This window comes from Hypomesus transpacificus, chromosome 4 (genome assembly GCF_021917145.1).
Source record: "Hypomesus transpacificus isolate Combined female chromosome 4, fHypTra1, whole genome shotgun sequence".
Classification (NCBI taxonomy): domain Eukaryota; kingdom Metazoa; phylum Chordata; class Actinopteri; order Osmeriformes; family Osmeridae; genus Hypomesus; species Hypomesus transpacificus.
Genome location: NC_061063.1, coordinates 8,792,582 through 9,079,949, shown reverse-complemented (window position 1 = coordinate 9,079,949; position 287,368 = coordinate 8,792,582). Strand labels below are relative to the sequence as shown.

At 47.2% G+C, this 287,368-nt stretch overlaps 9 protein-coding genes, 3 long non-coding RNA genes and 5 other non-coding genes across 22 annotated transcripts; 6 read left to right on the top strand and 11 right to left on the bottom strand.

The window, feature by feature from the left end:
- The first annotated feature begins 5,023 nt into the window (after positions 1–5,023).
- ctps1a (CTP synthase 1a) lies at positions 5,024–10,844 on the top strand. Of its 3 annotated transcripts, XM_047019923.1 has the most exons (18): positions 5,024–5,357; positions 5,724–5,901; positions 5,998–6,168; positions 6,893–6,993; positions 7,128–7,244; positions 7,403–7,486; positions 7,577–7,657; positions 7,742–7,893; positions 8,086–8,218; positions 8,463–8,551; positions 8,661–8,755; positions 8,920–8,982; positions 9,124–9,167; positions 9,259–9,355; positions 9,442–9,497; positions 9,617–9,713; positions 9,838–9,982; positions 10,367–10,844. In XM_047019923.1, the coding sequence occupies exons 2-18, from the start codon at positions 5,736–5,738 to the stop codon at positions 10,464–10,466; spliced, it is 1,791 nt and encodes a 596-aa protein (XP_046875879.1). In that variant the 5' UTR covers positions 5,024–5,357; positions 5,724–5,735; the 3' UTR covers positions 10,467–10,844. The 3 variants fall into 3 exon arrangements, with proteins under 3 accessions (XP_046875879.1, XP_046875882.1, XP_046875881.1); XM_047019926.1 differs by lacking the exons at positions 5,024–5,357; positions 5,724–5,901; positions 5,998–6,168 and adding an exon at positions 6,409–6,434; XM_047019925.1 differs by lacking the exons at positions 5,024–5,357; positions 5,724–5,901; positions 5,998–6,168 and adding an exon at positions 6,502–6,510.
- Positions 10,845–12,059: 1,215 nt separating this feature from the next.
- Positions 12,060–13,982, bottom strand: LOC124467611. Its single transcript, XR_006956087.1, has 7 exons — positions 13,932–13,982; positions 13,490–13,549; positions 13,198–13,256; positions 12,976–13,012; positions 12,730–12,791; positions 12,360–12,410; positions 12,060–12,184 (listed from the first exon to the last, which is right to left on the bottom strand). It is a non-coding gene; the product is annotated as an uncharacterized LOC124467611 (long non-coding RNA).
- On the bottom strand, positions 12,251–12,324 carry LOC124467634. Its single transcript, XR_006956101.1, has one exon. It is a non-coding gene; the product is annotated as a small nucleolar RNA SNORD99 (small nucleolar RNA).
- Positions 12,864–12,943, bottom strand: LOC124467637. Its single transcript, XR_006956103.1, has one exon. It is a non-coding gene; the product is annotated as a small nucleolar RNA SNORD103/SNORD85 (small nucleolar RNA).
- LOC124467621 lies at positions 13,088–13,165 on the bottom strand. Its single transcript, XR_006956088.1, has one exon. It is a non-coding gene; the product is annotated as a small nucleolar RNA SNORD103/SNORD85 (small nucleolar RNA).
- LOC124467622 lies at positions 13,328–13,464 on the bottom strand. Its single transcript, XR_006956089.1, has one exon. It is a non-coding gene; the product is annotated as a small nucleolar RNA SNORA16B/SNORA16A family (small nucleolar RNA).
- On the bottom strand, positions 13,621–13,759 carry LOC124467623. Its single transcript, XR_006956090.1, has one exon. It is a non-coding gene; the product is annotated as a small nucleolar RNA SNORA16B/SNORA16A family (small nucleolar RNA).
- Positions 13,983–15,315: 1,333 nt separating the features above from the next.
- Positions 15,316–16,607, top strand: LOC124467609 (protein FAM167A-like). The gene is made up of 2 exons (XM_047019942.1): positions 15,316–15,814; positions 15,990–16,607. Exons 1-2 carry the CDS (start codon positions 15,590–15,592, stop codon positions 16,119–16,121), a joined length of 357 nt encoding a protein of 118 aa, XP_046875898.1. The 5' UTR covers positions 15,316–15,589; the 3' UTR covers positions 16,122–16,607.
- A 6,978-nt stretch (positions 16,608–23,585) lies between these two features.
- Positions 23,586–28,089, top strand: slc30a8 (solute carrier family 30 member 8). The gene is made up of 8 exons (XM_047019932.1): positions 23,586–24,028; positions 24,740–24,903; positions 25,087–25,233; positions 25,420–25,573; positions 25,856–26,162; positions 26,593–26,698; positions 27,131–27,265; positions 27,441–28,089. The coding sequence occupies exons 1-8, from the start codon at positions 23,949–23,951 to the stop codon at positions 27,584–27,586; spliced, it is 1,239 nt and encodes a 412-aa protein (XP_046875888.1). The 5' UTR covers positions 23,586–23,948; the 3' UTR covers positions 27,587–28,089.
- Positions 28,090–31,312: 3,223 nt separating this feature from the next.
- Positions 31,313–50,534, top strand: med30 (mediator complex subunit 30). 3 transcript variants are annotated; one of them, XR_006956086.1, is made up of 7 exons: positions 31,332–31,398; positions 32,228–32,241; positions 33,089–33,312; positions 34,541–34,699; positions 37,950–38,057; positions 46,757–46,912; positions 49,289–49,374. XR_006956086.1 is itself a non-coding variant. In XM_047019939.1 (6 exons), the coding sequence occupies exons 3-6, from the start codon at positions 33,139–33,141 to the stop codon at positions 49,382–49,384; spliced, it is 537 nt and encodes a 178-aa protein (XP_046875895.1). In that variant the 5' UTR covers positions 31,336–31,398; positions 32,228–32,241; positions 33,089–33,138; the 3' UTR covers positions 49,385–50,534. The 3 variants fall into 3 exon arrangements, 2 of the variants coding, with proteins under 2 accessions (XP_046875896.1, XP_046875895.1); XM_047019939.1 differs by lacking the exon at positions 46,757–46,912 and having other exon boundaries at positions 31,336–31,398; positions 49,289–50,534; XM_047019940.1 differs by lacking the exons at positions 32,228–32,241; positions 46,757–46,912 and having other exon boundaries at positions 31,313–31,398; positions 33,158–33,312; positions 49,289–50,534.
- A 3,958-nt stretch (positions 50,535–54,492) lies between these two features.
- ext1b (exostosin glycosyltransferase 1b) lies at positions 54,493–108,669 on the bottom strand. The gene is made up of 11 exons (XM_047019916.1): positions 106,843–108,669; positions 67,217–67,310; positions 66,328–66,435; positions 66,034–66,153; positions 63,025–63,157; positions 61,747–61,865; positions 59,747–59,842; positions 56,661–56,750; positions 55,494–55,654; positions 54,996–55,167; positions 54,493–54,736 (listed from the first exon to the last, which is right to left on the bottom strand). The coding sequence occupies exons 1-11, from the start codon at positions 107,784–107,786 to the stop codon at positions 54,551–54,553; spliced, it is 2,223 nt and encodes a 740-aa protein (XP_046875872.1). The 5' UTR covers positions 107,787–108,669; the 3' UTR covers positions 54,493–54,550.
- A 14,503-nt stretch (positions 108,670–123,172) lies between these two features.
- Positions 123,173–179,839, bottom strand: samd12 (sterile alpha motif domain containing 12). 2 transcript variants are annotated; one of them, XM_047019057.1, is made up of 5 exons: positions 179,650–179,839; positions 169,213–169,451; positions 163,536–163,665; positions 156,558–156,698; positions 123,173–125,934 (listed from the first exon to the last, which is right to left on the bottom strand). In XM_047019057.1, exons 1-5 carry the CDS (start codon positions 179,660–179,662, stop codon positions 125,912–125,914), a joined length of 546 nt encoding a protein of 181 aa, XP_046875013.1. In that variant the 5' UTR covers positions 179,663–179,839; the 3' UTR covers positions 123,173–125,911. The 2 variants fall into 2 exon arrangements, with proteins under 2 accessions (XP_046875013.1, XP_046875012.1); XM_047019056.1 differs by lacking the exon at positions 179,650–179,839 and adding an exon at positions 178,758–179,308.
- A 568-nt stretch (positions 179,840–180,407) lies between these two features.
- abrab (actin binding Rho activating protein b) lies at positions 180,408–183,383 on the bottom strand. Its single transcript, XM_047019460.1, has 2 exons — positions 182,170–183,383; positions 180,408–181,605 (listed from the first exon to the last, which is right to left on the bottom strand). The coding sequence occupies exons 1-2, from the start codon at positions 182,928–182,930 to the stop codon at positions 181,122–181,124; spliced, it is 1,245 nt and encodes a 414-aa protein (XP_046875416.1). The 5' UTR covers positions 182,931–183,383; the 3' UTR covers positions 180,408–181,121.
- Positions 183,384–186,285: 2,902 nt separating this feature from the next.
- LOC124467228 lies at positions 186,286–188,631 on the bottom strand. The gene is made up of 3 exons (XR_006956061.1): positions 188,487–188,631; positions 187,533–188,073; positions 186,286–187,394 (listed from the first exon to the last, which is right to left on the bottom strand). It is a non-coding gene; the product is annotated as an uncharacterized LOC124467228 (long non-coding RNA).
- A 9,501-nt stretch (positions 188,632–198,132) lies between these two features.
- Positions 198,133–201,816, top strand: LOC124467434. Its single transcript, XM_047019716.1, has 2 exons — positions 198,133–198,244; positions 198,834–201,816. Exon 2 carries the CDS (start codon positions 199,462–199,464, stop codon positions 201,814–201,816), a length of 2,355 nt encoding a protein of 784 aa, XP_046875672.1. The 5' UTR covers positions 198,133–198,244; positions 198,834–199,461.
- Positions 201,817–215,391: 13,575 nt separating this feature from the next.
- Positions 215,392–217,301, top strand: LOC124467459. Its single transcript, XR_006956080.1, has 2 exons — positions 215,392–215,587; positions 215,724–217,301. It is a non-coding gene; the product is annotated as an uncharacterized LOC124467459 (long non-coding RNA).
- Positions 216,296–257,717, bottom strand: angpt1 (angiopoietin 1). The gene is made up of 9 exons (XM_047019743.1): positions 256,629–257,717; positions 238,339–238,494; positions 237,681–237,802; positions 236,311–236,543; positions 231,334–231,461; positions 230,353–230,454; positions 227,760–227,926; positions 218,300–218,430; positions 216,296–218,055 (listed from the first exon to the last, which is right to left on the bottom strand). Exons 1-9 carry the CDS (start codon positions 257,007–257,009, stop codon positions 217,892–217,894), a joined length of 1,584 nt encoding a protein of 527 aa, XP_046875699.1. The 5' UTR covers positions 257,010–257,717; the 3' UTR covers positions 216,296–217,891.
- Between the last annotated feature and the right edge of the window lie 29,651 nt (positions 257,718–287,368).

Sequence of the window (287,368 nt, the reverse complement as noted above, 5' to 3'; positions counted from 1 at the left end):
CTCGGTACATTCTCCGCAAACTTTGCCATCTTCATCATCAGTCTTCTCTTCATCCTTTTTACTAAGTGAACCCAACAGACGGGAGTGGCACATTCATAAAATGTTTTGCAACCTTCATCATCGTCATTCTTATGGAACCGTTAGTCTGGCACCAATTAGTCAACTGAACATTAACTGGTCATCACGGGTCGGAACCACAAACACAAGTTATGAGTTGTAGTGTGTTTTCAGAAAGCTTCACACAATCGTAAAAATGTGTGGCGTCATTGTTCCAATTGCATACCTTAAACAGTAGGATATAATAGGTAAATTCCTGCTTGTTTACATTTGCTAGTTCCTTCTTGGTAATCCTCGAGGGTCAATCATACTGTGCGCTGCTCAGAGTGTAAGAGAGTGTAACATTGAACCCGCCCTACCCCCACCCACCCAACTGATTACTGTTAAGGCTATATCATCTGCTCAAACACATGCTACATCAGATCTCTTTTCTCTTTCAGTGGTCCACAGTGTGTACTGATTGTGCCTTGTGACATGTAACTTGGAGCTGTAGTGTGTGATGGATGTGTCTCGATTGAGTTGGTCTGTGAGGATTCATGCCACACGTCCCTCAGTTCAATCATGACTCATACTGTTACACCATGGCTATGCACAAACATCCCTCCTTTATCTTGCATCTCTCTATTTCACCCTGGCTCTTCCCTCTCTCTCTTTCCTCGGTGTCCTTCTCTCTGTCTTGCACACACGCGCACACACACCACTCTCTCACACACACACACACACTCAAAACTCCCCTCCCCCACCACTGTGCAAGGCAAAGCTAGAACACAGTACTCTCCGCCACCAATCCGTGCCCTCATTTTAAACATATCTCCTGCCTAATTCACTCAGTTACATAACAGATAATTATACAACTAATTCACTGGGCTCCTCAAAGACTAGCGTCACAAGGGCACTTGAAGCACATAACTGCCAAAGGGGGGCAATGAAGAGAGGGTGGGGGGGGGGGGGTTGGAAACAGTTAGAAAACGGGTACAGCTATTTAATGAAATAGAGTGATTTAGGCTTGATTAAAAAGTTCCTTCCCGCATTCATGAGGAGAAAAGCTCCTGAGCTACGGTCTAAACCGTCAGGAATGATTATACCACACGGAACAACTGTTCTCTCCATTGAGTGGCACTACACCTAAAGATACCCCGTAAAAACGAAAGTTTCAAACTACAGTCACGTGTGTTTTCCCTTGTGTCCGTATCTGGCCTGGGCGGGAAGATAGCCAGTCCGGCCTCAGTTCAGCTATGACCCTAGCCGGCTGCTTTCACACTGATGTCTGTGTGCTTCCTGTCCTCTTTCAACACAGCCTGACATTCCAGGGCCAACATGTGATTCTGCTCTCCCTACCCCCAGCCGCCTGCTGGACAGCCCAACCATGTGACCTGGAGCCCGCTGCATACAAACGCATCATTAAGCCATGCTGAGAGAAGTGGAAAAGGAGGGCGGATTTAAGCAGCCGAGGAAAGCAATGGGTGTTATAATCCACCCTGTGATAATATGGGGTGATTATTTAGTAACTGATTATTGAGACTGGTAGGAACACCCTTATGGCTGCAAATAGAGTTCACCGACCCAGATTGAATGAAGCAGTGGTTGGCGCGGCCATTTTTTTTTTTTACTTACCAAAATGATGGCTGAGAAAACATCTGTGACCGACTACGTAGCATTCATGTGGGCCAGCTAGCGTTCCGGGAGGTCAGTGAGCCAGCTGTTAGAGCACACACATCTGCCTCTCTCTTCTCTCTCTCTCTCTCTCTCTCTCTCTCTCTCTCTCTCTCTCTCTCTCTCTCTCTCTCTCTCTCTCTCTCTCTCTCTCTCTCTCTCCTCTCTCTCCTCTCTCTCTTTCTCTCTCTCTCTCTCTGTCTCTCTCTCTTTCTTTCAGACTAGGAAAGAAAGAACAGACTAGGATAAGGCTGAAAAGGAACAGTGAATGGATGAAGAATCTTTTGACAGAAACAATTGGTGGTTGTGCCACCATGTCAAACCCACAGCCACAGTGTAAGACACCACACACCACACGGTAACCTTCCTTGCGCCTCTCCAACAATGTTTGGCGGTGCAGCAACACCAATGAGGGATTTTTGTTCTTCGGCTGTCTGCTGCAGGGTCGTGCAGACGTGGAGGCGGGCTCCGATGGGTTTGATGTCCTCGACGCCTCCCCTCGCCAGCGACACGCCGCCCATGCCGGGCCAGGAGGCGCAGACAGACACCCTGGGCCCACCATGGTCACGGTCAGACGAAGCAGCAAGGACACACAAGCAGGTGTCAGGGCCTGTGATGCCACTCTGTGTCGCGACAGAAACATCATCCACAAAGGAGAATTCAAATGACAATAAAAGGCATTTTTTAGGTGCTTTCCCAGACACACAAAACACAATCGAGGGGAATGGGAACACTGTTGTCCCTCTCTCCAGCAGGTGACATTGATATGAATGAGGGTCTGGGAGGGAGGGGGTATTTGTTATTGTTCTATGTCCTTGCTATCGTTGTTCTCTCTCTCTTTCAGCGTGTGGCACCAGGAGGGGTTTGATTCATGGTTCCCAGTGTCCGAACTCCAGGAACAATCCCAGCTGTTCCACAGTCACAACGGAAGTGAGGGGGGGGGGGCAACGATAGCTAATGTAATTAGCCAATGGATGAGTGGGGAGATGGTGGGGCCTGCATTGAGCCACCGGAAAGGAGGGGGGGGGGCTCTGATGCTCCCAAACGACAGTGCCCCTATCTCAGCATGAACAAAAAGCCTCCTACTCGAATGTCATCCTCTCAGCATAATTAAATGAGATAAAAGTCAGAGCGGCGGAGTGGCGAGCGAAGCGCCCAAACACCCCCGTGACAACGGCTGCCCTCCCGTGGCTCTCTGTAGCTCTGGGATCTTGTGGCTGCTACATTGATGGAAGAAGAAGAAAAAACGTCTGATCAAATGTGATGGGCCGCCCCTTAGACGCATGACACTTGTATGTCATCGCGCTGATGTGAGTGTGCATGGAAAAGACAAGAGAGACATGGTCGGGGGGGTGCGGGGTGGGGGGTGCGGGGGGGTGGGGGGGGATCAGACAGGGGCGGAGAGAGAGAGGGAGAAATAGAGGGAGAGAGCAAGAAAGGTAGCGTGAGGGAGAGAGAGGGAATGAGAGGGCCCCATACCCCCTCAGAAACTCCACCCCAAGTCTTTTGTACACCCAAAGAAATGCATGTGAAGGTAATCCACAGCAGAGCAGAGCCTGCCCAGCCCGGGGATGGTTTAACCCCTCTGCTGTTACTTAACATGGGGGAGGTTCCACCTATCAGACCTGACTTCCTCTTCAGGCACACTGCACATGAATGAGAACCTGCCAATCAAAACCTGGCCCAATCCCTGCTCCAATCACACAGTGCATGAATAAAAAAAGGGAAATCTAAATATGGGCAGTCAGATTGACAATTACCTTTGACTGACTTGACATGCATTTACATGTTCCAGGGATGGTTGCTGAAGGGATGGGGCCATGGAAATGGACACATGTTAATCGAAAGATGCGCTGCTTCCTGGAAAAGAACACAAGACGTCATCATGGATAGATAGAAAGCAAAGCATGCAACAGGACCGTCCATGTGCACACTTCTGAGCGGGTCTGTTGGGCTGGTCCTGGCAACGACTGCTTCCTCTCCAGATCTATTAGGAGGAAATGGCTGGCTGGGGAGGACAGGGGCCAGCCCTGAGACACTAATTGAATCACAACCTTGGGTTAGATATGAATTAAAATTGTGTTATGTCTGCCTGAGGGCAGCTGTGTTTCTGTGTAATGGCTGAGGTTGAGCCCGAGACAAGGAGAGAACAGACAGACAGTACAGTAAGTGTGTCCGACCTGTTCCCTCTGAGTCATTGTCTGTCAGTGAGTGACTCCTGTCCCTCTGTCTGTCATCCTGCAAAGCCACATCGGCAACAACAACAACAAAAACCAGCAACTTCTCCCGTCAGAGTACATAACCCAGCCCACGTCAGATCAACATGCTCAACAAACAGAGTGATTATTTGTCAGAGGACACCATGTGAGACACTGGTGCTCGTATGAGTTGGTTCGTCAGCTGCGGAGGAAGGAGGACAAGCTGGCCTCTGTCCTGCTCGGTGGGTCATGGCACAGAGGGCTGGCTGGCCACTTCATTACACAAGAGAGGCTGACCTTTGTCTTGTGCTCTTTAAGGTCTGAAATGAACTCCCTCAAACAGATACTTTTATCCAGACTGCACCTGCTGATTGTGAAGGTTTGATGTGTGTTAGTGTTTGAGCTGGAGATTAAGACTTGTGGTCCCCCAACCCTATATCCCTCTGAGCTTAATCTGTTTGAGCTAGAGTGGGTGCTCATATGTATACTGTATACAGTATATTCAGTATACAGTACCAGTCAAAACATGGGACACATGGGAAAATGTGTCCAAGCTTTTGACTGGTACTGTATATAAATACATCCTTTCAAATATGACATCACACGTCCAATGGTTTTTCAAAGAGGTTATCAATATAAAAGCAAGATGCAAGCCCTGTTTGTGTTATTAAACAAATCCAAAACAATACAATAATTGTGTTGTCATCGAAAATGGAGAGACAATTAAAAAGTCCAGAGTGGAGAAATATAAAATGATGTGCAGCTTTTGGGGTATTAATTTCTCAGTTTAGCACCCATTGGCAGAATCTTTTTCACAGTCATCAGTAGCAATGTATGGCTCTTTCACTGTATATCAAGGTGATCTGAATTCATGATGGAGTTTGATCGCCACCTGCTGGATATTTACTGGTTGTACAGTCACTTCAAACCAGTCATGAAATCTCGGCGTGTGCTAGCATGCACACATTTTACGCATACTTTGTGCCCACAACAGCAATGGGGTTTAGCCGCGACTTGCAGCGTGAAGCACGACGCAATCACACACGATATTTCACAATAAAAGTGCATCTTGTGTTAACACACACTTTAATAAATTGAACATCCTACAACAAATATTGTACCATAATGTATCATTGTGGAATAACAGTCACTTTCAATTGTTATGGAAGGAAAATGGCTGAAACAACGGTAGCTGATAGTAGACGTTTTCATTTGTAAACCTTTATGTAGAAAAATGTATACGGCCTAATGCGGGTACTTTCACGACGACAGGCGAGGAATCGCTGGGAATGTGAGAAACACCATGCTCGTTGGTGATGATTGGCCAGCCAACACGTGTTGAGAATAGCTGGATGGTGAGGCACGACAAAGCGTCCGGTATTACATATCAAACTTTTTTTCAAACAAATTGCCTATTTGTAAGGCTGTTCTGAGAATCATTTTTATTTGGTGAGTAAGCGTGCTGTTTTTAACTACCCTGCTAGCTAACAAGCTAGTAAACATGCAATGCATAGAGCTCTGACTGAATAGGCTAGGGACCTAGCCAGCTAGCTAGCTGGCTCAGTTAAGGTTGCCTGGATAAATGTGTCCATGTAGTTTTAAATCATCAAACTAGCGTACATACTTTTTTCATCATAAGCAAGGTAGTTTCTGTAATGATTTGCCATTGTCATGTCGCTTTTCCCCTGTTAATTTAATTTAACTCTTTATCCAAGCAATTTTATGTATTTAAAAGTTAACCAAACCAACTACATAGCAACAAGAATATAACTTATATTTTTACCTTTTAAATAACCTGTCCTTCAACATTTATAGAACAACCTCAATATGAAATACATATTGGTTACTGGTGGAGTAATCTCTGGTATTGGCAAAGGAATCATTGCCAGCAGTGTTGGAACAATCCTTAAGTCCTGTGGCCTGCATGTCACAGCAATCAAAATCGACCCCTACATCAACATAGATGCTGGGACCTTTTCACCGTATGAACATGGTGGGTTTGTATCCTCAAAGCAGTCGTTTTTTCCCTTTATGTAATATTATTGTCACGGTTTGATATTAAACAATGTCACCTCATGATGCCTCACAGGGGAGGTTTTCGTGTTGGATGATGGTGGGGAGGTGGACTTGGACCTGGGGAACTATGAACGCTTCCTGGACATCCGGCTGACCAGGGACAACAATTTGACCACCGGCAAGATCTACCAGTCGGTTATCAACAAGGAGAGGAGGGGGGACTACCTGGGCAAGACTGTGCAGGGTGAGTGAGGGGGGACCACCTGGGCAAGACTGTGCAGGGTGAGAGAGGGGGGACTACCTGGGCAAGACTGTGCAGGGTGAGAGAGGGGGGACTACCTGGGCAAGACTGTGCAGGGTGAGAGAGGGGGTATTACCTGGGCAAGACTGTGCAGGGTGAGAGAGGGGGGACTACCTGGGCAAGACTGTGCAGGGTGAGAGAGGGGGTATTACCTGGGCAAGACTGTGCAGGGTGAGTGAGGGGGGACTACCTGGGCAAGACTGTGCAGGGTGAGAGAGGGGGTATTACCTGGGCAAGACTGTGCAGGGTGAGAGAGGGGGTATTACCTGGGCAAGACTGTGCAGGGTGAGAGAGGGGGGACTACCTGGGCAAGACTGTGCAGGGTGAGAGAGGGGGTATTACCTGGGCAAGACTGTGCAGGGTGAGAGAGGGGGGACTACCGAGGAAGAGGAGTTATGCCATTTTCTTTCAATGGATTTTTTATTAAATTATCAAGGGTTTGAGTTTATACTGCAGTCAGTCATATCAAAATAACAACAGCAGTATTGATGTACTGTCACAGGTGATGAAAGATAAGAAATACTTTAGGGACATTGAATGCAGACAGAGTTGAAATGGTCAGAATAAATGTATTGTATGCCATTCTGATACATACTGTTGAAGAGAGATGTAATAAAGCTTATTGAATTGAGACGATGAACCGACCACCTTTGTTTCGTCAACGCAGTGGTGCCACACATCACAGAGGCCATCCAAGAATGGGTGATGCGCCAGGCCAAGATACCTGTGGATGACGACGACGTGGAGCCCCAAGTGTGTGTCATCGAGGTAACATGAAACAAACGCCCCCTTTTTTTCTTACACTGCCACCGCCATGGAGATGTCAAGCTGGATGTCACTTAGCATTTAAGACAATGTCTGTCTTTGGGACTTAACTCACCCTTTTTGTTTTGCCTCTGCAGTTAGGGGGCACCGTAGGGGACATTGAGAGCATGCCTTTCATCGAAGCCTTTAGACAGTTCCAGTTCAAGGTCAAGAAAGAGAACTTCTGCAACATCCATGTTAGTCTCATACCACAGGTAAGACTGGACTAGTTGTACTATAATATATTCCCTTACAGACACACACACACTTCTTTCAGTCTCTCGAGTAGCCATCCAGCAAGTAGTATATACTTTTTTGACGTGCACACACAGTGCCAATGCACTTATTCTCTCTGTTGGGGGGGGTGTTGTAGCCCAGTGCTACAGGAGAACAGAAGACCAAGCCAACCCAGAACAGCGTCCGGGAGCTGAGAGGACTGGGCCTGTCCCCCGATCTGGTGAGGTTTCCAACAGAATCTTGCATCGCTCATCATGACCTAGAGTCTATGGTGAAGATTGCCCGGCTAATAGAACCGTGTTTCCAACAGATCATGTGTCGCTGTTCCACTCCGCTGGAAAACTTGGTCAAAGAGAAGATCTCCATGTTCTGCCACGTGGAACCAGAACAGGTACCGTAGCCTTTCCGTTCAGCTGCATACGTTTGGAGGTGGCGGATACACACAACACTGTTTGATTCATCTGTGGTCTCCCAGGTGATCTGTGTCCATGACGTGTCGTCCATCTACCGGGTGCCCCTCCTGCTGGAGGACCAGGGTGTGGTGGGCTACTTCGCCCGCAGGCTGGACATGCCCATTGAGACGAGGCCCAGGAAGATGCTCACCAAGTGGAAGGAGATGTCAGACAGGTGGGTGGACGCGGACCAGCCTCCAGGGCTATATGTGTTTGCTATTTTTTTGTTTGTTTGAATAAATCTCTGGTGTTAAATGCCACTTCTTCAATTTAATGTCTCATACTCTGTAATGCAGCCCTACCACCGTCTGGTGGATTGTTTGAGGGTGTAGCTGTAAATAAAAAGTGTGTGTCATCCTCGTTCTAGGTCAGACAGATTGCTGGAACACTGCTCTATAGCACTCGTGGGGAAGTACACCAAATTCTCAGACTCCTACGCCTCAGTTATCAAAGCATTGGAGCACTCAGCTCTAGCCATCAGCCACAAACTGGAGGTCAAGGTAATCATCTACCAACACTGTTCTGACTATAAACAGGAGTTTGTTTTGGGTGATCCTTTGCAGAGATTGAGAAATACTCTTGAGTGTGCATACATATTGAACTACTTAACAATACATAAATTACATAACTGCAAGCTACATGCCAGATGGTGTTGCCAGCCAAAACTAGCTGCCCTGCTTAGTTTTTTTCCATTATCTTTTTTTCCCTTCGATCCTCTGTGGTCTCTTTCTTTCTCACTGTTAGTATGTAGACTCTGCAGACTTGGAGCCAGAAAAGTTGCAGGAGGAGCCAGTGAAGTATCATGAGGCGTGGCAGAAGCTCTGCAGTGCACAGTGAGTTAAGGGCTTACAGGGGAGGGGGGGGGGGGGGTACACCAGCTCCATGGAAGAGCACCTCAGAATAGCGTTGTGACATTGGGTTGTCGTTGTCTTGCCTGCCTAGTGGTATCCTGGTTCCGGGGGGGTTTGGTGTCCGAGGGACCGAGGGAAAGATCCACGCCATCAACTGGGCCAGGAAACAGAAGAAACCCTTTCTAGGTACCAACTACTGGCTATATTGTGTCAGCAACCGACTTAAGACTTTTAATGCGATTATAGAGAACCAAAATAGAGGAGATGCAGTTTTTTTGCATGTTGACACATTATCTCAAGCCATGGTGCCAGCATCGTTGACCCCACAGCTGGTTCTTGTCTTTGGGTAGGTGTGTGTCTAGGTATGCAGCTGGCCGTGTGTGAGTTTGCCAGGGATGTTCTGGGTTGGAAAGGTATGGACAATTTTTTGTTTTTTTATATGCACACACACACTACACATAATTCATCCATCAGTGGTTCTTGATAGTCATAAAACGGGTATGGTGATGGTCACTATGGTAACGGTCACTCGATTGTTTTGTTTTTCCCCTCAGATGCCAACTCCACAGAATTTCACCCAGAATCTAAGCACCCAGTGGTAGGTCTTATCTCTCAAACACAGGACAGATTTGGCCTTCTAATGACAGGTCTTGTTGATCGTCAAACCGGTTCCTTATTGATCGTTCCAGGTGATTGAGATGCCAGAACACAATCCTGGCCAAATGGGCGGGACCATGAGGCTTGGAAAGAGACGGACCGTCTTCAAGAGCACCAACAGCATATTGCGTAAGAGCAACTGGCATTAGGTGACATTGTCATGACGGCGTAAATGATCGAGGTCTCTTAATGGTTGCGTGGCTTTTGCGTTGCAGGAAAGCTTTACGGAGATGTTGAGTATGTTGATGAAAGACACAGACATCGATTTGAGGTTGGTGAATAAGCCAAATCTGGTTTCACTATAATACGTTTTAGACCTCTTGGTTGAGCCTAGCAATTTCTTTTCCATTGGCCTTTGTGGGTTATTGATCATGTTGGCCCCTTGCGCAGGTCAACCCAGAGCTGAAGCAGCACTTTGCTGCAAAGGGCTTCCACTTCGTAGGGGAAGATGTGGAAGGAGAGAGGATGGAGATCATAGAGCTGGATGGTCAGTTCATTTATTTTCCGGAATAACACTATTTTCTTTTGAATAAATGACCATGTAAGACTGAAAGGTCACATGCAGACTGGGATTCCGGTAAGATGCTCGTCTTTTCCTCACGTTCTCTCAGACCATCCGTACTTTGTGGGGGTCCAGTACCACCCTGAGTTCACGTCCCGCCCCATCAAGCCCTCCCCACCGTACTTCGGTCTGCTGCTGGCTGCGTCCGGGAAGCTGCAGGGCTACCTCCAGAAGAACTGCCGCCTGTCTCCACGGTAACCACCTCTACGTTGTGCGCTGCGTACATTATTCCAGTTTCAGTACACGCGTTTCCACTGCCCAGGGATCTCCATTTACTCATTTAAATGCCTTTTGGTGGGGACATTCTGTGTGGGAAAACAGGTTGCCCTGTTTTAGTTCCATGGGAAAGATGCACATGAATGGATGAATAACTTCCAAAAAAGACAGCTGGTGTGTGGGTAGTGAATCAGATACGCAATCAAATGAATGCATGACATTAAACTCAAATGTAGTTATGAAATTAAAGATCCTGTTTCACCATGTTGACCGTTAAAGGCACAACAGAATCCTGTAGAAGAGCTTGGGTGTAATGATTGGGTGTAACGTTCTGTCTCCCCTCCCCTCCCCCCCCTCCATAGGGACACGTACAGTGACCACAGCGGCAGCAGCAGTCCAGACTCAGAGGGCAACTTCATCCCAGATACCTCAATCTCCCAGGAGATGAAAAAGGAGTGCTAAGCCTTATAGCTCAATGTATATTTTACTGGATGAGGTTACATATCTTTAGCCAATTTCAAAGTGTCAGGTGATGTATAAACATTTGAAGAGGACTGAATGAACCAGGCTCACCTGAACTACTCACAGGGATTTGTATTTTTGAATGCTCCTGACCTGGCAGGCTAAGCCATACTCCCAATGGTGCCAGTACTCTTTGTATTCATTTACATGATTGCCATGAAATTAGTGTACAAGTATTTCAAGTCGACTTTACATGTGCCAGTTATTGCCATTTAATGCTTCCTTATGTAAATATTTATCAATGAGTTAAAGGAACATGCAGTAAAATGTAAGTTAAGCTAATGCTTAATAAATCAGGACAATATATTTGGAAACCCACTCCATTGTGGTTTTGTTTCATTGTTAATATGTACATTGTCTCTGCGGGTGGGGAAAAAAATCGATTCACATATGAATCGCGATTGTCTTCTAGCAATTCACACCACAAGAATTTGTAAGCATAAATTGAATAATAATTTGATTAAAAATCAATTTAATTTAACAAATGTATCAAATCGTGACCCCCAAGACCAAAAGATTCCCACCCCTAATAGACAGTAAGCTGTAGATTTGCTGACAGTATTGAACTGTTGCTGGAATGTCAATTCAAGAAGTCTACTTATCGTCACCATTTCGTGAATGAGTGTTTACAAAACAAGTGAAAGTTTGCTGAAGGATTTCTAAGTATGATAAGGCAGAGAATTATTTTATAACTTGGCAGAAACAATACGTACATGGTCCTTTGGCATTGTGTCAGTGGCAATTACCCTGCAGGAATCCTCTGACTCAGTGGATAAGCATGTGTACCGTTCAGTCTGACAAACATGGTACCCCTGCTTCAAATCACTCAAACCAATTGATAATTTATTAAACTGATACCAATTCAGCAATATATGGACTGTGGCTCTTAGTCTGCCAGTTTAAAGTGTCATTAAAGGATTCATTGATTTTATAGGGCATTTCTCACTTCCTTAAGGTCTCCAAATAGGGTATGCAACTTTGTAAGCATATTGAATGGAAAGGTTATCGATTTGAATCATGAGGTACCAAGAGAATACCACCCCTGTCACAGTATCCCAGCTGGATGCGACTAAGCAGGTAGGTTTTGTGGCTCGTGTTGAAAGCTCTGTGGCACAAGTCAATTTGACGGATTCAGTGTAGACTAGCGCGTCCGATGCAACGCTATAGGCGGACGCTCGCATCCAGTTGGGACACTTCTGTTCTAAACTCACTTATCGTTCCAAAAAAGGTCTATAGAACGTCTGGATTAACAAATTTAGTCTCACCTGCATTTGTCAAGATATTATTTAAAAAGCACCATTTTTCCTTTACACTAGGTTACATTACAGCAAGTTGCAGTGAAGAGATGACAAGCATAGATGTTTAGGTTCATTTATTAAACATGTTCAATTGGCCATCAATCTAAACCAGGGGTGTCGAGCTCCGGTCCTCGAGGGCCGCTGTCCTGCATGTTTTAGATGTTTCCCTGATCCAGCTCACCTGATTCGAATGAATGGTCGTTATAACAACCCTTTTAATTGAATCAGGTGTGTTGGAGCAGGGAAACATCTAAAACATGCAGGACAGCGGCCCTCGAGGACCGGAGTTCGACACCCCCTGATCTAAACACAATGAACATGGTACGGTCAGCCAGCACAGGCCACAGGTAGGGACGTCACCTGGAAGGAAGGATGGTGGAACATGAAAATCTCACCCTTCAGCAACACAATGCAGCATCAGGGCATGACTGATCTCAGTCCCATATCCGCATGTTTCATCCAACAGTCACAATTATAATAGGGTATCATCACAGACCATCATAAACACTCGACACCACAAACATGATGATCATACCTGTTGATGGCCGCGGAGATTCCACCCCATGAAGGACCCTCGGGTAGGAGCCTAAAGAGCAAAACACGTTAGCAAGCAAAGCAGACACATCCACTACAAGGGACCCTACATTCTGGTTCTGCACAAGTGTGTTGGACAGTAGAGTGACTGCCAAAGGCATAGGGAAGCCATGACAGTCAAAGACTCCCCGTTGCTCTGGCATGCACTTGGAGAACAAGGGGCTACAGGAGAGCTCCGGTCCTTAGGATTGCATGCATGGGTTGAACCATGTGAGGGAGTTCTCCCCACCCAAATAAGAGTTGGTTGGGTCCATAGCCCGATGCTGCCATGAGGTAGGGAGGCTACAAAGGAACCTGCTGCTGTGACTCACCCAGTCCTTCATCTCAGCGAAATCCTAATCCATTGCTGGACAGGGTCATCTCCATGGCATCACTGATAGAATACAAGAGACATGTTAGAGCTCTGATTTAATATGCGTGTTTATATAGAGGTCTTCTGATACGAGTTGGCTCAGAAGAGTACATAAGAATTCTCATTATCGAGGCAATCCTCTCAGTGAGGGCAAGTGTGTCATCATAGCCAGCAAAAAAACTAGGTAAAAATAGTCTGGATTTACCTTAATCCATTGGGTCACCCCATGGTATCCACTGATCCTGCAATACAAATTTATGTAAGAGAATGCAATGCCTTTTCACAGGTTTAGTGAAATGCAAACATTCATTTTCTAGACATGGCTCAGTAGAGTACCAAGGGTTCTCATAATGGAGCTAGCTCTCAGTGAGGGCAAGTGTGTCATCACAGCCTGTCTGAAGTGTGCCACAATTTAAGATAATCATACCTTGATAATGTCCTCAGTTTCATAGAATTGAACTCAGGTCGGATCTGGGTTTCTTAGGTCTACAATAGGAAACAAAGGAATATAACAAATACACGCTGCATTTGACATTATGAACCAGGCACGGCAATATGAGTGTCCTTCCCCTTAATGTTGCTGAGACAGTTACAATAGAACTGAACAGCGACCGTCGGTGAAAGTTATCATTTTGGCATCCTGTTGACCGTTCTTTGCTACGAGATAACATGAACGGCTTCGATAGGTGCCTAGTTAATGAAATGTGTACGTTAAATACCTGTTGGTTGAAGCACCATATCCATTTGTCAATGATTAGACGTACAAACTCGCGTACCCCCTGTAAGAGAATGATTGTGTGATTAGCTAAGTAGCTACAGTAATAGGCCACCTAGCAGATTCATTTAAGAGTAGTGTTCTTTTCCAATATGTTGCTGAAAAGGTACATGTTAACTACACAGCGACCGTCGGCAAAAGATGATACTGTTGGCTCCTGTATTGACCGATCCAAGAAATCAAGTTCACTGAATCGTCTTCGATAAGGGCCGCAACGTGATGCATAGCCCACGTGGAGTTACGTGAAAGTATATACGGAATTATTAAAGAACTCAATCCACCTCCATTAACTCAGCATTAAAGCGATAACTCTCGCGTATAGAAGCACTCCTTTTAACTCAGACGTACATTAAAAAACATTTCACGCTTGCTAACGCTTTACTTACCGACCAACTTCGTGTCACATGGAGAAGAGAGAGACCGGAAAAGGAGGTCGATCTCTTTATAAAGAGTGGAAGAGCCTGTGGATTGGTCAAACATGTCATGCGGTCAATTTCGTATCGGAAGTAGTTAATTTTTGGAGGGAGGGGAGAAGTGTTTTGTTGAATGTTTGCACATTGTGTATGTATAGTTCTACATATGTCGTATCGTCGGTTATCTTTTGACATTAGCTGAAAAATCAAATCATAAGCTAGAGGCTTTCCACTGTATTTCTTGGAGTCGTAACTTATTGTTTTGTCAGTGGCAAATTAATATTAGGATTTGCGAAAAATACGAAAGTACACTAGTCATCAACATATTTCCTGTTTCTTGCTCTATCGGTTCATTTGATCTTACTATAGAGATACCCTAACTGCAAGTGCATGACAGTGGCAGTGTACACCAAGGCTTTCACTGCAAAATACCACTAGGAGGCAGCCAAGTGCATCACTCCAGTCAACGATCGAACGACTGTGTCATTGCATCTGCTGCTCAATAGGGAGCCCCTCTGGTGGGTTATAAGGACAGTTCTGAGTTGCCAGGAGCAGTTGGGTATGGTGATATCTTTGGAGGCTGTCATAATTTAGATTGAATGTGTTTTCCAGCGGGCAAGGGAATTACAACACTATCTTGACCATATCACTATTTGTGTCTGAACTCTTTCTTTCTCCTGGATTCTAATGTCCTTCTTCAGTTTTCTCCATTTGTCTCTTTCAGCTTTTCTTTTATCAAACTTAAAAATAGACATATGAAATCCTTCTTTACTGAGGAGAACTGTCCTTCCAGTGCTCTTCCAAATGTGTCTCCTTGAAACCCCTCCCCATACACTGGACTCAGTGTCATCTCTATTGAAAAGTCAAGAATGACTGTGCTAGTATGCCAAAACCCCATCCAGGATCTCCAAAGGGAGGTGACTTACTTTTGACACAAAGGACCTGTCTACATTTCCCTATTGGATGGCCTTTGTGGCTCTCAATTGGAGCACACCAAGCCCCTGTGTCTGTGCGTCTCTGAGCAACTTGCCTGTCTCTAGAGGGCATTAGAGTCCTGTTGAGAACTTTCATTGTCAGCCATTGAGGTTTGATACATTTCACACACACATTCATTCACACACACACAAACACACACACAAGTTGGTCTTTACTGCAGAACTGGGAGCTGCACAGCACCTCTCAAACCAAAAGTCTATGGGGGCGGGATTTGAAGGAGAGAGTGAATGGGGGGCTCTTTTCAGTTCTTTTGGAGGCAACAATAGTCTTTGTCCAAGATCTTCCACCATTCTTATTGGGGTTACCAAAGGGAGGGGTGCAGGCGGGCGGAGGGCTGGTTTTCCATAGCAACAGGAACAAAACTGCCTGGTCCCACACTACGCCTGGGATGAGCAGGGCTGTTGGAGAGGAGCACACAAACCTCTGCTGAAAGTCAGCAGAGTCTTATTCCTACATCAAACTGAGACAAGGAGGAGAGAGAGACTGGATGGGAGGACACAGAGAGAACAGAGGGCCATGTTGAGCTGAACAAGTGGAAGAAGCAAAAGAAAGGAGGAAAGAAAGGAAGGCAGCAGGTGTAAGAGGAAAGAAACGTCTTTCTACATAGGGGACAAGGACTAACACACGCACGCAGCATGAACAGGGACAGTCACAGTGAGGACAGTTTGTCATCGCTGGTTCTGGAGAACATAAAGAACAAACTGATAGACGCCTTCAGGACGACTGGGGACCCTGCCGACGTCTCGGGGTCTGGTCCTCGTGCTGGCCCCGTCAGGAGCATCGACAGGAGCCACCAAGCCAACGAGGAGCTGAGGAGAGCGAAGATAGATGGAGCTATAACCTGGCTGAGGTCTGAACTGGTAGGTGCATAGGTTCCTACAGACGATCCATTGTATGCCTTCCTGTTTGTTTGTAAATCCATTGTGCCTGTGACTATCATGTGTTTGAGTGTGTGCCCATGTGCTTGTCAACCCATCTGCTTTTGGGTGTGTTGGGTCCGAGACACTGATACCTTCTCCTGTCACAACCATGCAGCTGGAAATGCGCTCCCAGGACCGGCAGCTTGCCCAGACACTTCTGGGCCTCAACACGGAGATCCAGAGACTCAGGAGGGAAAGTATCTGTATGTCTGGGGCTCTGGACCCAAAGGCGGAGGAACACCACTGACCTCCCCCAGCCAAATTGCATCTGCTCTGAGGAACATTTCCAGAGTGGGGACTGAGTGGACCTAACTTACTGGAGCCCATGATGGGACTGGGACATTCTTTAGTGGATATCCATAGAGGTGTTTCATATCAACGTGGCATTGATGGATGGAATGATACCACAGTCAAAGGTCACACTCACTGCATGTGTGATAAATTGGTCACATAACTGGAGCCCTTCATTGGCTTGTGTATGGACTGATTGCCATAACCTTCCATCTCACAGAGTGCCTGTAAGATTTGCATACAAATGTTTATGGAGTTTTGAGAGTGTTCCATGTCCTTTAGCATGATTGTGCGATGCTTGATGGAGAATAAACCAACACTTGGATTTATGATATGGCTTTCCACATATGTATTGTATTCTAACTAGTCTTTAAGTACCACAAGAACCGAATGGTTTGAGGACATGCTTTTTACAGATGTGAATAAATGGGCGTTGTACATCACTTTGGTTTTATTTTCTTTATTGGGGATGACATACTGTTTGTACTTATAGTACCTGTCAGAAACGTAAGCTCCATAATGAAGACAGATATATAAACATATTTTTTCTCGTTCTGTGAAAATACCTTCTCAAATGCAGTGAAAAGACAACAGTGTCAACAAGGCCTGGTTGTGTCATTACGGGCCCATTTAACTTTCATGAACCTGATCCATCTGGGGGGGGCTCCCCACCAGGGAGGCCTATTCACTCATCGAACACACTGTAGTGTCAGTCAGGATCCACACCCAAGCATGGGGTTGTAAGGACTACAGGAACTATAGGAATTATGCACAGGATATTACAGTGAACCGTTTTCATTTGAATTGCCTCCTTTTGGTCTTATCCAACAAGTTAGACTACAAATGTTACATTTAGTAGGAACATTATTAGCCATTTCTCAGGAAAAATCAAACACACCATCACACACACATAATTGAGTCTTCCCTCAAAGGCAATTAGGGTTGCCCTTAGTCAAACTATGCCTATGATTAAAAACGGTGATATTCTATTCTTTAGCAGCCATTTTGAAACAGCTTTGTTAAAAAACACTGGGCCATAATATTCTGGACAAATCCCTCCCACAAGATTTACAATGAAAAGGGAATAACCTTAAATAATCTGAAAATAGCTTAAATTGAATTCAGATTGGTTACATTTTTACACTTTTTACGATCTTTTAGAAAATGTGATACATTATATGTATTTTAAGATTTGTCTGCCTGCCAATCTACCAACAGATTAAAACATTTACATTACATTCCAAGAGAGAGCTTTACAAAAGAGCATAGGTCACTGATCACAACAACGAGGTAGTCCCAAACATTGCAAGCAGCCAAATCATGACGCATACATTGTGAAAAAACTAAACAAGTGCCAAAGTGAAGACCCATAAGAGCATGCAGTTATATATAAGTTACAAATTAAAACAACATGAACCACAAAAAAAACAATGACCAACACTCACTTTATGGTTGTGTGAGAGTTTTGTCAATGCAACCATGATGTGACTGTACAGTAAATGACATCGGGAATAGACTGGGAAGCCTCCAATTCCCTTGACATTGACATTTGTTGTCACTGTTGATACAGTTCGATGGATTAAGGTACTGAGCTCCTTCTGCTGCAAAGCCTTCTGGGTAGAGAAGTAACAGGAGGCGGGGTCATACGCGTGGATAGACAGGACGAGAAGCTGACTTCACCCGAGCTTGTATAATAGCTACTGGCCCCTGCTTCACTCCCTGAGTCCCAGCAGACTTCCTCCTCTGGCTCCTCCTCTTCCCCCTCTGGTTCCTCCTCTTCCTCTGACAGCTCAAGCTTGAGCTCCTGGATGCCATTGTGGAGATCCATCAGCTGCCGGATCAGTGCCTGGTCCTGAGCACGCATCTCCATCTGAGGAGAGTGGAGAAACTGCACGTCAGCTGTGACACGGGACGATCCACACACGTACAGTACACTCACACACACACGTACAGTACACGCACACACATGTACAGTACAGTCACACACACATACAGGTTCATCTGTCAAATTAACATAGTTGATTAAGACAAAGAAAACTGCTGTTCTCCATGAAGAAACATCTCTACTTCAGAGCAGCTCTGGCATCATTTGGCTGATAAAGTTCATGTCCTCGATGTGACATAACCTGTGTTCAAACCTTTTCACATGCAGGGCTGTGTCTTTCACATGCTAATGTACATTTATCAAAGCGTCTTTCTTCTCTTTTTATATGAGAGGCAGTTTAATTGGCTGTATTGTGAGAATAGAATATTCGGAATTCCACCAGAGTTCTAGTTTGTCCCAGGAAAGAGGAATGTGTGAACAAAGAAACATCTCTGCCAATCTGCATTTCATTCCCCGTTAATTACGGCGTTGAACTAGGACTGGGCCAGCGCTGAGAGATGCTGGTTTTCCAAGCTTTTGTTAAAGCACGGATAAGAAGAAGAAACATGAACCTTCCTTTGAGTAAAGGTTGCACCCCTCCCCCCACCACCATCACCTTGGCTAAACTTAACTTGTGTGTGTGTGTGTGTGTTTGTGTGCGTGTGTGCCCTTTCTACAATCAGTACAAACCAAAGTCTCAACCATTTAATGGTGAAGTTATTGTTCCTTCTGAACGTTCTGCTTTCTCCTTCATCATGGCAACCAATGAATGCAGAGCCATCAGACTTGATTAAATCTAATGATCCAATGGTTCTACTTGGTAGATGTTTCCATTATTTGTACTACCTAGCAGCCCAGGCACAATGGGGAACTGAATGCTAGACTTAGAAGCTGGACCCGGGCGAGACAAAAGAGGGGACATAGACCCCTGTATCACATTATGTTCAAAGCCTGGCAATCATTGCTCTCTAGAGAGTGAATGTAATTGGATTGAGTTTTTAAATTTGTGTTTGTGTAGTGAGAAATGAAGTGAGAAGGTTAATTTTGGTGCCTTCAAGCTTCAAGATGCCAAACCCAAGGGTTGCCACTAGACCATGAGAGCATTTCCCATAACACCAAGAGCCAGTTTAGTGCCAGAACAACATTGTTAAAGTGGCCTACAGTGTCCAACCCTCTACCCTCACCACTGTGCCTCTTTGTGTGCCTTCCATCTGACGCCTGGGTTTGTTGTGTTCTATGTGCTTGGGACACTAGGTTGCCATGGCAATCTGTCTGGCCAAAGACAGCTAAATGCCAAGTGATATATTAATCATTGACAATGGGCTTTCTCTGCATTGGTGACAAAAGGGGTGAGGACTTGAAGAGAGGGTGACATCGTAACATTGCCCGCCCACCCCGAACATCTTAATCACAGCACAAGCGCTGACATTACACCCCAACACAATGACGTTTTGAATCACCAAAAAGATTTGATGTCTTGACCTTAAGGTCTGGTAGCCAATAAAATGTCTGGAGGAGAGCACACACTATGCTGTAAAGAACTTAAGTATTAACAGCACTAAGTATAGGAATTTTCACTTTTACAAATCATGTTATGTTATTATGTGATGTTATTATGTACGGATTATGTTACTGACAAGAGAATGATGTTTAATCATCAAATTTAACCGTCCCTAGCAAACCATACAATATGACATAACATTGCCTTTTAATAATAGACAAGGTTTATCTGTACAGTGAAAGTAAATAACCAAGAAAGCACAAGCTTGGTCAAAAAAAAAGAAAATTCTCAGTGAGGCTTACCAGTTCTCTACGAAGCCAGGCCAGTGCACTCTCTATGTCCAATCTGTAGGGGCTGCCCCCTCCAGTCGGACAGCCCACCTTCGGTACCCCCTCTTCTGGAGACGAGTCTCTGGTCCGGGGGTCCCTGCACACACCGGACCCGGCTGGCTCATCGAATGTGGCAACTCTACATGAGAAGTCTCTCAGTCTGGTCAGGACCATCTCCGTCATGGTATAGTTCACTGGTTTCTTCACACAACAGATCACTGTCCTGGTTGGAAGTCTGGCTAGGTTCTAATATCGGGTTCCTTATGCTTTTTAGATACACTTTCTGTGTATGTACTAAGTTTATTTCAGCTGTAGCTAGATACAGCGTTGTCTAAAGAATTCTATCTCTCTTCTGGCTTCACTTGTACTTTTCTGGTGCTTTTGCCGTGGACTCAAATCTTAAGAGGAACACCTCTTCACCTCCCCCTTTCATACACACACATGCACATCCCATTCTTTGGCACAGTGTGTGTGTGTGTCGTCAGACGGGTGTTTGCATGACGCAGCGAGGTTGACGTCAGCTCCTTGGCGTCAGCTTCACCAGTTGTTCACCACACACACAAACACACACACACATACACACACCACCCTTTTAGGGGGGAAAAGAGGGGTGTTGATTAAGCCAATCTAGCAGCGTCGATGTGACATCACTGCACTGTCTCCCCCTTGCCACCAGAAAGCACCTAGCAACGCCTCAAAGAAAGTTGTAAATCAAGACAAATGATATCAATTCCATTGGCATTCACGGATGTTTTTTTAATCAAACTTCCTCCACTTTCAGACCACCAAACTAAAGGAGAATCGTAACTCAGAATAGACTTGTCTTCAATAGAATAGTCTCGGCCAATTGTAACTTTTCTGAGCCCAAATTCAAGCAAACATTTAGTTTACAGCGCCCTCATGTGGCACATATTTGCTAAATGTTTTCTCGAAATCCAGATCTCTGAATGATGTCCAAAAGTACAAAGACAAATGGGTGTGAAATGAACGATGCGTGTGGTTGTCGTTTGACAATTCACTGTGCTTATTCAGGAATAAAGTTTAATTTACAATGTTAAGTAGCCTAATCACCAATCACTACCATGCGACTTTAAGCATGTAACTGTAACACATGTTCAAACTAAGTTCAGGCAATTGGGCCTACAGTCAATATCGCTCACATTTCTTTTACATGTCATTTGAAAGATAATTGACCATTCAGAAAGTTATCAGTAAGCAATAGCCTATTGACTGTAGGCCTATGGACTGTCTATTATGGAAGCAAATCGTGACCAAAATTCAAATGAAAATGCATTTCCAGAAATGCATTTTCATTTTAAGAATGTGGCTGCATTATTTGACTCATAAATCAAATTAGTATTCAATCATCCTATTTGCATTTTTATTTTCTTCTTTAAGACTGCTCATTCTTTCCCTTAATTAAAATGAAAACGAAAAAGACATTTGAAATTTAATTTTCAAAATATGCCCCAGCAAATAGATACCAAAATTCAATTTGAAATGTAAATTTGAAAATGAAAATGCATTTCCAGAAATGCATTTTCATTTTAAGAACGTGGCTGCAAAATCGTGACCACAATTCAAATTCAAATGCATTTCCAGAAATGCATTTTCATTTTCAAGAACGTGGCTGGAAAATCGTGACCACAATTCAAATGCAAATGCATTTTCAGAAATGCATTTTCATTTTAAGAACGTGGCTGCAAAATCGTGACCACAATTCAAATTCAAATGTATTTCCAGAAATGCATTTTCATTTTAAGAATGTGGCTGCATTATTTGACTCATAAATCAAATTAGTACTGATTAGTACTGAGCGGACATTGCATTTTAATTTTCATGTTCTGCCCGCAAAGAACTGCCCATAATTCGAAAACGAAAATGCATTCTGAGCGGCGCAGTAGAGTGACGTCAGTAGCCGCTCTTCTTCGGCTCCCTGCTGACCGAGCTACCCATCTTGTTCGGTAGGGGGCGGTGTGCACATACGCATTGCATTACATGGCAAATGTGCCGGGAAATTGATTGAATTGCCGGGTCTTTAGAGGACGCATCACAGATCATGGCGCTCCCTCAAATTGTGCAGACACTGATAGAATTAGCTGAGCTGGTAGAAACTAATAATATATCTGAGTCTGATGCCCGTGACCGAGTAGAACAAGTCACAGAGAGCTTGGCTGCATACTCTGCCGTCACAGACGTACACATTAATGAGGTTGCCATAGTACACCTCTCTTCAGTCCTGGAACGGCTGGATGCTGTGGAACCTCAAATGGGACGGGGACGACAAACCATCCACATCCCGTTCGAGTCCATCGAGAACTATTTATTAAATGGTCTACTTTTTCCTGTGAAAGCAAGCTGTTTCACCTTTGGCCTGGTTCAGACAAAATCTGAATTTCCGCAATCTGAATTTGAATTTCCGCAATCTGAATTTCAAGAATCTGAATTCCTGCAATCTGAATTTTAGAATGTTTTATTTTTGGATCAAAATAATTCAGTTGTATTAAATTTGGCATACAAATAATTCAGATATTATATATTCAACAGCAATATATTTCAGTTTTATGAAATTCGACACACAAATATTTCAGATCTTTCATATTCAAATTCAGATACTTTTATCAGCTTTCTAGCTCCGTAAATCCGTTGCTTTGCATCCTCCGACGGATGGTCTGGTGGCCGACAACAGCTCCGCTATGTCCTTTATTTTTAAACCATTTAATAAATAGTTTTCGATGGACTCGAACGGGATGTGGATGGTTGGTCGTCCCCGTCCCATTTGAGGCTCCACAGCATCCAGCCGTTCCAGGACTGAAGAGAGGTTTACTATGGCAACCTCATTAATGTGTACGTCTGTGACGGCAGAGTATGCAGCCAAGCTCTCTGTGACTTGTTCTACTCGGTCACGGGCATCAGACTCAGATATATTATTAGTTTCTACCAGCTCAGCTAATTCTATCAGTGTCTGCACAATTTGAGGGAGCGCCATGATCTGTGATGCGTCCTCTAAAGACCCGGCAATTCAATCAATTTCCCGGCACATTTGTCATGTAATGCAATGCGTATGTGCACACCGCCCCCCCTTGATTTATGAGTCAAATAATGCAGCCACATTCTTAAAATGAAAATGCATTTCTGGAAATACATTTGAATTTGAATTGTGGTCACGATTTTGCAGCCACGTTCTTAAAATGAAAATGCATTTCTGGAAATGCATTTGAATTTGAATTGTGGTCACGATTTTGAAGCCACGTTCTTGAAAATGAAAATGCAATTCTGGAAAAGCATTTGAATTTGAATTGTGGTCACGATTTTGCAGCCACGTTCTTAAAATGAAAATGCATTTCTGGAAAGGCATTTTCATTTTCAAATTTTACATTTCAAATTGAATTTTGGTATCTATTTGCTGGGGCATATTTTGAAAATTAAATTTCAAATGTCTTTTTCGTTTTCATTTTAATTAAGGGAAAGAATGAGCAGTCTTAAAGAAGAAAATGAAAATGCAAATAGGATGATTGAATACTAATTTGATTTATGAGTCAAATAATGCAGCCACATTCTTAAAATGAAAATGCATTTCTGGAAATGCATTTTCATTTGAATTTTGGTCACGATTTGCTTCCATAGTCTATAGCTACATCTCTACACAGTGGGTCTTTTCTTCAGTCAACCCCAACGGAAGGCTACAGGGTGCTGCAAGCGGCTATTTGCACACGGTGCTTCGTCACAAGGCTGAGATGCTTCAAGCAGTTTGGCAAAGTCTAGGCTACTCCATAACTTGTATGTTTGCCAATATCATGTGAGAGAAACGAAACAAGGATTAAGGATCTTGCAGGCGCACACCTTCTTGAGGACACTGCTCTACGTTGACATAGTGATGGGACTACACTAAAAAATAACACTTTGAGGCGCACACCTTGAAGAAACTGCTCTACGTTGATATGATGATCGGACGGAACAAATAAATAAACTTTAATATACTAATATCTACTAATATACTATATCTAGATAACAACTTTGTTGTTTTAGTTTTTTTTTAAGTTTTTCAGATACAATTTTAATTTAAGGTTTAGAATTCCTTTGAGAATCATGTTCAGAAAGAAGGACCCAGAAAAAAGTCACCTGGTTACGGAGAAAAAAGGCAATATGTATACCATCACCATGGGAAGGTAAAGTTATATAAACGTATTTTTTTGTTATAATTTAGGTGTTTTCATTTAAATTGTTAAGACAATTCATGTTAGTTCAGTTGATATGCAACGTATCTTCTTACAATCTTCATAAAATAAGTTATTTGGACTTTACACAGGTTAATCCTCACACCAGCCTACTGAGACCAAATCTGAATTAATATGGGTTTATTTGTAGTTTTAAAGTTTTGTAAATATTTTAAAGTATCGAAACTAATTAGTGTTGAACCGACAAAATGTTTTCTTTGCTCACGTTTCCTTGTCCAATTCTGAATGACACAACACTTTACACACGGATCTAAAGGGTCTGGTATTAGCAGTGCGCAAAAATCGACCTTTCAAGTAGCCTACTCCCCTCGCTTCAAGCTTGTGACCTCAACAGCGGTTGTCCATCACCGATTGCGCTCCGGGTTGAAGAACAAGCAAAGCATGTTATCCGATTGAATAATCCAATGCTATAGGCCTATTACAAATTTGACACACGCACGCACAGGCACACATACACACACAGAGAAGCAGAAGCTTCACAACCGTTGTACATTCATTTTACTAAGTTAATACACTTTTGCTATTTTAGGAAAAGCCTATTTTTTACAGTAAATCTAAAAGCTAATTCTTACATCCTGGATTTATTAAGGTATTACTCGACTCCCATTATCTTTATTAATGTGATTGTTCCCTTTAATTCAGTGTTTCAACAGATGAAGGATTGGAGAAAAATGGGGGGGACATTAAGCATTGCCATGACAACAGTCTGGCTCAGGAGAGCAGAGAGCAAGAGAAGAAGCAGGCCCGAAAGAGACTCTATGTGGTCTCAGTTATATGCCTGGTGTTCATGATAGGAGAGATCCTAGGTGAGAGAATGACACACACACACAATCATCGTATAGTCCATGCCCCCATCTCCACCACCTTGGCAGTGTGCCACTTGGTTTTGAGAGTGATCTCTCTCTCTCTCTCTCTCTCTCTCTCTCTCTCTCTCTCTCTCTCTCTCTCTCTCTCTCTCTCTCTCCCTCTCTCTGTCTCTCTCTCACCAGGGGGTTATTTTGCGGGCAGTTTGGCGGTGATGACCGATGCTGCCCACTTACTCGTGGACCTGATCAGCTTCATCATCAGCCTCTTCTCCCTATGGCTCTCCTCCAGACCTGCCACACACAGACTGAGCTTCGGTTGGCACCGCGCCGGTAACTCCTCTTCCTCCTCTTCCTCACCAGGATCCTCATCCGTGTTCATCTACCTCGGATGGTTTCCAGAAAATGTGATCGTTTCATTGTCTCACTAGTCTTCTCCAAACGTCTCTCCTTCCTCCACCCCTTTCTCCTTTTCCTCCCTCCCTTTTCCCCTGTCTTCTGCTCCCCTGGTGCCCTTAGAGATCTTGGGGGCTCTGCTGTCCGTCTTCACTATCTGGCTGGTGACAGGTGTGCTGGTCTACCTGGCCATAGAGCGCATCATCAACGACGATTACGTCATCGAGGGCACCATCATGCTCATCACTTCTGGCTGTGCTGTGCTCGCCAACATCATGTGAGTGAACCCAAAACCAACGTCCCCTGATCACGACCGCTTCTCCACTCCAGTTATGAGCAGTAAGAGAGGGGGCCCCTTCTTCACCCACCCAGCGTACCACACCTAAAATATAATATCACGTGTTGACCACATGTAAAATGGCATGCTTTTTGCCCGTATCATAAATTGCCAAATATGAATCACCAAGTCCGTTTCGTAACAGAGGATTGGTCCTCAGGGATTTCCCTGCCTGTGTAGAGTAGAAGTAATGTGGTCTGTTTGGTTTGTTTGGGGGGGCAGCATGGCTCTGACCTTACACCAGTCTGGTCACGGGCACAGTCACGGTGGGCTCAGCAGCTCCCACGGCCACGGCCACAGCCACAGTTCCAAAGAGGACAAGGGCAAGGGTCACAGCCACGGCAACAGTAACCATGCCCACGGTGACCATGGCGACAGCGACGTTGAGCACCAGGGGACCAAACTGGAGCCGGGGGTGAAGGCCAAGGCCCAGGCTAACGCCAGTGTGCGTTCTGCCTTCGTGCACGTGATGGGAGACCTGCTGCAGAGCATCAGCGTGCTCGTCAGTGCTGTCATCATCTTCTTTAAGGTCAGAGGTCAACCATGGAGAGCATGTAGGTTTGTGTGTTTTATGCGTGTATGTCTGGGCTTGTGTCACTGTGCAAATATTGGTTTGACTGTGATATTAACGGGTGTGACTTTGCTTTGAGCGTGTGCCTATGTGTGCATTCTTAATCATGCATCCAGCCTCTTCTCCCCTCTTCTTCCTGTCCTTCTTGACATCTGTCGAGCCAATAACGTTGATCTGCTGGCCAGAATAGATAGTACTTTTTTATCAGAAAGTCTAAATTAACTTCCCGTAGGCTTTCTTATGCAATGGGTTTCTGGCGTTACCAGTCGTGTGCAAATAGAAACAACTGTCTTTTATTGTGATGAATTTTATTTTAAAAAAATATTAAAAAAATATAATGATTGATATTTCAATGTAACGTTTCTCTCCCTCTCTGCCTGTACTCTAGCCGGAGTATAAGATAGCTGATCCCATCTGTACGTTCCTCTTCTCCTTGTTTGTTCTGGCCACCACAATCACCATCCTCAGAGACATCCTGGTAGTGTTGATGGAAGGTGAGGAGTCTCTCTGATGTGCTCTGTCTCTCTCTCTCTGTCTCTCTCTCTGTTTCTCTCTCTGTGTCTCTTTCTTTCTCTCATTCTCTCTGTCTCTCCATGCTTTTCTTAGTTTCTCTCTGTCTTTTCTGTGAGATGTTGATGTTAGTCATATTGAGACGCGATATCTTGATAAAGGCTGGGTTTCCCAGATTCGTTAAGAAGCTCTTAACGCTAAGGAACCTTAGGAACGTTATAACAACGTTCTCGAGCGCTGTTCGAATGTTCCTAAGAAGATCTTAGCCTTAAGAGCTTCTTAACAAATCTGACAAACCCGGCCAAAGTCTGTACATAGACATGACCTGTACTGCAACTCGACTGCTAACTGTCACTTCTCTATTTTGATCCCCCCATTCCTCTCTCTCCCACCTGTCCCACCACCCCTCCCCTCAGGTATCCCTGGGGGGGTGAAGTACAGTGAGGTCAAGGAACGTCTCCTGGCAATAAAGGGGGTCAAGACTGTCCACAACCTCCACATCTGGGCCTTGACCATGAACCAGGTGGTCTTGTCAGCTCATGTTGCCATAGGTACGGTCTTGTGTTTTGGCTTTGGTTGCTCTGTCAGTAGCGTGTGTAGCATGTTTTTCAGGCTTTCCCTCAGGTCCCAGAAGTGTCCCAAATGTGTCACACATTATCACAGACAGAAACCCAGTGCTGTCTCAAGTATCGTCTGATTGGTCAGTTCCCTTTACCTCCTCCACAGATGACTCAGTGGATTCCCAACCAGTCCTCAGGGAGATGACTCAAGCCTGTTTCTCCACCTACAACTTCCACTCAGTCACCATTCAGATGGAGCAGCAGGCCGACCAGAAGCCTGGGTGTACCTTGTGTGTGGAGCCCGCAATGTAGGCTTCTACCTGGGAAGCCATCTAAGCCAGAGCCCCATAGGAACAACCCGACACCAGGAGGAACCTGATGAAACCACAAAAACTGGTTTATCTTTTCCAGGATGGATATGTTGACTGAGTGGGGTGTCGTTCTATCGTCATATGACAGTACCTCAGTGCCTCTGTTCAAACTTTCCCAAAGAAGTAAGGATTAAAAGATTAGGGGATTGTGCCTTTAGTAAGTGTACAATCACAGACGAACAAGCTGTTTCCTATCACAAAGTTTATTTAAGGAATTGTTTTGAAAAACATATATTCTTTTACAAGAACATTTACTATAGCTTATGCTAAACATTCTAATACATAGATTTGATTTTCATTCTGAATGTCCCTGATGGCTATTTTGGCAGATTTTGAAATGCCAGATACATTTGATTTATTATAATCTGTACTTTGAAGTGTTGCAGCTCTAGCAGCACTGTGTCATTTAAAACATGTTAAATTAATAAAATGTACTGTACTCACATTATTGTGTAATTTATTTCCAATAAGGAGCCATGTCAGCCTATACAAAGGACAAAGAACAATCAAAGTAAGTGGTCAGGTTGGGTTGTTCTAGATAAGTGTCCGAAATGAGAAGTAATACATCCAACATCCAGAAGGTTTGGGTTACAGTACCAAGTAAATGTTATTGGATCACTGCCAAAGGAATTCTAGACATAATGCTTGGTCATAGTCAAACTTTGAGATTAGCCAAGATACCAAAGATGAAGCATATTCACTCTGACACTACGATCTATGTTGTTGAAATAGTATGTGTGTTCTTTGTAAAATTCTGTTTTAGGTCTGGCATTCATAAAAAGTCACTGTGGTTAAACAATATTGAACTCTTTCTGCCCTCTCACTATCATCATCATCTCCTCTCAAATATAAGGGTTGCCTGGCAACAGGCGCACAAAGAATCTATTGTTTTGTTGTCCACGTTGATCTCTTTCAATGAATTTTGACCTTGTGAAAGCACGGTACAGTTATAAGGAATCTCCTCAGCCAGAGCTGGGAGTCGTCAGTGCAGTGGGTCGGCCATCTTGTTTCCCAGGAGGCCTGTAGACATGTCTGTCATTCTGCTCCAGCAGACTCTTCCCCTGGTTGGGAGATGTTTATTAACACTACATGATCCTAACTAAGTTCATTTTATTGAAGGGGATGGAGAGGGATTACCTACCCTACTGGAGTCATTTTATCATGTTTTGCAGAGAGTAGTTGCTACAGTGTGGTCTTGCTTTTAGATGAATGAAACAGGCTAGAATAGCCCTCAGGTAGGGCCACTGGTTTGCTGCATAGTCACATTATCCCCATTTGCTGGACGTATTTGTATGCATCATGGCAACCTGACTTATTTTCATGTCCCATGTCAACCTAGCATTTGGAAAGTGTGCCCATATAAGCAACTATGGCTAATGGCTTGGCTATCAAACAGCATTCAACAGATGACTCAGCAAATCTAAGCTTGCCCTACGTCTCTGACAGACGAATTGTGTTTCTCTGTTCACCTCTCGCACAAACCTCTGTATGCAACCCTTCCTCTTTGCTGTTTGCACCCCGCTCTACTCTGCTCACATGCCCTGACATACACACACACAAGCACACACACAGCCCTTTTGCAACACACACACAAGTTCTCTCTTCCTCACTCGCTCACACACACAGATTCAAACACACACACACAAACACACACACACACACACAGTAAAGCCCCTTTATCCCAGTCACTGCATAGCTGTAATGCGCAAAGGAATGCACTCGAAAGGGTGGGGCTCTAGACCCTGTCGGCCATCAAAAACACACCGCATACTACCTCCCAGCCTCCCTCACTCTCCTTTCCTCTCACTCTCCACTCTTTAATCCTCTGACCACTTCTGTCTTGAGGTGAGGGCTGAGTGTAGCTCTATGGACTTTGGATTGCACCCTCTGAGCAGGCTATTGTGTACCCCCCCACACCACCCGCCCCCCATGAACCTAGCCCTGGAAGAACAAGATCAGTGTGCTTTTAATTAAACGCGGGATGACTGAGTATGGTAGATAAGCCGTCTGAGCCTGATATCGCCCAGCACTATAGTCATCACACGGCTCACCTTTCCTCTCTCTGGCCAGGGGAGTTCCCCTTCCCCCCCTCAGCCAGAGGCCTGCCAGCCTGCCTGTATGTGTGTCTGTTTGCCTGTCTATCTACCTGCCTGTCTGTCTGCTTGTCTGCCTGCCTGCCTGTCTTTCTTTAAGCTTGTCCCACATGTGTTTTTCTCTCTCTTGGGAGATGACTTGGGTCATTTTGAACCACTGATTAATTGACCATTTACATTTGACCATTTACACTTTCTGAGTACATTTCTCACGGTAAGTTTGGCTGATGGAGTTAAAGGAAACTGTGATTAATTCATTTCGGAGAGCTTCTGACACAGTATCTCTATACTTAATTATTTACTGACTAAGGAGGTTAGTGCTACTATTATCTCTGATGCCGATATACTTGGACGTAATCAGTCGTATGGGCTCTTTTGTAGGCCTGCATGTTAACAATCCAGATTGCAGACCAAGAAGGATCAAGCTCATCTCAAAGAGTCACATGTATTGCTAAGCTATACAGAAATCTGAAATCAAAAAATGTACCCTAAAGTTGTAATTACACAAGCCGAAAGGAGCTGGATGATCACAGAGCGAGAAAAACCCCACATCATTTCCAAATAGTAAGTCTCAGATGGCCTGGCAGATGGAGCATGGGAAGAGCAGCCTGCTAACACACATTCATCATGGCAAGCTAAACAGCAGACTATTTCTGCAATTAAGCAGGGGCAAGCAGTAAATGAAAACAACCTTGTTTTTAGTTTCAGTGGATAAAAAAGACAGGATCGTGGACAGAAAAGGGAGGAAGGAGGAAGATAAGAAAATATCTAGGTTACTATGACTATCGCCAGCTCCATACTAGATCCAATTAAATTGAAATCATAACTGTCTCCCATGTAACCCTAAATTTGAGTGAATAATGGGAATTAAGTAATAGGCTGTCTAATTTTGTTTCAGCTTCACTCAAGCCTGAAGGCAAAGCCTTTCATTTCTTCAATGAGACTCTTATTTTCTCTGTCACTCGCAGCAGCAATTTGGCATGGCACAGTAAGCGGGATGAGTGAAAGTATCTATTTCAGGCACCTCTTATATTTGATACTTCAATTTGAAAAATATGGCTCACAAAGGCTTCATAGCCCAGTCATATAGCCTACGATGCAAATGTTACACTTGCAAGTTGCAACGATTTATAAAAATATTTTATATTTGTTGCCAATGCTACACAATGTTTATGCTCACATGGGTCCTACTGGTGACTATTCTAGAAACGACCACACCGATAAAAAGAGTGAGAGTCCCATTTTGTAGTTCAATTATGCTAATGGTTGATACATTGTAAAACGCATTCTCTAAAATAATTTGGAACGGGATGGAATATAAACCACTAGGTGGCGCTTTAAACTATGAGAAATGAAGTACAGCAGCGAGTTCTGATCTACCGTAATATATACTTTAGCTCGGAGACTAGTTAACTTTTTACGCTAATTCTGTTATGTATTATAAAAAACACTGTAATAATATTATACTTCTAAATATATAGCAATAACATGTGATTCCTTGTTTAAAAAATATAAGTCAAAAGCTAAAAGATGATTTAAAATGAATTCAGCTGCGCTCATACTAAAATACTCGTCAAGAGGGAGTCTCGCGATGCAATCGAGCTCCTCGGAAGAGAAAAGAAGAAACAAATGTTAAACATCCACTATTGAGACAACACAGGTATTATCACGACTTTTAAAATGTTTTAGCTTTAGAGAAATTCTAGCTGCCTTTTGCGCTTTAACGTTGCTCATTAATTTGCAGAATGCTTACTAAAATTACCTTGACTTTTGCTGCAGCCTCGCACAGTTCTGTAGTATACTGTAGCTAACAAAAAAATAGCCAGGATTTATAACTAACTACAGACTAGTAACTAACGTTCGTTGCGTTAGCATGCCTGCATTCCTGGATTGTATGGAATTGAAGCAGTTATCAAGTTTATATGAGATCAAAAGCTTGAATTTGAATATGCATATTACCATGGCATATCATATCATTCACATGGCACATATAGTTCCGTTAGCTAGTACAGTACCAGTGTTGGCCATCCTTTCCATATGTCAGATGTATTTTTTTGTAGAGCAGTAGGGTACTGCAAATTGTGAATTGTAGCATTGTATTAACAGTTCCCGACTGATGTTAGGTCTGCAGCAAAACTAATGTAATAATTTAGATTTGACACGTTCTTGCATATATTCAAAATGCACATATTCTTTAATATAAGGCTAAAACGCAAATGTTACACACTATTTTCTTACAATTTCATTTTAATTCAATTTGAACACACAATTAACATACTTTCATTAATTTAATGTTCTAATTTGTATACTTTGTGATTGAAGATCCGTATTTTATTATAAGTTTATTGTTTGGACCTTCTGGCCACTGTAAATTCCGTGTTTGTGTTAAACAACAGGGCGAATAAAATCACATTTTGATTTTGATTATTGGTACTTCTCACTTGCTCTCTCTCATCTTCCTCCCTTCTCTTTGGAACCTTGATGACCAGGCATGTCGAGGTCTGTATATGTCAGGGGTGTCAAACTCATTTCGCATCGTGGGCCACATACGGCCTAGGGAGATGTCAAGTGGGCCGGACCATTAAAATTATACCATACTCTGCTATAAATAACCAAAATATCATGTCTTTCTTCTGTGTTATCTAGTTTAATTGATATAAAGACCATATCGTATAAAGTCCGTCCAACCGCTTTAACAAGTAATGATCTCTTCGGTGGTGTAGTTGGTTAAAGCGTTGTACGGTTACATATTGTTAATGCGAATCTGGGATCCCAAGTTCGCGCCCCAGTCCAGTGAATCTCGTACGATATTCTTTAACTTTTACTGTGAGAAAATGACATAATTCTAAAGGCCTACGGATGTATCACAACATTTTAATGTGTGAGCACTAATATCAGATCAAAATGAACACATGTAGCCTTAATTAAATATTGAATAACGTAGGGTAGTCTACCGTCGGAGACAACCACTACGCCTCATTCAGCCAGTTTAAACGGCTGCTAGATGACGCTGTTCATTTTCAAAGCGCCGATAGTTCGGCTCTTTGGGCCGGCACAATCCGGAAGAAACCACCAAAGCTTCACAAGGCATCGTTCGCCCATCCCTAGTAGAGACCAAGGTATTAATTGATACCGTCTGCTGTTTTCAGTCTGTCTCAGTGATGCGGCTTGTCTTCTACTCTGATGGAAAGAGTGCGCCCCTTAGCGGATAATCCATGAATTACAGCGATTTAAAAATATTAATTCCATGTCTTTTATGCATTTTTTCCACTTTCAAATTATCCTGCGGGCCTGATCGAACCTCCTTGGGGGCCGGTTCCGGCCCGCGGGCCGTATGTTTGACACCCCTGGTATATGTAGACTAACCTATCAATCACTTACGGGTACTCTTGCCGTCTCCATGACAACCCCTCCCATAGCGACCGGCCTTATGACCTCCGCGCCATTCGGTGGGCAGCAGGCCCAGGCCGCCAGGGATGTCAACACAGCGTCTCTGTGTCGCATCGGCCAGGAGACGGTCCAGGACATTGTCCTGCGCACCATGGAGATCTTCCAACTGCTGAGAAACATGCAGGTGAACACACACACACACACACAAGGAATTTGTCCTCACTATACAGTCACCATCACTTGTAACACTCTTTGTCACCTAGAAAGTTATTGTCTAACATGGGCTTACGTCTGCCGACCCAAATAGAAGTTCTTTCTCCACCCAGTGTCAGATAGCTGTAACAGAGTATGACATGTATTGTCCCTGTGTTTGGTGGCCAGAGCAGACTGAAATGCAAGTTCAACCAATTCTATTCTCTGTGCTCCATTTACTGGTGACTAAGAAAGAGGAAACCCTGTTTGATTGCAGGCAATATTTAAACGAAATAAAGACGGAACACAATCTGTAACATGTAATAGTGAAGACACATAAATACAGCTTTTATTCCAGCTTTTATCCTTGACTTAACAAATCTAGTTCTGTGGTAAAGTTGTTCTCTCTGGGAAGCAAGCAGTAGTGCAGCCCCACTGTTTGCTCTGAAACAGCATCTACTACATCAGCAGCCAGCCAGCCAAGCGTTTGAGCCTCATTGTGCCCCCATGTCGACACATCCCGAGGATCAGAATGCTCCCAGAAGAGGTTCAGGACAGCCTCCTGTTTTCATGTCTGGTGTCTGGTGCCTGAGAAAAAATCCTTCTGCAACCTATTATAAATCAAAACCAGAGGGAAGAAGAAAATATATCGAATACATTATTGCAGTACAAGTTGCCGCCTCCTCACAGAATGTACAAACAGTGTTGTTGCAACTTGGCTCTCAGATTGAAGGCTCTTTATTCAATTTAAAAAGGAAAAACTAGAAAAGAGATTTCACTTTCTCTGCAGGTATGCATACCCCAGAGGCAGTCGTTTAAAGTTGTAGGAGATGTTCATTATCAGACAGAACAAGCACAGGTCTTCCTGTCAAAACATTATTCCACAGAAACAGTTGTTGATGGTTTGTGATACAACAATATTTTGAGAGGTATGCCAGATCAGAGAGATAAGTTAAACCAAAAGGCACCCTGTGATTTAATGCAGTCTGGTGAATAGACGTTAAACAGTATGCCAGCAGTGGTGTTTGTAATAAGAGCGAGTTATTACTAATGACTCACACTGTTAGACATGAAGTGCTGACGTCAGCTAATCAACACCGCGGTAGACCATCCATATACGACCGCTTTAGTTTTGAAAGGTGAATTGATGTACATTATGTTCCTAGGTCATTGCCTGGAATGTCCCCACTAGTGCTCCTAACAGACCCATCTGTCCCCAGCTCCCTAACGGAGTGACGTACCACCCCAACACCCACCAGGACCGCCTGGGCAAACTGCAGGAGCACCTGCGCATGCTCTCCGTGCTCTTCCGCAAGCTGCGCCTCGTCTACGACAAATGCAACGAAAACTGTGCCGGTCTAGAAACAATCCCCCCCGAGGTGAGTGGTGGGTCATATGTGCTCGGTCCCAGCCCATGGATACCGTGGGAACGGTTTCTCTTTCTTTTTTGTCCTTGTCCCAGTCAGTGTTGATGAGAAGTTTTGTTTGACCTTGCGACCTTTGATGCAAATTGTTGTTCTAGTTGGGGGTATTGTGCTTTCAGTGGTTTTAATCCTCCTGTAGAAGTGAAACACCACTGGAGTCCAGTTTCGTTGAGAGAATGGCCGTCATTCTAGTGTGTGTGCGGAGGAGGGGTGTGTGTGTGGGGGGGGGAACTGACAGGAAGTAGGTCACAGGAAGCCCCAGAGGGATTCTTATCTCCCCTACAGCCTCCCTCAGGTCTAACTCATCTCCGCTCCACATCCTCCTGCCTGTTCTGCTGTCCGGCCCCCAGGGGCCCCTTAGCGGTGGTTATGGACACCCACCTCTACACCCTCCCAGTGCCACTTAGGCTGGCCCGGGGCTCATGCTGAGGCAGGGCCACATAAACACTGCGCCGGAGCTGTGGTAACTTGGGTTAGGTGATTTCATTTATCCTGACCACGGGCCTAGTCTCCTGTCGGTTTGGAAGAAATTGCTTTCGTCGTGCCTGAATCCTAAGTACACAGAACGGGTTATCTATATATATATCTATATCTATCTATCTATATATATAGATAGATAAAGATATATATAGATATATATAGATATATAGATATAAAAAAATGTGGTCCACTTGTATTTTTACTCATGTATTTTTGGCTCACATTTTGGCAGTCCTAATTGAGTTTAAGGACCACAGGTCGACTTGACATCCATGATGTGTCTCTCTGTAAGAGCCTATGCTGACCTCTAACGGGGTCTCCTACCTACTGCTGCAGGAGTGTGAACTGCAGCTTATGGGACCCTTCCTTTGTAGCTCTGGTCTTGTGTATAAACCACTCCACCCACGACACCACACTGTTGCACCCTGTTTTAGTGTTTACATATGAGGCCTGGACACACTTACTGCTGACTGACCAATACTCCACCACAGTATGTTGCTGCTTGAGGATGTTGATTTTGGCCCTTGCAGGCCACCATTTATCATCCTGTAGAATTCAGGTGCCTGATACTTCTGCTATTGGCTGCCTCAAACAGGAAGTGGAATCAATGACTCAGCCACTATGACCTCAGCCGGGCCTAATTAGCAGCGGGTTCGGTAATGAACAGCTGGTGGAGATGCAGACATCAGCGTTTCCCCCTCCCCTCCCTCTCTCCTTCGTCCCTCGAGCAATCAGCGAGGTCTTCGACGCTCTGGCAGTTCCTGCACTGCGGACGGCAGCCATGTCATTTCATTTACTCCTTCTCTCCCCCCGCCGGCTGTTATTCTCCCCCCTCCATCCACCTTTTTCCCATTCTCTTTGCCTGTTGTTAGTAAGGAGACCTGGAGAGGTTCGTTATCCCATTCTTCTCTGTCAGGAGGGAAACAACCATCCATCCTGGGGTGGAGGAGACATAGGTTATGACTCACACATGTACACACACACACACATACAATCTTTCTCTCTGTCTACCTCTCTCCCTCTCCGCCTCTCTTTCTACGTCTCCCTACCCTGCACATTACATTTTGCTCCATATGCTGCCAGAAACTTCTCTTACCTAAAAATTCAAGTCTCTGGTTCAACTCCCAAAATCATTGTTAGAATATATATATAAAATTATATATATACATATATATATATATTCACTCACACTTTTCCGTTTCCATTTTTTTCTTTTTTGGGCCATGTGACAAGTGCCGGGTTTGCCTAATATGATATCCAGCACATGTCTGCTGTCTTCTTTCCCCTGAGAGTCCGGCAGCTGGGGCTTGGCAGAGAATTCTGGGACTGTAAAAGAACTGCCAGATACCATCCTTGTCTCTCTCTCCCTCTCTCTCTTTCTCTCTCCCCCTCTCTCTTTATCTCCCCCCCTGCTTTCTCTCTCCTTTTCTGTGTATGTCTCTCCCTCACACTCCCCCCCCCCCCCACCTAACATGTGATTCCCTCCCTGCTTGAGGGTACTGGAGCTGGCCTTCACCAGGGGCCTCCAGCCACTAAGCCTCCAAGGCATCTCAGACACCAGACCAACCCTGTCCTTTACTCCCAGCCCTCGAGCGCTCAAGATTTTCTGCTCTCTAGTCTTCCAGCAATTCCTCCCCCAACACACACATCCTCCAACCCTAGTCCTCCAGTCATGCTGTGATCCCAGTCTGTTTTAATCATTGTCTATAGCCTCAGCCAGTTTCTAAAACCTCAAGTCGAAGCTGCCATGAAACAGGAATTAGCCGGAATTTGGAACAGCACTCGGCCACGTTTGTTCTGGACTCAACAGTGTTTTGTCACCTGGCAAAGCTTTTCATTGGCCGGTAATTGTTTTCAGTCCTATAGCTAATCTGTGTTTACAATCTTGATTTCGGAATGCAAGTTGTGTTTTCAGAGGGATGCTTTAGGTAGTTGTTTCTTTTCTTAAGCACAAAATGGCCGATGAATTCCTCCGTTTATCAACACAGTAAAGCAATTGAAACATTGGATGTTGAGGTAGTGATGTGTGTACGCGCGTGGATGCATGGATGAGTGTGTCTGTGTCTGTATTCATAGGTTAGTGTGTGTGTGTGGGAGACATGTGCACTTATACATGTACAATACAAGCATGTGTTTCATTTAAAGTGTCTGTGTGTGTGTGTTTATGAGTGTGTGATGCAGTGCTGCACAGGGAACACCGTGTCCCACCAGACACAGCAGGCCCATCCAGTTTCATAGGCGCTTTTACCAGTAGGGGGCAGTATTATTTAAAGCAGCGTCGTCAGACTCTCTCCAGGATATCAGGAGGCTACAGAAGCTCAGCGTCGTGTCAAACACACAAGGTCAAGCACCACAAATGTTTCCAAATGAATAGAGCTCTCCTATTTAGTCAGGCTGAAAGGTGGTTGGAATCTTTCGAGCAGATTCAAAAGGTTCTGTAATCAAGAGGGCCGCCCGGAGATGAGGAGCGACATAGAATAACCATTTTCACTTTTCACAGCTAACGGCTTCAGCAACGAGGCACACAAAGCCTTTTATTTTTCAGGAATGTGAAAGTATTACTGATGTGTAAGTTTAAAATGACAATATTTTTGGCAAGCCAGACCCTAGGACACTGGCCCAGGCTAACTTACTGATTCATTTGCTTCAAATGACAAGAACATGTGATGATTCATTGTAGTTGACTGTTCATATTGAAAAATCCATTCTTTTGGTGTTTCCACAGCAACTGATTCCCTACGTGGAGGAAGACAGCTCCAAACACGAGGAGCGCTCAGCCAGCCATGTCCGCCCGGCAACAGAGGAGAGGAGAGAGGTGTTGGAGGTCAATAAGGTGAGAGGCCTGCTGGGCATACCTACCACACAAACAAAAGTCTCTATATTACTCTCTCTCTTTCTCTGTATGTGTCTCTTTCTCTTTTTCCCGCTATTTCACACACAAACAGCCAGCAGTCTTAAAGAAGTCCTGAAGGTTAATAAGGTCTACTGGCCAAGGCCTACTCTGTCTATTTAACACACACACAGTCTTCACATCACTCTTTCCTTTATCCATCTTTCTCTCTACATATCTCTCTCTCTCTTCTCTCCTTCTCCCCATTTCCCTCTGTCTCTCACACACGCACACGCCAACAGCTTGCACTCTTAGTTCTTTCCATTCCCTCAAGCTTTACCTGAAGTATTTATAGTTTTTGGTAAAACCCAACATGCATTATTTGACAGTATTTTTTGCTTGGCTTTCTATAGTCATCAAATGTGGTTGGAAATGTGTGTGTGTGTGTGTGTGTGTACGCGTAGCTGTAATAGGTGCATGTCTGGCTGTCCAGAGTTATAATGGACTGAGAGGTCTCCCGTGTCAGCGATGAGGTTTGGTTAGTTCTAAGTGCGTTCCCTGGCTGCTCTGGAATGCTCTGTCTGCAGTTGAAAACGGCAGCTAAACTGCACTCAGTTACAAAGACAACAAACACCCAGGACTAACTGAATTCTCTGCCGTAGGTTTCAAGCCTTTCTCACTCTTCCCATTCGCTCCTCCTTCCCCCTCAGCATCCGTACTTCTGCACCCAGCTGCTCCGCTCTGCGTCCCTCTTGTCCTCTCCGGTTCTCCTCTCCTCCACAGCTCTCCTCCTCTCCTCCACAGCTCTCCTCCTCTCCTCCACAGCTCTCCTCCTCTCCTCCATAGCTCTCCTCCTCTCCTCCACAGCTCTCCTCCTCTCCTCCACAGCTCTCCTCCTCTCCTCCACAGCTCTCCTCCTCTCCTCCACAGCTCTCCTCCACAGCTCTCCTCTTCTCCTCCTCTCCTCCACAGCTCTCCTCCTCTCCTCCACAGCTCTCCTCCTCTCCTCCACAGCTCTCCTCCTCTCCTCCACAGCTCTCCTCCTCTCCTCCTCTCCTCCACAGCTCTCCTCCACTGCTCTCCTCCTCTCCTCCACTGCTCTCCTCCTCTCCTCCACAGCTCTCCTCCTCTCCTCCACAGCTCTCCTCCTCTCCTCCTCTCCCCCAGCTCATCAGCTCCCCAGCTGCTCAGACCCACATGGGGGCAGCTCTGAGAGAACATGCAGCTCTGAGAGAACATGCTTTGGGAGGTGAAGGCGGTGAGCTCGTCAGTAGGGGAGTAATGCAACAGCATGGGGGAAGCAGATGTTAGCAGCCTGGCTGCATCTGCCGCAGTGACCCGCGCCAGCTAGCAGCTAGCTTGTCAGATAGCAGCTAGCTAGCCAGATAGCAGCTAGCTAGCCAGATAGCAGCTAGCTAGCCAGATAGCAGCTTGCTAGCCAGATAGTAGCTAGCTAGCCAGATTGCAGCTAGCTAGCTAGCCAGATAGCAGCTTGCTAGCCAGATAGTAGCTAGCTAGCCAGCTAGCAGTCAACAGGAGAGCGGAGGGAGGGGGATGGAAGGGATGAAGCGAGATGAGTAGATGGATGTCCAAACAGATGGACATATGGGGCTTAAATAGGGGGAGGGGGGGAAAGGATAATTTTGTACATGGGGAAAAAGAAAGGGAGACATTGAATGGAAACAAATAAACTAAGATATGGACAGATGGATCGATTTGTAATCGGAAAAGAAGATGAGGGAAAAGAAGGGGAGAACAGATAGTTCGTAAAGGGGAGAAGATCCAAGTGTTTAAGGTAGACAGCCGTTCTGTCTTTTGACGCTAGAAAGAGAAAAGGAGTGGGTGGAAAGATTGACGAGCGTTTGGATTGATAGATGTACAGACTGTAAGATGTCAGCTCTTAACCATTCAGACCTAGATACTAGGCTTTCAAAGGAATAACACAGCAGGCTTGATGAAATGACATTTCTCTAGAGGAGAAATATGACTTTCACTTTAACAGAATGCCAAACGAGAATGAAGAGAGGAGATTGATGTAAGGGCAAATTAATAGAGAAGTTGAATGGAAAGATTTTGCTATTTGTGTGTGAAAGTGCACACTCACACTGTTGTTGATGTCTGTTTTTCAATTTTCATAAACCTACCATCCAAGGTTTTAGAGGTGCGCTCTGAATTGAAGCGCAGCAGATTTGACTATTTGAAAAGGAAGGTAACTGTTGAACTGTTACAGCTGACTGCCCCAAAAAACTGGGACCAGTTTTCACACCAACACTTTTCAATCCCTGTCCAACTAGACTAGATGGGACTACTGCCAACCAGGTAGAGAGGGAACGAGTGGGAGAGAGGGAGCGAGCTGGTAGACTGAATGTTAAGCCTGCTAGATAGATGTGGAGGAGCCAGATAAATGACTCCTCCATGGTAATGTCTTGCTGCTTCATGGGCCGTCCTGGCGGTGAGTGATAGCCTTGCTCTCGTTATCTGTCGATTGGGGTAATTGCTGTTTGTCGGAGCCTCGCTGACTGATGGTGATGCAATCTGCCGGAGCTGGAGAGGAGGAGGGGGAGGAGGGGGAGGAGGGGAGCAGCATCATTCTCCACAAGTGTCTGTGGTGTGCGTGTGTCTGTCTGTGTGTATGTGTCTACATGTGTGTGTCTATCTGTGTATCAGTCCACGTGTGTGTGTATCTGTCTGTGTGTGCGTGTGTAATACGGAGGATAGAGCACATGTGCCTGCATGTCAGCAGACAGGAGAAGCGTGTCAGTGATTGTGCACGTATGTTTGTGTGCCCAGCCGTGCACGCTTCTAACGCCTGATCAGAGGTGGCAAAGGAGTGTGGCCAAAAAAAAACGTGCACAAGCTCGTGCGCGGCCGCCAGGAGGGCACTTGAGCTTGACGAGCACGCGCCCGAGCAGCCAGGTATGCATGAGTGCCTGCGAGGGCTCCGTGTGTTTCCATAAATGTTTAAGAAGGCATTAGCCATAATTCATTGGCGCCTAATGGTTTGAGGTTGCTCAATCTCAGAGCTGCAGACCTTTTGTGCTGCAGACTGTGACACTGCATATCAATCTGGGACGAGTTCCTTCTCTACCTCAAACACCGAGCAAACTTGGCTGGGGCCCTAGTGGACGTGAATACCAATCTTAATGAAAGTTTCACATTGCCGGTCACATAGCAATTAGTGGAAAGGACACAATGCCTAGGACCATCAGTGGACATCACAGAAGAGCAATGTGGACTGGATTCTTATGACCGTTGAAAGCCTTCTGCTTGTCGGTCTCGTCCAGAGAGGACACTGGTTGGCTGGCTGGTTTGCTCGACTGACAGCCCGACTGGGCTACAGGCTGCTTGACTGGCTGGCTGCCTGACTGACTAACTGGTTGGCTGCCTGACTGGCTAACCGACTGACTGAGTCAGTGTGCGTTTTCCAGAATAGAAAGATGATGATTCACTTTTCTCTTCTTCCTTGATAAATCTTCCATCTGGGAAATATGAATAGCTGTTTGCTCAGAACTCCATTCACCCTCACATTCCGATCTATTCCCTTAGACGTTGCTGATGACCCGCGTCCCCCCAGTGTCTCACTGGACCCTTCTCCTCCTGTGTCCTCCATGTCCCTCCCTCCCACTCCGGCTCCTTTCCTTCCATCGCTCGCTTCCATCCCCCCGTCCCCTCTCTCCCTTCCTTCCTTCCTTCCGTCCCTCGCTCCCTTTCTCCCTCCATCGCTCTGTCCACCCCCCTATGAGAGGGGAGACCCCCATGCCCCTCCACTGGCTGCTGCCATCACCACTCGGCCCCGGTTTGATTTAATACCAGCGTAAGTGTGAATAAATTCCTGTCACAGCCCATTAAGGGGGCCTTGGAGAGATCTGGCCTGTTATTAATTCTCCACAGCGCCTCTCTCTTTCGCTCCCCCTCTCTCTATCCCTCGTTCTAGCGCGCACTCTCTTGCTTTTCTAATACCCTGTTAATTACCGCGTCTGTCCTCTTTATTCAAATGAGAAAGTGAGAAATTAAAAGCAAAACATGTTTGTAATTTCAAACAGGACGCCTCTTTCTCCCCCCTTCTTTTCCCTTTTCTCTCCGGCACCACGAATGGCTGGTTGTTTTGACTGGCTGGCTGTTTAACTGGCAGACTATTTGTCTGGCTGGCAGGGGTGTATAATGAATTCCAGTGGCATTGGTGGTTCTTGTTGTCTGAAGAGCGGGCTGTGTATCTGCCGGGGCCTGATGATAAACAAACATCACCCTGAACTGGAATGTGACTGAGAGAGAAGAGGTGGTAACCACTAGAAAGACCCTCCCTCCCTCCCTCCCGCATCAGTAGGCTGTCTGCAGCAGGCACCCAGTCTGCTGGTTATTAGCAGCCTCCCATGTAGACCATTAGACCCTTCTGTTGGCCAGGGGCTTTTAATTGGTGGACACAAGGTCAGAGGGGAAAAGCGCCTGTCTCGCAGATGAGGAGGCTGTTTTCTGGAATCCAGAGCGTCCCCCCCCCCCCCCCCCCCCCCCCAGTGGTTTGTAGTACTTAATACTTACTTTAGCAAATAAACCAAGGTGATTTTCATTCATTTGTTTTTGAAGCATCTAAGAGCTATATAACCAATTAGAGTATGATTATAATTTTTCTTCTCTTTTTTGCGTCAAGCCCCTCTCATCACGTTGGGTTTGTTTACTATATGGAGGTTTGGCTGCATTTTGTTCCACAGGCCTGGGTCTGTTGTCAGTGTACTGGAGGATGCTATCCCTGGATGTGTTCAAAGCATCCTCAGAGCGGCACCTGTGTGTGAACCCAGAGCACGGCGCTTCCCTGCCAGACGTCTGAAGGGGGAAATCAAGTCCTTCCAAGAGATGTTCCAACAAAACAAAAGTGACACTTTGCCACTCTCGCCAACCCTGCATCCACCGCACCCCCCCTCCCTCTAACCCCCTCGCTCTCTCTATCCCTCCCCCGCTCCCCCGCTCTCTAAATAACAGCTCGAGCCTGGCAGATACTTTCAAGTGGATTTACGCTCTCCCGCTTTCATCTGCCCAGATATCTGCCTGACGCCCCCTGTTCCCACTGTGGGGTGGATGGGGAGCGTTGGGATGGAGCGGGGTGGGGTGGGGCATGGCGGGGCGGGGCCAGATGCTGTAAGCCTCTGACAGCCCAGGGGGGAGATGAAAGCTCACTGCTCCCCTTCCTTATGGGCACCTGCCAGACAAACAACTGCACGGTAAACTATACCATGATCATATGCTGCCTAGTACATGCTGTATACCCTACACCCTAAACACTAAGCCTCTTTTCTCTAGATTTTCTTGCCTCAGTTATCCAGCTTAGCCCACAGCCAGTGGACCCACTGCTAGTCATTAAACTGTAAACTCTTTGTAAACATCAGTGGTCCAAATGTAGTCCAAAACAAACACATAATGTATGCCCTTGGCTGTAATCCAAGACACACCTTATCTGGGTTCCTTCCCTGACATCTATAGGCTTTATGTCCAACCTACAGTGTGCATGCAGTGAGCTACAGATTTCTCTCTCTCTCTGTTTGGCTTTCATGGTAATCCTCCTCCCCCCCCCCCCCCCCCACTAGTGGACTGCTGCTTTCCTCATGGTCTGCTCATTTAGTTGCTGTTTATGAATTCCCCTGCTGCCACCCTCCAAACCCCCCCCCCCCTCACATCTTATCAGTCAACTACCGCCACCCTCATCAACAGTCACTCCAGCTTAACGCCTAAACACCGTTTCTAAACTCGTGGTGAACTTGTTAACTCTGGAACCAAGCCACGTGCTTCAAAAAATAAAACGACTTTTATTTGACCCCCCGTGAGGTAATAAGCGAATCGCTCGATAGCGGTTCAATGCGGAGGGTCGACACGCTAAGCACACGTTGAGGCAGATGTTAAGTGTTCCCCGGTGAAGGCGGTCCAAAGAGCCCTTTAGTGCTTAAGTTTGGACAAAGTGGTCATCATTTCTCTGTGGTCTAAACAGTCACCAGGGGCAGCCGAGCGTATTGGACGCGGGCGAGGGCATTAAGAGAGGAGGCGTGGAGAAGCTGCTCAACCTGCCTGCACCCTCATCTATAATCACTGGGAACAAAATCACAAAGGAACGCCTAATCAATACTGCTACCTGGCAAAGAGTCAAGTGCTGGGGAAAGATGGACAGGGAGAGAGAGGGGAGAGGGAGAGGGAAAGGAGAATACACACACACAGCCACGCACACACACACACACACACACACACACAGCCACACCCCTGCACTGCTCCTCCTAAAGCCCTGAATCAATGGGAGCCTTTCTGCACCAGTCGGCTGACACTGCAAGCTCTCCAGCTGGGTGCGGCAGACATATTGAAAGGGGCCGGTCTATGCAGGGATGACAACATGGCTATTGTATTTCTGCCACCCAGGACTAGAAGGCTTTATCTCTCACCTAAACCTTGGGCTTGCTTCCCCCGGGGAAGACCCACGCTGAAGCCAGGACACACTGGCTGTTCAATCTTTCGTGTGTGTGTGTGGGCGTGGGTGGGGATGGGGGTGAGGCTATAAAGTCTATGAAGTTAATTAAGGCTATTAAAGTGATGTCAGAGAAAATGTGACTCCTTTGTGCGCATCCTCCCGAGTCCTGCTGTCAACTCCTGCTTAACAGCACAGTGACCTCTAGGCTGTGCTGCCCCATGCAGCCAAGACCGCTACGGCAGGCTAGTAGATACAACTGAGGCCACATACAGCTCACTGTTGCTCACTACGAGCTACACACAGCCCAGTACACTCTAGAACTTGTCTGGAAGTGTTGTCTGTGTGTGGGGGTGATAGACAAGGTCTGTCAGTTGTGGCACTTCTACTTTGATCTGGAGTGGACAGACGCATGTGGTGAAGAACTCACGGCTGACCAACGAACCCCTCAATCTCTCCTCTCCACCCCCTCGTCCACTCTTCTCCTCTCCCTCATTCTAACCCTCTCCTCTCCCTTCTTTCCAGTCTCTCCCTCACCTCTCTCTTCTGCCTCCTCCTCTCCTCTCTCTCTCTCTCTCCCCCCCCCCCTCTCTCTCTCTCTCCCTCCCCCCCCCCCCCCCTCTCTCTCTCTCTCTCTCTCTCTCTCTCTCTCTCTCTCTCTCTCTCTCTCTCTCTCTCTCTCTCTCTCATGCGCTCCTCTTTCATCCCCCATTTTCCCCTCTCCCCCGTCCTCTACCTAATCCCCTCGCCTCACTCACAGACACTTACACTTGTAATTCCCAGCCAGATCCCGGGGAGTGAAAGCAGCGATTTGAGTCGCCAGCGACAGGGAGGATTAGCCTCCGCCGAATCCTGAGTGAAGGCACATTTTAGCACGGCGCGCCATTCTCATTTTGCTTGCAACTTTTAACTTGGCCCCTACCCTTGCCCCAAACATCCCCATCCCACCGTGATCTGGTGAAATCCCGCTCGGAAAAAAAAGGAAGGCGGGACTAAACTAAGAAGCTGCTCGTCAACAAATATTTCCGCATGAAACACGTAAACGGATCAAACGGATCAATCTCTGCCTCTCTCTCGCCTCATCTACTGATGTCGTAATATCATTACAAGATCCGCTTTTCCACATTTGATGATTCAAACACAGGAGATTAGGATGGATAAACAGAAACGGAATCAATTAGCTCATAAATAATATCAACTCCTCCTCGCAGTGTGCGCAGGCTGTTGCTGCTTCTGGTGTTTGTGCGTTGAAGACTGTCAGCCTTCCAAAGATGATAGATGGTTACTGCGACACAGATCTCCTCACAGATGTGACCAGTACATCGGATGACAAGCTGCCGTCTGTGTGAAAAGATAAATAGCAGTTAGCAAAGAAAATCTCAGACAGAAAGAACCCTTCAACTGTCAATATCACAACTGTGTTGGCCGAGTGGTAGGATGATGTGGTCCACAGTGATGACTAGCTCTAGCTGACTAGAGCGTGAGCGTGGGGGGTCTTCAGTTCTCTCTGTCGCTCATCAGAGAGAGACACCAGGGCTTTAGCAGGTCCAACAGAACCAACATTTTAATAAAATGTTTCAGATAAATCATCTGATACAGCTTTCTGATTCTGGGTGCCCTCCCTATTATGGATTACTGTCCATTGATCAGAAGTCCCTAGAGAGAATACACACAAAGTAAAGGATTCCAAGGAGAGACAGAGAGATAGATAGAGAGATAGATGGCAGGGCATTAATAAGAAATAGTGGTAGAGAGAAGTAAAAGGAGAGCGAGAGAAGGAGAGAGAGAGGAAAGCCTCAGCTCTGACTTTCAGTCCTTGTTCCATCTCGACGTAAAAGTGACGACATTTTGGATATCAAAGCGTTCCGCCTTCCCCTTGTTGTTTTTTGAAAGGCTTTGCTAATGACAAAACCTCCTGTAAGTGTAACTGTGCCTTAGATATGCACGAGCCCTTTGTCTCATCTCCTTTAACACTCAGACCCGACTTGAGAGGAACTCTTTTAAGTTGATGCAACAGAGAGAGAGCGAGCGAGAGAGAGAAAGAGGGAGAGCAGATGATGGAAGCTGTCAGGATAAAAGCAAGGGGCATTAATGAGTAATGGGCCTCTCTTTCCCACCCTCCTCATCTCTCTTTTTCTCCGTCTTTCTTTCTTCACTCTCTCAATCTTTCTTTCTATATACCTCACTCTCCCTTTCTCACTCTTTCAAAATCTCTCTTGCCCCTCCCTCCCTCCCCCCCCCCCGCCCCCCTCCCTCCCTCCAGTATGACAGTATGCAGGAGAGTGGGAGGACGTATCTAACCGGATTTTGCGGTTCCCTCAACGACTCCAAAATGTGCCCAGGCTAGCCGGCTCCCTCGGTCCTCTCTCTCTCCCCAGGTGTGCCATGAAAGCACCTGAGAGAAGGCTCTATCCCTCAGGTTTGGCATCTCTCGTCACCTCACCTTCACACACACCCTGCCCCTCGCAGTACCCCCTCCCTCACACACACACACACACACTTTCATCTTGTTCCCTACTCATACGGCAGCTGGCTTTTAAGGGAAAGAGCAAGATAATAGTGTGTGGACCACTCCCTTCCCTCCCCCCCCCCACACACACACACCCACACACACATTCAGTACCCACAAACTTGTCAGCTCGCTTTGACATGCCGCATCGGGTAGATTCCCCCCCCCCCCCCCTCCCCCCCAATCTCCAGTAAGCGGTCCAAGGCAGGGTGCCCCCCCCCCCTTCCCTCCCACCAGCACCTGTGTTGTCTCTGCCGCCGGCAGGCGCCCCGTCGCCATGTTTACTTCCCTGACTTGTTGACTGGCCACCCTGTCTGGGTCGGCACAGCGCGGCAGCGGCGGCCGGGGCAGCGACGGGAGATGAAAACGGTATCAAAACATTATTGCCTGGCGCCGACGTTGACTGGCAGGCGAGGAAATGAGAGAGCGCAACGTCAGGATCCCTGAGGAGAGGGAGGCGGGGGGGGGGGTGGGGGGGGTAGGAGATTGTTTGTGTGTGTGTGTGTGTGTGTGTGTTAGAAAGACAGTGAGAGTTGGAGCGTGGCGCTCAGGCATGGCTGTCAGCGAGGAGAAGAAGGGGAAGCTCTCTCTCTCTCCCACTCTCTCTCTCCCACTCTCTCTCTCTCTCCCACTCTCTCTCTCTCTCTCTTTCTCTCTCTCTGGACGACCAGTCAGGGCCGTCAGAGCTTTCACTTCCTATCAGCAGGGTGATGGATGAGGGCCCCTGGTCTGAGCCATACTCCACTCCCTGGCTCTCCTCTCTCTCCTCTCTCTCCTCTCCATCTCTCCCCCCTTTCTCACGTGTCCATAATAGTAAACACCGCACCCCACGTATGGCTACTGTTGGCCTACCTAACGTGACAGAATAGTACTGCATTGACGGCTTTAAATAGCAGTTCTGGGTCATCTTTTCATTTAGACAGTCTGTCTTCTGTACAAATCGGTTTCTGTCAGAAGGTGCGCAATATATTGCACACAATCGCGCCAGATTGTAATAGGTTTCATTACGTATCTGTGATTGAATTGGAAACACTGTCAGACGGCTCACACAAACAAGATGAGTGATGCCGCTGTTTCAAGTTCGTACTTAGAATGATGAGTTGCACCCTGTAGATAGACAGAGAAACAGAGAGAGCAAGTCAGAGATAGCAAGGTAGAGAGAGCAGTGAAAGGCAGAGCGAGTGGTGCGGGGGGGGGGGGAGATTCCCAAGAGACACCTTGGAGCTGTTCGAAATGTTCTACTCCAGCATATCTTCAAGGACAATCAGCTAAATAGTTTATATTAAGAGGGCTGTGTGAAATCGATTGCTGAAGGTGTTATCTGCGCTGCCAAAACGACTGGTAATTAGTCATGGCTAAAGCAGTGTTACTGAGAGAGCGAGATGGATTTAATCTTAATAGATTTCACTGCACTGCAGATATACTGTAACTCCTGAGTGAACTCTGGCTCCTCTCACTCTACCTCTGGCTTTCCCTCTCTCTAGTTCTCTTTACCTGTCTCTCGGCCTAGCTCTGTCTTTCCCTCTCTCTAGTTCTCTTTATCTGTCTCTCGCCCTAGCTCTGGCTTTCCCTCTCTCCAGTTCTCTTTACCTGTCTCTCGCCCTAGCTCTGTCTGCTGTTCCCTCTCCAGCTTTCTCCACCTGCCTCTCTTTCTGTTTTAAACTGTTTCACTATCTCAATCCCCTCTCCCTCTCCATATTTCACTGTCTCCACCCCTCTCTCCCCCACTTCACTTTCTCTACCTCTCCCTCTCTCCGCTACAGTTTTCCACGGCTGCATTTCTCCACCTCACCACTAAGACACAGAGCTTACTCCCATGCCCCCGTCGGTAGAGCGGCGATGCCACTTCCTGTTGAGGGGGCCCATTCAGCAGCTGTGCCTACCCAGGCTGCTTGGGGAGAAGACGTTATTTGTTTGCGCGCAAACCACAGCAGCTAGACATTCAAGCAAATCTCAGCTGTTGACTTTGAGACGTGGAGGTTGTGTTCACAGGTAATCTGCCGGGAAACCGATCGTGATTGACGCCCAAGTGTGCTCTGTTGGTCTGGGGCCTGATCTTGGAGCCCCAGGTCTCGGTGTGTTGATTCAGAGATTCAAACCCCCTTGAGGCTAGCTAGCGATGCGTTTCAGACCAGGGGCCTGGTCTTCCCGAGGAATCTTATCGCCTGCACTGTTGATCCAATTCGACGTTTCCTTGTGTGCGCGTGTTTAAATGTGTGTGTGTGTGTCCATTGGTGAGTGTCGGCCTGATTGGTCCTAATGTGACGTCTTGTTCCTCTGTTGCAGAAGCTAAAACAGAAGAACCAACAGCTGAAACAGATAATGGATCAACTCCGGAACCTCATCTGGGAGGTCAACTCCATGCTGGCCGTGAGGAGCTGAACAGTGCACACACACACACACACACACACACACGCTAGACAGACTGATAGGCATGGTTAATAACTGAAGATATGACAGGGTCCCTCGGTGGCTGAGACTGCACTTTAGAAAGGCGGGCCTTCGCAATATCACTGCCCTCGGAGAGGATGGAGGAGAGAGAAGGGCAAAGAGGTTGCTGTCAGGTATGGAAGTATCCATGGGTTTAATGGACTGTCATACTATACAGTAGATGCATATTACAGTATGTGCAAAACCACACTCTAGTGTAAATCGCATCCAAAGTTTAGATACATACCATTTAGTAAAGGTACCACGTCCATGTGCTGGTGTATAAACACACGGAAATACTTTTATAGATATTATTTAATTATATCATTTTAATAGAGTATACTCCATACATTTTTGGAGGGCTTTAATTTGTTTACAAAACTGTAGTTAAAAAAAAAAAATTCCCAACGTTTAATTTCACATTTCATTGTATTTTGTCTCCTGCTGTTGTTTCCTCATTGTTGTGGCGAGAGTGACGGACTGAGCTGACTGGACCTTGCCACTCATCACAGCGTCTTGTCAACTCCGGTCACTCTGTCAAGCTGTAAATCCTACTGTGATTTTGGGCCAAGTCTTTTCATGGGCACAGCAGAGTGCAGGAAACACTTGAAGGGGGCTCGGGGTTTGTCCCCAGGCTTTCAAAATCCTTTTTTGGTCAATGAGTAGAAGAGATGGAAGAATGCAACATTAAAGGGGAGAGGCAGAGAGAGACAGAAAGGATAGCAGTGGAGAGACACTGGGCGTTCCAGTCCAAGATATGAATATGGATGTGGGTTTAAGATTGTAGCGCAATGAATTATTGAGAGCCTGGCTAGGGTCACATCCAAGTTTTGTTATGAGGCGATAGTCCTGGGGGACATGTCGGTGCGGAACGGAGCCGGAAAGCAGACAATCTCAGAGAGGACAAAGCAGTGGTCACCATATTGGCTCATCACTTCTTTTCAGTGGTAAAACGCTGTGATTGGGTTGTTGAATGTTTGTATTGTCCTCATAACGTACATGGAGTTGATTCTTATGCCCCAGAAGTGGAAGATCACTTGCCTTGATTTGTCTGGTGATATGGCAATCTGTTTCTGGAAAAATAAAAAGGTTGAAAATAAAACGTATGTTCTCCCTTCTTGGTGCCTGATGCACTCTCTTATGATAATATATTTATTAGAAACCTCTCACTTTTTATGTGAACTGAATGTACATTGTGATGTAGTGTATGTATGTTTGTGCATGCAGAATATGCATTAATGGCTGATGTTTATAAGTGTAGAATCTGAGAACAGGCAGAGATTGTTATCGTCAAATATGAATTTATTTTTTTATTATTATAAATCATCCTTACAAAATTGGCATTTTTCTATTTTATTTATTACTTCTATAAAAGTCATTTGTTAATTACAAGGAGAGAGGGAGGGAGAGAGAGAGGGAGAGGGAGGGAGGGAGAGAGGGAGGGAGAGAGGGAGAGAGGGAGGGAGAGGGAGGGAAGCATCAGAACAGCTGTTGAAGAGATTCGCCATCCGGCATGGCACATCAGCCAATCACTGATCAGCCTAGGGGGAGTGGCCATGCAGAGTGAGTGATGTCATCACTGTCCCGTTGAGCAGAGCGAGTGGCGCAGGTGAGAGTGGCGGCTGTAAAGCTCCAGTGAATGACGAGGTCACAGCGACCCCAATACAACACCACTCCAATGATTGACAGCTGTGAAGCTGCCATGACGACACAAAAAGAACCCAGATCAAAAAAAGGCACAATGAATTGCTTACTTTCTGGCAAGAACACCACTGGTTTGAGAATCCATGTATTAATCCTTTCTAAAACGTGTCGAGCATAGGTTTCTGATGCAACATGAGCAAACAGTAGCCTACCATCATTTGACCCAACAGAAATCATTAAATTATTTATTCTAACCCATACAGGTGTAGATTTACTAGGCATTTGCACCAGATTCAATTAAAATCTGCACTTGAGTTGTGGACCAAAAAGAGAGCCTTCACTTTAAAATGCAATACTAGTAACAGTAGTCACAATTTTTATTATAACTAGTTTATCCAGACAGCAGGCTCTAAATCCCTTTACAGGAAGCATATGCAACATTCACACCTGGTGCAAAGGCTACTAAATCTGTCCCATGGTGCATTGCAGCTCATGCTGTTCTCTTCGGGGAGATGCGATACAGAGAAATAAACTCATAGTAAAAGTACTCAGCAGAAATACTAAGAACTTCCATCAGTTAGATGGGACCCAGCTGCCTGTAGTTTGGCTCTCCCTGGCAGCGCAGGGTAATCTTTGGTGGGGTTTAACAATGCCGCTCTCACACAGAGAGACAAAACGTTCCGGCCAAATCCAATTCTACAATATTGGTTGCTATCATCCTTTTTCTTCATTGCTATTCAGAATTCAATTGCATCATAACTCAGTGTATTCTTATAACGGCAGTGAGTTGTTGTGGCAGTGGATTACAGAAAGAATGTAAAAGCAGGATGGATGGTTTAATGGAAATACAAACTGAAAAAAACTAACAAAAAAACACATTGGCATACAAAGTTGCATTCAAAATGAACAGGATTTTTGTTTATCTCTGACTTCCACCCGCTATTAGATGTTTGTTTTTCTGTCCTCTCACCTCACCCCATATAGCCTGTTACACTGTCTGGTTTTGTTTGTATGTGAAAATAAATAATGTTTAAATACAGTGAAATGTCTTTAGTTTTTTCCTGCACTCGTCTTAAGGGTTCCTAGACTTGTCTTCCTCTCTTGCAATGTCCAAACAATTCAAACAAACGTAGATATAAATGGCTCAAAATCAATTTTAAAGACAGTTTACTGAACTTCAGACGGGAAATCATTTTGCATTAACCTTAAGTTTAAACGGCTTCCTACCAAGTGACACACGGCTTTCTGTCACGCCGCACAAAATACAACAAATCTCTCTTGGCCAGAATCAAATCAGACAAAATAAACTTGTGTTGCGGATAAGCCACTGAGTAAATACAAACACAATATGCAAACATGTTGCAGAGAACGAAGGAGAAAAACGACGACAATATAACCAACATGAAACCAGCTTTGAAATGTACTTTGTAGTAATAATGTTGTAGTAAGTATTGTGATATGATTATGTATGAAATGATATTATGGTTGAAGGATAGCATGACAGAGATCAGTGAAACAACAAAGTCTATTGACAATTAAGTAATTGGCAGTGGATTGTACTTTGTATATAAACAGCAGTCATTAAAATGTTGACCTCTGCAGATTGCATCATGATATGACAGCATAAAAAAGAAAGAAGAGAAAACCTATTCAGGAAGAACCCAGAGAAGATTCATAGAGCAGACTCTTGTCTGGCACACCTTCACAATAAAGGCCACAAAAAAAAGCATCACACTCCTTCAAGTCTTATCACATTCAAGTACCTGTTTGAGTAGACTTACTGACTGGCTGGCAGAATGGGTTGAGGCAATGAAGTCTTAATGACCGCAATCAACAATCTCTCCAAGTCGTTGCCCTAGAAAAAAATATAATAGCTATGCTATATTTTCCAATTGAACCACTGTGTGCTTGTGATCGTTTGTGGCTGGTGGCAAATGTATGTTATTACGCTGAATCGTGAGTAGATGGGGAACAATGTAGCCTAGGCGATGGCAACAGGGTGGTTGTAGTCATTACTAAGACAATACTAGGTGGACGGAGGACTAGCGGTCTTCTCAAGGTTAGCATTAGCTAGTGATACGATAAGGTGAAGGGTCATCGTATCCAGCAGACAACCTTTAAAGGTAAATATGTTTTCATCTGGCCTGTTCCCTTCGGAAAGCCAGCACTTTAAAAAGGAAATAGCCCCATCTAATTGAACACAAATCAACAATGAACAATGTTATTGTGAAGTAGTGAGGGGACCGTCTCTATAGTAATGACTAGAAAATTATAGAAGGGTATTTTTTCCCCCCACATCTAATGGTACCAAATTGACTTAAGGGAGGGGAGAGTTAGGTGGCGAGGGGTGAATGTGCAAAAAGCAATTTAAAAAGGCAATTAAGTCCCTATTGTCACCTTCTGGAACGTGGCACTGACGCATTTCGGAAATAAAAATAAAGGAATATCTCGTGACAAGGTGCAGACGGGGTAAGACCTGTTTAGAGGCCTACATTTTGATTCCTGCCGTAGCGTTGCTCTGAGCAACACTGGGAGTAAACGGGTAAAGGAGTTTAGTTCAGAAGGCAGGGAGTTCCGCTGGAGTCAGAGGAGAAAAAGAAAAGAGAAGGAGAAAAGGAAAACTGCTTTTTTTTTTTACCATCATTGAAGCATATCATATTTTCCCAGTTGTGTCAGTGGTAGACGCTCAAGAGACGGATTCAAATATGATACTACTATTGGGGAAGGCCTTTTCTCAAGGCTAGAAGTTTTTTCCTTTTCTTTCTTCGAACGGCAGTTAGTTAACCTCTCTTTCAGAAAATAACAATCACACAGAGAAAGTTCACAACATCCAAATTACAGAGAAAATTTGAAATAGAAATGTTTTGATTGAAAGGCAATAAGCAGTTGAACACGCATGAGAAAAAGCGTCCAGAAAAAAAGAACAGGGTTTCCCAAGGGTCCATGGCTGAATGGACCCTGAATGGGTGTGTCAGGTGTCATGATGCAGTTCTAAGAGGTTCTGATTAGGTAGAAAGGGGTGGGAGGGTGGGTTAGGGTGTTGCATTGTCATAGTTACCAAACCGATGGGCGGGGTTTTGGGTTTGGGTCATATACCTTCCTGCACGTGTGCTGAGATCGCAGGACACTCACTTTGTTTTGTGGCATTCATACAAAAAATATTTTATCCAAGAGTCTCAATGTCAGTAGTGTATATTTGTCTGTTCCAGAGGACTGAATGTTTATGTCGTTCTATAGTTTGTGTGTGTATAAGTGTGTGTGTGTGTGGTTCTCCAGACACCGGCGCTTAATTATTTTCAAGTCCTGGTGCTGTGGTCATTGGCAATGTGCTAAGTGGAAGACAGAGAGGTCAAGTGCCCCCTAACTGGGTGGCTGACTGTCTTGCCGGGGACCTCCTCCTCCGGCTCTCCACTGAGTCTCTCCCCTCCCCCTCTGCCCCTCCCCCCGCCCCTCCTGCAGGGGGCGCAAGGCCTGTCAGAGGCGCTCGATGTCCCTGTATTTCTTGCGGAGGATGGAGACCTGGTCCTTGAACAGAAGCGGGTCCAGTCTCATCTGGGAGTGGACCAGCGGCATGCCGCCAAACCAGCTGGCGAACTTGTTCATGCACGTCTGCCGCTGAGCGAAGTGGTCTGGGTCAGCCCAACGCGATGCCCGCGACGTCTGAACGGGAGAGAACCAAGAGAGAGAGACAAGAGAGACGAGAGAGAAAGAGAGAAAGAGAGACGAGAAAGAGAGACGTCAGATTGGGTTGCGGAGACTAAAGTCTTTGGAAAACAAAATGTTTCAAAGACATCTCCTGACCATCAGTGATTTTCTAGCATTTGAAATATTCAGACCTGTAAGCCCAATAAATATTAAGCAATGCTATCAATCCTGTCATTATTCAGAAAGATAAGTCAGTATTTTCAAGGACTCTCACCTGTCCCATCATGGTCTCCTTGTACTGCTTCTTCTGGGTGACCTTGATGGGAGGGAGCTTGGTTACCGCGGAGACCAAGAAGTTGATGAGGATGTCCTCGCAGTTGGCCAGCTGGTCCACCATGCCCTTCAGGCTGTCCGGCAGGAAATTGGTGTACAGGAAGTGGTAATACCTGGAGCGGGGGAAGGGAAGGGGGGGATGAGATCTAATGTTGGTGCAATGACATTCAACCAGATTATCGATGGATGGATTGGTTAATGGAGCTTGCACGTGCCCTGGTCAATAGATTGATTTGACTTATTTAACACTGATTGACTTCAGTTACGCCAGCTCATTGGCTTGAAGTAATCAGTTTAACTTTGGACAAATGACACCGTATAGCCAATGGCGAGACAGTGGTCAAGCAACGCTGCACAACACAATGAAATGTTTCCCAACATCTGTAGTGGCAGTGGTTCTGGCAGTAGCAGCCTGGCTCCTGTGACCCATGGTTGTTACCTATGGTAGATGGCCGCCCCGGTGAGCACCATGGAGTAGTCGTTGGTCCACTTGGACGTGTACCCCCAGCGCTCCTTGTTGCTGTCCCAGAAATGGCTACGGGCAGGATATCCCACAATCCTCTCTGGGAAACTCTGCCACACCGTAAAGGCGAAGTCGACCTGAGGAGAGACACGGAGAGAATCAGTTAATACGCGCACACACACACACACACACACACACACCATAGCAACACACAGACACAATCTTATTAGACACACTGAAACCCGCACACCAGTCTTTTCAAAGCCGCACTGCAGTTGGCTGACCTCTCTGAGCTGATCAAAGCATTTAAACAAATAATTACAGAAAAAAAACACATCAAATAGACCCAGCTTTAACAGCCAGCCAGCTAGCCAGCCAAAGCAGTCTCCGCATTAGCAACGGAATTAAAAGCTTAATAGCACCCATAACAGCCTTGATAGGATCCTCCTCTACACCCGTCACTGTGTTTAACATCTGTGTTGACGATGGGACTGCACAATGTGTGCCCCGGGACAAATGACATTACAGAAAGAGACAACGGTTCCATTTAACTGACACAATATAGTCATTTCCATCAGCGCGCCACACGATGGAGGGATGCAATTAGAACGAGGGAGGGATGGAAAGTGTGAGGAGGCAGCGGTTGAGAGAAAGTGGGGGGGGGGGGGAGAGCTGAAGAGAGGCGAGAGTCAAGAAAAGTGGGATGTGAGGACAAAGAACAAAAGAAGGACAAATGCATGAGTGAGAGACAGAACGGGAGAGAGAAACCAAAAAGGAGATCGAGTAGCATGTGGGACAGAGAGGGAGAAGTTAGGAACCCTCTCTCTCTCTCGCTCGCTCAACGTCCTCTCAGCCAGCTAGCGTCTGTGCTGACGCAGTGCCACACAAAGCACTGAGGGGCTGGAGCCATGCCAACGGTGACATCATCATCCTCCTCATCAGCAGAGTAGAAGAGAACAGAAGAGAGGGGGCAGATGAGGCCAGGAGAGGAGGGCTGAGGCCACCGCAGCCTGCCCCAGCCACCAGGTCCCATCGGGGGAAGGAAAGAGAGAGCCATGTAGAGAGAGGGATATATATGGACAGAATGTGTGTGTGAGAGAAAGAGAGAGAGAGAGGGGATTAGTGTTGAGTGTAGCGACTGACCTCTGTGGTAGAGAGAACCGTGTCCTCGTCCAGACTGAACACGGCGTCCGTCACTATGGTCTCATAGGGCAGGAACCGGCTGCTCATGATCTGCAGGGGGCGACAGAGAGCACGCGGGGTAAAACATTACACAAGGTGTTCTGCTTGAACAGCGACACTCTAGCCACCCTACGCCTGAGCGGTCCAGCCAATGAGGTTGGAGGAGATGTAGAGGAGGAGGAACCCGAACCTACTGCTCGCAGGGGTCAAGTTAAATCAAAGAAGCAAACGGGACATCAACGAAATCGAGGGTGACAGCTTTTGTCCCCACAGACATGAACAGATTCCACTGCCTTTACTTCCACTCTCTTGGTGATTACATACAGCTGGTGTATCCAATCAGCAGAGGACATCTGACCTGAATTATGGTGGTTAAGGCGCACATGCACAAGGAGTACACACACACACACACACACACAGTCCTGTAACATTTGGCACACATTTCCCTTGGGTCTTCCCTGCTTAATGATTCATGTGACACGCTAAGGTCTGTATTATTTACTGGAGAGTGGAGGCAGAGGCTGAGTGGAGAGATATTTAGATGTGATGAATATGGGGGTCGGACTTTGAAAGCTCGAAGCAGAGATGGGTGTATACTGGACAACAACCAGCATCTAGAATACAAACAACTCCCACACACACACCGAGATGCAAGTAAATAGCCACAAGCACACTCCTGTACAAATCATAGAGCCTAGAAATCACACATGCATGCGAGTTAAAACCCTGTATGAAAGCCACCTACTCCCAGGAGAAACTTGTGGGACCTGAAGGTCATCTTGTTCTAAGAGCATCTGGTGTTTTCTCTTAAAGGCTGCCGCTTACAGAAAATGCCAGGAGGTCTGGAAGGGGAGCACGGATGCACGGAGGCTGAAGTGTCGGAGGAGCACAAGCTTCCTAACAACACCTCTCCACCATCCAAACCGACTGGCTCGGAAAAATCCTGAAGATGACTCAACGACACTGACAACTGTTTTTGTGTGTGTGTGCGTGCGTGTGTGTGTGTGGGGGGGGGGGTGACAGCCAAGAGCAGCAACACGACAAGAAATGAGTCGATAAACCGTCAACATTTCCAAACGTGTGACTCATCACAAAGCTATGAAGACTTTGTTCGGGGGTCGTTCGGTCAAGTGTCATCCTCTTCCTCCCCTCTCTGGAACACTCCAACAGTCACAGAGGGAAGTGAGTGTTCAGGCTTAGCTTGTCAGCCTGTCACGAGGGTGAGGGTTTGAGGCGTGTGATTGAAAGGTGTGTTGATAGGCTGGTGGAGAGGCTCTCGTCATTCCAACCGCAAACTTTAGACCAACCCTGGGGCCTGCGCTTGTCAACGCCACGGTAATACAGTACCGTGCCCAAAGAGAACAACGGCTCTCCTTCCCCCTGCTTAGTTTTTTGGGGTTTTCCAATGATGTGGTAGGAGGGGGAGGGAAGCAAGAAAGCTCAGAGGGAGGGATAGAGAAACAAAGAGCGGGGGGTGATAAGAGGCTCAATAAGAGATCTCAAAAGATAAATAACGAGAGGAGAGAGAGAGAGAGAGAGAGAGAGAGAGAGAGAGAGAGAGAGAGAGAGAGAGAGAGAGAGAGAGAGAGAGAGAGAGAGAGAGAGAGAGAGAGAGAGAGAGAAAAAGAAGGGAGGGAGGGAGGGAGAGAGGAAGATGAGAGGCTGGCGTTCCCATCCCAGATGGTTTGTAGCGTTAGAAGTGTGACACATTCGCCGGGGGGGAGTTGGAACGCACCAGGAATGTGAGCTTTTAGAGGAGGAATCTGCCTCCAGCCGAGAGAGACAGGGAGAGAGAGAGACAGGGAGAGAGAGGGAGGGAGAGAGAGAGAGAGAGAGAGAGAGAGAGAGAGAGAGAGAGAGAGAGAGAGAGAGAGAGAGAGAGGAGAGAGAGAGAGAGAGAGAGAGGGAGGGAGGGAGAGAGAGACAGAGAGAGAGAGAGACAGAGAGAGAGACAGAGAGAGAGAGAGAGAGAGAGAGAGAGAGAGACAGAGAGAGGTGCGACAGAACGAGAAGGGTGATAGAATGGTTATCAGATGGTGTCAGAGAGTTGGAGGAGAGAAGGAGAGAAAATGAGAAAGAGGGAGAGAGAGCGATCGACCAGAATAGTGTGTAAACCACAATACCACTGCTGGCTCGCTCCCAGGGCTTAGTAGGGGAGACTTAAACCAGCTTGTGGCCACCTTGCCAGTATGGAGAGAGAGCAAGAGAGAGTGACACAGAGAGAGTGCGAGAGAGAGTGCGAGAGAGTGAGAGAGCGAGAGAGAGTGCGAGAGAGAGCGCGAGAGAGCGAGAGAAAACAGCAGAGAGCCAGGCATGTAGAGAGGGAGAGACATGTAGAGAGAAAAGAGAGAATGTGAAGCTCCTCCTCCTGTCTTTCTGCTGGGCCGGAGGCCCGTCAGGCACACAGCTTAGCTCGCCACAGTAAACAAGTCGGCCACCACAAGCACAACAAACCACAGCCCGCCTGGCACCCAGCCCCGCCCACTGTCACTAACGCACAGCCAAACACAACGCACAATCTGAGATTGACAGCTCAGGAAAAAACACTTGGGGATATAGGGTAGGCTAACCAAAACCCTTACTGACAGGATGGGTGCCTTCACGGGTTTCCCCTCACAGACCACACACACGTTATGGTTGACCTCCATTGTTCAGGTCACAGAGAACCTTCACACTCAGAGGGGGTGCTCAAAAGGTTCTTATAATAACACTGTACAGACTGCTAGGGTTCGGTCTAGCCTGGTAACTAACCAAAACAGAGGGTGGTGTTATGACAAAGTCAGTCACAATAACAGTTCATTAGCTTCTGTCACTCATGTGACAGTAGACACACTGCGTCTCAGGCAAAGGAACAGCGAGAGCTGTCTGTCTGTCAGAGGAGATAACTGATAAGATATAGCTGTCGATCAAACACGGAGACAACAAAATGGCGGGAAAGCACTGCGCTTTGGAACGCGGTGAGTCGAGGATGGTAGCAATCTGTCGTTTGGGGCGTGAAGGAATCAAAATGGGATCCCTGAGCGTGTGCGTGTGTGAGTCTCGCTCACCTTGTTTTCTCCCTCGATGACGATGACAGGTACTGAGGTAGCAGGCCATCGGTGCTTGGCAGGGAGGGGCTTGTCACAGTTCCACAGCACGATGATCTGAGACAGTGTACAGAGGGAGAGAGAAAAGGTTCCAATGTTTGACTAATTCAACCAACCAATCAAATCATTTGATCGGGTGTTAAAGCGGAAGAGAGAAGTGACAGTGAAAAAACACATCGAGGAGACATTTGTTCTGCCTCATCAACACTGGCAGATCATATCATGCTGTGCAAGGGGTCCTGTGCCCTGAGACCTGCATGTAATCAAACCTTGGGTTCACCTTAACGATTCGACTTCCAGGTTGACACGGGTTAGCATGAATGTTTAATGAGGAACACACACACACAACACCTATGCACATCCCTAAGCACGTCTGAACCCCAACGTTTCCCCCACTGCCTTCTCTCTCAACTCTCTTACTCCTTTCATCCCTCCATCCCTCGCCCTTTCTGTTGTTGTCTAACATTTCTCCCTCCAGTTTCTATCACATACACACACATCCTTTCACTCCCTCTTGGTTTTCTCAAGCTGACTGGAGATAACAGTATGCGAGAGATGCATGCATGCTTGTAGATGGATAGTAGATCCCATGTAAGCATGGAACAAGGATATGGGACACACAACACGTGTGAAATCAATAGAATTCCAACATTATCTTACCCACACAAACACACACACACACCCTAGTCAGCCAGGAAGACTTGGTGTTCTCAGAGAGCCGTGTGAATCCATGCTTCCATGGATCTATTCTGGTGCTCTGATGACGGGGGAGCTGGAAAGGCAGATGGCTTCTCTGTTAGCCCACCAGTCTTCTCAGGGAGGTGTGTGCGTGGTGTGGATGTGAGAGAGGATGGATGCCTTTATGTCGAAAGATGTGAGCGGACAACACACTGTTCCTCCCAGAACAGAGAAAACACGCGCACACACACACACACGCGCGCACGCGCACACACGCACACAGCAGGAGGTCCACAATCTCCATTCCACCTCCTGCCTTTGCCAGAACCGTCTCAAAAGCTTTCTTGCTCCCAATTTTCTCTCCCCCGCCCCCTCCCTCTCATTCTCTCTGTTCCTGTTTCATTTATTTAGATCTGTCTCCTCCGTCCCCCGCTCCCCGGCCCCCTTAACATGCAGGCTTTGTGGCTTCATACAATGTGAAGGAGCTGTTGTGTACCTGGCTCTCCGGTTTACACCTGGAACCTGCCCTATCCACTTAGCCTGAAGCCAGAGGACAAACCTCTTTGATTGGTTCGATCGCTACCAGTGTCAAGATATGGCGGAAAACTTAAGCAAACCAATGGTTCAAACACATCCCACACACCAACTGTTTATACAGTGTATATATTTAATGTATTTAATAGATTTAGATATAATGATACATATTATTTAACCATGAATAGGTTTAGATATCTATGCAATACTTCAATTAAAAAATATATACAACGTTTATAATATATGTAATATATTAAGCGCAACAGGGAGCGAACGTCGGACATTAAGACACATTAAGAACATTTTTCAAAAACGTTGAGTGGAGTGTAACACAGCAACGTATAAACGCACACACAAAAACACACACTGAGCTGTCAGTTCATTTCATTACGCGTCTCTGTGTAAAAAGCTACCAATCAGAATACGTGTTGTTACCAGCTGCACCAAGGAACATCTCCCACAGACCTGGCGCCATGGAGACAGATGTAGCCCCTCCACTACAAACTGCTGCTCTAATTCAAGTTTACTAGTTTACTAGTTTACTGCGCGTGTGTGTTTGTGTGCGTGTTTGTTGCTCAGGGAATGACATTTCAAAGGTGCCCAACTCAACATTCTGTGGAATCCATCAGTCAGCATAATAAGTTATTTCTGGAAGAGTTTTCTCAAGAATTGAATGAACACACACACACTCCACACAAAGCAGCTGTGAACTCTCCCTTTACACAAACACACACAATTGAATTCCTTACCTGAGCGCAGTACTGTGACTTGGCGACAGCCAGCAGCAGCTTGAGAACAGGCTGGGACTGGGAGACCAGGGGGGTGACGGCATGGATGACGGCTGTGAACTTAGCGTACGGTTTAATTCCTGGAGGACAACCAGAATAACAGCAAGATGAACAAGTTACTCAGGTTGAAAATGCAGACATGTAGGGCACGGTTTAAGAACAGGAACTCAACCACACGATACGAGCAACATTACACGTATCGTGTCACCAAGATCAGACAGCTTTGAATCTCTCAAAACACTGATGGAAAATGTCTCTTTGTACAGTCAGGCTTGGTCTATTAACTAGACTTGACCTGATTCATTGTTTCAGTTGTTAATTAGCGTTCCAAAACAAATTAGCCAGCTTGATGACTGATCTAGCTATTAGTGCCCACTTCATATCTGCACAACAACACCAGTCAACCAGTTGTTTTTATCACCCAACAAAAACCCATCTTCACCCTGAGCGGGGAAACCGGCTCTCAAGGGAAACAATTGGATTTCACCTCAGTCGTTTGGAAGACAGATTTCTCCGGTATCTCTCCCTCTCTCCCTCCTAATTCATCCCTGCTCACAACACCTTGTTCCTTTAAGGCTCCCCATGGTTAACTGGCGCCTCTCCAACAAACAAATACAAAACCCCAGCAAGGTGATCCATGCTTGTCACCAGGGCGATTGTTTTTAATATCGGCAGCCCTCCTGAGGTGCTCAATCAGTGAAGGCTGCATTGACAGGGCTGCCTAACCCCCTTGATGAAGACTGAGGGAGGGAGGCTGCTCAGGTGTGTGTGTGTGTGTGAGCGCCCAATGAGGTCAAAGCCACATCCACTGCTTTAGCACGGTGAATCAAGTGAAGATGTGTGTGTGCGTTCAGTGTGTCAACTGCCTAATGCAAACATCCATCCCTGGTCCAGTCGATCTGTCACCAAGGTTACAGCTGGGTGTGTCGTGGACATGTGAACTCAGGGTCAAGAGGGTCGACTATTAGTATCAACACTCCAGGTAGGGGACACTGCACCGGCATGTCATTCACATGTGAAGGTCAAGCGTGACTCTAGGCCAGGAGTAGAAGACCAGGACACACCAGGAGTCCTTGAGGGCCAAGCAGGCCACCAGAGCATGTCTCAGGCAGGAGAACCTCCTCAGAGATGTGCCTCTACACATCGAGTGTAGCATCCATTAGAAACCAGTACTGAAGACAACTAGGCTGACACATCAGGTTTTAGTGTGGTGCAGTGTAGCGCAGTACCACCACTGACCTAGGGTGGCGTAGTAGAAGGGGAAGTCCCCCAGGTGGGGGGAGTACTGCGGTAGGGCGAAGAGCCCCCCAGGATGCCGGTTCCACATCAGGGTACTCCTGGATGAGGACTCCAGAACACGGTCCTGAATGATCTGGAAACAGAGGGATGGAGAGAGAGAGAGTCAGTGAGAAAGAGCGAGAAAGCCCAGTTGTTTGAGTCTTTTTTTTTTTTTTTAAGACTTTTATTTGGGAACTGAAGCAAAAAGAACTCGAGAACAGAAGTCTTTTCATCAAACCGAAGAACGAAAAAGTAAATTCTAATAGAAACCCAGTCAGAGATGAATGAGTCATCAGTCACTCCAGAATCGTTGTTGATCCAGAACTCCCCGACCCAGACACAAAATAAGTCTTGTCAATACAATAAAACGTTGACTGTGAATCACCGAGCTAGTTTGTGTTCCCCAGAAACGGCAGATGAAAGCAATTATAACAAGAAAACGTTACTTAGATGACATAGTGAAATGGGCTTCGTGTACAGCATGACTCATCATTTTTTATTACCAGACAAACTCCATGGTCCATAAAGCCACCTAAATAGACCTCTACTTCAATCGGGCCACCATTGAACCTAATAAAGCTCCCCAGAAAGATCAGATCTAACACACACGACCCGACCACTGAATCAGCAATCAGTCAGAACAGGCCAGTTCCTCCAAGCCTCAAACAGAGCGGTCACTCACGCTCGACACTTAAATGGCCCCAATTTCCCCTGTTGCTTCTAAGGAAAGGCGAATATGGGAGGAGGGATGGGGGTGGGGGGGGTGGAGGGAAGGCGGGTGGGGGGGAGGGACAATTGGCCCCCATAGGGAGAGACAGAGGCGGCTGAAAGAGATATTACAGCTGTGCCCTTGAGCAAGGCTAAATTGCTTCGGTAAAACCGACAGAAGTTTGCGGCCCTGCTTTATGGCCCCTATTGAGTCCTAACAGTGGCTAGGGGTGACTTGGCCGTTGGCTTGGTAACAACGTGGAAAGAGAGAGCGAGGGAGAGACGGAGAGAGCGAGGGAGAGACAGAGAGAGCGAGGGAGAGACAGTGAGAGAGAGACAGTGAGATTGAGAGAGATGGAGAGAGAGAGGGAGGGAGAGACAGAGAGAGCGAGGGAGAGACAGAAAGCGAGAGAGAGACAGTGAGAGAGAGACAGTGAGAGTGAGAGAGATGGAGAGAGAGAGGGAGGATGATGTAGAGGTGGAGGTGATCCAGTGGGCGGTGCGGTGGGCAGTGTGTGCTGGAGCTTCCTGAGATGGTAATAATATAGCTGCAGGGTCTTACTGTCATAATATTGACACAGCAGCATCAAAATTCATTTGTAGACGGAGGAATGAAATAAAGAAGAGTATGTGTGTGTGAGAGGGAAATGAAATGAGGGTAAGAGAGTGAGAGAGAGGGGTAGGGATGGAGTCTAGGCAGGGAGGAAGGGAGCACGAGAGAGAGGAGGAGAGAGAGCATATTGGGGTCCTTTTCTTAGGGCCCTCTGGCCAGTCAGAAAACCATTTGCCATCAGCTCCAACTAATTAACGTGGAATCCCTCCACCTCTCAATTTGGTTGCTTTTCACTTTTGAACAGGAAGATGACCGTCTTAAAACTACCGCCTGAAGGTCTTACGAGAGGCCATTACTCGTCCGTCCCCACCACACACACACACACACACACTCACTCACATGAACCCACCAAGCACGGTCCAACCTATCTCAGCTTGATAGACGACTCAATCTCCCCACCCCACAAGCTACAAACACCCAATTAGACGATGATAGATCCAGCCTCACTCTCTAGAACCACCATAATTGTCTTAATGGTTAGCGTTAATAGGTGTGCCAGAACTGCAAGAAGCTCCATTGGCCTTGTGATTGGTTGAAACGTCCTCACTTCCTGACAGGAAAGGGGCTGTGATTGGTTGAGCTTGCCTGCTGGTTTGTGAAAGAGATGCATCCACAAGTTTGATGAAAGAGGTTGTGTGTGTGTGTGTGTGTGCGCGCACATGCGGAGAGATTAAATCTGCTGAGATATCAGAGTAAGGTGTTTGTGAGAGAGTATGTGTGCTTGTATTTGGGTCCGTGTCTATGTGGTCTGTGTGGATCGGCCCAGATCTCTAGCAGAGCGGCTCGGCAGGATGAATAAACCATGCTGCTCGTTATCTCGCAGGGCTGCCACGGCAACGCCATTTACATATGTCACCCCCCCCCTCTACTCCTCTCCCCCCCCCCCCCCTCCTCCTTTGCCGGCAGGACGGGACAGTCACTCAGGCTTATACGTTTAGCCTTGGCAACGCGCAAACAACAACAAAAACAACAGCGTCTAAGTCGCCCAGGTTGGGGGTGTCACTCGCCCTCTGGCAGGGTGTCGGGGGGGGGGGGGGGTTAAGACTGTCTGACGGCGTGACATCACACCCCAGTTGTGGAGACGCGGGCTGTGGAGATAAGTGCCATGGCGATGGTAGGGCTTAAGATAAGCAGCTGATTGGTGTGAGGTCTGTGGGGCAGATGGACAAGACTGGAGAGATAGGTATCAGGGGCAGGCAAGGGGTCATGACGGCCAACTCTGATTGGATGATGGGAATAAATTCATAAATAAAACGTGCATGCAGCTCATTTGGCTGGAAGGCTGGAGCTTAGTGGAGCCCTGCTGGGATTGGCTGAGAGCATGTGTGTATCCATAGATGTGTGTTTGTGGTGCAATGCAGTGCTGTGGTGTGTGTGTGTAGCCTGGTTTGTGTGTTTGAGGGGTGTATATATGCCACAGTGAGTTGGTGCTACGGAGCGGAGGTGTGTGAGGCCTGCGTTAGCATGCGAGCCGCCCTAGCATGAAGCCAAGTCTGGGGAACAGCACCGCAGAGGCGCTGGCGTGACATTGGAACCCTCCGAGAACAGGGAGAGATTGATGATGAGAGCCGAGCGGGGCGATAGCGAGAGGGAGGCTGGAAGAAGGAGACAGACAGAGGTGAGATAGAAAGGTGTGTGTGTGTCGTTACCTCCAGAGTGGTCAGCACTATTTTCTCCACAGAGGAGAAGTAGGCCTCCCAGAGGAACTGGGTCTGCTGTCTGAGAGACAGGATCTGGTCCTGATGGATGGAGCGCACGGTGGAAGGGATCTGGGGAGAGAGAGACGCCACACGGTTACCGAAAGAGGGAGAGAAAAAGAGAGAGAGACCACCAGACAGACCACAGAGCTAGAAAACAGAGAGACCAGAGAGACGGAAAAGCCCAAACACAGAGGCCCGAGAGAGAGAGAGAGAGAGAGGGAGAGAGAGGAGCAGGACAGGTACCTGCAGCAGTAGTCTCTCGTCCCCGATGACCGCCGCAGTGTTCCAGCTGATGATCTCAGAGAAGGGCAGCTCCCAGCCGTTGCTGAGCATGACCGGAACACACGCCGCCTGCACACACACACACACGCGTTCATGACTCTTCTCTTCATGAAAAAGAACTGGACTCAAAACATTCACACTGTCAACAAGAGAATTGGGCCGGTAGACAGACCAGCCGGGGAGAGAGAGCGTGCAGAGGGATGGAGGAGGAGAGCGATAAAACGAGATGAGGTACAGCCAGGCTGAGACCTGGCCTCTGGCAGAGAGCTGGTGGCGGAGAGAGGGATGAGTGGAGGAGACGAACGGAGGGGATAAGGAGAGGCCAACAGCTGGTGTGTGCGAGGAGAGTTTGGACGTAATGACGGCCCTGTCACTCAGGGGTCATAAAGGTGTCAGCTACAGCAGCGCTGGCCCTCCGGCTGTACTCTGGCTCTCACTCACTCACACACACACAGGCTTGCACGCACACACAAACACACGGCATTTGTTCTTAAAGCGACCTCTAATCATCCCTCCTCCTTACACACACGCGCACACACACCCAGTCAGGCAGACAGTGTGGAGTGAGTCAGACAGTGAGAGCTGAAAGGGAGGGGGCGGGGCAAAAGTGGACCTTTTCCTTTGGAGGGGGGGGGGGGGGGGTGAGGAAGGTAGCAGACAATTGAGAAAGAGAGAGCTCTAAGAGGTTCCTGACAGTTTGTCTGTCCAGAAAGTGGACAGGAAAACACTACTTTTGTTTATGTGTGTGTGTGTGCGCATCTAAAGACTGTGTTCTCCGCAGTATTAAAAGGAGGTGAAAGGTACTTGTCAGAACTGCATAACATTGTGTGTGCGCACGCGTCTAACTCACTTGCAGAGCCTCCAGGAAGCGGAAGGACCCCAGGCGTCGCCCCCGAGGCACCAGGCAGAAGGTGGAGTTGTACAGCATCTCCCTGTAGTCGTACCTGGATAGCACACACACACACACAGGTCATGAGGTCAGACCACACATATATTATCTGCACTACAGACAGATTCAAGAGATGCATGTTAACACTGTAGGAAATACACCCAGTCACGCACACAGCTCCTCAAAGATATGACAGAGTACAGTTAGGAAATAACATCACCAGCTGTCTTTTCCGTCTCGTTCACTCTCCATCTCCTTGTCAACACTCCTTCCCTGTTGTGTCCCTCCTCTCCATCCATCTACCTCTCCCTCCATCTCTCTCTCTCTCTCTCTCTCTCTCTCTCTCCCTCATTCCCTTCTCTCTCATCTGTCCATTTCTCTCCTTTACTCCCTCTCAATCGCCCTTCCTTCCATTTTCCCCTCCCTCTCTCTCTCCAGTCAGGTGTGTCTTATTGCTCTCCAAACAGAATGACCAGCGTTGCCAAGGGTAATGAGCTGTGAGTGACACCTGCTTCCAGGAGGCAAGCTGCTGTGTGTGTGTGTGTGTGTGTCTAATCAGCCCCAGACAGAGGGTTTGTTGTGTACACACTCGGGTGCAGCCACACACACACACACACACACTCAGGGAGGCAGAGAAGGTACAGATGGGGTGAGACGATATTAAGATGCTTTCCATATCAAAGAGACCGCCATCAGCTCTTCATTTCCCCCTCTCTCTGTTTCCCACCCTTCCCTCTATCCCTCTCACACCCCCCCCTCATTCTCTCTTTCTCTCACCTCGTCTATACCTCGTCTCCCCCCCTCCTCTTCCTCCTCCCCCCCTCCTCTACCTCACTGTGCAGACTACTAGGCAGTAACCATGAGGGCGTTAGGGTGTGGAGGTTAAGAGAGAGGAGAGGCAGAAAATCATTCCTCGTTCTCAGCGATCTATAGGTGAAGGTGAGAAGACACTCGCTGACTAACACACCAACACAAGACACACAGAGAAAGGCAGACACACACACACACACAGAGACAGACACACAAACACCCACACAGACATGCACACTCACACTTCCAAACCCCACTAGATGTGTTTGGGCCAAGCCGGGCACTGTCCCCCTGCTTGATATTCAGCGGAGCAGCAGTGTGGATGGCTCTCTCTGCAGACAGCTGGGCCAGGAATATGGCGTCCAGCTCCCTCTACGTCTCCATCGACAGGTGACACAATGTCAATGTGTGGGCGTGCAGCTGTCACCTGTTCCTGTGACGCCAGCCCTACTGAGAGGTGTGTGTGTGTGTGTGCGCGTGTGTGTGTGCTTGAGAGAGGAGGAGGAGCGATGTGATTTAGGTTGTGGTATGGATGGATCTTTTGTCACTGAACTGTCTCTTCCACCATCACATGACTAGCTGGCGCTGTAGAGTGTGTTTGTCTTGTGAATGTCGGAGAGGGCTTCTCCAGCCTCCTGCAGAGATCTCCTCTCATTTTCACTGCAAGTGCCTGGAACTTGTTCTCACCAAACACATTTTCAAGGAACTAGAAGATTCCTTCAGCCCATCACTGAAATCTTCCCCTTTACACTAGGCAAATGAGTCATCTGACGAAAGCACCACCATAAATAGAAAATAAATGTAAAATAGAAGACAATATATATTATATATCTTTTATATAATTAAATGTTTTATATTAAAAAATGTTCAGCGCGCTTATGACGCCAACTATTATTACATTACCAAGATATTGGAATACACTTAGTCATTACGGGTCGCTGAATCCAATCGCAGCTGGATTTCATGCTCAGCATGAATGCTTAATAAGGAGTGAGCTTAGTCACTGATCCATATCTGGTGTGTTGTTCTGTTCTCCGTGGACGTGTGTTTGTGGAGAGACAGAAGGGTCCGGATGCAGACTCAGCAGGGTTAGGGCCTCATCCCTCTCCCCTAAGTCATACTGGTTTGCGGCTGCGGAATTTGATTTATATGCTGCTGCCAGTTCTCAACCAATATGAAATGTGCAGCGCTGCAAGCCCCGCCCCAAAGGTTTGTGCGTTGCAGAAAGCACCATCCCAGGAGCAGGCACGTCATGGGGCTTTTTGCTTCCACGAACTCAATGGAGATTGTGGTTCCAGGGGTGGAAACGCAGTGAGTTCCGGGGGCAGGTTCCTAGTTCCTGGGGTTACATTTCCTGCAGAGGAAAAGCGTCTGTACAGTCACACAGACAGACTGGGTGACCCCTGACCCCTAGGTGACCTCTGGCTTGTCCCCCTGACGCCCCCATCAGCGCCCCTGGGGGCACTTAGCAGGGTCACTGCTCAGCACCTGACTCCTCCTCCCCCCCCCCCCCCCCCATCTTTCCCTCCTTTATCTATCCTATTGGAAAACAGCAGGACTACCCTCCTGCTGACCTTGAACTGCTTAGAAACCCCACCACTGAGCCACAAGCTTACTGGCTTGGAGTATGTGAGTGTGTGTGTGAGTGTGTGTATGTGTGTGTGTGTGTGTGTGTGTGTGAGAAGGTGTGACAGAGAAAGATAAACCAAGGAAGAACAGCAGAGAAAAGAGGAGGGGGAGAGAGCATGTGAAAGGGGTAAGGAGCGTCATGCTTTGATTGGAAACTGAAAAATGACGATATGATCCTGTAATGTTATGAGGAGGAAATTCAGACCAGCACACTGAGGTGAAATAAACCCTGACAACAGACTGTGTGTGTGTGTGTGTGTTGGTTCCAGTGAGGGACTGTATGCGTTTTCTTACAGTTCTGATGCAACAAGGCGACCCCTTGTTGCACAGATCCGACAACTTTTAACATCGTTGCCATGGAAACTCAGTTAAATACCCCTGTTTGGAAAGACTTAATTACAAGCATTCTGCTCTTAATCTACGGAGGGAGAAAAAAAATCACAGCCATTGTTTGAAAATGATTGTTCCGTTAAATAAAGAAGCAAAGAAAGAAGGAATGAAAAGAAGTGTTCTTCTTTTCTGAAAGCCCCCCTCCCTCTCAGGGTGATTCCCAGAGGTGAGGGGCTCGGCTGGGCCAGCCGCCAGCCCTGCCGTCAGCCCTGGTGCAGGATGGGGATCTGACGACTGGTCCCACTAACCCCCACCCCCACACTCTCTGCTGGGATGAGACAACCACAAACAGCCTTGTAGTGTTCCAGAAACGGAGGAAGAGAGAGAGAGAGATCCAATTTAGAGCTTTATAAGCCTGTTGTCACATTAGCCGGTGCAATCATTCTTGCTTATTTCTCTCAGTGTGTGTGTGTGTGTGTGTGTGTGTGTGTGTACACTGGATACATTACTAACTCTTTGTGTCTAACTATGACTGTGAGTGTGTGTTTGGCTGGGCCTGGCAGTGTGTATGTGTGCATGTGTGTATCCTGGAGGGGGGGGAGATATGAGTGTGGAGACAGAGAGAGGAGCAGGCTGGATTAAAAGCAACAATGAGAAATGGATGAAAATAATACCCCGACTAAAGGATTAAGGCCAGTGATATGGGTCTCAGCCCTGGAAGCTGGACCCTGGGAGATGTGTATGTGTGTGTGTGTTTCAGAGCATACATAGATGGACAAGGAGAGTCTTAGCATATGCTGTGAGCTAGCATGACTGAACTGTGCGTGTGTGTGTGAGTGTGCGCATGCCGCATGACTGTTTGGGAGCAAACATGGATGAGAGTCTTAGCATATGTCCTGAGCTTTTGTGATTGGAGCATATCTGAAGTGCAAGTGTGCCCGCGGGGCAAACGCATGGTTCATGTTGCCTTTCTGACGAGATGACAATGCGTGTGTGTGTGTGGGTGTATGATGCATGTCAGAGTGTGTTTGTCTGAGTGTTTACATGAGAATAATTATACGTGCACACATGCGTGTAGCAGCAAACAAAAACGAGAGTAGGGGTTACTGGGCTGTGACTGAGTGAAGCGTGTGTGTGTGTGTGTGTTCGTGCATGTTTGTCGCCACAATTGTCACCCTTGCCACTCCCTTGTCATGTGCCCTGTGGCTGTGCACCCTGTAGTGTGTGTGTGTGTGTGTGTCCACCCATCTCTTCTGCCCTCCTCCTTGCTCATCCTGCCCACTCCACGCTCTCCACAACTAATTCATTACCCTAATTAGGGCTCATTAGCCAGCTTATGCTAGTTCCAATTAGTATCCTAGCATAAAATACCCCCCCCCCCCCCCCTCGCTTCGCTTCCCCAAACAAACACACTGGCTGGGCAGGATCCCATGGCAACCACCAATTCCGGTCACTCACAGGGGAATCCCATTACACACACACACACACACACACCAGGGTCCGAAGAGTACCCTGGTCCTGTGAAGTCTTTCAACTGGTCTGTCTGTCTCTTTTCTCTCTGTCTCTGTTGACTCAAAGCTCAAGACAACTTTCACTTTGGAGTTACTGCAAGGGCACCATTAGTAGTTCAAATACACAGTAACAGATAAAGAATGCAATAGTCTCTTTCTCTGTGATCTAGACATCGTCCTACACATCTTCCTGCCTGATAATCCTCAGCTATCCCAACTCAATGAGAGGCTTGTCTCAAGCCCACTGCCAGAAATTACAGATGGTTAGCGTTAGCTTGCTTTGATTGGGAATTCACAGCAACTCGACAGGACAGGGCTAGCCAAACAGTCTTGGTCATTCAATACAGCACCGTGGCCTACATTAAGCTGTGGCTAAGACGCTGCTGGCTGGTTGGAACAGACTTGCATTTCAGACCCTTTGTACCATTCAGTCAAACCCTGAAGAGGAGGGAGGGAGGGGGAGAGGAGAGAGGGAGGGAGGTGGGTGGGAGGAGGAGGAAAATGAGAGAGAGAGAGTGCAGGATGGGGGCGAGAGAGAGAGAGAGAGTGGGAGGTAAAGGGAAACAGAGCCAGAGAGAGGGGGGAGAGCGACAATAGCTGGAGGTGGTGAGATTGAGTGACAGGGGACGTATGTAGCTCTGCTTTAGTCAGCATACCTTCCCCAGGGCGCCTTCTCCCAGGCTGCCCCACCCCCACTACACACAAGCACACTCACACACACACGGCACGTACAAAACCTAAATATTTTACACATAGGCAGATAGCGAGCGTCCCGGGCGCGGAGACGCCTTATTCTCTGGGACAGGTTTATGCCGGCAATCTTTTCAATTTGTCCTCTCGTATTTCAGCCGCCACCGGCAGACGGGGGGGAGATTTCAGCACCGGTTAGTGTCTGTGTGCAGCTCTCTGGAGTAACCTAACTAGAAGCGGGGGAGAGGGGGGGTATACACATGCATTCACACGTGCGTGTGCTTTCAAACACACGGAAACACTTTGATCCATGTGCTTGTAATGAGTTAGTTAATAGGTGATAAGGCCTTAGTAAGTCTTATTAACACATGTTAATGTTAATAAGCATCTGTGAAGGGCCTTGTTACCTATTAACAAAGATTGACAATATATTTTGATAACTCTAACCCTAACCCTCACTAAAATGTATCACACTTAAAAGATTCATATTTGTTAGTAAAACTATATAAACTATTTGAAGGGCCTTATTAACTATTAACCAACACTTCTTTCAAGCACCTGGATCTAAAGTGCTACTCAAACACACACGCAGAGTCACACACACCCTGATTGGCTGTCTCCGCTGCGCCCTCAGATCAGTGGTCTAGACCAGACACACACTGGAGACCAGCTGTTCCTCGCTCTGCACTGCACTTCACTTCCAGATGGCCCTGGGGACCCAGGCATCCGTGTGTGTGTGTGTGTGTGTGTGGTTGTGTCTGTGTGTGTGTGTGTGTGCGTGTGCACGGCGTGTGTCTGTGTGTGACAGTCTCTGATTCAGACGTGTCGGCACATGCTCCTGCCGCAGTCTCTTTCTAAACTCTCCCACGTTTGTCATCAGCGCTCCAGGCTGAGTGGCCCAGACGAGTCCACATGTACCCAGGGAGCCATGCCCTTTCATCCACTCATCACACAAGCCTACATGGAACAACTTGGACTGCCGAGAACTGAATTGACTGAGGCCACACACCCAAACACACACACCCAAACACACACCCAAACACACAGCGACAATGTGTTCCAATTCATTCCATGAGCTTTATAGTTGACAGGGGCTCTTTATATCACAAGCCCCAGTTCAATTTAAGATCCACCCTGCAAGCGAGTGTTCACACTCCAGAGGCTTGCGGCCCCTGAGCCCTCGGGTCCAGTCCCATCTGCCTGTTAGCTGCGGCCTCTCTCTTCCTGAAGGTGGCTGGGGAAACTCATTAACTCCAATAACTGTCCACAGACCAGGGCTAATGTATTCTCCTCCCAAGGCTTCCAACATTCTAACGGCAGCTCCATATGTGCCCCAGCACCAGCACAGCGTGAGATTAAGTACAACAGAAAACACCAAACTCATACATAAAAAGGATATCATGGGTAAATGGTGCAGCTATAAGCAGAGGGAGTTGGGGGAGGGGGGGGTGGGTAACACAGAGAGAGATGTGTGATGGCTTCCTATGCTTACACATCCACACACAGCTCTGTTTGTGCTCACACTCTCACTATCTCTACCCTGCACAGAGTCCCTAAGTCTTTAAAGGTGAATGGACACACACACACACGTCCATGTTCATCCGCCTACACTGTCCCGAGCAGGCTAGTTAAGCATGGGTCTAACAGCTCAGCAGAGTCAGATCACCAGGCGTACATGTCGCTGGAGAGCGGGTGGAAAGGCAGTCCTTCGATGAACATATATGTGCGTGTGCGTGTATTTATCTGACTCCAGAGGAGGAAGAGCAGCTGTCAATCTCTGTCCAGTCAGGACCCTAGTCACTGCCGGCTTTCATCGGTCAGACACTTCATAAGAGAGATGAGTCATGTGTGTGTGTGCGTGTGTGTGTGTGAGAGTGGGGTTGAAAGAGAATCGGTGAGTGGTAAACAACACCGAGGGATGGTGAGAGGAAGAGAAAAAAAAAAAAGGAGTATGCATTTGTGAGGGGTAGGGCAGTTCATGTAATGGCAAATCTAATTATAATTCAATTTAGATTCCTCCATTCATTATTGAAATATATTCAGAATAATGCCATATTGATATTCCTCATGAATTCTCTGGCAGCATTCATTAAGGGCCTAAAACTTAGAGCTCTGCGTCCATCACCCATACTCCACATAAATCATGCATTTGTGTCAATGAATGGCAGATTCGCATACAAACCCACAGACACACAAGTTAAAACTTGATCCCGAGAAAGAGAGAGAGAGAGAGAAAAAGAGAGAGAGAGAGGAATGGAATGCAGAGATAGCAGGGGTTTGTGTCTCGTCTGGTGATGTCACGGGGGTCAACGCTTAGTGGCCTTTGGTTGGCTACATCTGATGTCATGGGACCCACCTCAGCCAGGGGCTCGTTGGCCAGCAGGTGTCATATGACCTAGTCTAGGGCTTAAAGCTGGGCAGGGTGGGGTCAGAGGTCAGAGTGCACGCTGGTGAACAATGGCCTGGGCCTCTTGAACAGGGGCCTGGCTTTAGCTTTGTGACTGTGGGAGAAAATGTGTTTCTGTTCATGTGTGTGAGCAACCCTGTGTGTGTGTGTGTGTTAGAATGGGTTCAGATGGGTAGAGGGGGGAGGGGGGGGGGGGGGGAACAGCTGCTCATCAGTGCTGCTCATCCAGATCAGCACAAAGCTTCCCACCATGCAGCTGTGGCCCCAAGGATGGGAGGAGAGAGAGAGAGAGAGAGAGACAGAGAGACAGAGAGAGAGAGAGAGAGAGAGAGAGAGAGAGAGAGAGAGAGAGAGAGAGAGAGAGAGAGAGACAGAGAGACAGAGAGAGACAGAGAGACAGAGAGATACTAAGGAGGGACCGAGGGAGGTGAGAGAGGAGGAGAGGGCTGCAGAATACAGAGGGAATGAAGAAGAGCAGATGAGGGGAGGAAGGAGGGAAACCCCCCCCCAGATGGATGTGTTGATAAACACGGAGCAGGAGCTCAACTAATAAGGGAGCGCGGTACGCACACGCAAGACACACAACGCCATGTTTGACATAGTAGGTTCGATGGGAAGTTGAACAGAACAAAGCTCTTCCTCTCCCTTACCATGGGTCAACTCGTGGTTAGAGGTTTCAAATGACACACATTCATACAAACACACCATCTCTCTTATTCGTCGGCAACTTTCATTCAAAGACCCTAAACTGACTTATCAAACTACCAAAGCCCCTCTCTATGAGGTGGTGAATGGGGCCTATCAAAGAACGCTGGCTGGCTATGAACGCCATTCCTCAACTTTTTCGGTCTGAATCCACAGAGAACGGAGGAAAGAGGGGGGATAGAGGTGGGGGACCAGAAGTCAACAATGCAGCCAAAATGGTCTCCTAGCAACGCTTTCGAATAGGAATTCGAAACACCCGAGTCGCTTTGCGAGAAAGCGTGAAAACCCCACTTCACGTCGGAGACCTTCATCAATTTATCGAACAACATTGCTAAAGATGTATTCCAATATGGCACACAGTGTGTCATATTCTTAAAGAACACTACAGGGCCTGACAACACGTCAGTTATGAATAGAGAAGGCTCAAGGGTTGGTATTCAGGAGGCATTCCAGAGAAGCTGTCTCTGAGTGCCTAAAGCAGGGTCTACACACTGCTGACAGGGCAGCATCTAAACCACCTGAGAAACCTTGGCCTGGCTCCGGTAATGGTACACACTTTCTTTCAGAATGTGTAACATCCCGTCTCTCTCCTTCTTTCTCTGTCATCTCTTATTCTCTCTCAATGTCATTGATCAACCTTTAGCTGTGTAAGATTTAAAAATGGTTGCCAAAGAGCTATGACTTCAGATGCCAAGAATGCCAACCTCTTCATTTTAATGGATGACACTTCAGGAAAGTAGAGAGAGAGAGAAAGAGAGAGCGACAGAGGGAGAGAGGGAGAGAGGGAGAGAGCGAGAGAGCGAAAGAGGGAGAGAGGGAGAGAGGTAGAAAGGGAGAGGGAGAGAGCGAGTGAGAGACAGAAGGAAGGGAGGCAGAGAGAGGGAGAGAGGAAAGACAGCAAAGCATTAATAGTGCCAATTACGGCGCAACTATCTCCGTTCGCAAGCGACACAAACACTCCAAGAGCTCAAAGAAGTGTATGACAAACAAGGACACCTTCGCACACTGCACTCTCGTTAAAGGCATACACACACACACTCGAATGCATAATCACTGTCTTTCTCTCCATGCCTAAATGAAGAAGAATAATCTAACACTTTGATCTGTCTCACTGAGGAACTGTCGACTTGTATCCAGGCGTGTAATTCCCTCCAATCAGAGAGAAGCCAGCTTTGCTCGACAGGTGACCCCCCTCTGACGACCCACACAATCTACCCCGAGAGGGAAAACATCATCGACCCTAAAACCAGACCCTGCTGAACACCCCGGCCTCGACTCCCACAGAGAACTTAACACGGGCCAACGTAGGGCCGCTGAGTGGCTCCTTTAACTTAGCTACTCCCTGTGGTGCTACACATCTCAAGCATATATAGTCTCTCAGAGAGGGAAGCCACCCTCTGAGGGCAAGCGTAGCATTAGCGCTGCAATAAGACCCTCACCTCCAGCTGAGACTTCAATTACTATGGAGCTAAAAGTTAGCAGGGACGCTAATCATAACTGTAGCATGCCAGGCAGTGCGGAGGTAGAAAACAACAGCTACGTGCCCCACAAGTACATTTAGCCGACGCTCTTATCCAGAGCGACTTACAGTAAGTACAGGGACATTGGCACGGTCAGGTATCGAACCGGCAACCTTTTGATTCCCTAACCGCTCAGCCATTTGACCCCCTGTAGCAGTGGAACAATTAGCACTCATGAAATGGACCAGGCCTTGTGTCTCAAGGACTGCCTCCATCTATTTTCAGAAGCATCTTTTCCTTGCTGTTCCCCCGATGTTCCGTCTCTTTACCTCTGTCTCCGTACCTCCTCGCTTTGAAAAGCTGTCAACAAAAAGAGACTCTTTGATTGGCCGGGAGACTGCGAGAACAGCTGACATGGAAGGGAGGGGCACAGGTGGCCAGCTGGCGGGAGACGTCCAATAACAGCAGGTCTCTGTGACAGCTGAACTTCCAAAAAGGGGCCAAATGGAGGATGGAATTTCACCCCGAAAATACAGACGTCAACGACATGTCAGGTTCTGCCAAAACTTGAACTTGAATTTTTTGTCCTTCTTTCCAAGTTTGTGCTAAATTTGCAGGATAATAAGCCAATAAACTGAAGGTTAACAGGTGGCCCTCGCAGAAGGAACTCTCCCCTACATATTCAATTTTTACTGCCGCTTGTATGAAGAGGAGAGTGCAGTCCCATGAGCCTTTAGAGCAATACCAACACACCCCTCCTCAACTGGAGAAGTTCAAAGGAACTCAATAAAACATTTACAGCACAGTCGTCTTCTCTTTCTCCCTTCCTCTCTCTCTGTACCTCTCCCTCTTGCTGGCTCTGCTCTGAATGACCTTGGGTTAAATGCATTTAATTAGAGCTCACAGGATCTGCCCGCCCCCTCCTCCTGCTGTGTGGCAGCTCAGAGACGGGCCCTCTGGACACCATCTCTCACATACCGGCTGGGGCTGGGGCTAGAGCTGGGGCTAGAGCTGGGGCTAGAGCTGGGGCTAGAGCTGGGCTGGAGATCCGGTTGGGCTGGTTCTACGGATGGGGCTGGAGATGAGGGTGGAGCTAGGGCCAAGGTCAAAGCCAGGGTCAGGGTAAGAGCCATGGCTGGCACATGGGGCAGTTGGGCTAGGGCTGGGGTGTTTTTCATCAAATTGACTGAGAGACATTAATTGACATTTAGTTCATTCACAGACACATCAGGGTTTTCCTATTGAACATGGGGTGTGCAGTTCTGCAAAACCTTTGGAAGATGTCGTCTTGATTTGAGAAGTGGGGTAGCGTGCAATTGTAAACACGGTAAATTGAGGTTAGCTTGATAACCACAGACTGGGGTCTTTCATGTTGTACCCCCCCCCCCCCCCTCCCTTCCTCCCTCCCCACCATGATCACGGAACAGAAAACATGTCACTAAGTATTCCAGCCTCCAGTTCCCTCAGAGGGTCTAGCTAACAGAGCACAGCCAGAGGTCTCCACAGGCAGAATGGAACACACTGTGTCACAGAGGCAAAGCGACAGCTCTGCGAGGTGACCACCACCACCACTCTCCCTCACCAACATGTGATCAACTACCACCACTCTCCCTCACCAACATAGGATCAACCACCACCACTCTCCCTCACCAACATATGTGGCTAGTGGAACGGCCTTTACAGGCGTCCCAAGACCTACACCTAAATGACCCAATGGTCGTTATTTGTATGTTTTTATCAAAAACAGCCACTCAAAAAAAAAAGGGCAATCTTCACATCTGGGGAAATAAAAGGTCAGAGATTTATATTTAGACGCTGGGATATTGCATTCCTATTCTCTCCTCCATGCAGAGTAAGTCAGACAAGAGCATTTGACAATGGCCTTTTTTTTTTTTACTGAGCAAATAGCAGAGGGAGTTAGCAGGTGTTAGCATGAGCGCTAATGCTAACAGCTTGACTGGCTGGCTTGTGTTTTATCTGGGTCTTTTCCTGAGGCGGTAAGGCAGATCTCATTAAATCTCTTTATGAATATTTGTGTTGGAGGAAAAAAACAAAACAGTCTCCCTGGGGATGATAAGAGACAGTGGGATGTGATGGGGAGAGGGGAGGGGCGACAGAATGAATTTCCTCTCTCACACACACAGTATGGTTCCTGATCAGTTAATAATCATACCATACTATATCATCACCACAGAGGAGGGAAGGGGGGGGGGGGGGGGGCAGGCACAGGACAGGAACTAGCAAACCAGACCCGGGAGAGAGACAGGCCTACAAGAGAAATACATTCCTAATTAACGCGTGTGAAAGCCCCTAGAGATCCCTCTCACCGCTCCACGATTCTCTTCCCCTCCAGTTTACCGTGTGCTCCCAGGTATTTCCTGCATCTCCCGAGTGCAGCGCTAAGCTGTGCAAGGACATGATTAATGCCCGAGACTTCCTAGCTGGGGCCCGCTATCCTCCGCAACACACCGACGGGGGCAAGCTTTTAACCTGCAAATGAGGTGCGCTGATTCCCCTTTAATAAGTCAGAGGAGGATCATCTGGCTCTGCGGCCGGCCAGGGGGACGCTTCAACTGATGTATCCATCAACGCCTTTTAACCAGCACTGCACCGTCAGTGTACCATCTGCCTGCCGTCTCTTCCAGCAGGGCTGGTTTCCCCTCCGTCAGCTAGGCCCTCGCTCCGATGGTTTGAAGCTGGGCTGAGGGGGAGGACGAGGATTGGAGGGCTTTTGCTCTGTTAGTTAATAGGCAGACATGCACATGAGGGGGAGGGTCTTGGTCGCTGTAGGCTCCCGCAGCTAGAGGCTTTAACGCCAGCCGTCCACTACCTAGCTGGAGTGGTTGTTTAGTGTGATGCGGGGGCATTCTGTATGAGAGGACAATGTGTGCTGATGCGAGCAGCACTTGTGTTGTTTCAGGTTGTTTGAGCAAGTGGGCTCTGGGCAAAAGTGAAGGTTCAGACCAGGTGAGCGTATGCTGTATCTGTGTGTGTGTTCTCTCACTCAATGGGCATGGTTAAAACCCAACCCTGTGGTCTCGACTCTGAACAATGAGCCCAGTCAGATTTTCCAGACAAACTTTCAACATCCTGGTAAGCTCTGTCTGATTCATGAACTCGAGTGTTTTGACAATAACAAAAAGCTCCTTCGTAACAATGACTATTTATGAGCCAATGGGATAGGATAGAAGGTTCTCCAAAAATAGTAAACAGTGTTAGCTCATCTTTAAAGGACATTTTTAAAAGTGTCATGTTATACTCAGCAGCTGTGGTTGAAACAAAATGGTGTTTTCTTCAGTGATCAGACACTCCAGGTTTAACTAGTGGAGCCATCATTCTCCTCAATTCGGTCACAACGACCTTTCTAGAATTGGTGCTCAAAATAGAACCTGTGCTTTAAAATTGGGTTCATTTTGAAACTGCTGGCCTTCACCATTCAGTCACATCTCTTTACTTCTACATCTCGTAACACAAAACTCTCCCTGCCCCCCCACCTACTAGCCTCCTCCCCCCCCCCCCACACACACACACACACACGTGATGGGAGGCTCCAGGCCCCCTCCTGCTCCCCTCCCCTCAGATATCCATCAGGCCAGTCTTACTCTGACAAACTCATTAATGAGTGCCCACCCCCGCCACCACCACCCACTGGCAGGCCTCCAGACCCTGTCAGTTGGAGGGGGGATTCCCTTGCCGCCAGGAAACCAGAAAGTTATGTGTACGTGTGTGTGTATCAAGGAGACGGTGTTGAGGTAACAAAAAAGTATGTCGCATAGACACACACAAGCACAGATTCAGATCAACATGCATTCACACAGCACACACAGGCATTCCGCTCTTCCCTCACCCCAGGAGCGCTGGCAGGGTAGGGGCCAGCAGATTAATCCCACGTCTGTCCAAAACATTCTTTAGGGACTTCAGTCGTGGTTTGAATCCCCCCTCCACCCTCCCCTCAAAGAGTGACAGCGATTCAAGCCGTGATTTGATGGCTTGAAAGCCGGAGCAAAGAGTCGTGCAATGATTACCGAGGAGAAAAACGTCATCTTCTGTCTGTGAGCTGAGTATAAATGAAGTGCTCTGTGGCCGGTGTGTCTAATCTCCGCTCCTGGGCCGTGATGTGGGTGTTGGTGTTGAACAGCCTACCTGCATGGCAGATACAGGCTGAGCTTGTGACACCTTAAAGCCTGGCTGCTTCGCCTCCCACCCGCCTCATCCTGGGACTTGTGAAGTCAACGGCGTTCAAAGCGGCCCAGGTCTCCCGCAAGCGACACCCATTGGAGGGGTGTATTTACAAGAGCCGTACTCAAGAGCGGTGACTTATCTAGGGGGCACACACACCTCTATCAGTAGAGCTCTCACTCGGCGAGCTGAGCAGAGAGAGAGAGAGAGAGAGAGAGAGAGAGGAGCAGACAGAGAGAGAGACCCCTGGAGGAGGTTGATATGTACCCAAGGAACATAGATGACTGGAGCTGCAGGCTGCACACTGCACCAACGGCTGCACAAAACCTGGCAGAGGGAGGCTTAGAGGAGGATGATTGGAGGATTCTCTCTCTCTCGCCTGCTCGCTCTCTCTGGCGCCTGGAGATAAGTGTGAAAGTCAGGAGAGTTGGCAGTGGTAGGTGTCGTGGACGTGGACCTCGATCGAAACCAAGCGTCGCAGCAACAAAAAAAAAGAAACACGGGCAACAACACTTGTGGAGAACTCTCCCCAATCAGTAGGGCAGCACTGCTACATTTCCCCAAAGTCTATGCTCTGCTGTTCCAGAAGCACCATATTTACCCTCCGGTAAAGCTCAACTCATTTGCTAGTGTCGGTGAGACCACCCACTCCTCTGCATGACTTGCGCCAGTCAACAAAGCCAGTGCCAGTGAAGCTTGTCTTATCTCCTCACATTTCAAACCCTGCCCAGTCACTTCCAATTAGCTTTATTGGGCCAACACCGCACCAGAGTGGCCTAGCGGAGCATGGGGACGGGGGGGGCTCAGGCGGGGCACGACTTACCGGACCTAACAAGCTCTCTCTCTCTCCCGCCGAGAAACCACCAGGATGTGCTGACTTGAGGACCGTGGCGAGAAATTTCAGATCGGTTTCCTCCGCAGAAAACCCACAGCAGCAAACAAGATACTCCTTAATACAGAGGCAGGGGTTGGGTAATAGTCCTGAGGCTTTATACCAATGGGGACTCCACAAACATTCAGCTTCACTCCACAAATGTAAGAAAAAAATCAAATACAAATTTAACTGTCTGTGTTTTTCATAAACTGAAGATTACCAGAAGACAGATAGAGAAAAACTCCCCACAATCTCAATAGTACAAACACGTTACCCCCCCCTCCCCCCCCCCCCACACACACACACAAAAAAAGAAAAGCATTCAAGGCCATGATGGGCGTAACAGCCGCCGGTCACTGCTGACGTAGAGTGGGCGTCTCTGCCTGTGATCACCACGGTGCTCTAACGCAGTGCGAGGAGAAGCCCACCCGCAAGGTGGGGTGGAGGGGCGGGGGGTGAAGCCGCACGAGGCCTCGGAGCGCACTGCTATTAGCAGGGACTGAGACGCAGCTACGCCACCTTCGCCACTTTGGCTGAGTGATGAGTTCAAAGAGCTCATGGTAATAGCCTGTCTCCAACATCTCCCTGACCATAAATCTCCCCAGAGAAAAATGGGGAAGCAATCAGGTGGGAAGAGGTGTGAGTGTTTTTGTGTGAGAGGGAGAGAGTGTGTGTGTGAGATTGTGTGAAAAAGGAACACACATGCACAGATATGAGCAAGGGGACGTGTCTGTGCACAAGCTTTCTTGAGTGTGTCAGTATGTGTGTGTGTGTGTTTGTGTGCATGCGAGAAAGACAGAATACGAGTGTGTGTGATTGTATAAAAGAGAAACAAACCTGCACCGAAATGAGCATGACAATGTGTGTGCACAAGCTTTCTTGAGTGTGTGTGTGTGTGTGGGCGCGCGTGCGTGTGCCTGCGTAGGAGGGGGTGGCGCTCCTGTAAATGCATTGTGCACGGCCTCCAGATGAAGCCATGCTTCCCTCCCAACACTTAATGTGATTAAAGAGTTGGACACAATCAAAAGCCCTTCCTCCCCTTTTCTAAGTCATCAAAGCATTACAGCATGCAGCCTGGGAGAGTTCTTTGCTGTCTACGTTTTGGCTCGAGGAAGAGGAGGCCTGGCTGGAGAGGAGGGTGTGTCAGAGCTCCACACTGCCAGTCAGACCTGGGCTGGGGCTGGGGGGGGGGGGGGGGCGGGGGTCTGGGCTGGCCAATCTCCGTGGGGGCGGTGCAATCGATCAGCCTTTGCACCTCGACTTCCCTGACCCTCCCTCCCCGTTTTCATCACTCCAACGATTACCAGGGATGGGAGGAGAGCGTGTGTGTGTGTGTATGTGTGTGTGCACGTCATCCAGTGGGAGAGAGAGAGGAAGATATGAAAAACGGGAGTTTTAGTGTTTAAGAACGTCAACAACGGTCAAAGATTTGCTTTGACAACAAAGTGGCCATGCCCAGTCCCCTCCCCCACGTGTCCGGGTCTGGCTGACCTGCCCCGGTCAGGGACACAGTCTGCAGGATGCTGGAGGCTGAAGGCTGGAGGCTGAGGCCTGGAGGCTGAGGGCTGGAGGCTGAAGGCTAAGGGCTGAGGGCTGGAGGATGGGGGCTGGAGGCTGAGGGCTGGAGGCTGAGGGCTGGAGGCTAAGGGCTGAGGGCTGGAGGATGGGGGCTGGAGGCTGAGGGCTGGAGGCTGAAAGCTAAGGGCTGAGGGCTGGAGGATGGGGGCTGGCGCCAGAGGAGTGGAAGGAGAGAGAGCTGGGGAGCCTTGAAAGCTTTGTTTGTCTGTAAACACACTAACTGTCCACAAAGAGCACGTACCAACACCAGGGGACAGGAACAATACACAAGACAAGTGCATACGAGAGAGAGAGACAGGAAATGGGGGTAGGGCAGGCGCGAAAAAGAGGCACTTTGAGGTGTTACCAACCGTAAATTCCGACGGTATGTACAGGCGGCTGTATGCCAAAGCCACTGGCATGTAGGAAGCATCTCCATAAAGAGCCAAAGATGGTTCCATTAAACCTGCCTGACTTCCTTTCAACAAGTGGAATTGGTGACGCATGCGAAGAACCCAATAAGTCCCATCATTTCCTGATTACTCGGGTCCAGGTGTGTTAGTATGGTCGCTCTGCTTTTCCCCTGCAGCAGATGGTAATAAGTCTGCCTCCACAGTTTGCTCACACAGAGAGCTCCTTGTTTCTAAAGCTGCCAGAGTTGGTCTGGAATTTCTCAGGAAATCTCAGGAGCATCACTACAATAGATCTCCGAAGCCTTCAAAAGCAATCCATTTAAACCAGCCTGAAGGAGCAAAAACAATGGAATGCTTTAATACTGCCTTGAATTATTGATTTCCTTGAGTTTGAAACAACCCTGGAAACTCTCCCCGGCTCGTCAACTGTCAAGCGGAAGGACCCAGAACACGCTCGCTCACACACACACCGGGATTCAGCTCGACTCTTATCTAGCTCCGAAGAAGATTCCTTTTCCTCTTGTGTCTCTTCTTTCATGAGAAGAGTTTATCCCTCTGAGTGTGTGTGTGTGTTTGGGAGGGATGGGGAGGTGAAAGTGTCTTTTTATTTGGACATGTGAAAGGACGCCTTGCTAGGCGTGACGGAGGGGGCCTGTGACAGCCGCCCTGCCAGGCCCTCTTGTTTACATGTGCGCTGGGGCGGCATTGACAGTCTGGGCATGCTTTGCGCCCTGCAGACGGACGGTTCTCACGCCCCCCCCCCCCCCCCCCCCCCCCCCTCCCAACCACCACACACCCACAGTCGCCCCCCCCCCCCCCTCCTCCGAGATCAGAAACCAGACACTGTCACACACCGTGAGGTCAACTGATAAGCCTGTCACTCTACAGCATCAGATAGACACACAGGCAGGCAGGCAGGCAGGCAGGCAGGCACACGGACAGATAACAGACAGACAGACACACAGCTACAGAGAATCTCGAAACATACACACACACAAAACGTACACCGACTATGAAAAGAGAGAGTTCTCTTACCTGAGTTGAGTGGATCAGGGACGGTGAGCGTTGGGGAAGAAAAACAGAAAGAGAAACGGTTAGGTTGAACTCAGGTTACTTCCTCACAAATCCCCTACGCTCCTCATAGTTGAATCTCTCTCCCTAACAACACATTGAATATGTGAGCAATAACCCGATATCCTGTCCAGGACTCCCTCCTCGAGCTGGTTCTCAGTTGTACCCTGCTAGCTGTTTGGCTCAGCACATGTCCCTCCCTCCCTCCCTTCCTCATGGTTCGAGCCGCAGAAACCTCCCAAAGGACGCTGGGAAACACCCCAATTAGGACAGCCAATCAGCAGGCGGGGCTCGTCGTCGTGACAGCCAGTCCTGACAGAGGTGACCCCTGTCTGGACCCCGGCAGGTGTTTTTCCTTCCTCCGTTCCCCGTGCGCCGCGCTCCTCCACACCTCCCAGGGGGCGTGCATCACCCCGCCCCTCCCACCCTCCCTCCCACCCCCCTGCCAAAGGTCAGTCGCTGGGGGAGCAGTCAGAACACGGAACAGACAGCTAGCAGAGCAGGCAGGGGAGCAGGGGGACGGCGGAGGAACCGGTGTAATAAATGAACACAGACGTGTCCAGGCTGGAGACAGCATCTGTGTTCTCCTCTTCTCCCCCCCCCCCCTCCTTCCCGACACACAGATCTCCCTTAATAATGTCTCGATGGGTGTCCCAACACGCGCACTCACACGCACACCTTCTGATGCATTTCATTTCCCTGTGCCTCTGCCCAGTGGCATACACAGCTCACCCACATAGAGGTGTAAGACTGATGGGACCAAGCATCTCTGGTCTAAGAAGCTGACAAAACCAGCCTGAAGCAGGCAGGCAGGCAGGCAGGCAGGCAGGCAGGGAGGCAGAGCAGAATTTCCTGCAGCAGAGACAGGAAGAGAGAGAGCACTCCAAGGCCTAGAGGGCTTTAGATGTGGGCAACAACCCTGATCACACTGCATGTCATAAGCACAGAGCAACTGTACTGTGGCTTGCACTGGCACTTGCAAAACTGTGTGGTGCGTATGTGTGTGTGTGTGTGCTTCTGTTTGTATGCATGCACTCTGTCAGAGTAGAACAGGAAAACGGAATAAGACAGGAGCAACTGACTGTCTGGCTGTCTTGCTTGGGTTTGGGCCCCGTCTCAACTGACCATCCAAGACTGGAGAGTTAGAGGAGTATTTGCGGTCACACTAGCCTCTCCCTACATCCCGCTACGCAAACCGAAATGCACGTGTGCGCACACACACACACACACACAATGGAAAAAGTGCAGAGCACAGAATATTTCCAGAGTGATGGAGTTGCTGTGAGCTGGAGTGCTTTTCCGGGTAAGGCTACCCATAAATCTCTGCGCCACTAGGAGCAGCTGTGCCAGGCAGTGAACGATGAACTGGAGACAACCACTGCCTATCCCCTCCTCCCCCCACCACACACACACACACACACACACACTCCTCCCTTACTCCTTGAAGGCTTTTTATAATGCCACTGAACCAGGTGCTGTGTGCGGGTAGAACATTCATGAGTCTCAAACGGGGCGCGCCATACTAATATGAGGTAATGGACAGACAAATGTATGGCTCAGAAGCCTGACAAGCTATAGGGTTCTGATCCTCGAACCAAAGTCCTTTCACAGGCCAGTGGGGAATTGTGTGTGGATGTGGTGGTGGTGGAGAAAGGTTGGCTAAGATCAAGACCAGACAGACAAGCAATCCAGTATCTGGCCCAGACATGCTAAACAGTGGAGTTAGGCTTGAGCAGACAAGACGTGTCTCTGTGTGTGTGTCTCTGTGTGTGTCTCTGTGTGTGTCTCTGTGTGTGTCTCTGTGTGTGTCTCTCTCTATTTTGACATTTGAAATGAATTGGAGGTGTGAGATCCGCCCTCGGAACCTTAAACCGGTCTCCATGACTACAGCAGCACCCCAGACCAGCCAAGACATTCTGTCTCTCAGACTCAATAGTGTGGCGTGCACAGTGTGCGTGTGTGTGGAGTGTGTGTGTGTGTAGAGTGTGCGTGTGTTAAGTTGCTTCCTTCCTCAACATCACTGCAACACAGGTGTCAAAGTGCAGAGTGAAGTCTCGAAGGGTTTGCGGAGCGGCACCTCACTGTGTGACTGTACGGTTTCGAAGAAAACCCACAGCTCTGTGGAGAAAGCTGGCAGAGGTGCTTTACGTGCTGAAATCCACCAGCTGGTTGCTGAAAGCTGCACCTCTCTTCCGCGTGATGTCACGTGTCATGGCCAAAAGAGGACTACATGTTCACAGGGAAGATCCCCCCATAGCCAGGTCGGTGTTTACGCTCATCGTTTGTCTCAGGCTCCACTGTATCGTTAGGCAGCACTGCATCCACCCTGAACAGGTTCCAGCTAACTGTTGATCAATAATAACCACCACTTTAAGTTGTCAGCAGCTCCGAAAAGCCAGCAATTCCCTTGTGTGGGTGGGCTGTATTCATACAGAGGAGTATCTAACTGACCTTTTGACAGAAGCCCCTCGAGTGAGACTCGAGCCTCATCATTTGCTGTCTGTGCTCGTGGATGTCACGGTCTGTCGATGGGTTTTGGCGGGCAAGACAAAGCAAACCACATGGATAACCCGGCACCTTACCTTCTCACTCTGCTCGCTGTGGAGGCGTGGGCAGAAGGCGAGAGGAAGTCGTACTTATTTCCTTCCACCGGCGCTCTCAGAGCTATTCTGAGACGCTCGATACAGATGAAGAAAAGAAAAAAAAAACGACCACAATGCCAAGAGAGACATGGCTTTCACTGTAACAGTCGCTGAAAGCTTTCGGTCCAAGCACTCTGTGGTGGCATATAAGGTGCCAGGGCTCTGTAGAGTGTTAGCGTGTGTGGTCGTGGTTCAGTGAAAGGGAGGTCTGGGGGGGGTCACAGCCCGTAGAGGGGGTCTTTGACAGACAGGTTGAAGGGCAGGGGAGACAGGAGCATGGCCTGTTGTCTGGCCCGTCTCAAGACCCTCTGGGAATAAAACCACCAGCACCGCACAAAGAGAGAAAACCTGGGGAATATCCTGAGGTCGAAATCCAAAACAACGCCCCTGTAGAAACTCTATCCAGGGTGACAGAAAAAGGGTTGGACAACTTATTACCATCAAAAAGAACGTTGTCAGTGTCTGTGACGGAATTGAGGCTGCATGCGAATCCGTTTCAAATTGCAAACTAGCTTGGTTCTTTTGAACGCGCAATCAAGCTTGACACTTAATTATTGTGTACTTTACATCTATTTAGCTGCTTGTTATAGCCTGGCTCTCTCCCTGGTGAAGGGGGAGGTGATCCTTATCGCGCCAGGCACTGACTTGGACCGTCACTGAGGGTTTGGACTCCCTGTGGGCACAGCACAAGACAGGAAGTCACACCGGTGCTTCCTATCGCTAGCCAATCAGACGCTTCCGTTGGGCCTGACTGTGTGTGCGCGCCGCTGGCATCCTGTGGGCCTGATTAGACGGCTCCAGGAGGAGGGCTGGAAAAACATCAAACAACCTCGGACAAACACACATCGTCGTGGGAACCAACAGTTTCCAGAGGGGATGCACAATCCTAAATATCGAGGCTCGTCCAAAAGCAACTCTGAATGTTTGCACACTCAAAAGTACACTTATTTAGTCTCTATTTCACACACGAGTATACCTCCATGACCGCCTATTTGTCAGTTTAATAGAGAGAGAAAGAGTGGTAAAGAGAGGAGGACAGGTGAATTGGAGTGTTCCCAGGGCAGATCCAGTGTCTGGGTGAGAGACCTTCACAGCTCAGTGTATCCACAGCAGATTCCCTGTATGCACGAGCATGTTATGCATGGTAGTGACGATGTTTGCACCAAAAGATGTGTGGTTTTGATTCACATCCTTTCTAGATGTCCCCAGATTTGTAAATGTGATGTAGGTGTGTGTGCGTGTGTGTGTGCACTTATAATTTTATCTCAGGGGCTTACGGGGCAATATTAATGAAGCATCTTTCTCTGTGGGTGTCTGTCAGAACATCCCCCTCCCTCCCCAGACACTCCCAACATGAATAATAACAGCCTCCCCAACAGGAGACAGAGAGGGAGACAGGGAGGGAGGGAGACAGGGAGGGAGACAGGGAGACAGGGAGGGAGACAGGGAGGGAGACAGGGAGGGAGACAGGGAGGGAGACAGGGAGAGAGGGAGGGAGACAGACAGGGAGACAGGGAGGGAGACAGACAGGGAGACAGGGAGGGAGGGAGACAGGGAGGGAGACAGGGAGGGAGGGAGAGAGGGAGACAGGGAGACAGACAGGGAGACAGACAGGGAGACAGACAGGGAGACAGACAGGGAGGGAGACAGGGAGGGAGACAGGGAGGGAGAGAGACAGGGAGGGAGGGAGGGAGGCTCCTATGGAAAAACACTGTCAACTTAAATGAGAGCAGTGCATTGGTACTTCCAGTTTATAAACATCTGGCCTGCCAGTCTCTGATATCTAGTAAAGATTAGACTTACACACACACTAGCCTGTGAGAGTGAGAGCTCCAAGTGGCTTGCTGTAAATATTGGCCAATATTCCAACCTCAACACAATACAGCAGCACACGCTAGATGACTCTCTCATGGCAGCAGAGAGGAGACAGAGGAGATGAGGGTTACGTGATACAGGTCTGCCCTGTATGGAGGATGTAGGCTGAGGTCATTGGATGTACACAAACACCATATCCTTTCCACCAGCTCTTCTTTCCCCTTCATCCATCTTCATTCCCCAAGCTGCCAGTGTGTGTGTGTGTGTGTGTGTGTGTTGAAGTGATCAATAATAGTCCTTCTGGCCTCAGCCGTCCACATCCAACATCAACAAAGCGACCTTTCCGCTTCCCCTCTCCCTCTCCCCCTCCCCCCCCCCTCTCCTCCTCTCTCTCTCTCGTTGTTTCTCTCCATCTCAGGTTGCTCCTGTCTCATCACTGTGGAAAAAGCTGTTCCTCATGCATGGTCGCATGGCCCTGTTTACTCCATTTCCCTAGCCTCCAAAATCTCTGCGCCAGCACTCGTCTAAGCCCTGTAGCACACACTCACACTTACAGAAACTGCGCACACACAGACTTTTAGACACTCGGGCTGAACACGGATGTTGTTATTCTAATGAAGAAACACCGAATGAAAACAGATAAGAGCAGATCAACTGAAACAACATAGATTGACCCGACTCAAAAACACCAGATTCTCCCCCTCCCCCTCCCCCTCCCCCTCTCCCCCTCCCCCCTCCTCCTCCTCCTCCTCCTCCTCCTCGGAACAGCATGTCCTGCCCTTATCTTCCTCTCTCAGGGCTGGACAACATTCTCCTGGCAGGCTTGGTTCTGGGTCAAGGCATGGTCTCTCTTAGACTGTGGATGAGACCTGAGAGCAAGGAGACCTGGCACCAGATCCTGGATGTGGATTCTAGAACCTGGCTAGTCCATCTAACAGTGTTCTAGGACCTGGCTAGTCCATCTAACAGTGTTCTAGGACCAGGCTAGACCTGTTCAGGTTATATTCTGTTGTTCTAATGTACTGCTGATTAAGTACATGTAAACTTCATCAGGCTCTATCCATCATGAATTCACTGTTCCACACACACAACTGAGAAAGACCTTAATCGCATACCTCAGCTCCCCCCCAACCCCCTCCCCCTGAGCACTTCAGGAGCTTTCCACCGCGTACGTAACCGCCAGCAACATGCTACAGATGCAATATGAGCTAAATCTTTTAAGTGTTGTGCTACCGACAGAGAAAACTCTAGAAGACTAATGTAGACTCGGACAGAGTTTGTTTTTATGTCTCTGGGAAAGGCTATACCGTCACTTTTCCATAACGGACTGAACTTCCATCAACTAAAACTAACAAACAGAAGGTATCCAGCAGGGCGGAGTCTAAACTCAGCCTTTCCAGTTCAACGCTAAACAATGACGTGATGGTTTCCCCTGACTGGTGCCAGTATGCTCGAGGTCCGCTTGTGCCCTCTCCTCGGTCAAATTGTAAAAATAACACGGGGGTCCATTGATCTAGAGCGGCGGCCATCTTGGCTCAAATTTAGCCTGTGGAGGAACGCCGGAATGTCTCTGGCTCCCCGCCAGCCTGTCCCTGACCCCCCCGACCTCTGACCCTGGCCTCAGCATGCAGGGGCCGCACCTCAGCTAATCTGAGTGGTGGCCACCTGCTGCCTCTGATCTCTGGGCCCTCCTTCCCCGAGAGCCACACGCAAACACACACACACGCAAACACACACACGCACACAAACATGGGAAGGGGCTCAAGGGCGTCTCCACTCATGGGACGAGACGCTGGTAATTCAGCTCATATGTCTTTCCACAGACAGACTACTTCCTGTGGCGTAGGAGCCTGGTCCAGCCCGGTCCAGCCTGGCTTAGTAATGGGAATAACAGTGGAGCTGCACCCGACAACCCCAAAGAAATGACACCGTCCGTCTCCACGTCCAGGAAAATCAGAGCAGGAGGACTTCTGTCCATGGAAGCCGAAAAGGGAACTTCGGGAAAATAAAGAGAAAATTATAGATCCCAGTCACCGCTGTGCTTATGTCATGAAAACAGAGAGAGAGAGAGAGAGACAGAGAGACAGAGAGAAGAGGAAGAAGGGGGAGGGAGGGAGGGAGCAAAAAAAAGGAGGAAGAAAGAGCAAGAAAAATAGAGGAAGTGTTTACAGCATGTGAGCGTGCTCACAGGATGATGTCATGTAGACAGTAACCAGGCTTTGCCAGGCTCTGCTTTCCTTATTCGCCAACATAAACCCAGACGAGCGAGGAGAACCATTGGCTGTAAGGCCTGTGTGGTCCCAAAGCCTCCACCAATAACAGCCACTCTCTTCTCCCTAAACAGAGAGCGCTGCCCCAGGGCACACACGGGTAGAAGCCACTGTGCTTCACCGTGGCTCCCTGCCACAGGAACGGAACAAACCAGACAGCAAGATGAATTTGTGATTAAGAGGTTTGAAAGGAAGGGCGGAACAGTGCAATGGAAAGGAGTCATGGACACTGAGTCAGATAAGGCAGGCAATCCTTCCCTAAGGTCAGAATGAGTCAAGACTGGGCTAGAGTAGGGCTTTCTTGCAGTCTTTTACTCGACTCTACTGGACTTTATTCTGTTTTGTCGGCTGTGATAAATGATTCTCTGGGTGTGGTATGTGAAGTGCAAGTATTTTGTAGAAAAGCATGATAAAAAAAACGACACTTCTGTCATCCCAGGTTGCAACACACACACACACGTATCTCCTTTTCACGCCCCCCCCCCCCCTATAGGCATGACCATGACATGGATAGGTCTTCAGATGCCGGGCACCAGGGTCTCTGAGGACGGATCATGTGCGGCTAGAGAGAGGGACCCTCCCAGCAGCAGACTATTTCAGAGCCAGTAACTCCACTGGTGTTGGAGGGCCGGTGACAGTGTCAGGATGGGAATAAATACCCCGACATGTGTGACACGCACACTCGCACACACACACACACGCACACACAAAGCCTCATCACTTAAATCCAGATAGATATTTGCAAACACACACACACAGAAAGAGATGCACGCACGCATGCACACACACACACACACACACGCGACAGTCATCCACCAGTCAGCCCCTTTCCCTCCAGTGGGCCCTCTTAAGGAAGAGAGACACAAACAGACCACATGCAGACATGAACAGAGCCTCCATGCTGTTCTGGTCTGGGAGTGGAGGAATGGCTAGGAGCAGTCGGAATCACTCAGACCATCAACAATGAAGCCCTCTCTTTCGCTCTCCTCCCTCACTCCCTCCGTCCCTCGCTCCCTCCCTCCCTCCCTCCCTCCCTCCCTCCCTCCCTCCCTCGCTCCTTCCCCACTGACACATGGTTCCTCTTCTCGTCAATCTTCACATCCCTCCATTTCTCTCCACCTCCACTCTAAACAGTCACAGTGGTTCTCACAAGTCTTTGCTGATGCCGTTACTGAAACTGATATCAATCCAGCTGCAGCCCCGAGGAGATAGACTGCTCGATTTAGCGTGACGTGGATCTGGGAGCTGAGAGCCGGCCGTCCAGAATGGCAGCGACACGTCTGGCATTAATGCACATTATCCGTTCCAAGCAGAACGCTGGCCAAACTCCATGCTTTGACTGATGGGTTTCATCTACCAAGACATCAATGTGTCATATACACATGTACACACACACACAGCAGGGTTGTTATCCGTTGTTATCAAACCAAACTGGGACAGGGTATCTATACACAGTTGGATATCTCCTCAATTCCTTCAATCCTCACAGAGTGTGTGTGTGTGTGTGTGTGTGTGTGCGTGCGTGTCTGCCTGTGTGAGAGCACATACGTGTGTGTGTGTTCCGCTTGCAGGCGCTCGTTTGATCTCTTCCTGCCTTAAAGGAAGTGGCAGTGTGAGTGCGTGTAGCGGGGAGAGAGATCTGGATGAGGGGAGCGGGCATCAGGGAATACCCCGGCGTGCAGCCCACACGCCACCTGATCACAGCGGAGCAGGGGAGAGAGACACCAGCGCTGGATGGGATGATAACGCTGAGAGGAGAACGGAGGGGGGGGAGATGGAGGAGATAAGGAGAGAGGAAGAGAAGTGAGTGATGAGAGGAGGGATCAAAGGGGGGGGGGGGGGGGGGGCAGAGAGAGCGGTTGCGCAAGATTTCTCTAGAGAACGTTCCAGAAACAGAGACTCCAGCGGCATGCACCTGCTCTGGGGCTGCATGTCCGGGGCGGCAGGGGCTCCTGTCACACAGCGGCCTCTCTCTGAACAGCAGCCTCTGAATCCAACGAGTGTCTCAAGCTCTCCCGGATGATGACTGGCTCACCACACAGTTGCTGTGATACAGGTTCTACTCGCTGTCATCTGACCAGTAGGTGGGAATGAACGTGTTAATGTGATGGACAGAACCAAGAGAAAGATATGGCCAATGTCATGGAGGGTTGACATATCTGATGCCAATCTCTCTCTATCTCTCTTTTTCCCTCCTTCTCTCCCTGGCTGAGTCACGCGGTTAGCTAACAGCGGTCTGCTAGCCGGGGTCTATTTCTGGATGCCACGAAGCGGAAGAGAAAAATAAGATTAAAAACACAGTGTGATTTTCCTCAGGCTTAAGGATCTAGGGAAGTTAAACGGTTTAAATTCAAAAAATGATACTCAGCAAAAAGGACAGTCTGAAACCAAGTAGCAGGCCTAAAGACACACACACACACACCCACACATACCCACCCACCTTACAGAATAAATGTAGCTAAAACACAGTGAGAATCCTTGATCTCCCACACAAAGGATCATGAAAGCCAACTCATTCCAGCATGCTCACTATGCCATTGTTCCTTTGACACAATCAATACCGGGACTCCCGTTTTCATCTGACAAATAGATTTTCAAATGGACGCTTTAAGTACTCCAACTCCATGATGGGCTGATATGTTTTGAGAATAAGCCAGCAGGTGATTTATAAAGTTGGAAACGGTGGGGGGGGGGGGGGGGGCCTGTGTGTGTGTGTGCTTTACTGTAACCAAGCTCCCTCTCTCTCTCCCCAACCTCAGAAATACCACACCTTCGTGTGATGAATGCCTTCCTTTTTAAAAGACATCAGAGAGCGGCAAAAGCTGGAAGACATCGCTTCCTCCATCCCTCCATCTCCCTTCACCCTGAGGCCTGGAGCCAGCAGCCAGCCCAGACTATGCATCACACCCTTCGTGATATCACCCCTCCCATGTTCCCTTTGTAGTCCCCCCCCCCCCCCCTCCTCTGGTTCCTCCAGGAGAACACGGGGCTTTCCACCCCCCCGGTGGTTGCCTAGCAGGGCTCAAGGCCGGGGCCTTGCAGCTGGGAGCCTCGCGCGTCTCCTCAATAACGAGGCGGAAGCTTTGATTTTTCCCCGCGCGTGTGCACGTGCACGCCAGAGGCTCCCGCTCGAAGCCACCAAGGTGTGTCAGCAAGTCATTACTCAAGCCGACTGATTCGGTTTGAACAAACTAACAAGGGGACGGAAAAAGAACTGTGGGGACCTGGAGCTTGGAGAAGTGGGTGACCCTGGGCCCCACACCAGGCTCTCTGAGCCGAGGCGGTCACCAAAGCCCCAGAATGTGACTGCAGCTCGGCCGGGCTCAGAGCTTTGATCCCTGAGGAGAAAGTCCCATTTATTTTTTTCTCCACCAAAGTGAGTGACAGGTTTGAAATGGCGGGCGAGCAGGCGAGCTGCACCGAAGGCGAGAAAAAGGTTTGAGAGGAGCGAGAGTGGAACGCGTGGGAGGGGGGGGGAACACTCACTCAATCTCTCTTTCTCCCTTCCCTGTCGTCAATTCTTAACTTGGCAGGCACATCGCAGAAGCCTTTCCCTCCACACAAAAGCACACAGAGGGGATAGAGGGGGACTGAGACCAGGCCAGACTCCAGTCTCTCGGAGCCCGTCACGTTCCTTCACCCACCCGGAGACAACGGGAACGGGACAATAGGCGCTGACGCGGCAGAACCAATCGATATGAGGGCGGCCGCCACACTGCGTTTCATGTGTTCCTCTGGGCGCTCTCTGGCCTCTTTCAGACTCCGCCCCGCTCCTCCAGTCCCCTCTGGTGAAGGACAGCCTTTGAAAAGGCTAAGCCAGCGAGCTCTCCTCCTCGTTTCCCTCCGAAACACTGGCGAGGTGGTTTTGTTCTGGCCGCTAGTCCGTCTGTCCATCCATCCGTCCGTCTCTCTCAGGGTGGAGAGACAGGCTCAGTAGGGCAGCAGGGGCTGCCACGAGGAAGTGGGCCCAGACAGGGATGGAATCCAAGGCCTCCGCCTTTAGACCAAGAGGAGTCTGGCCTCCAGTAGGGGGACACCAAACCATCATCTTGTTGACGTTTTGGGTGAAGTCTCGAACACAAGTGTTGTCAAAGAGTTAAACATGTCTGCTGGGAAGCCGTCACCACGAGACTGGTGAGCAGCTGTGCGTGTGTGTGCGTGTGTTGTGGCAGTGCTGGCTGGAGAACAGACACCAGTGTGGTCTGCCGAGGGTTCCGTTAGGGCATGTGTGGTCTGTTTAGATTCTGGTCAAGCCCTGATGTGGTCCATCCCTGACAGTCCCTCTGGGTTTACAAGCCCAACACATGCTCGCCTTCCCCCCTCTCTGCTGTGGTGTGTTTAGACGAGAGGACTAAAACACGTGGGGGTTGTTTGTGTTTGAGTCTGTGATCTAGAACATTCCGCCAGGGGAGGTTTGGGTCCAGCTGACCAGCGGTGGCCCTTGTTTAGGTAAAGCAGTGTGTTGCTAAGGTGAGGAAGGAGGCTGCAGCCTCTGCTCTCTGGTCTGTCTGCTCTCTATGTGGATGCCCTCGATTCTCAGTTCAGTCCATTCAGACAGAAAACACAGTCCTGTGTGTGTGTGTGTGTGTATGCAGGGTGAGCAGCAGACTGTGACGGCTACAATAACCCCGCAGTGAAAGCACCCATGTGCTAAATTACTGCCACAAACGCTCTCCTTCAGGCCTGGCCACTCTAAAGCAGCCGTCCAACTCTCTCTCTGTCGAGCGCATACAGAACCTCCTCTGCTGCATAATTGCACTTGGCTAGCCCCCGTCGCTACATCCAGATGAGAAGCGGATGGACGCATGTGTGTGGGTGTGTGTGTGTGAGGAAGAGAGAGAGTAGTGAGTGTTTTTGTCTAGGAAAGTGAGAGTGTAAATTGTGAGAGTCAGTGTGTGTGTGTGTAAAACTAAAAGTGTGAAGACGGTGTGTGTGAGTGTGTGTGTGCGAGAGAGAGAGTAAAAGGAGTTCCTGATTGAGCAGGTGTGGTTCTGACAGCACCATTAGAGGAGGAGGTGGTGAACACAGCTCGTCCCTGACTGTGTTCCTATAATGAAGATATGCTGGTTGTTGGGGTGTGTGTACACGGCCTGTCGGCCAACCCAATGCATGATTAAGTTCATTCTCTGGAAACTAGCAGGCGGAGAAATACTAGGTGCTGCAGAGAAAGGGAGCTCCCCTGGTGTGTGTGTGTGTGTGTGTCTGTGTGTGTGTGTGTCTGTGTGTGTGTGTGTCTGCCCTTTAAGCAACTGGACTTGTGGAAGTCTCCTTCTTTTGTGTCACATTCCACTGAATTCTCTCTCTCCCTCTTGCTCTCTCTCACACACACACACAAACACACTCATGAGCACACACACGCGCACACATTTAAACTGAAATGTTTTTCTTTTCCTCCAGTTGCTAATGTCTGTCTGCATCCCAGACTCAACAAGGACAAACACAAAACCTTAGGAGAGACACAAACACACACTCAGACATGAGAACAAGGGAGGGCTGGAGAAATACAAACACACACTCCAGAGGTCTGTTCCACCAGACTGGGGAAGGGGGGGCGGGGGGTTGATACTCTCAATCTCCAACACAAACCCACAGTTAAACAAGCAGGTACTTGTTTAGCCCCGTGGGGTTGTTCACGTACCCAACACCCACCCGAGGTGCCGCGGTCGTGAGGCTAGTGGTGACACCCAACCACGGCAGACCTGTGCGCTGGAACACTGTGTATTTGCATAGTGCCATGACAGGAGAGCCGGTCAAGACAACACGCTTCCTGTTCCACCGTGAGACGGCGCGAGGAGCTGTGAGCGCGAACACAGAACACGGCCTGCCGAGCGGACCACAGCCCCCAATCCGCTTCCATCTCCTCAGTCTCGAAGCGGTTCGGAGGCTAGTACAGAGGCCTCGCGGGGCTATTTTTCTTCTGCAACGGCGAGGGCAGGGTTGAGCGCAGCGACGGGCTGGCCACGTATGGGAGTGTGCCGTGTAGTCGGGTGCAGCGAGGGAGTGACAGCCTAACACAGGCGGCGGCGATAAGAAAATGCAAGGCCCTGTCAATCATGATCCGGCTGGCGACGGGAACAACCTGCCCTATGGGGGCGGGGACATGACTCACACAGTCACCGGCTGAGTGGAGCATTCTAAACACACTGGCAGGTTAGTCATCACTATGGAATAGAGGCTGTAGATTTCATTAAAATGTACTTCAGACTCACAACCTAGATATCCCAGGGCCACAGGAGCAATACACTCCATAACAGCGACTGCAGCATGAGCGCCGGAATCAAGTCTGTCAACACATAACCTTTCCACTCAGCCTATCCGGAATGTTCCGTCTCTGAACACGCACTGCTGCGTGTCGAGCGACATGACAGTGGCGGAGTGCCTTGCCCTGTCGCCTCACAGCAGGAAGGTCCTGGGTTTGATTCCCCCTTGGGGCACTGTTCGCTGCTCAGGTGGGTCCATCTCCAGGGTGTGTGGAGATTGCATGTCCTCCCCGTGCTTGCAAGGGTCTCCTTCTGCAAAGAACCTCAACAACAACACACAGAGGAAGGTGTCGCATGCTGGCTAGTGAAAGGAACAAGAGAGTTTTATGAGCGGTGACTTGAAGGACGATGGCCCTCAAGGATACTTGAAGAGACTTCAAGAGCGGAGGGGAGATTTTGGCACCTAGGAGACAAAGTGTAACACCAGGTCGCCCTGTACTGAGGTGGATAGGGACAATTAAGATGAGAAGATGCTAAATGAAATGGAAAATCTCTTAAAAATGACTTTAGATGCCATCATGCCCACTACGGGAGGCTGTGCTCTGACTGCTGAGGTTTACCACATTACCACACGAAAGCTAAACGTCAACCTTGTGCGTAGAGACTATGCAGGTCCTCGTGTCGTCTTCAGATGGAGGTGGTTCATTCTCCTGAACTCTCCAAACCTCCTTCTACAGAAGAGGAACCAGAGCCTCCGGAGACTTCCGCCCCCTGCCTGCTTGGCACGGCTCTTCTTCAGTTCATTCTCCGGATTAAACTCCATTGAATCAGGAGTTAATTCCCTGAATGCCTCAGACTGTTTTACTCATCAGATTTAATCCAACTAAAACAGTGCCTTCGAGGCAAGGTTTGTTATTCTCCCCCCCCAAATTGAATGAAATCAAGTTCCTTAAGTTTGATATAATGCTGGGTATCTGGAACAGCCGTGACGCTGAATAAAATGAGAACGCGAAGGCGACCTGTTAGGGGTCAGGGGGAGAGCATGCCGAACATGTGGACACGGTGAGAGGAAAAAAACAAAAGACAAAAAAATACAGGAATAAAAGTCCTGCAGATAAATTATTCATTTGTGTGGTTTCCGGGGTTCCGCATGAGTGCATGCCGTTAAAGAAGCCCCAGCCTCAGCCCCAGCCTCAGCCCCAGCCTCAGCCCCAGCCCCAGCCCCAGCCTCAGCCCCAGCCCCAGAAGCTCTCTGCCAGGCAGTGGAGGGATACAGCATCAGTGATCTTGTGTCCATCTCCAGAACAAGCACGAGGACCTGACAGCCAGCACAAGAAGACAGAGAACACATAGCCCACGAGCAGAGCACCGAGCACATGGCCCTGGATCAGCCCCACGTCTTTCACAAGGACGTCTTCCTCATAGTCCTGGGGACCCATTTGGCAAACAAGACATCCTCGTCAGGAACGCCTGGCTCCGAACCACCTCCTCTACACCAGCAAATACCTTCCACGAAGAGATCCAAACCCAAACCTCTTGACGAATAGGGCGCGTGTCCAAACATACAGCCCTGAGCCCAGACAGAGGAGCAAACCTCCCTCAGAGCGGGCCCGCCAGGAAGACCAACCGCCGCGCGCGCCGCCGTCTGAGCTCCCCCAAGTCCCATCTTGAGACTGCAGCACAAACACAGGCTGTGTGTCCAGACAGCAGCTCCTCCAGGCTGGCCGTGTTCAGACCCTCCTGAGCGCTCCTGTCTGCCTGTTCAGGGAGCGCTCCAGAGGCTGCTTAGGCACACCCGGGACAAATACCCAGCCGGGTTATTAGATACTCACGGAACCGTAGACCTTCAGACCCAACCCACCGACAAACACAGCCTTCCTTATGTGCACATTCACGCACACACCAAGGAAGGCAGGAAGAATGTGACCTCTAGCCTCAATAGCTCACTGACATTAACAGACAAACCAACCGTGCTATGACACCCAGTCGTTGGTTAAACAAGCATGGTGCCAATAACACAGTCCCATGCTACCAAACTACAATCAGGGACGCATACGAGCACTCTCCATCCATGTTAGGCAATAACACTTTCCAGAGAAGAGCGAGACCCAAAGACAACAAGAGCAAGTGAGAGAGACAAGGTGTTGTCAGTGTTGCAGGCGTCGTTAACGGCAGACAGAACTGTTGCCGTGTTAAACTCCGCCGCAACCATGAAACCTGGCAACCCCCGACATCAACCTGGCAACCCACAGATAAACCAAACACCCCTCTCTCCTCCTCACCACGGAGGACCCCTTAGCGAGTACCCCAACTTGCTCCCCCCCCCCCCCCTTTCCTTCTCGCTCCCCTTCAGATCCTCTCCACCACCCCCCCCCCCCCTCCCACCCCGGAGAGGGAAGAGAGCAGTTCGTCTAGCGAGGGAGCGGAGCGAGCGGCAAAGCAAACAAGAAGCAGGCGCTTTGAAAAAACAAAGAGCTGACGACGTGTCACAACTTTCTGGGGGGAAACAAACATTTTCAGCCCTCCTGAAAATACACCCTGCCGCGACGGAGCTAGTCAGAGCATGACACCAGCGCCAGTCTCACTTTAGCTCCCTCTCTTCCTCTCTCTCCCTTTCCTTCTCTCTCCTTTCACTTCTTAGCTTCCTGCCACGGGGCTTTGATGCTGCACAGGATGTGCTTTGGGAATGTTCGGCGTGCGCCGGGAGGTGAACACGCCGCTTGTACATACAGCCACCCAAAATGTTACTTCGTCACATGGCTTCGCAACCGCACAAACACTGGCGCACAAGGAACCTGCCTGGCGGAAAGCTGAGTCAGATGAATTCAACTGTAACTTTTCGTGTATTTGTTGTGTCAGACAATGGCTCCCTGATGAAATAAATGAGGTTCAGGAATGTTTTCATGGGTGCTCCAACACTATAGGATCTGGCTCCAAAGTGTCTCATTGCACTCCAAGACCACTTCTCCATATGGGGAATAAGCTGTTTGGCAGGGCTCTAAAGCCATTTCAAAAAGCCTGCTTTGAAACCGTTCTCTTTTGAAGGGGTGAGAAGGGGGACAGGGGGGGGGGGAGCAGGAGATGGTGAAAGAGAGAGGGTGTACGTTCTCAGTCCTACAGACAGTACCACCACCAGCTGCACTTTGTCCCACATTCTCCTTAGAAAGTCACACTCCCCTGGACGTCCCTCTCTTCTCTTATCTTAATAGAAGGACCTGGAAGGACTCACAAATAAACAGCACCGGGAAGGCAGGAACACACTGCCCTGATAATACCCCAAACACAACATTCTCCCATGTTGCACTCCTGCCACAGGCCTCTGCAGCCTGCCCTGGTAAAGCAAATGATCTTCCCCCCCACACACACACACTCATAACCATACACACCCCCCCGGCTCAGTTTTGGCTTGGCCAGTGATCCGTGAAGTGTCACCGAATCTTCCAAATGAGGGGTCGCAACGTCGGACTGGGCGTCCATTGTGTGCTGCTGACTGCCAGGGTTCAAACACAAGGAGACCAGAGGAGACCCCAGCCTGGGGCTGGGATTGGTCGAGATCCCAGCATTGAGGTTGGCTGAGAGGAGTGGGACTCGAAGGGGAGGGGGCGGGGCGTTTAGAAGTTCAGACCCTTCAGGGTACAAAGTGGGGGAGTAAGTGTGTGTGTGTGTGTGTGTAGGGGGCCATATGGGGAGCGGTGGTGTCAACAAGGCAGCGGCGGTTTATAGCACCAGTGTAAACTTTGACACAAAGGGCCCCCTTGAAGGGCCCAGGGCCACCGTTACCTCTCCTCTTCTGTTTCCCCTCGCCTTCTCTTACCTCTCTTCTTTTCTCATTCCCCTACTTCTTCCTCCTCCTCCTCCTCTTCCTCTCCCTTCCCATTTCTCCCTTCGTCTTTTCTCAAAAAGGAAGTCAAACTAAGCCATTAAGCATGAACGCCGGCCCCATTTCCTCACCCTCCTCCACTCCAACAAAACCCTCTTTCTGTCCACACCGGGCCCCCACACTCACCCCCAACACAAAAACGCATTCTCCAGTGACATAATGCTTTTTTAAACTACCACCCTCGCCCTCCCACTCCACCTCTTCCAGATGACTATTTGAATATGAATAGAGAAGGAAGGGGCCGTTTGTTTTCTGCTCTCGCAGCGGGGTGAGAAGTGAAGGAGGAGGTCAGTGTCTGGAGGATGGAGGCAGCCTCAGTCTGATTGAACTGAGTCGTTCCAGAGGTGTTGTTAAACACTTTGGGGGGGGGGGGGGTGTAAAAGCTAGCCCAGGCCCTATGACACACACACAACCTCCCCAGGCCTCCCCCGAGTGGCAATTCCCCTGGGAGAGAAGCTAGGCAGCTCAGGCAAACTCGCACACATTCGAACCATCGTGGTGCCGCACACTCGCAAGGAAGCCACTGTCCCCTCCTCCGTAGCTCCAGGACAGTGACAACACATCGCACTGAACTGCCCTGCAAAGCACAGCCATCGCTCACCGAGCGCCACACAGGAATAACGGACACACACACACACACACACACACTAGTTGGTGTTGTATGCCCCAGGAACCAGGGCGTGAGCTTCTTGTTGAGGCCCAGGGCCCCCAGGGAGGGACGCAGAGCCCAGGCCAGGGCACAAGTAGGCCAGGCTTTCAACCCACTGCTTCTCCCTGACGACATGGCTCTGTCAGGTGGCCCACAGCCTGGGGAGGGGGAGGAGGGCTGAGGAAGAGGACACCCTTCAACAATGACACAAACACAGTCATAAAGTCTCTCTCTCTTTTACCCCTTTCTCTCACACACACACACTGCATTCTTTTTTCGTATTCAATTCGGGTGTATTCAACAACAACAAAAAGTGCTTTAATGACATTGTGCTTTAATGACAACGTGTGTGGACTCCACAAGTTGAAAAACCTGATAACCCTTGTTATACCAACTTGATTTAACAAAGTTCCAAAGAGCTTCTTGTGATGTCACACAATGCTTGGCTTTCATCGTCTTCACCCCCCCCCCGACCCTCCTGTAGTCACACAGCCCTTCTCTTGCTCTACCTCACCGTGTTTGGCACAACCAGAGACACACACTCACCCACACACACAGGGGTGTGAGAACAAGATAAGAAGCTGGGGCAGGACCGTGTTGGAACAGTGGGACTTCCTTGTCTGAGGTTGTAACTGTGGAGATTACAGGATGTGGTTGTCTACACTGTCATTAACACCAGACAGCGCTTTCACCAGAGCCAATCGTCTGATGTTACAGTAAACTGCAGCCAATTCCAGTCGACAGAGTTACATATTAACGAATATTGGCTATTTGGCACCCGGTTTTGTAGTGTACAGCTAACTGTGTATTAACTTAACTGATGTTACTAGTTAGAGATGCCTGTGTTAAGGACAGATATGTCAAGGATTGTCCAGAGTCTTTTTATACAGCTTTAACTGGGCAATTCCCCCCACAGAGATGAAACAGAAAGAGAGGAGGACCAGACAGATGTCAGCGCTCCAGAATTCTTCTGCAGCAGTAATGGAACCTGCAGGTCTCCCTCGCTCCTGCTTGCGCACCTCTAATGAGGAACCAATCACACTGCTGTCTGGCTCATCACTTTTTACCCGGTAACCAGTCAGCAACTTGTCTCGCCCGATCCACTTCACAAGCAACCTATCAGCTGTCTAACTACCTCTTCATAACCTGGACAGAAACTAATTTGGTTTCTCTCTCTGTCTTCTTCTCCAGCTACCTCTCTCTTTCACTGGGCCAGCTCCTATCTCTTCTTTTTGTCCTCCCTCGTGGTGTAGGGGCCACATCGTCATGGTAATCCCCTGTGAATATGGGTCACTGGGTAGGGCCTCGCTTACCTCCCTCCGGCAGAGCGAGCCAGCCAGGTCAAGGCCCCCTGCACTCATCTTCCACCACACATACACACACGCACACAAACTCATACACACTCACACCCGGACGTAGCTAAACACACACAGACACAGCGCTGTGCGGCGGTAGACATAAACGCATCAGGAGAGGGCTGATAGTAACACCGGCTGGGTGGCGTATGGTGGCGTCTTTCTAAGAACATTTAAAAGACAAACAAAATGGTACAATCTTTTCTTAAATCATGACTCGGCAATTAAATCACAAAAAGCTACAGTCTGTAATAGGGAACAGGCCCAAAAGCCCAGAGAAGAGGAACTAAGAAGTACTGATCCCCTGATAAGATAACCCAACCTCAGTGCACCTCTCACACACACCAAAAATAATCAAACCAAGCTAATTAAGCCAAGCGGCATTCCAGCTGAATACCTTTGGTCATTAGCATATTTATACCATCATAGGCCACTGCTTTATTTAAGTGAGATGAGGTTCATGAATTATTCATGATTTATTAATCTGACAACAGAAAACAAACAACGGAAAAACCGGGGAACCGTGACACCACCCCTCACAGATGCCGTTTACACATCGGCGTTAACCTTCAATTCTCCCGCCTTTCCCAGACGACACCACCTCTCCTTATCTGCCCTGACAATAGTCAACACTGATGTGTGGAAGAGGTAGTTAGGAGTTCTTTCTGAAAGTGATCAGGTGCAGTGATCGGTGTTGGGGCCTCCAGGTTTGGGGCTCTAATCCCGGGTTGCTGTGTCAACAAAACGTCAGCTGCAGTCTAAAGTGGCTGGAGCTTTCCCTCTGTGAGCCCCAGTCATCGTAACGTCACACAGCTTCCCTGGGACTGCTCCCACAGGCTTCCACTGAGAGAACACACATTTGGATACGGACACTCCTTTCTCCCTGTCTAGGAGACGCACACACACCCCGACACATTAACCCACCCTCGCACTCACTCCTCCAACTCCCCAGAGTGACCTTGAGTGGCGTTCGCAGGTGAAGTGGCTAAAGCACAAAGTCAATACAGAGCGCCAGAGCTGGTTAAGTATTAAATGGGGGAAATCATGACGCCGGCGACTGCTGGGAAACTCGTGACGAGCCGGGACAAATCGGCAAGTCGTGGTGAAGGGGGAGGCCACGTGGACACACCACCACAACAGCCTTCGTGCACAAGCACAAAATCATGTTATACTGTCAGGTAAATGTATAAAACCAGCGTGTTTGTTTGCTAATGGGGCCAAGCCACATGGGTGTCCTGTATTCTCAGCAGACACTAATTGCTTTCCTCATGCTGACCCCCCCCCCCCCCCCCACCCCCAAGCAGCCCACCAAGCTGATTGGATAGCATTTCAATGAATGGGCCCCTTTATCGACGCTGGTCCCTGGATGGAAGTGGAACAAGTGACTCCAATTGGGAGTGATTGGGAGTCAGGAAATCAATTGAGTTAACGGTGCAGGCCCTTGCCATTGAGCATGTATGCGCGCGCGTGCTAAACAAGCGCTCAGATCTCACCCTGGCCGCATTCCAAGAGGAGGCTGAAAGGTCAGAGGTCAGGAGTTGAAAGGGTGGGAGGACGTAGAGAGCTGTTGACATGTCGACGTAGTGTCGCTGGCAGAGGGGAGAGGAAGACTACACGTTTGTATACGTCCCTGCACCCGTCCACCTTAGAATGTTCCATGTGCGTACGATGGGAGTCTGGCTCCCTGGGAACGCCCTCCTCCTGGAGCAGCTGGTCCAGGACACGTGAGCCATCCTCAGCTCTGACACCAGCAGACACAGCCTGACACGGAAGTCCAGCCAAGACTCAGGCTCAGGCCACGAGAGGAGAGCTGACCTGACTCCAAGAGTGTCTTGAATGTGTGTGTGTGTGTGTGACACAGTGAGAGAGAAAGATGAGATTGGAGGGAGAGATAGAGGATAGAAGGATGGTAAATGGACAAGCACCCACTTGTGGGGATGTTGAGGCAGCATATTTGCATTGAGTGTGTGTGTGTGTGTGTGTGTGTAGGATGTATGCGTCAGTGTGAAGGATGTATGTGTCAGTGTGTGTCATAGGCAGGGTAGCTAGCTGACTAGTGAGTCTGAAAGTGGCTTTCCTGACTCCCTTGTCTCTACTTTTCAAGATCAATAAAGAGAAAGAATTAAGACAGACTTGAGACTCAACCGATGTCCCATCAAAGCTTCCATCACTCGGCTCGTATCAACCAATGATTGACTTAGTAGTGTTTAATGAATCTGTCATTCAAACTTTCCTCCATGCAGGGTCTGGGTCCTTACATGCCCAAGTTGAACAAGGATTTACAAATGATTGAATTCAGGTAGACATTCCTGCCCCCGAAAAACCTGGTCACTCTTAACAAAACCTGGCAGCAGTCTGACAGTGAATAGCCTACTACCATGTCAAGCATACCACTGCTCTGAGTGGTTTGGACTGACATTTACACTGACACCCCTAAACTGAACTGAGGTCTCCTCAATCTGAGCGCACTACTTCCAAAGTAATTATGTTCACCAGTCATATATTTAGTTATAGCCATGGGATATTAGTTTCTGGTTGTTGTACAATTTAGCCAGGATATTGTAGTTACATGTGACTGATAATTAGGCTGTATCAGGATTCTGTATGCAAGATAGGTGTGTATTAGTTGTACACGGTAACAATATGTCTTCCAGTCCACTCTCTGGGTGAGCTAAGCCTAATTCCCATGAAGTATTGAGCAAATCAAACATGTCCGTGCGTATCCTCGGTTGGCTGCGATATCTGTGTGAAGTGGGCTGAATTCCTCCGGGAGGAGGTGGGGGGGGATGACCGCGCTGATTTACGCAAACCCAGAGAGGTAATTGACTGGCTGGAGAGCTCTCCGTTCACGCTTGAAAGAGAGCAGGGGTTAGGGGGTGGGACCGAGGATGGATCATAACCCGCTTTGGTCAACCAGAGTGACGGTCAATGGTTTTAAATGGTAATAGAATGGGTTCATATCTGCTCGCAAAGCACACACACACACACACACGATGCGCCATTGGCTAGGACGCATAGTCTGCATGAGAGAACACCATTATGGGCCAGCATCTTAAGATGTACTGTAAAAGCTCCAAGTAGACATCGTTAATAGGAGAGACACACAAAGGCAGCTTTGACACAAATCATTCATAACTCACTTGTCATATTCCGCGTTGTCTTTGTCACAGCGCGCGTCCTTGTGCTTCTGCCAGTCCTTTCCGTGTTTGCAGGTCGTGAGGAGCACCACGTCCTCTGCGTTGTGGACATGGTATAAGGCATTCCTCGTGTCTGACCCAATACCCGTCAGGTATCGCTTCCCTTTGAACACCAGCATATATTTCCTGAAAGGTGGAATGGAGTTGTACTTTAGGTATCCCCTCTCACCGCCGGTTTGCGGGTGCTCCTTGGAAAACAGCGGGATGGACACGTCGAAGCTGGGCCGAAAGTTCTCTGTACTTATGCTGGCCTTGGCCAACATAGCCTGTCCTATGTCGAAGCCAAGGTCTTCCGTGTAATCTGGCCATGTCCCCGAGTACAGGTTAAATATGAGGTGGTTTCTACCGTTGTTCCAGAGAGCCAGGCTCTGGACCTTGGTTTTGAGATTGTGCACGTACTGTGGCGAGAGCTGGTCCCTATCTAAAGTGTCCAAGCTCAGGATGAATAGACAAGCTTGTCCCGGGTCAGATGTATAGAACCTGGATCCCTCAATGGTCGATAAAATATTCTGGTAACTTTCTGAGATTTTCTCCCCCTTTTGCTGGGGGTAGACATAAACTTTGAAACCGTTCTTTTTACATATAGAGAAATCAAAGCATGAATCCATGCGGCATCGTTTGCCTTTGTAAACACTCGTGTTAACGTCCCTCTTCTGCCTGGGAGATATGTGAAGGTTGTATTCCTCTGTGTCCAGTTGATCCCAGGGCAAGAAACGTTGTAACGGGTCGGAGAAGTGTGGCCACGGCTGGTCCGTGCGATATCCATTGCGGCTTCGATCATGCCGGTTCCTGCCCGTGGCTGGAAGTTGGACCCCACCAAAGTAGAACAGTAGAACTAGACATGCACCGGCGGAGAGCAGGATTAAATATCGTTTTTTGGCCTGCATGTGTCCTACAAATAGGGTCGAGTTGTTTACAAATAAATTTCAAGTCGCCCAAAGTTAGGCTCTCACCACCTCCACCGCTCCGCCATCTTCCAGCCTGCAAGGATTTCGAACTCGCGTTTTCCACTGTGTTCGTATTCCGTTCCCCTATCCAGCGATTGATCCAGAGCATGTGGGCGATTTAACATGTATTTTATCGCTCCCCCTATTCTACTTGGACCATTTCAAAAATCGGTGTAGCTATTGCACTCCTCCGGTGTGATCTCTACCAACGATCAAATCTAAGATTTCCTAATATTGTTGCCTGTGTCCTTTGTAGGCTACTGTCTGGTTGTATTCAAATGTTAAAATTCGTTTGGGTAGGCAATCTAATAGAGGTCCGAAATCTCAACACCAACTCTCTCGTTCGTGGAGTAGAGGCGGGGGGTTCCTGGGTCTGTTTGCCACGGCGAACACTATAGGTACGCTATCCCGCGGTATAGATGTAAAGTCGTTAACACGTTGACCAGGGTAGAACGCCGTCAGTGTGGAAACGTTGGGATCCAGTCCATGGTTCCACTGGACAGGAGACAAGAGAGCCTGGGAAAACAGCAGTTCATCTGTATAACTGTAGCCGCACGAATCCCTGCATTTCTCTTATTTATAATCCCCAGACAGACCCTCACACACGCAAGAATACAATAATTTCATCGGTGAAGAGGGCCTGGCAATAGAATAAACTAGCGCAACGACCTCGCGCCGCAGTAAGATATGACTTCTCAGATACACAGAAAACGTTGAAAAGGAGGAATTCTTTGATCCTAGTGTCCAATTACCAAATGCTCAGTTGTTCCGATTGTTACTCTGTAACATTCCAATCCCGACACGATAGCAGCTGACGCGACATCCCATCAGCCTGTATCGGCTCTGCTCATTGGTCTTTTGCCGGGGCCGGAAAAGGCGGTGCTTATTTATGCACCCTTTCACAACCAGAGCACAGCATTGGAGCACAGCCACCGTCGAGCACAACGAATATTAATGGAAGGGAAGTTCAAGCGTAATAGCTGAATCATTGGTGTTACTGCGGTTCAAAAAACGTGAAAACTGTGATTTACAGTAAATTGATTAATGTACACAAGTTCATTTACAACGTCCTTACGTAAAAGAAACAACAAAATAACTCGCTTTTGTAAAAAAAAACTAACAAAAAAGAGCCTTTCTGAATGCATAAAATATCAGTTAGGCTACAGAGCATTAGGTGAGCACACGATGAGCTTGTCGATGTCGACTTGTGTTATACCAGCTTGTTGAACTGGTAATTATGGTGGTAAACCAAAATCAATAGCATTACTGTGTGCAAACAAAATCCCAATATTGAAAGACTTAAATATGACCCTGGGCTACAACCTAGCAGACTGGACTGACTGGGTGAAGTGTGGTCCTGTAATTATGATTGATTTTAAGGATTTAAGCCTGAATCTATCGAACTTTAGAGGAGAAAAGGGTTAAAAAGTCAATGAAGTCAACAAGTCTTCACTTCCTTCTCCAGTCCAAGGTACTTGAGGGACTTTATGACAGAGATGAATAACACCAAGACTTTGTCCTGGTGTCACCATGCCTCATAAACTTGCCTAATCCACACAGCTGCCATTTTGTGGCACAGCACTCAGACTAGGTGAATAGGCCATCCTCATTTTTTATCGGCCAATTAGCCAGGGGAAGAGGGGTGGGTGGGTAATTAGAGGTGGAGAAGGAGAGGGGAAGACTGGGAGAGGAGCCAGGAGTCTGGGGTTGGCCTGAACCTCACTGCATGCTGGTTAAACACAAGCCAGATCTTCAAACTCTGCCTTCCCTACCCCAAACTTTACCAACTGGCCTTTCCATATCCATATAAGCATGGACAAGAAGATGTGAGATCCTTTCATTTACACTAATGTGGACATTTAGTTGGATAAGGGGACAAGGACTCAAGGAAAGCCTTTGGAGACTGAACCATGGTTTTGCAATTGTTCATCCCAAATGATTACCCTGTATGATTAGTATAGGTCCTACCTAATTCAAACACTTTACCTCTTATACTTGCTCCCTAAACCCTCTTTCCTATGCTTTCCTTGGTCTCAGTTTATCAGAGTAGAGTTGGATTACCAGAAGCGTTGTTTTTCTTCCCTTGTTGATAAGCCTTAAGTAAGCCACTTCCTCCATGCAGCGGCAGGTTGTCATGATAAAGGCCACAGACTCGGGCGTTGGTAAACAAATACCCCCTGGCTGGAAGGTAATCCACAGGTTCAGGGTCTCCTAGGCAGACGGAAGACAAAACAGTCTTTGAGAGTCTTCTAGGCAAGGCAGATTGGGCACTGATAAAACTCCCCTCCTGATGATGTCATGAGCCGTACTCCAACAGTCACAGGCTGCCAAAAGATGTGTGTTACTGTGTGGGTGTGTGTACCCACATGTGTCTGTGTGTACCTGTGAGTGTGTGTTTGTTTGCGTGGTCCCAAATACATGCCATTTACTCCTGGAGCCATGTCATCCTAGCCTGGCTCTGCCCTCCTACGTACTTCCGCTCAATTTTGATTTTGCTTCTGTACTAGGTCTGGCCATGAGGTACGTCAGTCAGATGTCTGTTAATTTTCTACCGGCCAATCAGCGAACAGAGGGAGTGGCGCTAGTTTGTGTTTTAGTTCCGTAATAGCGGCGGAGAGAGATGCGAGCGAAACCATTCGGTCCTTGTAGCAATGCTGCCGAATATCCATAAGCTAAAGCAAGTTTTGCTGGGTTTTGTTGGTGGCCATGATGTTGTGGCCCTCCTCCCCACGGGGTTCGGGAACAGTTTGATTTTCCAGCTACGGCAGCTATCTCTGTTACAGTAGTGGTGAAGGAATTGGCTAAGGCGAACACTAGCGATTTGATTATGGCAGATCAGAGTGGCTCTGAGCAGATCCAATAGTTTTAAACTTCAACAGAGTACCCGCCACCAAGGAAGTCAATGCTTGTTAATGGAGCGAGACCAGACTCTCTGTAGAAATGAAATGTACGAGAGTCTGGTTAGGACCAGGCTAATGTCATCCAGCCCCCAGCACGCCTTCACAGGAGCCCAGACAACAGCCACACTTGCATGTTTATCCAGAGGACTGTAACAAGTCGGCTAATGTAACAGAAGTTAGACTGACACAGAGTTTCCCCTAACAAGAAACGTAGCTGTACTGAAGTACCCTCTTCTGCACTGTCTCTTTGGGAGCATGCTCATCTGTACAGAAGGTTCTAGAGTTATGATATGCTTCAAGTTGTTTGGAAAACATACACACGTCAAACTTGTTTTGTATCTCCATCCCCTTCAGAATCCTGCGAGAGGTGCATGCAAACGTTCGGAGACGTAGAACCTTGAAACCAATTGATTTTTATCCCACTGAGGCACAGGATTGTAATCATTAGCATTGCAGCTGAAGATACCTCACAGCAACCAGAAGCCTTTCAGAATGATCCTAGCCACATCTCAACATTTGCATCATGACGTGTAGTTCCTGTAATGTAAGCCTGGGTACATGGCTAGAGAGTGGGAGTGTTATCTTGGAAGTATCTTTCTTCGATTCACACATACACATACCTCCGGGCAAATGCATGCTAAGTTGCTGTTGCCTTGTGTTTCAAAGTGCTGAATGCCTGCTTTGTGTGGGATGTGTGTGTAGCTACCTTGCATTTTTTATTTTGTTTCAACTGACCTTTCGACAGCAAAGCTGAGAGCTTGCTTTAGGCAAAGCGAGGGGTTTAAATTTTCAGGGATGTGGGAGGGAGGCCTTCTTGTTTGCTGCGGCTCCTAGCGAAACCAGCCAAAAGCGGCCAAAACTCATAGAATTTCATTCCAGATACTTCTGGGAATACGCAAAGGAGTCAGTAGAAGAAGCGATGCAGGTCAGACGTGGCTTCAGATGGTCAGATGGGCTTTTGTTCTCATAAGAAATCCCAGCCGTCGCTGACTTTTCACCCCTTCATTATTATTCCAGCGCAACTATCAGAGGTGGATCCTGATTTGGGATTTTGGTGGAATCGCCATTGAGAATAATGAAAAACAACCAAAACGTAGTTGGTTTTTCCACTAAAATACCCTATCAGATCCCACTTACTGTATAATTTGATTAGCACAAAAAGCTTCACTGACATTAATGCTTAAAATGTGCTGATGCTGAAGTTGAGGGACACAGTACATGAAGATTTGTATGTATTCATTGGGGTTTTCTGTAGCACACTAATCCACTTTACAATTTACAATTATCCATTTGCACCAGACTCATCACAGTAATGCCACTGATACAGAGTTACATTATTATTGAAAACCCATCATATTAGTACTATGATCACAGAGTGTAACAAGTAGGACTCATGCCCTCACACTATACAACCCCCCCCCCCCCACACACACACACACACACACACACACACACACACACACACACACACACACTCAAACGATCTCTTTGAAAAGATGCAGTATTGCATCCCCTCAATGCAGGGTGAATGTTAATGCTTTAAAGCCACTGCTAGAGATAAGAGCAGGCTCTCCTTGCCCCTTTGACCCCCCCGGTGTCTGGCAGCATCCAAACCTCAGGTCCAATCAGATGGACTGGGTGCAGAGCTAGGGAGATGGCTGCAGTCTTAGCATGAGAGCTGCCAGGAAAGACAGGGAAACTCTACTTTGTATTTTCAGTATTCTCCCTTTGTCTCCTTCCCTCCCTCCCTCTGATTCTCTCTATGTTCATGTCTCTTTCTCCATTCTATCTAAACCTCTCTAACTCTGTGGATTTGTTTCTCTCAGTGGCCCTCTCTCTGTCTAGCTCTCTTTCTCTTTTTCATTCTTTCCTCTATTATTCTTTCCCCCCGTTCTCTTTCTTTCTTTTGGACAAAGAGGGGATGCCTCTTTTTATTTTACTCTCACTCACTCTCTCTCTTGGTCTTAGTACCTTGTTTTACCCATTTTAATTGCCCCTGTATTCCAGTTTCTAATTTTAGACAAATTTGCGGTTGGAGTCTGAAATAGTGTTACAGAGAAGAGGGGAAGAGAGAGAAAGAGAGAGAGAATGATCATGCTTTGATGATGTTGAACGTGATAGCATTAATTGGCCTCCCGCCAAACAGACGTTGCTCAGTCTTATTCCAACGACATCAAAATAAATGAGAAATCCACCCTCAACAGAGACAAGGGAAACAGAAGACTGCTTGTTCTCCAATGTCTTTTACACATTTTCACACGTACACTTATTTAGGCTCGGTTCCCCATTGCCCCCCCCCCCCTCCCCGAGATCAGAAAAGAGGTGAACTAGGGATGCAGGCGTGGGTCCAACACAAAATAACATAATATAAACGATGAGGTAAAAAGCGAGGACATGTCAAGCTTTTCAGCTGCCTTGACAGTAATGGGTTAATTATGGATGCAGCCTTCAGCTTGGTCTCATCTCCACACTAAGTACCATAGGCCGCTAAGGACTAAGAGCTTCTATGTGCATTAAGTTGCTTGCTGGTGTGTTGATTTCAGGGTCAGGTGGGGCTGGAACAGACATCAACATGTAGATGGCTAAAGTGAGTTAGATCTTACAAGATACCAACATGGTGAAAGTTTTGTCCAGTGGAACTGAACACAAGACCTAATCTAAATTAATCATCAAGTGAAATTACAGTTATGTGTCGTTATCAGATGATTCAATTCCAAAAACTGCAATGAGAAACAATGATTTGGAAGCTGAGATGTTGCCTTAATTTCATACCTATATTTTGTGTTTTTCCCCACATTTTTCATTTTGCCACAGTGTGTTCTATTGATTGATGTTCTAGAGCAGAACACTGAACCAGCCAAACACACACAGTACACAAACACATGTACACAAACAAGTGAATGAACAAACCTCTATAAACACACACTAACACCCACCCACACAGATGCACACAAGCACAAATATGTGCATATACCCCCCCCCTGCACACACACACACACACACACACACATACACCACACACATACACACTCCCCTCACACAAACAAACAGACACGCATACACACCCCACTCCATGTTCTCGCATCTGTCTTCTCTGCTTATTCATGATGTTCTGATTGTCCGGATGCAATTAGCCTGGTCAGGCAGGGGAACTGTGGTGGTGTTTACAGACTAGAAGACACAATGTTCTAGAGTGGTATAGATCTACACTGATGTCAGCCTGAAACAGAGTCTCCAGTCAATACCACAACGTCCTTGAGGCGAAGTCAAAAGGAAGCGAATGTTACTTTGTTTACTGTTTGTTTGCGTGTCTGTGTGTATGCTGTGTTTATCATAGTGTAGGATTAGGCTTTGTGCTGAGTCATTTGGGTCTAAGTGACTAATGATGAAAGATGCTCAACATCTGGACTCATTCATCTCCCATGGCCAAGTTTCTGGGACTTTTGTTCTTTATCTCATATGCTCTCTGTCTCTTTCCTCCATCCCCCACCTTCTCACCAGCCTTCGCCTGTAATCTGTTTGCGTGGCCCCGCCCTTCATCTCTCCTCTCCCAGCCTTTCCCTCTGTCACGCCTCATCAGCCCTCTCCTCTCATCTCAACTCATTTGCTCCCTAATTTGTTTACCTGAAGAATAGAAAAAATTTCGAAGGAAAGAATGTGATTTAGACGTGGGCTGGGGAGAAGAGAACGAGGGGACGTGGAATGAGCGTGCGGGGAGGAGAGTGGGAAACGAGGAGGGAGAGAGGTACCAAGTCGTTTTACTCTGGGCTTGTAAAGCAGGTTTGTTGAACGGATGTCTGTAGTTTGGCCGGTGGAAGGGAGTGTCTGTGCTCAGTAACTGAAGCGACGGTGACTCAGGGACACAGCCTAAGGCAAATACGTCAAACCGAAACGTTTACCATTCTGTATGATCAACCAAAGCCTCCCTCATCAAAGATTTAGCAAGAAAGGAAATCGCGGGTGTAAGATGAAGTTCCCACGGGAGCAGTCATTTCAGCCCGCTTGTTTGTTTCATTTTATTACATTTTTATTACCCAACAACTCAGACGAGGGCCGTAAGGAGCATATTGCTCCTATAACCAGGCAATATGTACACCACAGAAACAAATGCGTTTACAGTGTTAGCACAGAGCTTAGTAAATATGAGGGACTGGGATATCTGTTATGTACATCATGCATTGTGTTAAAGCTATTAGGCTTACATAACTGCCGTGGAACTGCCAAGTAGGCCATGGTGATTCAAACTCTCAGCCTCTTAAGGATGTTGTTTCTCAAAATAGTAAGTTCCATACAGGATACATTTCCCAGCCAATCCCGCCCATATTGCTGGTAGGAAATAACAGTTGTTTGAATGAATCTCTTTGAGGCAGAGTCTTTTGACTTCTGTGTCTGTGTCTCTCTCCCCCCACACAGACCCCACCTAACCCCTTCGGTATTCTGTGTCACCATAATTTCATGCATGGAGACCATTCACCATCCATCCATCATCCTTACTACAACCCATCATTCACACAGACACACTGAGGCCCCCGACGTTGAGGCTATAGACAGCCAACATCTCCCCCTCCAGCTGTTTGTCCAGGCCTACAGATGAGGGGCGCCCCACTCTAAATCACCTCTAGATCCGCCCTGAACCCTGTGAAATTGGGAATTTTTCTAAACCTGAACTTTTGGCTTTGCCTTGTGTCAACAGGCAAGAGAGAGAGAAACAGAGAATGGGAAGTACAGAGAGCTAGGGAGAGGGAGAAATAGGATATAAATAGATAGGGAGAGAGAAATAAGGGGTAGAGAGGCATAGCGAGGGAAGAGAGAAAGGAGATTTATAACTTGTAGTCAGTCCCCAACCCAGCAATGCACAGTACAGCCCTGGGTATAAACACAGGGCCAGAGAATGGGGGGAAGAAAGAGACAGAGAGAGAAAATGAGACAGAAAGAGAATAGTAAAATGAGAGAAAGAGATGAAGAGAGAAGAAGCTGATCTAGAGACAAAGAGTTTACCGTAATTGTACGTTAATATACCCTTTCACCATTTTAATGACACATGTAAAACAAAGGTTTGCCTATGGTGTGAATAGACTAACCCATGTCAGATGCAACTCTGCCTCATGCCTATGTACCTTTAACTGCTCTTGAAAATGAAATGACTTACCTCAGGACTAATCGTGCACAGTGGCAAACATCTGACCTTGGTAATAAAAGCTAGAGGTCAGTCATAGGTTACGGCTATTGAGAAATGCATGAGTGTCAGGACCAGTTCCCTAAAGGTTCTTTTTAGTTTGACTGTGTGTGTTCGGGTGTGTGTGTGTGTGCATGTTTGTTTGTTGGCTGGCCAGTTTATGAATTTGCCAATACAGGCAGTTATTTCTCCCTTCATCCTCTCCCTCCCTTCACCCCCCCCCCCCCCTTTGCTTTCCCCTCCTACTCAAGATTCAGGCTTGCCTGAACAGCTTGTAGAGTATTCCTATCAGGCATTCCATTGACAGCAGTTGGTCTGACACACTGGAGGACTCCGGTATATGACATGTGGAACACATTCTTTAGCTGCGCTCAGGGCTGGCCGCAAAGCCGAGCTACATACAGTAAAGCTTGCAGGTGGAGAAAAACCTCTGGGAGATGAGAGTTCCTGGGTCGGAAGACGTTAGGACAGTCTGTCATCTCTATATCTGTGTCCTGACTAGCTTGGTATACACTAGACAGGAGGACGGACTGGTGGGCTGTGTGGGTATTTGCCTGGAAACGTGTGTGTGTGTGGGGGAGAGGGAGAGGGAGAGGGAGGAGGAGTAGGCTCGAAGTTGGGTGGTTTCGGAGAAGTGAACAGGAAATGAACTTTAAACCATGAGACACTTGATGTGTGCCTTTGGAACAACAAACCAACCCACGTGAAACAGAAAGCAAACAGAATGAATCGGTAACCTCACACCGTATAATCACAGACTCCACCTCAGTGGAATACGTTTTACAGATGACAAGGTTGTGCTCATTTTACAGTTCTTTACATTGGTTGCATCGCACACGATTATCAAGTAAGGATTCTAGCTGAAGCCATCTGAAAACCATCAGCTCTTTTACCTTTTAGAAACCATCCTGAAACGCAGCCACCATGTATAAAATCTTAAAACCCAATTTTCTTTAGTACATTTTGATAATAAAAATATATGCACAGTGCTTGGAAACTGGTAACTCAACTCTGGGTTGGGACCTGTTGATTGGATGATTCCAGTTGAAACCCCTCCCCTTCTAACCCAGTCACCCAAACACCAGCCAAGACCAAAACATGCTGACAAGGTTAAGGCCTTACAAAAGGAAAACACACAAGCAAAATAAAGTATATCATAATAACAAGCGATAGCTGTGTTCCAGTCACACAATGTCCCTTGTCTAACAAGCTGATACACCACTTTTTGTTTATTTCTTAAAGTTCGGTTTGACATGGCCTTATTAAGGCTTTGTCACCTTAGGTAAGTACAGCATGACCCACATGCAAGAAATAGAGTTCTCTCCTCCGAGTGAGTAATTAATCACGTTGAGCCCTAACAAAGTGCTCCCATCCCAGGTAGTTAGCGAGGGGGGGGGGGGGGGGTGCGTGGGCCAATCATGACAGCCCCTCTCTCCCCTCTCCTCTGCTCCCTTATGCATCCTTCATTGCCCCCCGCCCCTTGTTACGATGGGCAGGACGCTGTCATTCTCAGCTCCTCAGCAGACTAAGGGATGAGAAAGAGGTTCGGGAGCAGGAGGGAGGGGGGAGGGGCAGGGGCTGTTATCGTAGATAACAAGAGCTTATATTTATCAGGACCTGACGGATCCAGCAGAGGATAGGACTGGGGGTTGTAGTGGGCTGTGGGGATCATTTCTGTGCGTTTCTCTGCATGTCTCGTAAGTGTGTGCACACATTCGTATTCAAATGCCTATTTTTGCCCGCGGGCCCGGTATATGACTGCCAAAGCGTTGCTTTACGTCAACGGGATTTCATATGTGTGTGGGTGTGTGAATGCCAGCGCTCATCTGTGTGAGTGTGTGTTGGTCTGTGTGCTGGAGGGTGTGTCCTTCTCATGTGGTCTAATCCTGTGGCCCAGTCATCCCATGCCCCATTCAAAGGTCTAATATGAAGGTAGTGGAGCTGTCACAGCACATCATGGTGATACTGGATATTAGAGGAACACAAAGCCTCTGTGTGAAGGTGCATACCTGGCCCGTGACACAGCACTCCCCTCTTCATGCATGGATGTGCTGTTCATTGCATGAACTAGTCTGTACTGGCGGTACCACCAAACGGATCCGTTTCGGTATCAGTGGGCTCAGGAGCCAGTCTGTATCGTGCCAGTTTTCCCAACTAACTGTTGGTTTTGCGTGCTGTGTTCTAAGTTTATGCGTTAGCCAAGGTTCACAGTCAATATAACACCGACAACGAGAGCTGAGGAGAAATAAGCAAGCATTTGGATAACAGATGGGGATATGAGAGGTCAATGAGGTGAGAGGAATGTTGGATGTGAAGATGTGTTGCTATTCTGATCTCTCCTCTGAGACGGCCATTTTGGGGGAAGGATGACAAACGAGGCCAAAAGGCAGACAGAGGGAAAGCCCAGGTTGTGCCTCACCTCCCTTGATCTCCCATTGGCTGACACAAACCCCTCACCTTCCTCTTCTGCTCTGCTATTGGCTTGTATTAACCCCTAAGATCCCCCCTCCGGCTCTGCGATTGATTCCTGTCATCCACCTCAGTAGCTCTGATTAACCCCAATCTTCAACTCAACGCTGCCCCATCGCCAGTCACGGACACTCCCCCTGCGCCGCTCTCCCATTGGCTACCACCACTGGGCTACCACCACTCTGCCCAGGCCAAAATGTAATGTCGTTTCCTTTTCTACCCCCCCCCCCCCCCCCCTTCTGGGGGGCTGGATCAGCTGAGCACCATCAGGGGCTGAGCCCTGTCCTGGTTGCCACCACAGCCTCAGCTGTCGCAGTGGGGAGCTGTGCCAAGCCTGATCCCTGCAGGGCACAGAGGGTCCAGAGGAGGCTCCCTCTGCCAGCTGCCCTGCCAGGCCCATCCCCCACCTCCACACACACACACACACACACACACACACACACACACACACACACACACACACACACACACACACACACGTGCACTCAGAGACACACACCACACACTCAGATATAGGAATACACATACAAACACACACATAAGGACACACACACACAGTGGGCACACACACAGTGGGCACACGCCCAAGCCTTCACATGCTGTCCCAGTCAACAGGAGTGTCAACAACACTGTGCTCTCTGCCTGGATAAGCCCCCATCTCCTGGGTCTGCTTTGGGACTCATGACCTTGATCAATACATCAATCCTCTTATTCAATCGGGCATCTTAACTAGGGAACAAGTCCCTGTTAATTCCACAAGGAAAGGGAGGAGGGAGGAGAGGAGGAGAGGGGGAGAGAGAGGAGGGAAGAGGAGGGGGGAAGAGGAGAGAGGAGGAGGGCAGTGGAGAGAGGGGGAGAGAGGGAAAAGGAGGGGGAAGAGGAGAGAGGGCAGTGGAGAGAAGGGGAGAGAGGAGAAGAGTGGAGTTTTTTCAAACTGGCCGGTTGAGTTTCAGAATCCCAGTGTGTGATTTCAGAGGAGGAGAGAGGGCAAGGGAGGAGAAGGGATAAGGAGAGAAGGGAAGGGAGCATGGGTATAGGAGGCAATGAACTGTGCCCTCTCTATTGTGTAACCACTGTGAGAAAGTGGTGCCATTTCTAGTTGGTGTCTCAATGGCACATGGCCACTGGGTGTAACACAGGGAGACCAGTAGCAAACAGACACACCTGATCCCTACGGTGTTAATCACTCCTACTCACTCTCTTTCTTACCAGCTTTCCAGATCAACGACAAGAGAGAGTCATGAGTCACATGCACAACTTCCTGGCAGTCAACTCCTCAATGTGACCGTTGATATGATAAAGAAAACAAATCACTCCAATGCACTCTGCTTCTGGTCTCACTGGAAAAGTTTTCCCAACAGCTGGTGGAATGAAGCCCTTTTGTTGAGCTGACCTGAATTCAGCGTTGCCAGATAAGGAAGTAGGGAGTCCTGGTGCCGTCCTCAGTCGACCTTGAGGTCAGGTTGGGTCAGAGTTCTGGAGCAGTGCTTCTGGTGTGTTCCAGTTGTTGAGGAACATAAGGGCTGGCTCTTCACGGGCGCAGTCATCTGTGGAAAACCCCTTATCCTGACACTCATACACACAGGTGGGAAACCAACCAAAGTTGTTTGGATGAGTACTGACGCACACAAAACACTTACAGTCAACACAGCCCTGTGTGACACACACACACACACACAAAAAAGGCACACTCTTCTGGTCCAAGGTTATATATTATAGAATTTCTCTCCATAGGCTCAATATGACATCATCTTTCCCTTTTATGCACTTTATCATCATAGCTTCCATGCTTGTGTTCCAGTTCCATTCATGGGTGAAACTGGGCAGCCATCTTGGATCTGGAGGGGGTTAATGGGGCCATGGCAGAGCCCGGGTTTGATCCGTGCAGAGTCTGTCTGCTCCTCATTAGTGAGCAGTGTGACAGACCTCCCCACCCCCCAGTCCTTCAGATTGGGCCAAGACTCCTCACCCAGGTTGAGGAGGGAGGAAGGGGGAGGGGGAAGGTGAAGAGGGGAGAGAAAGCGCCGGCGGATATCATTAGGGGCTGAGCGCTGGACTTTTAACGAGGCGTCTCACAGCACCCCTCCGTCCTCAGTGGCGCCTGCCGGCTGGAGGCCCCTGGGTACAGGATCCCCACTGTGCCCCGTTTGGGCTGTTCCATCGCTTAACAGAACTGTGCGTGTGTGTGTGTGGGGCGGGGGGGGGGGGGGGGGGGGGGGGGGGGGGGGTATACTGTGTCGGTAGGGCTTCTCACTGTTTCAGACTACCTGTGGTGATTCACTCTGAATCTCACACACACGTACACACAGTATTACTATACTTTCTCTCCCTCTAACACACACACACACACAAACAAACAAATACATACATATAGTATAGACAGTACTTAATCACACACACACATACAAAAATGACTGAACTTTCTCTCCGACACACACAGACACATACATACAGTACTCTCAATCACACACACACACACACACCAGCCTCAGGGAAGAAAGCTTAATCGCATGCTCTCTCTTTTCCTTGCCTCCCCCCCGTCAGAGGCATAATTGACTCTCCCTGACACATAAACACAGTGGTAATAACCCCCGCCTTGCCCTTGATGTCACACGCTGGCTGGACACAGCTGTGAGGGATGCTGGGAAAAGTCACCCGGCTCCAATGCTGAACCCCTGCTGCTCACTGGGCTCTCACGCAGTGTGGGGCAACAGGAAGTCCGCCTGAAAGCCCCTTCGTAGCTGCGGAAAGCCGAATGAGACCACAGTCTGCCTGGATTCATCAACACAGTGAGGATCTTTGAGGAAGGGGAGGGAGAGAAGGAGGGAGATTACAAAGAGGGAAAATACAACCGAGTGGGAGAGAGGTGGTGAAGGAAGAGGGAGTGAGCAGTAGGGGGTGGGAGAGAGAGGGAGGGAGGAAAGGAGGGAGGAAGGGAGGGAAAGAGGGAGGGAAAGAAGGAGAAAGGGAGAGGACCTTGCTGGAGTCAGTAATGGTGAATTAGCAGCCATGAGAGAGAGAGAGAGAGAGAGAGAGTGTGTGGAGTGGGAGGAAGAGAGAGGGAGGGTAAAGGGGAGAGACAGGGCATGATAATGAGAGCAGGACAGGAGACAGGGCAGTGGGAGAGGGGGAACAGTTAGGATGAAAGGACGATAAGGAGGGAAAGACAGAACAAAAGAAAAGAGTGCATCGAGGACAGATAGAATCGGGAAAGCTAAGAACACTTGCAACACACACCATGAAAAAACAGCCCCAGTTCAAAACAAACATTGTGTACTGACAAGTCAAACAAGATAAGAGATGTCAGAGAGCGATAGGGGAGACAGGGAAAAAGAGAAAGCAAAATGAGAGAGAGAATTCATGATTCCCTTGGTAAGTGAACTGGTCTCACCCTAACCAAAAGTACAAAGACGCTGGCTCAGTGCTGCATCACACACAAACACACACAATCACACGAGAAAGGGAAATCAAGAAACCATCCCCCTCCACGCACACACACACACACGTACACACACACGCACACACACAATGTCACCAGGGCATTTCCCTGATGCAACGTTGAGCTTGACACTCCAAAGAGGATCAGTGCAATGTCCCAACATGTTTAATTCATAGACCAGCCAGTGTGTTCGACACAGAACAAGTGAGAACGAGAAGGATGATGAACAGAAGAGATACTCAGAACAAGGGATGAGAGGTACAAGGACATCCAAAGACAAGAGACGGGCCAGGAAGAGAGACAGACAAAGAGACAATACTTGATATAGACAGAATATGAATGACCCATGAAATTGAGCGAGGGAGAGATGAGGGTACAGAGGGAGCGAAGAGAAGAGGGGTGTGGGAGGGAGGGAGCGAAAGAAAAAGGAATTGTGCGAAAGACAGAGAACAGGGGAGATTTCAAGTGCCGAGAACGTGTCTGCCAGGTCTCAGGGGATGCACTGAGTCCTAGTGATTTACTGTCATCTCTCTCTTTCTCTTCATCCCTCATTCCCCCTCCTCCTCCTCCTCCCTCGCTCCGCGACATGGCCCAGGGTAAGTGAGTTTTAGCATGGATGCCAGCGGTGCGCATACTGACACTCTCACCTCCCGCGTCTGTGTGAACGTGTGCTCGTGTCATGGTGTGTGTGTGTGCTTGTGTAAATGCCAGGGTGAGGCTGCTCCCAGTCATTTCCAATTCTGATTTACAATGTGTTCTGGGGGGCTAGAGAGGCTGGGGCGCGTGAACCCTCGAAAACTGTTTACCTGGCAGCACCACAGTACCTGCTGACTGCTGCTTTCATCAAGTCACCCAGCACCAGCACCAGCCCTAGGACCTAGCCTTAGTCCTAGATGTAGCCCCAGTCCAAGCCCAGCTTTAGCCCTACGCCGTCACTCTAGTTTTAGCCTCAATTCTAGTCCTATATCCAGCTCCAGTTCTAATCCAGTCCTCATCATTGTCCTAGTTCCAGTCCCATTGACTTGACTAGATCCAGTCCCAGTTTTAGTCCAAGCTTTAGTCCTAGATCCAGCTTCAGTTCCAGACTAGAAGGCCATCTCCGCAGGCTCCGCCTCTCTTCAGATGGCCACATCCCTGCAACAGAGTGTGAAGGACAACAACTGTGTGCAAACATGATGTGAAACAGTACTGAGCATTCTGTTTTGTTAACGCAACGTCCTGACAGAATTAAATGCAAGGCAGCCAGAGAGTGCTATACTGCTAATCAAAAGGATTACATTGTTCAACACAATATTTGTGTTTTTGAACTATAGAAATATAATCAGTGCCACAAAACAAGACGACACAACGATGGTTAATTTGTTTATTCATATTTAGGCATGGTAATATTCACATTTGTCACAGATGAACATGAGCCCTGTGTCTGCATGAGGGGTGTTCATGCCTGCTGGAGGATGTTCTCCAGAACAGGGGGACAACATGCTGCACATGTGGCAGAAAAGTATACAAGTGGAGCACACCCAGGTGAGGTCTGTGTGTGTGCAGTGGTGTTTGTCCTTATGTGCCTGTTTAGGTATATTTGTGTGCAATGTCTATGTTGGCTGAAGGAAATCTCTCAATTCTGTTTCTATTTCAAAACAATGTATTGAGTGTGAGTGCGTGCGTGACTGTGTGTGTTCCGTATCTATGTGTGTGAGTGAGCTGTTATCTGTTTTGTGCAACAACATGGCACAGATTGGTATGTTTTTGTCTCGTGTCAGTGTGTCCTGGTAGAGACGGGATGACTGCGGATGAGTTCCAACTAGCTAGGAAGAATCAGGTGACTGTGGCAGGAGCCAGTCGGGGCAAGCCCTGGGCCACCTCGGCAGGACCAGGCCAGCGGGGGCGTCTGGAGAGTCACATGGTAACTTTACCACACATTTCGATGCAGTTATTTCAGTCCAGCAGCGTTAAGTTTTCTGTTGAATTTGATTCTGTTCAATCTACTGATGCGGTTTTGAACGGTGTTGACAACAGCCACATTCTGTCTTATTTCTGCCCAGCTAAAGCCATTTGAGACCATCCTTTTAAAATCCACAGCAAATTTGCCACTTCACTGAACAATTCTCGTTTCATCTATCCTTAATTGAACACCACTCTCCATCTCAACGTCGTGTCCCCCCCCCCCCCACACACGGTGACAGTAAACAGACGTGGGGACGGACAACCCGGAGACACTGCCCTTCTTCTCAGCCATGAAATAAGTCCTGGTGTTTCACTGTGGACGGGCCCTCCCCATGCGACTGGCAGACGCTGCCTTCCTTCCTCTGGGGGGGGGGGGGGGGGAGGCTGTGCTACGTCGCGGCCTTTGAGGACCCCGCAATCACTCAATCAATACTGTTCAATGTGCTCTACTGGGCCAAGCCTACGCAGAGGGCCAGCTCCCCTACCCCATGTGGGTGACTCCGACACAGCACACTGGAGCACTCGTGTCCAATTAAATTCCTTTACACTTGATGGGCCTCGAGGGCTGGAGTCAGCAGCTTTCAGCTCCTTCTTGGCGGCCATTTTATGTTTTTCCTGATTGCCCTCTCAATATATTTTGATGGTGATGGTGATAAATTCTGCTACACTGGTGTTGGTACAATATTTCGTACAGTAACAGTAGCATAAATCATTATACTGGCTTGATTGACATATCATTATAGCTACAGGGTTTCGCTACGTACACACACACATACAGGTAACTATGGCCCACACTATGATAGAGCTATTGGCTGCAGGACATTACTTTCCCGATGTGCTTTAAAATACAGTTAAAATGCATCATATATCAACAGTGAACGGCCATTTCACATCAACAGCAAAAGTCAGTTCAACAGAGATTTGTATCAATACAGACCTTCTTTAAAAGACTGACACACCCCTGGATCGTTTCTTTTCCACACACCACCTCGCCTTCCGAGACTATTTTCAATTTATTTGTATATCTAAAAATAGTTTCAAGCAGCGAGGAGAGGATAGAGGGAGCGGGAGGAAGAAAGAGAGGGGACTATTTCTGTGAGGGTGTGATCTCTATCTTCTTTTCATCTGAAGAGAAGCACATTTGTGAGCCCTTTTGCGTTGCCAGTTTCTTACTCTGAACACCTGAGCCCCCTCTTAGTTGCCAGGTCATTTGACTGACGTGCGTCGTTCTGATGAGGTTACCAGTTGATTGCACATCATGACTGGATGCTTCTGGGTTGCCAGGTGATTTCAATATTCCAGAATAACACCATCCTGGGGTAGACAAGTCTTTCCTTAAGTCAATATTTAGATTCTGGGTAAAGTACGCAGGCTATGAGGCAGCCAGGCTCTTTAACACATCTAGTCTTTTCACGGTTGCCAGGTAATCTCTTAACACCCGCTTGGTGTGTTCACAGTGAATTTTTATCCAACGATAAGGGTTCTCTGAGAGGGAGTGTGACCCAATGACGAGAGAAAGAATGACAGAGAGAGTCAAGTAAACAGGGAAACAACAAAGACATCTGAAGAGGTGAGACCAAACACTGATCATTTACAGAATAAACGAGGACAATAGAGAGACAGAACATGTGGGGGAGAGAGAGACAGAGCAAGAGAATAAGAGCGAGAGCAGGAATAATACTTCGCTCTATTCTGCTGAAGTTCGGTTGAGAAATAGGTAAGACATACAAAAAGGGTCTGGCAGTCTGTACAATGGCCGTTATAAGACTACATATAGGGACACACTGGCTCAGTAGTTTATGAAGGGGTGGGGGGGAGGTAACATGAGGAAGGACAGTCAGACATACAGACAGTCAGACATACATTCAGACAGTAAAGTGCTATGCTGGATGTTTTCACAGACAGTAACTAAGAAGTATACATTTTAAGTTAACTGATGTGCCATTTCAATCAATTTCACTGGGGGGAGGTTGGGGGGAAGGTGGTGGTTGGGGGGGAGGTTGGGGGGAGGTGGCGGCGAGCAACAGGCTGCAGAGTTGTGATTGGTGCTCCAAGGAGGCCAGGGGGTCAGAGGTTAGGAGGCATGGCCAGAGGGATTCTGGGTACTGTAGGCCGGTGTGTCCTGGATCGTCAGTAGCTACGGTGAACACTCCAGAGAGGCTGCAAAAGAGAGAGAGAGAGACAAAGAGAGAGAAACAGGGACATAGAGGGATAGAGCAAATGGAAGTGAATGACAGATAAACAGAGGAGAGAGAAAGGCAGGAAAAGAGGAAGGGGGAGAGCAGGGAGAGAAAGCATGACGTAGATGAGAGAGGAAATGAAGAATTGCAGATCAAACAGAAAAAAAGAGAAGGGCGAGATAACAAGCGGCAACATGGGGAAGAGCAGAAATGGATCAGGGGGAGGGAATTAACCAAATAGAGGAGAGGAGGAGATAAGAGAGACGGAGGGCATAAAGAGTAAGACAGAGAGAGAGCGAGAGAGAGCGAGAGAGAGCGAGAGAGAGCGAGAGAGCGAGCGAGAGAGCGAGAGAGAGAGCGAGCGAGAGCGAGAGAGCGAGAGAGAGCGAGCGAGAGAGCGAGAGAGACAGAGAGAAAGAGCGAGAGAGGGAGGAATAAAAAGAGAAGAGACATAATTATAAAATGGCAGGAGCAGAATCAAATCAATACAGAGAGCATCATTGTGCTCCCAGACACACAAAAGGAGGTGGTGTCACACACACACCCACACACACACGAGCACACACATGCACGCGCTTTCCGACTTCTTAAAGGCAGGGGGAGGTACACTGACAGACAGTACACTGGCAGATTGGCGCAGAGAGACGAGTGACATTAAAGGCCCAGTCTGGATGTGACGTGACGACACGGTGACACATGCCACCCTGACTGACAAGCCAACGCCAGTCTCTGAAAGGGCATTCCCACATCTGATGGATCTGCATGCAGACGCATGACAGACACTTGGCCACTTCAAATCACCTGTGAATCAGAATACAACGACATCATCGTCATCTTCAAATCAACGCTACCAAATGCAAGGACACGTAAACAGTTTGTCGTCGTTAAATTCATCTCAGCCAAATGCATTTATCAGAGAAGCCAGTCAACGGGACGTGTGTAATAACGTCAATGACATTTCAATTGTTGTGGGACATCTTGGCAGTGTTGTCACACCCCGCACACACGGAAACCATCTTGGATTCATTTTCATCCTGTTAAAGACCACAGCGCTGCTGTCGCTTCAGCAACCTCACAATCATGTTAACGGCATGTCAGTCGACGCAAGGATCCTGCACACACACACAACACACAGGCATACACACACACACAACACACAGGCACACACACACACACACAACACACAGGCATACACACACACACAACACACAGGCATACACACACACACAAAATGGCTGTCTTATCAATCGTGGTGGGACCACACAATAGCTGAAACGCATGGCTGTGTTGGAAAGGCCTTGGCAGGCCGTCAGAATTAAAGAGGTGCTTGTGAACGCCCCCCTCTTCTCTGCCGGGAAAAAACAATACTCAAGGTTCTCTCTATCTATCCTCACACGCACGCACGGACGTGCACGTGCACACACTCTCTGCCACAACCAGGCACATTGTTTGGGCGCTGTGAAACAGAGAGTGGCGGCCCCTTCAACTACGGCCCCATGTTGTATTTTCAATTCATGTCAATGTCACAAAGCTCATTTTCCATCTGCCCGCGAGAAAAAGAAATGGAAAAGTCCAGCCTCGGGATGCCAGGAACACATGCAGAATCCTGAATGTGACGCTGGTGTTGTTCGTATTGGTACATTGCATCCTCGACTATTTAACATACGGTAATTTCCTTTGAAAAATGAAAAAGAGATCAGAATGACTTTGAACTTTTCTTTGATCTAATTACTATAATCAGTCCCGACCAAATGAAACATGGCAGTATAGAAATATGACGCTGACACGTGAATGTGTTTGTGAGGTCGTCTGTTTCTGTGTGTGTGTGTGAGTGAAACACATGTGAGTCTGCAGGTGAGTTTTCCGTTGTGAATTTGTGTCCATTTACATGTATCTATTTGTGTGTGTGTGTCTGTGCGCTCTCGTGTATGTGTCTAGATGCGAGAGAGAGAAAGCACTTTGCCCCACACCAGTTTAACTAACCAATTACATGGCCCACTCATTCCATTTACTGGCCAAACAGCGGCACAGGTTTATTATGAATGTAACGTGCACAATTATTTACACACACACACACACACACACAAGCACACACACACAAACATGCAAACGCAAGCACTCATCCGCAAATGCACCTCCACACACACACACACACACACATGCCCGTGTGCACAGAGGCAGCCTGTGGTGTCTGGGCTCTCCAAGCTGCAGAGCTGATGATGAATGTGATTGTGCAGTATTAACAGGCGAGCAGTCTGGGAACCAGATATCCTAACCGCGGGATCCGGGTAAGCTCTGGTGGAGGAGAAAGGAGAGCTGAAGGGGAATGTACCTTTACTCCATCCTATTTCTCCTCCTCCCTCCCTCTCTGTTTTTTCTTCGTCTCTGCACACACACTCCACGTCCATGTCTCTCCCTCTCTGCTTCTTCCCTCTCCTCCCTCTCCCTCCTAAAGTCTGAAGGCCGGTGTGGTAGGCTTGGTTGTGTCTCGGCCCTATCTTCCCCAAGGACAGGCAGCTGTGTGGACTGATGTTTGATACGTGCCCTGTCACCTGGTGTGACCTAGTGGTGGGTTTCACCCAGACCTACACTGTAGTGTCGGATATTGTATTGCCCTTCATTTTTGCTCCAAGCTCAACTATTTGCTTAAGCACATGCACTTTGACTTGAATCTAGTCATGAATATGGGCACACTTCTACACAGACACACACACACACAGACACACACACACACAGACACACACCAGGATATTGTTGTGAGACTCTGCGCCTCGTGGAGAGGGTTTTGTCGCGGCTCTGTGTTCGCTTCAAAATAGGTCATCCTGTTCTGGAGCTGTTAGCGCGGTTCCTTCTTATCCTGCCCTGATTTGCAAATCCATAAACAAAAAAGAGAGGAAGTTTTCTCAAAACAAAAGCGTCTCATCAGCACAGCCCGGTGAGCTTAAGTAAATACGTTTTATGCAAAGAGAGAGAGAGAGAGAGGTATAGAGAGAGAGATAGAGGTAGAGAGGTAGAGAGGTAGAGAGAGAGAGGCAAAGTTGTCGTACTCCTGCCGCACCCAACCAGAACTTTTAGTCCCGGTAAACACAAGTCCATGTTATTGTCAGAGAGACGAGAAAACTAAAGTTCTGTGAGTGTGTGGTTGACGGCTTGTGTGCGTGTGTCTGTGGCGGGGGACCAGATATAAAGATAGATCATCGTTGTGTGATTGTTCCGCGTTTCAATTTCCGGATGGCGCATTCTTATCTCCCTGCAGGGTTCCTACTTAGCTCAGCAGCGCTCTTCAGTTCTCTCCTCTGAGGCCCAGGGACCCACCTCTCCCAGCTCCCAGACACTCGTACAATGGGAGGAGCGGGAGAAGATGGAGAACAGAATAATATGCAGATGTGTTTGCTAAAGTATTTGTGAGAGAGAAAGGCAGAGAGAAAGGCAGAGAGAGAAAGGCGCAGAGAGAAAGGGAGCCATGTAACAGCTTGTGCTCATGCCCGGAGCATCCCCTCCGGTGGTCGCAAGAAGTCTGATCATGTTGACAACGTCGATGTTGACAACTTTCCGCACTAACTACAGCGATTACAACACTGTTTGCAATTAGCGGGAATGTTAGAAAGCAGCTATGCTGCTGGCTGCAGACCAGACTGGAGGCGAAAGCTGTTTACTGGTTTTAGGGAAGAGGTTGGATAGGAAAGAGGTTGTAACTGTATTGCTAGTGACCGAGGTGAACTTTGACTTCATCTACAGTTGAATGACGACTCTGAGCTCTTTTTCTGCTATTCAACAGTGCTGAGATACAGACCGGGCATTTTTTTCTAGATAGGGAGGTGTGTTTGAGAAGTATGTGCGTGTTTGTGTACAAGATCCGGATTCTGTGTGTGTTTCTCTAAGCATGTGTGTGTGTGTTTGTGTGCCAGCCAAGCCCCGTGTGGCCCCAACTCCTCCTGACTCTGACAAATACCTGAGGAAAGACACCCAGTCCAGAACCTCTCTCAGCCGGCACGTCATTAACCTTGTAAAACCTCACCTCGCGCCTGTGATTAACGACGCCCCATTATGTGCTATTACACGCCATCACCAGAGGTGCCCGCCTCCCATACCTAAACACAACGCCAGCTTGCGACTGGGACAAGAGCGGGGGTTGGGGAGGGGGGAGTAACTTCCTCAGAGGGCGGCGCAGGGGCGGAGCATACTCCCATAGGACCAGAGCTGAAAACGTCTACTTCCTGTGTGGCTCGATGCCAGATTACAGCCTGACGATCTGTGTACAGATTAGACCTGGAGTCCCTTCCATAATCTCGGGTATTTGTTCTGCGTCTGCAGGACTGCAGTTAATTTGTTGCGCCCGACTTGAATTTGTGATGGCACGTGCTAGGCCTCACCTGTTACTGAGCTATGGGGCGTGAGGTATAGGGTTTACTGACTCTCCTTCCTGCCTGTATCAAAGGCGTTATGTTTCATTACAATGGAATACCGAGAGTCCCAATGGAGTCTCCAGGATAAGCAGAAACCCCTGACCCAGAATCCAACACTTTCCATGTGAAAGGGAGGGTGGGGAGGACTGAAGGGAGGGTGGGGAGGACTGAAGGGAGGGTGGGGAGGACTGAAGGGAGGGTGGGGAGGACTGAAGGGAGGGGTGATAAAGAAGGGAATGAGAAAAAGGATAAAGTGAGAAAAGAGAGAGGGTGTCGGGGAGGGGAGGATCCGTGGGAGGGAAGAGAGTGGTGGAGGGATGGAGAGATGGAGAGGAAGAGAAGAGAGAGAGGGAAATAAAGTCAGAGAGAGAGACAGATAGAGAGAGAAAGAGAGAGGATGAGAGAGAGAGAGAGGGAAATAAAATCAGATAGAGAGAGAGAGAGAGGATGAGGGAGCGAGAGGGAGGGAGTAGGCAGTCAGAGATGGATAAAGAGGGGAGTGCTGTATTCCCTGATGGGGCTGGGGAGGGAGGATATTCACAGCCGCTGCTCTGAGGATTACTGCATTTACACTTCAGCTTAAAAATAGACTTCCCCCCCACTCCACCCCCACCCCACTGTGATAATTTATTTAGCTGAAGGTTTGCATCACTGCATTGTGCTTCCTGACAACAGCGTGCGCTTTCTTCATCTTCAGCTCGAAGACCTTTCCTCCTGTCACCCTCACACTGTCCCTGTCACCTGTCGGAGGGGCGGGGGGGGGGGGGGGGGGGTCCTCCTCTAAATGTCGCAGGGTGATTCCCTCTTCACCACAGAACATCCCCTGCTTTGCCAGTTGGCCTGAACGAGGCCCGTCAACATGGCTGCCCAGCTTGTCCTTGGGAAGTGAGGTGGGGAGTGCGCTGAGATCCCTGGAGTCTGAGACTCGGAGCACACAAGTCGACCAGACTGCAGGGGAACATTCAAAGTCAATGGCACTTGAACAGCAGACACGAAAGCCCTTCAGAAAACGAAACAAAAGCGCCCGCTTCCCATTTTAGCAAAAAGGGAAGAGTCTCTATGACTAAGGTTAAGGGGGATCATTAGTCTTTCGAGTTCATTTCCTGTACGTCGCCTGTGACGACTCGATGCTCGAGACAGAAGTGATGTGGACTGTGAGGAGGGAGGGGAGAGGAACAGGAAGTCATCTCCATGTTTGGGACTCAGCAGTTTTGAAGCGTCCCAACCTTGATCCGCTCTGTCGCGCTCCTCGCCGGAGAATAATGATGACCTCGCACTGCCAAGTCTCACACCGCCAACTCTCACACCGCCGCGTCACCGTGGCAACAGGGTCTTATTAATCTCTCTCTGATTCAGGCGGCTGCGGGCGTCTCAGTGGCACACTGACTCCAGGGTGCCTCTCGCTAGGGTGCTAAACGGTCTTCACAAGGTCGAAGGGAGTGAGAGAGGAAAAGGAAGCAATCTAAGCACCTACTGTCATAAGCAACAGATCAAAGTCTGGGAGATCGTGTGGCTGGGAAGAACTTTGTTTTTAATCTTCCCATGCACACAATCAATCAAGCCCTTAAATGAATTACATTTAGTTTGTTTTGGCTAAAATAGTTTTAATGAACCTTTATTGCCCTTGAGTGGCTCGCTGCTTGTTTGCGCACACTTGTTCGGTTGTGATATAATTAAATAAGAAATCAATTCTACAAACAATTAGTTTCAGCGGAGCAAGTCATGTTGCCTCGTTTATGGAATGTGGGTGTTGCAGAGAAAGCGATTGACTCATTTGAGGTTGATTACCACACAGTTTTCACAATGTTTTGTGCTCAAGGGGGCAGAAAGGTACGCAGGTCTGTAGATAATCATCAGATTCCAGGACATGTTTCAATCTCTTGTGGCACAAACAGAAAAAAAACGATGGAACAATAGAACGCTTTTCCTGTAACATTAACCAAGAAGGTGACACTTAGATAACTGTGTAGTTAGGTTGTCATCATTTTGTCACAACCTTGACAAAAAAATACCAGCCATCCATTATCCTCATAGTGAACATGACAGCATGCCCCAGTCCCTGTTGGCATTTCCCTGAGGAACGGTCCATTAGCTAGCCGTGGTGCTTAGCTGTCCTACTGTGGCTAGCGCTACGGATAAAATCCCTTCCTGACGAGTTAGCCGTACACGAACGTACTTACAGTGTGGAGCCACAACAGCATCGTTGCAGGGTTCAAAGCAAACATTAGCAGTCAGGATGGCCCCTCCAGCCACTCTGCTACAGTAACAGATGCTGGAGAGCACCGTGCTAGCCTCGGCGCTAGCCCCAGAGGACCCGTGTTACCTGGCTGCTGCTCCTGTACCCTTGAGCTAGACAGCTCCCCTTAGCCCCCACCCCCATATAGCATATAGCTACCACCTGTGTGTACGAAAGGGCATTAAGTAACAGTCAGGCGTGTGTAGGTCTCAGTGGAGAGAATCTTTTTTTCTCGTGTGGCCTGTGTGTGTGTGTTAGGGACGACCATAGGATCAATATTAATAGTCATGTGTGCTGGAGGACCCTGAGGAGGAAGTGTCACCTGGAGAGCGTGTCATTACCCATCCAGCACTGCAGCATGTCCCAGCATGCCCTCCAGCCACCCAGGCCTCCTGCCTGGGGTGAGGGGTTTGATGGGGCTGCGCACTGGTGTGTGTCACGGCCAGGGGCTGTGCCTGCAACACAATGTCTCTGGTACAGTGCAGTCTCTCTGACGCACTCTTTGACCCAGCTGGAATAAAGATGTGGCCCAGTCATATCTAGTATTGGTTTAGCGAAAAGGAGTAAAAATGAAATATACTGTATGTGTGTCTACAACCCATAATAAAGGCCAGAGTACAGTACAATTACAGTCAATTCTCCTCACTAAGTACTTTGCATTCCATCAAATACAGTAGGTGGGAGAAGCAACTAATGTTACCTCTTCAGACTGTACTCAAATGCATTTTGTGTAAGTGGGAGTTTTTTGTATTAACCACTTAAGAAATGCAAGTTTAAGAGCATGGTTTACCATGTGTACAAGTTAAGCGAAAAAAAATCAGTTGGAGATATGAAAGCAAGAGAGAGAAATGAGAAATGCTGGCATTAACGGTGACTAATCAGCATGCCGTCGGAATGAGCGTGTCAGATTTGTCGGCGCCGCCCACACGCCTCTCACTAGCCTGACTGACGGATAGACATCTGTCGCATTTAGGACGACCATGGCTCTGCCCCCTCTGCACCCCAGCCAGGGGCCATCAGGGCCACAGGGTGACTGAAACCTGGGCTGTGTTCGAAACGTTAATTGAAACGGAAATGGTGGTCGCTCATTACACAAGCGTCGCAACCATGGTAGCTGAGAAGGCTGTTTTAATACAGGGGGGGTTTTATACAGGTCACTGCTGATTGGGTAACACCTCCGACACAACCATCAAGCACCAGAACAAGTACGTCACAGATTGTAGCAAACCGTTTTGAGGAAACATGCCGTTCAAACCGGAAAACGTTGCAAAACGGTGTACACCGTTATCGGATTGAACGTGCCCCTGGTGTAGACCTGGTGGCCCGTCTACCCAGGCACCTAGACAGAGGTGCGGTGAGCCTGAAATGTCACGCCTAGATGACAACACCTGCATAGCGCCTGCTGAATATGTGCAAATTAACTATTTAGAGAGGGAGGAATGGAGAAGGAGAGAAGGTGTGTGACAGAGAGGGAGGGGTGGAGCGAGAGACAGGGAGTCACAGATTACAGGGAGTGAGAGAGGAAAGATATTGCAAAAGAGAGAGGAGGATATGAAAGTGAAAAAAACGCAAGCCACCGCCCTTGTGATCTGTAATTACACACCCTCCTCTGTGTCTCTCTCCCTCTCTCTCTACATCGTTGCGCTCTCTCTCTCTGTCTCTCTCTGTCTCTCTCTCTCTATCTCTCTCTATCTCTCTCTATCTCTCTCTATCTATCTCTCTCTCTCTCTCTCTTTTCCTGTCTGCATGTGGGAGTTTAAGGGAAACTCAGTGAAGCAGCTACACAATTGCAAATCAATTTTCTACTTAAGCACCTATGATAATCACTCCTTTTATAGGAAATGGGAATTGCTTGTATTACTGCTTCTCCAACAATTCTATTAGAGAGAAGAAAATAAACACAGGAAATCCTAGCCTGGAAAATTGCAATTGCGCCGCACAATTAAAACATAATTCACACCCCAAACAAACAATCAATCAAATTTCAACTCTCTAGTCAAATGTTGAGTTGCATTTACTTCAAAATAATATAAATAGACTATTTTCTATCATTTAGCATGCAACTAACAGCATTAGCTGGAGTTTGTCTGCTAATGAATAACCATTCATTACCTGAGAGGCTGTGCAACTCTTCCTGGACTACCATGGGCACCGGCACTGAGGCAAGCTAGCGTAAACCTCTCCTAGCATCAAACTATGTTCCCCTTCAACAATGAGGGAAAGACAAGCATGTGACCACTGGAAAGGTGGTAGTCCACACTTCACAAACTACCACACCGGCTTATAAAACCCCCAGGAAAACAGAGCTACAATCCCAAACAACAACAACCACGTCAATACTTATTGGCAAACGCTAGTGAGTTTGTCCGCACCTTAGTGAGGGACATGGCAGGGAGGAGCTGGACTAACGAGGATGACAGTGCAGCGAACCTCTCTTCCTCATCTCTCCCTCCAGTCCCCTGCTGGAGTCCTGGCTATGCTGAGTGATAGCTAAATGCAGGCCACTAATTGAGGAGAGTGGGAGGAGGAAGGGTGACAGCACGGCAACAAAGAGAGAAGAGATAGAGACAGGAAGAAGAGGGGGAACGCGCGAACATCCATTGTGTCTTTATCTACGATGGCTGCCAACTGCCGACTGACTGCGGCCGACATTTGTCATCTCGCTCCCCTCTCTCGCCCTTCTCCCAACACACCTACCTAGCTCTTTTTGTTCCCCTCTCTCTCTCTCTCTCTCTCTCTCTCTCTCTCTCTCTCTCTCTCTCTCTCTCTCTCTCTCTCTCGCTCTCGCTCTCGCTCTCGCTCTCGCTCTCGCTCTCGCTCTCGCTCTCGCTCTCTCTCTCTCTCGCTCTCTCTCGCTCTCTCTCTCGCTCTCTCGCTCGCTCTCTCTCGTCTAATCCTCACTTTCATCACCCCTTACTTGTCCTCCCCTACCCCCTCCCACCTCTTCTCTCCCTTTCTGTCTCTCTCTCTTCATTCCCCTCTCTCCATCCATTCATCCATCTCTCCCTCTCTCTTTCCATGGTTCCTGGCATGCAGGAGACACCAGGCCATTGGTTAATTGGCCCCCCGGCCTGGACCAGTTCTCTATTCCGGTTGTGGGCGTGATGAGGGCAGCGCTGGTACAACTTCATAGTCTTGAGGAAGGGCCCTCTTCATAATGCCGTGCGAGCGGATGCCACGATGCTGGCTGGCGTCGGGAGCCTGAAGCATGGTGCCCCCTCCTCCTACCCACAACCAGTAATTACTTGTCGTTGCCGCCATTTGTGGGCAATTTGACGGCTGCCGCGATAAACTGGTGTGTTGACATGTTAGTGAGCGTCGCCAAGTCTCCCTGCTACTCAAGACAAAGTCACAGAGAAGCGAAGTGAAGAGGCTGAGAGATGTGAAGAGAGAGAGAGAGAGAGAGCCAGCTGGGAAGGGAGGAATGAGGAGAGAGGAGTGATGAGGAGAGCGAGGGAGGGAGGGAGAAATGAAGAGTGACGGATATGGAGAGGGATGAGGAGAGAGTGGGATAACAACAGGGAGGGATGGAGAGAGAAACAGCTGCAGATGAAGAGAGGGATGACCATAGATTGGGGTAAACAGAGAGAGAGAAAGAGAGAGAGAGAGGGAGAGCTATGAAGAGAGGGCAAATGAAGCGGAGAGGAATGCAGACAGAGATAAAGAGTGGTTCTGATAGTTCGGGTGGGCTGCTAAAGTCTGCAGAGGACACCCAGGTGGAGTTACAGATTGGCAGTGTGTAAACAACCAATGAACAAAGCATTCTGGGGGAAAAATGTGCCATTTAAGCGAATACAGCCTGAACCATGGTATTGGCATACATGACCTGTCAGCAGATAAAAGATGGAGGAAAATGCAAGCTAGGACTGTTTCCCTTATGCCGATGCTACGAAAACAAGACCAGACAATCCATAGTTTACGGTACATCAACTGAAAATCCATTCTGGAGCATTAATACCGGCAATCATGGTCTCAGCCACATGCTGGAGATGCAGGAGATGCCAGGATATAATCAGTATTCTGCTAGCTTGTAGTCTGTATATAGTACACATCTATTAACTTTGACTTCTCACAGATCCTGACCCAGTCCAAAACCCAAAGTCTGAAGACTGCCTCCATTAGCGCTTTGCTAATTGTAAACAATTAGACTGGAGTTTAGGGTGTCCCTGTTGGGAGAAACACAGGCCTGCTATGGATGAGTCATCCTGCTTTCAGGATGAGGCCAGTTGTTCCTCAAGAGAGAACGCTCTCTCTCCTGCTCCCTTGCAAGATTATGACATGCTGCAGAGCACACCAGCTTATAAAGAAAGGTCCTCAGACGCCACATTGATTAATAACAGCAAAGAGTTGTGCGCACTGTACATTTTCAATATACACTTATGGGAGTTGCCGGGGATATGGGCAATGAACAGCTCGACTTGTGCTGCGGTACTATGTTCAAGGGGATAGACGGGACAATATACAGAAACAACACGAGCGTTACCATCTTATGTGAGAAGGAATTTCATTACGTGGACTGTCACAACACAAGTCCATATTAAAGAAATCTTCCAACTTGAAAAAGTTTATTTTTTCCTCATTTTTTTAATGCAGATGTGTGGAAGGTTGCTTGGTGTGCATATATATATGAGTGTGTGTGTATACTTTTAAACCTCACTTGCCGGAGCCAGCTACTGCTGTGGAGGTAGCCTATCAGACAGCGATAGTACGCCATGCTGTTTGCTAACTCCTTCCTCTCAGGACCCCAGCTCACTTTAATTTCTGCTCCAAAACAAATACACAGGACTGGGCCATCCAGCTCAGCGCAATCTGAAGTATCTCCTGTCAACCCCAGATAGATGGATGGATATAAATATAATCAGACTGATATCCAGCATTGAGCCCTAGTCTGAGTGGCAGAGAGGCTGAGATTCTCCATCAATCTGCGAGATCTCATATCTGTCTGTCTGAGGGATGGAGAGAGGGATGGAGGGAGGGTGGGGGGGGAGGCTGATGAGGAGTGGTGTGAGTGATGAAAAGAGGAAAGGAGCGAGGGGACGAGATGAAAAGCAGGCGAGAGGGTGGAGAGGTGGGGACAGAGAAGTGATTGGCTGGATGAACTGGGTGGCTACAGAAGTGCACTTCCTGGTTTCCTGAGCCATGGCAACGCCGTCTGACAGTACCCGCAGCCAACCGGGGGGCTACCGTGATGTTACCTATCGTCCACATGTCAGTCAGGACATCTCATGCAAGGACACGGTCCTCATCCGACACTTTCAGTGTACTGCATCAAAGCCTGATAAAACCTCATCAGAAGGGCACGGTTGCAATCTGCAGCAAATGCAGGGTGGAGGGGTTCCTCAAGGTCCCCCCTTCTGCTGCCGTATGAGAGCTGTACCACCACTCTGAGCGCCGTCTTTAAGGACAGCTCCAATACCCCAGACCCAGGTATTAAGGTATTCCCATCATTAGGCGTGCCTATGAGTGGTGATGCTTAGCATTCTAAAAACACCTGCTTTGCTTCCCTCCAAATCCTATTTGTGCCCGTCCCAGGGCTTTGTCAGCATCTCTGTGCGGACGGGCCTTTCAGCAGAGACCGATCAGCAGGGACATTGGTATTCTGCTAATCTCTCTCTCCACCAGTGGAGGGTAATGGGGGTTAACAGGGCTTACTTCTCCACTCGCGCCTCTCACTCTCTACTACTCAGGAGCTCTGCTCCTCTCTGTTCCTCCAACCTCCTCCCAGCCTTACTCCCTGTTCCTCCAATCTCTTCCCAGCCTTACTCTCTGTTCCCCCAACCTCCTCCCAGCCTTACTATGTTCCTCCAACCTCCTCCCAGCCTCACTCCATGTTCCTCCAACCTCATCCCAGCCTTACTCTCATTTCCTCCAAACTCATTCTTTTTCCGCTCCTCACAGTTTCTTGCTGCAATTCTCCACCTTTCTCTGCTCCTCCAAGCCCCTGCATGTTGTATGCTGTAAGGGAGGTCGGGGATTTGGAGGTTGAAGTGAGGGTGTAGGGCAAAGGAGGGAGCAGAGAAAGCAGAGGGTACTTAACCCCACAGGAAATATATTTATAATTTAGGCCGTGTCAGTGTTTATCATGTAGTGCTGTCATACGCATACACATTCTCACGCAATCGTACGTAGTACACACACACACTTTCTCTTTTAATTGTGTTCCTGCAGGGCAAAAGGAGCACGGTGGATCAAAGGGCTCCCTGATGTAGGCCTTACAATCAGTAACACACACACACTCCCTCTCTATCTCTCATTATGTGTGCAAACCCCAAGGAGTCCTCCGTTAGTAAGATCAGCCATGTACTGCCTCTGTGCTGTATCCAACACAGATCCATCGCCAACACAACATTTACAATCTCTATTTATTGATGCTGATTGTACAATTCAGCATCAGTTAATTAAACAATATTCATATTTTTGTGCTTGAGGTTCATGGAAATGTGCTCATATGAATGTATTCTGATTTAATGATGTATCTACACTGATAAAAAATGCAGTTTGACCTCGTATGCATTCCAACTATCTTCACCTAGCTGGTATTTTCAGTTAAACATGTTATACTTAAGTATTGATTTTTCTCTAAGTGCTTTTGCCTTTCTTAAGTTCAGTATTTCTGGATGGTTCTTCTTTTCCTTCTCTCCAAAATGAGTTCATGTGCAGTCCACCGCTGTTAAACAACAGGAACCAAGACTGGGGCTTGATAAGAGATACGTTATGTTTTTAGCACATTTGTCAGTCCTCAAACAATGCCTCTCTGACAAGCTGCAGGCTTTTCTTTCCACCTAAAGCCCGAACGAGAGAACAACACGATCGATCAATTGCCAAAAGGGACTTTCCTTGAATGTCCTCCTTTCGTTTGACTGGATGAGTGATGGGCATGATTGGAAGATGGTGGCGTATGATTTTCTATTCTGGTCTATCTAAGTAAAGACCTAACACGCCTCCCAGGTATCGGAGGAGTCCCGGTGATCGAGCTGGCCACCTCGTTTTTTAATTGAAACGTAGTTACGTTTAATGATTCTTTGGGATTTATAACCCGTTTCACATTCGCGGGAGACTCCATAAAGCAGTCTGACGTGCTGTGCTTTCTAGTGTTGTGACAGCATTCTCCCAAGTAAGACGATCTGGGATGGGGGGGTGGGGGGGGAGAGGCAGAGAGAAGAGACAGAGAAACAAGAGAGAAGATACAGAGAGAAAGAGGGCAGCCATTGAGCACACAGATATCGATCTACCTACTGTCCTGATGGCCCTAGGCAGATGTTCTGGGATCTGCTGCAGTCATTTCTCCAAGGTCTGTCCTTTACACACTAAGCTGCCACTCTATACACCAGCTATTGTATCACCATTGGTTCAGTTAGTCACAGGGCCAGAGAGAAGTCATGAGATCAATATATTGTAGCTCATGGAGGGAAGCTGTTTTCAAAGTGGAGGGGTCGACTTCAAAGCCGCGTATTTTTCAGAAGTTCAAAAGGGCTAATGAAAGGCGTGAGAAATGGGCCTGAAACAGACATATTAATAAGGTATAAACAATTCAACAGTTGAGCTTTATTCTTTTATTATGAATCGATGCCGGATTGGTGGATGCTCTGCTGGGATGGGCACTATCACGCTGCCTGTCAATGTTGAGAACTGTGTGGACTCAATCCTATATGAAACAGGTTTCCATCAGTAGCAACACATCCTATCCTGCCTCAGTACCACGACAACACATGGAGAAGATCTGAAGACGACCCGGATCTTTGTGCCGACTGAACCTCAGTCACACAGCTGGTGTGACAAGGTCTTCTTTCATCCTGTCTGTGTGATGGAGGAACACCGGGGACAAGGAGAGTTTGAAGGAGAACAGGACAGAGAGAGACATGCTAAGGCAGTCTCGGTCCTGTCGGTTCCCATACAGTGCAGCTGGTACTCCACTAGGAGAGAGGGTCACAACAGACCTAGGCTTGCGTGATGCAGAGTGCAGGGGGATGAATCAGGTGGTGGGGGTAAAGGGGTTCGTTATTATTTTATTCTAGCATTTTTTGGGGGTCTCGCTGTGCTTTTTATTCATTATGTTATGTCCACTGTACTGTCCTGTCTGCAGTGTTGAATGTATCTGGCTTGAAGCTCTTGGTGCAGAACAAATTCCCCTCGGGGCAATAAAGGTTTTCATTCATTCATTTGGGGGGGGTGTAAGGGCTTGAGGGGGTCAAGGAAGAGAAGGGAGGGACGGGGGGAAGGAAAAAGTGGTCTTTCACCAGACGCCTCAGAGGAGGCAGACTAGACACATCTTTGCTCCCCCGATGGTGGCCTACTGTGCTTTTCGATCCCTTTTTACCCCATTTTGCGTTTGATTGTTTCCCTCATGTCAAGGAGCAGACGTTCTCTTTCTATTCCAGTCAGAAAAGCAAAAACGAATTCTGACCTTGCGAGAACTGTACAGAGGAATGCAGGATTGTTATTCTCTCTGCCAGCCAGACACTCCTTTCTAGAAGGCAGTATTAATGACGAAAATGTTACTTTGGTACAAAACCTAGGCCTTGACGGGCAAGCGCATCAATAGAAACGTCTGGGGATCTGCGCTCAATATCTTTGTCACATATATTGTAATTGTGTGGGGCAAGGTGGCACAGCCCGCAGGTTTGTATATTGCTTGGTATTTCCCTGGAGTCTCTGCCACCTTAACTCTCTCTCTTATTCCTCTCCCCCACCCGCTCTCTCTCTCTCTTTACCCCAAGTCTTGTCCCTCTCCTATTCTGTGTCTCTCACCATCATGACTCTAAACATCCCTCTTTTTTTCCCAATCTTCTCCTGTCTCCGCTCTCGCCTTTGCTGTGCTCCCCCATCTCGATCTCCTTCTAGCTCTCTTCTGTTTTCTCTCTCCCACAATCTACCTGACTGTCACAGCAGTAAAACAGTAGCCGTGGCCTTAAACAACACTGAAACAAATAACCAGAAAAATTGCACTGTGTGTGTGTGTGGTTTTGTCTCTTGTTCTCTACTATTTTAAACACATCTATAATGGCATTTGAAATTAGGGCGTTGAATTAAGCATGCATGACGGACATAGGAGAGACAAAAAGAGAGAGAGACAGAGAGAAAGAAAGAGTGAAATTAAAGCAGGCTTGTTAATCTGGTTCAAGGTGCAGAGTGCTGGTGCTGTAACAACTTCTCTATCCCGTGTATGCTCTCTTCTCTCTCTTCTCTCTCTCTCTCTATTCTTTTTCCTCCTCATCTCTCACTTTCTCTCTCTCCCTCCCTCTATCTCACTATCTATTCCACTTGGCTGGTGAGGAGAGCAAACAGTGGACCTTAGTTCACCGTCTCCGCTCGCTCCCTCTCCCTCCCTGACCATTCTGCTCCGTTCTGTCTGACTGCATACAAACTGCCATTTTAGGAAGCAGGATTAAGAGGGAAAAAGTTCAGGAGGACGGTGAGAGAAGACGAGCCAGGAGAGACTGTCTGGAATGCGGTAGTGGAAAGGGACACGTCTCATGTTCTCTCCGTAAGATGAGAAATGTACTTTGGAGATGAGATACAGGAGACAGATAGAGAGAGACAGAGAGAGAGAGAGAGAGAGGGGGAGAAAAAAAAGAGAGGGGGAGAGAGAGAAAGAGAGCGAGAGAGAGGGGAGAGGTAAACGGGAGAGGTAGAGCAAGAGGGGTGAGGGAGAGAGACAGGGCAGAGTAAGGGAAGGTGATGAATACGTGTCAGACTGCTGGTCAGGATGAAAGAATGTCAGGCGGCTGGGAAGCTGCAAAGCTCTGCCAGGGCCCCAAATGCTGAAGGAGGAAAAAGGTCACCTGACGACAGACGGGGAACTCTAAGCTGACCAGAATCACCCGAGGTCTGGCACCGGAGCCACTCGGAAGGTTCGTTTTGAACTCATAGAAAGCAGCCTATTCCACAGAAAACAGATAAAAGGTTGTTTGAGGTAGAAGGTTCTGTGTCTTTTGTAGTCTGCCCTTTTCTAGTCTTTGGTTGTTTGGAGTTTGTTCATGCTCTGTGGGGCATGGCACTGAGCATGTTTATGGAGTGCTGCTACATGTAATGTAACAGCCACCCATAGGAGACCAATAAAGCTATGTCAAAACAAAAACCTCTCTAACCCTATCTCTGTCTTTCTCTCTCTCCGTCTCTCTCCCTTTCTCTCTGTCTCTCTTCCCCCTACCTCTCTGTTGTAAAAGGTCTGCTGTAATAAACTGGCTCGTAGAGATCTCAAGAACATCTGTCTGACATTTTCCTCTTGGTCTTGTGACAGTTTAACATGATTACAAGGGGCAGGCGACAACGCTTTCGAGATCAGTTTAAAGCAACATGATTTACAGTCCAGAGCGGCATGACGCAAACCTGGCCTCTGTCTCTCAATTGTGAAGATCCTAATGAATGACAATAAATCATTACTTTTTTTCCGATCTAGACGATTGCTTTGTGAGATTGCTTTATGCTTGATGGGTAGTGCCAAAAGCAAAGCCAACTATTGCCAAGCCCTAGTTATCCGTGGCTGTAAAACGTGCTTGGAGCAAAAAACGACGTGATGGGAAGTCCTCGATGGTGTGGACGTTCTCCCAACACGAAAGACAAATCAACCTAAAACTTGGTCGGCCTTGTTTTTTGTTCTCACTGTAAGTAGCCGTCTTGTGCTGGTTAGAAGAGAGAGAGAGCAAAAGAGGCACGACTTTACACAATCCTAGTTTATAATCCAGAAGAAAAAAAGAGCATTCCTCTACCTTGCAATAACCCTGAAATGATCAAAGAACACACAGCCCTGTTCCCTGCCCCCCCTACCTTCCCTGACTCTCATCCTTAATTACAGCCAGATATCTTATCTATTTGACTGCTGGAAAAACATGGTGTACATAGTCAATGTGCAGAGGGAGAGAAGAATAAATGAGATGTGATCTCACGTCTAACAGATGGGAGTGTTGAGCTGGGCTCACAGCTGTAAGGGAGTGGTGTTAGGCGACAGTGTTAGGTAGCGGTGTTAGGCGACAGTGTTAGGTGGTGGTGTTAGGTAGTGGTGTTAGGTAGCAGTGTTAGGTAGCAGTGTTAAGTAGCAGTGTTAGGTAGCAGTGTTAGGTAGCAGTGTTAGGTAGCAGTGTTAGGTAGCGGTGTTAGGCGACAGTGTTAGGTAGCAGTGTTAAGTAGCAGTGTTAGGTAGTGGTGTTAGGTAACAGTGTTAGGTAGCAGTGTTAAGTAGCAGTGTTAGTTTACAGTGGTAGGTAGTAGTGTTGTTAGCTGACAGTGTTAGGTAACAGTGATAGGTAGCAGTGTTAGGTAACAGTGCTGGATAGCAGTGCTGGGTAGTAGTTGTGGGCAGAAGTGCTGGGTAGCAGTGTTGGGCAGCAGTGTTGGGTAGCAGTGTTGGGTAGCAGTGCTGGAAAGCAGTGTTGGGTAGCAGTGCTGGGTAGCAGTGCTGGGTAGCAGTGTTGGGTAGCAGTGCTGGAAAGCAGTGTTGGGTAGCAGGGCTGGAAAGCAATGTTGGGTAGCAGTGTTAGGTAGCAGTGCTGGAAAGCAGTGTTAGGTAGCAGTGTTAGGTAACACTGCTGGGTAGCAGTGTTAGGTAGCAGTGCTGGGTAGCAGTGTTAGGTAGCAGTGCTGGATAGCAGTGTTAGGTAGCAGTGCTGGGTAGCAGTGTTGGGTAGCAGTGTTAGGTAGCAGTGTTAGGTAGCAGTAATAGGTAGCAGTAATGGGTAGCAGTAATAGGTAGTAGTAATGGGTAGCAGTGCTGGGTAGCAGTGTTAGGTAGCAGTAATGGGTAGCAGTAATGGGTAGCAGTGTGTTGTCTGAGCTAAAGGTTCTCTGGTAGCCTAGGCCTCTATATTATTGATGGAGAGGACTGGCCTCACCCTTCTCTTTTTTGTCTCTTTCTCTCTCTGAACTTTAGTCCTCCCCATATTTCCAACCCCTCTCTCCCCCTCTCCCTCCTTCCCTTTCTGATAGCTGACCCCAATAAAGGAAACGTAACGGGAATCGACCCCACACACACCTCTCCGCCCTCTCTCTCCCAATCCTTTCTCCCTTTGGTGTGAAGGCCAGGAGATCTGAGCTAGGTGGCTGAGTGGTTAAGATCATAAAACCAGTTTAGAGAGATGAGCTTGGATGCTACTTGTAAATGAGACAATAAAACTGTTAAGAAGAGAGAGAGAGAAAGAGACAAAGTTTCCCATGGCAGTCCCAGTTGACATGAGCTCTTGGAAGCACGTCCGAGTGAGAAAGAAAAAGGCCACTCACCAACGTTCCAAACAATGATTTAATATGTGCATAATGAGAAATAATATATCCACTCGTAAAAATACGCGGGGTAGGTGCGTGTCATTTGCCCCTGGTGGGTCTGTCGCGCCCGGGCGTGCCAGAGACATAACTGGCTGGCAGGGCCTTCCCTGATCGCTGCTCCCGTTATGAGTTCCCAGAGCCAGCTTTGCGCCGGGGACAATAAAACATACGCTATGTCATAATTCAACACCTTCTATGGCCAAATGCGCCAGTGGAGCCAAAAGGGGTGGAGGATGATGTTGAATTGTGGTGTGTGTGCATGACTCATTTCCCATAGCGAAACAAATGGCTTTTGTTTGACAACTATTATTATAAAACTATTACGAAAATGAGGAGGACAATGGAGGAACTTCTCATTTAAAGTTTGCAGCATACAGGCTCTTGCTTCCTGCATGATGACCAATAGGGAAAGGTAAGCTTCTCTCTGCGCTTCGATTGGCTGAGGTCCGTGCCGCCGCCGATGACGGTGGTCAGCAGGGGCTTTTGGACGAAGCGGGTTTTGATTTGTTGAGGTAATAAACGCCACTCTCTTCTCTCCTAGCAATCATGGTGTACGCTGGACTTTTTAATTACCAAAAGCTGTGGAGCGGGCGAATGAGTGAACAAGCGTTGCGGGAGAGGAGCTCTAAACCGCAGGCTGGAAAGGAGGGAATGAGGGAGAGGGGGTGTGGGGGCTGGGCAGGGAGGGAGGGAGGGCTGAGAGAGAAGAGACCACGATGTTAAAGGGCTGGCTCTCGCTGGCAAGCGTCATTCCCGCCCTGGCGACAGTAATTAAGAGGGAAATTACAGCCGTAGTAAACTTGTCACGGCTGCCTCTGTGATGAGGTGGAGGAATGAGGGGCAGAGGCTAAATGTGGCTGTGAAAATCTGTACGTCTGTGTATGTGTGTCTATGTGTGTGTGTGTGTGTGTGTGTGAGAGAGGGAGGGAGAGAAATAGTGTGTATGTGCAGGGGAATATACGTTTTGTGTTTGTGAGGGTAAATGAGGGTGTGTGTGTGTGGATGGAGGAGTTGGTGTTCATTTTTGGCGCACTATAAAGCACATTTTCTATTTTATTTTTGTATTTTCTATTCTCTCTCTCTCTCTCCTGACTTGTATCCAGCTGGCCTTTCTGCTGTGTGCTCATGTCACCTTCAAACAGTTGAGGGCTGGACACCCTAGGGTCTTGCGTAACCCTCACCTCCACATGTCAAGGATTCATGCATTAGATCACTGCCTTTGATGCTTAACACAACCCATTCGTCACACCTCCCTTGGTTGCGGAGACGAGAGCAGAATGGAACAAGACTCCAATACAGCTCATCCGCCTCAACAGATTTATTTATCTATTTTCCTGGCAAGGGAAAAACAACACAGTCCAGCAGCAAATCCATAGACATATCACTTTACCTATGGTGCAGTAAGCACACACGCATACACACAGAAACACACACACACGCAGACTCACAGACGCATACACACAGAAACACAGATACACTTACAAACACACACACAGACACGCATAAACACAGAAACACAGATACACTTAAACACAGACACACGCACGCAGACACACACACTAGCTCGGCATTGTTCTGAGAAAACCTGCAGCGTACGCAGTGCTAAAACCAGTGGGTGGAACGGACACCGAGAGGAGGAGCACAGCCAGTCATCCTCTGGTCCAGCCATGCACCATTTCCTCTTTCCACTAAAACACACACATGCAACCCACCGTGTGGGCTTGTTTACCTGGAAAATAACACTGCTACCTAATCACACCAGACAGCAAACGGTATCCCTACACACGGGTGCTAAATATCACTGCACTCAGCATAGTATAGTTCCATTTACTGAAACTGTCAATACAATGGATGATTAAGTATAAGTATCGGATGACAGTGCACCCAGGGGTGATATGAGTTCAGCCTCCTGACTGGTCAACAGGAAACCGCATGATGTTCATCAAGGCTGGTTAACAGCACATGTGCTGGCTGCTATTGTTCTTGCTGCATCAATCTAGGTCAGGAAGGCTCATTCATTGGACAGCAAAAAGCATATGGCACCAAAGTAAGTATCCATACACTAGCAGACAAGGATCTGCTTTCATGGCCTCAAAACCTTATTTTGCAAATGGCTGTGCCTCAGCTAAGAGGAGGAGGAGGAAAAGGTGACAAATGAAGAGCAACATAAATGCCTGGACTCATAAATGTCATGCAAAAGGTATTTTTGACAGTGTGCTACCAGCTGTGTACTGTCCATCCCACTATAGCCCACCTAGCCAAGTGGTGCTCCCCCTAACAGCCAAGCAGAGGTCCAGCACGCCTCTGGGACAGGTTTGGGAAATATGAGCCTGTTTTTCTCTAAGAGAATACCAGTGTTGAATGAGATTGGCTCTGATGGAAACACTTGTGGCAGAGATGTTTGAGCAGTCTTGGGATCTGTGGCAGCTCAGTCTGATGGAGCGATGGTGGGTGATAAAGAGGTGGAAGCACATCCGGACTGTTGCCCAAAATATGGGGGATGGGACCAACAGGGGGCAAAAAAGGCCCTTGGAGGACCAGACTGCGGAGAGAGAGAGTGACAGGAAGAAAGAGAAAGTGAGAAAGAGATAGAGTGAAAGAAAGAACATGAAAGAGAGAAGTCTAGAGAAAGGAATAAAGTTTAAGTGAAAGCGAGAGAATGAGAGAAACTACATACACGGTAAGTAAGAGAGTGCAAAAAAGCGAGTGAGAGAGACAGAGACAGAGAGAGACAGAGAGACAGAGAGAGAGAGAGAGAGAGAGAGAGAGAGAGAGAGAGAGAGAGAGAGAGAGAGAGAGAGAGAGAGAGAGAGAGAGAGAGAGAACAGAACGTCATCCTTAGCTCCGGTATCAAAGAGGCAGGGGAAGATCAATCATGGGGAATAGCTAAAAGACCTTTCAATGAACCTGCTTTAATCTCCTGACAATGCTACAAACTGGCCTGGAAGTGGGGCTGCATGACGGGGCTCTGGGGCTCTTTAATAACTCCCCCTGTGAACAGTGTAAATCTTTAATAGAGGGCAAGTTAGGCCTGCAGGCAGCTAACACACACACACGCATGCACACGCACGCACACACTTTCCCGCACACGCACATGCACACACACATTCACCCTTTGATTGAGGTAGTTGACATACAGTGCATGGATAATACATAAATGTCCTGGTGCTCCAACAGATGGCAGTTGTAGCTTGGGAGGAGCATATTCTAATATTATAGCAAGTGTAGGCAAGGATGAGCAGTGATTCACTCACACACGTTCAAAAACAATCATACTGTACACACACACACACACACACACACACACACACACACTGAAATTAGAACAGACCTAGGGAACATTGAGAGTGAGGATGATAACACAACTACTTACAAATAAAAGCCTCATTTATATTTCAACCTCTTGGCAACCCTTGCCTGTAAATATTTATAAAGTAATTAAAATGAAAGTTATAACTCTCTGATGCTCCAAGTCCTGTGAATTAATTTAGTCTCGGTAACGGATAAAAGCCATTGCTGGCTTGCCATTAATTCAGTAAACCCGAAGAGACTGAACCATAGCAAAATGCCTCTAAAATCCGACCTGTTAGGAGAACACAGTCCAGCCGCACTCAAATTAGTGAAGCTATTCTGAGAGTACTGTACATTGGTACAAGAACATTGGACTGTGACAATTTCACAATCTAACAGCAGCAGTCATGATCTAAAAGTGCAAATTGCAAGTCTTGAGGTTCCGCTACAACTGTCCTGACAGCGAGTCTGGTGCTGTGATGTTTGTCCCTACAGGTTTGCCTACACCTCAGATTGACATGATTGGTTTACATGCAACAAAAATAAAATACTGCTTCTTTGATCTTGTCTTATTTCCTGCTGCATGACATGTCATCCTCTAGACAAAGACCAGCACAAGATAATCACTTTTTATGCTGTTATGCTATTTGTAAAATGTTCTAATTAAATAAAGCAATTTCTGACATTTTGGCAGGCTAATAAGCGCAAAAAAATCATAAAATGTATGGCACTAATTAGATTGGATGACAAACATTTCTTGATCAGTGACGGGATGCCAGACTATTCTCTTTCACTGGCTTACTTGGCGCTTCTTAATGTTGTGCTGGGGAAGAGAGAAGGAGGAAGAGGAGGGCGTGCACAAAAACCTGGGTAAGGGCCCACTCAGAACACAATCAGGTCCATTTGTAACCCGGGAGCTTGAGTTACCGTCGACAACAATAGAGAGGAATTAGCTCTATTTGTTTGGCCCTGTAGGACTTACAGACCAGAAGATTAGGTCATTAGAGGCGCTTGTCCTCTGTATATGGGTTATGCAAGAGGCTAAATGAGAAAGTATTCAATAAAGGTGGATTAGCCTCTATTGGGACACAGATATGGTCAAACTGCACTACTACACTAGCTGTATTGCATCAATATTGATGATACTAAATCACCAACCCAACCGTGTTTACTTCACTTTCATCGCTAAAAGCTGTCCCGAACAAGTAATACTACTTGACAAATGACTTTGTTTTGGTGTCTTTGCTTTTTGAGAATAGATAAAGACAATGTGTGACAGTTATCAGGCCAAAACCAAAGTTAACAACCGTCATCAATCATGTTTGCCCCGGGAGTGAGGAATGTTACAATAATAACGGATTAGCAGGTGCACGCCTGTCAAGGAGCTTGCCGTTACACCCAAATAATGATCCACAGCTCAAGGTATGTACATCATTTCCTTTTATGGTAGCTCCGTGATACGCATCATTTCCTTGACTGGACTCCCTCGCTCCCCATCTTGCTCGCTGTCTGTCTGCTTTTACGACCATCCGTCTGCATCGCCGGCAACACATGTTAAGCCTTGCTGGCGCATTTGTCTAAATAAAGGTGTGTCGGATTCATACACCTGCTGCCTGTTTACTCAGACCGTATCCACTACTATTCCAGAAACTGATATGTCCACTAGGAGATTAGCCAAACCCTCCTGACATGTATTCGTATAAGTGAGTGGTTGACCTTGACATTACAGTGTCATTCCTATAATGTACTCTGTGTATTGTACATCATGGGTTTTAATACTGCACAAACAAATGGCACAAAACCTCTCCCATTTGGCAGAATCTGAATCTACTGATGGGTGGTAAACCTTTTATTCAGGACACATGGTCTCAAATATAGATTTAAATGGAGACTCTTTACTTAGCTTTCAAAACCTTGTCACCCGTTAAAATATTCCCAAGCATTCTCAGTTGTATTATTTCAGGTTTAGATCAGCCTTTAAAACCTGCCGCATTCCGTGGGGTCCTGACTTTGAGAGCTACATAAAAATATATACAGTGCCCTCCAAAAGTATTGGAACAGTGAGGCCAATTCCTTTATTTTTGCTGTAGACTGAAAACATTTGGGCTTGACATCAAACGATGAATGTGAAACCAGAGATCAACGTTTCAGCTTTTATTTCCAGGTATTTACATCAGGATCTGATGCACAAATTAGAAAATATCACCTTTTTGTTCGAACCCACCCATTTGTCACATGAGCAAAAGTATTGGAACATATGACTGACAGGTGTGTTTTGTTGCCCAGGTGTGTCCTATTACATACATTATTCAATCAATAAATACCACTGAATGTCTACACTCAGGTTCAGATTGGGTAAGATAGGTTTTGTCTATGCAGACTGTATTCAGAGGTGAAAACAACATGAAAACCGGAGCGCTGTCTTTGGGTGAAAAACAAGCAATTGTGAGTCTTAGAGAAGATGGAAAATCAATCAGAGCCATTGCAGAAACATTGGCCATAGCCAGTACAACCATTTGGAATGTCCTGAAGAAGAAGAAAACTACTGGTGTACTAAGTAACAGACGTCGAACAGGTAGACCAAGGAAAACATCAGCAGTTGATGACAGAAACATTGTGAGAGCTGTAAAGAAAGACCCTAAAACAACTGTTAGTGAGATCAGCAACAACCTCCAGATGGCAGGAGTGAAGGTATCACTATCTACTGTTCGCAGAAGACTTCATGAACAAAAGTACAAGGGCTACACCAGAAGATGCAAACCACTCATTAGCAAGAAGAATAGGAAGGCCAGGCTGGAATTTGCCAAAAAGTACAGAGATGAACCTCAAAAAATCTGGGACAAAGTTTTATGGACTGATGAGACAAAGATTAACTTTTACCAAAGTGATGGAAAGGCTAAAGTTTGGAGAAAGAAAGGAACTGCTCATGATCCCAAACACACAAGCTCATCTGTGAAACACGGTGGAGGTAATGTCATGGCTTGGGCTTGCATGGCTTCTTCTAGGACGGGCTCATTAATCTTCATTGAGGATGTAACACATGATGGCAGCAGCAAAATGAACTCGGAAGTCTACAGAAACATTTTGTCTGCCAATTTAAGGAAAGATGCAACCAAACTGATTGGCAGAGCCTTCATCATGCAGCAAGATAACGACCCAAAACACACTGCCAAAACAACAAAGGAGTTCATCAGGGGCAAGAAATGGAAGGTATTAGACTGGCCAAGTCAATCTCCAGACTTAAACCCTATAGAGCATGCATTTTACCTGCTTAAGAGGAGACTGAAGGGAGGAACCCCACAAAACAAACAACAACTGAAAGAGGCTGCAGTGAAAGCCTGGGAAAGCATCAAAAAGGAAGAATGCAAAAGTTTGGTGACGTCAATGGGTCACAGACTTGCTGCAGTTATTGAAAGCAAAGGAATAAGTTAATATTAAGAATCTAAATATTAAGTCTTATTCACTTAAATATGTTTTAAGTATATCTGTTCCAATACTTTTGCTCACATGACAAATGGGTGGATTCAAACAAAATGTGATATTTTCTTAGTTGTGCATCAGATCCTGATGTAAATACCTGGAAATAAAAGCTGAAACGTTGATCTCTGGTCTCACGTTCATTATTTGATGTCAAGCCCAAATGTTTTCAGTCTACAGCAAAAATAAAGGAATTCGCCTCACTGTTCCAATACTTTTGGAGGGCACTGTATATACTGCATAGCCCCTGAAGATTACATTTCTTAAGTTGTTTTTGATCAAGGTACTAAAAAAGTAGATTTTACGAATTTTACGAAGCCCTTTCAATGGTTTAAGTCCAATTTTCTCATTTAGGTCTAGGGTCGAGTTCAACCTGTATTTGGAGACGGGTCCTTCTTAATGGTGGTGAAACTAGAAACACAGCCCTGAAGAAACAAAACGTTATTGAAAAGCTGCACTACAGAAAGCTGGAGCAGAGAGGTTACATTTCAGCATTAACGCTCCCCCCGCAAACTGGCTCGACGCTTCTTTAAGGTCACCATGGCAACTAACGAAAAGCCTACAAAACGCCTCATCTTAAGTGCACTCTCGCACTGCTCCCTGGTTGTATAAGTTAGTATTGGGGCCACGCCCGCTATACTGTGTACTAACAAACTGTATGGCCAGGGGAAATGGCCGGCCCGGGATTTGGCCCTGGGCCGGAGCAGCAGCCCTGGGAGTGTCCTGGCTATTGATCCAGGTCGGGAGATGGTGACGGAGTGGCGGGAAGCGGGCTTCATGGGTCCTGGCGTCTGGGTTCCTGAGAGGCAGTTCAGGCGCTGGCGGTCAGACGGAGGCTGGAGACGACCACTGGGGCGCTAGACTGAGTGGAACCGGCCGCTGCTTCTTTTTAATAGGTCTTCATTTCTCGGTAAACGGATGAACGCGGCTCCACACAGTGAAACTGAAACCGGATGACCCGGTTGATTTAAAATGAAAGGGAAATAAAAAGAAAAGAGTGAAAACAAGAAACAAGGGTGCTCTTGGCCTCATCGATCTGCTGGATTCTGCTGTTGTTAAGCCCAGCGGTGATTTAGGCTAAAGTCATCGTTTGGGAAGTTCACGTAAGGGGCTCGTTTTTCATACAGATCCCGATTCGCTAAAATCTTTGCTGTCCTTTCTCCAGACACTGGCTGCATGAAAGCCATACTGAGGGCCTTCCGGCTAAGGTAACAGAGAAAAAACATCCTTGCATATTATAGTTGACTACAGTCCTACAGCCTCAGGCCAAATCTACCTGCCCGACTTTTCTCTTTTCCTCTCTCTCTGTGGGTTTTTTCCTCCATCTTTTCAATTCTGGCGATGCCCTCTCTCCTTCTGCCTCATTAGGAGATCTGCACGTTGTTCACGCTTCGCTGCGGCCCTCTTTCGCGTCCTTGAGAGACGAGAGAGGTTAGACGGACCGACAGAAAGAGGGAGAGGAAAAAAGAAAGGACGAGAGAGATGGTTCAGTTTGTATTCTTGTATTTCTACACTTCTCCCTGGATAAAACCAGATGAAGATGTGCCTCCACGTTCCAACCTTGGCATTCTCCTGCTTCCTCAATGCTCGACTGCTTTGGGTACAAAGCAGACAAGATGGCGATTGGGCAGGTCTGGATAGGGAGTGTCGGGCAGGGGAGGAAACAGAGCTCTAATTGGTAACCAAGTAAAAGGAGCCTTGACTTCACATGGAGGGGAATTATAGCCTGAGGTAATCAAAAAAGGGGATATTTCTTTTCATAACACCATGCTGTTTTTTCCTCGTTCCCAAACACCACGGCTGTGTTTCAGACAGAGTACTGACAGCAGGGAGGGCTTCATTACCCAGGCTGGCTCTCAACAGCCTGGATGAATGGACGTTGGCCCTCTGCAAAGGCAGGTGTAATCACTTCTCTGTATTTCAAATCATTATTAGCGTTAGCCGTGTTGCTACATTGTCCTTCGCCACGAGTAGCCCCGCGCCAAGGCGGCCGTTTCCCTTCACTAATGAGGCGAGGAGGCGAACAGGCGGTTCTGCGAAACTGCGTGATTATTTTCTTCTATATGACCTTATGAATGAATACAAGCCAAGATTGGCACCTAATTTGCAGTGTCACCTAAGACATCCACATTGTGTTAACTCCATTCGAACCAGGAATTAGGTAGGCATCATTAAATAGGATATTACCATATGGCTTTATGTATCTGGGAAATGGGGGGGGGGATGGGATTGAAAAATCTTTTTCCAAACCTTAATTATATCTTTAAGGTGTAGAGCTGCCGCAGATCCTGTCTCTTAACGGGATATCGCTGACAGGGAATTTTGAAAAAGAATTAATTTGACCTGCCTGGGAGAGGAAGGGGTAGGATGGGGGGGGGGACAGAGGATGACATCCTGTAGAGCTCCAGGATAATGAGAGCACTCAGCTTCCCCAGTCTGGGGCTACAGATACTCCCTTCACTGAAAGGCCCGGAGGAAAGACTCTATACTCACTTAACTTAAGACTCCTTTAGGGCCAAGATATCGCCGTTCACTAAAGAGCGCAGGGTAATGACTATATTCACCAAAGATCACCCAGTAAAGGGCTCCTGAGCACCAAGAGTCAATTCATTACTCTGCCTGGAGCAAGGAACAGCGTTAGCATAGCCCAGTGCAGTCACAGAGGAACGGATCTCATCACTCACACCTCAAGGCTACAATCCTCCTCCAGACCACTCACCTGCTCCATAAGGTGTTTGGATAGATAAACGTGATAGGTTCTCTAGGACAGAGTGCTGTCTTTAGGAGTAGAGGAAACAGATGACCCTAGAGTAAGGTCAAAGCAGAGAGACATAGCAGCAACCACACCCACATTGCGGAGAAGATTAGGAGTGGTCTGAGGTCTGTAATTGGTCACCGCATATCAGCAAAGACTGAGAGAAAGGGTGCTTCCCGGCGGCCATCTTGCCCTGGCTGAACCCGATTGTGCTCCATGTCTATATATTAGAACGGTACTGTACCACCTGGCAAATAACCTCTATTCCTGATTCTCTGGGTAATTCAACTTTCAGAAAAAGCAGTGTTTGCTTGTGCCTAATGCTGTGTTTATGATTTGATCTGTAATGAAGAGATGCTATTGAAAAACATCATGAATCCTTAATAGCCATGAAATTGAAAACAAAAAATAGCAATCATTTGGGTGGGGGAGATCAAACAATACAGGACTTTCCACTTTCCACTGAGATTGAGTTGAACAAACAGACCAAAAAACTATTCGATTTAATGTCACAGGTAATGTTCAAGTTTTGTCAAGTTTGACGTGGCGATTTTAGTTAAAGATTCCTCAATTCCATCTTGTGATTGTCATCAAAAAGCTGACTGGAACATTTATGCACTTGACACATCTTTGCGCTTGCATCAGAATGTTGTGTGTCAACATTGGGCCCGTATCCATGGCTACAGATGCAGAAAATACAAAACAGACCTACAGTGGGACATTTAAGTACATCACTGCTCCCAGCAATTGCTGACAACATATCTGTGTTAGTGAGAACCAAGCTACTGCCGGAAACAGTCTACTGGTCTGCTAATATAGGGCTGACCTCTCTGTGACCACGGCTTGTCCAGCACTCTGGGTCTCCCTCCCCATTTTCCAGCGTGAAAACGTCAACGCAGAAGCAAAGCACATTGCTCCAAAACGAACCGTACTTTCGATTTCCCGAAGACGTGCGTTCATTTGGAAACGTTTCCCAACGTGCGGGCTCCAGGCGAAGCGCAAAAACACGCGAGTCGCTGCGCTTCCTGCCCGACGCCATTGTTGAGGGCGCTGTGTCGAGCGGGAGGCCAGAGATTCTGTCTCTGCGCCTTCCGCTGCAGCAAGTTCTCTGTTTCCTGGTGAGCTCTTCTCAATTAAAGGTGTGTGTGTTGTTCTCTGGGCGTTATCCTGTGTGACACTGGATCACGCCATCCATGTGGTTTGTTAAGTGATATAATAAATGAGGTGTCGGCTGCATGTCGCTGTGGAGGGGAAGGATGTAATGGCTGCATTTGTCTGCACTGGCCCTGTGTGCCTAAAAGGTTAATCGCTGGCGGTCTCCTTAATTCTGTCTGGAGTACACCGCAGTAATTACTGTTCATCTTTCCAACTTTTTTTCTCCACCTTTTTCTCTCTCTCTCTCACTCCCTCACTTTTTTTCTGCCATCTTTGTCTTTCTCTGCTGCTCTCTCTCTTTATGACTTTTCTCCTTCTACCTGTTAGGCCCTCTGTCAATGTCCCCACCAAGTCCTCCCCATCCTTGGTCTCTGTTCCTGTGTTGGCCTTCTCTCACCTCCTCTCTCGCTCTCCTCCCTCGCCTCACACTACTCTGGCAAGTGATGGAGAGCCTCTGTTCTCAGCTCTTTGCAATCTCCCCCCACCCACCTCCATCTTCTCACCCAATGCCCCCCCCCCCTCGCCCTTTTGTCTCTCAGTTTTCTGTTCTCCCTCAAGGCATCATCAACTCCAGCCTGTTCTTAGGACATTTCTGTCCTTTCAGCTCTCTCTCGCTCGCTCGCTTCCTCATTTTCTCACTATTGCTTCATTTTCTCACCCTCTCCTTCCTCTTCTTCTACCGTTAGCATCACCCAGTGTGTGTAGCAGAAGCCGTACCAGTCTCTCTCTAGCATGTATCTGGGAGGGAGGGGGTTCCGAGGACGCTTTTGGGGGGGGACAAAGGGTAGGAAAAGGCATGACACTGCTCTCTCTCTCTCTCTCTCTCTCTCTCTCTCTCTCTCTCTCTCTCTCTCTCTCTCTCTCTCTGTGTCTCTGTCCATCTCTATCTGTCCATCTCTCTTTCCCTCATCCTCTTGCTCTGGCTTTCTCTGAACTCTCTTTTCATCTCATTGTGTCCGTCTCTCGGGAGTTGTGTAGCTTGTATGAGTACCTGCTGTGTTGTTCTGGTGGTGTGGAGACTTGACTACCTTGTGTGAGGAGCTGCAGGGTCCTGACTTCCTCACGCACGCGGAGCTGCAGGACCTGCTGCAGGATGTACTGCCTCTGGGCCTCCTGCATGATCCCCATTCGCTCCAGCTTCCTGTCCGTCAATCTCATCAGGGCGCGGCCTGGAGGCAGGGATGGAGAGAGAGAGAGGGTCAGGAAGAAGTGTAGATTACAGATGAAGAGAGGGTGAGGAAAGGAGAAAGAAAGAAAGAAAGAAAGAGGGAGAAGACAGAGACTCAGACATCCTTCACATCGGAACTCAACCTCTCACTCTTTATGGTGCCTTTGAATCCACCGCAGATTCAAACACTTGCTCTCATTGAAAAACGATTTCTCCCCATTAACCATATCTTTATTTACGCCCCCCACCCCGGGGTCCCCTCCCTCCGCATCTAGGGGGCACAGCTCTAGATCCCCAATTTAATCTGCGCCCATATCTCCTCCTTATCTTTTCTAAAACAGGGATTTTGGAGGGAGATAAGAGAGGATGGAAGTGCAGTCTTATTAATTACTCTCATTATGGCGGCCTGTTTAGAGTTTGGGACTGGGAACAGATAGAAGATCATTCTGTGAGATTACTGAGAATTAGAGACGGACCCCTGTAGATCCCCCCCCCCCCTCTCCTGCCCTACACACACACAAATACACACCCACACAAATACACAATTTTCTCACTACGCTACTTCCTGCTAATGACTGAAGGGCCGCGCTTCTTCCTGATTGGCCCACAGCCCATTAACTTTCCCCGGTTTAGAGACTCGCAGCGGGGCAACCATGGTCTGCCTGTCACGTGTTCTCTCCTTTCTCCCACCTCTCACCCGCCCCGGCCCCCCACACACATTTCTTTCTCTTCATCCCTCTTTGCCCTCTCTCACCCCCTCTGTGCTCCAACACCTTGTTCACCTCAGATGGCTGAGCGGTTAGGGAATCGTACTAGGATTCTGAAGGTTGCCAGATCAATTCCCCGGGCGTGCCAAATGACATTGTGTCCTTGGGCAAGGCACTTCACCCTACTTGCCTCGGGGGGAATGTCCCTGTACTTACTGTAAATCGCTCTGGATAAGAGGGTCTGCTAAATGACTAAATGTAAATGTATCTACCCCTCCCTCCCCTCCACACATCTCTCTCCTCTCTCCCCCTCACCCCTTCCCCTCCACACATCTCTCTCCTCTCTCCCCCTCACCCCTTCCCCTCCACACATCTCTCTCCTCTCTCCCCCTCACCCCTTCCCCTCCACACATCTCTCTCCTCTCTCCCGCTCAACCCTTCCCCTCCACACATCTCTCTCCTCTCTCCCCCTCACCCCTTCCCCTCCACACATCTCTCTCCTCTCTCCCCCTCACCCCTTCCCCTCCACACATCTCTCTCCTCTCTCCCGCTCAACCCTTCCCCTCCACACATCTCTCTCCTCTCTCCCCCTCACCCCTTCCCCTCCACACATCTCTCTCCTCTCTCCCCCTCAACCCTTCCCCTCCACACATCTCTCTCCTCTCTCCCCCTCAACACATCTCTCTCCTCTCTCCCCCTCACCCCTTCCCCTCCACACATCTCTCTCCTCTCTCCCCCTCAACCCTTCCCCTCCACACATCTCTCTCCTCTCTCCCCCTCAACCCTTCCCCTCCACACATCTCTCTCCTCTCTCCCCCTCAACACATCTCTCTCCTCTCTCCCCCTCACCCCTTCCCCTCCACACATTTCCAACGCATTACACCATCATTATATCCTCCGAGTCGTATTGTACATGGCTTTGTCAACGTCCATGTCGATTGCACAAGGACCAGACGTTTCAACATTTCAATTAGACACTCCTGTGAAGGTTTAGTGGACAGGGTTGTAGATTCATTTTGCCTGTAGGACTTCTCCAACCTCGTGTAAGCACCTTACTGTCTCCACACAAAGGCAGGCAGTCAGAGAGAGCTTATTTCTCCGAGCGGTGAGTGCTATAACTCTTTAGATTTTTGGCACTCCTCCCCGCACTTACCAAAGAAACCCTCTGCCGGGTAGAACGGCTGAGGGGGCAGGATCTGCTCAACTGGTATGAGAGGCTGGGACACCACATACGGGTTTAATGAACACCATTACCCTAACAGTAAGCAGCCCTATCCAGAACACACACAGGCCTGGGAGAGCAGGAGACAGAAGAGAGAGGAGGAGACGAGCAGAAAGAGAGGTTGAGCAGGAGGGAGGGAATGATGGATACAGATGGAGAGTGATAGGTTCTTACAGACTCTAGTCTGTGATTATTGACCTCGACTTTACAAAGCAACAAAGCCGATGCAATAACAGGCGCATGAAATCAGAGGGTATTGTATATCAGATAAACACCATTGTGGTCTCAGCAGTGCATAAACAGCCGGTGAGGAGAGCATGTTGCTCGTCATCGGCGTCACACTGACTGTGTGTGAGTGAGAGGACAGCAGCGGCATGTGTGTGTGTGCGCGGCTGTGTTTGGGTCAGTGTGTAAATGCATGGTCTGTGTGTGTGTGTGTGTGTGTGTGTGTGTGTGTGTAAATGCGTTGGTGGAGATGCTTGCAGATGAGAGCGTTCGGAGCAAGCAGCCAGTTCTTATTGTCGGTGCCAACACACACCACTCCTTCCGGTAGCAGAGAGACCGTCTGGGAAGCCAAGCACAACGCCTCTGAGAGAAGTCCAAAAGTTTTTCTCTCTTCCAAAGATTTGCTTCTGACTCATTACATCCCCATTCCCAGCATGCCACAGCAGGGCGTTTATCCAACCACAATTAAGACCCAGAGCTGTGGCGGAGAGGACTAGAACATGAGGTACGTGTGGTCATGAAGAGGGTAAGATGGAAAGCTTGGTGTGTTGGATTGATAGAGCAACTGCTGTTGTGTTTAATGAGGTCCAGTGGTGCGTGGAGGTCAGAACAGACCACCACATTGTTATGGAAACAACCCAGATACACAGACTTTAGCATCCCCATATCTCTCTCTCTCTCTGTCTCTCTGTCTGTCTCTGTCTCTCTGTCCGTCTCTCTGTCTCTCTCTCTGTCTCTCTGTCTGTCTCTCTGTCTGTCTCTCACAAACACTTAGTCATCTCTGGGTAAGGTAACAGTACTTCTATTTCTATCAGTGTGTAATCATTTTGTCTCCCCTGCCTTGGGTATTATGATGGGAACACTGCCAAACAACAAAGCTCTTTTTACTTCATCTCCTGTATCCACTTCTTTGGCCAATTGACTGAGAAAATGATTTAAGGCCCTTCAGCCTCTTCACTTGCACAATATTGATTGGATTTAAATTTCCCTCCCACTCTCGGTTTGTCCAGCGTGAAGCCAGTTTGGTTTGCCCGAGCAGGACTTGTCCTTTCGGTCTCTGTCTCGCTCTCTCTCTAGCTCTCTCTTGCTCTCCAGTCTCTCTCTCTAAGGCTGGGGCTAGGGCTGGGTTCGGGTAGCTATCGCACACGCACACAGACACAAACAGGCCACAGAAGCATGCGCACAGACACACACACACACACTCACACAGACGCCTGCACGTGCACACCAACGTCTTCTGACGTCGTCGTGCTTTGTCAGTTATGACACTGGGAGTGCAAATTCATTATGGACATACCGACTGGTAAGGCCAGCAAACACATGATTACACGTAAATGAACTAGCAACTCAGAACAGGCATATACGGCTCCCGATCCCCTGCCCACACACACACATTAGATGAATGGGTATAGGGAGAGTGGGCCTCCCTCAGTGTAGAGAGAGAGGACAGATTAATCTACAGCTATGTCCTGGCACGGTCATCCACGGCTTTGATGAATGGGAGCTTATAGTGCATGTGCACTCCACACAGGGCAAAATACTGAAACATGTCACTCAAGTTCACACACGTACTAGTACAGCACTTGTATACTCATTGTACACACACAGCTAGAGGAGTGTGTGTGTGAAAAAAAGAGAGTGCGTTGTGTGTGTGTGTTTGTGTGAGTTTCTCCTCAGGTGAATCGTCCACATGAGAGCTGACATACCAGACATAGCTCGGGTGCAGCTGTGTGTACGTGTGTGTGTGTGTACATGTATGTGTGTGTGTGTATGTGTATTTGTCCTCTAGGTACGCGTCTCACCGTTCTCTGGTTACTCTCCACACTTGTGCTTGACTCCCAACACACAGCAAACTCACTCACCCACCAAGATACCTCCATCCCAGGTAAGCTAGAAAGCTAGCCATGTGGCCTCTCTTGCTAAGACTGAAGTATGGAACAGTCACAGAGCAGTTACAGAGCGGCTACAGAGCTGCTGAGCTGGTAGTTTCTCTCTTAATGGCCATTCCAGGGAGGCACATTGAGCTGGTTATAATGGTCTCTCTCCCACTCTCTATCTCTCACTTTGCCTGCAGGATTCATCCTCTCATCTCTCAAGTGCTCTTTAGGCTTAGCGCCTGGCATAGAGGACAATCAAACGGAACCTTTCACCTTCCATCCACGCCATGACTCATCAAAACAACGTTGGGCTAAGAAACGGCCACTCAACCAGCCGGGATGAGTCACGGGGGGGAGGAGGGGGCTGGGGGGGAGGGGATGAAAGGTGGAAACAGAAAGCACAAGGGCGTCTGGGGTGTACTCCTGAAGAGGACTGACCCCACACACCCCCACCCAGTGAAGATAATACCCCACATCATCTCATCCCAGCCGAGGTCACTGTATATATGGGGTCCAGGTCCTTTGTTCCCTTGGTTTTATTATTACTGTCGTGTAGTCTCTGTTGTGCAGCATGGACAAGCCCTGGTACATGCCCCCCGGCGACCCGCCCTGTCCCTCGGATGAGACGAGAGGATCCGGTTCTCTCCGGTTCCATTAGCAGTGACAACCCGAGACCCGCCACGTGTGCTGGCTGGCCAGCCAGGCTGCCTCTTGGCTGCAGTCTCCAGCTGCATCTCATTCTACTGTTGTCTACATTGTCATCTCAGAGTCCACCAAATGTCCACGTTCTCATTCCATGCACTCCTCCGTGACGGGGAAGATAATTAAATCGTCGCCTGCTTTTTCTTCTCTCTCCCTTCTTTGCCTCCCTCTCTTTCCCTCACTCGCTCTCCCTCCCTCCCTCTTCCCCTCTCCCTCGCTCTTTCTTTCTCTCACACGCTTTCTGACAGCATCCCTCTCTGTTTCTGATTAGATGTGTGTCGGCTGCCCCTCTCCTCCGACTACACCTTCGGTATCTGTAAATGTGTATTTAACTCGTGCACACACTCTCGCACACGAGACGCGCTCTTTGTAATTACACCAGATTAGGGACTAATGTCTAATTATGCCTTAATATGCTTTAATGCATTTTTAATGACAGCTTTGGTATTGGAAGTCAACGCAGGGCCTGTCTGTGGTGAGCTGAAGGGGGGGGGGGGGGTTGGGGTTGGGTGGGGGTTGGGACATTCTCTGGCACCGTACTGGAGTCGTGGAGGGCTTGGTTTGGACGCCACAGCTCATTTATTGATTCACTACCGTTGGGCCAGAACCAATCACATCAAGGGATGTCAATGTCTGAGAAAGGCAGTGTCGTGTTTTCATTTGGAAATAGAAAGAGAGAGAAGGCTGGAGCCTTCATACGGTCCCTACTGGAACTGAGGAGAGCTGAGGAACTGTTCTGCCTCTATGTCACCTATGCTCAGATGGGGGGTTTCGTATGCATGTGTGTGTATGGCAGATATGTGTGTGTGTTGTGTGTTTGTGTGTGTGTGTGGGGGGGTCTGTATGGTTGTGTGTTGGTGCATCTGTATTTGTGTGGGCATTGTTCTGTATATGTGTGTGTGTGGGTGAGTGTATGTGCGTGCATGCCTTGTAATGTATTCATTGTCACTGTTTGTTTGTGTAAACAGGATTGTTTTTCGCAACAATGTACCATTCATCATTTGCATGTGTAGTTTATTTTAATAGAGCAAAGATGTGCATGATATTGCAGAGATTGATTGGGATGCAAATTGGATTGTGGGGCCAAATCAGCACGGCCGTAATTGGGTTCTGTTAATTAATGCTGGATAGGATGACAAACTGAATCCCTTGCATGTTTTACGCATATCATCATCTCCTAATTAGGTTAGCCGTTAACTCTTCACCGACTCCTCTGATCGTCACAACAACAGGTCACTAAGCCGATGCTAACCTCACATGTGAACGCCATTTGTTTCATGAATAATAATACATTTGATTGAAGGCGTCTTTCTCGTCACTCAAGGACACCGTTCAGGGCTACACAAGACATTAAAAGCAGCAAAAGCAGCAGCATTGGGGAGGACTAATGCAAAAAATGCATTAACACTTCAGCATTTTAGTCTTTGGTGGACCTCGTGTCTTTGCTGTTCCTGAGAACCGGAGGTACAGGTACAGGATGGTACCTGGTTATGACATCGTACTCTACAGCTCCGCAGAAAATCACTGCTGAGGTCAGACATGAGTGGAGAGACATAATGTGTGCTCATGATGAAGGCAGTGATATGTTCTATGTTCTGCGTTTGGTGTCTCTTCTCATCCGGTGTTGTTCTCTCTGCGTGCGATGTGAAGGGCGGCCAGCTGGGGATTCTGGGAAGCGGCGTGTTCTTCTTATTGATGGAACTCCGGCATCGGCGGAGCCCACATGCCGAGAGCTTAACCTGGACAACCCCTCTCGGCAGCCGTGCCGCTAAGTGCATCATGGCTAGAGTGGCGCTTCGCCGTCTCACTCAGGCCGGAGCAGGGGCAGATCAACGTTCTAATGTTCTAATGTTCTAATGTAATCGTCTGGGCTCTGAGATGGGTGAGAGCGCGCCAATTAGCAGCCGCATCGTTAAGCGCAGGGTCGTTAGCGAGCTGGTGTGGGGGTGACCTTGAAGGGCCTCGTTAGGGGGAATGATTGACGGGGCGATGGCGACGGTGGCAAAAGACGGGAACTGGTTGTGCAAGAGGAAGGCCGGCTGGCTGTGAGGGAGCGAGAGGTGGGACACACATCAGCCAAAACACACACACATACACACACCTACCTGTGATGTCGTGCTGTTTGAAGGAGTCGCTGTAGATCTGGTGCTGGTTTGGGCAGTGCTTCTTCAGCCACTTGCACACATCTTGCTGGGTCCACAGGGCTACTGGCTTGGACAGCCTTACGTTCCCCGACTGAGGGACACAACAAAGGGGGAACACACACACATGAGCACCTGTGCAGGGGGTCCATGACATCACACTTGAACTTGTTTGTTCCTGTGTCTAGTTACTTTTTTCTATTCTAGTTATTCTAGTTACTGTGTCTATCAGTCGAGGTGTGCAGCAGTTTTGTTTTTGTCAGTCATTCGACTGAACTGCTGCACTAGTTCACACTTGACCGGTAGGGACCTTATCCTTACTGTTAGTAGAACTGTTATTTGCCCCTTTGCATTCTCTAATCCGGTTTTCTTTTCTCTCTCCCTAACACCTCCCCTGTGGTGTGGGGGGTTGAGCTGTCAACACCTGCCAGAACGCCGGTCTACCAACGTCCGACCTAGTGTCCGAGTGGACATCAGCCTCCTATGATGGAGCCCACAGGGTCGTGCTGTCACGCGCCAACTCAGAGCACTGAGTTGGAACTCTCAATACCCATGTTTCAACATCCATTTGCATGTTTTTATTCTGCACTGTTGATGCATGACCATGCTTAGCCCATGGTCTGCACCTCTCTGTCAACCGTCTCTGGAGGAGGGGATCCCTCATTCAATTGCTTCAAGGTTTCTTTAAAAAAAAAAAAATCTCAATATCGGAGGTAGAAGGCTGAGCGGTTAGGGAATCGGGCTATCAATCAGACAGTTGCTGGTTCTATTGCCGGCCGTGCAAAATGACGTTGTGTCCTTGGGCACGGCTCTTCACCGTACTTGCCTCGGTGGGAAGGTCCCTGCACTTCCTGTGAGTATCTCTGGATAAGAGTGTCAATGTCAATAAGACTTCCTGGGAGGCTTTCCTTCTCTTCCTTGGGGGTGAAGGTTGGCTGAGGGGCTGTTGTACTAAGGGTGTATGTGAGGCCTTCTGTGACATTGCTTGTGTAAAGGGCTAAAAATAACATTTAGATTTGATTTGATTGCACAGTAGGTATGACAGCTGTAGAAGAAGCCCCACATTTCAGGGCTGCGGGACACAACATCAGGAAACTGACGCATGACACAGAGGAAATACAACCACAACAACGAACAAGTCAGTACTACCATGTGACCAAGGTCAATAACTTGCATACAAACCTCAGCAGCAGAAGTGAGGTTTTGTCCGAACTGAATGACACATAAACACCAGTGATTTAAGATGATGGCAGAGGAGCCTTGGGAAGGGGCTTGTGTTACACTAAAAGCATGTGTACCTGAGGCACTCAGCCTTGAACTGTAGTACACTCACACACAAAGCACACATCCACATACTTTACACAATATTACACACAGACATATCCAGTTTAACCAATCACTAAACACACACAGACACACAATCACATGCACCATCCTGTTATATTTGGCCAGGCAGAGTAGTGGTGATTAACTGTGTTTCAGGACTTTTGGCATCATTTGCTTTTGATTGAGAGGCTACTGATATCATCAGCGGAGAGAGGTGGTGAACATTTCCCTTCCCACACCCTGGGACTCCAGTGGGCTAGGTGGATACAGCATGGTGCAGCATAGCAATACCACACCCATACACTCCATCTATGCCTGCAGAAAAACAAGGAGCTATGACTCTCGCACGCTCTCTCTCTCTCTCTCTTTCTCTGTCTCCTGTTCTCAGCCTTTTTTTATCCTGCCCTCCTTCCTTTTTCTTCATCCCTCTATCTCTGCCTTGGTAAATGGAGGGAGGGAATGTGTGAGAGGAAGAGAGAGGAAGGGAGAGACACCAGAGGAGGCATCGGAAGGCAGGGAGGATGACATCGTACACTGCCTCTGTGGCGACATGACTGGCCGCGTGTAAGCTGAGTCTGTAGGGAGGGCCTCAATCTCTCCCTCCGTCTCCCCCCCCCACCCTTACCAAATACCGCTATCCCACACTCCCTACCTCCCTGCATACCTCAATTCCTCTCTCTCTCTCTCTCTCTCTCTCTCTCTCTCTCTCTCTCTCTCTCTCTCTCTCTCTCACTCCCTCTGCCACCATGACGTTGCAGAGAAAAACACATTAACCATTAAATACAGCTCAGCTCAATGCTAATTAACCCTGACTAGCAGCCTGGGGCGCTGATGAGAGAGAGAGGTGGAGAGTGAGAAAGAGGGAGAGAAGAGAAGAGCTGGATGAATTTGAAAAACGAGCTTGGGTCATGAGGGACAAGTTCAAGTTCAAGTTCAAGTCTTTTATTTGTCAGGTGCACAGAGCAACACAAGGTTAGACTGGGCACTGAAATTCTTAAGACAAGACAACGCAAGCACTTGGCATAACATAACATATAAGTACACAGAACAAATTTACATCTATGCTGAGCTTAGATAAGTGAACTTCCTAAATATACAGATAGCAATAAATAAACGACTATACTAACCCTAACACTAAAACTTCCTAAATTACAGATAACAATAAATAGTACGCTATACTAACCCTAATACACAAAAAAAAAAAAAAAAAAAAAAAAAAAAAAAAAAACCTGTTACAACCCAATAAACTAATCTAACCTAAATGGAGTACAGTGCAGTAGTGCAAATTTACAGATCAGTGACTTTGTCAATGACCAAACAGGAGCCTGGTGGCGAGGTACAGTAGTGCAATGTTACTGAAAGAGCAACCAGTAGCTGAAAGTGACAGTGTATAAGTGACTAGTGTGCAGTAAAAATGTCCATATCAGTGTCCATTGAGAAGCCTGATGACCCTTGGGTAGAAACTGTTGTCCAGTCTGCGTGTGCGCGACCGGATGCTGCGGTAACGCCTGCCAGAAGGCAACGGGGTAAAGAGACTGAAGGATGGGTGGGAACAGTCTCTTAGAATCCTGCTGGCTTTCCTAAGGCAACGTGTGTGGTAGGTGTCCTGTAGGGCTGGGAGCTTCCTGCCGATGATGAACTCAGCAGAACGGACCACACTTCGTAGGGCCTTGCGGTCCCGGTCTGTACAGCTCCCATACCACACTGTGATACAACCAGTCAGAATGCTTTCTATAGTGCATCTGTAAAAGTTAGTAAGGATGACTGAGTCCATGGAGCGACAAGGGATGGCAGGGAGAGACACAGAGAAATACAGAGTTTGTGTGAGGACAGCATGGGATGGAGATCAGGAGATCAGGAGATAGGGACAGAGAGTGGATGGGGCCAGCGAGCTGAAGGATGTGACATGTGAGGGGGGGGTGAGGGAAAGAGGAGAGAGAGTGGTTTATTGGCCCAGCATACTATCCCTTAGTGACACGAGGGTGTGTGTCTGTGTGTGTTTCAGTCAGAGACAGGAAGCATGTATGCAGTTGACCATGAGGTTTCACAGTGGAACTGACTATTTTTCCATGAGCCCATTACTAAGTCAATAGCCATCTGTGTTTTACATTCTGAGAGGGATGTACATTGTTGCTGGCCCTGCTTCACTAGGTGAGGCCTTCTGGAGGTGGAGCAAAGCGAGAAGAAGGGAGAGACAGAGAGAGAGACAGAGAGGGGGGGGGGGAGATGAACCGGAGGAGAGGATTCATGCGCACAGCCTTGGTGTTCAACACTGCGGCCCAATTAGGGTTTTGAGTGACAGCTCTGGTGTATGAAACAAAAAAGGCAGGCTTTATTTATTTTTTTATAAGTGAAATATGTCTGGGCACACAGACACAGACAGACAGACACACGCACAGACACATGCACAGACACCACACATAGACAGACAGACACACAAACACACACCAAGTTGTTGCGTTGGCCATGGTCTAATTAAAAGCCTTGTGTGGACCAGGCTTTTCTTGTTACCTTAGCAACAGAGCAAGGACAACCTCAAAAATAAATATCAGTACATCGAATAAGAAAGCATTAAGACAGACAGTTCCTAAGGTGATGTGGACATTGAGAGACACTAACAACGCCCACGATAGCAGACAATGAAACAACAATAAAGACCTCTACAAAGCTTCAAAGAGTAGCCAAGTACAGTGTCTGTTCTGGAGTTTTAGGACTGTCTGCCTGGCAGGAGAATGGTAGGAAAGACAGTAGGGGGTTACAGTACACCATCCCAACTATACAGCAGAATTTGGAGGTTAACGCCTGATATCATCTGTTAGAATTAGCTAATATGCGACCAATCTGGCAGAAGTTAGCATCCTTGTCGATGCGTATGCATATTAGGCACACTGGCACCACCCACCCTGAAATGCCTCTCTGGCCAATCAGTAGTTTCACGTTCACAGTGCCACAGTGCCACCTAGCGGTGGAGCCGTCCACCTGAACAGTGAGCGAGAGAGAGAGTGTAGGAAATAATAAAAAGATTGTCTGAATGGGAGTGAGTGGGCATCAGAAAAACACTGAGCCCCAGTGTCCTTCTGCCTATCTCTGCTTCTCAGTTAATTAAGTAGCCAGCCACTGCTGCAGTGGGTATAGTCCAACTCCTCTTTCTCTTTCTCTCTCTATCTCTCTCTCTCCACCAGGCTTAGAGGCGAAAGAAAAGTCACAGCATTCATTATTCGGTATAATTTGGGGACAAGACGCTCCATGTGGAAAGGAAAGTGTGTGTGGGTGTGTGTATGTGCGCGAGCGTGCCTGAGTGTGTGTGTGCCTGCGTGCGCGAGTGAAGACGGCAGGGGAGAAATAAAACATTGCGTCGAGCGAATTCATAATAGTTTCTGAAAACGCCTTGGCTTCAAATTGGATTTGGAGTTGGGGGGCAGTCTTGGTTGGGACACATCAAAAGAACGTGGCACCCAAGGTCTTTTAATCCACCTGAAGTCGGGCGTCTGTGAACCCCAATGCACACAGCAAATGCGGCCTGATTTAGACACACTCTTATCACCGCAGGCGTGATATTGATTAAGTGTGAAAGAGTGGATTTTGTATCACCCATGCTCTTTACACCCGAGTCACAACAAGCTATGGCCCGTGTCTGTCTAGTGTGTTAAGTCGTTAGTTCAAACGATTATAGCCCTGTGCTTATTGTGCTGAACAAAACAGGACCATGGCCTACTCTACACTTCCATTTATAGAGATACAGGGTCGAGTAGGCTAATTATGCTGCTGGAACAGTCTGTGTGTGCGAAAATCCACAAAAAATTGCTACATTTTCTATGAAGACTACCCCTCTGTTAGGATTCAAACGTGTCTAATCGCAGTCGTTGCAGAGAGAACCCCCCTGCTCCGTGGGCTAGCGCCATTACAAAAGACTCCCTGAGCTGTCACTCCAAAGATCCAGGGATTCATCCGGAACATCGTCCGCCTGTGTCGAAACAGAGAAGCGCCAGTTCTTTCCTGTTAGCAGCAGTGACTGACAGCTGACTTCTATTACTAATCGCTTCCTGTTCCCCCGGTAGGGATGGGGGCGAGGTGTGGATCACGTCTAGCCTGCTGTTCTTCTCACTACATTCTATTTGTAGAGAGGATCTGCATCAGAGCGGAGACCGGGGCAGAAGGGGAGATGTAACAAGACTGTAATGACACATCACACCTCGTCGATTTTGAACTCAACCAAGCTGACGAACGAGCAACAGAGTAAAACACATCATATTTTTGTCCTGACGACCAGAAGAGGCACTATGAACTACTTCCTCAGATCCACCCCGGTTCTTACCCTCGAGAGCTCGGACTCAGATACGGAGCGCTGCGGCGGCGGGCGGCGTTGGTAGCCCGGGCTCACGTCCTGGTAGGTGGGGCTAACGTCCTGGTAGATGGGGCTCACGTCCTGGTAGGTGGGGCTGTTGTCGTCCAGCCCGGCGCCTGGGTCCAGAGGCTCCTCCTCCAGGTGTGATGTCATGTCCTCAGGGCACATCTGGTGGTCAATCCCATTCTGGCTCAGGTTGCAGTGGACAGCTGAAGAGCGAGGGGCAGGGAGAGAGGAAGAATGGAGAGAGGGACAGGAGGGGAGAAAGACAGGGACTCTATCAGAGTCTATTCGATTCACATGTTTTTGTTCAGTAAAGTAAACAATTCCAGGCAAACGTGTAGATGCAGTACTGAAAGACTGACACTAGATGGTGATATAGGGCAGTTATAACTTGACAGCAGAGCATGAACATCAGTACAAAAGAATGCCTTTTGTCTAATAGGCTTCCTTGAAAAACAATTGTAATGCAAAATAAATTGAACTGTAAATCTGAAAACAGATCGATGTCTATAATCTCAGAGTTTTACACAAAAATCTTAATCATCTCCTCCAACACAACCCACACACACAAACCGACTGGGCCGACTCTAAGCTCCAAATCAGTCTGACTTTTATAACAAGCTACATAAGAAAGATAGATCATTTGAGATTAATTTCATAAATATTTTACACGATTCATGTAGCGGGAGATTAAAAAGATGACACGTCTATAAATTTGTCCGGCATCTGTGTAGGATTGTTGCCAGGTTCTGGAAGGCTGCCAAGGCCAATGTTCCGGGCCACAGTAACCCACAGATTACACCCCAACAACAAATCAAGAACCGTTACAAAAGCAAAAACAAATGTTGGCTTCATGGTGGACGTATGGCAATCCAGAGGCCAAAAGTGTCATGTTACGTTGCACCTGAAACCATGGCAAATATTTCATGACCACTTCCTCTCTGCTTGAGAACTGGTTCTTGTGTCCACTTCTGATGACATCACACTGTGCACACTGAGCTTTCATTGGGTCATGCGATGGTGAAAGCTACTTTAAACACAAAGGGTTAACAAAAGTGCCTTTATGGCTGGAGAAGGTTGTGTGACACTATATGGTCTTGCTTCAAGGATTCTAGCTTTTCACAGTTGGATCACAGGAAATACAGTCATTCTGCATCACGGAGGTCAATGTAGACACAATTGGAAAAAACATTTGACAGTAACTGCACACATACAACCTCATGATTGCTCATGGCGGTCCCCATGCTTTACAGGGTTATGGCCATTTGATTGGTGGAGAGGCTGTCTGTACAGACCGGGGCCAGGGTGCAGTCTCAGCAGGGGGACAAGGCCTTCATCTGTCTCATCAGACCACAGGAGGGGGAGGGACCAACTTGAGACAGTCAAACAAGACCGACTTGGGATGCGCGGCACGTTAATTATACATCCTCCTTTAAGTGAGTCTCTAGGATACAGTGATACTGAGGGCTAAGGATGCAGGATAGAAATAGAGGAGTAGAAGAAAAGAAGGTTGGGAGAGGAGATGGAATGAAGGATGGCGATTGGTTTACCTCACTTGAAAGAAAGGGGTGTGTGTGTGTGTGTGCGTGTGAAGTTGTTTTGGTGTGCTTGGGAGGAGATAAGATTGAAAAGAGGATATGTGATTTTTTCCAGCTAGTTACTATATATAGCCCTTTAGATCATTGACATGCAGTGTTTTTCACAGCGCAAGGAAGAGAGATGCATCACAGTGAATGCTCCTCCCTTCCTCTTCCTTCCTCCCCCTCCTTCTTCCTCAGTGAGACAGAGCAAATGGGGGTACAAATAGAGAAGGAAAATAACTGAACTGGAAATGTTTCCTACTCTTAAATCCACCGTCTTGGCACTGCCAACGGTATTTCTAAGAGCAAAATTCACATTGCTCAAGATGTCATATCGTATCAATAAAATAATTTTGCCATGAGCTTTGGGCTGTTTGACATTGCTTGTGCTTAAAAGCAATATAAAATGGGGTATATCAATGAAAGTGTGATTTGACTCATTTTAGAGATGTTTTTGTGGGTGTTAGTGTTGTTAGTAAATATTTGATGAACTGCACCATAAAATGTCCATACACCTCTAAGCTCACATTGTCTCATCCCTTTTCCACCAACATGGAAGCGGTTCTGTTCCAGTTAGAGCACCTAATTTAGAAAATGTCTGAGAATTTTAACCAAAAATACATTGGTTGCTGTGTTTTTCAACACAAAAAGTTGGTTCACAGCTGGAGGGCATCCTTGAGCAACAAGGTTCAAGAACTACCAGGTCGTTTGGTGTAAACGTGTCACTGAGGTCATTCTAACACTACAAAGATAACACAACCAATAGTTTTAGTGTCTCCCCAGGGGGCCTGTCAGAGGCATGGAGTGTAGCTGCCAGGTTTGTCCAATGGCAGACAGGTTGATGATTTTTAGTAATACATTACATTTAGTCATTTAGAAGATGCTCTTAACCAGAGCGACTTACAGTAAGTACAGGGACATTCTCCCCGAGGCAAGTAGGGTGAAGGGCCTTGCCCAAGGGCACAACAGAATCAAACCAACAACCTTCTGATTAATAGCCCGACTCCCTAACCGCTCAGCCATCTGACCCCCCCAATACAACAAAGATGACTCCACAAACCCCATTACTGTCCCCAGCAGGCAGGAAGTACATGTGGTTCACGGTCAGATATCTGGTTTCAGACGAACCCTGTAGTGACTCAGCAATCACATGTTCAGTTGGCACAGTTTGAGTGCTAACATCCTCATTCTTCTTTAAACAGTGCTTTGCACTGCCCCCTCTTAGCAAGAAGGTCCTGGATTGGATTAAAAAAGAAGACACTGTTGGCACTGGGGGCGTGCTCTCCCCAGGCCTGTTGGTGCTCTGGTGGGACAGATCATGCTCACATGGGTTTCCTCCACAAAGAACCCCAATACAAAACCATGTAGAACAGAACAGACTGCGCTCCTGCCCTGGCCCTGACCAAGACAGGCATAATAACATACAGTAAGCATGTTCCCTTTGACTTGGTCTCCAGGTGCCACTGATATGGCTACCAACGGCTCCTAGCTTAGAGGAAGGACGGCATGGATGGGAAAAATGCAGAACCAAATATCTGCGGTATACACTCATGAATGTGTGCGTGTGTGTTGTATGAATGTCGTACTGTTAGAATAACAAATGTTTCTTCTTCTTAAACTCTGTTAGCAAGGACAGACCACACAGCCTCTTTCAGATGATAACAGCAAGAAGTTTGAGACTTCATTGTGTGACCCAGAAAGCAAGCCTGGAGAAAGAGGCCATCTGAGTGAAGTAGATCTGGTGTCGCACTGTACAGATGGGGCTGTCCCTGCTAGCCAGTTAGCTCCCAGGACATATTTTAAAGGTGAAGCTAATTAGCGCTCCACTAGGAGGAGTTTACAACGGATGTGGGTGCGTTCTCTCCCTCTTTGTAATCCCCGGTGCCAAGAGAGACACCCAGGGGATCTGGGAGAAGAGTCTGGGATTGGACCGGCATCAGTTAGATGACTTTGAACCGAGCACTCTGTTAGCTAGCAAACAGCTGCTCTTTTATGTGCTAACAGTAGCTCGAAGCATCAACTGAAAATAAGCCTTTTAATCAGCCAGAGAAAATTATATTATGTTTCTATGTGCCTCTACTGTGAAACCCCAAAAACTTGGAATGGGAAACCAAATAAAATCAGCTTTTTTGGAAAGAGTGGGTGTGATAATGTGTACATGTGCATCTGTGAAGAAGCCGACCCACACATACCTCCAGTCCAAAAAGCTCAATTTGTTTTTGTTTGGTATCCTTGTCTTTTGGCTTTTCACACAGTCAACAATAATAATAAAAAATCAATTTCCTCCATCTGTGATTTGCTCTGTCATCTTCCTCCAGCCAGACAGACCAAATTACACACTGTCTAAGAGCCCAAATCCTGTTGACTGGACAGAAAATTCAGTGGGCGAAGTGAAAGGAGATCTATCTGCAGTTCTCTACATATCATAAGTGTCTCTGTCAAGGCGTGTGTCTTATCTTATCTTTTAGATAAACATAGGTCACCTCAGCTTTCAAAAAGTGCCCAGACATAAACTGGTGAGTCAGTCTCGACACAAAAACTGTAAGAAGTAGACCATTTCCCGGTCTCTAAGTGAGAATTGTGCATGACTCATTCCAGTTACCACATGGGGTTCACAACCTTTGCTGCTTCATTTAAATTCATAGGTCAGATATGCCACAAGCATCCAGATGGATGAGTTATCCCAACAGACAAGTTGCAGCATGATGAGGAAGCTGTTGCTACAGCTAAAGTCAATGTGTTGCCACACGCACCATCACTGGCACATAGTGATTCATGGGTCAGGTCCATTAAAATTCATGGGATCATCTTTTACCCCCTGGAGAAAGCAAGTTGTTTTATACAGTATATGCCATTACAATGTGTCATCATCTACCCCCATTGAAATGAATGTGTCAGGAAGCCTGCCAATATTAAACTACTAAAGAACTGCTATGTTTATGCATGACATGTAGGTAGGAACCTTTTATATTAGCTACTAAACATGACCTGATTTAGTGACTGGATGGGACATAATCTGGGGGTCTTGGTGCTTCTAAGGCTGGTTGCATTCACATCTCTCTCTCTCTCTCTCTCTATCTCTCTCGCTGTGTGGGAACATGCAGACTGGTGCTGGAGAGTTGGCGAGCTGTCCAGAGACTTCTCTCTAATTCACCCTGACATTCTATCCAAAGTTAACTGTGTTCAAACTTCTTTCAAGCTCCACGGCTCAGGGGCTCGCTCACCTCCCATTGGCTGTTGGAAATCAACCAGACGCGGGGGGGTTCTGCTCCAAACATCTCTAGTTGGTGAAGAACGAGAGAGAAAGAATTGACCCACTTTCTAATACAGAGACCAACGGGCTATATTTAACTGGCACTGTGGCCCTACCATTGAGCTACTGTCGCCTAGGCAAAAAGCTATTAAATGCACAGCATCTAAGAGTCAGAAAGTGGAAGACAATAAAAATAGAGCTTCATCTCATTTTGGAGAGCTGGCTATTAATATTTCAGTGGCACCACCCTGCTCAGTTTAGCTACGGTAAGAAAAAAATGTTGAGAACTATTGTAGCTTAAAAGGCAGATCTGAGGGAATTTATGGTCTCAACAGGGAAAGAGAATGTTTTTTGGACTACAGCACAGCTTTTAAAGCATCCGTCCAATTTATTTGCTTTGCATGACGAGACTCAATGGTCCACAGAGTACAAGTGATGAACTTCTAAAGGTAGAGAACCCAATTTCCCAGCAGAATTAAGTTTGAACTATAACTGTGATATTGGATGCTTTTGTGTACAAGACAGGTCAGGTGCATTCAGTTAGTCTTCTTAAAAATGGAAGGCGAAAACTTTTTCTGAGGTGAATTCTGTCATTATTGTTTGTCTTATGCCCCTCAGGCAAACCTAATCTGGGGGAAAAACTGTTCCGCGTGACTCAATTTGGCCGATAAACTACGGCTGACTTCCTCCTGTCATTGATTCTCCATCTGTCGGCTCTGTAATATCAATGACTCTGAGACCCTCTCCCTCCAGCGGCTGCAATCAGCCAGCACAATAGAGACCAGTGAACTTCACGGTTGTCGGGGCCTTGTTATTGCGCCAAGACTGGCGCAGAACACAGCAGGGTGCCCCGTGAGTCAGAATTATTCAGAGACGGTGGCCATTATCCATGACAAACATTGGTTGTCAGAGGAAGCATGAATGGTGTGTTTGTGTCAGTGTGTGTGTGAGAGTGAGTGAGTGTGAGTGTGAGAGTGAGAGTGTGAGAGTGAGGGTGGGAGTGAGAGAGAGAGAGAAAGGGGGGGGGGTAGGAGCTTTCTGAACACAAAAAGAATTATTTGACACTTAAGAAAATATAATATATTAAAATAATATAGAATAATAGCAATGTTTACATAAATACACCACTTGCTCCTTGGTCTTGCTAAGTTAAGTTGGAGGTGATTCACCCCAGAACCTCTGACGAAACTCTACAACACCTCTGTGCTCCTCCTCCTCGTCCTCACTGATACTGCCCACTATGGAGGAGTCATCAGAGAACTTCTGGAGGTGGCGTGTTCCACAGTTAAAACTGAAGTCAGAGGTGGAAATGGTGAAAAAAAATAGTCGAAGTACTGTTCCTTGGGGTGCCCCGGTATCGCCCATCCCATCTGACAGGGTGCCCTGCAGTCCGATGTACTGTGGCCTGCTAGTGAGGTGGCCTGTAATCCAGGCCACCATGTTGTCAGATGGTGTTAAATTCACTGGGTAAGTCAAAAGAACATGACTCTCACTGTGCTTCCCAACCTCTCCAGGTAAGCCCTGTGCAGCAGGCAGGTGATGGCCTCGTCCACGCTGATTTAGGCCTTGTACATGAACTGCATGGGGTCCAGGGAGTCTCTCAGCAGGCCTGAGGTGCAGCAAAACCAGTCCCTCGAAAGTCTTCATGAAATGCAAGGTCAGTACTACTGTCCTGTAGTTGTTGACAGTAATGGAACGTGATTTTGGGGTACTGGAAAAATGCAGGGGGGTCTTCCACAGTTGTGTAGCTTTAGATGCTATGTAGCCCCACTCTCTTGTTTTTTAGCAGTGTTTCGTAGGGGCCATCGTTTCCTTGATTTCTGGTTCTGTTTGATTTCAGACTGAAGGAGGGACATTGATTAATCGTCACCGTGACATTGGAGCGAAACCACAGCAACCCTCTTACTGCCTCACCGTGGCTGCATGTTCATAGGGTCTAAAATTAGAAGCGTTCTTTACCCTGTCCTCCCCTCTCCTTCAAACTGTAAATCTGCCTCAGTATGAATGTTGAGTTTGCCAAGGTATAAATAGCATTTGGCCCCTTCCAACTTGAATCGATTTCACTTCAGCAATTGGTCATGTCATGGTCTCCTGGGTAAAGGTAAAGGTAGGTGGAAACTGAGCTGCTATATTCATTCAAATGTTTGTTTAAATAACATCCTATATGTTTTAGCAAACGCATTTCATTGCTGATGTCTCTCTAGATTGATATTCTAGATGGATTCATACATTAAAGTGGATGTATTCAATACAATCAAATTCAAGTCTTCCGGTTCTGTAAAGTTGTGTATTGAGCCTAGCTGCGTTGAGGTTAAGTATGGTATCACATTGGAGCTGTGACAATGCTTCCACCCTACACTATAGCTTTATCTACAGAGTGCCTGTGCTTAAATTAAGTGTAAAGAGCCAGTGCTGCTTCGCAACAAAAAGCCTGTCAAGTTCTGAGAGGATGATGTACGTGAGAGTGCTTCCTAAGAGTACATGTGTATATGTGCAGCCTCGCCAAGCTTTCCTTTTCTGAAGCTAACTGGAGAGGGCTACAGTCTCCTCCCAGTGCCCAGGCAGGAGGATCCATGCCCTGGGTGAGTGTGGAATCAGACGGCCCGGGGATTAAACTAGACCCAGTCTTCTGAATGGATGCACAGTCAGGCGGGTCGGGGTAAGGCACTGTCAGATCAGCACTGCGGGCGGCGGAGGTATAAGCTGGAGTGGACGGCCTGGGGAGGCAAAGCTGAGGGGGTAAACACTACTCTCAACAAAGGGTTATAAGGCCATGGAGATTGACCGGTTCCATGGGCACCAAAGGTCGATGTACTGCCCCTATTCATTGAAAAAACAAAGCCTGGTACAGTGCAAAAGGAGGTGCATGATATAACCAATGACATAAGCAGTCATAAAAGCTTCTGTCTTAATGGGTATAAATAAGCCTTCACTGTCATATGTTGGATGCAGAGGGTCAGCCTGTAGTTACTTCATATCACTTGTCATGGAGTCACAGCAGTTATGACAATAATGTTGTCCACTCGACTCTCTTGGCACAATGATTTGGGCTAGTTGCGTGCAGGGAGAAGTTTAATGTAGTGAGTGTTTTCATGTTAGTCTGAAGAATATGCATATGTGTATGTAGAGGCAAGCCTATACAAAGACAGCAATGATGATATCCTTATTGAGTGTGTATTTGAATAACTGTCTTCCCAACTTGTGATAAAACCCATCTACAGTACCAAACTTTATCAGCAAGACCATGGAATTTTCCCAACACAAAATAACATTCCAAAAACAGGTCATCATTTTGCCCAACGCTTACTGAGGAAGTACACCGATGTGAAGCTACTTAACACACGGTTAAATGTTACATGTACTGTGTATGTACACTGTGTATGTACACAGATTGGAAAAAAAGTAGTGTAACACTCCAACAGGATTTCTAAAAGGCGATTAACTGTCTTTCACATGTAATGAATTATTAAAAACTGTCCTACATTCCCTTTGTAAAATGGGCTGGCACAGTGTCCGTTCATAAAACGGTGACTCTGCAAAATCGAAGAACCTTCTGCACATCTCCATATGGTGCGGGAGCTCAGGCAAACGACAGAATGAGTCTACAGGGTCCATCATGAAACCGGATAAACTGATGCCAGTGTTAGGAACCTTTGTTGAGGCGTGCCATAGGTAAAAGAAGCTTTGTGACTCATGAGGGTCTAACAGAGACTTTGTGTAGGTTTAGTATAGCTGCAGTTTGTCTGAAGCAGGAGATATATAAATGCCTACTGTAAAAAAATCTGTTTCTAACATAAAAGCTAACGTAATGCAATAGAAATTACAAATGAAAATAGACTTTTCTGATAAGACGTGTTTACCATAGGATGGTATGAAAAAGAACAGTATTTTGTTGCTCAACATTGCTGCCAATATGCCAATATTGCTCCCCCAAAAACATTGGGGGGAAAACTATCTCTGACTGTTCAGTGTTTGATATATCCACTGTAATCTCTGGTGTACTAAGGAGTGTAAGGTACCATGGTTGAGTTTTAAAAACTCTTGTCTACATAGTCACTGCAAAACCATTGCTTAGTGCTGTGTCTATAGTCTATAGTGTGAGGCCTTGATTTTTTGAGAAAACTAAAGAAAATTCATATTTCCCCAGTTAGATCTTCCATGAATGAGTGAAGTAGCAAAGATTAAAATAGCATGTGTAATCTGGAGCATGGTGGAGAGGGCATGATGACTAAGCAGCGTTCTGAGTCCGCTGAGTGGTCTGGTCCACAGGGCCAGTTCAACTGCTTTACTCCAGTGGCCTTACATGATAAGACCTCACAACAAATGAATGATCTAAAATAGCAAATTAGACACAGTCAAGTACCCTGGTCAGTCAATGTCGGTGTATTCATTAAATCTCATGCTGTCAAAGTAGCCTAATTACATATTCTAGACATTTATAATACAGGCTTACTTTTAGTAGGCCTATACCACCCTTGTACAGAATGTGCAGAACCAGAGAGACCAGTTCATACCGAAAGTGATCGCATCAAGGAAAACCTGCAAAGTTGAGACGCCACAGTCACAATGGCATGCCACACATAACAAAGCCTAGACCTGCCCGTAAAGCCTTTAACTTACCGGTAAGACATTGTAAACAGCCACAGGCTAAACACGTTATGTTAACGTCCTCGACATACCTCTCATTGGATTTTGAATCCACAGGATCCCTCCGATAAGATGAGGTGACTGTCCGAGCATCCCGGTACTGTGTTTGGTATATCTGCACCCAAGCTGGAAAGCGTTGTCTTCCCCCCCCCGAATGTTCAGACAAGATGCCTTACAAAACTATCAGTACCCTAATTACTGGTTTCAGAAGCGTGTGGCTCGTTCACATGGCATCCATGCAACGAATAAACCAAACGGTCTTAGAACAGATTGCCGGAGACGTCCTGTTCTGTGCCTAAACAGTGCTATTTTAATTAGACGCTGGGTTTTGGACCGTGTTCTTTCTCAACAGACTAATACTCTAATGTCAACTGACACACAGATGAGACTCTCACCGACGCGATAGCAGCATCCCTTGTGAACAGGTGCAAAAAGCACGGACAGTGCACGTCACTCAAGCCGCTCTATTGCCAATGAGACATGTACAATGACATGGCATATGCATGCTGTACACAGCGTCCGTTTGCAATTATTAGTCACCGCATTTTCATAGGTAACACTGACAGGCTTCCCGCGTTACAAATAGACCAGCATGAGAAGATACAGACCGACGCCTGCGCATTAAAACTAATCCATATATGCTATGTGAATAGTTTATATTCTCACACTGAACCCAACTACGATATCAATTCGACATGAGACAATAAGGCTAAATGTTTGTAAAGAGTGACATTATCAAATCACACCCTGTCACATACAGACATTGCATTTCGTATTAATATTTAGAAAACACAGCGTCTTGTATATTGGGCCATTCATGCACCATCTCAGTGGTCTCAATCTCACAATGTCTGTTCAGTACTGAAACAAAAATAAACACAGACATTTATATTCGGTTTAATTAAGAATAAAGCGTTACCTTACCTTCGACAGCCATTATGCTACTCCATACATTCGGGCATCATTCACAAAGCAGGTGAAACGTAGGAATCTTAATGTTCTCTCATTGTACCTGATCTTGCTTGTTATCACTTGCTGCGGGCAAGCTCGAGCGCACAGATGCGCGCCTCTCAAAGAATTGTGGGGAGTGTAGGCTTTTGCTGGATTTTAGGAACGCACACATACATACATAACTTTTCAATTTAAGTTTCCCATTCATTGAAACGCCAGTGATTACTGCTGTTTTAATATTTTACTTTGATATTTAACTTTTAATCACATCTGTGTGTGTTTGTAATTTTCGAAGTTATTGTGGTGCCTGCTTGTTTATTTAGTATGTGTATATGTGTGTGTGTCTGTAGGTGTGTGTGTATGTGTGTGTGGCGGGGGGGGTGGTCATCCCACATTTCTAGCAGCATGTAATGTATCAGCAGTTTGTATCTTAGCTGTAGCAACGCTGTTAAGGTATGTCCTTTGTATTTGTGAGTGGTGTCATGTTTGTTATGCTGGACCTGTCAGATTGGTTCACCATTTCCTCTTTTTCTACCCATAAGAAGAATATCTGCATGTCTGAGGTGACACATTTTTTGGCCACTGTGGAGCATGCGGTCAGCCTCGCTGTCTAAGAGTGTGCTAAAATGTGCTTACTTACTTAATATGTATACTACACGTTCAACTATCATTGTATAATCATAACACATCATAATCACTTTGTTCAATAAAAACTGAAGACCAATACTACATAATAATGTTATTTTGAGTACCAGGAAACAAACTCCTCTAGTTTGATTGTGTTGTATCTTCCAAATTTATGATATATGTTCCAAAACAGCTCCAGCATGCACATACAGTACTATGATCAAATAAAAAAACCTAAATCTTTAATATTTATGTTTAAAAGCACTCTCTTCTAATAGACTTGCTACATTATTCAGTAGTGTTGGGGCTCTTATTCAGTCTGTGAAATAGTAATGTGCCGTGTACTATAGTTCTGTTTCAAGTATAGCATAGTGTGAACTAGCAACCTGGCAGAGCTGTATGCAGTTAAACCAAATCCATATCTGAATCCCACTACATACAACTTAATCAAGCAGCAATTTATTGTCCATCTTTAACCATGTTCAGATACCACTGGGGTCTGACCTGACAGGGAAAAGTTAAATGCACTTTAAGACCCAGTGAAAAACTACAAGGCAACAGTTCACAAAAGAAAAAAAAAATCAGTCAATGAAACTGAATAGTAGTTGAGTTCACCAAAATAGCAGCAGATGTTGTACTCCTTCAGATCATCTGTGAATCAGTCATCCCAGGACTCTGTCCAATAGGCATGCCCCTGAAAGAGAGGCAGCTCCATGGGATCAACTGTGGGATTGGTGCAGCCAGTGTGGGGCTTTAGCCAGACAACCCCCCCACCCATCCATGGCTGCCCCCCCTTGCTGTCCTGATGTGACTGCAGCTCACACAAGCAGAGTAATGACAACAGCATCATCCTGCCCCTGCCACAGCATCTCACCCTCAAACACCAACTTCCCATGCTTCCTGGCCCTCATCAAGATCCCCACCACCTTGTCCGAGATGCGCACGTATCTGTCGAACAGCTGCCCAAACGTGACGCGAGTCTTCCCGTCCGGGTCCGGGTCGGCCATAGTCCTGATGATGTAGCACATGTCGTCGATCTCGCCGTGGATGTGCTGCTCCGCCCGTTTGGCCCTCTCTGCGGTCTTGGTGCCCTCCTTGGGACGCCCGTAGCCCTCCTCGCCCTTGCGGAGGCGGGTCGACATGGAGTACTCGTAGTCAAATTCTTCGCTGAAGGGGTTGAGCTTCTGGGTCTCAGAGTGGTCTGAAGCCCAGTTCTGCCAACGGCTCTTCAGGCTGCCCACGGCACTGTACTTCTTGGAAAGGGCGTTGATATTGTGGGAATCTTCCGCCTCCTTCTTGACCCTGTGAAGGACAAGGAGCACATCAACCAACATAGCAATTACAAACTCTTAATGTAATGTGACTTCACAGTGTTTTTGTACAGTGGCTAAAAAACAGACATCGCTTAACCACATGGGGGCAGTATTTACTAAAGGACTCTAATTTGTTGCTGACTAGCTGCCTTTTTCCCTCTAGGTGCTTCTCTCTCTACCATCACACGTATCTCTCTCTCTCTCTCTCTCTCTCTCTCTCTCTCTCTCCCTCCCTCTCTCCCTCCCTCTCTCCCTCCCTCTCTCCCTCCCTCTCTCCCTCCCTCTCTCCCTCCCTCCCTCCCTCCCTCCCTCCCTCCCTCCCTCTCTCTCTCTCTCTCTCTCTCTCTCACTGTCTCTCTGTCTCTCTCTCTGTCTCTCTCTCTGTCTCTCTCTGTCTTACTGTCTCTACTATTATCTAACAGCCACCAGCAACAATTAATATCAAGAAAAGAGGACAGACGTGTTTTGAGTAGACAGCTAATTGCCACCATATTCAGCATAATCATGGCAAATTAACTGCAGGCACACAAAAAAAAGAGCATAGTGAACTCACGCAGGGACCGAGGATCGTTTGATCTTCACCGATGACTCAGTGTGTCCCTCGGGTGAGCCGCTGTCCCCACATTCCGACTCTCCAAAGGCCCTGGCACCATCCAGCAGTCCTCCCTCAGCCTCCGTGCTCCTCTCCTCTGAGTAGCCACTGTCCTCAGTGTCCACGCTATGGGAGTGCCCCTGCTTCCTCTCCTTCTCCACCTCCTTCCAGCTGCTTGTCAGGGCAGACACCATGTTGGAGCACTTCCTGCGGCGTGTGGGTGAGCTTCGCTTGCTCAGCAAACTGTCAATGTCTTCCTCCGGGGGTTGGGGTTCTTTGCAGATCCGCTCCGTCAGGAGAGCAATGCCAGTGCTCTTCTCCTGGGCACTGCTCGTCACCGTCTTTGACACCTGCTTGGTCTTGATCCGGGACTCAGCAGACACCTCTGGATTGGCCCGTTTGGTTGAGGCAGAATCCTCCTGGTGCTCTGGGATTGGGGCGTCTGCAGTAGGGTTCTGACTCGCACGAGCCTTCTTTTCAGATGGGCCTGTCTTGCTTCCGTCCAATTTCTTGGGTTCCTCGCCGAGTCCTCTCAGGACGTCAGGGGCCCAACCGGTGGGCTCGCTGGCTTGCTTGTCCTCGATCTCCGACACCCACTGCTGCCAGCTGCGGGTCAGACTACACACCATGCTGATGGTGCGCAGCTTCTTGATGTTCTTGTTGGTGGAGGGTTTCCTCTGGGGAGAACCTGCTACCGCTGGTTCAGAATGGAGCTCTGACATGGTCGCGGTGCCTAAGAATGCCTTTTGCCAAACGGACCTTTCGCCGATCTGTCAGTTGTCGATTCTCTATGTTCCTTAAGCTTATCTCTATGTGTATATGCTTGTTTTCCAATCGCAACGCTTTCTTGCTTCTGCCACTCGCTGCCTTCGCTCTGCTCTGGAGGAGGGAACCCGACATGACCGTGGAAAGTATTTCAGTCATCTCCACTTCAGCAACGATCGTCTTTCCCTGATACTTGTCTGCCCTATGGGATTGGTTGGGAGCTCACGTTTCATCACAGACCGTAGGCTATATCCGGAGGTAAACAGCAGCGCAGCGAGGGCTCATTAAGCTCTGTCACTACCAGTGCAAATGTGCAGACAGCTGCACAGACAAGACTAGAGACTAGACAATCCGCGGGACTTATCCGGATGCCCTGTTGAGTGGCCTGTCTTTGTGTGGTGAGATGATCACAGAGGAAAGTTTGTCACCTAGTTCAGCTGCACAAGTTATGTATTCAGGAAATGATGTCAGATTACTTTCAAGGCCGTATCGTTTATCTAGGGCCTACATGTGCAGAGAGCTGTTGCATCATCAGAAGAGGCATTTCAAAGAAGGCCAGGAAGTCAGGTGCACATTCTTACAAGCTAAAACACAAAACAAACCGGTTGAGGGAAAAGTAATACAATTGGATAGAGGTAAAGTTAACCATATTATTGATATGGATATATACAGTATTCGATGCAAAGTGCCATCAAAACACTGACCCAGATTCAAATGACCGGTGACCATACAAATAAAGAAACTTGTTGTCATCTACTTATCACACTACTTGGTTTCTTACAGTTTGTGCATGTGTGACCTGAAAGCGATGTCTATGGTGGAATTGTTATGACACAGTTAGCAACTTGGGAATGCACAAAGCACAGAATACAGTTAAAAACACCACCAAATGAGACTGGATTAGAGAGATAAAACACATGGAATAGTTATACATCTTTGGTGAAGAGATAAAAACAGTAAAAACAAGATCACTTCGAATATGAGATCACTCAAACTAAAACGATTAACTTAAATGTTATAACGGAAGGAGGAGTAAAGGAAGAGTAGGGCCGTCTTCAGAAGAACAGCAGCCAGCTTGTAAAAGATATCTTCCCATAAGAAGACACCGGAACCACAACACAGCTCAAATTCTGGCACACTTCCTTCCAAGTTACGTTTTTACAAAACAACAAAAAGTTATACGGCACAACCTGGAAACCACCTAAATACATCCATTCTCGGGGTGCCACCATATGTACACCTGAGAGTGACTCCAGCTGTCCAGAACGGGAGGCTGTAGTGGTCAGGGAAGAGAGGCTGTAGTGGTCAGGGAAGAGAGGCTGAAGTGGTCAGGGAAGAGAGGCTGTAGAGGTCAGGGAAGAGAGGCAGTAGTGGTCAGGAAAGAGAGGCTGTAGTGGTCAGGGAAGAGAGGCTGTAGTGGTCAGGGAAGAGAGGCTGTAGTGGTCAGGGAAGGGAGGCTGTAGTCCTCAGGGAAGAGAGGCTGTAGTGGTCAGGGAAGGGAGGCTGTAGTGGTCAGTTAAGGGAGCAGGAGGAGGGGACGTCAGGGACAGGAGACACCTGATCCCAGGGAGAAAAGGCAGGAAAGAACGTGACACCTGGAGAAGACGAAGAGCGACTGCTTACGCATGAGCGGTGTAGTCTTGCAGGACACGCACCTGGTACTGAGGTCATAGCCCCCCCCTCAGCCCGTCACATGAAGAGGCTGCACTGGCACTGGCCTCCACAGTGGGACTTCACAGGCTGCATTGGTTGTTCTCAGTACTCATTCTTTTGAGTCATTTCAGGGATTTTGCTGTGGACTACCCTGTAGACTGAACAAAGTGTACATTGCGTGCGTTCTATCATTGTGTTTAGAAAGGGAAGGGATATATGAATAGACTCTGGCTGAGGCATAGAAACACATGCTGGGCAGAGACAGCTGTTGGCTGTCAGTCATGCGGTGTGGAAGTGCGTCAGTGAGCCTTGAAGGTTGCAAAGTGCTCTTTACAGTAGTGGAGGACACAGCAAGCTGTTACAATAGAGTTCCCTATTGAGTCCAGTTGCTTTAACACATGTAATGCAGATGCTCTTGCCAAACAGGTGTGAGATTCACAGACATGAGTACCAGTCACATTTCAGATCAATTCAGATGTTGTGCTCCCCCCGGTGGTAGAATGTCCATCTCTGTTTTCCAATCTGTCGAGACTACCAGGAGATGTAGTGGCAGAACCGTGCAAGTAGGGGTCCTCCTAACATCAGTCTACAGACAATAGGGCTGTGTGAGAAGAGCTCAACTCCCTCTGATTTGGTTCATGCTGAAGGTAGGAGGGACAGTCATCAATAAGCCCAGAGCTGTGGCTGGGGGGTTTTCATATAGGACATAACCCGTCACACTCTGGCTCTAAATACCACAAGCTCACCAGCCTCACCTCCCCTCCGCACCGCAAAAACGTCCCCACCATCCATCAGTCTGTGGTGAGTACCACAGCCTTGGCAGTCAGGTGGTTTTCATTCTGGCTTTACCTCATGAACTGATTAATTACATTAATCACTCAAAGAGATGGTGGTTTCATTTTGAAAGTCCAGGTGTAAACACAGAGCGTTTCTCAATGAAAGGACCACTCAAAAGTGTTCCATCTGGAATGGGGGGGTGGTGGTGGGTGGGGTGGTCTAGACGTCATACAACTGAGCACAAATGAGAGGTCCGGTCTTGAGCAGAGATGAAGCACCTGTTTTTCCGGACTGTTCAGGCTGTTTTGTTTGCCTTTTACAGTATTCCTTTGAGTTTGAAGCTATTTGCTGGGGTTGTCGTTTTGGTTGGCCAGTGAGATGTATTGCAATTCTGGAGCGATGCTGATGTGTGACCTCCCAGGCTCTTGGTCATCCCAGGGTAGGATGCTGTGACTTGACCTCCCAGGCTCTTGGTGATCCCAGGGTAGGATGCTGTGACTTGACCTTCCAGGCTCTTGGTGATCCCAGGGTAGGATGCTGTGACGTGACCTCCCAGGCTCTTGGTGATCCCAGGGTAGGATGCTGTGACGTGACCTCCCAGGCTCTTGGTCATCCCAGGGTGGCATGCTCATGCCACAGGCGTTGAGCCGCTGCTTCTGAATCATTTCATTTCTTTCTTTCAATCTACCAGTGATTGCAAAAACTGCTAAAGAACTGACCACTAGATAAAAGATTTGTAACCTGATTGGCCCAGACTGAGTATTACTAACTTGTTGGTCTTACTTTAGACACAATAATTCCCATACTTCAAAGCTGCACAAACATGAATTCCAATACTTTTTTCTGGACTACTATGGTGTTTAATATGGTGTCTCTTCCGACATACTCAACAACATATACACCATTCAAACATCTGCTGGCACTGCTGTGCCAGACGGCAGCAGCAACGACATATAGCGTTTGAACAGAATCACCACGTTCTTCCAAATCAGGACAGTGGGTTACAGCCAGGCTGACAAATCTACCTTGGCCTGGGAAAGTAAACCATGTCATCTAATCCATCCTCATCCCCGCTGTCTTAATCCACTAATACTTCCCTCCAGAGCACATCAGTGTGTTATTGAATGTGCTTGGCCGCTCTCTGCGGCCTTCATAAATAAAGGAGAGGAAGGACGGTGTGATAGCAGCTGGAGGCTGGGGTCAGTGTGCTTGGCCAGGAGGAGGGGGGGATTGAGAGCCAAGTGCAAAATATGACAATTCCAGCTGTCGTCTCGCAAGGATCAATGGGCGCCGACCCAAATGCCTCTGTACGCAATTGGATAGATACAACCACAGAAACAAAACGTCATTGTGGTTGAATACCTCAACACACTCATCTGTATAGTCATCGTATCAAACCCAGGCTGGTAGGGGCTACGCCTAAAGTTAGGAGTAAAAATGACAATTATTTTGTATTATTACACTTCGATATCGGGTCTAGCACTCTCCTTATGATGCCTCTCAGGTCTTAAACTCTGGGGAGAGTCTGCCCACCAAAGCCTTATGTCACGTATACTGCATACGTCTCTTTTAACCTCCACTGTTTTTGAACTCATCTACATAGGCCCATTTCATGTAAGATGTACTTGAATGCTTTGAAAGGCATCCCCCAAATAAAATATGATTATTATGCCAAGCAATGCCAACCACATGAGAACGGAGAAGGTGAAACCATTTATTTTCTAAAATCCCCCCCGAGGGCAAGCCAAAAATTGTGGCGACAGCGGCAAGGAACAACTCCCTCATGGGGGAGAAACCTTGAGAGGATCCAGGCCCTTGGGGGGGCAGCCTATCCTCCTGAGGCTAGACTGGCATGCTGCAGACAGGGGGCCAGCCGTGTCTCTGGAGCAGCTCGCACAGTCCCTGGTTTCACTTCCCCACGCCTCCGTCGCGCGGTGGATCCTTCGCTGGGCGTATCCGGCGCAGGACGGCTGTCAGGCGCGTCTGCTCTACTGCAGAAGGAGCAGAGAACATCAACATCAGTGTGGAGCAGGATGTCACCCCACATTTTGGAGTCGAGCGGCGGAGTGGAGAGAGATGGGTGAGGGTCAGGCCGTGTGGGGGAAGTCAAGTGTTTGGCGTTTCCGTACCCGTCTCTCGTAGAACAGCAAGTAGGAGCTCCTCTGCCTGCGCTCGCAGACTAACTCGCCGGTCGTCTCCGTGACGATGTGGTCGTTGTAGGAGAGCCAGCGGTCTGTCGGGTCGTCGGGGTTCCCGTCTGTGTAGTGACAGTCACAGATGTAGTGGCCTTTAGGGAGAGGGGGGTGCTCTGTTAGGTAGGGTAGAGCCAATCGGGGTTATACTCACCTGTTCACCCCACTGTGGTGCTGTCAATGTGTGAGTGTGGATACTCACCCGTGAATGGTGTGTTATACTCACCCGTGAATGGTGTGTTATACTCACCCGTGAATGGTGTATGTGTGTGTATACTTACCCCCAGCAACCTAAATAAGTCCATTTGTTTTAAACAAGCAGCTGAATAGGGTCAGTCAAGTTGGACATATGTGTAAGGGTGTGTAATTGAAATACTTACAAACAGTTCCTGTGTGAGTGTAACATGGTGTGAGCCTTACCCGAGTTGGTAGAAGAACCAATGTGACTCAACACACTAACCAGGCTGTACCTTGAGCTCTGGAAACAGACACCCAGCAGTCACACACACAGCGCAGCACAGTGAACACACTTTCAAAAGAGCATCCATCTTTATCCTAAAGTAGGATTTTTTTTTATTTTTTTACAGCTAATCCTTTCTTCCTGATTAGGTAGAGTATATGTCTGATATTTGGTGTCTCTCTCCTATCTCTGTCCTCACCATGGGGGGGCTTCCCTGTCTCTCTGACCCCTCCTCAGTGCTCACATGAACTGGATCAGACAAGGGTGGTAACACAGTAAACTGACAAGCTCTGAACTCCCTAGTCATCTCCCAGCTGTGGAGCTGTGTGTTCTAATCAGGACTGATCTGAGCATGTGTGGTGCCAAGTCTCCAAACCCATCACACAGTGCCGTCAGCAGAGCTGCTGAACCACAACCCCCCTGTACTGTACCTGAGGCATGAGGGCTGGTCAGCTGGGTGATCCCTGTCCCGGCCTGGGTGTCTCCCTGGCCCCCAGGAGCCTGGCCCTGCTCCTGGGTGTGTCCCTGGCCCCCAGGAGTCTGGCCCTGCTCCTGGGTGTGTCCCTGGCCCCCAGGAGTCTGGCCCTGCTCCTGGGTGTGTCCCTGGCCCCCAGGAGTCTGGCCCTGCTCCTGGGTGTCTCCCTGGCCCCCAGGAGCCTGGCCCTGCTCCTGGGTGTCTCCCTGGCCCCCAGGAGTCTGGCCCTGCTCCTGGGTGTCTCCCTGGCCCCCAGGAGCCTGGCCCTGCTCCTGGGTGTGTCCCTGGCCCCCAGGAGCCTGGCCCTGCTCCTGGGTGTGTCCCTGGCCCCCAGGAGTCTGGCCCTGCTCCTGGGCAGCCCTGATGGGGAGTGCCTTGTCGCCGCTCGGTCCAGAGCAGAGCAGCAGCTCTCTGCTGAGAAGAATGGGCTCCTCCAACTTCTCCAGCTGCCACTGTGCGCCGTGACAGAATCGGTTCAACTGGAACACGATCACTCTGCACGGGGGAGAAGGTGAAGGAAAGTTCTGCCGTTAGAATGTTAGCCTACTGAGGGACCAGGAATGACACAGCTGGCAGACTCACCGGGGCAGGGTCAGGAACGACCACCGCAGTCCTGAGCGGCATCCTCCACAGCTGCAGCGAAACTCCAGTTCAGTCTCCTACAGCAAAGAAGAGATGGGGGGGGGGCAGTTATTATGTGATACATATCATCCTTAGATGGCACTCCAAGGCTAATTGGAGTAGTCTAGTGCGTAGCGGGAGCTTCTGACCTGGAGGTACTGCTGCAGGCAGGCCTCGACGGAGCTCCCAGCCGTCAGGGCCAGAGACAAGTTGGAGAATTCCTCCTGTCTGGAGGACTGCAGTCCACACCTCGACACAGAATTCAAGTCTCGTTTTACAAACCTTTGGTAAAAGTTGCCATGAGCAAACATGTGCATCCCTGTGAGTGAGGCGCGTGTGCAGCGCAGCATAGCAGGAGCATGTCCACGTGTCTTACTGCCTGCAAGTCCTCGTGCTGAGCATCTGGAAGAGCAGGTTGGTGCGGACCGGGCAGGTGTACGCCCCTCCCTCCAGGAGGGGGGCCAGAGCTGCCATGTGGGCCACAGTGACGCAGAAGAACTCGTGGGCGTCCTAAACACACACCCGGGCAACACAAACACAGAGATCAAATGTGTTCACGTAAACATTGGCATTGATGGATTCCCTCTCCCGTTATGAAAACTAAGCTTTTGGTTGAGGACAGTTAGGGGTGGTGCTCTCACCTTCTGGCCGCCATCCCGGAACTCATCTGCCTCCTCAGCCACGCAGTCAAGCAGAGCCTTAAGGACGATGCGTTTGTAGGCCGGTTGGTGGCCAAATCTGGCCACCTTGACGTCAACAAAGCACCTGCATGGAGAGAGATGGGGAGGGAGAGATAAAGAGAGAGAGATAAAGAGAGAGATGGGGAGGGAGAGATAAATAGAGACACGGGGAGGGAGAGATAAAGAGAGACACGGGGAGGGAGAGATAAAGAGGGAGGGGAGACAGGAAAAAAAGGCAGGGAGCAAAAGGGCGACAAGATTCATGACGTGTATGATAGGTTTTCTGAGTCACAGTTAAGTCAATCTTGATAAGAGGAGTGTGTGTACTTGAGCAGGCCGGCGGCTGGATTGTTCCTCCAGATGTGCTGCTGTTGCAAGAGCTGCTGGCAAAAGCCCCCCATCCTCAGCATACACTGAATTGCAGCATTCAAGTAGCAGCTTTCACTCAGATTTGGCAACCTTCGAAGAGGCAAAACCAAACAGGACTATGGATTAGAGGACTCTAAAATGAAGGTGTGTGACACCAGTCCAGTCTTGACTGGAATCTCTTACCCCAGGCACTGCAGTTGTTCACTGGTGAGCAGCTGCATGGTTTGAACTGGGAGCCTGGGCATGTCGGACTGGACCTTCGGAACATGGATGCTGGCCCAGTCCAGCTGGGGGACCATCAAAGCCAAACGGTTCTGGGTCCCGGTCGCCCTGTGGGGAGGCCAACACAGTCACTGACAGTCTGGGACCAGGTCACAGAGGGACAGGATCATGTCGAGGACACTCCATGCTTCATAATATGAGCATGGCAAACAATATTCAAACAGCTCCAGTCCCAAAGAACACACTTGTCATTCTGTGTATGCATTCAGGGGTGGTGAATTACAGTTTAAGCACCAGTGAGACAATGGAGAGGAGTTTCTTACTGACCTGTACAGGGACCTGGAGTCCCGGTCCTCCTTCAGCAGGTGAGAGGCTGGGGGAGAAGAGGAGAGAACAGAATACACTGGCTCATATTGCAACCTCAGACATTACCATAGACCCGTGGTTCCCAAACTTTGAACAATCCTGTACCCTGGGACATACATCCTACCGAGCACCCTAGCACCATGAATACTAACGTCAATGGATTTTGTTTGTAATTCTGCTGCATAAACATGAAAGTAAACACACATGCCACACATAAGACATATAAGAAATAATCATTCCTGCTTTTTATTTGGATTTCAAGCAGGTGACCTGCACCTAAACTCACGCACAACATAAAGGTAACGTAATTGGTCAGCAACAAACTGGACTATATATACTGTGCCTGCCAATTTGAACTGCACTCTACACACTACAGTGTGGGAAGGGCTTACCTGCCACAGAGGATGGGATGGTGTTTGGCTTCACCTTCACAGGAGTGGTATCCTTCCCCTCCACCAGATTGGGGTGATGAGGGGTGGGATTCACCACTGGGGTGGAGGCAGACTTCACCACCTTTTCAGTGGTAGAGTACATCACCTTGGTGGGGGTGGCAGGCTTCACCATGGTGGGGGTGACAGGCTTCACTGGGGTGAGGGTGGACTGGACCACCTTGGTCGGGGTGGACTGGACCACGTTGGTGGGGGTGGCAGGCTTCACCATGGTGTGGGTGACAGGCTTCACCGGGGTGAGGGTGGACCGGACCACGTTGGTGGGGGTGGCAAGCCTCACCATGGTGGGGGTGGACCGGACCACCTTGGTGGGGGTGGACTGGACCACCTTGGTGGGGGTGGACTGGACCACGTTGGTGGGGGTGGCAGGCCTCACCATGGTGATGGTGAACTGGACCACCTTGGTAGGGGAAGGTTGTGCAACCTTGATAGGGGAAGCAGCCTTAATCCTTTTGGTGGTCTCGGTGCTACCATCTGGAGCTGCCATTGTCACCTGGCCGGAGGTAGAGGACCCACGCCTCCTGCTGCAAGAAGAAACGGTTTCAATTTCTCAACATTTCAAAAGGTAAAGGATTCTCTGCAATAATAGACAAAGTGAACTCCTGAAGCCTTTTGGTATCCATAAATTCAGCTTTTATCTGATTCTCTTACCACTGACGCATGTCCTCCACAACCTTAACTTGCTGTACAGGAGACACTTGGTTTTCCTATTGTATACAAAAGACAATTAACATTTACATTTAGGCATTTAGCAGACGCTCTTAACCAGAGCGACTTACAGTAAGTACAGGGACATTTCCCCCAAGGCAAGTGGGGCGAAGTGCCTTGCCCAAGGGACACAACGTCATTTGGCACGCCCGGGAATCAAACCGGTAACCTTCAGATTACTAGCCCGATTCCCTAACCGCTCAGCCACCTGACTCCCCATTTAACCAGTAAGCCTACTTCCAAAAATACAATCTGTAAAGAGTTTTCTAGTAAGGTGAGAGAGACTGTGAGCATATCCAGTTAAATAACATTGTCAACTTAACAAGGGTATAATAGCTCAATCAATATTCTAAAATCATATTCTAATACATTTACTTATGTATTTTATCATAATTATATTATTTTGTAGCAAAATCAAACCTTTGTGTCACTGTCAGGGCAGTAAGGCATCTGTTCTTCTGAAGAATTAATACATCCCATGTTGAGGCTTTCGTTGACAGACTTCTAATGAAATGCATCCTGGAACCCCAGCTTACTTTGTACACCATTTCCATTATGACCTGGCCTTAATTGTTATCACCTTGGAAACGTCTTCAGATGCCAAGCTATTGAAGCTAATTGTTTAAATGGCTACCGTTCGCTAAATGGCATAGCCTATGTAGGGTTGCCAACTTTGTCTCTATGAAATAGGGGACAAAGGGTGGCCTGCCGCATAGTGATGGGAAGTTCGGTTCTTTTTACTGATTCGGTTCTTTGAATCTCGTTCAGTAAAATGAACGAATCTTTTTTCGAGTCATTTGTTCATTTCAGGGGGGGGGGGGGGGGGGGGGGGTTGGGGGCTATACGTCCACTGCAAAGGACGTATAGCCCCTATACGTCCACTGTAGGTTAGTGCATGACATGTGCACCAGCAAATACTATTTCAAAATAAATTCCTGCATTAAAATAATGTATCATGAGTTTGTATGATTTGGTCATGTATTATCACACTAGCATTTAATTATCACGTCAAACAATTACACTGCACTAAACTGTAAGTGTAAATGTAAAGTGAAAATAACAAAACCAGTCAGTATGATGACTTGAGCGAATATCATTCATTCACGTCTTACTAAAACAGCGGCCACGCGAAAGGGAATAAGGAAACTGTTTCCTCTACTAAAAAATACAATGCGGGTCACGTGAAAAAAGGATCCAAAGACTCGTAGAAAGACCGAGTCGGGGAAGGAACTAATCATTCGTTTCCTCTAGCTACAGAGCCTATGCAGGTCACGTGAAAAATGATCCAAAGACTCGTAGAAAGACCGAGTCGGGAAAGGAACGAATCGTTCGTTTCCTCTTGCTACAGCCTATACAGGTCACGTGAAAAATGATCCAAAGACTCGTAGAAAGACCGAGTCGGGAAAGGAACGAATCGTTCGTTTCCTCTAGCTACAGAGCCTATGCAGGTCACGTGAAAAATGATCCAAAGACTCGTAGAAAGACCGAGTCGGGAAATGAACGAATCACTCGTTGAGAGGACTCGTTACTCCCGAGTCCTTATAAGGATTCGTTCAAAATGAACGAATCGTTCACGAACGACACATCACTACTGCCGCAGCAATGCGGGTATGGTTTTGTGTGATTATACTGTGTTATATAACCTACATTGTTTGGCTTTATGCTCCATAGATATGCACACGACAGTTATACGCATTTCGGGAAACCAGTCAGGTCTACACTTCCGGAACAAAACAGATTATGTTAACCCTTAGCATTGTTTTCTTCACCTTACTCTCAGATTGTGCGTCAGATTGAGTCTTGCGCTTTCCATCGAACGATAATAGGTCGCCCCCACGGAGATATCCCGTCCCGTTTCCAGATTTCAGAAACTGAGAAAGACATGTTACATTAGGCTACATTATCCATAGGCACAGGAAACTAATATGACACACCAATTCTTCTTCTTCTGTTAGCATTAAAGACTAGCAAGCCAGCCATCAGATAATTGAGTAGCCTACATCTAGCCAGCTCCAATGTTACTGTACTGCTCAAATTGGTTAGATGCTAGGTAGAACTAGGGCTAGTTATACTTTAACTGACTTTAACTGATTTAACTGAGTTAGATTAACCTTACCTCGGTCGATGTAGCTAACGTATTCCCTCCTGCTTGAGGGGCAGTACATAATCATAAGTGTCATTTTGGTAAAATCACCCAAACTCCTCGTAAAAAACGGCATTTTGTGTGAGAGAACAAGAGCTAACGTAACTGCTAGCTACCAGAAGTTGTTGACCTGGTTTATGTAATGCATTTACTTAATGAATACTGATCTTTTTACAGTAGGCCTACAGCTTTTTTTACAGTACTTTTTACAGCTACTGCGCATGAAGGTGTGCTGTGCCAGTGATCAGTTCTTAAATGTCGTGATCAGCACTGCTGCTGCTGTAGCTGTTGTCATTCAGTGGATAGATCAACGTTAGTCAATAAAAGTGACACGGGAGGTCACGTAAGGGACAAATCATTTAGACCCAATATAAGGGACGTCCCGACTAATATGGAACAGTTAGCAACACTAGATATACTTTAAACTAGTGTAACCAGGAAGAAAGTGGGGCAATATTCACATAGTAAGACCGCCTATCAAAGGCTTACATATAGCGATCCAACGTCACGCTGGCCCTTTAAGAGGCAGGCCTGAAAATTACCGTTATAGACCGTTATACCTGGGAGTGCCGCGAGAGGTTAGATGCCATCGATGCAATGTGCAGTGCAAGCAAGGTGATGCTTAGGCTGAGGTAAAATAGTATAATAAAAGTTTATAGAACTACTAAATAATAGGAAATATAAATTGATAATAACATACAAAGCTGTGTACATCGGGTTGGTGACACGGATGACCTTGGATAGCGCAGGATAGTGTGAGGAAATGATAGCATTATACTGCTGATCAATGCTGCTATACCAATCAATATCTAATATGAATATGTAAACACACATGTTTTGTAATGCTAATAACTAAGATACAAATATTGAATGTGATCAATTGATTTAATAAAGTAACAGATAAGAAACATTGAAATGTAACTTTGGTGTGTGGACAAGAATGCAGATGTCAGGCAAACTGACTTGGGAGGCGAGTTTGTGACGCTCAGGGACTGGTGTGAGCACAATGAGCTAGTCAGCTCATGGGAGTAAAAGTGTCAACTTGGGAGATAAGGTGATGCTGGGAACATAACTCTTCTCTGCTTCAGGACGAGTCAGACCGGACAGTTCTTACTATGGATAATATGCCCCCTTCCCCTGGAGACCCTGCCCCCCCCCCCCCTTCTCACTGGATGCCCCCTTCCCCTGGAGACTCTGCCCCCCCCCCCCCTTCTCACTGGATGCCCCCTTCTCCTTGGAGCCCATCTGCCCCTTTACATCATCTGACCTAGGAGTGGTCTTACCCTCTCCCCTTCCCCTTGAAGACCCCACCCCGTATATCATCAGGACCTCGAGATGACCTGCTCTCAACTCTGGAGAACTCAAACCCCCCCCCCCCCTTGGATTGCATCAGACCTGTGGGTCTCGTCCACCCCCCTCCCTGAACAACACCAGACCTGTGGGTCTTCTCTGCCCCCTCCCTCTCCTAACATCACCAGGTCCGTGGACTGCCCACCTTGCGCCAGCATGAACGCCCTGGACATTTAATTGGTTAACAATAGCCACCCCAAGGTCTCCTGACCAATGGCCACTCACCAGACCTCCCTCTTTGGGGAGTACAAGATCTGTCACCCAAGGGCGGGGAGACAGAACTTGGGAGGGGCAGAACTTTCTCTGATATTCTGTCACGACCACTTTCTCAACGAAGGCCTTCGTTCGTTCTAATCTTATACTCTGTTTTGGTGGGACGACTGCTTTTGCATCATCGACTGATTCATTGTACTAGACTACGGACATCTTGGTGTGTTGTTTTCATTGTGTATCTTGTGATTGCATCATTACTAATTAAACTACAAGTAACATGGTCCGATGCTTAACCGTGTATCATTCTTCCTCTCAACACCCAGTTTACACTATCCTTAACAATTGGTGACCCCGACGTGCCTGGGTGAGAGATCTGGACGAGAGGTCCCTGAGAAGGGGACCCCAGCCGGCAGGAGCGGGACAGCTGTGGTTCACTGACACTCACTTGGATATCCACAAAAATAGGGTAAGCAGAGCCTGTTTAAACGAAATCTGCATAGCTTAGGACTTTAGCTTTTAGGAGTGAGTGTCTTTAAACTGCACTGTACTGTGACTCTGGGCTGCACACTTTGAATCAAATTGTCCATAGAGAGATTAACGTTGATGCAAACTCAATGATACATTTGTAATTGTGAAACGAGGTGGGGTCTGGCAGATGTGGCACTGTGACAGGAGCGCTCGGCAGTTTCTACGTGGTACGGGGCGTTGCCTGGCAGTGGTCACACTGTGACGGGAGCACCTGGCTGTTTCTGATTGTGTCTATTGTGAAACGAGGTGGGGTCTGGCAGATGTGGCACTGTGACAGGAGCGCTCGGCAGTTTCTACGTGGTACGGGGCGTTGCCTGGCAGTGGTCACACTGTGACGGGAGCACCTGGCTGTTTCTGATTGTGTCTATTGTGAAACGAGGTGGGGTCTGGCAGATGTGGCACTGTGACAGGAGCGCTCGGCAGTTTCTACGTGGTACGGGGCGTTGCCTGGCAGTGGTCACACTGACGGGAACACCTGGCTGTTTCTAATTGTGTCTATTGTGAAACGAGGTGAGGTCTGGCAGAATGTGGCACTGTGACAGGAGCGCTCGGCAGTTTCTACGTGGTACGGGGCGTTGCCTGCAGTGGTCACACTGTGACGGGAACACCTGGCTGTTTCTAAGTGTGTCTATTGGAAAACGAGGTGGGGTCCGGCAGAATGCGGCACTGTGACGGGAGCACCTGGCTGTTTGAGATAGACGTAAATAATATGTTTGTGGAGATTTAAGGAGTAGCAAACCTCTTTTTCTTGCTTTCTCTCTCTTTCTCCCTATCTACTGCATTGCTGGAATGGGCTATGCCGAGGTTCGAGCAGGGCACATTTCACAAGCAGACTCTCTCTCTTTCTTGCTCTCTCTCCCTTTCTCTATTGCATTGTCGGGATGGGGCCATGCCGAGGTTCGAGCATGGCGCATTTTAGACAAGCTCTCTCTCTCTCCCTTTCTCTCGCTCTCTCTCTCTCTCTCTCTCTCTCGCTATCTCTTAGCATTGTTGGGTTAATAATGTGTATCTCTCCCTTTCTTGCTCTCTCTCCCTTTCTCTCTATTGCATTGTCGGGATGGGGCCATGCCGAGGTTCGAGCATGGCGCATTTTAGACAAGCTCTCTCTCTCTCCCTTTCTCTCGCTCTCTCTCTCTCTCTCTCTCGCTATCTCTTAGCATTGTTGGGTTAATAATGTGTATCTCTCCCTTTCTTGCTCTCTCTCCCTTTCTCTCTATTGCATTGTCGGGATGGGGCCATGCCGAGGTTCGAGCATGGCGCATTTTAGACAAGCTCTCTCTCTCTCCCTTTCTCTCGCTCTCTCTCTCTCTCTCTCTCGCTATCTCTTAGCATTGTTGGGTTAATAATGTGTATCTCTCCCCTCGCACCTTTCCCCTCCCCTCTCCTCTCCTCTCACCCCTCCCCTCTCACACACTCTCCCTTCACACACCTCCCCTCCCTTCCCTTCCCCTCTCCTCTCCTCTCCTCCCCTCTCCTCTCCTCCCCTCTCCACTCCTCTCCTCTCCTTTCTCCTCTCCTCTCCCTTCACACATCTCCCCTCAACTCCCTACCCCTCCAACCCCTACCCTCTCACACACTCTCTCACTCTCGCCCTCTCTCTCTCGCTCTCCCCACCTCCCCTCTCCTCTCCTCCCCCCTCCTCTCCTCTCTCCCCTCCCCTCCCCCCCTCACACCTCCCCTCAACTCCCAACCCCTCCCCTCCAACCCCTCCCCTCTCACACACCCTCTCGTCTCTCCCTTCACACACCTCACCTCCCCACCACTCCCCTCTCACACACTCTCTCCCTTCACACACCTCCCCACCCCTCTCCTCCCCTCCCCTCTCTTGCACTACACACACTCTCTCTCTCTCTCTCTCTCTCTATGTCTCTCTCTCTCTTTACCTCTCTCTGGTCAAGGAGCTGAGACCTACCGGTGCCAACTAAACTCCTTGTCTCTCTCTCTCTCTCTCTCTCTCTCTCTCTCTCTCTCTCTCTCTCTCTCTCTCTCTCTCTCTCTCTCTCTCTAATACTGATGTGTATGTGTGGATCTTTGAGACTCTACCCACAGCTACGACCAGCAACAGGTAAGCGCTATTACAATTATTTTGGTGGTTGGCATTGACTGGTGACAGTGGGTTGCAGCTGTTACTAGCCTGGATCCGGCTGGTGGCAGTTGGGGGGTTGGTGAGCTCCGACTGGTGGTGGATTATATTATTGCAGTTGTGTTTTGTCTGTGGCTCCGACTGGTGGTGGATTATATTATTGCAGTTCTATTTTGTCTGGCTCCGACTAGTGGTACATGGCATTACTACAGCTGTTATTGTTTGATTCCAACCAGTGGTGGAACAACAAGTATTTATGGTCAGACGTGACCTTGCTATCTGTGTGTGTCTGTTATGTTTGCCTTATGTTGCCTATATGTATCTGTCATGTTTGTTTTATGTCTGTTTCAAACAAGAAAAAGTTATGTTTATGTGTCTTTAAGGAGAGGACAAATGAAGTGGCGTCCATCGCACGTTGAATTAAGGCCAGGTTATAAAATATTAGACTGGTGGCAGACCAAATACACGGTCAACCCAGATACTGGGTTTAAAGAAGGCAGCGGTAAAAAAGACCCCACAACCAACAGAAGAGTGGCATTAACTGAGGAAGAATACAAACTTGTGTTTGCAGGATCGCTGCAGTGCATAAACAAGGAGGAAATAAAAGAACAGTATCCAACACAAGCAGAATATTTCGAGAAGCTGGCATCACAAATTATAGTCAAACCTTCACACTTGCAGCCAATCGTGGAGAAGCTCCACAAGAGCGCACACTCGAAAACTTTTGACGCCTTCTTTGAACCACCAACGTTGGAAGAATATCTGCGAGGGACAACAACGAGTGAAGTCGAGGCTCGCCCGGATAAGTGGATAACCAGAATCTGTGTGACATACAAGGCCGTCTGGCATATGAAGCACTGGCCAGGCAGAAAAGAATCACCTGAAGACAAGTCACGTCCACGGAAACGTGCAAAGCACGAGGAGATAAAGGAAGCTTGGGAGGAACTACCAGGGAGGCGGACTGACGATCAGACAGCATTGCTGGAGAGGCTGAGGCCAATTGAAGGCAACAGGAAGACAATCAATTGGGTCAGAGCTGAGTTCATCATTGAACCAGAGGACATAATTGACTTGACTGTATCCAACTAGACCGACTCGACTATCCAGCAACATCACTGACTTGACTGTATCCAGAATTTACCCTGACACAAGCCTGATCTGACTGACACCAGACTTAGAAACACCAGGAGAAGAGAAGGATGGCGTCCAGACCAACCACCTTGAAGGCAGTAAAGGATGTGATGTGGAGAAGGCTGGAAGCCACCAATTCCAAGAAAGAGATAGAGGAGAAACGCAAGACATTTGAGCATCTATACCTGGATTGGGGAAGGAGGGGACTGATTCTGGGAAATGTAATGGAAGTAACATTGGATGACAGGAAGAAAATAACCGAATTTGAGAGACAAGAGATGATTTCCAAGAAAAATGAATGGGAAAAGGCAGGCAGCCACAAGATAGGAGGAAGCAAGCGAGCCTATGAACAAGCTAAGCTGAAACATGCAAGGGCAACAGAATTAATAATGATGTTGACCATCCCAGAAAATCAACCAATAACAACCCACCTGCCGCCAAAAATAAGTGAAAAAAGATTGTACCCAGACATCACAGAGGCAATAACTCCAACAGCTCCAGACGCCAAGGAGACCCCAAAAGCCCCTACAGCTCCCCCACCTTATTCATCCAACAATCCATTTACCCAAGCCCCAGTGTTCGAGGTCAAGTCGGGAAAACTTGAATTAGAAGTCAACGGGAGACGCACGGACATCCCAGATGATCTTACAGTGGAAGAACTGACAGAAATGGCATCAATACTGGGAGAAAGGATCATCAAAACACAGGCAACGATGATGGAGCAAGAAAGGAGGGAAGAAAACGAATCAAGAGAACGTCCAGCCCCAGCCTCTTTAAACAGCCAAACGAGACCTCGCAACTACAGCCAGCCCGACATTCCCCAAAGAACGGGGTATGAACCTGACCTAAACAGTAGCCTGTGCCAGTCCAGCATTCCCAGAAGAACTGGCTACGCAAGCCATGAACTTGACCAGGACAGCCTGATTGAAGGGGAGCGTGAAGAAATCCCAGACGAACAACGAAGGGTGCTGGAAGAAAAACTGGAAAGAATTGAAGAAGAGGAGAGATACAAGCGGAACCAGAGGAAAAGCCGCCACGAAAAGACAGATTCTGTAATAATAACAGGAAAAGAAATGGAAGTAGATCAAAGAGGAATGTCCGCCAGAACCAGGTCACACCAGGCCCACAAAGGAGGGTGGAGCGACAACAGCCAGTTCCAATGCCCACTGCTGTTGGATGCAGGCGGGGCAGCCCGGTACGAACCATGGAGCCATAGAGACATGAACGAGTTAGTCACTGTACTTCCTCCACTGTCGGCCGGAGGAGCCCAATGGATAAGGGCTTTCGAGAAGCTGACGGCACAAGACCGCCTGGCAATGGGAGACATCCGAGCCATCATCTTACGACTGGATGGGAAAGTGAAGGTTCGAACTATCGACCAGAAGGCTAAATGCGAGGGGGATGACGACAGAGAACCGTTCAACAATGCCAGAGGAAGATATTGGGATGCCATAAGAGACATCTACCCACAAGAGCAGAGCTTGGCAGCCCTGGAAAGCTTGGAAATGGAGCCTGGAGAGAAGATGCACGCATTTCTCAGAAGAGCTGAGGATGTGTGGTTGGAAGGAACTGGAGAACGCCACGATGTCACTAAAGGCCAATTATTGTTTTGGAAGTCTGCAGTAGTAAGAGCACTCCCGAAAGCCGTCCGAGACGAACTCGAGGACGTGGTGGGTCTGACCTACAAACCTGTGGCTGAATGGACAAACTACCTTATACATTACCAAAAGAAGCATGATAAAGCTGAAAAAGAACTATGTCTGAAAGACAGTGACATGAACAGACAGCTCCTGAGGGGTCGGGTCGCAGATAGACACGACATGGCCAATGAGAAGAAGAAAGCTACCAAGACACAAATGATAGTGGAAGAACCTCTGTTTGAGCAAATGGCAGTGGAAGTGCGACCAAAACCCCCACAACCTCAATACCCTCTTCCCCAACCACAACACCCTCCCCCACAACCTCAATACCCCCTTCCCCAAATACCCCCACAACCTCAATACCCTCTTCCTCAACCACAATACCCCCTTCCCCAAATACCCCCTCAACCACAATACCCTCGTCCCCAACAACCCCAACCCCAATACCCCCAACCCCAATATCAGTATCCATCGGCGTTTCCACAAAATGCCCCTCAATATGCCTACCCTACAGGCGGCGGACGAGGAGGCCAGCGAGGAGCGTGCTACACATGTGGAGAGACGACACACTTCGCCAGGGAATGCCCTCAAGGCCAGAACAAACGAGGAAGAGGTGGCTACAACAAGAGAGGAGGAGGTAGAGGCCAAATAACTCTGAACCTACAGGTACCACAGCCGCAACAAACTCAGCAACCAGCGGGTCTGCCTCTGCTTCAGCCACCGAATGCGACACAGATGCCGGTCGCGACATGGACCCTGGACCAGTGGGATGGCGACCAATGAGGAGGCCCAGAGGATCCGACTGCAGGTGACATCCAAGCCAGTAAAGTACCAATGGTCACCTGCATGATTGATGGAGAAAAAGTGGAGTTGATGGTGGACACAGGTGCGGCAGTGTCATGCCTGAACAATCTAAAAGGGACAACCCCACTCTCTTCTAAAACCATCAGAACAGTTGGATACTCGGGACAAAGCGAAGAACAGCGGTACACCCAGCCACTAATCACCACAGTCGGCTCACAAACACTGACACATTCATTTCTGCATGCCCCCAAATGCCCCATGAACCTGATGGGGAGAGACCTGCTGCTGAAAATAGGAGTTACCATCACCTGCTCCACAAAAGGATTGGCGTTGTATATGCCAGGAGTAGAAACATCAAAAACAATCAGTGATGGCCAGAGGATACTGTTCATGGGCACTAACACAAAGACACCAGTAGGAATGACAGAAATTACGCAAATATACTGGACAAGACTGTCTCCGCCAGGAGAAACGAAAGGAGCGCTCAAAACCTATATGGACTGGAAGGCATGGATCAATGAACTACATCCATACGGACCGCCCCCGGACCCCCCACATTGCACATACAACTATCTACGGGCACCAGACGAAGTATATCAGGAGGCGTGGCAGACACACAAAGAGGGAAAAACAGAGACAATCAGATCAAGAGACATATATGTGGGAAAAGAAGGAGTCGCAGCATATTGTGAACTAACACCTGACCAGATGGCATGGTACACACTGACCACTGAATCTGTGCCCCACATCACCCTATCAGTTGCAGCAGGAGGAGAAGCAAGGTGTCTCGGTCCAATGGTGAAAAAAGCACTGACGATGACATGGCTGCCCACAACAGCACCAAAATTGCATGTGAACGCCGCAGGAGACATGTGGAGAATTTCTGACACACAAGACAACGAAGGAGATATGGAAGAAGTGGAGCTGGAAAGGGACCATGGACGGGAACACACAAATCACCCAAACACGGACCACTATCTAAAAGATGTCCCAGACAAGTTGTGGACAACAGGACCATATGATGTAGGGAGGGTGACCAGCGAGATTGGGATGACACTGAAGAATCCATCTGACACACCAATCTGGCGTCCCCAATATAAACTCAAAGAAGAACAGATAGAAGGGATTGGCGAGACCATTGCCGGGTTGCTAGCAGCTGGAGTGATACGGCCGTCAAACTCTCAATGGAACACACCAATACTGCCAGTACCAAAAGCAGGAGGAAAAGGATGGAGAATGGTGCATGATCTCCGCCCAATCAACGATGTAACAAACACGCGACTGTTGGTCGTACCAGATCCCTATGTCTCGCTCATGAATTTGTCACCAGAACAAACCCACTTCTCAGTCATAGATCTGGCGAACGCTTTCTTCTGCATCCCGCTGCGTCAAGAAGTACAGGACTGGTTTGCATTCACATACAATGGACGGCGATACACCTACAACCGCATGCCACAAGGATACAAGGACTCCCCGGGAATCTTTAACTTAGTGCTGCGCGATGACCTGTCAGACATTACCCTGCCACAAGGGACAGTAATTATCCAATATGTGGATGATTTATTACTAGCAGCGACCTCGGCTGAGCAGTGCCTCGAAGCAACCCGAACATTGCTGACAGTGCTGGCGGAAAAAGGATATAAGGTGAAGAAAGAAAAAACTCAGATTGCCAGACGAACAGTCACGTATTTGGGCAGATTGATCTCAGCCAACAGCATGACACTAACAGGCTCACAAAAGGAGTCCATTTTGAACCATGGGAAACCAACAATTGTCAAACACATGCTGGCATTTCTGGGATTGACCGGATACAGCCGAAACCACATCCCTGACTACGTGTCGCTAACCCAACCACTAAGGGACATACTCAACACCGCCGGAATCAGGGAACACCAACAAGTACTCGTCTGGACACCAGAGGCCGAGCAAGCATTTATCCGCACCAAACAAGCACTGGGACAGGCCGAACACCTCTGTCCCCCGGACTACACAAAACCATTTCATCTGGATGTTTCTGAAACAGGTGGTACTGTTACGGCAGTTCTGTTTCAGAGAAAGGAGGGAGAAAGAAGAGTACTTATGTATCACAGTTCAAAACTTAGTAATGTAGAAATGGGACAAACAGGGTGCGGCAGACACCTGACGGCTTTAGCCAAGGCCATCGAAAAGACAGCACACATTGTCATGTGCCACCCGCTAAAAGTCAACACAACACATGGGGTGGTGTCATTTCTTACCTCAAGGGCTTTCACCATCTCTGCAGTACGAAAAGCAAAAATATGTGGGACATTGACAAAACCACACATTTTCTATGAGACTGGAAACATCAACATGGCCCCTGAGTTGGATCCTGCTGAACTCATACCACACAACTGTGAATATGTATCTCAGAAGGATCTGAAGATAAGACCCGATCTTACCACCACACCACTAAAAGACCCGGACAGCACACTGTTTAGCGACGGATGTTGCTACAAGGGAAACACTGGAAATGTGGCCTCCTATGCAGTTGTTCAGCAGGAAGGAACTGGCAAATGGAACAATCACACTACCTGGGAAGCAGAAATCATTCCACAACCAGCATCGGCACAGTTAGCAGAAATCCACGGGCTCACAAGGGCTTTGGAATTAAGCCAAGGGAAAGCCGTAAACATCTACACCGACTCAGCCTATGCACATGGAGCAGTGCATGTAGACGGGCCACAGTGGAAAAGGAGAGGATTTCTTACGACCAATGGAACCGCCGTCAGACACTCCACGACTCTTAAGAGACTGCTCGAGGCAGTACTGCTGCCCACTAGGGTAGCCATAATGAAATGTCCAGGACACCAAAAAAGCAATAATCATGTTGCCCAAGGAAATGATGCGGCCGACAGAGCAGCCAAAATGGCAGGAGGATACACCAAGCAATTGATGTGTCTGGCCGAGCCAATCAGACCAGCCCTGACCACACAAGACCTAGTGGAGATACAAAAGGAAGCAGGAGTGTACGAACAGAGCCAGTGGATACACAAAGGAGCTACAGAAAAAGATGGACTGTGGAGAGCACACGACGGACGATTAGTAGCACCGGCAAAATTAGTGACAATACTGACAGCGCAAGCGCATGGACCAGCCCATGAAAGCAGAAGACGAACCACAAAAACCATAGAGACAGACTGGTGGCATCCGTACATGAAGGAGTTGGTCGAGAACTATGTACGCGAATGCGACACATGCCTGGCATTTAATGACAAGAAAACCTTCACCTGCCCAATGGGGAGATTCCCGGTTCCGGAGGCCCCGTTTAAAGAAATATGCATAGACTACACGGACATGGGGGCAGAAAACATAGTACGAGGTTTCAGATACATGCTGGTGATGGTGGACAGATTCACAAAGTGGGTGGAGGCAATACCCACAAGACGAGAAGACGCGAATTCCGTGATCAAATGGTTAAAAAACGAACTCATACCCAGATATGGGGTCCCAGCAAGAATCCGATCAGACAACGGCAGCCATTTCACAAGCCAACACCTGGCAAAAGTGGAGCAACAGTTGGGAATAACACACAGCTTTGGGGCAGTATACCATCCGGCATCACAAGGAATAGTAGAAAGGGTGAACGGAACATTGAAACGGAAGACTGCTAAGATCTGCTATGGCACCAAGATGTCATGGGTGGATGCCCTACCACTAGCCCTAATGTCAATGAGAAGTTCCCAATCCGAAAAGACACACTTGTCCCCACATGAATTGCTGACTGGGAGACCCATGCCAGGACCGCCTAGGGATGGGGGCAGGGGCCCAATTCTAGACTTATGGAAGATAGAGGCTTCTGAGTATATGAAAGCACTGACGGACCTTACCAACGTTTTGTCCACACAGGTGCGGCAGGCCGAGCAGGAAGCAGACGAGCATCAGGACACAGCAGTAGGGCCTGGAGACTGGGTGAGAGTTAAAGTACACAAACGAAAGTGGACTGAACCTCGGTGGACAGGTCCGTGGCAGGTAACAGAACGTGCCTCCCACGCTTTGAAAGTCAGAGGAAAAAACGGAGATCATTGGCATCACCTCACACACTGTGCATCGGCGGAGGCCCCCTCCCGCACTCTGGGGGAAGTTAGAAAGGATCTGTGTTGCCTTGAAGACAAACCCACCGACAAACCTGAAGTTTAAGGAAGAGGACAGAACGAGACAGAGCTGCAGTCCAGATCGAAAAAGTGGACGTACTCATCATATGCTTAATAATCATACGACACTTCTTCTAGCCCAACCGGTTTCCTCACTTCACACATTCCGCGGCAACACATCAATATGTCTAGATTGTGCTTTTGGGGACTGCTCGTCTGCACCATGGGTTGTCTCAAAACAACCACTGAGTGCCTAAGCAGCCTGAAATACACCCTGGGCCAAACAGCGACACTGAAGGTAGACCTCTGCGAAATGTTACCATGCAATTGGGGCAGTCAAGAGTACTACAGTTCAGTAAACATCTACATGGGAATAACCACACACTGTAGCTCATGGGGAGATATCGGATGGAACACTGGACCACATGACTGGGGATACAAGCCTGCCACTGCGCTAAAAAGGGTCAGTAATGGAAACATAAACCAACTGGAGAGACTGTCTATAAGCAGAGGGAAGGCTCCCAAGGACTGCAAACCTAAATCATCATGCAACCCACTGCTTGTCACCCTAAAAGATCCCTACGAAGGAGATAGGGGAAGCTACTGTCTAGGAATGGAGGAAAAGGGAAAAGACACAATCAGAACTTTTGAGATCATAATATCAAAGAACACATTTCCAGACAGCACCAAAGCCCAGAACTCAGGACAGACCACACTCAAGGACACCATTGTAGCTGAAACAGGATACGCCGACAGAAATGAGTGGGTAGACTGGATGATGTACACTGCGGAACAGCATAGAGTTAAAAACTGTGTGGCTTGCGGGACCGCAAGGCCACTACTAGGAACGGTACCTTTTCCTATCACCCCGAGGGATGATGAAAAAACGTTCAAATGCCTGTTGAAACTTTTCAGCCAGCTACACCCAGAAGGTTGCACCACTATCAAACTGCTGTTTCCCTCAGTACCCATGGCAAGGCCGCCCCATTTCACCCCATATGATGGAAGATACACCTGCATTCGAAAATTGTCAGGGCACGTTGATGTCGGCCGCCTAACACAGTGCAACCAAACTTACGCACCAAGTGGACACACACTCGACGTTCTGAATGAAATGCATTATCCTAGAGCGGATGTGTGGTGGCTCTGTGGGACGACATTGTATCCAATATTGCCTCATGACTGGACAGGAGTGTGTGCGCCAATTCAGCTTGTAATGCCATTCTATGCCATTCCACGGACGGCCGATGAGATCGAGAGGCTGGCAGACAGAGGTATTGGCCACATCAAGAGACAGACAAGGGCAGTTAAAGGATCATTTGACTCTGGTATCTGGATGGATGCTATAGGCGTACCAAGAGGAGTTCCAGACGAATACAAGGCAAGAAATCCGATTCTGGCAGGTTTTGAGTCACTGTTCATCTTCCCATCGATAAACAAAAACATGGAGTGGATAAATTACATATACTACAATCAGCAACGATTTGTGAACTTTACTAGAGTCGCTATAGGGGGACTAGCCGAGCAGCTAGACCGAACCAGCACCATGACACTGCAGAATCGTATGGCATTGGATATGTTGTTGGCCGAGAAGGGCGGAGTGTGCAGGATTTTTGGAACCCTGTGCTGCACATTTGTCCCTAACAACACTGCACCAGATGGCTCCGTATCCAGGGCATTGAAGGGACTGACGTCTCTGAGTAAGGAACTGGCCGAGAACAGTGGAGTGGACAACTACTTCACATCAATGTTGCAGTCCTGGTTCGGTAAATGGACATCTACTATTGTCTCAGTGGTGGGGGCAGTGACAGCGACGGTAGTCATTCTGATCATGTGCAGCTGCTGTTTCATACCCTGCGCTAAGAACCTGATTGGAAGACTGACAAATACTTTAACAGGGCAGCAGGCACAGTGTTATCTGGAGGAAATGGTGGAATTTGAAGTTCACTCAGAGATCGAGCGTTTCTGTGAGGCTACAAGTGGACAGGACTGGAGCGACGGCTGTCGCTAGGGCCATGTTCTCTTTCCTCACGGCATTATCTTTTGAACCCCTTTACTTTCACTAATCACGTCCTTATTTACACTGGGACATATCTTAATCAGTAATGTCCAGTTTGATTGTTATTCAATGTTCTCAAATTTATTTTATTACAATTCTAAAAGCTTGGCTAAAGTTGTATGTATGTGGTGAAGGGGACCTGTGAGTATGTTCAGGTCTGCCGTGGGTACATGGATGTCGAATGTCCACTCTGCGGAGTGACGGTGGGTTTTCCCCTATAACATCATTAGGGTTTTCCCACTGTGTCCAGTGTGTCCACACCACTTGGCCATAACGCTGCATAGTCTCATTATTATCGTTCTAAGCATTGTGTTCCTTAACGGGATATTTTAAATTTTGTGTTAGTTGTCACACCCTTTAAAGGGTGTGAAAGGAGGGATTCCATGAAAACTTTAAAATATCCTGTCCGAATTAACAGTTTCTTTCTACATGTATTGACTCTTTTAATGTTCTGTTTAACAGATTGACTGATCGTAAGGCGTCACACCCTTTAGAGGGTGTGAAAGGAGGGTGAGTTCTAGAAAAAAAAAAAAAAAAAGTCATATATATCTTCCTGTAATCTGACTGACTGTTTCTTATTGCTCATCTGAACTAACCTCCATTGTTTGCTCACACAGGTTCATAATATTTTAAATTTGTGTAGTCACACCCTTTAAAGGGTGTGAAAGGAGGGATCCATGAAAACTTTAAAAATATTAAATTTTGACTGTTTTGATGACCATATGCGCATGTTTAACCTAGTTATCGACTGATTTTGCATTTTAACATCTAGTTTGACTGTATTTTGGTTCATTGCTTAAGTGTTTTACGCATGTTTAACCTAGTTAACAACTGATTTGCCTTTACTGCCAGACTGGTATATTTTAAATTTGTGTTGTCACACCCTTTAGAGGGTGTGAAAGGAGGGATCCATGAAACTTTAAAATATCCAGTTTTAATGTTGACACCACATAGTGGTGTCAAAGGAGGGATTGTGAGGAAATGATAGCATTATACTGCTGATCAATGCTGCTATACCAATCAATATCTAATATGAATATGTAAACACACATGTTTTGTAATGCTAATAACTAAGATACAAATATTGAATGTGATCAATTGATTTAATAAAGTAACAGATAAGAAACATTGAAATGTAACTTTGGTGTGTGGACAAGAATGCAGATGTCAGGCAAACTGACTTGGGAGGCGAGTTTGTGACGCTCAGGGACTGGTGTGAGCACAATGAGCTAGTCAGCTCATGGGAGTAAAAGTGTCAACTTGGGAGATAAGGTGATGCTGGGAACATAACTCTTCTCTGCTTCAGGACGAGTCAGACCGGACAGTTCTTACTATGGATAATATGCCCCCTTCCCCTGGAGACCCTGCCCCCCCCCCCCCCCTTCTCACTGGATGCCCCCTTCCCCTGGAGACTCTGCCCCCCCCCCCCCCTTCTCACTGGATGCCCCCTTCTCCTTGGAGCCCATCTGCCCCTTTACATCATCTGACCTAGGAGTGGTCTTACCCTCTCCCCTTCCCCTTGAAGACCCCACCCCGTATATCATCAGGACCTCGAGATGACCTGCTCTCAACTCTGGAGAACTCAAACCCCCCCCCCCCCTTGGATTGCATCAGACCTGTGGGTCTCGTCCACCCCCCTCCCTGAACAACACCAGACCTGTGGGTCTTCTCTGCCCCCTCCCTCTCCTAACATCACCAGGTCCGTGGACTGCCCACCTTGCGCCAGCATGAACGCCCTGGACATTTAATTGGTTAACAATAGCCACCCCAAGGTCTCCTGACCAATGGCCACTCACCAGACCTCCCTCTTTGGGGAGTACAAGATCTGTCACCCAAGGGCGGGGAGACAGAACTTGGGAGGGGCAGAACTTTCTCTGATATTCTGTCACGACCACTTTCTCAACGAAGGCCTTCGTTCGTTCTAATCTTATACTCTGTTTTGGTGGGACGACTGCTTTTGCATCATCGACTGATTCATTGTACTAGACTACGGACATCTTGGTGTGTTGTTTTCATTGTGTATCTTGTGATTGCATCATTACTAATTAAACTACAAGTAACATGGTCCGATGCTTAACCGTGTATCATTCTTCCTCTCAACACCCAGTTTACACTATCCTTAACAATAGCTCCGATCCGAGTGGAGGTACTTCTTCAGTACAGAAATACCAATTTCAGCTAATCACTGTTTCGCGAAGAGCGTAAGTGTTGTGAAAGGAGTTTAATACTTTTAATCATTTATCCTGTTTGTGCAACATGATGTGTTTTCATAAAGTATATTTATTTTTGTTGAATAAAGAGGGGAGAGAACGTGTTTGATAGGCCCCCCCCATGGGCATTGTCGAGTTACGAGTGATTCATCATCGTAAGTGATTTACTTTTATTTGTCATAAAATGAGTTTTGTTAATTGAAAGGGTTAATGTTCATGTAACTTCTGTTCGTGAAATGTTAAGGCAGGTTTTCTACTGAACCCAAAGGGTTCAACAAGTGAATGTTTAAATGGCTGAATAGTGCTCAGGATGCATTAATTCGAATAGGTCAGTGTTTATTGTGAATAGATATCTATTATTTCATATTTGTGATTGAAATGAAGCACCTGTGTTGTATCCCGAATATAAATGTTATATATGTGTGTTTCTTGTAGGAGGCTGCTACCTTTGTCTATGTTGCCATAGAAACTAAATTGTTGCATGTTTAAGGCCATCTCCTTAGACCCCGGATGTCGCACAATTAATGCTGCACCATTACGCAGTCTGGAATAACACAACCCACATTTAATAATTTCAACCTGTGCCCCGTCGCTATTATTCATTCACTTTGCCGGGCCACAGATTATGGTGTCAGAAGTGGGATTCCATTGCCTACTTGGGGTCGGCGGGCAAGTATAGTTGGGAAGGGCATAGACAACGGTAGTAGTGAAGAGTAGCTTAGTCCCAGTGCCAAGAAGATCGACAACGTAGAGTGTGGCGCGCCTGGAGAGCCTGCGAGGAAGCAAGGGACCAGTTTCCAGCAACACAGGAGGGCGGCCACACCGTTGTTGTGTCCGGTGGCAAAGGAGGCCCAAAGAGATTGGTTCCTCAGGTTGGACTGAAGCAACTGTGACTATTTTTTTATCCGTGTGACATTCAAAGTGGGAACATTGTATCAACATGGACCAGGTCGAGGGTAAGTCTGGTGACGAGGGTGCGTCTGGTGCTCAGGCTGGACCCAGCCGCAACGCAAACAGGGCGGATCCTGTAGACCATGGGGATGGGGGTAATCCAGTTGCCCAACTACAGAGACAAATTCATGAGCTAGGTCAAAGGTGTGAGAATACCCCCACTTTGCCAGGATATTCAAAAGTCGAACTTGGTCAGTTTCAAGAGTCTGATCCAGCAATCAGGGGGTTCAGACAGTTCTGGGATCGTCAGACTAGGATAGAGCAGCATAAACATCTTTCCATCGTTGCACATCAATCAATAGGCGTTTTACCACCTGCGACCTAATCTCAATCTTTAATATGAACCATCGAATCCGTTTTTAAGTAGTTATGATGTGGTCTTTGGATGAGGGTTTGTCCTCTGCACTTGTGGCGTTGTAAAGAGGTGTTGTTCTGGGCATATTGTTAGTCGGCCATCACACCTCGTTAGCTGTGGCCCTGCCATGTGCTGCACATGATGCACATGATCATTATAATAATGACACACTTCTCAGTCTCCAAGCTGCCGTACAAAACAGATGGGTTAGCACCTTTTTGCAGAATTATTTAACGTGTATTCAACTTTGTGATTTGAATGTATTTATAGGCTTATACAACACAGCACATGATAACTTGACTACTCTTCAACTTCATATCACATCCATTGACACTGATATGCAGCTTCTTGGTGGCCTCGGTGCTACCACTTGGAGCTGCCATTGTCACCTGGCCTGAGGTAAAAGGGCCACAGAGGATGGGATGGTGTTTGGCTTCACCTTGACAGGAGTGGTATCCTTCCCCTCCACCAGATTGGGGTGATGAGGGGTGGGATTCACCACTGGGGTGGAGGCAGACTTCACCACCTTTTCAGTGGTAGAGTACATCACCTTGGTGGGGGTGGCAGGCCTCACCATGGTGGGGGTGGACTGGACCACGTTGGTGGGGGTGGCAGGCTTCACCATGGTGGGGGTGGACCGGACCACCTTGGTGGGGGTGGACTGGACCACTTTGGTGGGGGTGGACTGGACCACTTTGGTGGGGGTGGCAGGCCTCACCATGGTGGGGGTGACAGGCTTCACCGCGGTGTTACTCAAACTTTCGATTTTACTGGGGCACAGCAGATTTATACTGGGGCACGTACCCCAGTAAAAAGGGTCTAGCAACGCCCCTGTACATCATGCACATGATGCACATGATCATTATAATAATGACACACTTCTCATTCTTCAAGCTGCCGTATATAACAGATGGGTTAGCACCTTTTTGCAGAATTATTTAATGTGTATTCAACTTTGTGATTTGAATTTATTTATAGGCTTATACAACACAGCACATGATAACTTGACAATTCCCCAATGTCATAATCACTGACACTGACATGCAGCTTAAAACAATCTTATACAATTGTATGTATGTTTTACATTCAAATGTCTATGACCATAAAGACCATTTTAGAACAGTTCTTTTAAAATTAAACAAAGAAGAGACATTCCCAGCATCAAGCCGTAGCCAGCTTCATGTCACAGTGGTGCCTCAAACATGACTTGAGGTCAATCAGGAACAGCTCCCCTGGGTCTGATTCTGCCTGCACCATAGGAAAGGCACAGTTAAAAATGCCATTAACCGTCTGTGCCTTAAAACTTAGCACCAATTCTTCCATTTTACTAACCCAAGAGCCTGTAACATCGGAGGCAGCCGCTGCCCATAGCCTCTCCTTGCTCTCTCAACCATTCTAAACCAACTGTCATTTCCACTCTTACAGACCATCTGTCACGCTGAACACCTACAGTATTGAGTTTTTCTCGATGGAGGGGCCGCTAACCTCACCTCGTGTTTATACTCTTATTCCGTTCCATTTATTTTTGCTAAATGACACAGGAGTTTTCACTCAAAAGCAGACCAACCCAACCTAGTTGCTGTAGCGCAATGCTCATGGGTTTTCAATGCATGGCCAGACAGAATATCTATTACTGCAGAAACCAATAGGGTGTGCCAATAGCAACCACTCTTTATAAAAGTCATGAATGTAGAATTGAGAATCGCAGGCTATCATAGGAATTGAAGTATCATCTGGGAATTTTAAAATATTATGAATCATATGTGTACAGTTTCATTTTACACATGGCACAATTCCAATAAAAGAGTAAGAAATCTCTAAAGTACTTCAACTTGATATGGATCGTCATGTCTCAGATTAGAAAAATGGCTTAGCACATTTGGATGAAAACAACAATTCTTTCATTTCCTCAGAAAGAACCATTAACAATAAAGGCATGACCTAACACCTAATTTTTAACAATCCCACCGAGACGTGTGTGTGGAAGGTTTTGGATTTCAGGTCAGCCGCAACGAGCATGACTGAATGAATCGGATTTGTTTGCATTGATGGTAATGCTTGATGTAACGATTTTCGGTCACTTGCACGTGATGACTTTGTTTTTTGTTTTTTTTATGCTGCCCTCAGTTTTGTAGCCAATGTGAATTATGGGAAGTTATGTTCTAATGTGTCTTGTGGTGTTATAGTCCCTCACCACACCACTTCAGTCTCACAAGTATTGTAATTCCTAAACCCGGGCCCTACAATCACATACATGTCTAATAATGCTGTGTGTTGGATGCTTCCCAAATAGGACCTCAGAGGTTGTTCTTAGACATTGTTATGTGGTAGCAGATATTGGATTTGATCAAATGGTGACCAAAGCTGCTTTACATTCTGACATTTCTATATGCTCTAGTTATGTGGTCTAATGTTTCACAGATGAGCTTCTCCCCTTCTATGTTGTTTTCTGTGGTAAACAGCTGCTCTTGTTTAAGGAAATTGAATTTTGTGATGAAGCCGAATTAGTCAACTCAACTGCTGATAACACTGCAGATGCCTCGCAGTTGTTAGGGTGGAAAACCTCAGAACCCACAAAGTTTAAAGACAAATTCACACTGAAATGAAACAAATACAAATGTCCACACCCTACTGTAAGGCTGGGTGTCAAACCTGACCCCACCTCTCATATGCTAAAGTCTGGAGTTTCTGGACGGTCTCAACTTGATGGCTCTCACACTCCATTCAAGATGTGGTCTGATTGGTTGTTCTTGTGTATAAAGGGAATTGTAATGCATTGTTCTTTGGATTCTTCATCTCCTGAGACCTTCTCCTCAGTTCTCCCTTGTCCTACTATCCTTCTCCTTGCTCACCTCTTGCTTTCTCTCTGATTTACAATGATCACGGTAGAGTGGGTAAGATTTAAAGCCTTAATTTTGTAACATGTTTGCCTTGTAATTGATTTCATTCATTTGCAATGTTATTAAATGCGTATTTAATTTAACCGTACTTTGACCATTCTTGCTCTGCTTTAACCCATATTGTCAAATACCTGGAATTCTATTGGTTTTGGCATTATTTGGTTCATGCTAATACACTGTTCAGTTTCCCATCTTCCTTTAAACCATAGGGGAATTTATTTTGGTTGCTTGGCCAATATTTAACCCCCTACACTACTGTACATGCAATACTGAGACACCCCATTGTGGATTCCGACTGGTCAGCATAGAGTTCAATCCCGGGGCCCAAGAAGGCTATTTAGTCTGAGTATTCCACTGAGACGTGCCTTGTGTTTTTGGTTGTGTTTAGAAGGTGAAACTTCCGTCCTCATATCAACCCTCAGGTAAAATACGTTGACTCGAAATGCTTCCATTCAAGTCTCATTTAGAGTGGATGTCTGCATCCTGCATTATTGTATCACACAGGACATCAAGGTTCTCTAAGGATGACTTCCAGAATCTTTCTTAGTAGTCTGAGCATCCTATTCAGATTTTGTTTTTTCAAAGATTTATCTTCCCTCACAATCTTATAAATCGGAAGCGAGGAGGAATTTTTGACATTTAAAGTTAATGATGGGGGGCTTAGAAGACATGTTCTGTTTTCATAAAATAGATTCTCCATTTCCGCCTGTTCCTCATTTTGCATGTGCGTAGGTGGTCTCAGGGGAGTGAGAGGGTTCTCTGTGTTCACATTGCAGGTAATACCCCCCCCCCCCCCCCCCCCTTATCTGATCTGGCCTTGGCCCAGCAGGGTCTGCAGTACAGGCCCAGCCTCCCTTGGGGAACCCTCTTGCTTCACCGTCTCCCCCCCTCCCTCATCCCACCGCCCTCAGCAAACAGGAAGTGATCTGTCTTCGGCTCAGCCAACTGGCCGTGGAGGAAGGGGGTAGGGGGAGACTGAAGTCAGACTTGACTTCACCTTACATCCTAGATATGCGAGGCTGGAGCTGAGCCCATCTCTTCTCGGTTAGGCATCAACGTTGTCCCTTTCGTAATGGGGAAAAAAAGAGAAAATCTGTCAACTGTTAAAAGTTGTCCTCTTTACGTCTCACCACTGTGGAGTGGTCCTTCATACTACACCTCCGGTAAGGATGCATCGTGTTAATCTCTTGGCAAGAGTGAAGTTTGCCACTGACAACTGACCCTGTTGCTTTGGTGTGTTTATACGTGTGTGTGTGTGTGTGTGTGTGTGTGTGTGTGTGTGCGTGCGTGCGTGCACAGACTCACCCTTGCCCTCTCTGCTCCTGCTCTTGTGTGAAGCCCACATTCCAGCCGGGGTGTCAGGTCAGCACAGGCGCTGAAGGATAAGTAGTGGTTTGCAGGCAGCATCCATTTGTTTCACCTCTGATTAGGCCCAGGAATGTCAGCCATGGAGAGCTATGGACGTTCCGACAGCCTCGTTTGACACCTCGACTATTGGTCACTACAAAGAACAAGCTGAAACATTATCCACCCAATGGCTGCCGGCTTTATGGGCACTGGAAAAGTTCCTAAACATTATATTTATTTTGCTTGTGTATACTGTGAGACAACTTTTGTTTGACACTACTCACTCTGCCACCTGGCTTTGTTTGCCTGTCAGTGCGGTCATTTAATGACTATTTGAGTGTGTCGATGTGCTGCTGTGAAAAGCAAAATATTGTCTTGAAAGGGAGAGAATTGAGCTGAGTCAAATTAGAAACATGGGTTAGAGAGTTTATGGGAATGAATTTTTGTGTATTATAAATGTGAATTATGAATTTGAAATTGAATTTAAAAAACTTGAAAACATTTGTGCATCATATGCTTTTTTATTTTGTCTAACACAACATTGACCACTTTGTTACAAAATAAGTTTAAATAAATGGTAAAATTGAGGTAACAGCAGTCTCTGAAGGCACATTTCTCGACTATTGTTATAATGTCTATGTTGTATGCTTACTTCAAACCACCACTATGGTTCTGGAGGAATAGGAACAAAAGGCAGCGCTTTCCTCAGGAAAGTTATACTATTTACTGCAAGTATGTCACTAAGTTCTATGAATTCCAGATACAAAGAGCATTTCTTCCATTGAAACTTCTTGTAATATAAACATTTAATAACATTAAGAATCTTTGTTGTTTCGTTCGTTGTTTGTAGTTATGCAATACATGTGCACATAATCATTAAACATGGACTAAAACCAATGCATCCTTAATTTCATCCTTGAGTCCACTTATGAGATCTGATCAGCATTGCAGAGAAACATGAACAGTCTGGGTAGAGAGTTCAATAAGGTTGTTGATGTAAAGCAACATTCATAGGGGATGTGTTAAAAAAATGGTATTGTTGAAAAATATTGACAGGTCATAGATTGACCTTCAATAACCCAAAGTGGCACACAAAATAGTAGTATACCACAAAAGTATAGCTGAAACTGGCACAACATGCTTCTACGTTGTATATAAATGCATCTGTGTCCATGTTTTCATTTTCTCATTTTTAGAACAATGGATCACAATCACTTTTGGACCTTGGCAGGGATATACATGTACGTCGCCAATGACAAATACAAATAAATCCAATAATAACGTGACATTTGAACTTAATAAAATAATCAGAAAAGTTTGGCAGGACAACAAGTATGTAAGTGGCAGCAAAACCATGGGCCGAAGCTCATTCTCAGAACTGTTGCAGTACTAGACCAGTCCATATAAGACAAACCTCTCATACTCAAGGTTACCTTGTAAGCTTGTGGTTTTTCTATTGTCCATAGAAAGGTAATGTACAAAAGGTCATATAAACCCAAATGCATTAGGTAATTGTGTACAGCTCTAATACAAATAAAAAATCTAACATAAAATACATTTACAAGTCCCCAATCATTCTGCGCAAAACTTTCAATATCTCCCATATGGCTTATGTGGACATCCCAGATGCACAAAATTATTTTTGAGATTCATAGTGTCGTCTCGGAGTCTAAACCGAACGTGAGCCATGTGACCATCAGCTCCAAGCCTAAAAATGGATCAGTCAACAGACCAGCAGTAGTCCCCAGGTCCAGAGTGAGGGACAGTTGAAAGAAGCATCAGTTCAGAGTATGCTTTAAAAAAAAGTCTATCTGTCCGTCAAAATAAGAGTTCCCCTCTCTCAGATCATTTAGCTATGGGCTGAAGCATCTCTTCTTGTTCCACCAGCCCCTCCTACCCTCTTCTTCTCCTGTGTGTGTATCTCAGAACGCAGTCTCAGGTACCAGACAATGGCAGCCGAAGTGAGCGAACCAGACGACTTCCCGGTACCTTTGTGTAAAGAGACAAGGCAACAGAGTGGAACCAGAACCAGGGAGGGCTCGTCTCAACTCGACAGCTTGATGTTTGGCATGTCTTGGAGGCTGAAGGGAGGGGTGATGCATGGAGGAGGGAAGGAGTTCCTAGGAGAAGTCCAGGGGGCGGATCATCATGGTGGTGGCTCGTAGCGAGTAGCTAGCGCCCTTGAAGTAGTGCCATTTGATGCCGTTCAGTTTGCCCACATGTTGGCCCTGCATAAAGTACATGCCATTGAGGTTGGACGTGCCACAGGCGTCAAACCACCAACCTTACCAAGGCAGGGAATGAAGAAGGAGAAAAAGAGAGGGAAAAAAAGGAAAGGGAACACATTAGTGATCAAAAAACGTGGTGCAAATGGAACTAAAGATACAAACCTTGTGGGTGTGCCACTGCCAGAATGCTGCTCGGACTGAAATAGGTCAACGTTATCATCTCTCTCCTACTGTACGTTGTTCATGGTGTTCAATCGGGTCACATGGCCCATACTATTGAGGGTCTTTTCCTGCACTCACCCCCAGTCAGCAGGAGAGCACACTTGCACATGCAGTTGTCGTTGTCCACATCCTTGGTGCTGAAGTCTGCCCCGTGGATCACCAGGCTGCTCTGCCTGCCGGCTGTCCCGCTGTGACTCTTCAAGAACAACCTGGAGGGAGGAGGAAGAAGAACGGCATGAGGAGCGATGGAGAGGTGGTGGTAGAGGGGTAGGGCCCGGGGAGAGGGGGGGTGGGGGGAGGGGCAGGCAAAGAGAAGGACATTCTGGTTATGTGAGCAGCGCAAGCAATGAAGAAGAGGGAGAAGACATAACACACTGAGTGAGAGACTTCCTGAGAGAGTTGTCCTTTCAGCAGTGATTGACTGCATCAGCTCAGCAAACTGAAAGAGAGAGAGAGACAGACAGACAGACAGTGAAGGATATGCACAAAGGGGAGAGTAAAGAAAATGAGAGTCAGAGAAAGAAAGAAGGGTAGCAGCAGAGGTGTAAAGAGACAGAGAAATCTGGGAAGCACGTTTTTGACTGTGTGCCCCTGAACGTGTTGTTTAGACCCTGACGGGACAGATCTGAAAACAAAGACCAAGTCATTAAACGCTGAGCCAGCTGCTGTTCAGTCAGATACCATTCACCACACCACCCCTCTGCCTGCAGGCCTGTTGTGTAGGCGTGTATGCCTCAAGTACACAATGTCCCTGTCTTTCTCTTTCTCGGTCTTTAAGTTCTGTGCCTACTGTCCTTCCTGTGTGAAGGTACCACATTCTAGAGACTATCACTGACCAAGGGCCTTGCTTTCATTATGGGAAGAGAATGAGTACGTGAGAGAGTATATTAAGTTCTAGACATGCAGACATGCAACCCTAAGCGATATATTGCAGACGGTACAGTATGGCAGCGGGCCCAAGGGATGGCTGTGTGGAACCTCCACATGTGGAACCTGTAAATCAAAGCGCTCCAGCTGCACTGCTGAGAGACACATTGATCCAGGGGCCTGGCAGAAGGAGGGGGGGGGGGCAGCACACAGGAGCCCCTGTCTGGGGCACCGGGGCTGGAGGATGGAGGGTCCTGGGGGATGAATTGGGCTGGAGGGGTTAGGTAGTGTTATTTGTGTGTGTGTGTGTGTGGGTGTGTGTGTCATACTCAGTGCTATCTTCGTGGAAAAGATCAACTAATCTTAGAATCTTATCTAAGCAAAAATCCAGTGTAAAAACAGTCAAGATCATCTCTCACTCACCCATATGCTCCCTCCTCCTTCCACACACACACTTCTCAGATCTCGGTTGGAGCATGTGTGAACTGTAAAAGACTCCAACAAGGGAGAGTCCAACGCTTGTGAAATCTCTGGTAGTCCAGACTAACCCTAACCCTAATGATGTAGTTCCTCTCTCCACCCCGCTGACGGCCTTCATCATTAGGAACTCCTTCTGAGTGCTGGACTGCTCTGACCCTCCCTAACCCAGGGAACAGCACTGAAAGACCATACGAATTAGGTCCACACAGGCAGAGAAAACCGAGTAACCTAGTAATTTCCTGAGATCGATTCCTGTCCATAAGAATGGACAAGGGAAAGGGTGACCAGAGAATTTCGCTCACAAGTTGGCAATATCTTACTATGTCAGGTCACAATATTTTTTTTTTCTTGTGATGATTTGAATGACGTTTCAGTGTTTCTCTCTATTGTTTGTGTTGGGGTTTGGGTTGGGGTTGCGTGAAGAGACTTCTGGCTGCGTGAAAATCTCCCAACTCGGAAGAAGTCATGTTGGCGTTTCCCCTAGAAGACACTGGCATGTGGATTCCTGAGGAAAGTCATTTGACGTGAGAGACTCCTGTATTTAGACAGCTGTGTCAATGGATGACTCGGACATGGAGAAAATGTGTGACGGTGTCACATAGGGGAAATCACCCCACCGCTAAAGCAATACTCATAATACTCAAATGTATGGTTGAGTCAGATACCTAATCAGAGTCTGTCTGTAGCACAACTTCCAGAATGTCAGAACAACCAAGGAAAATGTGGAAATGGGACACAGCACTGTTTTTGCAGGAAGGTGTGTGCTTGTTCAACATGGGATGCAACGGTGGGTGTGCCTGCATGTATTCACAAGTGTGTATGCGCGCGTGTGTGTGTGTGTGTACACGCACTGTTCATACAGTCCATGTGTATAGGCATGTTTGCCTGTGTGCCAAAACTCCATACTCTGTGACACATGCAAAAGCACCATCCTGTCTCTTCCAGAGTGCAGAGATCCAGGCCACAGCACACAGCCCAGACCTCACACCTGGATCAGCTCTGGGATCTTATTAATCGACGATACTGTGTGTTGTGCTGGTGGTAATTTACCACAGAACTAAGGTTTTACATGATTGAGGGATAACAGCTGGATGGTATTCTGGGTGGGACATACCCAAGCCCAGAACCCCCTACTGATCCAACCTGGGCTCACTTAACGGGCACACACAAATCCAGCTAATTCCACATCCCCATAAAACCGAAAGCCAGTCCATGCAGGATAGAGCCTGCTACTGCCCTGATAAAGACCAGACGTGGCCACACATTTAAGCCGTTTGTAAAAAAAAAAACTGGGCAGAGACAGTGCCAAGACACATCATCAAATGAGAGATCCAGTGTGACACTGACGCACCCCTCAAACTAGCCTTCTCTGTGTTTACGGGGTGCTTGTCTTGTTTTAGACCAGACCACTAATCCAACTCTATTGACATCTGTATTTTCTCTTGCTTGCGCCATTATGTAGTTGTGTGATAAGTAGGCCGATTTAAGTAGTACAGCCCAGTCGCTCAAGAGGAGGACAGATTTTTGCTCTGAGTGCAGTTGTTCTGCTGTCTATCTGTGGCAGACATGTAGATGTTTAGCCTGTCTAGTCTCAAGCTGCACTTCATCCGGAGGGTTAAACATCTGTGTAACCATTGCAACCCCCACCCTACCTCTCAAATGCACCCCGGGCCAATCTGATTGGCTTTCTTGGAATAACCGTGTAAATTTGATTGGCTAAGGCTCATTAATAAACAAAATGTTGAATTGGAGGGGGGGAAGGTGATGTGAGCCTGCTCAATGACACCCCCGGGAAGAGATTTTGGGGTCTTGCCACGTTGTTCCCCAGCTTTCATCCAATAAGGGATGTTGGTTTGTTTGTCTTCCTTCCTTGCCATGTATAAATGACATTCGAAACCCAATAAAAACCTTGAAAGTCACTATTGCCACACGTCATTAATACACTTTGTTGATGATTTCAACGAGTCAATGCTCAGGAGCATTGTACATGTGTGGGAAGTAAGCAGAGCTGCAGGGGTCATACGGGGATGGTTGTGACATGTTTGTGATAACAGGCAATCATTTAAAAAATGACGTGGTTCAGCAGTGATCTGAGTTTTCTCTACTTGCTCTACAATCTAGCACACAATCAATATCCAGTTTTTCCTTTGAAAATAGATTAAACTGTTTCAAATGCAAAATGTCCTTATTAGTGCACAAAACCAACAAGGCATGTTGTAATAATATCTGTAAAGCTGATGCCAACATACATGAGACAAAATATAAGGGTAGCACTACATCAAATGCAGAGCACACAGACGCAGAACAAATACGTTGTGGTTATTTTTGGGCCCTAAACATAGGTCTCACTTCTTGGCTGCAGTCTTATCCTCTTCCAGTTCTCAATGTAAATACTGTGTTATGTGTTGACTGTACTTTATACCTAACACTGGAACTATTCAGAGATAGAGACAGAGAGAGACAATGAGACATAATGGCATGAGCTAATGCTCTGGTGAACAGTCTAATGTTGTGAAAACGCTCTCAAAATGCTTGGATCTTGCTTACGCTCTTAATTGGTTGAGACTGACTTGACCATGTGGGTGGAATGATTGCATAATTGAATAAGTGACTAGTGTCTATAATCAATAAGGTGCCTGACGCTACAAAACAAGGTTGTGTGAAAGGGACTATGTAAGGTACGACGTGATGAGTCATGTCTTAATGGACAATCACTAGCTCCTGTTAGCGACACATCTAGAGCTTCACTCTGATTAGTTACTCTCTGTTCGAAACCCAATGGAAACCCTGAAAGTCACTGTATTGCCTGTGGAAAGACAAGGGGAGAATGGAGAGAGATAACACAGCAATAGATAGGGACGGAGACAGAGAAAGATAGACAGAGAAAGGGAGCGATACCATTAGGCCTTTGCAGCACAGAGACGGTCACAGTCAGTTCTAGAAGACTACCATGCAGCTACCACCCAGGGTGAGGGAACATGGACTTCCACTCCCCAGGATAAACACAAGGCCCAAAGTGCCATAAGTCACGCCTGCCATAGCCCTCTATACATCAGAGACTGCACTCTGCTCAAGGCACACACTACGTCCTCCCCAAACAGTAGAGAATAAAGAATATCATAAATATGTCTGTTTCTCCACGCAGCACCGCACACATGAGGCCAGGCCAGGGCCTCTCTGTTTTAACTGCCATGTTCTATTACCGAAAAGGACTTGGCCCAAATAGAGGATATTGCTGTCCTACAGAGAGTTCATGAAATAATTCCTCTGGAGATGTTTACGGGTGTGTTGTAAAACAACGTACTTCTGTGACTGTCTGAAAGTCTGTGCAGAGGTTGCGTTCTCTATAAAGTTTCTTATTAAATTGTGTGTGCATGTGTGACATACATGTTCACCGTTATATAAGTGTGTGTGTAGTTTGTGTTTGTGTGTGCGTGCTTAAGCTTTAACATGGCACCTACTGTGGCATAGACTTTCAAAACTGACATCTTTGATCTTTTGACTGACACGGCTCAACCTAGTCTGTCGGCCCCCTTTTATCTCAATGAGTGCCGGACACGATCAAGCATGCTGTGGGTCCGTTGGGTGCTGTTGCACACCTGGCAATCATTATGCAGCTGAACTGAAGCTTGATTGGCTCATAGCAGAGGTCAATTACCATGGCCAATGGATGACTTCCTAGCGAGGACTGAAGTACCAATGCACCAATACAATTGTATGAAGACTGTTTTATCATGTAATTAACTTGCGTCCCATAGAGCACATGCCATCTAGAGCTTTAACCTTTAACAAACCCAAACGTACAATCTACGTCTAATGCTTTGATGAAGGAGCCAGCCACCCAGTTGTTCTTCCATGCAGTCTATTAGAGACTCATGCTGGTAACGCTGTCTGGTAACCTGGCCCCCCTGTAGCTGTGTTCCGTGGGGGGTGGGGGACCTGGAGCCAAACCCCCCCACCCCCCACCCCCCATCTCAGTGTGAGCCTAGGACAAGGCAGGTCACAGCCTCTTCGAAACCAGCCTCTGCCAAGACCCTCTCCCAATCCCTCACATCAAACACTTCAGAGCATGAGATTTCTGTCTGATTTCTCCATGGGATCTGGCCGTTAGCATTCAGAGAAATCCCTGGATTTAGCAACTTGGCTGCACCGAGAGGAAGGATATTGAATAAAGACAAGCTAGCTGCTTGAGAGCATAAACATATAGGCAAGCGGAGTGTTTTAGCGAAGCTGTGAACCTCACTTGTGTCTGTGCATATGCTTCACTCCTACGTGTCTCTGCACAGCCTTCAAACAGAACGTGTTTGGGGGGAAATGATGGTTTATTCAAGAACTAAGAAGCTGTATTAAATCTTCACACGCACATCTCTGCTTAAAAAGCACCTTAAAACATACACAGACACAAATCTACTGACCCACATTGAACGTGCAGGCTTCAACTAACAAGATTAACATTTCTGGAAAATACTCTAAAAGTTTTTGGACTAGGAAAGAACACTGTAGTAATTTTTTACAGTTGGCTACCTAAGTAATCACTGAAGTATTGCTATGCTACTGCTGTCCATGCAGTTAATGGATTTAGACTCAGGTCGGAGTTGAGAGTTCATGTCTCACATGACCAGATTTGACCCCTGAATAATGACGGTGTACTTGACCTCCTCCTTAAGGAACAACATGTATGTGGCACTATCTCATGGCCAACTGACCCCCCCGGAAATAGTATCCCTGACCTCCTTGCAGTCCCTCTCCACAACCCCCCACAACATATACACACACACACACACTACACAACCAAGCAAACACAGGCGCACAAATTCCCGTGCCCAAACACAAGCTCGAACATTGCAAAGCTCAGACACACACGTACAGGCATCACACACAAACTTACTGGTAATTAAGTAACCATAATGTGCGGCCCAAGGAATTGTTGTCCCTCATTACAACACTAATGTTTTGGTTCATGGAACAGCCTCTAAACAGCTACAAGCATCGTTTTCTACGAGAGTGATTACTCACAGCTATCATTTTCTTCTCCCTCCTCAACCTTCAAAAGACGTCTATTAAATGTAATTACGCACACATCTATTTTGTAGAAAGCATTAGCATGACCTGGCAATGTTACAGTACTGCTTTCTGAATCCTGCTACAACCTAGCGAGTGTGGTTCAGGAGGGCTGCCAGCCATGTTATGAAGCAAGCTATCATTTGACGTTTTTACAATTAGTGGTGAAATCTTTTAATCAGATTTTTTACATTTTCAGATTTGAGTATTCATACTCTGCGAGGTGCATTAAAAGAAGGGTGGTTGGATTTGGTTTCAAATGATCAATCATTTGAATAATGAAAAATGATTTGTAAAATGTTCAGCTGTGTTATGGAAAATATAAATATGATATGGCTGGTGTTATGGGTCATTCTCATGAAGCTTTAATACAATTTCCCCTTTGCAACAAAATGTCTCCTTTTTCAATCATTCCCGTACTGCTTCTTTCCTTCTCTGTGTGCCTACATTTACTCTCCCTCTCTCTGTCCTCTTAGATAGATATCTGTCTCTTTTTCCTCCTTTCTTCCCTACATCAATCTCTTTCATAATGAAGGTTTGAGGCCTCGTTTAGTGACGTGTACAGTAAATGTTGATGAATGAGTGTGATAAAAGAAATGTGTTGATACTGTGAATGTCATCAGGAAACTATTTGTGGGTCAGTGAATTACAGGTTTTTCATCCACCAGCAGCCTCCCAAGACAAACCACTTTGGTCTGTGATGGAGTGTTTTTCTGTATTGTTCTGAGGGAGAAAAGCCGCTGAGATGAGGGGAACCTCAAACACAACACCGAAAAATAACACTGATGGTTTCACAAGCTATTTACTTAATCATTGTGTACCTCTTTCACTCTCCATTGTGTATTTATATATGTGGTCACAGTGCACTAAGCCCCAAGTGCTCATACTGTAAATACAGAACTAGTACAACATGGAGAAAACCTACAGTGCTGCCACCAGAAGACAGTAGAGCGACAGATAAGGACACAAGAAAAAGGAGAAAAAAGACCCGAAGAGATTACACTCTAAATCATCCTCTGGGTTAATCATTTCTTATTTAGCCGGCTGGACAGAAGCTGAATAAAGTAGTGTTGGCTAGTCTGAAGCATGTATTTCTGGGCCTGACAGTGGGAGTAGTCATAAATCTGACAGTCTGTGTACATGATCTAACTACTGGATTAATTAAAAAAAATCACAGGTTTTGCGGGAGTAATGTGGGAGTAATTTCCATCAGAAGTTATATTTAGGTTATACCAAGAAGCTGCTTGGCAGAAAGCAAACATTTCCTGACTGGCAGGCCTCCATGTTGTGCATGATAAATGTGGATTAATGGGCAATGCAGAATTTTCATTGCTAGATTACTGATGCAAGAGCCTCAGCTTGTGGTCTTGTTTCTGTGTGTGTGTGAGAGCAAGAGAGACGTGTGGTTGTGTTTATGTGTGTGTTAGCGTCTAACTGCGCATGACTCCGCTATTTTCATTTATGCGTCATAATAAATGTGTCTGCCTGTGTTGGAGTAGATTAGAGTATTCCAGTAAACCCTGCAACCGCCAAAGCCCAAAATAACTTCAAATATAAACACAGCAGGCTGTATCTACCACTACAATCTCATGCTTGCCACAACAGCAAATGGGAGTTGAAGAACCTGTCGCAGAGTGTTTCAAAGTGTAGCATGACTGTGTTGAGGCAGAGCAAGCAGACAACCGGACACAATTGTACTCAGGTTGTTAGGGGGCTTGAACCCTCGTTTATTTTGGCCCTGAGAAGCTATGTGTGATTATCATGCCAGAAGTGTTTGCAAGAACAAATCTATTTCTAGAGATCAGGGTGCTGATTAGATTCCTGCTCTCGTGAACAGAGCAGAGTGGAGCCATCTTCAAAGCCCTCTCAACACTCCAATCAGATGAGGAAAAGTGTACAGTGTGTTTGTGGCACAATTAATGAAGCAATATGTATGTGTGATTTTGTGTGTGTGTGTGTGAGAGAGAGAGAGAGAGAGAGAGAGAGAGAGAGAGAGAGAGAGAGAGAGAGAGAGAGAGAGAGAGAGAGAGAGAGAGAGAGACTTTCTTCATAAGTGCCAATGCAGTCTAAGTTTAAGCCAGAATCAGTGGTTGAGATATTTTTGCATTGAATTTCAAAACACATTGGCTGATCAGTCCATATTGTTTTACATATGAAAGACATTGCTGGAGCCGACAGAGACAGACCCAGTAAACTCCTAACACTTTAGTAGGAAAAAGTCTTAAAGCAAATCCTGTCATCGCATATGATTCAGATTGATTCCCACAAATTCAATATGACAATCATCTCGGTGCTCCTAGCTATGGCCCAGCACCTGACACCACCATTTTGGACTTTAAAGCGGTAGGTTTTAAAGTGAAAGCTTTTAAGCTATGGCCTCAGTGTCTCCCTTCACTTTGCAGTAAATGGAGGCAATGCCTTTGGAAAACAAACAGGGTTCCTGCCGGAGTTGAAAGGAGGACATGTCAAACTAAAGGACCTCCTTATCGCAGGGGAGCGTGGATCCAACGGGTTGGCTTCAATTGGAGTTGTCAGACCATCTCCTCTCCGAGAGAAGTGATTGCTCTGCAACGTTGAGGAATTTCCAGCAGTTTTTCCAGGCATCTGCCTCAGTTTGAGGAGGCCTGTGTGCTGGACTTAACCCTCTCTAAAGAAAACACCACCACTTCAGGCCCCTCGCGCTCAAGGACAAAGTATCCCTTAAAAGGACGTTTTTGGTGTGGATCGCAAAATGTAAGCATCGAGGAGAAACCAGAGGAAGAATAGTCTCAGAGAAACTCTAAGATAGTTAAAAAATGACTTAAAACCATAGTCAATTTCAGCCACACATGATCTATGAACGTCTATGCAAAAGCTTCAATGTGTGTTTGTGATAGGGTGCAAAGATTTATGCTCACAGCTCTGTTGGGTTATATTTTAGTTGTTTTAGTATTACAAAATATGATGTTATTGTTGCACTGTACCTGGCACTAAGACAGGTAGAGAGACTGATAGACTGTTATGCTTCTGATCCTTGATAACTTTGTTGACTGTACTTACTCTAACATGTGCACTGTTTGTGTGTGGTTATGCATAAAAAACTACAGCTAAATTCACAAGATGTAAGTAACGTTTAATAAAAAAGAATCACCTGTAGTTGTGTTTCTCTGAGCCGATGTAGAAGCGGTCGTAGAGGGAGAAGGCCTGGTGTCCATCCCAGTCGGTCAGCTCCACCCTCAGGGCGTACTGCCGCTGGCTGGTCAGCAGGAACACGTTCTCGTTCCCCAGCCAGTGCTCAGCAGACACGGAGCCGAACCCCTGCAACACAGAGGGAGGAGGAGGAGGACAGGCCCTGAGTCAAACCAGATTCATTGTGATGACTTTTGGTTTGTTGGAAGTGACTGTCACTTCAGATCCCCCATTTTTTTCCCTGAACTGTAGTGCAGAATTCTACTGTCAAACCGCAACTTTCTGGGGTGCTGGTTTCAGTGTTTCGTTGGGAGGGATCAATGATGTTATTAGAATGGATGGGCCAAACCAATTTGGTGTGAGTGGAGACTGGGCTTTTGTGTCTGACATCTCGCTGTGTTCACAGACATGGCGGTTTGCCCTAAGTGAAGCTCTGCCTGGCATGAGAAACTGAGTAGCAGGATTGTATTAACACAACATAACATTACACCCGTGTCATACAGTGGAACGCCCTGGAGGACTGACTGAACAGCCATACCTGTTTATGAGAATATAAATGAAGACCAGCTGAACGAAGTACCCACCTCAACCTCTCTTCTCCTCCACCTCCTCCCTCTCCACCTTATACTGCACTTTCCCCTTCTACCCTATCCACCCCTATCCTTTCTCCTCATTCCACTTCTCTCCTTCCGTTCTTTCATTCCTTTCACTCAAAACTCTTTCCCAACACCATTGAGCGAAATGACAATGGCACAATTGTGTACTCCTCCAGTAACATTTAGACTTCTGCACGGTGTATGCACAAGTATGACTGCATAATCAGAAATGGGATGACATCGCAGCTCTGAATGAACGGGACCGTTCCATTCGAGATGGTAGAAGTAGATGTTCTGGGCACATGGGACGTGGGTAGTGGACTCTACTGTGTGTGAATGTGCCGAGTGTGTGTGGTGACTGTTGGAGTGGGAAGAGACAAAGTAAATACCGGGCATTCCTCTGGGCTGAGACGTGTCCTGCTGTGTGGGTGGAGGATAACGGCACAGGGAGATGGAGGGAGAGAGGAGAGAGAAAGAAGGAGGGAGATCTAAAGTGAGAGAACACTGGTAGAGAGATGGAGAGACAGCGAGAGAAAGAAAGAGAGAGGGACACAAAGAGGGAGAAGGAGAATGGGAGAGAGAAAGAGACTCTGGGTCATGACTCTTACTCAATGTTCCCGATGTGCTCTCCTTAGATTGGCCTTTGTGCAGGCCAAGCCCCTGTGGCTCCGACTCCCCCCAGAGCCCTGGCTATAGGCTGACGTGGGTTTGGAGTGACTCCCCAGTGTTTCTCCCTGGCTATTACAGACCATAATGTTCCCTCACAGACAAACCTCTACGCTACTCATCGGAACCATGGCTGCAGATGAGTCCACGGCCAGTCGGAGCGTTAGAACAAAGGTTTTGGAAAGCAACCGTGAGCATTCGTGACTGTAGGACTTGGCCACCAAATTGTGGGGCAAAGCATGTGAAATATGAACAAAAAATATGAACATCGACAGGTCTTTTTGTGATACTGTGTCCTCCATACTGACATTGTATGGGAGAATGCACTGCGAATATCAGTAACATACATTCCCTTGTGACAAATACACAGTTCTGCTAATGTCATTATAATCATCACAGGGTCATAGGGTCACATCGTTCATGAGGTGGGGTTGTCGAATCCTCCACTCTCAATCCCCCAACAAAAATGTGAAGAGGCCAGACAATGTTGACTAAAAGATTTAACGATCCTTCAAGTGTAATAAATGCTCGACCACGAGCCCACTGAGACCAACAGCAGGGAAAATGAATTACACAATAAAACACGATCAATCACCTTCAGATTTCTCAAGGAAGGAGGTAGAGGACCAGACGCCAGCACATCAGAGCCCCAGTATGTGGGGGTCTCTCTGCACATGGTCAAAAGGCTCCAGAACCAAACCTCTCTCCTTGTCTCTTTCTTTCTTTCTTTCTTTGTCTTCCTCTTTTTTCAGTCCCCTCTTCTTCTCTCTCTCACCCTTTCTCTCTCTGCGGTAACAGGTGCAAGAGCTGTGTGCTTCAATAATTGGTTTGTGCATTGGCAGAGTTAAGGTTGTGGTGGTCATTTGAAGTTCCTTACGTTTGAATCTTTTCACAAGTCCAAACTTACATTTTTATAAAAAAAAAATGTAATGGTTTGTATTTGCTTAGAGTAGGCTAATAAGTAAGAACTGCAGGGAAGAAGGAAAGAGAAAGAGAGGAGGTTAGGGGGAAGGAGAGAACAGAAGAGGACAGAAAGGAACATCTTGAACAGATGTTTCCAGAGATGTAGATGGGCAGATGGTGCTGGTCCTTGAACATCTGGTTGAAGTGTTCCACGAGGTGCGAGTTCGACCAGTCTGGGGTGGAAGAATTCTACGGACCCTCTTTCTTTTCAACATGCTAGACCAATGCCAGGTAACACACCCCATTTGTCATAATCCACCAGTGAAGACATATGTGAACCAGTCTAGCATGGCTTGACCGTCTCGGGTGGATGTGTGTGGGTGTATTTACCATCTTATACTCTTTCCATGTTCTTTGGAAGTCGACACTCCCGTCTTCTCTGCGTTGGATGATAGTCCATCCTCCACCAGCGGTCTCCATGTTACAGTACACCTGGAAACACACACGCACACACGAAATATGTGTTAATAAAAAACCATTTCAATTCAAACGTGCAATAATAACTTTAGAAGGGATCATGCTGTAGATGTTTGAGTTCCAGGAGATGTAAACATCCTCAAACATCCTCCATACTTGTCTTTCAGCACTATATCTCCCACACCCCACTGTCAGGGGATCTGGATGACCACATACCAGTGGACACCTGGGTCCACCCTGGCCCTTAACCTCAGAGCCCCAGCTCTCTTTAAGCTGATAGGACAAGTGTATCTTCTCAGGGTTGGGGGTCTTTGTTTGAGGAGTCCCTGGGAGGAGCGGAGGTCTCTCACCTCCACCAAGAGTCCAGCTGAACACACAGCAGACCAGTCTGGGTGTAATTAAGTGAGCAGCCTCGACAGAACAATTCCACGAAACCAGACCCGAGGCGACAAAACCCCCCGCCACCTTAAACTCACCCCTTCACCAACCTCTCTCTCTCTCTCTCTCTCTCTCTCTCTCTCTCTCTCTCTCTCTCTCTCTCTCTCTCTCTCTCTCTCTCTCTCTCTCTCTCTCCCTCTCTCACACACACACCCACACATCCTCACACACACCACACACACTTTCCTCTGCCATCAGTCCGGCAGGGCTGTTGAGGTAGGTAACACCTGTTTAGACCCTTCCCCAGCCCCCGTCTCATTCTAATGTTTAAACCCTTGTCCCCACCAGGCTGCCAAATGTATTTTGAGCCCTTTGTTATTCCTGAGGCTGCTGGTATCTGTCTCTCACAGTCATTGAGCACTATGCTTGTTGTCTAGTAGGTCAACACCTTTCCAAACAGCGAGTGTTAAAAGGAAGTGCTGTTTCTAGAAACACACGCCCTCACCCACACAGTACCTTTTTGGTCTCCTGGGGGTTGATGTTGATGGTGTAGACTCCGTTCTTGTGGAAGCCCGCCTGGTAGAGGTCGGCACAGTCGCGGAACCTCTTCTCCTCGTCCACACGCTTCGTACTGTTGGGCACCACTGAGGACAAACCCCCACAAGGTGCAAGATATACATCACTGTATGTCCAACATCAAATACACTGGCATCCTCTGGTGTTTGTTGAAAAATATATCCCCTGTCAATTGATCTTTCCTGTCAACACTTAAATGGCTGCCTCATGACTGATTTTAAATTGATTGTCAGGTGTCTGATGTTGGTTAATCCCTGTCTTCTACAGTGGAATGCCATTTTATACCAAAATACATGACAGCTGTTGCTTCAACCCCGAGTTAACACATTCATTCAGTTGTACAGTTGGAGTGAGACCGAAGATGTTGAGAACGCTGCGTTGAAAGTGCAACTAACACAGGTGTGCTAAATCTAATGGAGGATTCAGCTACTGTATTTGAAACATAATAACTTCTTCCCCATGCAATTTAATGGTCTTATCTCAATAAAGCCAATGTGAAAAGTCTAACTTAATTATAAACACATGGTTAACAATCATTTAAACCACGTCTGTAATCTTTGAAAATGGTCTTGAAATAACGTGTTCATTGAAATAAATAGCGATTGTTGTCGCTGGAGTTTGAAACCTCGTCATTGTTGACACAATACTTTCCAAACTTTAAACCCAACCGGGTCCATTTTATCATAATTTCAATCTCCACATCAAGGAGCCAGGGACCATGTCAGAGGATAGAGGCAAGGCAGAAGCTGGACTGGGACAACTGGATCTCGCTGTGAGTATCCCGTAACTTGAAGATAGCATCAGAGAGAGTCTGACTGACAGCCGTTCTTATTAGCAGGAGAGAAGCTGTTCATCTGCTCTGGTGATCTCCTGCTCTTTAACAGAGCAGCCCCTGATACTGACAGGTCTGGTCATAGAGCCAGCTGGAGACATTTCCATCTGTGGATAATTATGGCGGCATTATTTTGAAACCAAGCAAGGGGGCTGAGGACAAAATACTACAAGCTATAAATTTCAAGTTCCTGTTATAACAAGTGGTTTGTATTTACCCTCCTAGTTCTTGTTATATCTATTGAAATTCCTTCTGATTTTTTTTCTCTTTTCTCTCTCTTTTCTCTCTCTTTTCTCTCTCTTTTCTCTCTCTTTTCTCTCTCTCTCTCTCTCTCTCTCTCTCTCTCTCTCTCTCTCTCTCTCTCTCTCTCTCTCTCTCTCTCTCTCTCTCTGTCTCTCGCTCTCTCTCGCTTTCTCTCGCTCTCTCTCTCTCTCTTTCTCTCTCCACCTTGGCCCTTTCTCTCTTTTTCTTTCTCCCAAATGAGTGGAACATCTCAGTTTTCAATGTTTTCACTTTTGAGATTGTTTACACAGAGGGGATGTCACTGAGAAAGCGAAATGTGTCAGCGATCCTTGAACCTCTCTTTGATCCCCCCCAACTGAGTCCGACACTCGGCAAAGGAAGCAGGCCGCTCATTAGGGCACTTTTTGTCGGCCATTTTGACAAAGTATTGAATGTCACTGACAAGAGCCTCCCGTCGTGACAGGTTGACAGAGTGGGACCCTGTGCTTGTGGAGTCTAACACAACAAAAGACAGTACAGTCAGGCTACAATTGAACAGAGGGAGGGAGTCACTGGGACACCTTCAAGCCGTCTAAGGGATCTCTGTTGGAGGGGCTGATTTGGACTCACGCTCCACATTGTCCACTCACAGTCAGAACAACTTCTCAACAAGCCGGGACCAACTGGGGGGAAGACGTTCAGCATAGGGACCGACTGCTATTGGAGCGGCACCCTTGAACAGTGTGAAGGCCGACTCTGCAAATGTTATTTATGTCCCAATATTTATTTACAGACAAATATTTTCGGGTTCAGTGGGGACTCGTATTCAGTAGGGGGTTCATGTGAACAGGACAGAAGGGCTAGGGTGTTTGCATAAATCAGTTTATTTGCCAAATCAGTGAAAATGGACCCAAAGAGACTGATACAGGGAGTTTAGACAGACTGTTGCTTGTCCCAGGGCGAGCCAAACGTACCCCAGAGACCATCCAAAAGCCCTGGAGGATTCCCATGGTTCCCTGCAGATCCCGACCATCATGGAAGACCCTTAAGGTACTATACTAAATCTTAATGAATTAACTTAAGGATCTCAAAAGTGGACCAAACAAATCAAACAGATGCCAGCAAGGTCAAGAGAATATTGTTTGGAGATGCTCCAGTGCAGCTTGAGCTTTGTAAACAGGTGTCATATGGTCATTGTAGCTTGGCAGGCTATGCCCACTCGTCTATGTCTAACTGTTTGTTACATTTCTCCAGAGAAGACCTCATGAATACAGCACAAAGAGCAAGCAGACAAAATGGCACAGAGTAAGAAAACCTATTGTTGCTATTCTATGTCATTACAGCATCAGGTTTTGCTCCATCACAGTCTGGCATACACGGTTCAAAACATGGGTATTTTGTGAGTCATAAAAGGGCTTCACTAGAGGCTAAATGATCATTTATTCTACAGAGAACACTGTACCCACAGCGTGAGCTAAATGCCGGGAATTAAAATAGGATCTCCCTCCCGCCAGACAGCAGTATCCCGGCTGTAAAACTGATTGATGCCATTCATTAAGTAGGATCATAGAATACTGTAAAACAAATTCATACTTAGCGGCCAGACATTTTTTGAGGAGCATTCCAATGCTGAGGTCAATTACCGCTAATAACGTGTCTTGGCTCATTGCATTCTACTAAGGTTTTAGGTAATAGTTACAACCTAAAACGTGAGCTCAGTAAACCGATCTGGCCAATTAAAGGATGGCTGTACAGGAGTTCATAATCCAGCTGTGGAAAATGCATACTTTAGCTACTCTTAACAAAGAGATAATAGTTTTTTGGCGAGAAACTGTTGTAGTAAATGTTTATTGAGACTTCAAATGATGAACTCCCTGTTCAGAGAAGGCCTCTTTTCCCCAACAGTAACTGTCAGTGATGATTTGAATCCCAGCTCCAAAGGAAATGCTACGGTTCAGTTTTCCAAACAGAGGCTAACGCAGGCAGACGCCATCCAATGGGATGAGATGCTAACCCTCCACAAACAAAAACAAGTATCCGTTTAGAAAACAAACAGTGGAATCTCCTCATCACAAACACACATACACACACACACGACACCACACACACACACTCACTCACTCACTCACACAGACACACACAGACACACACACTCCTCAATCCCCCCCCCCTTAAAAAAAAGAAAGAGAAAATGAACCTTGTGGCTGTTAGCTTTTGCTACAATGATGAAGATGGGATAGTTCTGTTCTTGCCGGTCTGTACTAATCAGTGAGACCTCACCTCGGACAGACAGGCTTTCCCTCAGGAGCCATTACAACTTGAATTATTCATCCTGGGGTGAGGAGGGCGACCCCTGGCACCCGGTTGGCCCTCAGAGCCACCTCCAAGGAGAAAGCGACCAACCACAGTGCAGCGGTGACCATGTTTCATTTCTATCGCTTTTCTTTAAAACAGCCACTAATCATGGCTGAGGGGCTGACAGGCACGTAAAATGGCCGACTAGGCAACAAGATGGTAGTTAAGCTGCCTTTGTGAATGATTTAAAACTGATGACACAGAGTTATTTATTTTGTTGATCAATTAATGACTTTCAAAAGATAAATAATACTACATCATTTTGGATCAGCATCATGGAGTCACTGATTGAAACTCGAAACTTCCTCTAAGCGTCAAAAAAGATCTACTGCCAGAACTACGAGAAAGAGAAAACTCTGAAAAGTCGTTGACCTTCTTGGTATGGATCATTAAAGCTAGATTACAATGGGATTAATATGAAGCATGTGTTTATCATGCGCTACACTTTTCCTCTAATGTGTCCAGTCACATCCAGTCATGTCTTCTCATGTCCTGCCTGACAACACCGACAGGCACAGGATGTGGATGTCAGGCACAGGAAGCAATGTGGGGTCTTGAGGCGTCACAGGAGGAACTAGCAAACATGCACAGGGGATCTCCGTTTCAACGACGCCACCAATCCCCAACCTGGACCTTCACATGAAGTCTCATGTGACCAATGCGATCTGAGAGCAGACATGGGACCAGGAAGGTTTATTTGGGATGGGGGACGGAGGCTCTGCTGTGGGGAAGGGGGTAATGAGTTCACTGCGTTGGCTAAACCTGAGGGTCGAGTTGCTGTGAGGGTCAAGCGGTGAGTCCAGAGGGGACGGGGACACACACGAAGGAAGTATATTAGTCATTATTCACTAAAGCGTCAACCCCAGCCCCTAAGATGCTGAGGCGTGGTAAGCCATTATGGTAAAGAGAGTAATACACTGAGTGATGAGAGTGGGGCTTGTTTTCAAGGAAAGGAGATTTCCTCGTCTCACAGTATGAAGCAGGGTTTATAGAAAAAGGGCATGACAGCTTCAACGCCAGTAAAACAGGCAAGCATGTAACGGGGCTGTGACATCACAGGGATTCCTCTCTGGATGACACGCTTCTGTCCAGTTGCAACAGTCGTTACTAACTGAAGATACTGAATAACACAGTCTGAGACCAGGCAGAAGGGTGTACTCTTGGTCAAACGGCAGATGTATTGACTTGGACTCATACAACAAGCTGTGTGTCATTAGTTAGACCCTGTCTTTGGTATGATAAAAACCTCAAAGAACTCCAGATTATGTGTCTTAGTAGGGAGTCAGATGGCTGAGCGGGCTATTACGGCTGAATCGGGCTATTACTCAGAAGGTTGCCTATTCGATTCCCGGCCGTGCAAAATGACGTTGTGTCCTTGGGTAAGGCACTTCACCCTACTTGCTTCAGGGAGAATGTCCCTGTACTTACTGTAAGTCGCTCTGGATAAGAGCGTCTGCTCAATGACTAAATGTGAATGTGAATGCCTTCCGAGTTGTACGGTCCCATACCTCCGTCTTTGGAGCAGAGGTTGAGAAGGTTGTGCACCGTGTCCATCATCTCCTGCTGCTGCCGCTGCAGGGCGCTGCTGTTGCCTGTGGCCCGGCTGAGCTGGGTCTCCAACTCCCGGATCACCCCGCTCTGCCTGCCCACCAGGACCTGCAGGCTGCCCTTCTCCTCCCTCAGGACGTCCAGCTCCTCGCGGTGCCTCGACTCCATCTCCTGCATCTTCTGCTCCAGGAACCTGGGGAGGAGGGTCAAGGGAGAAGGGTGAGAGGGAAAGAAGGAGCGGATGGAGAGGAGGAGAACAGGATCGTCTCTGTTTGCGGATAAAGTCAGAGTCCAAAATTTACTGTACAGTGGTATCCACTCTTACTTATAGAAATGAGAGAAGACCGTGCCAGGGTGTGTTACGGGAACCTAACCATGTTCTCTGTGTTTATAACATAGCTGACTGTTTATGTCAGTCGGCTTAGTTGCCATGAGATACACACACAAAATAAACAATGCTTACATTTCATCATCACTGATTACACGTAAGCCATTATAACTGTATCCTATAGTCATGCATTTTACAATTTCTGCCTGAAAGATGATATTGACTGACACAAAAATGCATAATCTGTCCTCAAATCATTCAATTTATTATTTTTAAATATGATGTGATTTCAGAATTGCTCAAGTTTTGGAAATTGTGCTCTGGAATCCATTTCCACTTTCCTAAAGCACAGCAGTAAAATGAAAGAAAGTACATGTCATTTTGCTCTATTTTCTTTCCTAGGAAGCTGTTTTAGTCATATGGATGTTAAGGACATGTACAGCTGTGTGACTGCAGAAGACCAATGGACGCCAGGGACAAAGCTTTTAAACAGATGATTAAAAACAATCCCACTGGTCCAATCAACGTACAGACTACTATGAGAAGCCATCCAAAAGCCATTTTCATTAGATAACATTGCAACATCCTAGGAAAATATAGCCTCATACCGTTTATAATGTTTGACATGAGGGGACCCAGCATCCTGTTACATGGTAAATGACACACTTAACTGAGCTGGTGTGTGGAGGAAGGACAATATGTCCTCATTATCGTGCAGATGTGTGTTGTTGGGGATACTGGTCTTGCTTGCCTATCCATATAACTATCCTCAACGGAGGATCCTGTTCGGCATCTATCACTTAGACCTCTCTCCAGCTTTTGCCAACGTAAACCTTGTCCATTGAATGACAAAATCTGCGACAGCCCATTCTTTTATTATCAGTACAACATATATCAAAGTCGGCTGCAGTTGAAATAACTAAAATAGTATGGAAGATTTGGTGTCTGCCAAGAACGTTTTTAACATAAATCTGCAAGTAAGTGTTTGAAAAAATAAATTACCCATTTTTTTCATGGAGCTTGCTGATCTCATTGGTCTGGACCATGAGCTCCTTCTCCAGCTTGTTGGTGGAGAGAGAGTTCTCCAGCAGCTGGATCTCCAGCCTGGACGTGTGATTCAGGACCTGCCCAGGACACACACAGCTCAGTGGTTTCCTCTGTCACAATGGTGATACTTCAATCCAAACAGTGTTGGTCAGAAATATAAGTTATTGCTTGAAATAATACGAGAGACTGTTTTTTGACACAGGATAATACTTGACTGGGGTGCACAGGAAGAGAGACTACAGTATTGCTCAGTAAATGTATTTTTAACACATCAGCAAAAAGTAATGTCCCCCCCAGAAGATCTCCTTATGTCGCTTTCTCAAGCTCCCAGAGAGAGCTGGAAACACAGACATGTGCACATTACATATAGCGTCTGAGTAGATATTTATTAGGCATCCATATTGTCTTTGGCCTGTTATTCCCCCCCACCCCGTTCAGCATTTTAGGGGTGGCTTCATGCAGAATAGTTGTTGAAATGGTGCGTGGTACAGATCCTGTGTGGAGGGGGAGGGGAGGGGATGGCGGTAGAGAAAGGGCAATTCCATTGTCATTTCCATGCAGTTTTTATTTATTTAGAGATCTTTTTATGGTTCTTAGAGGAGGAGGTATGTACCTGTGTCTCCACGTCCGTCAGCTTGCGTGTCTGCTCTGCTGTCTGGGAGAGGAGATTGGTGCCCATTTCCAACATGGCCGCCGTGTGGTTGTGGACCGCGCTCTGCTGCAGTTGGGCCATCTCAGTCTTCATGCTCTCCTTAATGTAGTTCTCAATCTAAATCAAAATAATAACAGAGAAAAGAATTGCCACAAAGTCATACAGACAGCAAAATGTCTCATTTGAAAACATAGACATAAGAACACCTTCAAAATCAAGAAACCTTTCGGATCCTTACAAACTACGTATAACACCATCACAGTGTTCCATTGCATGTCATAGAATATCACTCAGAACAACGATGCTTTATGAATTCAAGACACCTTTATTTAGACCTAAATATATATATAGATCCCTCACATTCTTCAATCAATACATTCCCTTGTGTACTTTCTTCAAAGCCTTTCTTTTCAGCGTCAGTATGTCATCGTCATCGATTGAGGTGATTTGATGCTTTCCCCCAACCTCTCAGCAAACACAAAACATCTCAAGCCCTTGAGTGGAACTACCCAAGTGAAGAATGAGTTTGGAGAAAGATAGGAGGATCCAGATGTAGGTCATTAGTTAAGGAAGGAAAAGACATAGATGGCCAGATGTTCACCCAGGCTTATCTTGAAAACGCTCTTTCATCCTTATCTCCCTACCCAGCGGAGGGATGAGAGGACTGGGGGAAGGATTGGAGCGATTGTTCATGGGGATTAAGCAGCAGGGCCGTCATGGTGACGGGTCATGGTGTCCAGTCATGGTGTCCAGTCATGGTGTCCTATGGTTTTCACGGTGAGATTCAAACATTAAGTGAACACACTCAATCTTTTTCATGAAGAGTTTTTTCCTCTTTTGCCCTGATCTTCCATTTAACCAGGAGGATATCTTTGATCTGAGGTCCATTTTAGGGGTTCTCTTGTTTCAATCGGGGCTCCTTCATCGCAAGGCCGGTTCCAAACCACCTCCGCAACATGAGCTCACAGTCTGTTGTCAGATTCACGTTGATCCTGTTCCAAACATGACCGTGTCACCACATGCCCTGCTGGCTGATGCCCTTACTCAGCAAATGTTCCTGGTGCACAGGCCCTCGTCTGAGCAAACCAGACAGCATACAAGCAGACGTCACCAGCCCAGATCCACTCGCCCGAGTGCGAAGGAAAATATTTTCACTGCGAGATGCTTAGTGACACCATCACATTCTCTCACTCTGTTTTTCCATCTCTCTGAAGGTACAGATTGTTCCTATTATCACATGAGGGGTTGATGTCCGGGGACGCCCATGGGACTACTTGGTCAAAGGGACCTTACATGTGTATCCCCACTGGTATCTACTTGGGCTGTGTGACTCACATCAGAGGATAACAGTCAGGCACGGTGATAGGCAAGCCTTTCATTCTCCTGATAGGCTTCAGAGCTGACTGGAAGAATGCTGTGCTTTTGCATTTTGTTACATTTCTTACTAAACCCCTTTTAAAGTTTCTATTACTACAATGAAATGACTGTGATTGATTCATTCACATGAGGGCATGGTGCACGTTTATTCAACGGTATTAGCGAATGATAGGTTTGTGCTCCTTTCAAGTCAGTACGTTGCAAAAAGTAAATGTTGAAATTACATTTCAACATGAAGACATCAAGGATGAAAAATACATTTGGTTTGGATACGATGGATGTGGTGACCGCAATGTTTCAAAAACGAAAGAACAAATGGATACTTGTCTGCCATTGCATCTGTTAGGCAAGGTCCTTCAAGATGATTGAGTGAAAACACATTTTGCATGGCAGTCTTAAGCTTATTCTTAAGACTGGCCATGACAGAGAGACCTGTCAAATAACTTTCGTACAAACATAATGGAAGTTGTTCAACAATTCAATCAACCAGGACATGAACAGACCATCATAACATAGACATATCAGAAACAGGTCCTTTCACTAGCACACTGCGACAGCTTTCTAATGGTTCATCACCAGTATCAGCCAACTGCAGCTGTGGTGTCTGTAGTGTACTATCCTTTCTTGGATGCGTTTTCAAAGCTAAACAAAGCGTTGTTTTACTCTCGCTTTCAGATACAATATGACTCCCTTAGCTGGGAAGTACCACAGACTGACATAAGTGTCACTTTCGAGAGAAGCTCCAAAGACTCAGCCCAAGGTGTTGGAAGGAACATGAAGGAGTCCCAAACCATAGCGGTCAGAACTCAGATATTCGAGTGGATTGCACTGACTTGTGATAAGGAATATGTTAACATTGTTTGAGTAGATTTTGCCTGAACGGATAACCTCTGGCTCATGTCACATTTTAGATAAACAGTTTAAACATATCTTCAAAGCTAGCCCTCTCTAAAGCTTATTTGTAGCTTGGAAGCTTTTATGACTGTTTGCTAATCTGCTAAAACGGGGAGCTCAAACAACCTGGCATGGAGGTCAGTTTTCTCAAAGGAGCTGGCAATACATGGGGACGGTGGGATCAGTGCAGCAAAAAGTGTCAAGATGAACGACCACCTGAGGCTCGACCAAGGCACACATTGCCTTTCTACAGAACACTTTCTACAGAACACTTTCTACAGAACACTTTCTACAGAACACTTTCTACAGAACACTTTATACAGTGTTCTATGATTCGCACCTGGTGAGTCACCTTGACAGAGGAGGTAGACATGACAGGGTGGTCTGCAGAAACCCAAAACCAGACAACAGACGCTCATGGTGGGTGTATGTGTGTGTGTGTGAGGGTGTGTATGTATGTGTGTGTGTGTGTGTCTGACTCAGGACTTACGGTAATCTAGACAGGGGTCATAAATGGAAAGTACCAAGGAGAAACAAGATTACACAAACATAGGCCCATCATGTAAAAATATATCGCATGGGAAGCAGTAAATTTGTCCGATGTGGGTGTCAAGTTATTTGGCTGTACATAGCCCTACTACAAACATGTTGTGTTTTATTCTGAGGAGCGGTGTAGAGCTACAAAACAGAGACAGAAAGAAAAAACAAATCATGTTTATCATTGCCAGTGGATGGAAGAAAACTGAGAGGAATTCTGGTCAGAGTTGGAAAATATTGTAAGTGCATGCAAAACTAGTGCTTTCATCTACCAAGGGGTGCTGTTTCAGTGCCAAGATTGATTCTCAGTGATATTTGACAAGGTGGGAAAACCAACAAGGCGACCAAACAAAAATCAGTTCAGAGCTTGTAACCCAAGTTGAATGGGAAGGGGAATAAAGCTGCAGTTAAAAGGCAGCAGACATGTCTGTAGGCTGATGAACAAATCATCATAAATGTCTTTTAAACCTCTACTTGAAATGCAGGAAGGAATTTTGTACAAAACTCCGTTTTTGGAACATGCAGTTCAACTTGACTTAGCTGCAGCTGGAGGGTTGGTTTGGATCTCCTCATAGCCCACCAGCTAGGGGTCACCCCAAATAAGTGGAGGTCACTCACAAGTATGGAGTCAGGTTTAACCTCTTACCTGGGCCGGGCATCATTATCAAGTCTACTGGGGATAAAAGGGCATTGTAGGCTAATTGCCTAATACGGTTGCAAATACTGAAGACTCTTAAGGAAAAGATGAGTAGACCTTTGTATTTTTTCACCTTTTTCTCTTGACATTTGCAATGCCTGAGCTTCCTCTATGTTCTGTGTGCCTTTTCAGCATTAATCCTGCCTGTCAGTCTCTAAGTCAAAACGTTTTGCCATTTTTCACAGTTTGAAACCGGAAAGAAATTAAAATGTAACACCGCTTCCCATGAAAATGAAAATAGGCCATATATCTCACCCCCACTCTTCCCTCCGTCTCTTTCTCTGTGGCTTTTCAGTGGTGACAAAACTAGATTTATACCAAGGGGGACATTCCTGGAGGTGTAATAACACTAAGGCCCGCTTTTAGAACTACTAAATCTCTGCCCTCGTTTGACATAATCAACCGTTAGCTAAGTGAGAGCCACATAAACACAACTTTATGTTTCCCAAAATGCTACTTGAGCAAAAAGGCCTAAAGGTTTAAAGAGCAGTTCTGTTCTGGAGGGGACTTCACTAACGACGCTGCGTGACAAGTCGACCTCGCCTCGTTGTGGCGTCCGGACAGGGCTCCTTCACCCCGTTAAGTGGTCCTCAAACATAGCCTATGCAACACGTACACACATGTCCCTGTTCCCTTAGCAGGTTTATGAGTGCTGGGCAGTGATTTAAAAGTCCTTCGTTAATGGACGTATTTGCGTTGAAGATGTCCAGGAGAGGCTGTTCCAACACGGACAAAGCATTCACACACAGAGGAACACTTCATCTTGGATGAGGAGAGATGTTTAGAGTGTGATCCGGAACTCTGGTTATTCCAGTGTGATGCCTCCTGTTCTTCATTGAAGAAACCCCCAGTCAGCATCATCCTTGAGAGCTCTGCAGAGAAGTTACCTCTGGGACTGGAAAGAGCACGACCCTCCCTAAAATCATTCTTAAAGATAAAATGTTTACCATTAATTCTGGCATTTTCCCATTAAATATGGCATCCAGCCAAAATGGGGTCTTGATCTTTTCTAAACAGTTGTGATGAGAGCCACTGAGAAGTTCCTAAAGCATGGGCCTGGAATGTTTTAAGTGTTCAGTAGAGAAGCTATGTGAGTTGTAGTCTTATCTCTGTCTCTGTGGGGGCCTGGGATGCCTCACCTAGTGGTTCTGTATGAGAACTGTCTAATGGACACGGCAGAGACCCTGTCACACCCCATCAGCACCTCGCCCCAAACTGTAAGGCACCTTGGGAGTAATGCCAGCAAACACACCAACGCCTTCTTATCACCCAACGACAGACAAGAGGGTGAATTTGATAGGCCTCTCTGAAACCTGCTGCTGTAATTCACTCTGTGGACGTTTTATAGTTCGGGAGTTTAGGAGGTGCAATTTGACTGACTTTCGCTCCTCATGGCTTGTATAATCTAGAGAAAGCCGTATAAAGCTGTCTCTCTCTCTGGTCTGGCTTCGGTTGCTAGTGTGTTTGTGCATAACTCACCAGTGGACAGGGAGAGGGGATTTGTAAAGATATGCATTAGGACAGGGCCTGCTTGGGCTGGAACCACAGTTAACCTTTGTGACCTTTAACCTCGAGACTGGCTTCCAGACATTTACTCAAACGATGCTTTTCCATGCATACACACACCCACACACACACACAATTAGATCTTAGCATCTTTCATGGAATATTTAGGGTGGTCCTGGATCTCTCTCTCTCTCTCTCTCTCTCTCTCTCTCTCTCTCTCTCTCTCTCTCCCTGTCTCTATCTCTGTCAGAATGCTATTATGTTGAATCCATTTCATGAGACTGGTGAGCAGATCCAAGTCTATAATTGGTCCTGTGTACACAACCTCAAACCACACCATTCGTCCCTGTAAATCCAGTCGTTTAAAGCCAAAAGCCCTGAAATTTGGCAAAGAGAAGCACACAACTTTCCACCCATCAAAAGGTTCTGAGGCTCTATACTTTGACAACAGTGGAGAAACTGAACCACTTTTCTCTTTTGTTTTTAATACTCCCAAATCTTTAGTCATACATAAAGACAAATTAGGACTCCCAATTCAGATGCTGAAATATTACGTTTTATTTTGTGGGCGAATATAAATTTCCCTCCTTCATTTAGTCGTTTAAGGCAATTATATTCACTGCAAATCATTGGAAACAATTTGCGATTTATGAAACCAATGTGGAAAATGCTTTTCCAGAATATTCCAGATTGATTTACTGCATAACGAATATTGTATAAATAGCAAACTTTACTCAAACCTTTGCATTTATCATCCATGAAACATGGAAATACAATGACTCAAAGCTTAAGCAAATTATGCAAACCTCTGCTGTAATCAAGAATCACTTCATCAAAAGAGATTTTTTCTGTTTGAGCCAGTCTCTTTCAATTTGTGAATATTTAGCTTTTAACCTTGTTCAGCAAAGGTAGGTGATTCATTTCTACACTTTAAAATGGCTTCAGTAGGTAATGCAGTCCAAATCACAATTTACGTAACCAGGACAAACTCAAAATGTACGATGTTAAAAGGCCTGAGAAAGGTGAAACTATATCCAAACATATTGCTCCTGAAACACAATCTTACCTCATACATCAAACACACAACTCTTAAAGAAATGTAACGGTTTTGCAGACTTAAATACGGTAAGTATCATGAATTAACATCATTCCTTTCTTTTGGTCCAGTCTCCAACCAAAATATCAAGCAATACTTAACAGGTTCACACCTCTCGTGAAGGAAAGGAAAACAGAAGAAAAATACTACACAATTAATTGAAGTGGCCTACTCCATGGAACATGATCAAGGGAGCGAATGCATGAATAATGACATGAGCCAATGTAACAAGAAAAGCTAGAAGTTGTTGATGTGAACTAGGGTAAATTCATTTTTGACATCCTGCCTTAAAAACAGAGCTTTCATTTCGACAGAAGAAGCATGGATGGACGAAGAGTTTGCTTTGAACTTTGTCTCTCTCTGAAGATCACCAAGGAACACATCCAACAGAAATGTTTGCTTTTCTTTTTTTGATTCGGGCACTGTGATGTGGACATTTGCTTGTTATTACAATCAAGATTCTGAAAATGAATTTTTGGTGTGGGTCTAGACAGGGATTATTTGGCTGTCTAGTGTGAGGATATTCCAGTAGCAACACGTCTGATCAAATCTGTTATTATAGTTCATTGATGTTTTTAGTCCGGGAGTGGAGCAAGAAGTAAGGGTTTTCCCTTGAACCTTTTTCTGATAACCATCAGCAGTCCTCTAATCGAGGTGACAACCATTTTCGACTTTTTAAGACTTTCTGTGTTTAGATCACATCTCAAGCCTACAGTGTGCACAATCATCTTCCCATCATTCATGTGAGTTCATCTTGAGAGAAAATAAATATTTTAAAGCATGGATGTATATTTTTGCAAATCCTTCAGTTACAAGGGTCTCTCTTGTGTCAAAGCAAGCCCTTAAATTACCCTAATTAATTATGTGCATGTGTATGTATGGGAGAGGAAACACAAGCATTCATCCAAGACAGGGGAATGCGGAAACAGAACCAAACAACCAAACAAAGTCCGGTCTTCCCTGGTTGGCCGGTTGGTTGTCTGAACCCTGGGTTCAGTGCCAGCTGCAATGAGAGAGAGAGAGAGAGAGAGAGAGAGAGAGAGTGAGCGAGAGAGAGCGAGAGAGAGAGAGAGAGAGAGAGAGAGAGAGAGAGAGAGAGAGGGCAGTGGCAGGCTTCGCTTCACTGTGTAATGATTCTCTCCAACATGGGAACGTTTCCACCCAAGCCAGAATGTGGTTGACAATGAGTGTGTGATCTGACTGGTGGAGGCCTTCCAATCGATCCGGACGTTCTAGAACACTTCGCAATCCATGCTGTCCTTGCCTAGAGTCCGGAAACACGTAGGGACACCAACCCTCACAAAGGGTTCCATTCCAATATCACAAGCGGTACCTGCTCCTTGACCAGCACTTTTACCATATACTGTAGATGAAATGGAGGGGAAGCAAGATGTCTTGGATGGGAGTTTTGGAATATGGAATATATTATTTGATGACACAATCACAAGGATCAGCCCTTCTGTTCTACCACAGCCTGCACCAGCAGCTCCATCCATCACACAGGCTTCCGCCTTTAATCAAAACGAATGGCTCTTTAATGACAGCCAGCGTTGCTCTCACAGTCCCGTCCATGTTTATCTTCAGCCCTAACATCCCATAAAGACAAGAGTCAACACTTTATACACACGCTCTTCTCACCCAGGGCTCACCCAACACAAAATAACCTCTTCAGTAAGCTGCAGCACACCCAACATGCCCCATCTCTCACCCCATCCCCAACCTTCCAATCTGCCTCTCCATGACCCCCCTCCCCCGGGTCTAGCCCGCCCACAGAGCACCCCTACACTCCGGGACGGGCCCTTTCCCTCCCTCTCCTTTGGATACATCACACACTGTTGAGACACTATTACATCAGTTTCAAACTATGAGGCACTTCTTGCCTCATCTCCCCATCCCACAGTGCCCTGGCTGGGGCTGGGTCGTGCATCATCTGGGCCTGGCCAGGGTCTGGACAGAGCTCTTTGATGTCCCGGCAGTGCGCTGACAGCGGCAGTCAACGTGCCCTGGGGCAGGGTACTGATGAGGTGCAACAGGGGCCAGTGGCATCACGGAGACTGCCGAATGCAGTGACTCGGAACACACTCACTCACACACACACACACACCCACACACTTACACACGTACTCCCACAAACATACATGCTGAACACGGAAAGACAGATAGACACGCAAGCATACACACACACACACATGAACACACAAACACACCCCTCCTCTCCCCCCAGTTCCAGTGCACTGCTGAGCAGCAGTCCAATCCAAACAGAGCAGGAGGACGAGGTACAGTAGCACGCAGCAGATGGAACTGCTTTACACTGACCTCGGTTCAGAGCTCTGCAGGGGAGGTCAAATGCACGAGAATGCTCATACGATGTACTGTATCCTCTCACAGCTTCAAGTCTATCAACTGATGTAGATGCACGTTTGGTGTCTGAGGCAGAATGAGAAATCCTCACTGCCCATCTCGGCTTACGCAGTGGACACGCAAGTCTTAGCTACACAGCATGGCTCAGTACAAACCCATAACAACATCCCCAAACATCCCCAAACCAGCCCCAAACTTAGAGAGGCAGAGAGAGAAGGAGAGAGAGAAGCCAGAGGATACACAGCCCCAAATTCCTTTCATCTATCCAACTGCCAGTTTATTTAGCTTTCTCAGACTGAAGTATCAGTTGAAGTGTGTATGCACAATAACAAGCAGGGGGGGTATCCAGTGATCCTGCCCAGCCAGACCCCAGAACTACAGGACCTTCACCCCCAAACTGGGCTAGAGTAGTAGAACACTATTATCTGTTGGGATTTCTGGACCCAACTCAACTTTATGGTAAGACAGCACAAACTTCAAACGTCATTGAGACATGAGCGGTTTGTAGGAATGAGTAGTATCTTAAAATATTATGAATGTAGAAGATCCTTCCTGTATATCTTCAGTCTTGTGGCCAAACATCATCTGGAGATGTCCCCTGATGTTATCACATCATCCATCCTATCACTCACACACGCACACACACACACACACACACACAAAGAGCCTACCCATGGATTAACCCTCCGCAACCTCAGCTTGTAGATACGTGACAAACATGTCTGGAAGCACAAACATCTGAAGCCATTGATGACATTCAACATCCTGGTCTGGACGTCCATCCACACCAGCGTGTACTTCTGGGTTGAGGTGGGAAAGGACATGCCTTTGGGCCATGGAGGTGACTAATCCCCTCCTTCTCACAGCGTAATAACAAACACCTGTCTCTGAGGGAGAGGACTCAGCGCTGAGAGGTTAAGTTCATAGCAAGGCTGTCTTTTGTTATTGTCTGTTCTGTTTCCATTCTGAGTACATGGCTTGGTCCATGCTTCTTGAAGCAGAAATGCAACTGAGATGATATGACTGTGTTCAGCCTATGGTCTGCACCTCTCTCTGTCACTGACCATCTCTGGAGGAGGGGATCCCTCACTGAATTGCTCTTCCCAAGGTTGATTCCAGTTTTTTCCTTTCCTTTTCTTGCTTGAGGGTTTAGATTGGTTTAGTTCTAGTTCTATGGGCATATTTGAAGCCCTCTCTGACATTGCAAGTGAAAAGGGATGCACTAATAAAAGTTGTAGTGTTCCACCCCTGTGTTTCTGGAGAGCAAAAGGCTGATGTAAGGACTGAACTCCTATTTTAAGTCATCATCATCATCATCGTCATCATCTGCCGCTTGTCCGGGGATCGGGTCGCGGGGGCAGCGACCTAAGCAGGGAGGCCCAGACTTCCCTCCCCCCGGCCACTTCCGCCAGCTCTTCCTGGGGGACCCCAAGGCGTTCCCAGGCCAGCTGAGAGACATAGTCCCTCCAGCGTGTCCTGGGTCTTCCCCGGGGCCTCTTCCCAGTGGGACGTGCCCGGAACACCTCACCAGGGAGGCGTCCAGGAGGCATCCTAATCAGATGCCCGAGCCACCTCAGCTGGCTCCTCTCGACGCGGAGGAGCAGCGGTTCTACTCTGAGCCCCTCCCGGATGACCGAGCTTCTCACCCTATCTCTAAGGGAGAGCCCGGACACCCTACGGAGAAAGCTCATTTCGGCCGCTTGTATTCGCGATCTCGTTCTTTCGGTCACTACCCATAGTTCGTGACCATAGGTGAGGGTAGGAACGTAGATCGACTGGTAAATAGAGAGCTTCGCCTTTCGACTCAGCTCCTTCTTCACCACGACGGACCGATGCAGAGCCCGCATCACTGCGGACGCCGCACCGATCCGCCTGTCGACCTCGCGCTCCATTCTTCCCTCACTCGTGAACAAGACCCCGAGATACTTGAACTCCTCCGCTTGGTTCAGGATCTCCTCCCCGACCCGGAGATGGCACTCCACCCTTTTCCGGTCGATTACCATGGCCTCAGATTTGGAGGTGCTGATTCGCATCCCAGCCGCTTCACATTCGGTTGCGAACCGCTCCAGTGAGAGCTGAAGGTCACGGCCCGATGAAGCCAACAGGACCACATCATCCGCAAAAAGCAGCGACCCGATCCTGAGGTCACCAAACCGGACCCCCTCAACACCCTGGCTGCGCCTAGAAATTCTGTCCATATAGGTAATGAACAGAATCGGTGACATAGGGCAGCCCTGGCGGAGTCCAACCCTCACCGGAAACAAGTTCGACTTACTACCGGCAATGCGGACCAAACTCTGGCACCGGTCGTACAGGGACCGGACAGCCCCGATCAGGAAATCCGGTACCCCGTACTCTCGGAGCACCCCCCACATGAGCCCCCGAGGGACACGGTCGAACGCCTTTTCCAAATCCACAAAACATGTGTAGACTGGTTGGGCGAACTCCCATGTACCCTCCAGGACTCCGCGGAGGGTATAAAGCTGGTCCACTGTTCCACGGCCAGGACGAAAACCACATTGCTCCTCCTGAATCCGAGGTTCGACAATCCGACGGACCCTCCTCTCCAGGACCCCTGAATAGACTTTCCCAGGGAGGCTGAGGAGTGTGATCCCCCTAAAGTTGGAGCACACCCTCCGGTCCCCCTTTTTAAAGAGGGGAACCACCACCCCGGTCTGCCAGTCCAGAGGCACTGTCCCCGATGTCCACGCGATGTTGCAGAGTCGTGTCAACCAAGACAGCCCTACAACATCCAGAGCCTTAAGGAACTCCGGGCGGACCTCATCCACCCCAGGGGCCCTGCCACCGCGGAGCTTTTCAACCACCTCGGCGACCTCAGCCCCAGAGATAGAAGGGCCCCCCCCGATGTCCCCAGACTCTGCCTCCACGTCGGAAAGCGTGTTGGTGGAATTAAGGAGGTCTTCGAAGTATTCCTTCCACCGATCCAGGACGTCCCCCGTCGAGGTCAGCAGCGCACCATCCCCACCGTATACAGTGTTGACAGAGCACTGCTTCCCCCTCCTGAGCCGCCGGATGGTGGTCCAGAACCTTTTTGAAGCCGTTCGGAAGTCATTCTCCATGGCCTCGCCGAACTCCTCCCATGCCCGGGTTTTTGCCTCCGCGACCGCCAAAGCCGCGTTCCGCTTGGCCTGCCGGTACACATCAGCTGCCTCTGGAGTCCTACCAGCCAATAAAGTCCGATAGGCCTCCTTCTTCAGCTTGACGGCATCCCTCACCTCCGGAGTCCACCACCGGGTCCGAGGGTTACCGCCGCGACATGCACCGACCGCCCTGCGGCCGCAGCTCCGGTCAGCCGCCTCAACAATGGAGGCCCGGAACATGGCCCATTCGGACTCAATGTCCCCGGCCCCCCCCGAGACATGATCGAAGCTCTCCCGGAGGTGGGAGTTGTCTATTTTAAGTACGTGTGCTATATATAATATCTTATGACAAGGTGAGAGTTTGGGCCCAGGCACTCTATCTGCATCTTCACCAATTATCTCTGCTTGCTTGTGCCAGCTGCAGCCTTGGTATTGTGTGGAATGTGAGAAGCCTGGCTTGGGTCCCAGAAAGGCCAAACACAACACTGGACAAGGGTGAGATGTTCTCCAGAGCTGTGTGTGTGTGTGTGTGTGCGCATGTGTGTGAAAGGAGACAAAGTGTCACACCAGTCTCAGATCTAAACCCTCTGAGCCGGGGGACCCAATGCATAGCAGGCACAAAAGCAAACCCACCCACAGCTGAGAGGGACTGAGCAGGCCGGCCTTACGAAAACGTCTCCAACCCTCCTACCATAAAATGGCTGCTTCTGATACTCACAGAGCTAATACATCAGCAGATATGGACTACAAAAGCTCTTTCATCCTCCGGCTCTCCAACAACCCTTCCTCCCCCACTCTGAGGCAGAAGAGACGATCAATTACTGAGGTCATTTTCAAATGTGACACGGAGGCAGGAGATATCAGGCTCCTCTCCCAACAGAGACACTCAAGTTGAGATAGGGGAGCTTCCAGTTCCAGTATTAGTCACTTCAGAATCTAACCCTGTCTGTGAAGATGTGAAACTCTATATCTGTGTCACCCAGTATCTGCCACTTGGTCCTCCTCTCCCTCTATCTTCTCCCTAGCTTTCTTCTCCACATTTTCCCCCATAAGGCCCTTTGACTAGCTCTCCAATATTCTGCTGAGTTTGATTCCAAACCTCTCTCTCTGTTTTAACTTCAAGTCTCCGTCTACTCTCTTTCATCCGCTTCTTACGATGTTTTGATTGGTGATCATAGGGCAGATGGAGGAGCTGAACTCCAGATAACTTAAAGCGGCGTCCTCTGGACTCTTGGCGAGCTTCACAAGCGCTGACAGACAAAGCCACTCACAAGACAACATCTGTGGCAGGGGGTGTGGAAGAGGGGGAGGCGAGGGACGGAAAGGGGAGGTGAAGGGGTTCAGTGTATGGGGATGCTTCAGGAATTTCCCATGACTCCTTGCAGTTATCCTTATCTGTCCCAGATTAATAATTGTCAAATTGAAGAGGAGTTTGTGAGGATAAAACTTTAGTGCTGAACTCAGAAAGAGATGGACATGCAGGCTTAACCTTCTGTTCCTATATTTGCTGTGTTCTGTCCCGTAGCAAAAAAAGGCTAAAGGAATCCATAAATGTTCTTCCTGTGACGGCTGTGTCTGGAAGACACACATCTGTCGGCTGTTCAACTGACATCTTTGTATAAAGGCAGACTTTGGTGGAAGTGGTGGAATTTCACAGGACTGAATTGAAGTTGGAAGGGGTTCTCATCATATGGATGGGAGACAGACAGCGAGAGACTTAGAAAGTGAATTCATGTATGTTCATCATACCAACAGTACTCCTTATCAATACTCTGACTTTCCAACTCAGTTGTAACATGCTGCTAGTGGATTATTTTAACATCCTTTATGTGCTCCTGAGCACATGAAAGATTTAAGCATTTTTTGAGTATTTTGAGCAGTCAGATTTGTTGCATTGTTTGTTATTTAACAATGTGGGAATAGTTTCTACAGTTTCTCATGTTTGAGTCATAGTAGTTCACTCGTACCACAGTGCTAAAGATGTATTGTACACTATCTCTCAGAAGCTATGCATCTCTCTAAATGTAGATATCCGTTCCTTGAGGGAGTTTGTGAAAAAGGCCTTGTACCCACCTGAGCACCACCATGTCGAGCCTTTAGTTTGAATACCTTATGTCATCTAAAGAAGACAAATTAGAACTTTTTAATAAATTAATCTGCCTGAGGGTCCACAGATACGCAAACATATTTCAGGAAATTCTCAATTTATTCCACGCATACAAGGCCTGGTGAGGAGAGCTGAGGAAGAGGAAAGTTTGAAGCTGGGAGCATAATAAATGCCAGACACACCTAGCCAAATACAAAAATAATATTCCAATTAAAGCTGAATAAATCCTGTGCTGAGGCACCCACTGGGGAGATTCATTAAGCGAATGCAGGAAGTGGAACTGCTTGCATGCATGATGCTAACTGAGTCAAGACTGCCACGGGCAAAATTATCACCAAAATGTACTCCCTCATTCATCCTGGTTTCGTAACCCCTGGCACTCAGAGTTAAGGAGGCCTTTCTGTCTAACATCAAGATGTCTAATGGCTTTCTGAGCTAACGACTGCGTTGAAATATTACTTCTGGAGAAAGAGCTTGGTACAAAGAGTGCTGCCATATTGACTGTGACAAAAACACTAAACGCCCCTTTTCCTGAATGTCAGAAACATTAACAATGTCAGCCTCGATGTTCACATCCATGTGGAAATACTGTGGCATAGCTTGTTTTCTATTGTCTGTGCAAAACGAGTTCATCATTGCAATGCAAAGATGAATCTTTCAGAGGACAGCTGTAGAACAGTTTCTTCTGCTATTTCCATGGTCTTAAGTTCGGGGGGACAGGAAGGAAGAGCTTTTTAGTCTGTTGCGGGTCCACCAGCGCTCTGCATCATCCGATTGTTAGTGTTGGCTTGCATTATCAGCAAAAACAAACTTTGATAGAAAGGAAGCGGTCCCTGAAATAGCCAGCTCTTTCTTTGGTTCCCCAGTCATGTTGTGTGGCCCTCAGATAGCATGATAGCTTAAAAAGATCCTCATGCTTCAACCAAATTACCATATTGGGGCTTGTGTGTGTGTGTATGCGGAGGAGGGTGGCTGTTATAGTCTTCTATTGGGCATACTAATATTTGTAGAGATTATAATCACCATGTTCAGACTACGGCAGAACAATTTGAATTTCGCAGGGACATGATAGCACAGATATCCACTCTCCTCCTGTAATTCAACAGCTTAGTTTGGCGGATGCTTTCCTTTCCAAGATCCATGGGCCTAGAGTTCCACGTTCTACTGACTCCACTAAGAGCAAGCGTGTGAACATCTATCATTCCCAGTTTTACGAGAAGAGGCCTCTTTTTGGCTCCGTGGTGCAGACCTTAGCCTTAGTTTCATCTGTCCTTGAAAGACTAGAAAGTGGAAAGGACATCTTAAAAACATATCCTGTGGCTGATGATCTCAGTCCCATGTAAAAACTTCATGAATTGACCTTGAATATTCATTTCCACATTAGTTCATTAAAGTTAAACAGTCCATGTTAAATATGCATTTGCATGTTTTATCAACATTTTTTATTTGAGTGAACTGTTCCTTAAGCTCTATCTGCACTAACTTGCCAGAGGGCCATTGGAGCAGAGATAGGGGGTGTACCATGCCTTGAGTGGCTAGTTTACGGCAACACATTCTCAAAAATCAGAGGCAATTTCATCCAGTTCTCTCTTTTTCTTACCAGGGCTGCTGGGGAGGTAATCCTTGGTCAAACAGACAGCACCTTTGACTGGACAGGAATGTTATCAGGACCTGCTCTGCTCTGGGTGAATTGAATTCCATGAAGGGGGAGACCCCAGCATGGTTAATGTGTCCCTCACTAGCTGCCCCCCCCCCCCCCCCCCCCTCCACCATCTCCAACCCTCCTCCCCCCACCACCCTCCACCAGTACCCATGCATTGCAAGTAGTAGGAGGATGTCCTGTGTGGAAGCTTTCATCAGGGGTGGCTGGGGTAGTATTGGGGCCTGCTCTCCCTTTGACAAGCCATCTGTATGTGTGTTATTGAGACAGATGGGCTGACTAGGATAGGGCAATTCATATTCTGTCTGATGTTAACTGTGTCCTGATGCTAGTCAAGGGGGAATGATCACTGTGTGCTTGAGGCCTGCCTCTCAATATGTCTGTTCCAGTTCTGCTGGTGATATTACTGCAGCATTTCCTTTTTTTCTCTTTTGTACTTTTAAAAGAGAGAATTGCCCTACATTTTGAGGGGAAATACTAATTTTATAGTATCAAGCTTTCAGTGTTATGTGTTAAGACACGGGTGTATCAGACATGTTTATTTCTTTGCCTCCACATAATGTCTGTGGTGTGTGGAGAACTCTGGGGTGTCAGGGAAGAAACATGATGGCATCATGGGTGATGGCAGATGCTCCCAGTGCTCCCAGTCTCAAATGTGAGGAATTGTGTTTCTAAAGCTCTCATTCGTCAAAACTCCAGTCTGCAAATTTTCCCGCTTGCCTGTTTTTATAGTATCATTTGTGGAATCGCAGACTGGTGAAGAACGTTGGGAATGAACAAAGATAAAACGAGTGTTGTTTCACCCATGACTGCAGCTGACACCCACGCTCCATCGGAAGAACCTACAGGAACACCCAGAATTCTCTTTGCTACATCGGCTATCCCTTACAGACATTTGGAGCGCTTGCTTAAAGTCTCAGACAAATATCTCTTTCCAAACAACAGATGACATGGTGATTTAAAAATAAAGAATCTGGCCAAAAAGCCACGAAAATGTGCCCCAGTGGTCAGATCTTTTGCTAAACTATGACACCAAAGGTGTAGCTGATGTGAACAGACTTCCACGTGATTCACTTTGCAATTCACTCTGTAGCTCCCTGTAACAACGTATAGGCAGCCCCTCATTAATTACGCTTTCTGTCAACCTGAACTTGGATGAAAAGCACTAATACACCAACTGTTTGGAAACTGCAGCCCCTAACCATTTTAATGGGGCCACTCGGGTTGCTAACGAGCCCACAGCGAGCTAACGAATATCGACAAGGTTCAGGTCAATTAATGCCACAATTCCAGAGTAATCCATCAAATCCATTGTGCATTGTACAAGGGCATTTATTTGTTCGCCCCATGCCAACTTTTTTACAGACAAAAATAAACGATTACACTTAAAGCAATTTATCACAGATTGCCCCCCCCTAATCTTATTTGAGAGTAACAATATTGTGAAAAGTACAGCATAGCTGGTTTTCCGAATTTAGCGTATGTTTATTTGATTCATGTATTCATTTCAGGGAGATAGCCTCGCTCCTTGGAGACGCGGAGTCTCAAATCTTAAGAAAGCAACTCTGCTGCCAAATGCTATCAGCCATGACCTCACAACTCTTAAGTCATTAACATCACAGCGAAACCATATTCATAAGGATAAACACCTATCTGAATTCATAAATAAATAAAGTGGTCTCACTGTCCATGCTCAGTAATACAATGTCTCATCATTACCAAAGGTTTATATTAATTTCAACTCTTGTTACCTTAAAAAATGGGAAACACCAGACCACGGCACTCTCCAAATAATGTATTTCTTTAAATACAATAAAAATATTAAGAGAAATTAGACAAAGTTTTTCAAATCAATTAGTAAAAGTATAGTCTAAATGCAATTTTTTCTGAATGTTCTTTCTCTTTCAGATGTGTTATTGTGCATTGCCCCCCAATATTCTCAAATGCTTCAAACCTTTTAGCCTGACATTGCTGACAGTGCCAAGTTTAGTGCTTTAAATCCATAGGTTCTCTGTGCTTTCAACTGTTGGACTGCACTTTGCACCTCATGTATACTCATCATTCAGTGCACTCTTCTTTGTACTGTGACATTACTGTTAGTGATGACAACACCATGTTGCTGTCTCTCTATCTTCAGAAGATGGACTAATGGTATGGAGGGAGAAAGTATATAGAGGGAGCTTTCTCCCCCCTGTCTGTCTTTCTCTCTCTCTCTTCCTCCCCCTCTCTCTCTTTTAGTCTGTCCCATGGGTCTCTGTCTGACTTCCTGTCGTTAAAAAGACAGCGCACTTGAGAACTGTGGATGACTGACAAATAACCAATAGCGCTTTGTGACAGCCATATTACGGAACGGAACTGGCAATGTGAGGAATTTGCTCGGGGTGAAGAGGGAAACACAAGCGCAGTTCATGCAAACACTTACATATTCTTTATAATTGTGAAACTACTTTGTAGAGGTCAATTATTTTGTGAACATCTGGTATTTCTGCATGTGAAAACAGGGCATGTATTTTAACCAGCCTTATTGTTGTCTGTAAGACTTGATATTCAAGTTTATAAAGAGTTTTAAGAGAGAGTTTGTATTTGTCCTGTCTATTCCACAGAGATAATTTTTTTTGCCATAATAAACAAATGTTCCAACCAGTAAACCATAGATCTGTCCTTGACAAAAACTCTAGGCACTTTGAGATGACCACAATAAAAAATAATGCTCTCGACACTCAGTGACTCACACATCCAACAGAAGTTCTTACGAAGACACCTTAACAAACAACACCCCCAGACATGACCACAGCACAACCTGACATCCCTTAACGTCTGCTAAACAGCCACCAAAACACACGCAGACGCGTGGACAAAAAGAGTCTGAAGACACGTTCAAATCGGCGCCTCACAACGCCAGCTCCATATCTTACCTTCTGCAGCCATTGGGTGTAGTTCTCCATCACGTGCTCCAGGTGTTGGATCTTCTGGGTGGAGAGGTCGGGTTCGAGCGGCGGCGCGTCCCTCTGGAGCGCGTTGGCGTTGTGAACGGCGCCCGTTTTCCCCTCCCTGCAGGAGCCTCCGTTGCCCTCGCCCTCAGGCAGGATGAAGGTGTAGGTGCACTGTCCATGCTGCACCCTGTGGTACCTCCGGTTGTTGCTGCTGCCCGAGCTGCTGCCCCCACCTGCGCCGCCCTGCCCCGCGCTGCTGGCACTGCCCTCCGCCCCTCTCCGCTGCTCCCCGCCACTGCTGCCAACCGCCAACAGCAGAGCTGCCAATAAGAGCAAATGGCAGGCGTACATGTGCCGCAACATAACACCGGGTTGGTTTGGGGGGGGGGGGGGGGGGGGGGGGGGTTGTGAAGGTTAAAAAGCGACGTCCTTGTCTTGGTTCTGTCTGTGTTCGGAGGGACCAGTTGATCCGTGGGGGGTGGGGGGTGGGGGGGTGGGGGGTTGTCAGTGTTTTGGGGTCCGGTATGGGATCAGAAGGCTGTGAGAAACACCGTTGACGTGGAGCGTGTCTCGTCCATCCTGGCGCTGGACCTCCTGCCTGGTGAACGTCTGGAGGGCATCTCCGGCGTGCTCACATCCACTTCCACACGCTCTCTCTCTCGTTACATACACAAACACACACACACACACGCGGACGTGCCGGATCCTGCGCTTCTCTGTTGAAAAGTCCGTCAGCGCTCTTGTGCTGCGGTGTTGCACGGTGAGGATATCGTTGTCCAGTAAACTGACGTAGCGAGTGTGTGTGCATGTACAGTATATTTGAATGCGTATTAAATAGCAAGCGGCAGTGCCTGTGGTGTGTGTCGTCAGACCTCCCTCGGTGTCGTTGCTCGTCCTCCTCCCTCTCGCTCTCTCTCTGCCGGTTTCCCTGTAGTTGTGTGTGTGTGTGTGTGAGAGAGACTGGAGTGAGTGAGGCTCAGTGAGGAACAGAACCAAACTTCCAGCACACTCTCCGCCTTCCCCCTCGCAGAGTGCAAAGGAAGGAATGTGTGTGTGTGGCCAAGTGTGTGTGTGTGTGTGTGTGTATGCAGAGGGACCCCAGCACAGAGGATGTGCTCAGGCAAAGAGGATCGGTTTACAGGCTCTCTGACCTCAGACTTGTGTGGTAGCCCTGCCCCTGTACGCTCAATTGCTGTCTGTTCCTGTCTCCCTCTGCTATACACACACACACACACACACACACACACACACATTGGTCAGGTTGTTATTATGTAATACTTGCATTTACAATGCTGTTACTCAGGTAAGAGCATATTTTTCATTGAGAAGTTTAATCTCATCTCTATTCCATTCTCTTTTATTCTCACCCATCTTGCAACAGATGAAGGAATCAAAATGTTTTCTTACACTTCTTCTCTTTTCAATAAAAGCAAAGCTCATAAAATAAGATCTGACTCGAAATGACACTCTCTAGACATGTTGTTCCTTTTGTTACATCAACTGTCAACATACCCTATAATACCAAGGAAAGATAAACAGTACCTAATGTTTTCTGTTCCCCCTATTACAGACACAATATGGTGTAGAACTGCAGTTTCTGTCAAAAACCCAATATGAGAGAGCTCTCCATGTTTTCAGGAAAACAAAACTGAAATCCAAGAATGAGTTGATACAGCAGGAATGTCTCCTTTGCTGACAGGAAGCCAGGCCTGGGGACTGCAGTGGTGAGAGACCTAGGAGTCAAGGGTCAGGGGTCACGGGTCAGGTCCTGTTCTAGACAGTCACTGTACCATCCAAGGTCTACAGGATGGGCTCTATCTTCATCCAGAGCTTCATCACTTCCTTGTGATCCAAAACACCCTGCCGCGTGTGATGGAGTATGTGGACTGTGTGATAGTGGGGGCTGCATGATGTTCGTCCTGCTGTGTGGGGGAGAAGGGGTGTGTGTGAATTCATGCATTGAGGAGTCCCAAGATAACAAACCCTCAGAATAACTCAGGCTACCCAAGACAAAAAGCATGTGCAAACATTTCTGGGAACTCTAAACTACGGCTGACATACTACGCTGCTCTCCTGAAATATGGCCGCCTGTTACCGTATCCTAATGTGCCGTGAGTCTGTAAGAAACATCATTGAGCAATACAGTGGAAATTTGAATACACCAATGTCAGTTATGATGAAGTAAATCAAACTACTGTATCGTGGTACTTATTCACTTCGCACGGACTGTACAGACCTCTGTCTGAATTACCACACTTCATATACTCAATCAAGTGTTAAATATGATCCAGTTTGTTTCCTTTTTAGAAATGGCTTCCTCTCATGTCAGCAAAGTCCAGCATATTCCTGGCACAGCCTGTGTCTTTTCACAGCAAACAGCAGTTGTGGATCTGTGGTAGGAAACACACAAGCTGTTCATATTTACAGCATCTTAATTAAATTGCGTAATCTCTGATCTGAATTCTCGCTGGAATGTAAACGTTGACCTTTTTTCTTTCTTTTTTTTTTTTCTACATGAGAAAACAAACTCACTTTCAAGAGAAGAGAATACAGCCATTCTTTAACCGTTGCCTTCCCAAGTGAGTCTTACAACCCAACCCCCAGTCTGACTGCATGTGATAATCGCCTAACCAGTGACAGTTAAGCCTGCATGGCTAGCATCAGACCTCAGAGACCTCAGAGCTGCAGCCAATCTGATGGGAACCTGGCCTGTGTTCCTCCTGCTGTCCAAACCCAGCCTACCAAGGGTTGAGACATCACTTATGTCTCAATTCAACGTTTATTCGGCTGCCACTTGACCTTGAACACGTGTTGCAATTCCAAATGATTGCCCGAGCATAAATTCTGGGAAGATATTGTAGAGGGCCTGTCAGGACTGAAAAGTCAAAACTGAGAATTCAAATTTTCAAGAAAAAGAGCAGAGGGAGAGTTCCATTCCACTCAGTCTTAGTGCCCTAAAAGACACGTAAGCTACTCATTCAGGCCAGCTTCAATAGCTTCACACCCTTAGTATTTACCCCTTCCTTTAACAAGGCAAATGTGCATTAATTACATGGTTGTGCAATCCACTCAGGGCACCAATGTGAGCACACAGCAGTGCTTTAGGCCCAATCCCTCTTAGTTTGTCATGGCAATGCTGAACTTGAGCCAGCCATCCCATATTAAAGGGGCATCTGTGTGGCGCATTTGCAAGTGCTAATGTGGGTCAGGGCCAGGGTATTCTCTGTTTGGGGCCCAGGGGCCAGACCTGTCATATTCCCAACTCTGACTGAAAGACCCTGCATTAGGGCCATTAGAGTCTGTTAGGGCCTCAAAGAGACACCATGCACACACACACATGCAGGCATGGACACACACGCACACACACACACACACACGCAATGGCTGTGTTTCCCCTCACTGAGATGACTTCATTTTTCACACTGAGCGAATGAGCTATGAGAATGATGTTGGGTTTGCACACATTATGTTTGTCTATGCTAATCCAGGTGTGTGTGTGTGTTCAGAGGTGGGAGAATTGTCCTAATCTACAACTTAATCCATAAGGGTCCTTCAACTGGGACATGGTCTAATAAGCTCAGAGTTTAAATCTATTCACAGACGTCCTTGAGGCAACCAATAAAGATAACAAATTTCCCCAGGAAGAAATTCAAAAATGAAAGCCTATGTGCCAAAATAACTGCGCACTCCACTCCTTTTTAAAGAGAGATAAAGACTAGAGGAGACAGGAAACAAAGCAGACACCCAAACAGATTCACCTTGTTCCAGGTTGTCTCACCATCACCATGGTTAAACGCTTCCTGGAGCTGAAAGGGATCAAGAGAGCGGGGACAGGCCTGGAGCTGAGAGAGAGAGCTGGAGGGAGGGTCTGGTATGTTTAGTCTGTCCCCCTGCACCTTGGACCCACTCCTGCTGTAGCAGATGTCTTGATGGATTCTCTAAACAGCCTGCTGTGGCACATGCCTGCAGGGGTGATGTCATCAGGGTGAGACGGGCTTGAGGAGTGACACCCCTAGGCCATTAGCCTGAGCCGGCTGCCATTCCTCGTTATCCTGCTCCGAGTCTGACGACGAACTCAACACCATTCGCCAGGGGGCACTGGGCTCTGTCCCCTGTCACAGTAGCCTCCTCCATCCCTCCACCCACCCCATCCATGCTAGCATGCGAGAAGTTCAGCACAAGTTTAAAGGAAAGGTACAGAACATTCTTGCCTGTCAATCACATCACAGTGGTCTTTAACATGAACCCTTGATTGAGGATGCGATTTCCTCTTGTCCTAGAGTTGATTGCTCAAATGTGGCAGTGTCAAAGCGGGAATGGAAGGTATGAGTAACTGATGGGGACATGGAAACCTACCAGCACTTTCTGCTGTGAAGATTCAGAAGATCTGGAACTGGGTCGCCAAGACAAATACAAAACAGCAAAAGTGAAAATGAATTTCTTGACATTTTTACATGCCTGATAACACCTTTTGAATATGGCCTAGGGATATGCTAACATTGAAAACTGGAAGACAAAACATTCATTAATCCAGGAAACGAAAGCTCGTGGTCGGAAAGTTGGAGAAATATGTGTGTTAAAGACGTGTGGTTCTTAGAAGCTGATTGAGTACTTATATTCTCTCTCATATATATCTATTACAATTATTGATTTATTATTTTCCCACCTAAAAAAAAACGTGAATTCTTGCAGTACATAGAATGTCTGTAGGCCCAAGGAAAGTGGTTCCCCCCCTGTATATTACAGTCTGGCCATTTATAAAGCAATACAGGGATGCTGGGGATGTATGTTACTGTGATCATTGTGTATAACACGTTTCATGTATACATCAGTGATTTACAGTGAGAACACAGTGGTTCCCCCTGTATATTACAGTATGGATACAATTTGCTAATAGGTCATTCATGGCCACCATTCATGACAAAAACGACTCTGAGACTGAAATATCCTGAGACGATATTCTTAGTGCGTCTGCACCATTCACAAGTTCATCCACCCAATCCTTTTGATCAGGTTTGTCACATTGAAGTGTTCCATGTGTAATGTAAGCCTCCATTTCTTTTTTGCAATCAGCAGGTTGACTGACCCTGTGTAAGCACCAAACTAGTTGGAAGGATCTCCACGTGGTTAAGTCAAGCGGAGACAATCACTGCACTTACCTTCTCTTGTTTAGATCCCCTTGTAGCAGTTAGTTTGTGTAATCTTCCGATCAGCCTGGTGCCCAACAGCAGGCCAGGGTTTTAGGGCTGCTATCTCCACAAGCAGAAAGAGCGGGGGGGCAGGGGCTAACACGAGTGGGGGGGCAGGGGCTAACACGAGCGTGGGGGCAGGGGCTAACACGAGCGTGGGGGCAGGGGCTAACAGGAGCATGGGGCAGGGGCTAACACGAGCGTGGGGGCAGGGGCTAACACGAGCGTGGGGGCAGGGGCTAACACGAGTGTGGGGGCAGGGGCTAACACGAGCGTGGGGGCAGGGGCTAACACGAGCGTGGGGGCAAGGGCTAACACGAGTGTGGGGGCAGGGGCTAACACGAGTGTGGGGGCAGGGGCTAACAGGGCGTGGGGGCAGGGGCTAACACGGGCTGTGTACGGAGCATCAGTGGACACAGTTTATCCCCTCACACAGCAGCATCTAGTTTTGTAGCTTAGACTCTTGCCATGTTAGATGGAGTGACACTTTTGGGTCAGGCTTCATCGTCCCCTGAGAGCTGGAAGACCAAAGAGCTGCCACCTGATAAACAATGATGCCCTTTCATGATATCACGGCATTCCCCAGATTAGACACCAACATTTCCATGATCCTTTTCAAGAACCTCATTCCCGTCATCGATACCAGAGAATCTCGGGGTTTGATTGGTCTGCCTGTCTGCCTAACGCGCCCAGTCCTGCTGTCTGTTAGTCCTCCTCCATGCTATCAGCCATGTAACCCAATCCTCTGTTGGGAGAAGATAGCATTGCGGCCTCAATTTGCTCTGGCTCATTTAGCAGCGATGCTTGGAACCCCCATTAGACGGAACCGTGATCTATGCTCCCCAAAGTCGCTGATGAAGTCCCCTTCGTCATCGTCAGTCATCGGATGCGCGGGCCAACCTCATACATCAGACAGACAAGGATGGAGCGCTGCCATATCTTCTTACTTTACTCGGCTAATTTCTCCTTTGGCAAGCAATGTCTGTGTTCTTCATCTCCAACCCTACCAGCACGCCGCCATTTGTCATGTTGTATATTCGTCTGTGCTAATGGCCCCTGCTCGACCGAACATGGGAAAGCATCATGACATCATGCCCCCCCCACCCCACCCTTCCAAACACTCAGACCGCTTATGGAATAAACAACACCCACAGTATCACAGTATCAAGTCAGAGTGTGTTTGTGAGTATGTGGAGGAGAACACACACACACACACAGACGTAAATGTGTCCACTTATGGCTCTCAGCCTTTGGCCTATTCCTGCCTCCCAACCATAGCAGGCAGAGTGTAGTTCCCCAAAAGCTAACTGTCTCAAACCCGCAAAAATGCCTTGAAGTGGTGTTGAAAACAGGACGTCACACACAGTTAGCAGCAGATAGAGTTCATGTGTGCTCCTCGACCTCACAGTGTCTTACTCCTCTCAGCTCTCTTGGCAGGGCAGAGCCTGTGTGATGGGAGAAGATGCATGGTGTTCCATCAGTGCAGAGACGTGAACAGGGCCGGGGGCCGGGGGAGAGTCCTGGTTTACTCTGTCCATCCCTCCCCTCCTCCACCTCCCCTGACATGAAGGATGGAGCTGGAGAGATCTGATAAGCTGAACAAGGCATAGTCTGTCTGGTTCCACCTTAGCCTCTCCACCCAGGCCTACCCACAGGGCCTGTGGGTAGGAACACAAGGTGTTCCGCCAAAAGCAGAGAGACATGGGGTTTGTCCATCTTGTCACCATGGTAATCCTTTAATGGAGGGCTTATTGCCAGCAAGCTCAAGAATGTTCACAGTCCACTTCACTGTGTCAGGTAGCGTACAATGTACAGAACTTCATTGTGGTGGAATTAATCTTGCTGATATCGTATTTGATGCTATATCTACCCCAATGTACTCAAATGGGCTTATTTGAAAAAGAAGAAGTATACAAATGGCTTAGTTGTAGCCAGAAATCATTTTAAGGAATTCATGTTTGATATATTATGTTTCCACAAACTAGACTTAGATACACTTTAAATTGTTCTGACTGACTACAATATCCAATGCTGCTTTTCATGTCCTCCACTACGTGTCATTTATTTTAAAAGATTTGGGCAAAGCCAATCCAGAGAAATTATTGACAAAAATACCCTCTTTTTTAATGGAAACAGAATTATCCTCGTCTTTATACATCCAAACAAGGGCCACCTGAGGTGTTTACATGATTTCAAGCAAAAAGGAGTATGGGGAAAACCAATTTCAACATAAACACACGGATGAAATATAGTTCACTGAAACCCCTTTCCTTAGAGAGCTTTCGAGCTGAAAAATAACTTAAAAGCAAATTTCAAACCCAAACTGACAGGGAAAGAAAGACTTGGTCATAGAGCCAAACAAATGTATACTGCGACCCTTCTGGCATCTGTCACGTTTTATGCGCCGAAAAAGTAAATATTTGAAAAAAGGCAACCATGCATGGCAACCAATTCCCGTGGGACCCCTTGCATTAGAGGCATTCTTGTCTTTCATGTTGCCAGACACAAACAGGGGGATGCTGAAACATTTGTGAATCCCATTTCCATGTGACTCTCTATAAGAACCGGGCCTCCATCTGCAGTGCTGATTCACCTCCCACCTGCTTTGTTGAACAGCTCACTGAGAAAACATTGGACTTCTGAAGCAACCAAATTAGTCAAGTCTTTATTTGACATTCGTCATAAAACTGGATATAAAAATTATCATATAGTTCAGTAATTCATATTTTTACACCATTATGCCTTCCCTATTCTCAACCCTGCTCCACTGCTTGGTATATGCCTAGTTGAGAAGACATGTAGCGATCAGTATAAAAATAAGACCAATCCTTATTGCCAGTAGGACAGGTGGACCCCTCAGTTCAATGTTGGGCATGTGGACTCGTTAAAATGGCATGCCTTTTGAGGCCTGCACAAGACAACCGAGCCAGGTGAGCCAGCCGACCAGCCTCCAACTGAAAGTGTGAACGACCTTCACAGTTCCCCAGGACTGCTCAGTTTCTCTGGCTCGCTTTTCAACTTATCTCTGGACGTTTCATTGGATCATCAGTGTTTGGATTCAATTGGTGTTTCCTTGAGACCATCTCCAAGGGTAAGCCTGCAAACATGAACTGGGCCAGTGTGTGTGTTTTGTAACAATCATCATCCCCTCCCCAACATTGTTTTGACGTTTTCCCACATCTCCACGTTCTATTTTGCTTGCCTCACAGGATCTTGAATTGAGAAAGTTGATTGTTTTGCTTTTGTTTTCTCCTGTTCTTCACCCTATCGACAACCCTTCCTGTGCTGAGGCGCCAGAGGTTACGTGAAATAAATGTGTTTGACTTCCAGAGTGTTTCTGCCAATAACAGTATTACCCTCCTCCTCTGTTTAAAATTGGATGCAGCCAAATACATTCAATCGACGAAACACAGTTTCTTGTGGTATTGGATTGAAACTGCCATATCACAGAACTACATGTGACTTTTGGCCACATATGATAAACATACTCCTTCCACCACGCTCCAGCCCCTGAACACTGTGAACAACACCTGACCCTGAGATATCAAAAAGCCAAAACAGTTCGGACTCAAACGGCACATTGTTTCCTTTTAGATGAGAATACTGAAGTGTTAAAGTAACCGAAAAATGAACATTCAATTGCCAAGATCAGTTACACAGGCAGGTCCAAATGTTCTCTCATTCATATGGTTATCTTTTTGTACAGATGTCAAATGGTGGCCACCCATTGTAGATATGATAGCTTCCTGCTGATATTCTTAGGAGTGCTGCCAAAGCGGAGAGGGTGCCAAAGAGAAATGTTTTCAATGCACAGAGGAGATAGAGTGCAAGCTTATTTTTATGATACGACCTCCACGAAAAAAAAGCTTCCAGTACACATGACCACATCCTCACACGCACTCGTAAAGCCTTTTGCCAAGGAGCCCAAATAAAAAAATGTTGTCTCTCGCTGCAAGGTTCATTTGGTGCTCCTTCAAGTTTCAGGGGGTTAGTGTGGTGGTGTGTAATGTCAAAGTGTTATACATGTATATGTTATATACATATACAGATGCATATAGTTTAAATTGTTACAGTATAATTCACACTGTCTAAAGCACTTTCCTCACCGGACCAAACCTGCTGATTACACAACACACTCTTGACATGAACCTCAGCTAGAATGGAGAGAAGACGGAAAGAGAAAGGGAGGGAGAAAGAACTTTGGAACATGGACCCTATAGTATTCCAAAACGGTTTCCATGGGGAGGGAAACCAAGTTGCGTTCCTTTAAATGACCTGAATGTGAGAAGGGCCTGTGCAGCATCATGGCGTCAGCATTGGCGATGCCTGCCTCTGATCGGCAACACGATGAGGTCAGGGGAGTGAGTGACAGAGCTTAGCGAGGCCTTTAAACACCTCGCAGACACACGGCCATTAGTTGCATATTAAAAAACAGACTAATAAAACAGCCAGTTGAACATGTCTCAGCTCATGGCAAGTTATTTGCTATGTGGTTCGAGAGGATTTGTTCCAGCAATCACCTGTCAGAAACATTGACTCTGGTATAAACCAGAGCTCGCCATCCACCTACGTTTCACAACCTCAAATACACTTGCAGCCAATTTATTAGGTTAAGTTCTTCGCATACTGATCAAGAGAAAGAATAACAGCCTTACCTGTCAGATTTGATTTATCGATTCCTTTAATCGGTGTAATTGGTGCTTATACGGCCTCTAATTTGCCCTTTATAATCAATTTCACGTTGAGTAATTATGTGGAAGATGGAGAACTAGAATAAGCTTGGTCATGCTGTGTAGATGTTTACTGTGACTCTGTCATTTCAGATAAAACCAGAAGTCTACCAATGGTTTACATCACGTCACTTTGTTGTACAGGTCAAGATAACAACACTAAACACAATCAATGAGGTCCTTTCTCCCCCGCTCTCTCTGTGCCTCCCGGACATACTTGTGAAGGCGCAGCCATTTTTTTGAGTGTCTGTCTACGTACTTGTCACGCACTGCAGTCACTATTAGCGTGTACAAATAAATGGAGACTAATTTGCCGAAGGGAGAGAAAGCGGCAGCACATGGCGCGTGACCTTCTCAACCCCGAGGGTTTGACCGGCTTGCCATCCGGGCTGGTTCTGTTTGTTGTTCTTAGCGTTCTAACAGTTTACAGAGCCAGAGTCTTGGTTGCGCAGTGCGTTTCCCAGTTTTCACAGATGGGCAAACGTGGGGCACGGCTAGCACACACTCCGTCTTCTCCGGCATGTCTTAGCGTCAGCCGTACCATGATCCTCACGGAGTGAAACCCTGGTGTACTTAGTGAGAACAGCAGACAGAGCCTGGGAGTGCGTATGCCAAACCTATTTCCTCTAAGTTTCAGTAATTACCTTTAGGTTGACATGAAATTGGGTTTTGATGATTTGCTCCTGTATTTAGTGCTGAAAGTGAAGTGAATCAACAGTATGTAAGAATAGTTTGTGACAATCACAGCATGGGATACTTTGTTTTCACAGCAGCTTTTTATTATGTGTTTCTCCCTGGTTATGGGGTTGTTAAAGGAACTGTTGAGGGGTTTAAATGAACCAAGCTCAGGTATATAGGTTGATCTTTCCATTTTGTAGGTGATTTACACTTGAATTAATGTTGATGAATGCAGAGGTGACGATGATGCAGGTGAGCTGCAACAACAACATGATGTTCTTAATTATTTTTCCAGACAGACTGTTTCCATTCATTATACTCTCTTGTGATTCTCTTCGTTGGTTGGAAGCCAGCAAGTTTGATGTAAAACACGTCAATCGCTTTTCTCTGGAAATAGGAAGATTGAGGAAACTCTCAGAAATGCAGCCAGAGACTTGGTTGCGGTTTCTGGCACATTGTTTTGACTTGTTTTCCGCTAAAGGTTACACCATGCCAAACTTCAGGTTGTGGGTGAGCAAAGATTGAAAAGAAAAGAACAGACATTATCCTTGTTATGATAAATAAAACTAATAGCAATAATTTCCAAAAACGTCCCATTATGTTTGTATGTAACTTCTGATGTCGATGGGTGGCTTTAAGGCAGTATTCTTAGAACATATTTAAAATGCATCTTCCATTTGTGCCAATACATTGTCCACAAATGTAACAATATGTTCACAGTAAGCAAGTCAAGAGACAGGTTGGGGTAAATATCAGAGAGGAAGAGCCATCAATGTCGGGGGACTGTTGCATCATGGGATAACTAAAATGGATGAATCCTTTGAGGAGTCATCTCAAGCATTGTTTGTTTTTAAACTAGCACAGGAAGAAGTTGTTCACCGACTGAATTATGACTGTTGGGGTCACAGGTATAGGCTCCTGAAATAGACACATCATTAAAAGGTCAAAAGAGGTTGAGGCTGACCAGCTTGTGTGTTGATCACTCCCGAACCTGAGTTGGGTTAAAAAACATGTTCCACAGGACTGTTGGAAATGTTTCTGAGAGACAAATACTCAGTGGAAAGAGATCTTGTTACACACCCAGGCCTCAAACCATTGATTACTTAAAGCTTAAGACTATCAGTTTAAACAACGTCCCTGTTCAGCCATACAACACTTGTTGTAAGTCTTTCTAATGACCCAATCGTGCCAGACATCTCCACATCCATCTGATCAACATGAGAAACTGCTCGTGGACCCTCCAAACCGATAATGCAGAACGGATGTGAGCTGAGGGAAATGTGTATATCATCTCCATCATGTCTATCACATCGCACCACGACGGAGATCTCATATCCCTCTGGAAGCCAGCCAGCCTGTCAACACTACATCCAACCCCCGCTGCTCTTAACATGCATGCAGCTCCCCTCTCCACCCAATCTCCATCCCCTCCCCTCCTCCATCCCTCCTCTCCCCCTCGCGGCCTTACACTAAGCACCTTCATATGTCGGGAGCCAGTTGCCAAGAAAGCTCTCAACAGATGGAGTCCGGCCCGGAGCGATGAGCTCCCCAGGGGCGAGGTTCCTGGCTCTGTCTGTCACTGCCACTTTGGAGGCCCTGCCACACCTTGCTCCGCAGCCGAACCCCGGACAGCCGCGTAACAAAAGGAGAGCCCCACCTCACTGGCTGACAGAGCATCCTCCTCCAGGCCCCTCTGGATGACTCGTCCAGCCCTGCTTAGGCTCAGCCGGCTGCCTGGCAGGGAGACTCTTTGGCACTGCCACTCCCAGGACATCACAGAGGATGATAAATCTGCCCTGTTTCCCTCCCCTGACCCACAATCCGGTTTTGATTACCGTAATGAAATGCTCTTCAGGGGATTACAACACTAAATAGCAATAAATCCAGGGCAGAACGTGCTGTCAGGGGAACCTAAAAGGGTTCTAAATGGCGGGACTCACTCCTGACATGTACCTTCAGAGGTATTCTTGTTTTCCCAGAGGGACCCGCGGCTGGGACATACTTTGAATACTCCTCCACTGCTAGACTGCCAAAAAAAGGCTCCTAACCTTTCTTAAAAAACGTGGCTGTGATAGGTGATTTAAAAGAGCATAAGCAGAGGAAGGCCTGTCAAAGAGAGACAGACACTTTATACATCCCTCAGTTTCATCTTACAATCTCACATAACAGCTTCTCAATCAGGACTTTCATTAGTGGATATTGGCATGCTTTGTTGAAAACATTGTGCAAGTGGAACAATATGAACCAATGACTCGAGGCTGAGAGGAATATTTCACAGAACGAGGGGAAAAGCTAAGAATTTCGCAATTATACCATCTCCTGAGGATAGATCTAGGTTCAATCTCCCTCCAGTGGTTGTTTCTTATCAAGAACATTTCTTAGACACTACATGTGTAACTGATCAGTCTCTCACACCTCTTGTTGTCTCTGTGTCATTAACCCTGGTTGACCCTAGTTTGACCACTGCAACAGAGGACGGTAGATCACTCATGCTACTGATAACCACAACCACAAACCAGAGATCAAAGTTGACTGATTCTCTCTATAGACACATCAATATTCTATGTCTGACACATGAATAAATCAGCTTTATTTGATTCTTGGATTGATGTCATGATGTAGTATTTGGGACCTCTGACCAATCTTGGTCGTTGTGATGGAAGCCTTCCTCACTCATTTCACCTCCCCAATAGCTTGGTGTAAAATGGGGCCAAGGAGCCATGCAGGAGAACGTGAAGGGCAAACCGATTGAAAGTTATAGGAAGGATAGCCATCTGAGTGGTAGCCAAGTGCCAGCCCCTATTAATAACTCTAACAACCAGATTACCAGCTGTGTGCGTGTGAGGGGAAAACAAAACAGGAAGTGCAGAACACATACCTCTACCAGGTGTGCGTGTGTGTGTGTGTTTGTGTGTTTGTGTGTGTTTGTGTGTGGGAAAGAACGAGAGAGGGAGACTACAGTAAGAGACAGGTGGAGAGAGAGCAAAAGAAGTATGATGTCATAATGGGTTCCCATAGGACATGGGTAGTTTTCTTGGCATAGAGTAGTCATAGCAATGATGCATGATGCTTTATGATGTCATAAAGCAGAGTTCTAATCCATGAAAAGAGGTGATTTTCTAACTCAGAAATTTGGAAATCATTTCTGCATGAGAAACTGATGACATTCAACTGAGAAACTGCAAACATTAGAAACTTCACTTGCAATCTTTTATCAAGATATGAGTAAACAGCGATCAATGGTAAGTGTTGTGTATACACAAAATCAATCCAATGACACAGCAAAATAAATAAGATACAGCACAAAACAAAAAATTTGAATGGTATGATTTTCTACCAAATACATTTTTGGAGGGACTCTAACATTGCTTGTGTCCTTTAGGCTGTAAAGGAAATGTGGCAGCCACACGAGATGGAGAGTTGGAGAATGTACTTTGACGAAAGGATAGCAATCTTTCAGATGCAAGAAGTGGAAACAATCAAGCAGATACTGAATGAGAATAACCTCAACATCAAACGAGAGGTGAAAACCAGACTCAAGGAGTTCAAACGAGAGTATAGGCAGGAGATGGGTGAAGCAGGACTAGATGAGGACTGGAGGAAGTCCAGAGAATGGATGAAGAGAGAGGAGGAGGTGGAGACAAAGCATTGTTTGACAGAGGAGCTGAAGAAAGAGTTTGAGGAGAGGGAGAGAAAACTGAGAGAGAAAGAGAGGAGGGTGGAGTCTTCGGAGTGGCAGGTGGTTGGGTTGCTTGGACAGGCCAAGATGCAGGTGGAGTTGATGAACAACAAACTGGAGCAACTGGACAGGGACAAAAGAGAAATGGTGGAGAAGAGGAAAAAAGAAATGGATGAAAAGATGGAAAAGCAGAGGGCAGAGATCATGGAAAAAGAGACGATCAAGAAGATGGAAAAGCAGAGGGCAGAGAATATGAAGAAAGAGATGGAAGAAAAAATGGAAAAAGAGATGGCAGAAAAAATGGAAAAAGAGTTTACCAAGAAGTTAGAAAAGGAAAGGGCAGAGAAGATGGAGATGGAGAAAGAGATGGCAAAGGAAATGGCGAAGGAGATTATCAAAATTGAAAAAACCATGGCAGAAAAAAGGTCAAAAGAGATTGCCAACATGGAAAAAGAGATGGCAGAGAAAATGGCAAAAGAGATTGCAACGATGGAAAAAGAGATGGCAGAGAAAATGTCAAAAGAGATTTCCAAGATAGAAAAAGAGATGGCAGAGAAAATGGCAAAAGAGGTAAAGTGTCGAGAAGTGGAAATCAAGAAAAAGATGGAGACAGAGATGTCCGAGAAGCTCGCTGAGCAAAGAGAAAATGTGGAGAAGGAGAAGAAGAGGATGAAGGACGCCATGGAGCAAGAGAGCCAGAGCCTGAGGCGGGAGATGGACGAGGGGGTTGTTGACATGATGAAGGAAGTGAGAGAAGAAATGTCAAGAATGAAGAAGAAGGTGCGAGAACAGGCCTCATGTACCAGGCACCTGGACATCAGCGACGAGAACGCCTGGGACCTCATCAGAATCGCCGAGAGAGAGGCTCGTCATAGGAGAGGAAGAGGAAATCAACCAAGGACCAACTCTAAGGTACTCATGAGAGGACAAAAGGGTGGAGAGATGGAGATGGAGACCTTCCCCAGCAGGACTGTCTGCAGACGCAGCAGAGAGGAACAAGCCAGAGCCATACGGGCAGAGATGAAGGCTGAACTCATGGGAACAGACTGCCACTCTTCATCGTTCACCTCCAGTTTTGAGTTGGAGTCTAGCGCCAGGCCTTCGTTTGAAACCTCCAAGAAACCTAGGAGCTGGAAGAGATTCTTCTGCAGGAAGAAGAGCGATGTGTGAGAGACACCATCAACATGTGTGATGTCAGAGACACCATCAACATGTGTGATGTCAGAGACACCATCAACATGTGTGATGTCAGAGGCACCATCATCGAGGCATTACTAAAGAAAAACTATTTTGAATTATTATTTTTTCATCTCATGATACAAAACAAATTACAAAAATATAGCATGCATTTCATAAATAAAATGTTTCATTAGAAACGATTTTGTGTTGCATGTGGCATTCTTCTTCATTATTTATGGCCAACAGTGTTATTTTGGTATTTTATTTCACATCCTTGGTGAGACAAGCTTTAATTATCATTCAAAGACTCATATCAGACTGAGACAAGCAACATTTGTAAGCTAGATATGGAAACTAAGTCACAGAGACATGGCTACAAGAGGTCAACAACTTAATGTTCAAACTCGGTAACACCAGCACCAACAAACAAACACCAGGACAGCGATGGAGTCTCTTAGCCGGGCACCTCCTGGACGTTTACATATTTTGCAGGGGAATACAAACAGCAAGTATTTAGTCTGATCGTTTTTCTGAGTCAGATTTAGAAGATAAAGAGACCAAGAGAGACCGAGCGAAATAGACTAGAGACTCTTCGTGACAGGCTTGTCTCTCCACTCGTTCTCAATCTTCCTCAGCCGAGGGTAGGAAGGCTGCGAGACGTAATGCTGAGCGATGAGAGGGTGGGGGTGGGTTTGTGGGAGGTGGGGCAGTGTCCTGTGTGTGGCTTCATGTGAATGCTGGGACCGTTTGAAATCCCAGACATGCTCAAGACATGAGCAATTCCTATAACAGAGTCCACCTAACCTTTAACAACATAAAAAACGGATCTAGCCTTAATGCAGAGTGATGTGTGGACTGATGAACACCTGTCTGCTGTTGAGGTATGTTAGGTATTGACCGTGACACTTTTAACTCCGAACCACATAGAAGACCAGGGTATTACTGGTTTGGAGGTATGATAAAACTTCTTCACATAGCTTTTACCTTAGAAGCTATGTAAAGGTGCAACTCACTTGCTTGCAGCGCTGGGGCTAACACCCTCTTGTAAAGTCACTACAGCTTCCCTGTCAGTCTCTGCTACCAGATAAACACTCCATGATGAAATCCAATGTGTGCCTGGATAGAGAACCGGGGTGCAGCAGCCAACTATTTGATCTTTGGCAGGCTGGATATAGAGCAAGGCACCGCACTACAGAGACAAGGGTATCAGCTCCTTCAGCAGGCATTGCTGACACGGGTCTACTGTGTGTGTGTGCGTGGGTGTGGGTGTGTGTGTGGGTGTGTGTGTGTGTCGGTGGGTGGGTGGGTGTGTGTGTGGGTGGGTGTGTATGTGGGTGTGTGTGTGTGTGTGGGTGGGTGCGTGACTGTACTGGGAGTAAAGGAGAGGGAGCACGGGTGAGCGTGAGAAAGAGTGAATCATGGACGAGAGCTTGCCTGTGTGTTTATTTATGTGTGTGTGAGCATGTGTGCGTTTGTGTCGAGTGCGTACGCATCGACAGCTACGCATCTATACCAATGAAGAGGGGAGGGTACTGTTGAGGCGGTGTCACCAAAGGGCTGAGAGATTAGACCAACTGCATCGCCTTGACTCGCAAAGGTTAATACCAATAGGGAGCTTGTGCTCTATTAATTGTGAGAGTGTCCTATCTGCTGAAAGGTGCTGGATGAGAGGGCGACAGGGCTCTGTTTTCAACCTGGCACAGACCCTTCTCTCTAACATGCTCTATTTTTACATCCTGACGGCTGTGTACAGTAGAGGCAAAACGGAACCTTTTTGGAAAGAGACAGACTCTCCAGATGCCAAGGCAATCCAGTTCAACCCCAGGTGACTCGATGGAAATTATCCTCAAATGTTCAAATATTGCTGTAGTCCTTGTTTAATGCCTCATATATCACCCAGACGTGTGGACCTCCTCCAGGCTGTCATTAGGGTGGATGGCGCCCGTGGGATAGTCCTCGTTTCTCATTGGTCCAAACAGAACAGAGCTCGCCGGCATGCTAGCGCGCTGATGAGATGGGCGTCCCCCCCTTCCAAATACGCTTCAATAACCAATTGATAGTAATTAATGTTAGACCTTTGAGTAAACAGACCACCTCATGTGGACGCAAGGATATGAGATGTCTTCATCTTATCTGTATTTTGATGTCATCTTGTCCACAGCTGCAATGCATTATGGTCAATTGGTTGAACAAGCTTCAAGGTGGTGCCACACTCCACTGGGTCACATTGTGTTTGTGTTGGCGAGGGTGAGCACACAACTGTCTTTCTGACATCTCTAATAGGACAGAGACTAATAAAACGAGCCATTAGAGCTAGGCAATGTTAACCATGTGAAGGGGTTCTTATGAAGCAGGTCCCACTATGACAGCAAAGGGTATAACCACACTATTACCAGGATAGAGTATGTATGTGTAATCATGAGTAAAATGTGATTCTTCTGACGCGAGATCCCCTGGGTGGTTTAAAAAATCTGACCTCCAGTTTGTGGTTTGGTCCCAAACGCTGCTTTGACTCAATGTTTTTTTCTTCTCTTGTCGAGCGTATTATTGGGTCTCTCCTGGACATTCTGCGTGAGCTTGGAGAGATGGCATCTGTGGCAAAGTGGTATTTTTACCTCAGTCATGAATGGAGTCATTGTGCCACTGCCTCTAACCTGGACTCTGTAGACTGTCACCTAAGAGAGCAAGCCGTTATCTGAAAACGGACTGAAACAGGTCCCAGTCTCGTCACAGACTTGTCTAGAAATATAAATGTACATATTTTTCAATGTCTGAAATGTAGAGGTGACTAGCCAATGAGCAAATGTTATGGCAATCTTTACTGGACAGTTTGGAATTTTGAACCAATTGAGTTAAAAGGAGTTTTAAATTGCACTGCAATTAATGCGGTTTGGTTTTGAAATTGGAGGGTAATGGAATGATGGTTTGATTAGGATATGAGAGGTTTCCTTTCTCTGAGCTGAGAGGTTTACAGAGTTTCAGATTCAGCAGAATTTAGACAGCCTACACTTTGAAACTTTGTCCCAGCCTTGCCATCTAGCAAGGGTTGAATGAGCACCTTAATCCGAACTGTGTTGAGAATGTGTGGTCCTAACCAGCTATCACTTTACTGGGGCCAGCAGGACCATGCAGGTGGTGTTTAAAGCAACAGGCAACGTCTAGTCTTCTGAGGAACGCAGATTCACCTTACTCAGGGATTTAAACAGTGCCTTGAGTTTGTTAAGCCTTTAATTACTTTGACTGAGGATTGTGTGAATATGCCTGAAGGACACCCTATAAATGGTTCTCGTTGAATGGAAATAACAGAGCAAAGCTTTCATCGAGGAACAAACGTCAGTCATGCGTTTGTTCAACATTGGCTATTGACCTGAGGCTGCTCAAGATCGGTGATTGTCTTTTGTGTATACACGGCAAGGACAAATAAGTCACCTGAGATGGTTTGGTTGGTGTGACAGACATTTTCAGCCATGCAACAGGCAGGTCACATATTCTGACGTCTGCTATCAAAATATGTGACCTCTTTTGTCAAGAAACAGACCCACCTCAACCCAAAATGTTACTCTTAAGTCAGACAATAATAGTTATATAAGACCTTGTTCACATGGTAACACATGGCCCTCTTAAACTGAGTTGTACAGTCCTCTGTTGCTCTTCTGGCCCACAGCTACAGTTATCACCCTTTGGTCAGACTGAGCCTTTCACTAGCAAAGCCCTATGGAGACCTATAGCGATAGCTACCGGTCACAGCAGCCCATTATAGCCATGCTAGAGGGGGACTTAGCTCCCACTCAGCCAATTGACAGGAATGTGCAAGCGGGCAGAGGGGTTCACTGGTTCAACTCGCAGGGGCTCGCTCTCCACTTGAAGCTGGAGGAGGCTCCATTTGCGAAGCGACACATGTAAAGAATACCTCCAGACAGACTGATAAAGAATGTCCGACTTTCTAACCCTTGTTTGTTCTGTTGTTAACCCCAGTGAGGAGGAATGTCATGTGTCTCTGTTCCTCCTTCTCTTGCTCTCGCCTCCTTTCTCTCACCCTCCTGTCCTTTCCATGTGTCCCTCTCTTACTACATATGTGTCTTCAACATACCTTTAATCAGAAGCTGCACCCATGCATGCTCTGAGCTCCCATAACCTTCTTTAAAGTTCTTACCTAACAACTATACCATTGTAATGATATTTGGCCACAACAATCCTGTTCAGCTGCATCATGTAAGTCATCCTGGACACCATCAGTCAAGCCAAAAATCAGACCCGAGAACAGGCCAACAGCCAGACCAAAAACTAGACCAAAATACACACCAACATGAAACAAACTAGCCTTTCATGTGTGAAGGATGTCCACAAACCGTAACAGTTATAGACAAGGAGGGTGGTTATTATATATTAAGCTGAGAAGTTTAAATGTGATTAAAAGTTACTGCATGAGTTGAACATTGTATCAACCTGTAGTGTGGCTTTTTGAAAGAGGTTCTAACTACGGTCACCAGACCTTGAAGCTAGGGGGCTATTTGATGGCTTTCAAAAATTCTCTGTACTGAGGTACCATTTCCCCTTTGCGAAGAGAGCCAAAAAAAGAAGAATAAAAAGACAAGTGGGGGGGAATTATGTCATGATGTCACGCTCAGTCTGGCCAGACTCTTTATCTCTCCTACACTCTGTCTGCGGGAGAAGGTGGTATGTGTGTGTGTGTGTGTGTTTGAGGTGGATGTGTGGCTGAAGATAGTAGTAATTCAAACCTGCAGTCTTTTACTTTACGAGCCGTCATTCATCAGCCTGGAGACACGCGACCTGGAGAGGTCAGCTGTGTGTGCGTGTGTGTGCTTGTGTGTTCGTGGGGGGATCCAGACGACAGAAAGCAACCCACAAAGCAGACAGTAGATCCTTCAGGTCAGAATCATGGTCAACAGGAGACACGCTCAGTCTGATAGGCACCTGGACACACACACACAAACGCACACATCTTACATTTACATTTAGTCATTTTAGCAGACGCTCAGAGCGACTTACAGTAACACAGGGACATTACCCCCTGAGGCACGTAGGGCGAAGTGCCTAGCCCAAGGACACAATGTCATTGGCACATCAGGGAATCGAACCAGCAACCTTCTGATTACTAGCCCGATTCCTTAACCGCTCAGCCATCTGACTCCCATACCCAACACAGTGCATTATGCCGATGGAAGGTTTGAGTCCCTAATCTGATCTTCCCTGGGCTGGAGTGCTCTGTTGCGGAGATCAAAGGAGGGTGGACACCCCCTCCTTAGGGAGGAGACTGGACGTGAAGAGGTCTGATAGCCAATGGTCCCACAGTGGGAATGGAGGGAGGGAGGCATGGAGGGAGGTATGGATCAGACAGCACTATCTTCACTGACGTGCTGGTGAAACGGCAAAGTTGATGCTAATTTCACGCAAGGGAGGTTTATCAACATCGTTAGTGGAAGAAAAACATGTCTGGCTTTTTTGTCATCAGAGGTTTGAGTCTGTAAGTGAATATTCTCCTTTTATCTACATACAACCAATGTTATGTCAACAGATCCTCCAGGGTCTCTATCACGTAAGGGCCCCGCCTAGATGACCTGTCTATGTCCAGTGTGTGTTGCAGGAATTGGGTTACACCCACATTTTCTGCAGACTGGCCCACCTACAGTCATATGGAACAGTAAAAGTAGTGGATATAAATCATCATTATGCCATTTCTCTTTCTCTTCTTCCCTTCCCTTCCTCTCTGTTTCTCTCTCTCTGTCTCTCTCTCTCTCTCTCTCTCTCTCTCTCTCTCTCTCTCTCTCTCTCTCTCTCTCTGTCTCTGTCTCTCTCTTATACACTCCCTGCCTCCTTCACTCTGTCTTTCTCCAGATTCACCTTTCTCTCTTCCTGGGAATTCAGTGAATGTTGTACAGACTCAGGCAGGGTTGGAGTATAATGGATAGTTGAGCTGGGAACTGGGCCGGGATAAAATGTTACATTCTGAGACAAGGCAATGAGATATTGATTTATCGATGTGGTGGTAAGGCCAAAGCCCAACGCTAGGGAACAATTAATATCAGTCAAGCTCTTCAATAACAGTCTGATAGATTCAAAATGTTGTTTTAAGAGATAAAGCATTAAGGGGAAAGTTGTAGAGGATTTGTACCTCACAGTGGCTAAACGGTGCAGGATAAATAACTCTGCCTTCTGTTAGAAGCTGAATATAAAAGCAATACATGTTGTTTTTTCAGGTCACACACAGAAATAGATGCCACTAAGACAGAACAACACAAAACAACTTTTACCATACAAAAGCAAAAAAGATTGGAATGTGGATATATTACGTATTAGAAGTTACATCCAAATAGGTACCCTTACCATCAGCATCAAAACACTTGACATTGTGTTTATTCCATGTGGTGATATTTGAATTATGCTACATGTTTTAGGCCTATTTTGTTTGAAAATCCTTCAGGATTTTCTATGATCATTGCCGGACGTAGCACACTACTGCCACCTGATGGAAAAATTATGAAACTATAGCTGAACTTTTAACTAAGTTATATGGTACAACAAGTTACACATTTACTGCATGCTACAAGTTTCCTTTAGCAAGCACACCAGCCCCTGTTACAACAATAAGGCCGTGCCACTCTGAGGCCAGGAAGTCAACACTGCATCAGTGAATGTCATCTCTACACCTTATTTTACAAGGGGGTCTAAAATGACCAAAAACCGACTGTAAAAGCTATAAAACGGTCCAAGAAATCCGTGATTGTGAGCGAAGCTGTGTTTATGACATGGGCGTGGGATCATTAGGGGGCCCCTAAGGGCTGTGACACGGTTCAGGGGGAGAGTGGCCAGACCAGTGCAGAGCAGCCCAGAGCAGACAGGCAGTCTGGGGAAGGAGCAGTCGCTCATCACCCTGGGCTGCACGTCTGCTGGGACAGCAGGGGAGGGGGACGGGGTGTCTGCTGGGACAGGAGGGGAGGGGAACAGGGTGTCTGCTGGGACAGGAGGGGAGGGGAACAGGGTGTCTGCTGGGACAGGAGGGGAGGGGGACGGGGTGTCTGCTGGGACAGGAGGGGAGGGGAACAGGGTGTCTGCTGGGACAGGAAGGGAGGGGGACGGGGTGTCTGCTGGGACAGGAGGGGAGGGGAACAGGGTGTCTGCTGGGACAGGAGGGGAGGGGAACAGGGTGTCTGCTGGGACAGGAGGGGGACGGGGTGTCTGCTGGGACAGCAGGGGAGGGGGACGGGGTGTCTCCTGGGCCAGGAGGGGAGGGGAACAGGGTGTCTGCTGGGACAGGAGGGGAGAGGGACGGGGTGGTTGCTGGGACAGGAGGGGAGGGGGACGGGGTGGTTGCTGGGACAGGAGGGGGATGGGGTGTCTGCTGGGACAGGAGGGGGACGGGGTGTATGCTAGGACAGGAAGGGAGAGGAGGGGGACGGGGTGTCTGCTGGGACAGGAAGGGAGAGGAGGGGGATGGGGTGTCTGCTGGGACATGAGGGGAGAGGAGGGGGACGGGGTGTCTGCTGGGACATGAGGGGAGAGGAGGGGGACGGGGTGTCTGCTGGGACAGGAAGGGAGAGGAGGGGCACGGGGTGTCTGCTGGGACATGAGGGGAGAGGAGGGGGACGGGGTGTCTGCTGGGACAGGAAGGGGGGGGACGGGGTGTCTCCTGGGTGGTTTGCTGGAGGGAGGTTGGAGTTTTGAAATCTCCTTTGACCTCCCTCTCCCTTTTTCCTTTACCACTCTGCCTCCACTCCTCCCTCGCCCCCACCTCTTCCTTTCCCCTTTCAACAAAATGGCAGTTTTCACTTGAACCACTAGATGTCACCACAGTATAGTGACACATCTTTCAAACCACCAGTTGAACACCTTGGTGTTAGTTCCAGCACCAAGCCATTTACCGAGACCTAACTAATCACATTTCAAAAAGTCCCATTGAGCACAGTGTTCTAAAATGGCTACCATTTGCGTACCCTGTATGAAGGTCTGGGGTACTTTAAGTTAAGATGAGAGATGAGGAAAATATCAGCACATGAAAATCTTGAGTGTTTCATGCTTTCAAAGCCAAAATCTACAACTTCAGTCCTGAATCAAGAGTAGGCCTACAATGCAGTTTTAGGTGGCAGAATAAAGTGACCAACTGAAGAGAGCCATGTTAGGTCGCAATGCTACAGCATAGGCCTGCCTCCCTCCCTGACTGACAGATTAATATGATGATGAAAGACCTCAGAAGAAAGCTGATATTTGTTGTAATACCAGTCCAACTGTCAAATTCAGGCTCAGTTTACTATTTAAAAATCCACTCTGAAATTCCCCTTCACATTCTCTGTTTATCATCCCAGTCGGGAAAGGGAGGGGGGTCTGGACCGTCTAAGGGGACGTATGAATTTGCGTTCTGCAAATTTCCCAAATTCATCTCTGTTACCGAAATCTTTATTGGTGCGGGCGGTCAAAACCCTGTGAGCTATCGCCAGCGGCTAACCCGTCCGCGGAGCGCTCCGCAAATATTTGCGCACGGACATAGCCAAGTTGACTTTAGCGCAGAGTCCTGCATTCCCAGCGCTCTGATAGGCCGCGGGTGCAAGCTGGGGCTTTGGCCTACACTGTGTGCCTCTTGTCCCCCGTCCTTTGCCAGGTACTGATTCAACACAGGGTTTCAGATCAGAGCGACAGACAAACAACCACATGAGAGGGAAAGCGCGGTGGTTTCCTCCCAGACAGACACTGACACAGGTAGTCTACCATCATGGGCTGGCTGCTGAGGTTACGGTTTGAGCTGCCCAGCCAAGATCTGAGGATTCTGGATGGAGGCCAGGTGGGGTGAGAGGAATGGAGAGCAAAATATATCTTCCAAGAGTTTATGGTCAGTTTTTCCATTCATTTCATGCTATAATTTCACCGCAGGGATCAAAAAGCTCCTACCTTCAAATCTCCTCTTCATCATTTCTCTTACAGTATTTTCTTAGTTTCTCACCCAGTTCTCCTGGAGTATTCATGTTGTGACAACACAGGCCTAAGACTCTAGTAAACAAACCTAGATTCAATCAGATTCAAAGAACCTGTATGGGGGCATTAATGAGATAAAAGGACAAATAGGACTACTAGCAGGCTTTCATCTCTTTCACTTCGTTCCAGTTGCGTGAACACTGGATATCAAAAGAAAACTGTCAGTATGGACTTGACAGCTTGCATGAGTGGCTCTGAAAAGCCCAGCTAACTAACTAAAGGGACAATGAAGTGCGTTAACATAAACACATCAACAGCTCTCATGGGAGAGGGGAATACATTGCAGCGGTATTTCAAGGACAATAACGTGATGTCTACCGTAGCCTAGACCTGAGAATCAAATCTGAGTATTCCAATCAAAAATATTTGCTTTTCTTCAAAAACAAAATCCCTCCGCTTGCTGTGTCGGGCTAAATGGGAGATGTTCAACCAGCCAGAGAAAATCCCATGGTGGAGCAGATCCCTGGGTTTCTTGGGAAAAAGAAAACTAGGAGAGCTGTTCATCTTGTAGAGTTGGAGACGAGCCAATTCAGACGAGCCCCAACAATGAAAGATGGAGACCTGTGGAGAGAGAACGTTTCTATTTTCTTCTTTCTCTCTTTCTTTCTCTTAAACTGTTTGCATGTTGTCAGTCAGCCAGACCGCCAGCTGGTCAGTCAGTTAGTCGCTCATCAGTCTCCTCCCCCCCACCCTCTCTCTTTTTCATAAGTCTTCTTCCATCCTCCTCTATTTTTTCCTTTCCCCCCAGGAGGACGTTTGACAGATAATCTTCATCTCTTTCAGTTATTGATGAGGGATCTGAGCTCCATCTCCTCTTTCTTTCCTTTTCTCCGTCTCTGGCAGTGCCGAGCTCCTCTCAGCGTGTTTTATCATCAAAGACTGCAGCTTCCTGAAGGAGGCTGAGGTGACATGTTTGATTTGTCAAAATTAAAGCTTTCACACAATGATGGGGTATAAAAAAATATCCGGAATCTTCTAGACAGAGAAGGTGACTCATCTTCGAGAGCAAACTGAACAGGCCACACACAGACTTCAGCACACCAAGCCTCGCCATTACAACCCTTAGTTTGAATGACACATCAATCTCACAACCAAAACTTCAGGCATTTGCCCTCCATGGCAACCCAGTTTTAATAACAACAATCCACCACTCAAACCTTTTTTCTTGCTCATCAGATTCTGTCCACCTTGGTCTAGTATGAAAAGCATAATTAAAGGTGTAGCCATTAGCATTTCTAATTAAATCGTGCATATGCATGCATAGCCTGATTATTGACAGGGTAGTTAATGGTGAGGAGGCAATTAAGGAGATGACTTTAATTACACACATGCACTCACACACACACACACACACACACACTTTGATTGGTGCTGTTATTTAATGACTATCCAGGAAGAATAAATGGCTATGGTCTAATGGACCTGCACTCATTGAACCCTAGCAGATATAATTTAGAAATATTGAAAACACAAATTTAAAATACACATAAAGTTGATACCCTCTGCTTTCTAATGGATAATTGGAATCTTCATATTCTTGTTTACCAGTTAAATACAGCTACTTAGTATTCAAAATGATTGTCGTAGCGTACAGTTTTAAGTGGTTGAGTACCATTTTGTACCCAGCCTCCAATTGTGAGTGACAATTATTAATAATTTCTCTGATCAAAACAAAGTATACTAATACATAGCAATGAGACAAGAGGGGAATCAACAGCACACCACAGTAATGTAGGTCAGTTCAGGTCCTCCTCTGCTCATGCTTACCCATGATTCCCTGCAGAAGTTAATTCCCAGGAGGTTTCACATGTCCCATGAGCCTCTGCAGGTGACCATCATCTGTCAGCTGCAGGAGGCAAAAGGGTGTGTATTTCACAGTGTGTTACATGAGAAATTGGTGCTACTTTGTTAGTTGAGGCCAGTGTGGGGAAGTGTTGGACTTACCTCACAAAAACCCCAAAAAGCACCTTTCTTTTTCATTCCACCCCCCTCCCCCTTTATCTCCCACGCTTTATCTCCCCTTTTTATTGTCACGCAAACACACACAGTGAGGCACACAGGGTCACGCCCAGCAGCCCACTCTCGTTTGAAAATGCACGAACACAGGCAACCTTTCAAGAGAAAAGAGAGGAGGCTGTCACGCAGGTACAGCCTACCCCCTCCCCCTCCCAACTCCCCCAAGCCCCCCCCCCCCCCACCCCGCACCCCCAACGACTGAGAGACTCAATCAAGGTTTGGGGGGCGGTAAAAGGAGACTGCAATTATCATTAAGGAGTATGGCAGGCGGAGAGCACCCTCAACAGTCGTCACCACGGTGATTCTGTGTCATTAGGGTATGTTTGACAGTGGCAGCTAATCAGCTAAACATCATTGACTGCAGAGAGGTGAACAGCCACAGAGGTGGAGAGAGAGAGAGAGAGAGAGAGAGAGAGAGAGAGAGAGAGAGAGAGAGAGAGAGAGAGAGAGAAAAAGAGAGAAAAAGAGAGAAAAAGAGAGAAAAAGAGAGAAAAAGAGAGAGAAAAAGAGAGAGAAAAAGAGAGAGAAAAAGAGAGAGAAAAAGAGAGCCAGAGATGGAGGGGTGGAGGGATAGAGAGAGAGATGGAAGGATGGAGAGATGGAAACAAAGAAAGATGGAGGGATGTAGAGGTGGAGATAAAGCGATGGAGGGTTGTGGAGTTGGAGAGCATGTGAGAAAGAGAGGCTCAAAGCTCAAAGAGAGAAAGTGAGAGAGAGATTTGGCCGGTAAAGCAGCCACAGCACAAGCAGGCCACCTACGGCACAGTGTTTGTTCCAGTGCTATGCTGCTATGTTTACTGTTAGACCAGCTGTGTTGTCGTTATTCCAGTCCTGTAAAATCCTGGATGTTTCTCATAAACTAGCTCAGCTTGCACTCAAGATGCACCTGTAAGGTCCCTGTAACTTGTTCATATTTACTTTACCTGTCAAACACATTTTGAGGTGTGCATGTTCACCGTTGTTACTATCTGCCCTACTTTTCGAAAGGAATGAATCGCTTCAAAATACTGATACTTACATATTAAATACATGTTTTCCTTGATTTGAATGTGGTACTTCTTTATAAACTGTGTATATCTCACTTAAAAAATGCACACGTCACTACACCTAGAAGCAATTTCTAAGTCTCAAAATGCCAGCTGACTGTTCTATGTCAGTTTCCAACCGAAAGTCACATTTGAGTATACTAATCCATCTAAACGAGAAAGCAACTTCTGATGAGAAAGTCAATATTAGTATATTTTCACTTGAAGGCCCTTTGGGGATTACCAAAGGAGCTACCCTGGGCCATGAGCCAGCAGTTCTATGAATTCTAAATGCTTGGAGCGTGTAAGTCTCCTCACATTCTTCTGTCCTCTGCATTGATTTACTGGAATTTAGATTACTGCCACCACGTTAGCCAGGCACGATCAATGAAAATCAAATTCCCGTCCGGGTTACAGCACTGTAAACGGAGAGGAATCAGCCAAGCTTATAGTCCCTTCAGGGAGAAGAGAGGAGGAGATGAAGTTTAAGGTCTACTACGCCTGCCAAAGTTGACTTCTTCCATTTATGGTAGGCTATAGGCCTACAGAATACCTGCTAATATAATAGGCATCATAGAGGATGAATTACGCAAGTTGTATGAATGATGAACCAATTAAGAAATGTTGCAACTTCATGTGAAACAAACCAATTATAACAGTCGACAGTCTTTAAAAATATATATAGAAGGTTTTATTGTTAGGTTTTCTTTGAGAAACAGCTTTTTAAGTTTGTCAGAATGTTCCACAACTTTGATGTTCTGTAATTGCCTGATGAGCAAACCACAGCTGTTGAAGCTAACCTTTTTTTCCACAGAAACTGCAGATGAATGTTGTCACACTTGGATTCACACAGTTTTTGTATTCGACAGGCAGACTGTAGCTTAGCAGTGATTCAACACACCCCACACAGACACATACCCAAATCCACACTTCTCACATCAAAATACATCATCATCTAATGTCCTCTCAGTTGATAATTGAATCTGTACATAATAAACCAGTATTGGAAAAGTAGATGAACAGAGGAAAATGGAATATATGATTGAGCTCATTATATACAATGGAAATCTTGACACAATGCCTGTACACCTTCTCTGTCAAAACTCAAGGTTATTTTCAATAAGCTATTTCTGTAAGTTTTCTGTCTTCATATAACGTTTCAAAACCTTGAACAAAGAGGATAAGACTGAAAGTTCTTTGTGCTCTGTTCATTCTATCTTGACCGCACAATGACAACTAACTGTGCCAGATAGTTTGCACTGATTGGGCCACAAGTGCCATATAATGATAGCTGATTGTCAGACAGCTGCCCCACCTGTTAATTAATATGTTCTCGTTTTGAATGTGATGAATAAGTGGACTTCAGTCTGAGTCAGAATAAACCAGACAACAACATTGAGCCAGTAACGAAAAAATACCCCTTAATTTCCCCAAATTCCATTCCACATTGATGGTAAAAATGTCAGAAGTATACCTTTCCATCGCTAGTATATCATCAAACTGCACCTACTGATGCGTCAGACAGACAGACACATGAGCGTCCTTCAGACGTAGTGAGAGGAGTTCTGGACATCAGATGGCTGAGACCCAGACGACAGCAGACCAATATCCAGTCTGACGTCAGAACGCAGCTCCGTGTCCAGGCCCAGATGGATGGAAATCCTCTCACTAAAACCCTTCAAGAGGTCCAAAAACGCAGGGATGGAGTTACTCTGGCAACCCACACCAATAACGACACATGTGACATCACATTGCCCCTTATAGGGGTGAACAGAGAGGCTGGATGTTGGCAAGATACTGCGGCTTGATAACACTGCCAATGGCATTAGTTACTTTTCTACACTCACTCACTCTCTCTCTCTCTCTCTCTCTCTCTCTCTCTCTCTCTCTCTCTCTCTCTCTCTCTCTCTCTCTCTCTCTCTCTCTCTCTCTCTCTCTCTTTCTCTCTCTCTTTTGCTCTCTCTCTCTCGCTCTCTCTCTCTCTCTCTCTCTCTCTCTCTCTCTCTCTCTCTCTCTCTCTCTTTATTGTGCATTCTGGCAGGATGCCGAGGTATCAAAAATATGACTTTTTTTTTCTCCATTCTCTCCTTCTATGCCAGTGTCAGACTTTTGTGGTGTCATACACTAAGAGGTGAAACATCTTTGCTGTCGAACTACACTCTAATTATCATAACATAATCACTGTCAGAAGAACAAGTTGAAGGAATAGAAATATGACAGCTCATAGGAAGAGCATTGTCTGGTTTGGGTTATGTTCTGTAGGACCATAAATATTCATTTTTGCTTGCTTTCTCTTTGATTCATAAACCTTTTTAGGAATAATAGCCGCCGATTTTCCCTTCGGCCGTATGTTAGCCTGTGCGAACCCAGCAGATCCCAGGACAGATTCATGACTGTATATCATCATGTGCAGTAGAAAGAAGAAGAAGAGGACATGAACCATCTCTTGTCGGGGGACCTTGTCTCTTGTTGATGTTTCCTGCTCACTTCCTCACCAAAGGGATCGACAGGAAGTTATAACAAGTGGACTTCCTGTACTAACCTCTTCCTGTCCACTGATCACAGGCCTGTGAGGAGTCAGAGAGAGTGCAGCACACAAGCTTGTGTGGGTGTTTCTGTGCATGCATCCGTGTGTGTGTGGGTGTGATGGAAAGTGTCAGTGTTGGCCCATGGTCCTGGTCAGGGGAGAGCAGCAGGCTTCCAGCCCATCTACAGTGGTGGGAGACTGGGTCACCATGTGGACGTGCACCTGGAACAACACCTCTGGCTCCTACATCAACAGCTACACCTGACATGTACAATGGGGTGCAAAGTCAGCCACTCGGAAATCATGGCCTGACTTCGTATTTTTGGATCTTAGAGTTCTTTAAAAGGGCTTTCTTTTCCAAACAGGCCATATGAGTGTCCATGGATTCAGCAAATCTCCACTGTACAATAGGACTGGTGCACATACACACACACTTACAGATACCCACACACATCCTCTACAGAAACACACGCACACTTACAGTACTTCTCCAGTTTTCATTCATAGTGTTGTGACCATGGTTGCCACAGGGAAAACCATAAGAGATGTGCTGTAGAAAGGTTGGGTAATGTATCGTGTGCTAGAACTCTGCCACACACTACATGCACACTCGCTTCACACATGCACACACAATCACCTTGCGCGTGTTGCACAGGGTGGGACATGACCATCATAAATCCATCCGCACGTCCAAAATTCGGTGTTAATCAAAGG

Bases quoted from the DNA above. Each gene is read 5' to 3' on its own strand.
- samd12 (XM_047019056.1), bottom strand. From the start codon at position 178,818: ATGCTCGGACAGTCACCTCATCTTATCGGAGGGATCCTGTGGATTCAA. The intron at 156,699-163,535 runs GTAGGTGTGTGT...CCCTGCCTCCAG, and splicing joins CAAACAGCACGACATCACAG to GCCGCGCCCTGATGAGATTG. The intron at 125,935-156,557 runs GTAGTCAAGTCT...TCTCTTTTGCAG, and splicing joins CCTGCAGCTCCTCACACAAG to CCTCTCTGGAGTGTTCACCG.
- slc30a8 (XM_047019932.1), top strand. From the start codon at position 23,949: ATGTTCAGAAAGAAGGACCCAGAAAAAAGTCACCTGGTTACGGAGAAA. The intron at 24,904-25,086 runs GTGAGAGAATGA...CTCTCTCACCAG, and splicing joins CATGATAGGAGAGATCCTAG to GGGGTTATTTTGCGGGCAGT. The intron at 26,163-26,592 runs GTCAGAGGTCAA...CCTGTACTCTAG, and splicing joins CTGTCATCATCTTCTTTAAG to CCGGAGTATAAGATAGCTGA.
- LOC124467434 (XM_047019716.1), top strand. From the start codon at position 199,462: ATGGCGTCCAGACCAACCACCTTGAAGGCAGTAAAGGATGTGATGTGG.
- LOC124467609 (XM_047019942.1), top strand. From the start codon at position 15,590: ATGAACAGGGACAGTCACAGTGAGGACAGTTTGTCATCGCTGGTTCTG. The intron at 15,815-15,989 runs GTAGGTGCATAG...ACAACCATGCAG, and splicing joins CCTGGCTGAGGTCTGAACTG to CTGGAAATGCGCTCCCAGGA.
- med30 (XM_047019939.1), top strand. From the start codon at position 33,139: ATGACAACCCCTCCCATAGCGACCGGCCTTATGACCTCCGCGCCATTC. The intron at 33,313-34,540 runs GTGAACACACAC...ATCTGTCCCCAG, and splicing joins AACTGCTGAGAAACATGCAG to CTCCCTAACGGAGTGACGTA. The intron at 34,700-37,949 runs GTGAGTGGTGGG...GTGTTTCCACAG, and splicing joins TAGAAACAATCCCCCCCGAG to CAACTGATTCCCTACGTGGA.
- ctps1a (XM_047019923.1), top strand. From the start codon at position 5,736: ATGAAATACATATTGGTTACTGGTGGAGTAATCTCTGGTATTGGCAAA. The intron at 5,902-5,997 runs GTGGGTTTGTAT...GATGCCTCACAG, and splicing joins CTTTTCACCGTATGAACATG to GGGAGGTTTTCGTGTTGGAT. The intron at 9,498-9,616 runs GTTGGTGAATAA...CCCCTTGCGCAG, and splicing joins GACACAGACATCGATTTGAG to GTCAACCCAGAGCTGAAGCA.
- angpt1 (XM_047019743.1), bottom strand. From the start codon at position 257,009: ATGTTGCGGCACATGTACGCCTGCCATTTGCTCTTATTGGCAGCTCTG. The intron at 231,462-236,310 runs GTATGGGACCGT...GTTTGTCCTCAG, and splicing joins CCTCTGCTCCAAAGACGGAG to TGGTGCCCAACAGTACGAAG. The intron at 230,455-231,333 runs GTACTGTGTGGG...GTGTGTTTCCAG, and splicing joins ACCCCCAGGAGACCAAAAAG to GTGTACTGTAACATGGAGAC.
- abrab (XM_047019460.1), bottom strand. From the start codon at position 182,930: ATGTCAGAGCTCCATTCTGAACCAGCGGTAGCAGGTTCTCCCCAGAGG. The intron at 181,606-182,169 runs GTGAGTTCACTA...TGTCCTTCACAG, and splicing joins AAACGATCCTCGGTCCCTGC to GGTCAAGAAGGAGGCGGAAG.
- ext1b (XM_047019916.1), bottom strand. From the start codon at position 107,786: ATGCAGGCCAAAAAACGATATTTAATCCTGCTCTCCGCCGGTGCATGT. The intron at 63,158-66,033 runs GTAACGACACAC...CTCTGTTTCCAG, and splicing joins TAGTGCTGACCACTCTGGAG to ATCATTCAGGACCGTGTTCT. The intron at 55,168-55,493 runs GTAACAACCATG...CCCCCGCTCCAG, and splicing joins GGGGCGGCCATCTACCATAG to GTATTACCACTTCCTGTACA.